Source organism: Stegostoma tigrinum, chromosome 31, assembly GCF_030684315.1.
Source record: "Stegostoma tigrinum isolate sSteTig4 chromosome 31, sSteTig4.hap1, whole genome shotgun sequence".
Lineage (NCBI taxonomy): Eukaryota > Metazoa > Chordata > Chondrichthyes > Orectolobiformes > Stegostomatidae > Stegostoma > Stegostoma tigrinum.
In genome coordinates this window covers 31235197-31523554 of record NC_081384.1, presented here as the reverse complement: position 1 = coordinate 31523554, position 288358 = coordinate 31235197, and the positions used below count along the sequence as shown (strand labels likewise).

The following is a 288358-nucleotide window of genomic DNA, read 5'->3' as shown; positions in this document are numbered from 1 at the left end:
ATGAAGACATAAGGGACACTTGCTGTTATTTGTCAAGGGATTGAGTACAAAGCCAAGGAGGTTATTAATAGCTGTACATGACATTAGTTCGGCTACAGTTGAAGCAGTGTCTGCAGTTCTGCTCACCACACTATAGGAAGAATATGATTTCATTTGAGGCAGTACATGAGATGCACCAGGACATAGCTGAATCTCTCCGGCCAAGATATTAAAGAGACACTAGATAGTTTGAAGTTGTTTTCTTTGTGGGAGAGAAGCCTACAAGGGAATTTGATTTAGGTGTACTAAGTTCTGAGCAGCATAGACAGGGTAGTTAGGGAAGATTTATTTTCTCTTTAGTAGAGGAGTCAATAATCAAGGGCATGGTTTGAAGGTAAATAGCATATGTTTTAGACGGTATTTGAGGGGGAAAAAAAATCACCTATAGCTTATAGATGTTTGGGACCCTGCTCAAAAGTGCAATAGAGGGTGGCACAGTGGCTAGCACTACTACCTCACAATGCCAGGCACCTGGGTTCAATTCCACCCTCAGGCAAATGTCTGTGTGGAGTTTCACATTCTCCCTGTGTTCGCGTGGGTTTCCTCCGGGTGCTTTGATTTCCTCCCACAGCCCAGAAATGAACAGGATAGATAGATTGGCCATGCTAAATTTCCCATAGTGTTCAGGGATGTTTAGGTTAGATAAGAGGTCAAGGAACGCATTGTGGTGGGATGCTCTTCCGATGGGTGGTGTGGACTTGTTGGGCTGAATGGCCTGTTTCCACACTGTAGGGATTCAATGAATCTAAGGTTGGAAACCTTAAGAACAGTTTAGAACTGTTTAGATGAGCATTTGAAATGCCATAGCATAGAAAGCTACTGGCTAGTGCTGAACAATGGGATTAGAGTAGATGGACGTCTGATGACCACTGCAGACACAGTGCTTTTTCCATGCTTTAACAATTCTATGACTTGATGACTCTAAATAGCCTTTTCCTCCATTGTGAATGCCAACAGTTCTCTGACATTTTTTGTTGTCACTTTTGCTTATCACTCTCTAGTGTAAGAATAATATGTTAGTTTGCTGAACATGTTACATGAGGAAGGATCTCCCGATTCAAAACATCAGATCTATTTTGTCTTCACAAATGCTGCTAGATCTGCTGAACTTTTCCAGCAACATCTGTTTTGGTTTCTGATTTACAGCATTTGCAGTTCTTTTAGTTTTTATTCAGCCTCAAATATTAGGTATCTTCTCCCAAAGCAAATTAGTGACCTTTTCAATGCAACAGTGGCAGAAGCAACACTAGAATTTATCAGACATACACTATCAGGCACATTGTTTTCACTTAATTTCCACAGATAACATGCTCTTCCAAAGATCCACAGAATGCCCATCTCCTCACCTAGCTCAGCCAACTCTACTTTTCTGAAGAAGGGTCTAGACCCGAAACATCAGCTTTCCTGTTCCTCTGACACTGCTTGGCCTGCTGTATTCATCCAGCTCTACACCTTGTTATATCAGATTCTCCAGCATCAGCAGTTCCTACTATCTCTGTAACAATAAATTAATTTGCTGTTTTATTAACCTATTCATTCGTTCTACAAGGCGCACTGCTTTAGGGTAATAGCGAATGTGAAACATCAAATGTATCCCCTTATCTGCAGCCCATTGTTGCACTTGTTGGCCTGCAAAATGTGAGCAATTATCTGATCGCATTTCAGATGCTTCACCATAGTAGGATATCAACTGTTCTAGTTCCTTAGCTGTGTAACTCTGATTCGGTTTGGTTGTTGGAAAAGCTAGCATTAGCCCAGAGTAGGTGTCCACCATGATTAACAGATATTGATACCATTGTTGTAACAGTAATGGGCCAACATGGTCAATCTGCCAGGTTTGAGCTGTCCAATCTCCTCACTTGATTTGTGCCATTAGCTTTTTTGGCAGTGAAACATGTTTTACCTTTTGAAATATCTCACACTTGCCAATGACTTCTTTCGCCAGATTGTTGGGTAAATGCAAACCTTGACCTCTTCCCTATGCACATTGCCATTATATCCCAAGTGTCCTGATTTCCCATAAGCCCATTTTTCAGTGTGGTTCTCTTCAGATGCAAGTTCTACAGATGCTGGTTCTGCTTTGACTATTCCTTCCATTGTATTGTTATGATCAGCAGATTCCGAACCACCCTTCACACAGGCATCAACATGGTACACAGCGACTTATATGTGTTGTACCTTTGTCCATATTTGTTTCCCACAGGGGTTTTCGAGGCATCTTCCAGTCATGTAACTGTCAGGTTGGCCGTCCATACAACTATTCTGTTGACCACTGCCCATGGGTTCATACAAACACAGCACTAGGACCACAGCTGCTAACTCAGCATATTTCTCAACTTCCCCCATCTCCTTCACTATGGATAATTATCGGTTTGGAGGGATTAAATGCAGCTGCTTGCCACTGACTTTGGCCATTCTTCCAGGTAGCTGATCTATCGCTGAACCAAGCGCACTGATGAATATCTTCAGGTGGTTGTTCAAGGAACATCCCATTGAATGGGAGATGCAGGTATGGCCCAGTTGGGACCTGGAACTTGTCCATCTGGTGGATATTCAGTCAGTCCAACATGGAGTTTGGCAACTCTTTCTTTTCCCTTCTTGGCTTGATCAGCTATGTCTAATTTCCATTTTACAATGTAGTTTTGTTGGGATCTCATGGTCTTATGGGTTGTAACATCAGCTAACAATCACATTAGAACTGGTAATTCACATCAAAGGAGAACTTTGTCATCGGCTGTCTTCCCCCCAGTTTCTACTAGAGCCCGGAAGCAGGTCACAAGTTGCTTTTCAAATAGTGCGTAATGTTTAGCTGCTTCGGCCATTTTTCTGGACCAGAAGCCCAAGGGTACTGCTTTCCCCTTTTGCCTCTGCCATAAGCTCGACATGGCTCCATCTTGTACTAGAGATACTTGTAATTCAAAGGATTAGCCAGGTATCCAAGGGGCCAGGAGAAGTGCTAGTGCCATAGCCCCTTCATCGGCTAAAAATGCTTTCTGCTGTTCATTGCCCCATTTAAACTGAGCTTTCTTTTGATCTTAGTCATGTGGTCAATTGACATACATGGCTGTGCCAATATCCAAGAAGACCTATAAATTTCGGTGCTTCTGTCTTGCTAGTTGAAGCAGCCATTTCTTGTATTTTATGCATTACTTTTTCGGGGATGCATCTATCCCTTTTTATCCATTGAATTCCTAAAAACTGCACTGATTATGCTGGTCCCTGTATCGTATTCAGACTCACTTTCCAGCCTCCGTCTTATATATGTTGTAACAGTGTGGCTAGAGCTTCCAACACAGTGATTTCCATTAGCCCACAGATCAAGATGACATCAATATAATGCGCTACGTGAATGTCGATTGGCAGTGGATACATATCTAATTCCCTTGATACTGGTGGATGGCATAAAGTTGGGCTGTGTAGGTATCCTTGTGGTAGCCAAAAGAAGGTATATTGGTGACCTGCCCATGCAAAAGCAAACTCAATTTGTGATTCTGGGGCTAGTGGTATTGAGAAAAAGGCATTTCCTAGATCAATAATAGCACAGCAGGAATCTGGCCCCCATGACAAACTTTTAAAACAGTGACCATGTCAGACACAGCTGCCGACAGTGAAGGAACATATTTGTTGAGTTGGCAGCAGTCAATTGTCATTCGCCAACTTCCATCAGGCTTCTTTAGAGGCCACATAGGGCGATTGTATGCAGATACTGCATGTGTCAGAATCCCTACAGCTATCAGGACTCTGTATAGTATCCACAATTTCATTACGTCCTCCTGGAATATGATACTGTTTCAACAAAGCCACCCATGAAGGTGGAGGAATGAGGGGCTCCCATTGTGCCTTCCCAACAGTTACTGCCCGCCTTGGAACACAGAGTGTACCCAAATGGCTCTTTCCTGATTCAGTAAAATATAGTTAAGAGGAGGCTCGACAACGGCAATTTGCTTAAATGCGAGAAATTATTGAATAATAATAAAAGATAAAAAAAGGAAAGAACATTTATTAAGTTAAAAAAATGAAAAAGCATGGGATAAAATAACAACATGCCTCATGTCCTTCTGCTGTCAGGGACTACTCCATCGATGGCTGGTCTGGAGGCTGAGGTTCTTCCTGGCACCGTCCACGATCCCAGTCCAAAGTGAAGTCCGGAAATTTGGAACAAAATTCCCTCTCTAATGCAATGTAACAAACAGCTGGAACAACTAAAGCAGATGCAGAAGACAAAATACAGCTACAGAGAAACAAGTTGCAGGCGCCGTCTTCAGCCTATAAAGAAATGTTCACAGGATTCATTCAAGGTCATACAGCTTTTCATGTATCATCCTAAACTTTCCCAGCCTATTTTCCCATTCTGTCAAATCTATTCTCCCATGCAGTTGTCAAATATCATCATTATGTTTTAGTCCTCCTGCCCACCCTATACAGTGACTCAAAAGATAGCTGAACACTACCTTCTCAAGGGCAGTTATGGATGGGAAAAAAACACTGGGTTTACTAGCAATACTCACATCCCAAGAATAAATAGAAATAAATAGTGCTGGTGTTACCTCCACTCAAGTGGAACAAGTGAAATTCCTGGCAAACTTGTAAGCATAGACTCACATTGATCTATGCCGCTTATTCAATTACAGGAGGAATGATAGAGTAACTTACAGCACAAAAGGAGGCCAGTTAGCCCCTTGAATCTACTCTGCTTGCTGCAGAGCAATCTAGTCAGTCTCAGCGCTCTGCTAGTAATCATGGCTCTGGAAGTTTGTGTTGTTCAAGTGCTGTTTCTTTTGAAATGATTCAGTGTTTCCACTTCCACTCTTGTTGGCAGCAAATTCTGAGTCATTACTACTTGCTATCTAAAAACATTTTTCCTCACATTCTCCCTGTATCTTTAAATCTGTGACCCACTGTCCCTTGTACAATCAGATAATGGGAATAGCTTTGCTTGTCCACCTTATCTAAACTTGTTATACTGTTTCAATCTAATCTTGTTATTAAAATATCCCATCCATGGAACAACTATGGTGAATCTCTACTGAACCCTGCCAACCCTTCCTGAAGTGGGATGACCAGAACTAGATGCAATGCTCTGGTTGAGTCATAACCAACTTCATAATGGCTCAAGATAGTGACCTTCAGGTTAAACCACTACAGGTTGTCCCTCTGTCTAATGGAAGAGCAACGAAATAGTCCAGTAGGAGTACGACAACTTTACATAATGGAACAGCAAAACTGCCTTGCTTTTTTGCATCCAACACCTCTATTTATGAAACTCATGATCCCATCTGATTTACAAATCATTCCACAATATGTCCTGTCATCCTGAAAGATTGATATGCACATATTTCCTCCTATTCCTGCATACTCTTCTAAATTATACGACTGAATTTATATTTCTTCTCCCTGTCCCCGCTGCCAAATGCATCACACTTCCTTTTATTAAATTTTACCTTTTCTGTCCATTCTGCTTCTTATCTATGTGATGTTGCAGGCAATTTTTATCATTCTCACTGTTTACTATTCTTCCAAGTTTGATATCAATGGAAAATTTTATGCTACATTCAGGATCATTTGTATTTAGTAAATATCTAAATGTCTAAAAACAAACCTCATGGTTTTCTGTCCCCAGGGCAATTTTTAAAAATTCATTTGCAGGATGTGTGCATTGCAGTCCAAGCCTGCATTTATTACCAGAGGTCTGTTAGGAGTCAACCATATTGCTATTGGTCTGCAGTCTTATGTAGATCAGACCAGGTAAGGATGGTAGATTTCCTTGCATAAAGGGCATTAGTGAACCAAATGGGCATTCCACCAATAATCATCAATGGTTTAATGGTCATTATTAGACTCTTATAGATTTTTTTAGGTTTTTTTTGTTGAATTCAATTAAAGCCTGTCATGTCAGAATTTGCAATAACACCACTTGGCCATGAGATCACTCATTGGACAGTAATCCTGCTATTTCATGACATTCAATGTTGTTATCTAGCTTTCTATGTGGCAGCTTATCAACCAGTTTCTTAAGATCTATATAGGCAACATCTACTGCATGCCCTTCATCAACCTGTTACTTTATGAATAAATTCAATACGATCAGTCAAACATGATCCACCTTACAAAAATCCTTGCTGATGTTTTTTAATTAGCTCAAATCTATCTGTTGACTTTTCTCAAATTATTGTTCTAAAATCTTAAACACTACTCATCTTAAATTTACTGGCCTGCAGTCCAAGAACTGTTCTTACTCCCTTTCTTGAATACCTCTTTCATCCTCCCAAGTATAGAATAAACAAATCCCAACAGCATGGAAGCAGAACATTCAGCGCATTGAGTCCACACCAACACACTGAAGAGTATCCCAATCAGCTCACCACCACCACCCCCTCTTTACCCTATCTCCATAACCTCACATTAACTATGACTAGTTCACCTAGTCTGCACATCCCTGGACAGCACAAGGCATTTCAACTTGACCAATCCACCTAACCTGCATGTCTTTGGAGGAGACCAGAGCACCTGGAAGAAACACACATAGAGACAGGGAGGATGTGCAAACATCCTACAGACAATTGCCTGAGGATGGAATTAAACTCCGAACCCTGGCGGTGAAAGGCAGCACTGCTAGGTAATGAGACACCATTCCATCCTATATGGTATCTCCCACAAGTATGTGGAAGCTTGAATCAGAAAGAAATATGTGTTCTTGTTTTGTACTCATAAACCATATTATTCTGCATTTCACAACTTGTTCCAAATGATTTTACTGATTACATTTTTGAAAAGTGTGTAAGGAGTGCTGCCTGGTTCACTGTTTACCAGCTCCCTGGTTCTGACACCATGCTTATATGTGTGGTGGTGGAGAACACTGGAGGCAGATGTTTCAGAGGCCAAGAAAACTCTGATTTTATTCAACAAAAAAGCAAAATTAATATATTTACAAACCAAGAAAGTGACTATCAAATTTAAACCCTCTCTCTTGTCTCTGACTGAGATTGTCTCCCAGTTACCTTAACCCCTGGTTAATTAATACAGCGGGTAAAATAAATACAGTGGGTGACTATTGTTATACTAAGAGGGAAAAGATAGGGGGGGAGAGAGAGAGAGAGTAAGAGAGAGAGAGAGAGAGAGAGAGAGAGCTACCTGTCCTAATCCACTTCCCTTCCTTAGAAGAGCCTTACACCATTAACCCCAAACCCCCCTTACCTGTCTATGACTAGCCAAGCTGGGTTAGAGGTTTGTCCACAGTCGCTTGCCATAGCTGGGACACCGCAAATGGCTGCAGGTACCAATAATAGTCATAGATATCACAGTGTAGACCTGGATGCACACAGTAGGTCAAGTAGCATCTGAGGAGCAGGAAAGCTGACGTTTTAGGTCAAGACCGTTCTTCAGAAAAAAAAACCTTTTTTCTGAAGAAAGGTCTAGGCCCGAAACGTCAGCCTTCCTGCCCCTCTGATGCTGCCTGGCCTGCTGTGTGCATCCAGGTCTACACCTTGTTATCCCCTTTTATACCTCACTTGTTTATCCCTCAGTTTGTTGCTGATGTGCACAGGCTGAACTATCCATTTATATGCTGCATCTGTTGAAATTATGCTCATCTCTCCTCAATTGTTATGCAAGTTACTTGGCACTGGAGACCTCACCTGATCACAAGCAGATGGATAACATTTCCTTTTGTTGTAGCACAGCGGTGCAGTTCACCACATGGATATTTCTCCCTTCGCTCCCAGAGTTTATAAGTAAAAGACCAAAGGGTCACACCATTGAATAGTGAAAGCTTGTGTTTTCAAATTAACCCGTTGGACTGTAACCTATTGCCATGTGATATCTGACCTTGTCCACCCAGTCCAACAACAGCACCTCCACATCATCCCTTCACCCTAGAACTGTTTGCTCTACACCCAGTCATCAAATATCTCCAAACTTGTTGCCTTCTAAAGGATTCATCTCTGCCTCTGCCAGATATCTCATGTTCGAATTCTCCATGGTTTCTCTTGACATATGCACTCTTTAGTCGTCTGATTTGAGACTCCATTTTCCATTATCCAACTGTTGCTGACAAAATACTCAGCTCCCTAATGCTCTCCCTTTTGATACCCAGTCCTACAGTTTCTGTTGATATCCATCTTTCTCCTGCACTGATCAAGTTTTGACCTGACGTCCATTTTTGTACATAGTTTGTTGATTTTTAGATTAGATTAGATTCCCTACAGTGTGGAAACAGGCCCTTCAGCCCAACAAGTCCACACTGCCCTTTGGACCATCCCACCCAAACCCATCCCCCTATAACCCACACACCTCTGAACAGTACAGGCGATTTAGCATGGCCAATCCACCTAACCTGCACATCTTTTGGTCTGTGGGAGCACCCAAAGGAAACCCATGCAGACGTGGGGAGAATGTGCAAAGTCCACACAGACAGTTGCCCGAGGCTGGAATGGAACCCGGGTCCCTGGTGCTGTGAGACTACAGTGCTAACCACTGAGCCACCGTGCCACCCAAATTTGATAGGTATTATAAGGGACATTTTACTCCCTTTTGTTTAAAGTTAGCAGCTTGGTAGAAAACTGAAGGGTTTGCATTATTACATTCTTCAGATCAATGAATATAAATGACATGCAAGGTTTGACCACAACCATTCTGTAACCATTTTTGTGTTCGGTTGGGCTTGTGAGGCACTACAAACATCTGACATGTTCAAACAGTTTATTCTTGCAACTTAAAAAATATAACATTCAAACAGTAGTTACAGTCACTGTGATAGCAAGATGCACTGGACAATCCTTGAAGCACTCTGAAATTGTTAAACTCGCAGATTGGCTGGCCATTGAGCTTAATCTTTTTTTATTCATTAATGGGACGCAGCATCACTGGCTAGGCTAGTGTTAATTGATCATGTATAATTGCTAACAGAACAATTAACTGTGGGTCTGGAGTCAGATGTCAAGCAGCCCAGGTAGGAACAACAGATTTCCCTCCCTGAAGGATGCTTTTGAAACAGACGGGTTTTCACAATAATCAAAAGTTGCATAGTTGCCATTAGACTGGCTCTTTTATTGAATTCAAATTTCACTATCTACTGGAGTAACATTCAAACCCATGAGCCTAGAATATGAGTTTGGGTTCTGGATTACAAGTGAAATGACATTACCACTATACCATCACCTCCTGTTGGTGTGTGAACCATGTTTCCTATTTGCTTTTAACAGTTACAACTCATGGCTTTAAACTAACATTGTTGATGTTGTAATATCACATCTCTGGAGTGTAGTTAGATTCTGCTGATTTTTTTCCCAAACCCTTTTGGATATATTTTCAATGTAACAACAGGTCCAAGAGTTGAAGTTAACCTTTCTTCAAAATATTTTTCTCTGGCAAAAGGAGGCAGAGCCCCTTCCATAGCGTGTGGAAGACTATGTCACTGTTCACTAATTGAAGCTGGTGATAGTGGCTATCGAATGCCTTGGGGAATTTCAGGGGTCAGTTCATCACACAGCCACAAGTCTAGAGGCACATGCATGCCAGATAAGGGAAATGTGGCAGACTTCTTGCTTTAAAGAAAAGGAGAAACGGATCAGATTCCATCATTGGCAATGAGAGCTTCATGTTCAGTACCACTGAGGCTACTTTTCAATTTCAGATTAACTAACTGAATTTACATTTCACCAGATGCGATTATGGGATTTGAATACATGCTCACTAAATATTAGCTTAGACCTTTTGGCTACCAAACCCAGAAACATTGCAAATACACCACCATCCCATCTACATTTCTGGCCCTGTAAGCTTCTCCTCATCTCAGTAACAAATGTCGTCTGCTCAGACTGTAACACTCAGTCCTAGAAGCCTCTGGTATGGAAAATGCAGTTTGTAGTGTTGACTCCTACCAAACAGTTCAACATTTAATGTGTTTCAAAGGTATCACTTCTCATTTTACTAGGTTCCAGGGAATGGAGATCATATCTTCTTAATCTATCCTCAGAATAATTCCTTCATCCCCAGAATGGGGTTTCCCTCTCAGACTAGTGAAACTTTCTCAGGTAAAATGATCAAAATATGTTTAATATCATCTAGGTATGTGACATTCTGTGCTGACAAGGACCTGAAAGGTTTTTGGTACAAAAATGCATTTTAGGATTTAAAATTGTAATATAAGATTATATGAAATAGTTTTGTTAGTTCTTGGACCTGAGAAGTAACCAACGTGAAATCCAGATATGCACTTTTAACAATGAATAAGTCCTGTAAATTTATTTATCATAGACAGTTCGCACTTTTAATTAAGCAGAAAGTGAAAAGTTCCAAATGAAGAAGTCACTTTGAGAATGAAGTTAAAAGATTCCCTGAAAATACACTGTGGTTAGAAGCAAAATTGATCTGTTTTTATAACGTCAAAGGAATATCCTAGTGTATACCTTAAAATAGGCCCAGCTCACACAGTAGGAATATTCCTTACGACCCACCACGGAAGGAGTTCAGCTCGTGTTGGTACCGTCTTCGGAGCTGAAGTCTGATCCAGTCACTCTCTGCAGTCTCAGATCGCTGTTATATCTTGTACTGTTGAACATGGGTTTTCTTGGTGTCTGGGGACTGTGCATTTTGTTTGTCTTGTTGCCCGGGATCCTGAGCCAAGACTGCCAAAGACTGCAGTTACAGCAAGTGCTAAACAGGGATGCTCTGAAGATCCTAACGGACATGGTGAGTTAGTGGAGAGATCCTTGGGATGGGCAGGACATTCCTCAACTTCAACTTAATCAGTTTTCTCGAGACATTCTCCTTTCCAGAAATTGTTGAGGTTGGATGTTTTGTATTCTAAGATTGCATCATGCTATGTGGAATACCTCCTTGAAAGAACGCTTAAGTATAAAAATGCGAAATGAAATGTGTTGAAAAGCGAGACATTTTTACAACGAAAGTGACTGATTTAATTAGACGGATATTTAAATATGTGAGCTAAAGTTGACAAGCAAATTGTTCAGTGATAATGAATAGCTGCAGATGCTTTAGGAGAAACATTTCTAAGAGTAACTACCACTTGTTTAAGCATGTGTTCGGAGCTGGTTCTGACAATCTGTGTCCTGTCATAGGGTGGGACCTTTCCATTGCAGTGTGTAATAACCAGAGAATCACTGCAAATCGAACCCTTGGATTTGCACCAGCTTGTCAAACGGTCACAGGTGAGTATGTTTCTTGTAAACCCTCAAATTTCGCCCAGGTTGTCCAGCGGAATAAGTAAATGGGAAATATCTCCACTCCGGCAACAACAAGAAGCTGGTCAATTATCTTAAATGTTGATCTGAAAGTTTAGTGTTTAGCATGCAATGAATAAATCGATTGGGAATATTTTGAAGTTAATCGCTTTCCCTCCTAAAGTTTGTTGTTAAACTGTCAGCCAGGCCTAGGGTGATGTAGTAGGAAGCACCTCTGTATTAATCAATATTGTTAGGAGTAACTATAATGCATTTGTAAATTCAAACAACTATACATTTTCGGTTTAAAATGTCGATTGCAATCGTAAGTTACACGAGAAATGTCCTTCCGTGTTATTTTCTCAGGCTCAGGAAAGGATCCAGATTGTCCACCAAACCTTGCGTCACATCAGCAAGATCTACAGCAGGAACCTGGGGTCAGTCACCTGGGCCCGGGAGCAGGTCGAAAACTTCCGCCTTCTCCTGGATCGACAGCTCCAGGAGTTGGAAACGTGTGTGAGGAAACCAGGAGCAGGCTCCAGGCAGAAGAGAAACTCCATCATTCTCAAATACTTCAGGAAACTGAACAAGTTTCTCAAGCTGAAGGTGCGAAATAGACAACTGGCGTTCAGTTCATGTCAGCCCGTTTAAATCTATTCATTTATTGATGGCTTTTTCTCAATGTTCCCATTTTTCAGAGATTCAGTGACTGCTCCTGGGAAATAATCCGCGCTGAGACCACAGCCCGTTTACAACAGCTGCAGTTCATAACGGGACAACTAAGCAGAAGCAACTAAAGACTTTCCACAGATAATTATTGAAAACCGATTATTATTTAATATTTAAGTATTAAAGTTTTATAGAAATGTTATTTTGAACGATCAAGCGAATCAAGCCAATATAACTGTTAGAATGACATTTGGTCAGAATAGTCTAATTCACAATATAACCTTAATATTTAATGCGACGTTCATATCTATCTGGTATGTGAACATATTTGAAATGTAGTAGAACTTTTGTATGTTCGAGTTGCTGCACTACGTATGTTTTTATAAACTATTTATGGCACGAGATCTTTTTTTCTCAAATTACACCAATTAGTAATAAATATTTTGAAATTTAGCTTTTCAAGTCGTGGTCTTTGCTACTTGATCGAGTTTCATGTCTGTTCGATATTTTAGTTGGCCTGGGTGGCTGATTTGCAGTAACACGAACACTTTAGGCTGAATTCGCTGGTTGAGGTTACCATCAAGGACGCTCCACCTCAACCCCTCCCCTCACCAGAGCTGTGGTGACCCTCAGTCACCCCTCACTAATGATAGGACCACAGGGCTAAACTATGGTAGTTTCTAAATCGTGCTATTGGGGAGGGCTACCATGTGGCCCGGTATTGCCTTGCAGTGCCCTCGAGCTAAGAATTTCCGTTTTTGAGTCCCACCTGGAAGGAATCCTTATGACGAAGTTCTAACATGCCATCGTCATAATTTTTCCCAAACTTCCTTACGAGGTGCCCATGGAATATGAAGACACCAACTTAATGCTGTGAAATCCTGCAATATAGATATCAGGAGACTTGCTGGAAGAGATCATGTACTTTGAGTCGATAATAAGGCATGCTGCCCTTGGAAGACTGAATTCAGATGCACACTGGTTGGCCATGTCCAACAATAGATCTATTGAGGTCATATTCCAATACTAACAGTCTATAAAACAATGTCGAGGCCTTACTACACTTTAGCACATTTAACCGTTATTAACCGGAACACTGCGCTGCTAAATGTGTTAGGTTTACATAGTGAGGCTGTAACCCCTTTGCTTCATTGAAATGTGTGAAGGCAAACTATCCTATCTGAAAATGCTCCTGGCTGTTCGTGCAGCCTTCCGAATCCTAACTGCCATTGACTAATTTGGCTAAATGTGGCATAGCATAAAAAATTCGAACTACTTGCAAAACTGAAGGTAGCTGGATGTGAATTACACAAATTGCAGAGCAATGCAATGAAATCTGAGCAAATGAAACTGCCTTGCTATTTTGGAAAAATACAAGGATAATCAGAATAGGCAATATTTCCTGCCTGCCAAGCGTGCAATAGCATTTTCTATACTGAAAAATTGAACGTATCAGGTGAAGGGGCTGCGGCTGGGGATCTGCTTTCTCTGTCGCCCAGTGCAGTCTCCACTCTGGAACAGGTGAAATTCTGATCAAAATAGTTTAGCACATACGCACATCCTGGCGATGGAGTAAGTCAGGATCAGATCAAATGTATTATTTCGTTCTGAGAGCTTAGAGTCTTTGTGTTTGTCAACTTGCTGTAATTATAGTCTCTCACAGCCCAGCCTTCAGATGAGAGCTCACATGCTTTATTTTTGGTCATTATCCGATCATAGGTTTACAGTCGGTGCTTGTGTATCCCTGGGGCTAATTCCAGCAAGCTGATCAACTTCTTGTCAGAGCCATCCTGAAGAAAGGCAGGCAGGATCATCATTATCAATCAGGATCCAATAAAAATTCTCAAGTGTTCATTCGTGGATGAACAAATTCTGCACTTCTTTAAAAATTGCTCTCGCTGCATTTGCTTTTAAAAGGGGTTGGTTAGCTCATTTGGCTACATAACTCGAGTACAGTATAGAATAAAACCATCGGCATTGTTTCAATCAGACCCAAAGTATCCAACCTGGGTAACAGGGAGGACAACGTGGGTTGGTGACAGTGCAGGGAACCCCGAGGTCGGGAAGTCTGACTAAATGTTTGTGTTTGAAACTACTGTTTAGTTTCTAATAGTAATTAGCCTGTGTTAAGTTAATAACTGATAATGTCAGTTTCAATGTTTTGAATTTGTCACTTTTTAACATTTATATTTTTATTCACCTTTGTTTTATTTCCCTGTTTATTGCCTCTGACTTTTTTTTATTTCTTGTGATATTTTCATCTTTACATTTAATAAACACAGAGATCCTTTGCCCTGAAACGCCTGTCTGCTGCCATCTCACTTCACGTTCCTAAATTAAGTCCAATGTCAGAACTAGGGATCTGAAGGTGATTATAACCACCGAAAAATCAGCAGATTACTGATCGCAAACCAGAATCCCTACACTTCTCAAGCAATCAAATTTCCCTTCGAAGAGAGAGGGCACTCATGATTTCATACCACTGATCTCTAAATTCAACTGTTTTTGCAATGACCTTACACTTTTTAAAAAAATATAAAGTAACTTTCCACACTGTAGGGAATCTAATCTAACCGAAGATTGTATTTTCGAAAAAGGTATAATCAGTTGCAGTTGTATAGATAACAAAGTGTGAAGCTGGATGAACACAGCAGGCCAAGCAGCATCTTAGGAGTTGTATGAGCTCTTCGCTTATTTCTGTTCAGCTAAACTAAAGGGAAGTTTTTTCACCTCAGTACTTTATATATTTCGTTGCGATATCCTGCTCAAACATGACACACTTTTTGCACGTCACCTTTCAAACGCAAGCACTCACTGAAAGCTGTAGTTGTTTTTAAGCAACTTGTTCAGAATTGCAAAGGGTCACTTTTCAAGTGAGTTGGATCAATACCAAGCCCTCAGGTTCAGAGGTAAGGCTACTACCACAAGATCCTACAACTGTAATTATGCTGTGGCCAGGAAGTATTTCCCAAGATTCGCTGCCCCCTCAAATTCCCAACCTGACATATTAATTGGCCGTTCCAAGAAACCTGACATGTGGAAAATGGTCTCCTGTTTCTTACATAAAAGTCATTATTGGCAAATTATAAAACATGAACCGTAGGGCTATTGTAGTGTCCCTATCTCTGATCCAGAAGGTCAAGTCCTATCTGCTGATGAATGGTAACATCACACGTTTGGAAGCGTTGATCTGAAAAAAAAAGACGAGCCTAAGGTCGCCTCCCTTCAACCGTAGGTACAACATTTCACATTTCCAGAGAAATTAAATTTCATCACGTTTTCTAACAGAATGCTTACAAGCCAGCTTGAGTTTAATCTCTCAGCATCTGAGCAGCTGCTAGTGTGGAGGTGACATTTATTTTCGACATTTGGCTGTGGGAACAGAAAGATGGAATGTTGGAGGTATTGTAAAAGACAACATCTATCGAATTGGAATGGTGGCAGAAGACAACAGGGAGCTTTAAGAGATAAAGGCCAAGAATACCGTGTCAAAGTGACATGAGAACAATTACATTGATTCACAAAGGCAGATGCATTTATCAGATACTTATGTAATTATCGTAGATTTAGAAAATAACACCTTGTATCAAAGCTCTCCCAAGAAACTTGCCTTTCAGGAAAACAATCTCATCTAATTCCTCCACTGGTCAAGATGCTCAGGAGCAAATCCGCTCATGCCAGAGAGGGTTCTGTGATTGATTTATCTCAATCAGAGTTAAAATCATTTCTCTTAACTCCAGTTGTAGCATAGATGATTGGTTGCAACACCCTTGAGGTAGCGGAAAAATTAATCAATCCTATCTACTGTTCTTTTTGGGTCATTATGCGTTGATAATGTTTACAGTCGATGTTTGTGTGTCGTTGGGGTTAATTCAAGACCAATGGTCTCCTGCTTATTGAGCAGACAGACACGTAAACAGATGACAAAAGCAGAAATTGCTGGAAAAGCTCAGCAGGTCTGGCAACGTCTGTGGAGCGAGATCAAAGTTAACGAGTCACCCTTAAAACTTTTTTACAACATCAGCAGTTCTTTCAGTTTTTACATACACAGGTGGTTGTGATATCAAGAGGCTGTAGGAATGTGTTCGGCTGTTGAAGATTAAGAAAGGGGGCAGAAAAATGGTTAGAAAGAAAAACAACCCAATCTGACAATTCCTAGTTCGCAAGCACAGTTTGTAGTTAACAATGAAATCAAATTCTACCAGGCTATCGAGTTGTTCAGTGAATTGAAATCCCACAGTTTGCCTGTAAAGGTACCACAGAGTGGAAACTGACGGTTTTGTTTTCTAAATTTCATAATCTCCTCGGATTTTTCTTGCAGCTTCTACAACAACTGATTCCATTTCCTTCTCAGGTTCTCCACAAAAAAACCGTAAGCTTCCCTGTGAGAAGCGAACATAACATTTTAAAACTCTTATCCAAACCCCAGCAATTTACGTTGACAGTGACCGGAGGAGCTTCTAATATAAAATAGTTCCTCTTTTTCAGAACTTTAGAATATTAACAACATTTTTAGGAGTTGCATTTTTAATGTCGCTCAAGCAAACGGTCAGAATGTAAAATTTAGAGAAACGTCACCCCGGCTCGTAAATCGATTTTTTTTTGTTTTGTATCTTAATTTATCAAAAATTTTAATTAAGCAGAAAGCGAAAAGCTTCAAATGAAGAAGTCGCGTTGTGAGATTGGATTGGGAGGGGCGGTAGTTGGAAGATTCCCTGATACACTGCGGTAAGGAGCAAAATTGATTCGTTTTTATAACGTCAAAGGAACATCCTGGTATACACCTTTAAAATGGGCACATTTCAACCAGAAGGAAAATTCCTTACCACTCACCAGGGAAGGAGTTCAGCTCCAGTTGGTACCCTTTTCGGAGCTGAAGTCCAATCCAGTACCCCTCTGCAGTCTCAGATCACTGTTTTGTATTGTTTGAATATGGGTTTTTCTGGTGTCTCGGGACTGTGCGTCTTGTTTGTTTTGCTGCCCCGGATCCTGAGCTTGGACTGCCAGGGGCTGCAGTTACAGAAAAGGTTGAACAAGGATGCTCTAACGATCTTGAACGCAATGGTGAGTTTACACTGGTGTTACCTTGGGCGTGGTGCGATGCAATTCACTCACGGGGTGTGAATTGTTTTGGGTCCGGTTCGTTTGCATGCATAACGCACAGTATGATTTTCAAGGAAGGGTTGGATCTAGCACGTGGTGCGAAAGGGATCAAAGGATATTGAGGGGAAAACAGGAACAAGCTAATGAGTTGAATGATGAGCCATGCTGGAATAGGCTCGATGGGCCGAATGGTCTATCCTGTTCCTGTTTTCCATTTGTATGAATACAGCCCGAAATATTAAAGTAACTCGAATTGGTTAGAGATAACAAGGTGTAGAGCTGGATGAACACAGCAGGCCAAGCAGCATCAGAGGAGCAGGAAAGCTGACGTTTCGAGTCTAGCCCCGTCTTTATAGACATTTGTACAAACGTGACCGATATAATTGGACGGTCGTCAGATAGGAGGCTGGAAGAACGCAGCAAACCAGGCAGCTCTTGGAGGAAAGGAGCAGTCAAGGTTTCTGGTAGTACCCTTCTACAGGACTGGGAGTGGGGATAGGGTGACTGCAGATCAAGGGGGTCGAGGGAGTACCGGAGTTGTGAAAGGTGGATGGTAGTGATAGATGGATCCTGGGAGTAGGTACCACATGGTTGATAGATGGGAGCGATGAATCCGGTTGGTGGCTGAAAACTACGCTATGGGTGGGAAGATAATACAATGTGAGGCTGGATGAACACAGCAGGCCAAGCAGCATCTCAGGGGCACAAAAGCTGACGTTTCGGGCCTAGACCCTTCATCAGAGAGGGGGATGGGGAGAGGGAACTGGAATAAATAGGGAGAGAGGGGGACGCGGACCGAAGATGGAGAGTAAAGAAGATAGGTGGAGAGAGTGTAGGTGGGGAGGTAGGGAGGGGATAGGTCAGTCCAGGGAAGACGGGCAGGTCAAGGAGGTGGGATGAGGTTAGTAGGTAGCTGGGGGTGCGGCTTGGGGTGGGAGGAAGGGATGGGTGAGAGGAAGAACCGGTTAGGGAGGCAGAGACAGGTTGGACTGGTTTTGGGATGCAGTGGGTGGGGGGGGGGAAGAGCTGGGCTGGTTGTGTGGTGCAGTGGGGGGAGGGGACGAACTGGGCTGGTTTAGGGATGCAGTAGGGGAAGGGGAGATTTTGAAACTGGTGAAGTCCACATTGATACCATATGGCTGCAGGGTTCCCAGGCGGAATATGAGTTGCTGTTCCTGCAACCTTCGGGTGGCATCATTGTGGCAGTGCAGGAGGCCCATGATGGACATGTCATCTAGAGAATGGGAGGGGGAGTGGAAATGGTTTGCGACTGGGAGGTGCAGTTATTTGTTGTGAACTGAGCGGAGGTGTTCTGCAAAGCGGTCCCCAAGCCTCCGCTTGGTTTCCCCAATGTAGAGGAAGCCGCACCGGGTACAGTGGATGCAGTATACCACATTGGCAGATGTGCAGGTGAACCTCTGCTTAATGTGGAATGTCATCTTGGGGCCTGGGATAGGGGTGAGCGAGGAGGTGTGGGGGCAAGTGTAGCATTTCCTGCGGTTGCAGGGGAAGGTGCCGGGTGTGGTGGGGTTGGAGGGCAGTGTGGAGCGAACAAGGGAGTCACGGAGAGAGTGGTCTCTCCGGAAAGCTGACAGGGGAGGGGATGGAAAAATGTCTTGGGTGGTGGGGTCGGATTGTAAATGGCGGAAGTGTCGGAGGATAATGCGTTGGGCGGAAGTGTCGGAGGATAATGCGTTGGGCGGAAGTGTCGGAGGACACTTGCAGCTATGGGTGGGAAGGTTATTTGAAATTGGAGGACTCAGTGTTGAGTCCTCCAGCTATGGGGTGCCCAGGCGGAAGACGAGGTGTTCCTCAAATTTGCCTTCCACTGGCTGACACTGGGCGAGGTCTAAGGTGGACATGTACGAGGTGGTGGAGTTGAAATGGGCTGTCCCAGAGGTTAGGTTCGCGTTACTGGCCAGGCCAATATCCTCGCAAACCGGTCACGTAGTCTAAGTTTGGTCTCACCGATTTAGGGAAATTGGACGGCCACTTAATTAGGTGAGAAGAACAATCAAGCAGTGACAAAGAACGTCTACAGTGGTTTTAAGAAGAGCAATTTAGAACTACCGGTACTGAGTTTGAGGCAGATTCTGACTGCGGTGTACTCTTATAGGGAGGATCCTTGGCATTGGAGTGCGCAAGAGGAAGATCACTGCTTGTCAAATTCCCGAACGTGACCGAGCTGGTCAAGGGGTTACGGGTGAGTGTGCGCCTTGTCAACCCGCAAATCGTTCCGCTCGGCTTGTCCGAGAAACATATCCCAAAATAAAACAAAAGTAAATTATTTTAAGAGAACGTGTTATTTTGTTAATGCCATGAATGAGAATTTGCTGCTGGATTTTCAATGTTGTAATGGACAGATATTCTGTAGAATGAATGAACATCTTTTTCCTCTATTTTCACGATATCGTTTACCCAGTTAAAGCTTTCAACTAAAAACAACCAAGATAAAAGCTGGTAATCACAGAGCATCCGCAGAGAGAGCTAACGTTTCGTGTCTAGATGGCCCTTCATCAGATTTCCAGCATTTTGTTTTTGTTTGCAGGGCAGATTCCAGCATCTGCAATAATTTGCTTCTGCAAAAATTTCAACTAGCCTACAACAGTATGTTAGAAACCGGACTGGCCTGAACCAATGCTGTGTCCGAAAATTTTGTTAATATTCTAAAATTCTAAAAAAAAGCTGAACTATTTTACATCAAAACCTGCTCAGGGCATTGTCAACGGAATCTGTTGTGGCTTTTGTTAGGGGTTTAAAGTATTAACTTTAGTTCTCATAGGAGAACTTATTTTTTATGGAGAACCTGAGAAGGAAATGGAATCAATTATTATAGAAGCTGAAACAAAAATAAGGACGCATTTCAAATTCTGATTATGTATTCTGATACGCGAGTTCAGATGTTAAGATAGTGATGAACTGAATTGTTATAGTGGTCTCTCAGGCATGCCCCATCTCCACCAAGTCAAACAGGAATAGATCTTTCCTAATACTCTTCCGTGTTATTTTCTCAGGCTCAGGAAAGGATCCAGATTGTCCACCAAGCCTTGCGTCACATCAGCAAGATCTACAGCAAGAACCTGGGATCAGTCACCTGGGCCCGGGAGCAGGTTGAAAACTTCCGCCTTCTCCTGGATCGACAGCTCCAGGAGTTGGAAACGTGTGTGAGGAAACCAGGAGCAGGCTCCAGGCAGAAGAGAAACTCCATCATTCTCAAATACTTCAGGAAACTGAACAAGTTTCTCAAACAGAGGGTGAGACAATAGATGACTGACATTCAGTTCATGTCAACCCGTTTAAACCTATTCATTTACTGATGGCTTTTTCTCAATGTTTTCACTTTTCAGAGATTCAGTGACTGCTCCTGGGAAATAATCCGCGCTGAGACCAGAGCCCGTTTACAACAGCTGCAGTTCATAACGGGACAACTAAGCTGAAGCAACGAAAGATGGATAAAGCTAATGAAGACTAGGATCAATTCTTTTTCAAGATATTGTTGAAGTGTGGTGGAAAATTGTTTCATTGTTCAGTCAAGAGGACAAGCTTGCTTAACAGTATAATAACTTGCTTTCTTTTTACCAGAGATTATAATTTAAATTTAACTTATACACTCATATTTATATCTGGATATACTGAACATATTTCAAGTTGAAAAATATTTGCATACCAGAGTCTCTGCAATGTTTATATTTAACCAGTTTTATTGTAATATAATATTTATCGGCGTCAGACCTCAAATGCAGCTTCACAATAAATATATTGTACAATATTTATGAAGTTGTTTCAATTCCAAGCTTTATGTTTATGTCGTTTGCATATGTATGTGTTAGTATTTACATGATCTTGAAGTTATAATTGCCTTGTCTGTTTATTTAACAATTTCCAAGTGATCTATTCGCTTTCTCTGGCCTTGTGACGCAATCACTGAGCCCTGTCACTTTGTAGAGTGTTTGTCTCAGAGCATGCTGGTCTCTGTATTCCACTATGTGAAGTTTATCAAATTGCAGATACTCATGTGGTAGTTACACACCTTTATTGGGGGGAAGAAACTTCTTTCTTGTTTAAATCATTCTCTTATCACCCATTATATTTATTTATCAGCTTTCTTGATTGAATCGCCCTTGTACAAATTTTAAAATAAAATAATTGTGAACAAAATTGAACATCAGTTGGCCACTCCCTGCTATCTTATATTGTTCCAAGCTGAGAATTATATTGTCAGTTTTATAGAGCACATTGATTTAGTGGCTGTTGTGGTACAGAGGTAGTGTTCCTACCCCTGGACTGAGAGGCCTGGGTTCAAGTGCTGCCTCCAACCAATTGTGAGTAAACATATCCCTGAACAAGTTGATTAGAAAAATAGGTTGGGATGGGGAGAGCAATAAGTTCAACTCCCATCACAATAGTTGAAAATATTAAGGGATGGCATGGTGGCTCAGTGGTTAGCACTGCTGCCTCACAGTGCCAGGGACCTGGCTTTGGGCAACTGTCTGTGTGGACTTGGTGCATTCTCTCCATGTCTGTGTGAGTTTCCTCCCACAGTCCAAAGATGTGCAGGCTAGGTGGATTGGCCATGCTAAATTGCCCAAGGTGCTCAGGGAAATGTGGGTTAGAGGGTGGGGTACTCCGAGGGTTAATGTAGACTTGTTGCCCCAAAGGCCCGGCTTTGGCTCTGTAGAGATTCTGAATTTTGCATTAGGCAAAATGATTTAATCATTTGCAAAATTAAATGGACACAAGTATTAAGAGTATTCTAAACAAAACTCAGAAGCTCAAGCAATTAAAATAACAATTTCACCCAAGGACTGTAAACTATAAAGAAAATCAGAAAAGATAACTGTTACTGAGTCTTGTACTTAGGCTCCAAGTCAGTGTAAAGTGTCTAACAAAAAATGTTCTTGATCAGGAGGGACCAATGGCAAGCAGTAAATGCTAAAATTAATTAAATTAAATAATTACAAAGTCATTCTGTTGCAATGTTTTTATCCATCTTGCTACAGATTGACACAAATGTCAAATGGCAGAGATTTAGAGTCCTAATGCTCTAATATTCCATTACCTTAGTACGTTTATCTCAGCAACACATTCTCTCAAACTTTCTATGATGCATGTGAAAATTTACAAAGCATATATAGCCTTTAGCAGACTTTGAACATCAGTGTTGGAGTATAAGTGAGCAAGGCTGTCTACCAAGTGAATGCTCATGGAACAAAGGCCTTGCCCATTATTCAAACAGAGCCATTGGAAACATTCAGCAGGCCAGGAACCAAATGTGGAGAGAGAAACAGAATTAATATTTTCAGTCAAATAGGATTCTGCAAAAGTGAAGCAAGGAGAAATGTAATGGGTTTTATATCATTGAAAAGTGGAAGGAAAATGGGAAGCAGTCTAAAATGGAAGATCTGAAAGGAAAAAACATGGGTGGGAGATAGGAAATCAGAACAGCAATGATAAAATAAAATCAGGAATGATACTCTTTACTTGAAGCTATCAAATTTACTGAGCCAGAAGACTGTAAACATTTGCTAAAAAATGAGATGCTATTCAGTGAACTTACATTGTGAGACCAAAGTGATTAATTAAAATGCCTTCTGTATTATGATAAAAAGATAGGAGCAATGGTAAGATTATGATAAAGAAGTAGGCAAATCAGTCCATTGAGTCTGCTCTACTATTCCATTATATCATGTTGATCTAATAATCCTCAACTCCACCTTTCTGCCTTTTTCCCTTGACTTATGTTTCCCTTAATAATTACAAACCTATCTTGATGTTGAACAAAGAGATCATCCAATCTACGTTTGTTCTCTGCTTTATGGATCAGACTGAATTGATTGCATTAACTGCAGTATATTAAATAAAAAGAATTACTAGCGAAATCAATGCTTCATCTCGAAGGAGCATTTGGGGTCTTAGGTTGTAAAGATTCAAAGTCCTTCTAACTCTGGTTTATAAAAGCAGGCTTGCATACTGTATTACCATCATGCCAAGAAGCTTTATTGCTTTCACATGAGCTGCATTAAGAAGCTTCTGAATATCAGAAGGCAGAAATAAATGTCAGACACTGAAATGCATATCTGAGATCCATCCTATTTACAGCAGCACCTCCCAGGAGCACTTATCTATGTCTAGAGACTTAGCAAATCTCCTAAATGATGAAATAAAAAATAGTGAGAGAAACTCAGAACATTTGGTAGCATTGGTGGAGAGATAAACAGTAAGGAATGGTGTGTCAGATATCTGCATTTCATTAAGGAGATTCTTACACTCACATGCCACCTACTACAACTGCAACCTTAGTGTAGGGCAATGACATCAATGCCATGACTGTGGTGGTAGGATCAATTGCCACAATTCCTACCAGGCTGTATTCAATATCATGTGCAATATCTCCTAATTTTCCATCATTTTTGCATAAGAAGAGTTACTAAGCTGTGTATTCTGAGATGGTTGAACAGCTGTCATTTTCTCTTGCCAAAAACGAGTCAGCAGAACAAATACATAGCATCATGGGAAATACAGGTCTTCCACTTCTGCAGCATACCATTGATCATGTCACTTACCAGGTGCCTCATATTAGCTCTTAAATGCACTGGAACATAAAAGAAATGTCAGTTCCTTAAAGTCCAGCTCATGTGATATGCTGTGTATTATGTAGGTCACTGTGTGGTATCCTGCAGCAGTCAAGATGCCTTCATTCTACAGGGTCAAATGTGCCATCTGCATTTGTGCACCAGGGTAATGGATGATGTGGGATATACTTTGACAATAGCTCAAGCCTCGGATCTGCAATCCACACATGAATGGACAGCATGGATGCAGGGAATGTCATGTGAAATGTGTTAGAGTTGGCCACTGGGTTGCTGAAATGATGTTTTGGTGCAGCATCAGAAGAAATTGAGTCATGTTTTCTACTCTAATGTGTAGTAATTTTGCCTTTTTGCTCAAAATCTTGTTCATAGGTATTTCCAGTATCTACCCCAGCCATCATAAAATTGCAGGCTAGCTTTAAGAGAGGAGAGCTGTGTTCAAACTGAAAGCTCCTGCTGAAGAATGCAGCCACTCAACAGTGTGATCAGCACTGGGTACGTACTGCAAACAGTGACACATTCACCGAGTTCAAAATGCTACCTGCATCACTAAATATTGACATCTACTTTGGAAACAACCTGATTTCACCCCTATTACTTCCTGAAGAGTTTGCTGATAATGGAAGACCTGAAGAACATGACCATAGTCTCACACACCAAAACCAGTTAGGCAAGACCCATGCCATGAAAGAGAGATCCTGAGCAATGTTGCCAAACATGTGTATATGTACATACAACCATGCCTTGTAAAGATTTTATATTTGAGGCGGCAGGGACTTAATGCCAGTTATTATAGTAATTACATAGAAAACAATAATAGTAATGGTGGATGAATGAGCTTTTATGCATTCTACATTTTATGCATTTTTGCATTCTACAAACTAGTCATTATTGGTCAATATTGTAATGAAAACATAAACAGCTATGAAAGCAAAGCAGGCATGGCTGAGACTGTGAGGAAAGAGACAAAGTTAATGTTATGAATAAAATATGACTTTCTGTCTCCACAATGTGATGCTGCTAGGCCTGTGGAATAATTTGCAGCATTTTCAGTTTCTATTCCATTTTCCAGCACACATAGGATGTTTCTTCTGTTAATCAACATTGGTGTTATGATAATGAAGTTAACGAAAATAGAAGACAATTTAAGAGAATTTCATGCAATATATGTTTCTGTAACCAGAAGTTGAAAAGACAAAGGGCAAAGAACAACAAACTATATTAAAATTAATGCAACAATGGCATTGTCTCAGAGCAAAACAGGAAATAGTGGCTTACTTGTGAGAAACAGTAACCCACTGAGATCGAAATAATGACAGTTAGATGGAGACAAATTCACAGCTGTATCCCCTTCTGTGAGACAAGAACAAGGCAGTAAAGTTTCAATGAGGAAGATTCACATGGAGTGTAACCATTGTCAATCATTGAAATGAATTTAGTTACAATGCAGATTCAACAGTCAGTTTAAATCAGCAAAGACTAAATAAGCTTTCCTGCAAAAAAGGTCTGAAAGGTGGGGAAGGAAATCTGCCATCTTCACCTTGTATGGCCTGCATGTATCTCCAGAACACAGAAAATAGTTGCCTGTTCGGAATCACAGTGATGTGCATGCCACGTGAAAAAATATAGACAGTTCAGAGTTTCTGCATCTGCTGACAAATTAAGAGGCAGAATTTTGTTACTATTTTAAAACTAGTCAAGATTGAAAAGAAAGCTAGATAAACACATGACATTGAGCGTTCTGCACAAATTCACTTTTGCTCAGTTTTGGGTGCAGCAGTAGCCGTTCTCTTTTTCTTTATTTGTTCATAAGATTTACGTATCACTGGCTTTGCCAGAATTAATTAGCAATCCCTAATTGCCTAAAGAACATTTAAGAGTCAGCTGTATTGCCATGGATTAGGAGTAGCATGTAGGCCAGACTGGAAAACGATGGCAGATACTTCTGCCTAAAAAAAATTTAGTGAATTGAGTTTTTTTTTAAAGAAAGTAGCAATCAACAGTCACTACGTGTCAGCATCAGGCTAACTTTTCCATCCAGATTTCTTTGAATTAAAACATCACCACACGCCCAAAACATTACCGCTGCCTTCCCCTCTTGACTAAAGCAGGACTGGGAGATGAGCAGCATAGAGTATACTACTGGAAAAGAGAGAAAGGAAACCAAGAAAAGGGCCTTGGACATCACCGAGAAAACAATGTGTTTTCTAATAGGATTAGATGAAAAGTAGGTGGAGAAGATCTTGTAGAACATAAACAGTCGTATGGACTTGTTGGGCAAATGACCTGATTTAATTATGAAAACCCTATGTAATGTTCCTCAGTTTCAGAGATGTGGTTCTGGGTAATCGAGAATACATGGGCACAATCTTCATTCTTCTTCCAAAAATACCTCACATCAACAACTTTCAGTAAAATATCACTTTTTAAGAATTTATGAAAACAATGAAAGTGCACTTCACAGGTGAGTTATAAATGACAATTTGACATAGAAGATTTTAGGTTGGGGAGCCAAGGGTGGGTAAAGATAAAGATTTGGAGGAATATCTTTACCGAGAGAGTGGAGAGAGGGGGAGAGAGGTTTAGAAAGGGGATTCCAAAGCTTGTAATTTCTCTGTATTTAATTTCATCTGCAATTGACTTCCCATTCCATGGCATACAATTTGACTAATGATACAGACAACATTCTAGAGCTATTACATACTCCATTTAGATGCTATAGAGGGGAGACTTTGAACCTGGGCCTCTGGCTTAGATGAACTTATACACTGGTGGTAAGAATGAGTAAAGAATATGAAAGACCAAAAATTCGTAAAATATATTGGTCAATTTAAGTAATTAAGATGGTTCTAATGAACATAGAATAATATGATGACTATTTTAATTTTAAGGAATGAAAATAGCAGTAACTGAACAATGTTATGGAAACAGATTGGAGGCAAGATAAGCATAGTCGCACTAGGAATGGGTTCTTGTGATGCAGTGGTAGTGCCCAACCCTCAGGACCTGAATATCTGGATACAAGACCCAGCTGCACCAGAGATAGGTCTTAACATGTCTGAACTAGTTGATTGAAGGTAACTATTCGACTAGTGGAATGGAGAAGTCCTTAAATGACAAAGTAAGTAAAAGTAAGAATAATACAGATAGGTGAGTGTTGTGAAAATGTCCTTTGCAATTGAAAGTAAAGCAGAATACACAGAGAATGAAGTGCAGAAAAAATTGACAAAGGACATAAAGGGAGGTATGAGAAAAGTTTAACATGTTGACATAAAAGATCACAGCAGTTATTTTTTAAGGATGGTGAAAGGAATGGTGGGATAGACAAGCAAAGGAATCTTGCTGTGTGGTCAGGGAAGATGACTGACGTCCTGATTGAATATTTTTGGGGAACTGTGAACATGTATGCCTAGATGTCTCTGTACAGTAATGTTTTTAATCGTTCCATTATTTCATGTATACTTCCATCCTGCATGAGATTTTCCAAACTGCATCACCTTGCATTGGCCCAGATTAAATTCTATCTGCCATTTCTCCACTGAAGTTTCTAGCCTATCTATATCCTATTGTATCCCCTGGGAATCTTCCTCACTATCCGCAGCTGGCCTAATCTTTGTGTCACCCACAAACGTATGAGTTAGACCACCTACTTTCTCTTCCAAATCTGTTAGAACAACTAAGCATCCTTGTGGAACACCAGCAGTTAATCAGAAAAAGCAGCCTCCTACTGCTACTCTGTATCTTCAATTACCATTCCGTTTTCATGTTATTGGCTCACCGTGGATCCCAAGTGACATTGTCTCTATTTAAAGTTGCACCGAGTCCCCTTGTGAATGCCTCCATTGAGCCTGCCTCAGTCACACTTCCATCCAATACCTTGCTAAACCAAACTACTTAGAATCATAAATCATTCAATCTCTACATTGTGGAAGCGGGCCATTCAGCTCATTGAGTCCACACCAGTCCTCCAAAGAGCATTTCATCAAGACCCACCCAATCCATGCCTGCGCAACATTTCCCATGGCTAATCCACCAAGCCTGCACAACCCTGAATATTATGGACAATTTAGCATGGTAATCCACATAACCTGCACGTTTGTTTTGTGAAAAGTTTTCTTGCTTTGCAAAGGATTTAAAATCTGCACCTTCTCATTTTTGTTCCATTTACAAGCAAAAACAATTTCTCCCTGTTTGTTCTGACCTGACTTTCTTTATCAAATTCAATCTTCTCTTAGCCTTCTCCTCTCCAAGGAAAATGTCTCAACTTTTCCACTTAACCTTTACAACTAAAATTTCTTATTCCAGGGACCCATTTTCTGTGCCCTCCAATGTGTTCCCATCCTTCCAAAAATGTGATTCCTAGAACTGTACATAGCTTGCCAGTTTCTTATACATGTTCAAAATAATCTCCTTGCAAAGTCACTGTGGCACTACCAATAATTTCTTGGGTTTGTTATATCTTATTAACTGATCTTTCCATCTATCCAACTACCTTTAATGGCATATAGCAGTATTCTCCCAAGTTTGTTTGTTTTGCACACTCTAGAGAGCAGTGTCTTTATTGTATATTGTTTCTTCATCATTCTTCGACCAAAATGTATCACTTGGTAATTCTCTGCCTTGAACATCACTTATCACCTGTCTGCCCATTCAGTCATATTGTCTATGACCTTTTGAAATTATAGAGTCATAGTGTAATAGACATTTGCAGCATGGAAACAGGCCCTTTGGCCCAACTCTTTCATGCCGCCCAATTTTTACATTTAAACTAGTCCCATTTACCTTCATTTGGTCACCATCTCTTCAAACCTACCCCATCCATTTACCTGTCCAAATGGTTCTTAAATGACAAAATTGTACTCGCCTCCACCACTACTTCTGGGAATCCATTCCAGACACTCATCACCCTGTATGTGAAAAATAGCCCCTTTGGAACCTTTTGTACCACTCCCCTCTCACAATAAAATTCTCCTCAAAGTTTGAAGTGCTTTTAAATTTTGTATCATCCGCAAACAATGAAATTTTCCCCTGCACTCCAAACTCGAGATCGTTAATATAAATTAGGAAATGGAAGGGTCTCATCCCCTGGGGAATGCCAGTACAAATCATCCTAGAAATATTAGCATTTCACAAATTTCCCAGCTAAAACTCACAGGGTCTTGTGAGTTTTGTGGTTAAATATATATTTTATTATTGTCAATAATTATCAATTAATCAATGAACTGTGAAATTATGACATCAATTGCAGTGGATCTGACTATTTTGAAGAATATTTTGATCTAGTTAGGAGATGTTAAGAGCTAAAGAGAAATCTGAATCATTTTAGCTAATGGGACTACACTACAAGACATCACGTTTTTTAAACAATAGACTTCATTGTATATTCAGCAAACTAATCAAACCCCAAACACACTTAATCTAACAACATGGTTTACAATGGTCTAATATACACTCAGGTTTACTTCTTAACTCCCCCAAATAAACTCTTATAGAACATATCAATCTTCAAGCTGTTTAGTTCTGTAGAGACCACCTCAAAGGACAAGAGTAGATAATGCATGGCAACACATGCAGGACAGACTGAGGCCCAATCTCTGACCTTGCACAATGCCTTAGAACAACATATCCACCCCCTTGAGTTCAGTAAGAACCAAAAGAACTGCGGATGCTATAAATCAGGAACAGAAACAAAGTTGTTGGAAAAGCTCAGCACGTCTGGCGGTATCTGTGGAGGAGAAAACAGAGTTAACGTTTCGGATCCAGTGACCCTTCCTCAGTACAGTTCGGACCTGAAACATTAACTCTGTTTTCTCCTCCACAGATGCTGCCAGACCTGCTCTGCTTTTCCAACAACTTTGTTTATGCCTCTTAAGTTCAGTGTTCCCAAACATGACAAGTGGCTGCCTCTTCCTTTACACTAAATAGCAATGCAAGCAACAGGGGCTGGCAGCCTCCAAAGAAGCACAAAATGAGTGAGTGTCAAGAAACAAAGCCAAGTTCACCTCCAAATCACAGACCATCCTGTCTGGGGTGTAAATTCCTGTTCCTTTACTGTTACTGGATCAAGACCCAGGAACTCACCTCTTCACTGAAGTCTAGGTGCCCAGAAATCACATTGTCAGCAATTGTTCAAGAAAGCAGGTGGCCACTACTTTCCCCAGACTAACTGGGGATGGGCAATAAATTGTGGCCTAGCCAGAAATATCCACATCACATGGACACTTTTTTAAAAAGTGTGTGCTGTAATCCTATGGAGACTATACTGGGGAAAGTCCAGCAATGCTCCAATGTTAAATTTGCATTTACCCTTCTGATATAATAGTCCTTTGTTCTGATTACTTTTTCAATATTTTCCAGCCAATTTAGATGACTATTGTTCACTGTTTTCTGTTTTGGAACAGTATGGATTCTTCCACTAGTTTGAAACTAAACTCATCTTTCCACTTCTCTCACAAATTTCAAACTAAGATTAATTCTCACCCACTTTTCACACAGTTAATCATGATGTTAGTGTTTTACTTTATTTACAGCACATGTCTATCTAGCTATCATTTGCTTTAGCTATCGTTCTTAGTGAGCTGCAAATCTGCAAAGTCTAAACTGCAAATAACTGTCTCAACAAAAATACCGAAAAATATTGAAGCCTAAAACCTTACCTAAGCTCCACTCCCTTTTCTGATATCATAGCTTTGTCAAAGATGTCTTAAAGTGATCTTTAAGTTAATGGTTCCTCATTACAATTTTGTCTTTGACCTGACGAAGCAAATAAGTTTTCACAACCTTTCAGTTTTCACTGAATCCTTTTAAATTCGCTTACCATCCTGATTTGGAAATATATCGCCGACTGTTCAGTGTCACTGGGTCAAAATGCTGAAACCCCCGCGTCCCTAATGGCACTGTGTGTCTACCTACACAAAATGGACTGTAGCAGTTCATGAAGGAAGCTCACCACTACCTTCTCAAGGCCAACTAAGAGTGAACAATAAATGCAAGTGCTGCCCATGATGCCCACATCCCATGTATGCATGAAAAAAGCTAATTCATCTCTACTTCTACTATCTAACATTCAAAACAAAAACATTTCTCCAGACTACACTTGTTTCAAGTATTGCATATATCACCCTTCAGATTTCTAACTAAGTAAACCTAGCTATAATTTTATGTTCCTCGCTGCCAAACTCTTGATTCAACAGGGTCTTAGCTTTTTAAGGCTAATAAGCTCCTTATTTTAAATGAATGTTCCTACAATTAAAACTCTAATTCCTAAAATGAAGATTTATGTCCTGAAACGCATGATCCATTATCTAGATATTGAAAGCAGGAGTGATACCCCAACTGAACCATTCTTCATGAGTACAGTCCTGGAAAATCCAGGATGATGTGATGAGCTGTTGGTAGGCTTCAATGACAGATTTCCCTGCCTCCCCTCAACTTTCAAGTGGGACATCTTGGATGGATTTACAATGGGGAATCCAGCAAGTGCACCTCAATCCGAACTCTGGTGGTAGAGTAATGTCATTGGACTAGTAATCTGGAGTACCATTTTAGCATTCCGGGGTCACGGGTTTAAATTCCAACATAGCAGCCGGTGGACTTTAAATTAAATTAATCGATCTGCAATATAAAGCTAGTGCCAGTGATAGCAACAACAAAACTGGCCTCAATTGTAAATGCCTATACCATTGACTAACGCACTTTAGGGAAAGAAATCTGCCAAGTTCAAATAGTCTGGCCTACATGAAACTACTGATCCATAGCAGTGTGGTTGACTCTTAACTTTCCCCCAAAGTGGTCCAGCAAGCCACTTATTTCAAGAGTCCCGGCATTGCCAGTGTCAATCAAATCCATGAACAAATTAAATAATGAGGAATCCATACTGCACTGCTGGAGCAATTATCTATTTTCCCACACTGGCAATTCTCAGTCAGGTTTGCAATTTCATGTTGAACAGGGGGATCTCTTTGTTGGGAAACCCGTAAAATTTCAAGTGTTTCTCTATGTCAAATCACATCAACTGTGTGCACTACCGACCTGACCAGGTGAGCTATCTGCACAGGAGGTTTGTCATTGACTGACTACACACAATGAAAAATCCCACTCTGCTCATGCAGTTAAACTGAAATTGAAAGCAAAAGTAAGACTGAAAGTAACCATGAAACTAACAGGTGGCGGGGGAATGAATAGGGCAGAGATCAGTGGCTTCTCTTACCGCAGCAGAGAGTTTCATGAATTGAAGAACCCAAATTAATATTTCACAGGAAATATGCTGGGCCTGCAGTAGCATAGAACCATCTTTGCCAAGCTCAATCCAATTTTTTGATCCCATTGTTTTGTCAGTTATCTCAATCTGAAAAATCTAATCAGTTTTTTTGCCAACCTACCTCACTGTGTTTCTGTTCACTGTAAGACTATAAGATTTGGAGCAGAATTAAGCCATTTGGCCCATTGAATCTGCTCTCCCATTTGATAATAAATGATATGTTAATATAATAGCATAATAACAACAATAATAAAAATGTTGATATAATAACACGCATAATGACAATATAATTGTTATAACTTCCCAAGACAGTTAAGTGATTCAAGTCCTTTTGATTTCAATGAGGCTATGAGAGTGTTGGATTGAATCCATTGGATTTAGCTAGCCAGGATATCATTCTGGTTATCCTTTGTCTTCACCACTTTAAAATTGACTAAGTATCCCATATACTGGCCAACATCCCACCCAGTCTACACGTGAGTAATTTTGCCTATATTGGATCAGGACGGTACTGGGTGATGGCTCAAGCAGTGAAATAGCTCAAAATCTAGGCCACATGGACAATGGTTATTTTAAAGATGTATTGGAGGACATTCACACTGATAAAGGTGTACTGAGCGTGAATGCACACGGTTCACCAGATATATTACAGCAACTACCAATGGCCAACTTTGTGTTGGCTTGTTAATCATTTTGTTTCCTGCAGTAAGGCACTGATTCATGTTGATGATTTGACAATTTCCCACCAAATTTCCAAACTCAGGAAACATGAACCTTCCTGAGATGCACACAGATTTGAGAAAAAGCAGGAGTATTATTACACAAGCTAAACTAAGTTGCAGGCAGTTAACTGAGTCTTTCAAAAGTATGGAGGCTAAGACTTCCAATTCTATGGCATTCCAAGGACAGGCCAAGAAAAATTACCCTTATGCATTTTCCAGTACTGATTTATATAAAGACATTCACAAAAGTTCACTGTTTCATTCTAAGTGTTTAATCAGGTGAGTAGGAAGACCTTAAAAGGGCTCAGAAAATAATATTAAAATTGCAAGATAGAAAGGGAACCGCATGTATATGAAACAGTAAATTCATAAAATCATAAAGTTTTGCTGTACAGAAGAAGGCCTATTTGTACCATATGCTCTATTCAAGAGTTATTTACTCAATTCCATTTTATTTCTGTTTGCCTTAGCCCTTGATTTGTTTGGTTTTCAAGAATGCATTGAATTGCCTTTGGCAAGTTGCTATTGAATTTGCTTCTTTCAGGCAGTGAATTCCAGGCAGTACTAGCTTGATGCATTAGTAAAAATTAACCTTCCCATGGCAGTTTCCCATCCTTTTCCCATAACTTCTCATTTCCAAAAACTGGTCCAAAGTACAATTATATGAATGAGCATATCCAAAGTCATGTCTCAGCAACCAAAGAGTGTGAATAATTTTGTATGATGGGGGGGGGCCTCAATATTTTGTAGTGGTGCAGCAGGAATGTGCAAAATCTTAGTTCTCTGTTCACAACTATTTTTCTGGCAAAAACAGCCATGGAAGTTGTTGGGTGGAAGGCAACATTCCATTCGCACTATTTTTTTGCTTTTTGTACCTGAGCATTAATAATTAATAATTTTTGTACTTGAGCTTCCAAATCCTTTTGTTCCTCTAAGTGACAAGCAAACAACCTTAGAGTCTTAGAGTCATAGAAATGTACAGCACAGAAACAGAATCTTCGGTCCAACTCGTCCATGCTGAACAGATATCCTAAATTAATCTAGTCCCATTTGTCAGCATTTGGCTAATATGCCTCCAAATATTTCCTATTCATATACCCATCCAGATGCCTTTTAAATTCCAGTTTCAAGGAACTATTAACCCGCACCCCAAGGTCACTTTGTTCATCAACACTCCCCAAGATCTTACCATTAAGTGTATAAGTCCTGTTCTGATTTGCCCGATCAAAATGTGGCTCCTTACAGTCATTTAGATTAAACTCCCTCTGTCACTCCTTGTCCCATTGGCCCATCTGATCGAGGTCCCATTGTACTCTGAGTTAACCTTCTTCACTGTCCACTACACCACCAATTGGTGTATTCTTCAAACTTACTGACCATAATTTTGCATATTCACATCAAAATCATTTGTATAAATGACAATAAGTAGTGGACCCAACACCAATCCTTGCGACACACCGCTGACCCTGAACATATGTCTTTGCTGAATTAAAGAGAAATCAGTCTGTTAGTTGTTTAATAATTAGATTCACTGATTAGTATAGAAATGGTCTCTGCTCAGTAAACTGCTTTCTTGACATTGCTTGGGAAAATGCAATTTTATATAGTGCAGCTAAACTAAACGATGGGTCAATTGTTTTATTGTGTTTTATTCAAAATATTAACTCTTAAAATGGCATACATTTACATCTTAATTACAGGCATTTCGACAAAGTAATGATATCCAATTTCAGCTTTTTCAGTTGTTAATAGTTATTCTATTACTTGTGAAGTTGAAAAATTCTGAATCATCATTTGTGCCTGCATTATAAATATATTTAGCAAAATTTTCAGCAAACTGCTGGCCTTGCTCAATCTGGCCTATTTATGACTGTGAGCCTTTGTTATCCACTGAAATGACCTATTAATCCATTTTATTGCATTAAGCCACAGTGAAAAAGTCAATTAAGCATAAAACCAAGTAGATTATCTAGCAACAATCTCAGCTTTGGACATGATTTGTCTTCATATTTTTCCCCGGGGACAATAGTTTAGAACAAAGGAAAGTCTCCTAGGCTGGCTAAGAGTATGTCAGAACCATTGGGTTCATCTCCTCCAAAGCATCAAAGAGACCTCAGAATCTGAAAAGGCCACGGCAGATGTCACTGCCTCGACGTCTTTACTACCTGAAGAAGAGGATGAATTCCTTCCCAGTCAGTCTGGATGCAGGAAGTGGGCTACTGTACAGTAGACATTGCCAGTGTCTGAGGCAGAGTCGGAGGAACCGGATCTAGTGCAAAAACGCCACAGGACAAACTACAGTAAAAAGAATGGGCCAAAATCCAGGACTTAGAGGGGGAAGAATGTAATGATTGAAGTGAGGTCAGCCAGATGGATATCAGAGAATATGAGTTCTCTGATTGGGGCTGTTAAGCTTATCCAATCAGGGAGGCCTGGCTGACAGATACAAACTGGAGTGTCAGGGATTCTCCTCATTTTAGGGACAGGCTCTGAGCTAGCTGGTCTGAGTCCATGTGCTGTGCTTGTGTAAATAAAGGGTGACTTGGTGATAGGATACCGACCTTCGTGGAGTTATTTCAACGTGTACCAGCATTACAAACATACTTAGAAAAAAATTCTGCAAAGAAATAATAACTGTTTGATGTTGTCCAGCAAACTGCTGGCTTTACTCAATCTGGCCTCCATGTGACTGTGAAAGCATCGCAATGTAGTTGCATTTTAGCTGTCCTCCCTAGCCAAGTTGAAAGGATGATTTTAAATGGCCTTGTACAACAAAAGGATTTTGTGGAGTATGAATGTAAAAATGCAAAAAATGTAATGGAGGAGTCAAAACCTGAATAATTAGGCACAAGCATATGTCTAAATGACAACTGAGAATTTTGCACCAGAAATTCAGTCTCCACTCCAATGTGGAGCAAATTAGAACCCTCCAACATATGAACCCAACGCAGCAGTACTAACTTAATTCAAAAGTTTCAGTTACTGTGCTGATGAGACCCTAAAATGGACATTTCTAAAGGCTTCCTTTCTTGGAGACTAAAAATGCATATTTATCAATTGGCTGTGGGCAAAGCAAGGAAATATTTGCTAAAAATATGAAAAAAATTAGTCAGTGAAATACCAGGATTATATAAAACTGAATGAATATAGGAATTACTTGAATCTGATAAAATGTCAATGATCCACATTGTAACTCAGTATTACACAGTGAGATGAAAAGTGAACATATGGAGGATATAAAATAGAACAATAAAAAGGAAGGCTAAAGAAGATCAGAATTAGAATGAGAATTGGGTTTTATTGTCACATGTAATCAAGTACAGAGATCCAGGAGGACAGCAAAAAAGTTTAAAATGTCGCCATTCACAGCCATTCAAGATATCGAGGTAGAAAATCATAGATACAAATTAGAAAAATAAAGAAATAAGTTAAAAGTTCAACATTACAATTCTTCTCAGTATAAAGTTGTAAATGAAGCGATAAAGTTATATTTTCAGAATAACAATGGAGCAGAGAGAATGAATAGATTATTGTTGCGAATGAGGACACAAGTAGAAAATTCAGTTTGAAACAATGATATCAAACATCATGAATGGACTAAGGGAAGAGAGGGAAGAAGTAAACCACAATTTAAGTAGCCTTTTGAAGTTGGCTCATTGCTAACAGGTTTCAGACTTCTACTCTTACTTCCAATGTGCTTAAACTTATAGGATGAACAGTTAGCAAGTTATTGTCTATAATGAGCTAATCAGCCTGAAGCTGTAAAGAATATGCGCTTATAGATAAAGGCCCCATTCCATTTATATCACCCCATCTCTTTTTGTTGTCTCCCTGAGTATGAGCTTCTCATCCAGAGGAGGAATACAGATGTGTTACTGAGAGGCTAAAACAGTCATACTATCCAGTAGATAGAAACTGAGGCTTATTAAATTCAATGGGATTCATATATTTTGCCTGGTAAGGGAACATCATATGTTGGAGAAAGGAAGGTAGACTAGAGAAGGATTATCAGTAACAAGCAGCAAGTAAAGCAATCTAGAATAGCTATAGTGAGTATGGTAAACTGATGGACACAGACAAGAAATAAATATTACTCCAATAAATGCATCATTTTCAAAAAATGTATTTGCTCAAACATACCTTCATTCAGTATCAAAAGTTTCTAGTTTACAAAATATTTTATATGAGCTTACTCTCAATAAATATTAATAAATTATTTCTTTTGGAACTTAATGTTCATACAATACAAAACAGAAGCAGTTCATAACATGATCAAAATGATAAACAGGAATAAATTAATACAAATTTAAATAAAGTAGTGTTGACTATTTAGAGAACCAGAGGGAAACATCAGTGTGAGCCAATGATGAGATCGGGTGTCATTGGCTGGACACTTTAGACAGAGAATACTTTGAAAATGAGAGCTCTGTTCTTGCTGGAGCATTATCACTGCAGGATTGTTACTGAAAGCTCAGCAACAGGGATGAAGAATTTCAAAAAGCTCAAAGGAAAATAACAAGTGACCTTTCAGGTGGGGTTTAAACACATAACATTCTGACTTCGAGAGTCATCACTGATCCAAACTAATAGTTTTGTATAATTAATAATGCTTTACATTTGCATAAAACATAATACTTCTTCAAGAAAAAAATGAAATCTCTAAAATGACTTCTCATTGACAATATGTATTAAAAATGTCAGTGAAAAATCTTCAGGCCCTTTTGTCCTCATTGATTTTATACCAAGTATGAAAATTGTAATTCTTATTGTGTGACAGTATCCTTGTGATCAAATTAACACCATTCAGATAGGATGGGGAGCAAGAATGGAGTCAGCTGGTTAGGCCAGTTCCAGACATGGCCTCTAGAAAATCAACCAATACAGTTGGACAAAGGGAATCTGGCAGATGTAGTGCACATGGATTTCCAAAAGGCATTTGATAAGGCTGTCACATGAAAAATGCTGCACCACATGAGAACTGATGGGGTAAATGGCCTTATATTAGCATGGAACAAAGCGCAGTTGAGACTTTGAACTGTAGAGGCTGTCAGCCAATAAAGAAAGAGCCAGAAATAGTATTCTTCTCAGATTTCCCTGGTGAAATAGTTAATACAGGAAAATATCTCAGCGATAATTTTGATTAAACGATCAAGTACAAACTATCAGCGATATACTATTTGCCCTCCATCAGTTACCATGCAGGTGAAGTGTCATCACAAAACAGTCAAGATACCATGAACTGTAGATATGACAGGCTATTTAAAAAACAAATTGTTCCATCTCTACTAGACATGGCTTTCGCCTTTCTTTTAATTTCTTCTGCCGACTTCTGCCATAATGACAAACAACTGTTGTAAACAGGCTCTGGTCTCAGCGCGGATTATTTCCCAGGAACAGTCGTTGAAGTTCTGAAATATGGAATCATTGAGGGGATAAGAGATATTAGAGAATGAACACATTTTAAATGGAATGAAATGAACTGAATGCCAGTAATTGTACAGTCAATGATCAATTGTCCCACCTTCTGTTTGAGAAACTTTCGCAGTTTCCTGAAGTATTTGTGAATGGTGGTGTTTCTGCTCAGTCTGACCTCTGCTCCAGATCTCTTAACACATTCATCTACTTCCCTGAACTGTCGATCAAGGAGAAGCCAGACATTTTCCATTTTGTCCTGGGCCCAAGTGACCGACCCCACGTTCATGCTGCAGATCTTCTTGATATGATACAAGGTTTGATGAAGTATCTGGATCCTGTCCTGGGCCTCAGAAAAACACACACAGGAATCTTAGAGAAAGAACTGTTTCCCATTTCATCTAATTCCAACTGCTAGAAGGAACTAGGGAGGATATGAGGAAGAATGGTGTCACATGGAGTGTGATGAGTGCCTGGAATTCTCTGCACTTCTTGGTGCTTGAGAAAGCCTCAACTCATTTAAAATGAACCTGGATCTGCACTTAGCTCTGTACTCTGTAAAACTGGAGTTGGAAATTGGATTCGACTGTGTGGTGAGTATATTAACCTGACATAGTTACAATTCACTGAATGGTCTCTTTATTTCAGTAAACCTGACTGAAAACAGCACATGACACTTTTCTGAATCGGTGGGTGGCCTGATATTTAAATTCTAAAGTTGTTGATCTTAAATGCTTTCCAGAAAACTCCTGTCAGAAGATTTAAAAATAAACTCCAGTCCAGTGTCCACTCACCTGTAAACCTTTTGAAAGCTTCACCAAGTTCAGGGGCTTGGCTTTAAGTGCAGATCTTTCACTTACACATTGCCAGGGAAAGCGACCCCCCTGTGAGAAGACGTTCATTGATTCAACCAACATCAGCAACAGAAATACTGGAGAACAACTTACTATCAACAGTACAATGGAGCAAAACTGCAAACTATCTAACAATGAGCAAACCCGCTGAGTTTCTGATCGAGTTTTGGAGGCAGCTAAAACTGAACAGGTGTGTGTGTGTGTGTGTGTGTGTGTCTTTGTGGGGGGGGGGGGCGCGCGTGTGTATCTGGCCTCTTCTGGGAGCTGGCACTGCCCAAGCTGCCACATTTTTATAGGACGAGCAATGGGTGAGGTGTGGAAATGTCAATCGAAAAACGAAATGTGGTTACAGGAGTTTTGGACGAGTGTGGGAGAATGAGAAATAGTCTGTCTGCTCCCTGTCTGAGGGAAGAAATCTGAAATCTGGTGATTGCGAAAGCAGTGAGAAGAAAATGCCTGATAGAAAATCAAAGCCAGATAATGGGGGTTAGCTCAAACATCTGGTAACCTGGACAAGTTAAAAGGATTTTTTGAGCATGGGATTCTCCGCAACAGGATACAATAATGGCTGCTGTATTGACGAGAATGTATTTTTCTCTGTAACTGATTAAATCAATGTTACTGTCACAATGGCAATCTTTCCCCACTATCTGTCCGACACTGTCTGCAGCCTTTAACACGTTTGATCACATCATATCGTCGGCCAGCCTTCACCAGCAGCTGGCTGCGATTGTAATTGCCTCGTTCTACTCTGATCCATGTAATTGTAGCAAGCAAATCACCCGCAGCGACTTCTTTTCCTGATCTCACCGTGTTCCTCCTGGTATCTCCTCAGGATCTACACTCTTCATAATCAACCTATCCATGGATGTTGTTACACACATTTGGAGCAGGCATGAATTGAAACTAGTTCTCCATGCTCAAAGGCAGAGGCACTACCACCCTGGTGCATTTCGCAGCTACACACTGCCGAGTGGTGGCATCATCTGACTTCAGTTAGTACTTATCTGCATTCAGAACAAAATTCTACCTCACCATCAGCTTTCTCCACTCCTCCAGCCTCTGAACTATCAGACTGCTGATCCAAACTTCTCTTTTCATGGAGAAGAAGTTTCTTTCAATTAAAAATCTGAAGGCTTGTCTTATGAAGGAAGGTTGAAGGCCTCAGGTAAGTATCCATTAGCATATAGAATAATGAGAGGTCACCTTATTGTAAAATATGGATTCTTGGGGGGGGATTTGACTGAGTAGATGCTGAGATGTACCCCTTTATGGGGGAATCTGTAACATATTTGACAGTTTCAGAATCAGGTACCCCCTACTTAAGCTGAAGACGAGGGGGCTTTTCTAATGAGGGTGCCGGGAAAGGCAAGAATGTAAAGTTACAATCATAGTCAGGGCAGTCATAATCTTATTAAACAGTGGAGCAGGTTTAATGAGACTAATAGCCTACTCATTTTCCTATTTCCAATGTTGAGACCACTGAAACTACTGTTATGGTCCCCAGCAGAATATCTCTTCCCGAGTCATGGATGCCATCCCTCTCCCTGGAAACTGTCTGAGTCTGACCCAGACCTTTTGCCAACCTGCTTTCATGTTTGACCCAGAGGTGAGTATGAATAAGACTGCCTACTTCCACTTCCATAATGTTCCCTGACTCTAACCTACATCAGTAACTACTGTTGAAATACTCCTCTCCATTTATACTCCCATTTGCCCTCAGTTTACCATTTTTGCTTCCAACCTCCCTCAAGATCAATTCCCTTCCAAAAGACCATAAGATGTAGGAGCAGGAGTAGGATATTCAGTCATTGATACAGAGATAGTAGGAACTGTTGATGCTGAAGAAGGGTCTCGACCCGAAACATCAGATTTCCTGCTCCTCTGATGCTGCTTGGCCTGTTGTGTTCATCCAGCTTCACACCGTGTTATCTTATATACAGTCCATCAGCCCTGCTTCACCGTTACTGAGCTGTTAACCATCAACTCTACCATCCTGCCCTTTCCACACAACCCTTGATTGCTTTACTGGTTAAAAAGCTGAATATCTCAATGTTGAATATACTTAACAACCCAGACTTGATAGGCCTCTGTGATGAAAAAAATCACAGATTCACTATCTCTGACAACAGAAATTTCTCATCTCTGGCTGACTGCACACTCTGAAACTGTGCCTGTGATACGAGTCTTTCCCTCGAAAGAAAACAACATCTCTGCATCAATCCTGTGAAGTTTCCTAAGAATGTAGCATTGTTCAATAAGGTGGCCTTTCATTCTTCTAAGCTCCAAAGAGTCCAGGCCCAATCTATTCAACCATTCTTCATACAACAAATCCTACCTATTCTGGCTCAACCTAGTGACGGTTCTCTGCACAGCCTTCAATGACAATAAATCTTTCCTGAGATAAGGGGACCAAAACTGGTCACAATATTCCAGGTGTGGTCTAACTAGTATCTTGTTTGTTTTTAATAAGACTCGGCTATTTTTATACTCTGAAGCCTTTGAATTAAGGCCGTCATTCCATTTGTTTTCCCTAATACTTGCTAAACTTGAATTTTGTGATTCATGCAGAAGGATTCCTAAATCTCTTTTATTTTTCACTTTCTTCCATGCTTGTCCATTCTTCCTGCTCTATTCTTCCTATCAATGTGCATAACATCAGATGTTCCAATATTGCATCCTGCATGCTAAGTCTTTGCCTATTCACTTATCTTGTCTAAATCTTTCTGCATACTCATGGCATATTTCTCAACATTTGCCACCGACCTATTTTTGTGGCATCTGTAAACTTGGCTCTGTATAAATTTGACTTTCCTGATTCAAATCATTAATAATGGTCTGATAATCAATTGTGCCCTTCAAATTTGATTTCCCCTTAATTTCTAGTTCTGATCCTTTTGTTTAGTTTCCCCTTCAGACATTGATAGTTGATTCTGTTCACCAATACAACCTCCATTTTTAACATGTACCACCTGGAAGACATGCTGACCTATAATCTCCTCTGTATGTGATTTGCTCAGTTCCTCAGAGGCTGATTTCCTAGTTCCATTCAGGGTCAAACAACGCAGTTTCACAACATGGTGACTGCACAAAAGGAAGCCAATCAGCCTTTCGCCTTTATGTTGGTTGTCCGAAGTTGGATTGGTTTGCTGAATTTAACACACTTGGTCTTCTACCTTCATCTTTTCAAGAAAATATTCCACCTTCTCCTTTGATTGCTCTCCACCACAATCTCAGGCAGCATGTGGCGGCTCCCAACCACTCATTACATGAAGAGGCCATTCCTCATGTCACCATTGGATCTTCTGCCATTACTGCCACCTCATCACTTTAAATACCTCAGTAAATTATCCACTCAACATGCTTTTCTGCAAGGAAGCCACTCCCCAATTCTCCAATGTAAATGCAGTATTGAAGTTGCTCATCCCTGCACCTATCCTTCTGAATCCATCAGAACTGCTTTAGTTTGTTGCTAAAGTGTAGTGCCCAACAACCACATGATATTCCACTGAGGCCAAACCTATACTGTTATTCAAGTTTAATATAATTTCTTTACAGATAATATTCTCTAGCCGTATGGATAAAGTCTCGGGAGGTAGATAAGTTTTGAAGTTCTATCACGTTGTCCTCTCTGTCAATTTGTCATGGATTTAAGCGGATATATGCAAAAGGCCCTCTGCCACTGCGCCCCTTGACAATTTAATCATTTTGTTCGGCGGTGCTTGCTATCAAAAATAAATCGCTTCTCATTTCAACTAAGTAATTTCAGTCCGCCACATGCTGAGCCGTTCTACACAAAAGTTTTCTCATTTGAAGTTCTACATTTTGTCCAAAATTCCTTGTCGCAATCAAACGTACCAACAAAGTACGATGATCACCCTGCCTGTCATCCCTCACAAATAATTCCAGCAATTTTGTTAACAGTGACTTTAATCCATCATATCCACCTCCCACATAGCACTTCCTAAAGTATAACGGACAGAGTGAGATCCCAATCCTGTTCTGGGGGCAGCTGACACTCACCATTTCGTGCAGTTTGCTCAGAGTCTCTGTGTTGAGAACTTGCTGCAGCCTCTCACAGCCCAGACTCAGGCTCCCGGACACCAACCCCAGCACCGTCCAAAATCTCCAAACCGTCGCCAGACACATGCTGCACCGAGACAGAAGGTAGCACCGAGGTGGAAGATGAGAAAGCGGTCAGTGTGCAGTCGGAGCGGATTGTGACCCGGGAGCGACCGCCTGTGCTGCCGAGTGCTGTGAGTGTGAGCCTGGGCTCTGCTGGTTGCTCCTGGCGGCTCGAAAGGGGCACATTACATTCCAAAAGTGAAAACTGCTCCCAGGATTTTTGGAGCGCCTGGAGCAGGAATGTGTGCTCTTTCTTTCTGAGGTAAAGAATCGAAAAGCTGGAGATTCCCGAAGCAGCGGCTGGAAAATCCCGGGTCGAAAATCGCAACCAGCGCTCGATTTGCAGCTGAATGTTGAGTGTGTTCAGATGATCGGGCACTGAGCTGGTGCAGGGGGAGGCTCTGTACTTGGCTGGTGGGATTTGGTGGGTATGGGGATATGTACTTGGGGCTGGATGTCCTAATCCGGATTATAGAGACCCCGTATGCGGAAATCCCCGGTGTCCCGGTGCGTTCACACGGCGCTAGTCGCGTTCCCATTTTCCAGGTTGGAGATGACAGGGAGCCCGGGTCACAGGCCTGGCTCACCGGCTGCTGGCGACTGTCTCCGCTCACATTCACCTGGCCCAGAATCCGCTCCCTCACTGGAGCAAGGTTCCCACTTCCAGCTCGGATTCGGGAGGCATTTTCAGGATCCGTGTGAAATCACCAGGATCTGGTGATTCGGATTCCGAAAGTGATCCCTCTCCCTTTCCTTTCATCGCTTCTTTCTGCTCTCTCTCTCCCGGGAAAGTGTCTTTGTCGGTTTCTCTCTGCAAATGTACCTCGTGTCTATTTTCTCAAAAGCGAAAGTGCCGCAGGGAAAGTGACGCGTTTTGTCATTTCCGAAAGAGAGAGGAGTTTGTAAACACAGCGGGTCAGACTGATAGGGGGCAGGACAAGGAACATGTGGGAAAGTGTTTGTGATATTCCGGAACATGTTGGTTCAGGGGCAAATGTCTCCAAATCACTTTTACTTGAAACCACCATACACACTTACAGAATGGACATTTTATTTTAAATGCATTCAAACGCTCATTTTCTCATTAAAACGATTTTGTTTCTAGTTGGTACAGAAACTGTCTTGTCCTCAAAAAAGACGAATTAATTGTTGGTTTTAAGTCGTTGACTACGGCACTTCAGTCAATATGGGTCCATTTGAAGTTATATTTGGTGCTTAGCGGGAATAATTTTACTGTTACAAAATACACTGCAAATGCATTCATGCATGGATACTGCTGTTACACACCTAAACTCTCCAGTTAAATTTGGCGCATTTTCGATGACCAGCAAACATTTGCAAAGGCGGTGCATGCATGCTGAATTCAATCAGCTTGCATGTGAGGCCAGATCACGCAGTACGGGAGGAGCTACATTTATATAACCCGTCATGAACAAATAACTTTCCAAGGCACTGTTCAAAAACTTTAAAAAATACTTGACAAGTTTTCAGTTCAAACGCAGGACATATGTTCAACAAATTGAGTTTAGCAAGCTCCCACGAGGCGGAATACAGTAAAGACCAGATAACCTGGTTTTATTATTTTGAATGGGCGTCAGACAAAAATTATGACAGAAATGCTAATGTCATCAAATAAAGTGACAAAACAATTTGTGAGGAGGACCTGCAGAGCATCCAAAGAGTAATCAAGAGGTTAAAGCAGTTGGCAGCTTTATGCAGGTGGAGCTTGTTGTGGGAAAATGTGAGGCTGTTTATATCGCTGAGAACTGCCACCGCATCCACAATAACTAATTCCCTCCACCGCTGCCAGCTGCCAGCAATGTACAGGACCTACAAGATGCGCCGCATAAATGCAACAAATGCTGAAACAAAACAGCTCTTAAACCCAAAAGCTCGACCATCAAAACACACGAGAGCCGACACATGGGAACACTACCAGCAGCATGTTCCACACCAAGCCCACTCGCCGTCCTGTCTTGGGATTGCATCAGCATTGGTTCAGTGCCATTGGTTCAAAACATTGTTGGTTCCTCCCCAACAGCATTGTCAGTCAAACCCGACATGGATTGCAGCAGTACAAAACTGCAAAATTCTACCACCTTCTCAAAGGTAACTAGAGAAAACGAATAAATGATAGTCCAGACAGCATAATCTTGACCGACGTTTCAATAAGAAAATCAAAAGTCATCTGGCATATTCGACGTTTTGCGGGGATGAAGGTGTGGTAAGGTAGGGAAGGATTTTTACCACTGCATTAGATACTTGTGCAACTTGACCACGTGGGCGAATTATATAATGTTTAGGCTCATTAATTAAATAGGATATACCCATCATCAGGTACAGCTCACAATGGATTCACTCGGTTGATTCTGGAATGACAATGCTGGCTCACGTGAAAATGCTTAGCAGCCTAGGCGTGCATTTATTGCAGTTGTGCTGAATGAGGTGGTGACTTTTCTGAAACAGTTAAGGGTCTGATAAAATCTGCGTGAATAAATGTAATTAAGATATTTGTGCCTTTGTGGAACCTACAACTGTGGGCACTGGTTGAATATGAGCAGTCTCCCTTTCAGATGGAGGTGATACCATTTATACTGGTAACAGAATTTCTAATCACGAAATTTCCCCACTCAAAATCCGTGGCATTTAATCTATTCAAGTCTAAACTGGAGCGATCTTTAATAAACAAATAAATTGGAAGTTTTCAGCATCTGAAAGCAAACAAAGAACTCAGGCACTGGAAGTTTGAAGATAAAAACAGGAGTATTTGGAGAAACTGGATGAACACAGCCGGCCAAGCAGCATCCTAGGAGCACAAAAGCTGACGTTTCGGGCCTAGACTCTTCATCAGAGACCTCTGACGAAGGGTCTAGGCCCGAAACATCAGCTTTTGTGCTCCTAGGATGCTGCTTGGCCTGCTGTGTTCTTCCAGCTCCACACTTTGTTATCTTGGATTCTCCAGCATCTGCAGTTCCCATTATCTCTGATCAGTATTTGGAGAAAATCGACTGTCTCGCAGCAAGTGTGGTGAGAAAGCAGAATTAACATTTTTAGTCTTATGACCGTACTTCAGAGCTGATCTAAAATTGTTCACTCTGATTTCTCTCCACCGGTGCTGCCATACCATATGGGTTTCTCCAGAAATTTCTGTTTCCCTCAAGGCCATTAGGTGTGAGCTGCAAATTTGAGTCAAGGCCACAATCTGATAAAACTGTAACAGAATAGCGGTGACAATTGAGGTCTTAAGCGGCCTGCCTCTGTACATCTATTTGCATGTGTATGTGATGACATATTTTGCACCAAAACAGACTATCGCCATGCAAGCCAAGATGCTGTGAGTTATAATAGCACTCATCATATTTTGACTTCCTTTACGCTGAGCGATGTCATTTTCAGACATTGTCTGCTTCCCCTGTCGGTATTCAATGGCTGATACTGTCAGCATTCAGCATTCTCAGGTCACTTCAAGCCACTTATTCCATTTGTTGCTCCCTTCAACCAGTGTTACCCTTTCCGTCTCAGCATCCAAAAGTCAGTCCACTTTTGCTGCTGAACCAAAATACAAAGTTCAGAAGAAAAAACAATTGTGCAAAATGGAGATTGTTGATGAGGAGGAGCCAGAGTAACAGGAATTGAGACAGAAATATCCTCAGCATTTATACTCATTATCAAAAGATCAAATTACAAGAAGCACAGCGTCCGTTCAGTAAATGTATTATCGAGGCCAATTTATTTAAATCAATGAGCTCTTATTCAGTGTACAAAATTCCCAGTTGTATAAATAGTGTACTCCAAAATGTATAATAAATAGCAATAATTTAACAAAAAATTAAGTTACTTAACATTCCATATAAAACTGTCGCTGTTCAATAAATTAAGACAACATGTCAATAAATAGGAATAATTTGGAATAACTGAGATGGGTTGCATGATTGGCAAATACGTGGCAACATCAATGTGTCTCAGATATCACTGAAGTGCAAACCCATGTCTTTGCAAGTCTGACATCTCAAAACAGATTCCACACACAGTGAAACTTCAACATTGCAACATGAGAAAATATCACAACAATAAATAGCAATGAATTGAATTGCATAATCCGAGTAACACTTTCACTGTTACCAATGTACAAAACATTTCTTGCAAACATAAATATATATTTTCAAAAGAAAGTTTTGGAATTAAATATTCATTTCCCTGATCTGTAGTAAAAAATGTTCTTTTCAGTTTCTTGTGCTGACTTGTGCCATAATGGAATGCAGCTGTTGTAAACGGGCTCTGCTCTCAGCATGGATTATTTCCCAGGAACAGTCACTGAATTTCTGAAAAGGTAGAATATTCAAGCAAATGCATTTGAGAATGAAACGAGTTAAATGTTGGCAAAACAATTGTTTGTTAGGAAGCACACAGTTCGTTATCAATTGTTATACCTCGTGTTTTAGGAACTTCTCCAATTTCCTGAAATACAGTTGAATGGCAGCATTTCTCTTCATCTTGTGGTCACACCCTGATTTCCTCAGGCAGTCTTCCAATTCTCTGAGCTGTAGATCCAGGAGAAGAAGATAGTTTTCCACCTTGTCCCAAGCCCATGTCACTGAACCCAGGTTAATTCTGTAGATCTTGTTGATGAGGTGCAGGGTTTGATGGATTATTTGAATTCTCTCCTGAGCCTGAACAAGGCACACAAGATTTGGAAAGAGAAATTTATTCCCATTCATTATAGGCTTTCATGAGAATGAATAGAATTTGAGTAATTCAATTCTTTAAATCAATATTTTGAAAATATGTACAGAGGGGCTTTGATGCATAGAAAATGACGTGACCAGTTGGAGTTCTTTGTAACTCCGAATTGTCTATGTTATAGTGAAACAGAAAAGCTTCTGCATTACTAATATTCAGTACTTCCTATCGTAAGGACACAGGCTCAATCAAGAGGGAGAACGAACTAAAAAATAAAAGATTGATTAGTGTGTAACACGAAAAGGAAGATTAACATATTTTTAAAAAGTTTTAATTCAACGAAAACATGTTGATAAGGTTGTAAATTATGTAATTTCCACTTTGAGGTTGAGGTCAAGACTGAAGAATGAATGTGAGTTGAATTTATTTTATTTAGAAAACAAAGGTATTAAATGTTACAGGAAAGTAGAGGTTGATGAGAAATTGAAGAGAGAATAAACAGATAACAAATACAAAATATTTGTTCAAAGTCTCTGTCATTTCTTTGCTTCCAATTAAATATTCGCCAATTTCAGGCTATAATGTATCAACATATATTTCAGTTGTCTTCTTTCCTATATTACGAATGGAGAAGCTTTATTTTTGCTAGTTTATTCTCATAGCCTATTTTTTGCTCTATTATTTTTAGGCATAATTATCTATTTTTTAAAACTTCTCTCATCTTCTGTTCAGTCACTAATCTTTTCAACATTACATTCCCTTCCCTTCAGTTCGGTACTTCCTTAACTTACTTACTTAGTCACAGATTGTTACCCTTTCTAATAGAAAGTGGGCCATCTGTTCAGCGAGAGCGTTGCACTTTCAACAAGCAAATTGACTCTCAGTGACAGTCCGAGTGAATGTTCCTTGCGGCAAGCCAAAAGTAATTCAGTGAATACTGAAAATGCACTTCAGGGAAATGGGGCACAACATTGAAATAGCAGGGACAGATACTAACAATGCTAAAACCAGACAAAGATTCTCGAGTGGAGTAAACACATAGCATGGAATGATTACTGTGGAAGGGCTGCAGTCGTCTCATCTTTCATAGTTCAGAGATTTGCTGAGCCAGACAGCAATGATCTCCCGCTTATAAAGGATAAATAAGAGAATCCCATGAAGTAGGCAAGGAGAATAAAATGCGTCTCAGTAAATAGCCACAAAGTGCATAAATGCGATCTATGCAAAATAGCATCACATTAGCACCTAGCTGAAGGGTTGTTGTAGGAATATTAATCAGCCAACTGTGTGTATTTGAATGTACTGGCCGCGTGGTGAAAAGAAGCTCCGAGAATAATTTTTAAAAGTGATGTTGATATAGAGTTAAAGCGGAAGGTGTGTTATGTTATGGGGCAGGTGCGTGGGATTAATTGGTGAATTGATTCAGTTTGTGCATTCAGGAGAGAGATTGACTCTTTGGATGCAGCGCGGTGCTGTGTTTGCAGAAATTAACTGGCCTCTGTGGTTCACATCTCACTGCCAATGGAAGCCAGACAGGAATGAGCCCATCAGGATTGGAGGGATTGGCGAAACGGAGTAAGTGAGATTTTAAGGGAGAGTTAGATTGTGATAATTTGAGAAGGTTTCAGGAAGCCTGAGCAATGCGAACGTGAGAAACTATGAGAAAAGAGATGAGGTCAGTGAGCGGCATTGAGATTGAGTGAAACAAGATAGTTCGAGCGGCGTGATAGACAGGAAAGGCTTTTGGATGAGGTGGGTAGGTGGGTCTGAGGGATGGGGTCGGGAGAGGTTTTGACATCGTCTCAGGGGGAGGGTTTGTCATAAGGAGATTTAAAGAACAGGAAGGGAATTAGTGAACGAGGAAAAGAGAGAAACAAAACGACGCCGATACGCTTTGGCGATTTATACAATGGGTGGTAATCACTGATGTTCAATGTCGAACGCTCTGATCATGCCATTAATCTCACACGTACATTCTCTATCGTCTCCATCTGAATAAAACCAATCGAGTTTTCACTCACCTCCAGTCCGCTGGAAAGTTTCGCAAGGTTCAACGACTTCGTTTTCAACGAGAACCTCTGGCTTAGGCAGTGTAGGGGAAAGGGTCCGCCCTGAGATGAGAAAACAGTCCCAGTTACTTTCAGTCCCACAAAATGAGTTACTGGAGTATCACAGAGAGCGAATTGCACACAAAGGAATTCTATTTCTCCCTGATCTGACAATTAGCAAAGTAAAATCCCGGTGAGATTCAGATTCTGTTGTGGGGTCAGCTGAAACTCACCATTTCATTCAGTTTGCTCAGAGTCTCTGTGTTGAGAACTTGCTGTAACTTGCAGCCTCTCACAGCCCAGGCTCAGGCTCCCGGACACTAAGACCAGCATCACCCAGAGTCTCCAAATTCTTGCCAGAGCCATGCTGCACCGAGATAGCGGGGAAACTCTGACCGGAAGAATCTGATCACGACTGGGTCTGGTTCCAACTCCCAAACGGCTCCTTTGTTATTGATTTAAACTGGGGGCGTCGCAATGCAGCTGCTTGTCAAGTCAAAGCGATTTCCTTAAGTGTCGAGTCCTGAGCGAGTGTCTGTGTGTGTGATCGAGCGAGGTTGGCCTGAGCTCGGATCTGCTACTGCCTGAGCACCGGTTTCTATCGGTGGGGGGACTGGCGAAGTGTCGGCATGACATTCGAAAAGTGAAACCTGTTTGTGGAAGTTTTGAACGTGGTATAAGAGAGCAAGAAAACCTCTGGGTTCTCGCTGTCTGAGGAAAGGAATCTGAATTCTGGAGATTTCTGAAGCAGGGAGTGGAAGATCCCTGATAAAAAACACACAGCCAGAGTGCGAGGCAAACTCATAGGTCCGAGAATTTCTCCCAAATATTATTGATAACATTTTTGGGAGCTTGGCTATTTTTCCAAGTGGAACTCATCCACTGATATGGTTGGAACAATTGATTTGGTATTTGAATTATATTTGTTTCATTAAAACCATAAACAACACGAAATGTACCTGAGAACAGGATAAAGGATTTCTTGGCATTCTCGCCTCTCCGTGACCTTTAACACAATGGACCACAGCTTTTTCGTTCAAGTTCCGTCTTCTCCACGGCTGGGACTGCTTTCCCTCGCTCCTGCTCTGTTCTGCCTCAGAAAACCCGCAATCACATCTCTTCACTCCGCAAACTGCTCAGCCCCTGCCGCTGAGAGGGGCCCCAATGACGTGTCGTTGACCCCACTTCACTTACCTACATGCTGTCCACTGAGGGTCAATTTAGAAAATGCAGCCTCAGATTCCATGCTAATAGCTGTACATTATCACTGTAGATTCGCTACCCATAGTCAACATTTCGGGTAGTTACAGATCAAGACGTTTGCAGCAGATCTTTTTTATTTTCACAAACAGAAAATCATTCCTTCTGATTCAATTTAATCAGCCCCCCACCCGACCTTTCAGCTCTCAAGCACTTCCTTCTGTCACAGACCCAGACTATTGGAAATCTGATTTTTATCTTAGATCCCGAGGTGAAATTTTGACGCACAGCTCAACCGTAGTCACCCTCCTCCTTGGATTATAAAAAAACTCAGATTTAAGCAATGCCTCCAGTATCAGATTAATCAAAAACATAAACATTCATCGCTTCCCACCTGTCATGGGGAAGGAAAGCTCTCACGCTGCTCCTCGTCCGTCCTTACAGCCTTACTCCCAAATCCCTTTTCCCTTCCCCTGGCACTCACCGGAACACAGCTAACAACGACACCCAATTCCCATTTTGGGCCACAATAGACACCGCTGTCCCCGGGAAGATTCAAACCACTGTTTCATTTTGGTCAAGATCCTTTCCTTCTCTTCGAAACTCCAGCGGACACATGCCGAGCCTTGAACAACAATTCGTCGTGAATCAATTTCAGCCATTACTCTGGTGAAACCTCTCTGTCCTGTTTCCATTTCATTTTAATTCCTTCCTTAAAAAAGGGTCCACCCGACTCGAGAAACGGCCTAAGCGGCTCCCTGCACAGTTGAAGCAACCACCCTACTTAAGTATTCTTAAATGTTTTGGGTTTGTAAGTGGACAACTGATGAATCACGGACCAGAACAGTCAATATAGATCAGCTGACACTCACTATTTCGTGCAGTTTGCTCAGAGTCTCTGTGTTGAGAACTTGCTGTAACTGCAGCCTCTCACAGCCCAGACTCAGGCTCCCGGACACCAACCCCAGCACCATCCAAAATCTCCAAACCGTCGCCAGAGCCATGTTGCACCGAGCCAGAAGGGAGCACCGAGGCGGAAGATGAGAAAGCGGTCAGTGTGAAGTCGGAGCGGATTGTGAGCCGGAGCGACCGCCTGTGCTGCCGAGTGCTGTGAGTGTGAGCCTGGGCTCTGCTGGTCGCTCTCATCGGCACTGCCATGCTGGCGGCTATGGATGATAAATATGGAGGGTGAAAATGCAGTGCGGTTGGAAAGTTGCGGAGATGTACAGAGGGAGAGCATTGAGTCCTGACAAGGCTTGGAATCTAAGGCTGCTGTTTGTATTTTGTCCAATAGAGGCCATCACGGAGCGATGCAGAAAGGGAACAAGAGGAGGTCGTTAGGGTCAGCTGACAGTGAGAGTGTGTGAGCAGGTTGGAGTGTGAAGAGATGTGATCATTCTCTGGCTACAATGAGTTTGATCAGAATGGGAGCAACGGAATGCAGTCCCAGCCAGATCGGTCCGTCGAGCAGAGAGACCTTGAACGACAAAGCTGTGGTTCAGTCTTTGAAAGGTTGCAGAGGAGGCGAGAGATGAGTTATTTTTAAGATGTACACATAGTCCGAGTCTCGTTTGTCGTTTTGATTGAAGAAATATAATTCAGCAATCTAACCCATTGCTCCAATAATGCCCGTATATCCGTTTTAATTGAGAGAAAGTATTCGGTTTTCCAATAATGCTTTAAATGATTTTGGAAGGAATTGTCGGATCTTTGAGCTTGTCTCGAACACTCGTTTTGTTATTTTCTGTCAGGGATCTTCCACTCGCTCCTTCAGGAATCTCCAGCTTTCAGATTCCTTCCGTCAGACAGAGAGCACACACACTTGCTCTCCTCTGATCATTGAAAACTCCCGGAAACTGGTTTCACTTTTCGAATGTCATGGCCACACCTCGCCAGTGCCTCCGATATACACCGGCCACTCAGGCAGTCACAGCACCCAGCTCAGGCCGACCTCGCTCTGTCACACATGCAGATATACTCAGACAGTCGCACAGGACTCGACACTGACGGAAACCGCTTCTCATTATCAGTGAAAAAGGGACTGTTTTGGGAGTTGGAAGCAGATCCAGTCGTGATCGGATTCTTCTGGTCAGAGTTTCGCCGCTATCTCGGTGCAGCATGGCTCTGGCGAGAATTTGGAGACTCTGGGTGGTGCTGCTCTTGGGGTCAGGGAGCCTGAGCCTGGGCTGTGAGAGGCTGCAGTTACAGCAAGTTCTCAACACAGAGACCTTGAGCAAACTGTATGAAATGGTGAGTGTCAACTGATCGGGGTCCCAGTGGGTCTGTTCGCTGTTCAATGTCGGTTGAGGGAGAAATAGATATTAATTTTGTGCAACTACCGTTCGGTGTTTCTCCAGCATCTCAGTTTGTGGGACTGAATGTAACCGGGACTGTTTTCTCCTCTCAGGGAGGTCATTTCCCCCGACATTGCATAAGGCAGAGGTTGTCACTGAAAACTAAGCCCTTGGATCTGGTGAAACTTTCCGACGGATTTGAGGTGAGTCATTTTATTCAGACTGAGACTTTAGAGAATGTATGTGTGAGATTAGCGACACGATCAGATCGTTAGAGGTTGAACCGCCATGATTTTCATCCATTGTGTAAATCGCCGCAACCCGTCTCAGTAAAAGCATGAGACTGGCACACTGTGAACAAGTTCATGCTTTGTCAGTACTGCTCTCAAGGTACCTTCGTTTGGTTTTAGCGTTGTCAACATCTGTCCATTTTAGTCCCATTTCAGCTGAAGTGAATTGACAAAAATCACTGCAGCACTCTCCACTGTTTTGTGAATTCGTCGTTTACCATTCGGCTGCCGCAACTGACGATGAACAGGGCTGTCACTGAGAATCACTTTGCCTGCTTAAAACTCAACCCTCTCACTGAACAAATCCCCATCCTGCTCTCTAAAGTTCGGGCTGAAAGCGAAAGGGCCCCTGTTCTCAGGCTTCACAGGATCTTTCTCGCTATCGCTGAACTTTCCACGTTATATCCAAGTTCCGAACCATCAACATTCTTCACCACACAGGATATGTTTATTATTTTCTCGCTCCTTTGAGCATGATTTTACACGAATTTCTACTTTGCAAAAGCAAACTCAGAATATATTCAAAAAAGGGCAAGTAGCATTCACATTCTATTCGCTGTTAACTCTTGATGACTTTCTCCTTGTCGAGTTACTTCCTGCTGAGTTTATCATCAACTTGCCACTTCACTCTCACGTTTCACACTTTTGTTCTTTAAATCAAGTAAATTCAAATTAATGTTTCAGTCTTCAGTGATACCCTTGCTAACAGAGAAGGGATCATATATTTTGCTCCCTTACCAGCCAGCTTTTCTTTTATTAATACTTCTCAAAAACATGTTTAGCTTCCTTCTTGTGTTACACACTAATTAATCGGCACACATTCCGATTACCCCTATTTAGCTTGTTAGTTCTCCGACTTGATTGAGCCTGTTTCTTGTTGTCTGAGGAACTGGATGTTCATCGTTTGGAACCTTTTCCATTCCACTTTTATCAGCACAATTCGAGGCTGCTGAAAACTCTAACTTGTCATGTCCTTTTCCTCTGCTGAATAAATCCTTTATACCTGCATCTTAATCATTGATTTAAAGACTCGCATTGCTCATTTTCCATTGATGTGATAATATTTGATTTGAACAATTAACTGTTATTTGCTGTTTGTTTATTGAATTGAATATAAACCCAAAACGAACGGAAATAATGTCGTCTCTTCTAACCTTGTGTGTTTTGTTCAGACTCAGGAAAGGACTGCGATTATCCATCAAACCCTGCACCACATCAACAAGATCTACAGCATGAACCTGGGTTCAGTCACTTGGGCCTGGGACAAGGTTGAACATTTTCGTCTTCTCCTCGATCAACAGCTCAGAGAGTTGCAAGACTGCCTGAGGAAATCAGGATCTGACCACAAACTGAAGAGAAATGCTGCCATTCAGCATTACTTCAGGAACCTGGAAAAGTTTCTCAAACACAAAGTATGAGAATTGATAACTAACTGTGTAAATCATGGCAACATTTAATTTTTTCATTTTCAAATGCACTTACTTGAATATCTTACTTTTCAGAAATTCAGTGAATGTTCCTGGGAAATAATCCGTGCTGAGACCAGAGCCCGTTTACAACAGTTGCATTTCATAATGGCACAAGTCAACAGAAGAAACTGAAAAAAACATACTCACTGCAGACCAGAACAATGAATACTTATTTCAAAGACTTTCCATTGAAACTGTTTATATATGTTTGTTAGAATTTTTTTTCTCACTTGCATCAAGAGCAACAACGGGAGTGTTGCCAGAACTATTTATTTTGATTCACTGACATGTATTGTTGCGATGTTTTCTCCCGATGCAATGTTGAAGTTTCACTGAGTGTGAAGTCTGTTTTGGAACATCAGACTTCCAGTTCAGTGATTTCTGAACCACATTGACCTTGTCACTTGTGAACTCCGACTTGCCAATCTTGAAACCCATCTCAGTTACTCTAATTTATTCATATTTATTGACGAGACGTCTTAATTTATTGAAATTTATGTAATATGTCAATTAACTTAAAGATGCTAATTTATTGTTATTTATTTGTACGTTGGGAAGTAAATTTTTTTTAAGCTGGAAATTTTTATACTGAAAACGAACTCATTGATATAAATAAATTCGGTTTAACATTACACATTTACTAGTTTGATGTCCATTTTTGACTTCTCTCATTTAACCTTTTGACACTGAGTATAAATGCTACTGATATTTCTGTCTTCAGTCTGTTACTCTTCGTGCTCGTCATCTCCAATGTTTGTTCAAGATTTGCACTTACACCTGAGACGTATCAACCCTTTTTCAATTCCACTGCTCTGATTTTTTCTGTGATACGATTGTTTCTTTGAATTTTGTATTCCGGTTCAGCAGCAAAAATGGACAAAGTTTGTGATAACAAAGTGTGGAGCTGGATGAACACAGTAGGACAAGCAGCATCTTAGGAGCACAAAAGCTGACGTTTCGGGCCTAGACCCTTCATCAGAAAAGGGGGATGGGAGAGGAATCTGAAGTTAATAGGGAGAGAGGGGAGGAGGAGAGAAGATGGAAAGAGAAGATATGTGGAGAGGAGAGTTATCGGTGGGGAAGCGGAGACGGCGGAAAAACTGCGCGATGTCCAGATGAGACTGGTTGCCGAGCAGTGAAGGGGAAAGCCGTTTGCACGGAGAGATAAATGGAATGGGAGAGTTGATGTGAATTTTGAATAATGGTTGTAAGAATACCAGCCACCGTGTACAAATAGGAAAAGCAGAAACTGGTTGAAGAATGATACCTTTAATTTTTAAAACAATAATCAGAGTGAGGAGTGCGACTACGAATCATAACAGCTTCCAGCTGCGAAAAATACATTTTTTAAAGAAATATTTGATCGCATAACCATGTAAAAGGGTGAACACTTAACACGTCAAGTGTTTCGAATGTTGTGTTGCAGCTGATCAGATTGTGGCCTTCGCTCATATTTTCAGCTCATACCCTAAAGACCTTTGACAGAAGCAAACATTTCTGCAGAAACCCTATAGAGAGAAAGCAGAGTGATTTCTCTCTGATGAAGGGTCTAGGCCCGAAACGTCAGCTTTTGTGCTCCTGAGATGCTGCTTGGCCTGCTGTGTTCATCCAGCCTCACATTTTATTATCTTATTATCTTGGAATCTCCAGCATCTGCAGTTCCCATTATCTCTGATTTCTTTTCCCGTTCGCTCCTGAAGGTCACTGGAATAATAACGTTAGTTCTCCTTTCTTGCTACAGTTGCTGTCAGACGACTGATTTTCTGCAACAATTCCTGTTTTATGTTTCAGATTATCAGCACCTCCTGTTCTTTTCAGGTTTGTAGTCCCTACAAAAAGTTATGGTTTGATTGTCGATCAAAAATCTCACTATAGACCTGAATATTTTAAAGAATATCACGGTGGGTGTCAGGGGTGGACGTACGGAGTGACAATCGACTCCTCGACCAGGAAATTGTCCTTACCTCTATCTGAAGTGGAGTTTGCTCATATTCAACCAATGAGCATTTAGTCGCATTCACAAAGGCCGAAATACCTACATAACATTTATTCACTTAAGTCTCCCCAGATCCTTAGTTGTTTCAATAACTTCACCATTTCATTCTGCACAACTGCAATTTACGTGGGCCCAGACGCGAAATCTGTTCTTATTAGCCAACATTAATATTCCAAGAATTAACCGAGTGGATTTACTCTGAAGTTTGTCTGATAATTGTGTATCTTGTTTAAGTAGTGAGCCCAAACATTATATAACTAGTACACGGAATTTGTTTGCACGAATATCCTGCGTATTGACAACAAAACATCCCCACCTTTCATCAGCTTCCTCTTTCCATTGACGTTCCACATTCTGGATGGTTTTCTGATTTTTGTCATTCAGTCCTGGGAAGGCGTTGTCGCTGACTGCGCTAGCATTTCTTGCTTGTCGTGCGCCCCTTCAAACAAGTTACTAACAGAAATACTGAGTACTTTATGCCCCACCAATGATCCGTCTGGCATTCCTCTAACTGAACCACAATCAATATCACAAAACCAGGTAATCTGCGTTTTACTGTATTCCACATGCTCTGAGGTTGTGCAACACAATACGCAGAACATATTTGTTGCATTTAAAGTGAATACATTTTAAAAAGAGTCTATTTTTGCAGGGTGATTTGATGAGTGTTTTGGTCATGAACGGCGTTATATAAATGTAGCCTTTTGAAGCAGACTTTGTCTCGCATGTCACACTGGTCCTGCTCAGGATGCAGACATTCGCTTTGTTGAAGCTTGCAGGACTTGGCGAATGTGCCAACGACGACCCTGGAGTGTTTGGCTATGAGGACAGTTCCATGCGTGTAGGAACGCGGTTGCAAAGAAATTTTGTGATTGGCAAATGTTGAGCGCTAAGTATCATTGTAATTTAAAGAGGACCAATCTTGTGCGAATTCTCGTTGGCAACAGTTTAAAATCAACGGCCAAATTCTATTTCGGGTAAAAACAGTTTCTGTTCCAGCTACAAACAGCAAGACTTAATTATAAAAGTGAACATTTCAAGCATTTAAATAGTTCACCTGCTCTGTCAGAGTGGGTGGTAGTTCCAAGTAAAAGTGATTTGGAGACATTTGCCCCTGAACCAACATGTTCCGGAATATCACAAATACTTTCCCACATGTTCCTTGTCCTGCCCCCTCTCAGTCTGACCCGCTGTGTTGACAAACTCCACTCCCTTTCGGAAATGACAAAACGCGTCACTTTCCCTGCGGCACTTTCGCTTTTGAGAAAACAGACACGAGGTACATTTGCAGAGAGAAACCGACACGGACACTTTCCCGGAAGAGAGAGAGCAGAAAGAAGCGATGAAAGGAAAGGGAGAGGGATCACTTTCAGAGTCGGATCAGATCCTGGTGATTCGATAGAGATCCTGAAAATATTTCCGGAATCCGAGCTGGAAGTGGGAACCTTGCTCCAGTGAGGGAGCGGATTCTGGGCCAGGTGAATGTGAGCGGAGACAGTCGCCAGCAGCCGGTGAGCCAGGCCTGTGACCCGGGCTCCCTGTCATCTCCAACCTGGAAAATGGGAACGCGACTAGCGCCGTGACACCGGGGATTTCCGCGTACGGGGTCTCTGTAATCCGGATTAGGACATCCAGCCCCAAGTACATATCCCGACCCAGTCCCCAATCCCACCAGCCAAGTACAGATCCTCCTCCTGCACCAGCTCAGTGCCCGATCATCTGAACACACTCAACATTTAGCTGCAAATCGAGCGCTGGTTGCGATTTTCGACCCGGGATTTTCCAGCCGCAGCTTCGGGAATCTCCAGTTTTTCGATTCCTTACCTCAGATAGAAAGAGCACACGCTCCTGCTCCAGGTCCTCCAAAAATCCTGGGAGCAGTTTTCACTTTTGGAATGTAATGTGCCCCTTTAAAGCCGCCAGCATGGCAGTGCCGGTGAGAGCAACCAGCAGAGCCCAGGCTCACACTCACAGCACTCGGCAGCACAGGCGGCCGCTCCCGGGTCACAATCCGCTCCGACTGCACACTGACCGCTTTCTCATCTTCCACCTCGGTGCTACCTTCTGTCTCGGTACAACATGTGTCTGGCGACGGTTTGGAGATTTTGGATGGTGCTGGGTTTGGTGTCCGGGAGCCTGAGTCTGGGCTGTGAGAGGCTGCAGTTACAGCAAGTTCTCAACACAGAGACTCTGAGCAAACTGCACGAAATGGTGAGTGTCAGCTGCCCCAAATACAGATCCGAACGTTTGTATGTTAGAGTACGAGAGTCGGAAACTGTTGACACGCAAAGACAAAACATATAACAATACTGAAGTTGTGCGGTTTTTTCGATTGTACTGGAATCGATCAGAGCACATCTCGTGTGGTGTGTACAGCTGGTCATCTTGTTGAAGGAGAGGCGCAGTGCATTTCCCGTGTGCTGCATTGGGAGCATGGCCAGGAGGTGTCACCAGAATAATGCCTGAAATTGATTGACGTGGAATTGTTGGTCCCGGCTCGGCACATATCAGCGGGAGTTGAACAGAGGAGGAAGGGAACTTGACGGAAACGAGTGAGGTGTTCCACTATGTCTGGGGACAGAGGTGTACATTCAAAACGGGAATGAGGTGTGGAGGTAGCTGTGTTCTAGTCCATGTCAGGGCAGGGCAAAGGTGTTTGGGAGTATGGCCGAATGGCGTCGCAGCCACAGAGCCGTGACCTTGGCCTATACAGGGCAGAAGGGAAGGTAGAGTTGCATGTTTTCGCGGAATCTGAAACAGGGGGCAATGCTTAAGTCTGAGATATAGCTTACTCCAAACAGGAGGACGATGATGATTCAGGTAAGCATCATAAGTTCACCTCGGGGTCAAATATAAAACACGGGGCGCATTGCCTGGGTCAGGTTCAGAAGTTTGTCATTGAGAGGGGTGAAATTTGGTTTGGCTGGAGTGAGTGACAAGGAAGACAGTTTTTGCTTCGTAAAACAAAAACATTTACTCCAGTCTCTCGATGCGCAGTTAACGGAAATGATTGTGGCTGATGAATATACCGAGTGAAAATGCAGTACAATTGGAGTCTTCAGGGAGATGTCCCGAGGGACAGAGCTTTCGGTCCTCGCAACGCTTGGAATCTAAGGCTACAATTTGTATTTTGTCCAGTAGGGATGAGCACGGAGATTAGTACAGGGGGACTTGGGGCAGAGACAAAAGAAACTGCAGATGCTTGAGAATCCGAGATTGAACAGTGTAGAGCTGGATGAACCTTCTGTATTGGCCTGCTGAGTTCATCCAGCTCCACACTTTGTTATCAGGGACTAAGGGCAGCTTCCGTTGGAGTCAGCTGACAGTGAGAGTGTGTGAGCAGTTTGGAGTGTGAAGAGATGTGATCATTCTCAGGCTACAATGAGTTTGATCAGAATGGGAGCAACGGAATGCAGTCCCAGCCAGATCGGTCCGTCGAGCAGAGAGACCTTGAACGACGAAGCTGTGGTTCAGTCTTTGAAAGGTTGCAGAGGAGGCGAGAGATGAGTTCTTTTTTCAAATTTACGCATCGTCTGAATGTTGTTTGTCGTGTTGATTGAAGAAATATAATTCAGCAATCTAACCCATTGCTCCAATAATGCCCGTATATCCGTTTTAATTGAGAGAAAGTATTCGGTTTTCCAATAATGCTTTAAATGATTTTGGAAGGAATTGTCGGATCTTTGAGCTTGTCTCGAACACTCGTTGTTATTTTCTGTCAGGGATCTTCCACTCGCTCCTTCAGGAATCTTCAGCTTTCAGATTCCTTCCGTCAGACAGGGAGCACACACACTTGCTCTCCTCTGATCATTGAAAACTCCCGGAAGCTGGTTTCACTTTTCGAATGTCATGGCCACACCTCGCCAGTGCCTCCTATATACACCGGCCGCTCAGGCGGTCACAGCACCCAGCTCAGGCCGACTTCGCTCTGTCAGACATGCAGATATACTCAGACAGTCGCACAGGACTCGACACTGAAGGAAACCGCTTCTGCTCTGATGAAGGGTCTAGGTCCGAAACGTCAGCTTTTGTGCTCCTGAGATGCTGCTGGGCCTGCTGTGTTCATCCAGCCTCACATTTTAATGTCTTGGATTCTCCAGCATCTGCAGTTCCCATTATCAGTGAAAAAGGGACTGTTTTGGGAGTTGGAAGCAGATCCAGTCGTGATCGGATTCTTCTGGTCAGAGTTTCGCCGCTATCTCGGTGCAGCATGGCTCTGGCGAGAATTTGGAGACTCTGGGTGGTGCTGCTCTTGGGGTCAGGGAGCCTGAGCCTGGGCTGTGAGAGGCTGCAGTTACAGCAAGTTCTCAACACAGAGACCTTGAGCAAACTGTACGAAATGGTGAGTGTCAACTGATCGGAGTCCCAGTTGGTCTGTTCGCTGTTGAATGTCGGTTGAGGGAGAAATAGATATTCATTTTGTGCAATTACCGTTCGGTGTTTCTCCAGCATTTCAGTTTGTGGGACTGAATGTAACCGGGACTGTTTCCTCTTCTCAGGGAGGTCATTTCCCCCGACATTGCATAAGGCAGAGGCTGTCACTGAAAACTAAGCCCTTGGATCTGGTGAAACTTTCCGACGGATTTGAGGTGAGTCATTTTATTCAGACTGAGACTTTAGAGAATGTATGTGTGAGATTAGCGACACGATCAGATCGTTGGAGGTTGAACCGCAATGATTTCCATCCGTTGTGTAAATCGCCGCAACCCGTCTCAGTAAAAGCATGAGACTGGCACACTGTGAACAAGTTCATGCTTTGTCAGTACTGCTCTCAAGGTACCTTCGTTTGGTATTTGAGTTGTCAACATCTGTCCATTTTAGTCCCATTTCAGCTGAAGTGAATTGACAAAAATCACTGCAGCACTCTCCACTGTTTTGTGAATTCGTCGTTTACCATTCGGCTGCCGCAACTGACGTTGAACAGGGCTGTCACTGAGAATCACTTTGCCTGCTTAAAACTCAACCCTCTCACTGAACAAATCCCCATCCTGCTCTCGAAAGTTCGGGCTGAAAGCGAAAGGGCCCCTGTTCTCAGGCTTCACAGGATCTTTCTCGCTATCGCTGCACTTTCCACGTTACATCCAAGTTCCGAACCATCAACATTCTTCACCACACAGGATATGTTTATTATTTTCTCGCTCCTTTGAGCATGATTTTACACGAATTTCTACTTTGCAAAAGCAAACTCAGAATATATTCAAAAAAGGGCAAGTAGCATTCACATTCTATTCGCTGTTAACTCTTGATGACTTTCTCCTTGTCGAGTTACTTCCTGCTGAGTTTATCATCAACTTGCCACTTTACTCACGTTTCACACTGTTGTTCTCTAAAGCAAGTAAATTCAAATTAATGTTTCAGTCTTCAGTGATACCCTTGCTAACAGAGGAGGGATCATATATTTTGCTCCCTTACCAGCCAGCTTTTCTTTTATTAACACTTCTCAAAAACATGTTTAGCTTCCTTCTTGTGTTACACACTAATTAATCGGCACACATTCCAATTACCCCTATTTAGCTTGTTAGTTCTCCGACTTGATTGAGCCTGTTTCTTGTTGTCTGAGGAACTGGATATTCATCGTTTGGAACCTTTTCCATTCCACTTTTATCAGCACAATTCGAGGCTGCTGAAAACTCTAACTTGTCATGCCCTTTTCCTCTGCTGAATAAACCCTTTATACCTGCATCTTAATCATTGATTTAAAGACTCGCATTGCTCATTTTCCATTGATGTGATAATATTGGATTTGAACAATTAACTGTTATTTGCTGTTTGTTTATTGAATTGAATATTAACCCAAAACGAACGGAAATAATTGTATTAGTGATAATGGGAACTGCGGATGCTGCAGAATCCAAGATAATAAAATGTGAGGCTGGATGAACACAGCAGGCCCTGCTGCATCTCAAATTTATTCCAGAACCCACACCCCAACCCCTCTCTGATGAAGGGTCTAGGCCCGAAACGTCGGCTTTTGTGCTCCTGAGATGCTGCTCGGCCTGCTGTGTTCATCCAGCCGCACGTTTTATTACCACGAACGGAAATAATGTCGTCTCTTCTAACCTTGTGTGTTTTGTTCAGACTCAGGAAAGGACTGCGATTATCCATCAAACCCTGCACCACATCAACAAGATCTACAGCATGAACCTGGGTTCAGTCACTTGGGCCTGGGACAAGGTTGAACATTTTCGTCTTCTCCTCGATCAACAGCTCAGAGAGTTGCAAGACTGCCTGAGGAAATCAGGATCTGACCACAAACTGAAGAGAAATGCTGCCATTCAGCATTACTTCAGGAACCTGGAAAAGTTTCTCAAACACAAGGTATGAGAATTGATAACTAACTGTGTAAATCATGGCAACATTTAATTTTTTCATTTTCAAATGCACTTACTTGAATATCTTACTTTTCAGAAATTCAGTGAATGTTCCTGGGAAATAATCCGTGCTGAGACCAGAGCCCGTTTACAACAGTTGCATTTCATAATGGCACAAGTCAACAGAAGAAACTGAAAAAAACATTCTCACTGCAGACCAGAACAATGAATATTTATTTCAAAGACTTTCCATTGAAACTGTTTATATATGTTTGTAAGAATTTTTTTTCTCACTTGCATCAAGAGCAACAACGGGAGTGTTGCCAGAACTATTTATTTTGATTCACTGACATGTATTGTTGCGATGTTTTCTCCCGATGCAATGTTGAAGTTTCACTGAGTGTGAAGTCTGTTTTGGAACATCAGACTTCCAGTTCAGTGATTTCTGAACCACATTGACCTTGTCACTTGTGAACTCCGACTTGCCAATCTTGAAACCCATCTCAGTTACTCTAATTTATTCATATTTATTGACGAGACGTCTTAATTTATTGAAATTTATGTAATATGTCAATTAACTTAAAGATGCTAATTTATTGTTATTTATTTGTACGTTGGGAAGTAAATTTTTTTTAAGCTGGAAATTTTTATACTGAAAACGAACTCATTGATATAAATAAATTCGGTTTAACATTACACATTTACTAGTTTGATGTCCATTTTTGACTTCTCTCATTTAACCTTTTGACACTGAGTATAATTGCTACTGATATTTCTGTCTTCAGTCTGTTACTCTTCGTGCTCGTCATCTCCAATGTTCGTTCAAGATTTGCACTTACACCTGAGACGTATCAACCCTTTTTCAATTCCACTGCTCTGATTTTTTCTGTGATACGATTGTTTCTTTGAATTTTGTATTCCGGTTCAGCAGCAAAAATGGACAAAGTTTGTGATAACAAAGTGTGGAGCTGGATGAACACAGTAGGACAAGCAGCATCTTAGGAGCACAAAAGCTGACGTTTCGGGCCTAGACCCTTCATCAGAAAAGGGGGATGGGAGAGGAATCTGAAGTTAATAGGGAGAGAGGGGAGGCGGAGAGAAGATGGAAAGAGGAGAAGATAGGTGGAGAGGAGAGTTATCGGTGGGGAAGCGGAGACGGCGGAAAAACTGCGCGATGTCCAGATGAGACTGGTTGCCGAGCAGTGAAGGGGAAAGCCGTTTGCACGGAGAGATAAATGGAATGGGAGAGTTGATGTGAATTTTGAATAATGGTTGTAAGAATACCAGCCACCGTGTACAAATAGGAAAAGCAGAAACTGGTTGAAGAATGATACCTTTAATTTTTAAAACAATAATCAGAGTGAGGAGTGCGACTACGAATCATAACAGCTTCCAGCTGCGATAGATACATTTTTTAAAGAAATATTTGATCGCATAACCATGTAAAACGGTGAACACTTAACACGTCAAGTGTTTCGAATGTTGTGTTGCAGCTGATCAGATTGTGGCCTTCGCTCATATTTTCAGCTCATACCCTAAAGACCTTTGACAGAAACAAACATTTCTGCAGAAACCCTATAGAGAGAAAGCAGAGATAATAAAATGTGAGGCTGGATGAACACAGCAGGCTAAGCAGCATCTCAGGAGCACAAAAGCTGACGTTTCGGGCCTAGACCCTTCATCAGAGAGGGGGATGGGGGGAGGGAACTGGAATAAATAGGGAGAGAGGGGGAGGCGGACCGAAGATGGAGAGTAAAGAAGATAGGTGGAGAGAGTGTAGGTGGGGAGGTAGGGAGGGGATAGGTCAGTCCAGGGAAGACGGGCAGGTCAAGGAGGTGGGATGAGGTTAGTAGGTAGCGGGGGGTGCGGCTTGGGGTGGGAGGAAGGGATGGGTGAGAGGAAGAACCGGTTAGGGAGGCAGAGACAGGTTGGACTGGTTTTGGGATGCAGTGGGTGGGGGGGAAGATCTGGGCTGGTTGTGTGGTGCAGTGGGGGGAGGGGACGAACTGGGCTGGTTGAGGGATGCAGTAGGGAAAGGGGAGATTTTGAAACTGGTGAAGTCCACATTGATACCATATGGCTGCAGGGTTCCCAGGCGGAATATGCAGGAACAGCAACTCATATTCCGCCTGGGAATCCTGCAGCCATATGGTATCAATGTGGAGTTGCAGGAACAGCAACTCATATTCCGCCTGGGAACCCTGCAGCCATATGGTATCAATGTGGACTTCACCAGTTTCAAAATCTCCCCTTCCCCTACTGCATCCCTCAACTAGCCCAGTTCGTCCCCTCCCCCCACTGCACCACACAACCAGCCCAGCTCTTCCCCCCCACCCACTGCATCCCAAAACCAGGCCAACCTGTCTCTGCCTCCCTAACCGGTTCTTCCTCTCACCCATCCCTTCCTCCCACCCCAAGCCGCACCCCCCGCTACCTTCTAACCTCATCCCACCTCCTTGACCTGTCCGTCTTCCCTGGACTGACCTATCCCCTCCCTACCTCCCCACCTACACTCTCTCCACCTATCTTCTTTACTCTCCATCTTCGGTCCACCTCCCCCTCTCTCCCTATTTATTCCAGTTCCCTCCCCCGATCCCCCTCTCTGATGAAGGGTCTAGGCCCGAAACGTCAGCTTTTGTGCTCCTGAGATGCTGCTTGGCCTGCTGTGTTCATCCAGCCTCACATTTTATTATCTTGGAATCTCCAGCATCTGCAGTCCCCATTATCTCATCCCTAAACCAGCCCAGTTTGTCCCCTCCCCCCACTGCACTACACAACCAGCCCAGCTCTTCCCCCCCACCCACTGCATCCCAAAACCAGTCCAACCTGTCTCTGCCTCCCTAACCGGTTCTTCCTCTTACCCATCCCTTCCTCCCACCCCAAGCCGCACCCCCATCTACCTACTAACCTCATCCCACCTCCTTGACCTGTCCGTCTTCCCTGGACTGACCTATCCCCTCCCTACCTCCCCACCTATACTCTCTCCACCTATCTTCTTTACTCTCCATCTTCGGTCCGCCTCCCCCTCTCTCCTTATTTATTCCAGTTCCCTCTCCCCATCCCCCTCTCTGATGAAGGGTCCAGGCCCGAAACGTCAGCTTTTGTGCTCCTGAGATGCTGCTTGGCCTGCTGTGTTCATCCAGCCTCACATTTTATTATCTTGGAATCTCCAGCATCTGCAGTCCCCATTATCTCAGAGAGAAAGCAGAGTCATTTCTTTTCCCGTTCGCTCCTGAAGGTCACTGGAATAATAACGTTAGTTCTCCTTTCTTGCTACAGTTGCTGTCAGACGACTGATTTTCTGCAACAATTCCTGTTTTATGTTTCAGATTATCAGCACCTCCTGTTCTTTTCAGGTTTGTAGTCCCTACAAAAAGTTATGGTTTGATTGTCGATCAAAAATCTCACTATAGACCTGAATATTTTAAAGAATATCACGGTGGGTGTCAGGGGTGGACGTACGGAGTGACAATCGACTCCTCGACCAGGAAATTGTCCTTACCTCTATCTGAAGTGGAGTTTGCTCATATTCAACCAATGAGCATTTAGTCGCATTCACAAAGGCCGAAATACCTTCATAACATTTATTCACTTAAGTCTCCCCAGATCCTTAGTTGTTTCAATAACTTCACCATTTCATTCTGCACAACTGCAATTTACGTGGGCCCAGACGCGAAATCTGTTCTTATTAGCCAACATTAATATTCCAAGAATTAACCGAGTGGATTTACTCTGAAGTTTGTCTGATAATTGTGTATCTTGTTTAAGTAGTGAGCCCAAACATTATATAACTAGTACTCGGAATTTGTTTGCACGAATATCCTGCGTATTGACAACAAAACATCCCCACCTTTCATCAGCTTCCTCTTTCCATTGACGTTCCACATTCTGGATGGTTTTCTGATTTTTGTCATTCAGTCCTGGGAAGGCGTTGTCGCTGACTGCGCTAGCATTTCTTGCTTGTCGTGCGCCCCTTCAAACAAGTTACTAACAGAAATATTGAGTACTTTATGCCCCACCAATGATCCGTCTGGCATTCCTCTAACTGAACCACAATCAATATCACAAAACCAGGTTATCTGCGTTTTACTGAATTCCACATGCTCTGAGGTTGTGCAACACAATACGCAGAACATATTTGTTGCATTTAAAGTGAATACATTTTAAAAAGAGTCTATTTTTGCAGGGTGATTTGATGAGTGTTTTGGTCATGAACGGCGTTATATAAATGTAGCCTTTTGAAGCAGACTTTGTCTCGCATGTCACACTGGTCCTGCTCAGGATGCAGACATTCGCTTTGTTGAAGCTTGCAGGACTTGGCGAATGTGCCAACGACGACCCTGGAGTGTTTGGCTATGAGGACAGTTCCATGCGTGTAGGAAAGCGGTTGCAAAGAAATTTTGTGATTGGCAAATGTTGAGCGCTAAGTATCATTGTAATTTAAAGAGGACCAATCTTGTGCGAATTCTCGTTGGCAACAGTTTAAAATCAACGGCCAAATTCTATTTCGGGTAAAAACAGTTTCTGTTCCAGCTACAAACAGCAAGACTTAATTATAAAAGTGAACATTTCAAGCATTTAAATAGTTCACCTGCTCTGTCAGAGTGGGTGGTAGTTCCAAGTAAAAGTGATTTGGAGACATTTGCCCCTGAACCAACATGTTCCGGAATATCACAAATACTTTCCCACATGTTCCTTGTCCTGCCCCCTCTCAGTCTGACCCGCTGTGTTGACAAACTCCACTCCCTTTCGGAAATGACAAAACGCGTCACTTTCCCTGCGGCACTTTCGCTTTTGAGAAAACAGACACGAGGTACATTTGCAGAGAGAAACCGACACGGACACTTTCCCGGAAGAGAGAGAGCAGAAAGAAGCGATGAAAGGAAAGGGAGAGGGATCACTTTCAGAGTCGGATCAGATCCTGGTGATTCGATAGAGATCCTGAAAATATTTCCGGAATCCGAGCTGGAAGTGGGAACCTTGCTCCAGTGAGGGAGCGGATTCTGGGCCAGGTGAATGTGAGCGGAGACAGTCGCCAGCAGCCGGTGAGCCAGGCCTGTGACCCGGGCTCCCTGTCATCTCCAACCTGGAAAATGGGAACGCGACTAGCGCCGTGACACCGGGGATTTCCGCATACGGGGTCTCTGTAATCCGGATTAGGACATCCAGCCCCAAGTACATATCCCGACCCAGTCCCCAATCCCACCAGCCAAGTACAGATCCTCCTCCTGCACCAGCTCAGTGCCCGATCATCTGAACACACTCAACATTTAGCTGCAAATCGAGCGCTGGTTGCGATTTTCGACCCGGGATTTTCCAGCCGCAGCTTCGGGAATCTCCAGTTTTTCGATTCCTTACCTCAGATAGAAAGAGCACACGCTCCTGCTCCAGGTCCTCCAAAAATCCTGGGAGCAGTTTTCACTTTTGGAATGTAATGTGCCCCTTTAAAGCCGCCAGCATGGCAGTGCCGGTGAGAGCAACCAGCAGAGCCCAGGCTCACACTCACAGCACTCGGCAGCACAGGCGGCCGCTCCCGGGTCACAATCCGCTCCGACTGCACACTGACCGCTTTCTCATCTTCCACCTCGGTGCTACCTTCTGTCTCGGTACAACATGTGTCTGGCGACGGTTTGGAGATTTTGGATGGTGCTGGGTTTGGTGTCCGGGAGCCTGAGTCTGGGCTGTGAGAGGCTGCAGTTACAGCAAGTTCTCAACACAGAGACCTTGAGCAAACTGTACGAAATGGTGAGTGTCAACTGATCGGAGTCCCAGTTGGTCTGCTCGCTGTTCAATGTCGGTTGAGGGAGAAATAGATATTCATTTTGTGCAATTACCGTTCGGTGTTTCTCCAGCATTTCAGTTTGTGGGACTGAATGTAACCGGGACTGTTTCCTCTTCTCAGGGAGGTCATTTCCCCCGACATTGCATAAGGCAGAGGCTGTCACTGAAAACTAAGCCCTTGGATCTGGTGAAACTTTCCGACGGATTTGAGGTGAGTCATTTTATTCAGACTGAGACTTTAGAGAATGTATGTGTGAGATTAGCGACACGATCAGATCGTTGGAGGTTGAACCGCAATGATTTCCATCCGTTGTGTAAATCGCCGCAACCCGTCTCAGTAAAAGCATGAGACTGGCACACTGTGAACAAGTTCATGCTTTGTCAGTACTGCTCTCAAGGTACCTTCGTTTGGTTTTAGCGTTGTCAACATCTGTCCATTTTTTAGTCCCATTTCAGCTGAAGTGAATTGACAAAAATCACTGCAGCACTCTCCACTGTTTTGTGAATTCGTCGTTTACCATTCGGCTGCCCCAACTGACGTTGAACAGGGCTGTCACTGAGAATCACTTTGCCTGCTTAAAACTCAACCCTCTCACTGAACAAATCCCCATCCTGCTCTCGAAAGTTCGGGCTGGAAGCGAAAGGGCCCCTGTTCTCAGGCTTCACAGGATCTTTCTCGCTATCGCTGCACTTTCCACGTTATATCCAAGTTCCGAACCATCAACATTCTTCACCACACAGGATATGTTTATTATTTTCTCGCTCCTTTGAGCATGATTTTACACGAATTTCTACTTTGCAAAAGCAAACTCAGAATATATTCATAAAAGGGCAAGTAGCATTCACATTCTATTCGCTGTTAACTCTTGATGACTTTCTCCTTGTCGAGTTACTTCCTGCTGAGTTTATCATCAACTTGCCACTTCACTCTCACGTTTCACACTGTTGTTCTCTAAAGCAAGTAAATTCAAATTAATGTTTCAGTCTTCAGTGATACCCTTGCTAACAGAGACGGGATCATATATTTTGCTCCCTTACCAGCCAGCTTTTCTTTTATTAATACTTCTCAAAAACATGTTTAGCTTCCTTCTTGTGTTACACACTAATTAATCGGCACACATTCCAATTACCCCTATTTAGCTGTTTAGTTCTCCGACTTGATTGAGCCTGTTTCTTGTTGTCTGAGGAACTGGATATTCATCGTTTGGAACCTTTTCCATTCCACTTTTATCAGCACAATTCGAGGCTGCAGAAAACTCTAACTTGTCATGCCCTTTTCCTCTGCTGAATAAACCCTTTATACCTGCATCTTAATCATTGATTTAAAGACTCGCATTGCTCATTTTCCATTGATGTGATAATATTGGATTTGAACAATTAACTGTTATTTGCTGTTTGTTTATTGAATTGAATATTAACCCAAAACGAACGGAAATAATTGTATCAGTGATAATGGGAACTGCGGATGCTGCAGAATCCAAGATAATAAAATGTGAGGCTGGATGAACACAGCAGGCCCAGCTGCATCTCAAATTTATTCCAGAACCCACACCCCAACCCCTCTCTGATGAAGGGTCTAGGCCCGGAATGTCGGCTTTTGTGCTCCTGAGATGCTGCTCGGCCTGCTGTGTTCATCCAGCCTCACGTTTTATTACCACGAACGGAAATAATGTCGTCTCTTCTAACCTTGTGTGTTTTGTTCAGACTCAGGAAAGGACTGCGATTATCCATCAAACCCTGCACCACATCAACAAGATCTACAGCATGAACCTGGGTTCAGTCACTTGGGCCTGGGACAAGGTTGAACATTTTCGTCTTCTCCTCGATCAACAGCTCAGAGAGTTGCAAGACTGCGTGAGGAAATCAGGAACTGACCACAAACTGAAGAGAAATGCTGCCATTCAACATTACTTCAGGAACCTGGAAAAGTTTCTCAAACACGAGGTATGAGAATTGATAACTAACTGTGTGAATCATGGCAACATTTAATTTGTTCATTTTCAAATGCACTTACTTGAATATCTTACTTTTCAGAAATTCAGTGAATGTTCCTGGGAAATAATTCGTGATGAGACCAGAGCCCGTTTACAACAGCTGCATTTCATAATGGCACAAGTCAACAGAAGAAACTGAAAAAAAACATATTCACTGCGGACCAGAACAATGAATATTTATTTCAAAGACTTTTTCATTGAAACTGTTTATATATGTTTGCAAGAATTTTTTTTCTCACTTGCATCAAGAGCAACAACGGGAGTGTTGCCAGAACTATTTATTTTAATTCACTGACATGTATTGTTGCGATGTTTTCCCCCGATGCAATGTTGAAGTTTCACTGAGTGTGAAGTCTGTTTTGGAACATCAGACTTCCAGTTCAGTGATTTCTGAACCACATTGACCTTGTCACTTGTGAACTCCTATTTGCCAATCTTGAAACCCATTTCAGTTACTCTAATTTATTCATATTTATTGACGAGACGTCTTAATTTATTGAAATTTATGTAATATGTCAATTAACTTAAAGATGTTAATTTATTGTTATTTATTTGTACGTTGGGAAGTAAATTTTTTTTAAGCTGGAAATTTTTATACTGAAAACGAACTCATTGATATAAATAAATTTGGTTTAACATTACACATTTACCAGTTTGATGTCTATTTTTGACTTCTCTCATTTAACCTTTTGACACTGAGTATAAATGCTACTGATACTTCTGTCTTCAGTCTGTTACTCTTCGTGCTCGTCATCTCCAATGTTCGTTCAAGATTTGCACTTACACCTGAGACGTATCAACCCTTTTTCAATTCCACTGCTCTGATTTTTTTCTGTGATACGATTGTTTCTTTGAATTTTGTATTCCGGTTCAGCAGCAAAAATGGACAAAGTTTGTGATAACAAAGTGTGGAACTGGATGAACACAGTAGGACAAGCAGCATCGTAGGAGCACAAAAGCTGACGTTTCGGGCCTAGACCCTTCATCAGAAAAGGGGGATGGGAGAGGAATCTGAAGTAAATAGGGAGAGAGGGGAGGAGGAGAGAAGATGGAAAGAGGAGAAGATATGTGGAGAGGAGAGTTATCGGTGGGGAAGCGGAGACGGCGGAAAAACTGCGCGATGTCTAGATGAGACTGGTTGCCGAGCAGTGAAGGGGAAAGCCGTTTGCACGGAGAGATAAATGGAATGGGAGAGTTGATGTGAATTTTGAATAATGGTTGTAAGGATACCAGCCACCGTGTACAAATAGGAAAAGCAGAAACTGGTTGAAGAATGATACCTTTAATTTTTAAAACAATAATCAGAGTGAGGAGTGCGACTACGAATCATAACAGCTTCCAGCTGCGAAAAATACATTTTTTAAAGAAATATTTGATCGCATAACCATGTAAAACGGTGAACACTTAACACGTCAAGTGTTTCGAATGTTGTGTTGCAGCTGATCAGATTGTGGCCTTCGCTCATATTTTCAGCTCATACCCTAAAGACCTCTGACAGAAGCAAACATTTCTGCAGAAACCCTACAGAGAGAAAGCAGAGTGATTTCTTTTCCCGTTCGCTCCTGAAGGTCACTGGAATAATAACGTTAGTTCTCCTTTCTTGCTACAGTTGCTGTCAGACGACTGATTTTCTGCAACAATTCCTGTTTTATGTTTCAGATTATCAGCACCTCCTGTTCTTTTCAGGTTTGTAGTCCCTACAAAAAGTTATGGTTTGATTGTCGATCAAAAATCTCACTATAGACCTGAATATTTTAAAGAATATCACGGTGGGTGTCAGGGGTGGACGTACGGAGTGACAATCGACTCCTCGACCAGGAAATTGTCCTTACCTCTATCTGAAGTGGAGATTGCTCATATTCAACCAATGAGCTTATTGTCGCATTCACAAAGGCCGAAATACCTTCATAAAATTTATTCACTTAAGTCTCCCCAGATCCTTAGTTGTTTCAATAACTTCACCATTTCATTCTGCACAACTGCAATTTACGTGGGCCCAGACGCGAAATCTGTTCTTATTAGCCAACATTAATATTCCAAGAATTAACCGAGTGGATTTACTCTGAAGTTTGTCTGATAATTGTGTATCTTGTTTAAGTAGTGAGCCCAAACATTATATAACTAGTACTCGGAATTTGTTTGCACGAATATCCTGCGTATTGACAACAAAACATCCCCACCTTTCATCAGCTTCCTCTTTCCATTGACGTTCCACATTCTGGATGGTTTTCTGATTTTTGTCATTCAGTCCTGGGAAGGCGTTGTCGCTGACTGCGCTAGCATTTCTTGCTTGTCGTGCGCCCCTTCAAACAAGTTACTAACAGAAATACTGAGTACTTTATGCCCCACCAATGATCCGTCTGGCATTCCTCTAACTGAACCACAATCAATATCACAAAACCAGGTTATCTGCGTTTTACTGAATTCCACATGCTCTGAGGTTGTGCAACACAATACGCAGAACATATTTGTTGCATTTAAAGTGAATACATTTTAAAAAGAGTCTATTTTTGCAGGGTGATTTGATGAGTGTTTTGGTCATGAACGGCGTTATATAAATGTAGCCTTTTGAAGCAGACTTTGTCTCGCATGTCACACTGGTCCTTCTCAGGATGCAGACATTAGCTTTGCTGAAGTTTGCAGGCCTTGGCGAATGTGTCAACGACGACCCTGGAGTGTTTGGCTATGAGGACAGTTCCATGCGTGTAGGAAAGCGGTTGCAAAGAAATTTTGTGATTGGCAAATGTTGAGCGCTAAGTATCATTGTAATTTAAAGAGGAACAGTCTTCTGCGAATTCTCGTTGGCAACAGTTTAAAATCAACGGCCAAATTCTATTTCGGGTAAAAGCAGTTTCTGTTCCAGCTACAAACAGCAAGACTTAATTATAAAAATGAACATTTCAAGCATTTAAATAGTTCACCTGCTCTGTCAGAGTGGGTGGTAGTTCCAAGTAAAAGTGATTTGGAGACATTTGCCCCTGAACCAACATGTTCCGGAATATCACAAATACTTTCCCACATGTTCCTTGTCCTGCCCCCTCTCAGTCTGACCCGCTGTGTTGACAAACTCCACTCCCTTTCGGAAATGACAAAACGCGTCACTTTCCCTGCGGCACTTTCGCTTTTGAGAAAACAGACACGAGGTACATTTGCAGAGAGAAACCGACACGGACACTTTCCCGGAAGAGAGAGAGCAGAAAGAAGCGATGAAAGGAAAGGGAGAGGGATCACTTTCAGAGTCGGATCAGATCCTGGTGATTCGATAGAGATCCTGAAAATATTTCCGGAATCCGAGCTGGAAGTGGGAACCTTGCTCCAGTGAGGGAGCGGATTCTGGGCCAGGTGAATGTGAGCGGAGACAGTCGCCAGCAGCCGGTGAGCCAGGCCTGTGACCCGGGCTCCCTGTCATCTCCAACCTGGAAAATGGGAACGCGACTAGCGCCGTGACACCGGGGATTTCCGCATACGGGGTCTCTGTAATCCGGATTAGGACATCCAGCCCCAAGTACATATCCCGACCCAGTCCCCAATCCCACCAGCCAAGTACAGATCCTCCTCCTGCACCAGCTCAGTGCCCGATCATCTGAACACACTCAACATTTAGCTGCAAATCGAGCGCTGGTTGCGATTTTCGACCCGGGATTTTCCAGCCGCAGCTTCGGGAATCTCCAGTTTTTCGATTCCTTACCTCAGATAGAAAGAGCACACGCTCCTGCTCCAGGTCCTCCAAAAATCCTGGGAGCAGTTTTCACTTTTGGAATGTAATGTGCCCCTTTAAAGCCGCCAGCATGGCAGTGCCGGTGAGAGCAACCAGCAGAGCCCAGGCTCACACTCACAGCACTCGGCAGCACAGGCGGCCGCTCCCGGGTCACAATCCGCTCCGACTGCACACTGACCGCTTTCTCATCTTCCACCTCGGTGCTACCTTCTGTCTCGGTACAACATGTGTCTGGCGACGGTTTGGAGATTTTGGATGGTGCTGGGTTTGGTGTCCGGGAGCCTGAGTCTGGGCTGTGAGAGGCTGCAGTTACAGCAAGTTCTCAACACAGAGACTCTGAGCAAACTGCACGAAATGGTGAGTGTCAGCTGCCCCAAATACAGATCCGAACGTTTGTATGTTAGAGTACGAGAGTCGGAAACTGTTGACACGCAAAGACAAAACATATAACAATACTGAAGTTGTGCGGTTTTTTCGATTGTACTGGAATCGATCAGAGCACATCTCGTGTGGTGTGTACAGCTGGTCATCTTGTTGAAGGAGAGGCGCAGTGCATTTCCCGTGTGCTGCATTGGGAGCATGGCCAGGAGGTGTCACCAGAATAATGCCTGAAATTGATTGACGTGGAATTGTTGGTCCCGGCTCGGCACATATCAGCGGGAGTTGAACAGAGGAGGAAGGGAACTTGACGGAAACGAGTGAGGTGTTCCACTATGTCTGGGGACAGAGGTGTACATTCAAAACGGGAATGAGGTGTGGAGGTAGCTGTGTTCTAGTGCATGTCAGGGCAGGGCAAAGGTGTTTGGGAGTATGGCCGAATGGCGTCGCAGCCACAGAGCCGTGACCTTGGCCTATACAGGGCAGAAGGGAAGGTAGAGTTGCATGTTTTCGCGGAATCTGAAACAGGGGGCAATGCTTAAGTCTGAGATATAGCTTACTCCAAACAGGAGGACGATGATGATTCAGGTAAGCATCATAAGTTCACCTCGGGGTCAAATATAAAACACGGGGCGCATTGCCTGGGTCTGGTTCAGAAGGTTGTCATTGAGAGGGGTGAAATTTGGTTTGGCTGGAGTGAGTGACAAGGAAGACAGTTTTTGCTTCGTAAAACAAAAACATTTACTCCAGTCTCTCGATGCGCAGTTAACGGAAATGATTGTGGCTGATGAATATACCGAGTGAAAATGCAGTACAATTGGAGTCTTCAGGGAGATGTCCCGAGGGACAGAGCTTTCGGTCCTCGCAACGCTTGGAATCTAAGGCTACAATTTGTATTTTGTCCAGTAGGGATGAGCACGGAGATTAGTACAGGGGGACTTGGGGCAGAGACAAAAGAAACTGCAGATGCTTGAGAATCCGAGATTGAACAGTGTAGAGCTGGATGAACCTTCTGTATTGGCCTGCTGAGTTCATCCAGCTCCACACTTTGTTATCAGGGACTAAGGGCAGCTTCCGTTGGAGTCAGCTGACAGTGAGAGTGTGTGAGCAGTTTGGAGTGTGAAGAGATGTGATCATTCTCAGGCTACAATGAGTTTGATCAGAATGGGAGCAACGGAATGCAGTCCCAGCCAGATCGGTCCGTCGAGCAGAGAGACCTTGAACGACGAAGCTGTGGTTCAGTCTTTGAAAGGTTGCAGAGGAGGCGAGAGATGAGTTCTTTTTTCAAATTTACGCATCGTCTGAATGTTGTTTGTCGTGTTGATTGAAGAAATATAATTCAGCAATCTAACCCATTGCTCCAATAATGCCCGTATATCCGTTTTAATTGAGAGAAAGTATTCGGTTTTCCAATAATGCTTTAAATGATTTTGGAAGGAATTGTCGGATCTTTGAGCTTGTCTCGAACACTCGTTGTTATTTTCTGTCAGGGATCTTCCACTCGCTCCTTCAGGAATCTTCAGCTTTCAGATTCCTTCCGTCAGACAGGGAGCACACACACTTGCTCTCCTCTGATCATTGAAAACTCCCGGAAGCTGGTTTCACTTTTCGAATGTCATGGCCACACCTCGCCAGTGCCTCCTATATACACCGGCCGCTCAGGCGGTCACAGCACCCAGCTCAGGCCGACTTCGCTCTGTCAGACATGCAGATATACTCAGACAGTCGCACAGGACTCGACACTGAAGGAAACCGCTTCTGCTCTGATGAAGGGTCTAGGTCCGAAACGTCAGCTTTTGTGCTCCTGAGATGCTGCTGGGCCTGCTGTGTTCATCCAGCCTCACATTTTAATGTCTTGGATTCTCCAGCATCTGCAGTTCCCATTATCAGTGAAAAAGGGACTGTTTTGGGAGTTGGAAGCAGATCCAGTCGTGATCGGATTCTTCTGGTCAGAGTTTCGCCGCTATCTCGGTGCAGCATGGCTCTGGCGAGAATTTGGAGACTCTGGGTGGTGCTGCTCTTGGGGTCAGGGAGCCTGAGCCTGGGCTGTGAGAGGCTGCAGTTACAGCAAGTTCTCAACACAGAGACCTTGAGCAAACTGTACGAAATGGTGAGTGTCAACTGATCGGAGTCCCAGTTGGTCTGTTCGCTGTTGAATGTCGGTTGAGGGAGAAATAGATATTCATTTTGTGCAATTACCGTTCGGTGTTTCTCCAGCATTTCAGTTTGTGGGACTGAATGTAACCGGGACTGTTTCCTCTTCTCAGGGAGGTCATTTCCCCCGACATTGCATAAGGCAGAGGCTGTCACTGAAAACTAAGCCCTTGGATCTGGTGAAACTTTCCGACGGATTTGAGGTGAGTCATTTTATTCAGACTGAGACTTTAGAGAATGTATGTGTGAGATTAGCGACACGATCAGATCGTTGGAGGTTGAACCGCAATGATTTCCATCCGTTGTGTAAATCGCCGCAACCCGTCTCAGTAAAAGCATGAGACTGGCACACTGTGAACAAGTTCATGCTTTGTCAGTACTGCTCTCAAGGTACCTTCGTTTGGTTTTAGCGTTGTCAACATCTGTCCATTTTAGTCCCATTTCAGCTGAAGTGAATTGACAAAAATCACTGCAGCACTCTCCACTGTTTTGTGAATTAGTCGTTTACCATTCGGCTGCCGCAACTGACGTTGAACAGGGCTGTCACTGAGAATCACTTTGCCTGCTTAAAACTCAACCCTCTCACTGAACAAATCCCCATCCTGCTCTCGAAAGTTCGGGCTGAAAGCGAAAGGGCCCCTGTTCTCAGGCTTCACAGGATCTTTCTCGCTATCGCTGCACTTTCCACGTTACATCCAAGTTCCGAACCATCAACATTCTTCACCACACAGGATATGTTTATTATTTTCTCGCTCCTTTGAGCATGATTTTACACGAATTTCTACTTTGCAAAAGCAAACTCAGAATATATTCAAAAAAGGGCAAGTAGCATTCACATTCTATTCGCTGTTAACTCTTGATGACTTTCTCCTTGTCGAGTTACTTCCTGCTGAGTTTATCATCAACTTGCCACTTTACTCACGTTTCACACTGTTGTTCTCTAAAGCAAGTAAATTCAAATTAATGTTTCAGTCTTCAGTGATACCCTTGCTAACAGAGGAGGGATCATATATTTTGCTCCCTTACCAGCCAGCTTTTCTTTTATTAATACTTCTCAAAAACATGTTTAGCTTCCTTCTTGTGTTACACACTAATTAATCGGCACACATTCCAATTACCCCTATTTAGCTTGTTAGTTCTCCGACTTGATTGAGCCTGTTTCTTGTTGTCTGAGGAACTGGATATTCATCGTTTGGAACCTTTTCCATTCCACTTTTATCAGCACAATTCGAGGCTGCAGAAAACTCTAACTTGTCATGCCCTTTTCCTCTGCTGAATAAACCCTTTATACCTGCATCTTAATCATTGATTTAAAGACTCGCATTGCTCATTTTCCATTGATGTGATAATATTGGATTTGAACAATTAACTGTTATTTGCTGTTTGTTTATTGAATTGAATATTAACCCAAAACGAACGGAAATAATTGTATTAGTGATAATGGGAACTGCGGATGCTGCAGAATCCAAGATAATAAAATGTGAGGCTGGATGAACACAGCAGGCCCAGCTGCATCTCAAATTTATTCCAGAACCCACACCCCAACCCCTCTCTGATGAAGGGTCTAGGCCCGAAACGTCGGCTTTTGTGCTCCTGAGATGCTGCTCGGCCTGCTGTGTTCATCCAGCCGCACGTTTTATTACCACGAACGGAAATAATGTCGTCTCTTCTAACCTTGTGTGTTTTGTTCAGATTCAGGAAAGGACTGCGATTATCCATCAAACCCTGCACCACATCAACAAGATCTACAGCATGAACCTGGGTTCAGTCACTTGGGCCTGGGACAAGGTTGAACATTTTCGTCTTCTCCTCGATCAACAGCTCAGAGAGTTGCAAGACTGCCTGAGGAAATCAGGATCTGACCACAAACTGAAGAGAAATGCTGCCATTCAGCATTACTTCAGGAACCTGGAAAAGTTTCTCAAACACAAGGTATGAGAATTGATAACTAACTGTGTAAATCATGGCAACATTTAATTTTTTCATTTTCAAATGCACTTACTTGAATATCTTACTTTTCAGAAATTCAGTGAATGTTCCTGGGAAATAATCCGTGCTGAGACCAGAGCCCGTTTACAACAGTTGCATTTCATAATGGCACAAGTCAACAGAAGAAACTGAAAAAAACATACTCACTGCAGACCAGAACAATGAATATTTATTTCAAAGACTTTCCATTGAAACTGTTTATATATGTTTGTAAGAATTTTTTTTCTCACTTGCATCAAGAGCAACAACGGGAGTGTTGCCAGAACTATTTATTTTGATTCACTGACATGTATTGTTGCGATGTTTTCTCCCGATGCAATGTTGAAGTTTCACTGAGTGTGAAGTCTGTTTTGGAACATCAGACTTCCAGTTCAGTGATTTCTGAACCACATTGACCTTGTCACTTGTGAACTCCGACTTGCCAATCTTGAAACCCATCTCAGTTACTCTAATTTATTCATATTTATTGACGAGACGTCTTAATTTATTGAAATTTATGTAATATGTCAATTAACTTAAAGATGCTAATTTATTGTTATTTATTTGTACGTTGGGAAGTAAATTTTTTTTAAGCTGGAAATTTTTATACTGAAAACGAACTCATTGATATAAATAAATTCGGTTTAACATTACACATTTACTAGTTTGATGTCCATTTTTGACTTCTCTCATTTAACCTTTTGACACTGAGTATAAATGCTACTGATATTTCTGTCTTCAGTCTGTTACTCTTCGTGCTCGTCATCTCCAATGTTCGTTCAAGATTTGCACTTACACCTGAGACGTATCAACCCTTTTTCAATTCCACTGCTCTGATTTTTTCTGTGATACGATTGTTTCTTTGAATTTTGTATTCCGGTTCAGCAGCAAAAATGGACAAAGTTTGTGATAACAAAGTGTGGAGCTGGATGAACACAGTAGGACAAGCAGCATCTTAGGAGCACAAAAGCTGACGTTTCGGGCCTAGACCCTTCATCAGAAAAGGGGGATGGGAGAGGAATCTGAAGTTAATAGGGAGAGAGGGGAGGCGGAGAGAAGATGGAAAGAGGAGAAGATAGGTGGAGAGGAGAGTTATCGGTGGGGAAGCGGAGACGGCGGAAAAACTGCGCGATGTCCAGATGAGACTGGTTGCCGAGCAGTGAAGGGGAAAGCCGTTTGCACGGAGAGATAAATGGAATGGGAGAGTTGATGTGAATTTTGAATAATGGTTGTAAGAATACCAGCCACCGTGTACAAATAGGAAAAGCAGAAACTGGTTGAAGAATGATACCTTTAATTTTTAAAACAATAATCAGAGTGAGGAGTGCGACTACGAATCATAACAGCTTCCAGCTGCGATAGATACATTTTTTAAAGAAATATTTGATCGCATAACCATGTAAAACGGTGAACACTTAACACGTCAAGTGTTTCGAATGTTGTGTTGCAGCTGATCAGATTGTGGCCTTCGCTCATATTTTCAGCTCATACCCTAAAGACCTTTGACAGAAACAAACATTTCTGCAGAAACCCTATAGAGAGAAAGCAGAGATAATAAAATGTGAGGCTGGATGAACACAGCAGGCTAAGCAGCATCTCAGGAGCACAAAAGCTGACGTTTCGGGCCTAGACCCTTCATCAGAGAGGGGGATGGGGGGAGGGAACTGGAATAAATAGGGAGAGAGGGGGAGGCGGACCGAAGATGGAGAGTAAAGAAGATAGGTGGAGAGAGTGTAGGTGGGGAGGTAGGGAGGGGATAGGTCAGTCCAGGGAAGACGGGCAGGTCAAGGAGGTGGGATGAGGTTAGTAGGTAGCGGGGGGTGCGGCTTGGGGTGGGAGGAAGGGATGGGTGAGAGGAAGAACCGGTTAGGGAGGCAGAGACAGGTTGGACTGGTTTTGGGATGCAGTGGGTGGGGGGGAAGATCTGGGCTGGTTGTGTGGTGCAGTGGGGGGAGGGGACGAACTGGGCTGGTTGAGGGATGCAGTAGGGAAAGGGGAGATTTTGAAACTGGTGAAGTCCACATTGATACCATATGGCTGCAGGGTTCCCAGGCGGAATATGCAGGAACAGCAACTCATATTCCGCCTGGGAATCCTGCAGCCATATGGTATCAATGTGGAGTTGCAGGAACAGCAACTCATATTCCGCCTGGGAACCCTGCAGCCATATGGTATCAATGTGGACTTCACCAGTTTCAAAATCTCCCCTTCCCCTACTGCATCCCTCAACTAGCCCAGTTCGTCCCCTCCCCCCACTGCACCACACAACCAGCCCAGCTCTTCCCCCCCACCCACTGCATCCCAAAACCAGGCCAACCTGTCTCTGCCTCCCTAACCGGTTCTTCCTCTCACCCATCCCTTCCTCCCACCCCAAGCCGCACCCCCCGCTACCTTCTAACCTCATCCCACCTCCTTGACCTGTCCGTCTTCCCTGGACTGACCTATCCCCTCCCTACCTCCCCACCTACACTCTCTCCACCTATCTTCTTTACTCTCCATCTTCGGTCCACCTCCCCCTCTCTCCCTATTTATTCCAGTTCCCTCCCCCCATCCCCCTCTCTGATGAAGGGTCTAGGCCCGAAACGTCAGCTTTTGTGCTCCTGAGATGCTGCTTGGCCTGCTGTGTTCATCCAGCCTCACATTTTATTATCTTGGAATCTCCAGCATCTGCAGTCCCCATTATCTCATCCCTAAACCAGCCCAGTTTGTCCCCTCCCCCCACTGCACTACACAACCAGCCCAGCTCTTCCCCCCCACCCACTGCATCCCAAAACCAGTCCAACCTGTCTCTGCCTCCCTAACCGGTTCTTCCTCTTACCCATCCCTTCCTCCCACCCCAAGCCGCACCCCCATCTACCTACTAACCTCATCCCACCTCCTTGACCTGTCCGTCTTCCCTGGACTGACCTATCCCCTCCCTACCTCCCCACCTATACTCTCTCCACCTATCTTCTTTACTCTCCATCTTCGGTCCGCCTCCCCCTCTCTCCTTATTTATTCCAGTTCCCTCTCCCCATCCCCCTCTCTGATGAAGGGTCCAGGCCCGAAACGTCAGCTTTTGTGCTCCTGAGATGCTGCTTGGCCTGCTGTGTTCATCCAGCCTCACATTTTATTATCTTGGAATCTCCAGCATCTGCAGTCCCCATTATCTCAGAGAGAAAGCAGAGTCATTTCTTTTCCCGTTCGCTCCTGAAGGTCACTGGAATAATAACGTTAGTTCTCCTTTCTTGCTACAGTTGCTGTCAGACGACTGATTTTCTGCAACAATTCCTGTTTTATGTTTCAGATTATCAGCACCTCCTGTTCTTTTCAGGTTTGTAGTCCCTACAAAAAGTTATGGTTTGATTGTCGATCAAAAATCTCACTATAGACCTGAATATTTTAAAGAATATCACGGTGGGTGTCAGGGGTGGACGTACGGAGTGACAATCGACTCCTCGACCAGGAAATTGTCCTTACCTCTATCTGAAGTGGAGTTTGCTCATATTCAACCAATGAGCATTTAGTCGCATTCACAAAGGCCGAAATACCTTCATAACATTTATTCACTTAAGTCTCCCCAGATCCTTAGTTGTTTCAATAACTTCACCATTTCATTCTGCACAACTGCAATTTACGTGGGCCCAGACGCGAAATCTGTTCTTATTAGCCAACATTAATATTCCAAGAATTAACCGAGTGGATTTACTCTGAAGTTTGTCTGATAATTGTGTATCTTGTTTAAGTAGTGAGCCCAAACATTATATAACTAGTACTCGGAATTTGTTTGCACGAATATCCTGCGTATTGACAACAAAACATCCCCACCTTTCATCAGCTTCCTCTTTCCATTGACGTTCCACATTCTGGATGGTTTTCTGATTTTTGTCATTCAGTCCTGGGAAGGCGTTGTCGCTGACTGCGCTAGCATTTCTTGCTTGTCGTGCGCCCCTTCAAACAAGTTACCAACAGAAATACTGAGTACTTTATGCCCCACCAATGATCCGTCTGGCATTCCTCTAACTGAACCACAATCAATATCACAAAACCAGGTTATCTGCGTTTTACTGAATTCCACATGCTCTGAGGTTGTGCAACACAATACGCAGAACATATTTGTTGCATTTAAAGTGAATACATTTTAAAAAGAGTCTATTTTTGCAGGGTGATTTGATGAGTGTTTTGGTCATGAACGGCGTTATATAAATGTAGCCTTTTGAAGCAGACTTTGTCTCGCATGTCACACTGGTCCTGCTCAGGATGCAGACATTCGCTTTGTTGAAGCTTGCAGGCCTTGGCGAATGTGTCAACGACGACCCTGGAGTGTTTGGCTATGAGGACAGTTCCATGCGTGTAGGAAAGCGGTTGCAAAGAAATTTTGTGATTGGCAAATGTTGAGCGCTAAGTATCATTGTAATTTAAAGAGGACCAATCTTGTGCGAATTCTCGTTGGCAACAGTTTAAAATCAACGGCCAAATTCTATTTCGGGTAAAAACAGTTTCTGTTCCAGCTACAAACAGCAAGACTTAATTATAAAAGTGAACATTTCAAGCATTTAAATAGTTCACCTGCTCTGTCAGAGTGGGTGGTAGTTCCAAGTAAAAGTGATTTGGAGACATTTGCCCCTGAACCAACATGTTCCGGAATATCACAAATACTTTCCCACATGTTCCTTGTCCTGCCCCCTCTCAGTCAGACCCGCTGTGTTGACAAACTCCACTCCCTTTCGGAAATGACAAAACGCGTCACTTTCCCTGCGGCACTTTCGCTTTTGAGAAAACAGACACGAGGTACATTTGCAGAGAGAAACCGACACGGACACTTTCCCGGAAGAGAGAGAGCAGAAAGAAGCGATGAAAGGAAAGGGAGAGGGATCACTTTCAGAGTCGGATCAGATCCTGGTGATTCGATAGAGATCCTGAAAATATTTCCGGAATCCGAGCTGGAAGTGGGAACCTTGCTCCAGTGAGGGAGCGGATTCTGGGCCAGGTGAATGTGAGCGGAGACAGTCGCCAGCAGCCGGTGAGCCAGGCCTGTGACCCGGGCTCCCTGTCATCTCCAACCTGGAAAATGGGAACGCGACTAGCGCCGTGACACCGGGGATTTCCGCGTACGGGGTCTCTATAATCCGGATTAGGACATCCAGCCCCAAGTACATATCCCGACCCAGACCCAATCCCACCAGCCAAGTACAGATCCTCCCCCTGCACCAGCTCAGTGCCCGATCATCTGAACACACTCAACATTCAGCTGCAAATCGAGCGCTGGTTGCGATTTTCGACCCGGGATTTTCCAGCCGCAGCTTCGGGAATCTCCAGCTTTTCGATTCCTTACCTCAGAAAGAAAGAGCACACGCTCCTGCTCCAGGTCCTCCAAAAATCCTGGGAGCAGTTTTCACTTTTGGAATGTAATGTGCCCCTTTAAAGCCGCCAGCATGGCAGTGCCGGTGAGAGCAACCAGCAGAGCCCAGGCTCACACTCACAGCACTCGGCAGCACAGGCGGTCGCTCCCGGGTCACAATCCGCTCCGACTGCACACTGACCGCTTTCTCATCTTCCACCTCGGTGCTACCTTCTGTCTCGGTACAACATGTGTCTGGCGACGGTTTGGAGATTTTGGATGGTGCTGGGTTTGGTGTCCGGGAGCCTGAGTCTGGGCTGTGAGAGGCTGCAGTTACAGCAAGTTCTCAACACAGAGACCTTGAGCAAACTGTACGAAATGGTGAGTGTCAACTGATCGGAGTCCCAGTTGGTCTGCTCGCTGTTCAATGTCGGTTGAGGGAGAAATAGATATTCATTTTGTGCAATTACCGTTCGGTGTTTCTCCAGCATTTCAGTTTGTGGGACTGAATGTAACCGGGACTGTTTCCTCTTCTCAGGGAGGTCATTTCCCCCGACATTGCATAAGGCAGAGGCTGTCACTGAAAACTAAGCCCTTGGATCTGGTGAAACTTTCCGACGGATTTGAGGTGAGTCATTTTATTCAGACTGAGACTTTAGAGAATGTATGTGTGAGATTAGCGACACGATCAGATCGTTGGAGGTTGAACCGCAATGATTTCCATCCGTTGTGTAAATCGCCGCAACCCGTCTCAGTAAAAGCATGAGACTGGCACACTGTGAACAAGTTCATGCTTTGTCAGTACTGCTCTCAAGGTACCTTCGTTTGGTTTTAGCGTTGTCAACATCTGTCCATTTTTTAGTCCCATTTCAGCCGAAGTGAATTGACAAAAATCACTGCAGCACTCTCCACTGTTTTGTGAATTCGTCGTTTACCATTCGGCTGCCCCAACTGACGTTGAACAGGGCTGTCACTGAGAATCACTTTGCCTGCTTAAAACTCAACCCTCTCACTGAACAAATCCCCATCCTGCTCTCGAAAGTTCGGGCTGGAAGCGAAAGGGCCCCTGTTCTCAGGCTTCACAGGATCTTTCTCGCTATCGCTGCACTTTCCACGTTATATCCAAGTTCCGAACCATCAACATTCTTCACCACACAGGATATGTTTATTATTTTCTCGCTCCTTTGAGCATGATTTTACACGAATTTCTACTTTGCAAAAGCAAACTCAGAATATATTCATAAAAGGGCAAGTAGCATTCACATTCTATTCGCTGTTAACTCTTGATGACTTTCTCCTTGTCGAGTTACTTCCTGCTGAGTTTATCATCAACTTGCCACTTCACTCTCACGTTTCACACTTTTGTTCTCGAAAGCAAGTAAATTCAAATTAATGTTTCAGTCTTCAGTGATACCCTTGCTAACAGAGAAGGGATCATATATTTTGCTCCCTTACCAGCCAGCTTTTCTTTTATTAATACTTCTCAAAAACATGTTTAGCTTCCTTCTTGTGTTACACACTAATTAATCGGCACACATTCCAATTACCCCTATTTAGCTGTTTAGTTCTCCGACTTGATTGAGCCTGTTTCTTGTTGTCTGAGGAACTGGATATTCATCGTTTGGAACCTTTTCCATTCCACTTTTATCAGCACAATTCGAGGCTGCAGAAAACTCTAACTTGTCATGCCCTTTTCCTCTGCTGAATAAACCCTTTATACCTGCATCTTAATCATTGATTTAAAGACTCGCATTGCTCATTTTCCATTGATGTGATAATATTGGATTTGAACAATTAACTGTTATTTGCTGTTTGTTTATTGAATTGAATATTAACCCAAAACGAACGGAAATAATTGTATCAGTGATAATGGGAACTGCGGATGCTGCAGAATCCAAGATAATAAAATGTGAGGCTGGATGAACACAGCAGGCCCAGCTGCATCTCAAATTTATTCCAGAACCCACACCCCAACCCCTCTCTGATGAAGGGTCTAGGCCCGAAACGTCGGCTTTTGTGCTCCTGAGATGCTGCTCGGCCTGCTGTGTTCATCCAGCCTCACGTTTTATTACCACGAACGGAAATAATGTCGTCTCTTCTAACCTTGTGTGTTTTGTTCAGACTCAGGAAAGGACTGCGATTATCCATCAAACCCTGCACCACATCAACAAGATCTACAGCATGAACCTGGGTTCAGTCACTTGGGCCTGGGACAAGGTTGAACATTTTCGTCTTCTCCTCGATCAACAGCTCAGAGAGTTGCAAGACTGCGTGAGGAAATCAGGATCTGACCACAAACTGAAGAGAAATGCTGCCATTCAACATTACTTCAGGAACCTGGAAAAGTTTCTCAAACACGAGGTATGAGAATTGATAACTAACTGTGTGAATCATGGCAACATTTAATTTGTTCATTTTCAAATGCACTTACTTGAATATCTTACTTTTCAGAAATTCAGTGAATGTTCCTGGGAAATAATTCGTGATGAGACCAGAGCCCGTTTACAACAGCTGCATTTCATAATGGCACAAGTCAACAGAAGAAACTGAAAAAAAACATATTCACTGCGGACCAGAACAATGAATATTTATTTCAAAGACTTTTTCATTGAAACTGTTTATATATGTTTGCAAGAATTTTTTTTCTCACTTGCATCAAGAGCAACAACGGGAGTGTTGCCAGAACTATTTATTTTAATTCACTGACATGTATTGTTGCGATGTTTTCCCCCGATGCAATGTTGAAGTTTCACTGAGTGTGAAGTCTGTTTTGGAACATCAGACTTCCAGTTCAGTGATTTCTGAACCACATTGACCTTGTCACTTGTGAACTCCTATTTGCCAATCTTGAAACCCATTTCAGTTACTCTAATTTATTCATATTTATTGACGAGACGTCTTAATTTATTGAAATTTATGTAATATGTCAATTAACTTAAAGATGTTAATTTATTGTTATTTATTTGTACGTTGGGAAGTAAATTTTTTTTAAGCTGGAAATTTTTATACTGAAAACGAACTCATTGATATAAATAAATTTGGTTTAACATTACACATTTACCAGTTTGATGTCTATTTTTGACTTCTCTCATTTAACCTTTTGACACTGAGTATAAATGCTACTGATACTTCTGTCTTCAGTCTGTTACTCTTCGTGCTCGTCATCTCCAATGTTCGTTCAAGATTTGCACTTACACCTGAGACGTATCAACCCTTTTTCAATTCCACTGCTCTGATTTTTTTCTGTGATACGATTGTTTCTTTGAATTTTGTATTCCGGTTCAGCAGCAAAAATGGACAAAGTTTGTGATAACAAAGTGTGGAACTGGATGAACACAGTAGGACAAGCAGCATCGTAGGAGCACAAAAGCTGACGTTTCGGGCCTAGACCCTTCATCAGAAAAGGGGGATGGGAGAGGAATCTGAAGTAAATAGGGAGAGAGGGGAGGAGGAGAGAAGATGGAAAGAGGAGAAGATATGTGGAGAGGAGAGTTATCGGTGGGGAAGCGGAGACGGCGGAAAAACTGCGCGATGTCTAGATGAGACTGGTTGCCGAGCAGTGAAGGGGAAAGCCGTTTGCACGGAGAGATAAATGGAATGGGAGAGTTGATGTGAATTTTGAATAATGGTTGTAAGGATACCAGCCACCGTGTACAAATAGGAAAAGCAGAAACTGGTTGAAGAATGATACCTTTAATTTTTAAAACAATAATCAGAGTGAGGAGTGCGACTACGAATCATAACAGCTTCCAGCTGCGAAAAATACATTTTTTAAAGAAATATTTGATCGCATAACCATGTAAAACGGTGAACACTTAACACGTCAAGTGTTTCGAATGTTGTGTTGCAGCTGATCAGATTGTGGCCTTCGCTCATATTTTCAGCTCATACCCTAAAGACCTCTGACAGAAGCAAACATTTCTGCAGAAACCCTACAGAGAGAAAGCAGAGTGATTTCTTTTCCCGTTCGCTCCTGAAGGTCACTGGAATAATAACGTTAGTTCTCCTTTCTTGCTACAGTTGCTGTCAGACGACTGATTTTCTGCAACAATTCCTGTTTTATGTTTCAGATTATCAGCACCTCCTGTTCTTTTCAGGTTTGTAGTCCCTACAAAAAGTTATGGTTTGATTGTCGATCAAAAATCTCACTATAGACCTGAATATTTTAAAGAATATCACGGTGGGTGTCAGGGGTGGACGTACGGAGTGACAATCGACTCCTCGACCAGGAAATTGTCCTTACCTCTATCTGAAGTGGAGATTGCTCATATTCAACCAATGAGCTTATTGTCGCATTCACAAAGGCCGAAATACCTTCATAACATTTATTCACTTAAGTCTCCCCAGATCCTTAGTTGTTTCAATAACTTCACCATTTCATTCTGCACAACTGCAATTTACGTGGGCCCAGACGCGAAATCTGTTCTTATTAGCCAACATTAATATTCCAAGAATTAACCGAGTGGATTTACTCTGAAGTTTGTCTGATAATTGTGTATCTTGTTTAAGTAGTGAGCCCAAACATTATATAACTAGTACTCGGAATTTGTTTGCACGAATATCCTGCGTATTGACAACAAAACATCCCCACCTTTCATCAGCTTCCTCTTTCCATTGACGTTCCACATTCTGGATGGTTTTCTGATTTTTGTCATTCAGTCCTGGGAAGGCGTTGTCGCTGACTGCGCTAGCATTTCTTGCTTGTCGTGCGCCCCTTCAAACAAGTTACCAACAGAAATACTGAGTACTTTATGCCCCACCAATGATCCGTCTGGCATTCCTCTAACTGAACCACAATCAATATCACAAAACCAGGTTATCTGCGTTTTACTGAATTCCACATGCTCTGAGGTTGTGCAACACAATACGCAGAACATATTTGTTGCATTTAAAGTGAATACATTTTAAAAAGAGTCTATTTTTGCAGGGTGATTTGATGAGTGTTTTGGTCATGAACGGCGTTATATAAATGTAGCCTTTTGAAGCAGACTTTGTCTCGCATGTCACACTGGTCCTTCTCAGGATGCAGACATTAGCTTTGCTGAAGTTTGCAGGCCTTGGCGAATGTGTCAACGACGACCCTGGAGTGTTTGGCTATGAGGACAGTTCCATGCGTGTAGGAAAGCGGTTGCAAAGAAATTTTGTGATTGGCAAATGTTGAGCGCTAAGTATCATTGTAATTTAAAGAGGAACAGTCTTCTGCGAATTCTCGTTGGCAACAGTTTAAAATCAACGGCCAAATTCTATTTCGGGTAAAAGCAGTTTCTGTTCCAGCTACAAACAGCAAGACTTAATTATAAAAATGAACATTTCAAGCATTTAAATAGTTCACCTGCTCTGTCAGAGTGGGTGGTAGTTCCAAGTAAAAGTGATTTGGAGACATTTGCCCCTGAACCAACATGTTCCGGAATATCACAAATACTTTCCCACATGTTCCTTGTCTGCCCCCTCTCAGTCTGACCCGCTGTGTTTCCAAACTCCTCTCCCTTTCGGAAATGACAAAACGCGTCACTTTCCCTGCGGCACTTTCGCTTTTGAGAAAACAGACGAAAGGTACATTTGCAGAGAGAAACCGACAAAGACACTTTCCCGGGAGAGAGAGAGCAGAAAGAAGCGATGAAAGGAAAGGGAGAGGGTTCACTTTCAGAGTCGGATCAGATCCTGGTGATTCGATAGAGATCCTGAAAATATTTCCGGAATCCGAGCTGGAAGTGGGAACCTTGCTCCAGTGAGGGAGCGGATTCTGGGCCAGGTGAATGTGAGCGGAGACAGTCGCCAGCAGCCGGTGAGCCAGGCCTGTGACCCGGGCTCCCTGTCATCTCCAACCTGGAAAATGGGAACGCGTCTAGCGCCGTGACACCGGGGATTTCCGCGGACGGGGTCTCTATAATCCGGATTAGGACATCCAGCCCCAAGTACATATCCCGACCCAGTCCCCAATCCCACCAGCCAAGTACAGAGCCTCCCCCTGCACCAGCTCAGTGCCCGATCATCTGAACACACTCAACATTCAGCTGCAAATCGAGCGCTGGTTGCGATTTTCGACCCGGGATTTTCCAGCCGCAGCTTCGGGAATCTCCAGTTTTTCGATTCCTTACCACAGAAAGCAACAGCACACACTCCTGCTCCAGGCGCTCCAAAAATCCTGGGAGCAGTTTTCACTTTTGGAATGTAATGTGCCCCTTTAAAGCCGCCAGCATGGCAGTGCCGGTGAGAGCAACCAGCAGAGCCCAGGCTCACACTCACAGCACTCGGCAGCACAGGCGGTCGCTCCCGGGTCACAATCCGCTCGGACTTCACACTGACCGCTTTCTCATCTTCCACCTCGGTGCTACCTTCTGTCTCGGTACAACATGTGTCTGGCGACGGTTTGGAGATTTTGGATGGTGCTGGGGTTGGTGTCCGGGAGCCTGAGTCTGGGCTGTGAGAGGCTGCAGTTACAGCAAGTTCTCGACACAGTGACTCTGAGCAAACTGCACAAAATGGTGAGTGTCAGCTGCCCCAAATCGAGATCCGAACGTTTGTATGTTAGAGTACGAGAGTCGGTAATTGTTGACACGTAAAGACAAAACATATAACAATACTGAAGTTGTGCGGTTTTTTCGATTGTACTGGAATCGATCAGAGCACATCTCGTGTGGTGTGTACAGCTGGTCATCTTGTTGAAGGAGAGGCGCAGTGCATTTCCCGTGTGCTGCATTGGGAGCATGGCCAGGAGGTGTCACCAGAATAATGCCTGAAATTGATTGACGTGGAATTGTTGGTCCCGGCTCGGCGTATATCAGCGGGAGTTGAACAGAGGAGGAAGGGAGCTTGACGGAAACGAGTGAGGTGTTCCACTATGTCTGGGGACAGAGGTGTACATTCAAAACGGGAATGGGGTGTGGAGGTAGCTGTGTTCTAGTGCATGTCAGGGCAGGGCAAAGGTGTTTGGGAGTATGGCCGAATGGCGTCGCAGCCACAGAGCCGTGACCTTGGCCTATTCAGGGCAGAAGGGAAGGTAGAGTTGCATGTTTTCGCGGAATCTGAAACAAGGGGCAATGCTGAAGTCTGAGATATAGCTTACTCCAAACAGGAGGACGATGATGATTCAGGTAAGCATCATAAGTTCACCTCGGGGTCAAATATAAAACCCGGGGCGCATTGCCTGGGTCTGGTTCAGAAGGTTGTCATTAAGAGGGGATAAATTTGGTCCGGCTGGTGTGAGCGACAAGGAAGACAGTTTTTGTTTCGGAATACAAAAACATTTACTCCAGTCTCTCGATGCGCAGTTAACGGAAATGATTGTGGCTGATGAATATACCGAGTGAAAATGCAGTACAATTGGAGTCTTCAGGGAGATGTCCGGAGGGACAGAGCATTCGGTCCTCGCCACGCTGGGAATCTAAGGCTGCAATTTGTATTTTGTCCAGTCGGGATGAGCACGGAGATAAGTAGAGGGGGACTTGGGGCAGACTCAAAAGAAACTGCAGATGCTTGAGAATCCGAGATTGAACAGTGTGGAGCTGGATGAACCTTCTGTGTTGGCCTGCTCTACACTTTGCTATCAGGGACTAAGTGCAGGTCATTGGGGTCAGCTGACAGTGAGAGTGGGTGAGCAGGTTGGAGTGTGAAGAGATGTGATCATTCTCAGGCTACAGTGAGTTTGATTAGAATGGGAGCAACGGAATGCAGTCCCAGCCAGATCGGTCCGTCGAGCAGAGAGACCTTGAACGACAAAGCTGTGGTTCAGTCTTTGAAAGGTTGCAGAGGAGGCGAGAGATGAGTTCTTTTTTTCAAATTTACGCATCGTCTGAATGTTGTTTGTCGTTTTGATTGAAGAAATATAATTCAGCAATCTAACCCATTGCTCCAATAATGCCCGTATATCCGTTTTAATTGAAAGTATTCGGTTTTCCAATAATGCTTTAAATGATTTTGGAAGGAATTGTCGGATCTTTGAGCTTGTCTCGAACACTCGTTATTTTCTGTCAGAGATTTTCCACTCGCTCCTTCAGGAATCTCCAGCTTTCAGATTCCTTCCGTCAGACAGGGAGCACACACACTTGCTCTCCTCTGATCATTGAAAACTCCCGGAAGCTGGTTTCACTTTTCGAATGTCATGGCCACACCTCGCCAGTGCCACCTATATACACCGGCCGCTCAGGCGGTCACAGCACCCAGCTCAGGCCGACCTCGATCTGTCAGACATGCAGATATACTCAGACTGTTGCAAAGGACTCGACACTGAAGGAAACAGCTTCTCATTCAGTGAAAAAGGGACTGTTTTGGGAGTTGGAAGCAGATCCAGTCGTGATCAGTTTCTTCCGGTCAGAGTTTCGCCGCTATCTCGGTGCAGCATGGCTCTGGCGAGAATTTGGAGACTCTGGGTGATGCTGGTCTTGGGGTCCAGGGAGCCTGAGCCTGGGCTGTGAGAGGCTGCAAGTTCTCAACACAGAGACCTTGCGCAAACTGCATGAAATGGTGAGTGTCAACTGATCGGGGTCTCAGTGGGTGTGTTCGCTGTTGAATGTCGGTTGAGGGAGAAATAGATATTCATTTTGTGCAATTACCGTTCGGTGTTTCTCCAGCATCTCAGTTTTGTGGGACTGATTGTAATCGGGACTGTTTTCTCCTCTCAGGGAGGTCATTTCCCCCGACATTGCATAAGGCAGAGGCTGTCACTGAAAACTAAGCCCTTGGATCTGGTGAAACTTTCCGACGGTTTTGAGGTGAGTCATTTTATTCAGACTGAGACTTTAGAGAATGTATGTGTGAGATTAGCGACACGATCAGATCGTTGGAGGTTGAACCGCAATGATTTCCGTCCGTTGTGTAAATCGCCGCAACCCGTCTCAGTAAAAGCATGAGACTGGCACACTGTGAACAAGTTCATGCTTTGTCAGTACTGCTCTCAAGGTACCTTCGTTTGGTTTTAGCGTTGTCAACATCTGTCCATTTTTTTGTCACATTTCAGCTGAAGTGAATTGACAAAAATCACTGCAGCACTCTCCACTGTTTTGTGAATTAGTCGTTTACCATTCGGCTGCCCCAACTGACGTTGAACAGGGCTGTCACTGAGAATCACTTTGCCTGCTTAAAACTCAACCCTCTCACTGAACAAATCCCCATCCTGCTCTCGAAAGTTCGGGCTGAAAGCGAAAGGGCCCCTGTTTTCAGGCTTCACAGGATCTTTCTCGCTATCGCTGCACTTTCCACGTTACATCCAAGTTCCGAACCATCAACATTCTTCACCACACAGGATATGTTTATTATTTTCTCGCTCCTTTGAGCATGATTTTACACGAATTTCTACTTTGCAAAAGTAAACACAGAATATATTCATAAAAGAGCAAGTAGCATTCTCATTCTATTCGCTGTTAATTCTTGATGACTTTCTCCTTGTCTATTTACTTCCTACTGAGTTTATCATCAACTTGCCACTTTACTCTCACGTTTAACACTTTTGTTCTCGAAAGCAAGTAAATTCAAATTAATGTTTCAGTCTTCAGTGATACCCTTGCTAACAGAGGAGGGATCATATATTTTGCTCCCTTACCAGCCAGCTTTTCTTTTATTAATACTTCTCAAAAACATGTTTAGCTTCCTTCTTGTGTTACACACTAATTAATCGGCACACATTCCAATTACCCCTATTTAGCTTGTTAGTTCTCCGACTTGATTGAGCCTGTTTCTTGTTGTCTGAGGAACTGGATATTCATCGTTTGGAACCTTTTCCATTCCACTTTTATCAGCACAATTCGAGGCTGCTGAAAACTCTAACTTGTCATGCCCAATTCCTCTGCTGAATAAACCCTTTATACCTGCATCTTAATCATTGATTTAAAGACTCGCATTGTTCATTTTCCATTGATGTGATAATATTTGATTTGAACAATTAACTGTTATTTGCTGTTTGTTTATTGAATTAAATATGAGCCCAAAACGAACGGAAATAATTGTATCAGTGATAATGGGAACTGCGGATGCTGGAGAATCCAAGATAACAAAATGTGAGGCTGGATGAACACAGCAGGCCCAGCAACATCTCAAATTTATTCCAGCACCTACACCCCAACCCCTCTCTGATGAAGGGTCTAGGCCCGAAACGTCAGCTTTTGTGCTCCTGAGATGCTGCTGGGCCTGCTGTGCTCATCCATCCGCACATTTTACTACCTCGAACGGAAATAATGTCGTCTCTTCTAACCTTGTGTGTTTTGTTCAGACTCAGGAAAGGACTGCGATTATCCATCAAACCCTGCACCACATCAACAAGATCTACAGCATGAACCTGGGTTCAGTCACTTGGGCCTGGGACAAGGTTGAAAATTTTCGTCTTATCCTCGATCAACAGCTCAGAGAGTTGCAAGACTGCCTGAGGAAATCAGGATCTGACCACAAACTGAAGAGAAATGCTGCCATTCAGCATTACTTCAGGAACCTGGAAAAGTTTCTCAAACACAAGGTATGAGAATTGATAACTAACTGTGTAAATCATGGCAACATTTAATTTGTTCATTTTCAAATGCACTTACTTGAATATCTTACTTTTTAGAAATTTAGTGAATGTTCCTGGGAAATAATTCGTGATGAGACCAGAGCCCGTTTACAACAGTTGCATTTCATAATGGCACAAGTCAACAGAAGAAATTGAAAAAAAAAACATATTCCCTGCGGACCAGAACAATGAATATTTATTTCAAAGACTTTCCATTGAAACTGTTTATATATGTTTGCAAGAATTTTGTTTTTCTCACTTGCATCAAGTGCAACAACGGGAGTGTTGCCAGGACTATTTATTTTAATTCACTGCCATGTATTGTTGCGATGTTTTCTCCCGATGCAATGTTGAAGTTTCACTGAGTCTGTTTTGGAACATCAGACTTCCAGTTCAGTGATTTCTGAACCACATTGATCTTGTCACTTGTGAACTCCTATTTGCCAATCTTGAAACCCATCTCAGTTACTCTAATTTATTCATATTTATTGACGAGACGTCTTAATTTATTGAAATTTATGTAATATGTCAATTAACTGAAAGATGCTAATTTATTGTTATTTATTTGCACGTTGGGAAGTAAATTGTTTTTTGTTAAGCTGGAAATTTTTATACTGAAAAAGAACTCATTGATATAAATAAATTCGGTTTAACATTACACATTTACTAGTTTGATGTCTATTTTTGACTTCTCTCATTTAACCTTTTGACACTGAGTATCAATGCTACTGATACTTCTGTCTTCAGTCTGTTACTCTTCGTGCTCGTCATCTCCAATGTTCGTTCAAGATTTGCACTTACACCTGAGACGTATCAACCCTTTTTCAATTCCACTGCTCTGATTTTTTCTGTGATACGATTGTTTCTTTGAATTTTGTATTCCGGTTCAGCAGCAAAAATGGACAAAGTTTGAGATAACAAAGTGTGGAGCTGGATGAACACAGTAGGACAAGCAGCATCTTAGGAGCACAAAAGCTGACGTTTCGGGCCTAGACCCTTCATCAGAAAAGGGGGATGGGGAGAGGATTCTTAAATAAATAGGGAGAGAGGGGAGGCGGAGAGAAGATGGAAAGAGGAGAAGATAGGTGGAGAGGAGAGTTATCGGTGGGGAAGCGGAGACGGCGGAAAAACTGCGCGATGTCCAGATGTGACTGGTTGCCGAGCAGTGAAGGGGAAAGCCGTTTGCACGGAGAGATAAATGGAATGGGAGAGTTGATGTGAATTTTGAATAATGGTTGTAAGAATACCAGCCACCGTGTACAAATAGGAAAAGCAGAAACTGGTTGAAGAATGATACCTTTAATTTTTAAAACAATAATCAGAGTGAGGAGTGCGACTACGAATCATAACAGCTTCCAGCTGCGAAAAATACATTTTTTAAAGAAATATTTGATCGCATAACCATGTAAAAGGGTGAACACTTAACACGTCAAGTGTTTCGAATGTTGTGTTGCAGCTGATCAGATTGTGGCCTTCGCCCATATTTTCAGCTCATACCCTAAAGACCTTTGACAGAAACAAACATTTCTGCAGAAACCCTATAGAGAGAAAGCAGAGTGATTTCTTTTCCCGTTCGCTCCTGAAGGTCACTGGAATAATAACGTTAGTTCTCCTTTCTTGCTACAGTTGCTGTCAGACGACTGATTTTCTGCAACAATTCCTGTTTTATGTTTCAGATTATCAGCACCTCCTGTTCTTTTCAGGTTTGTAGTCCCTACAAAAAGTTATGGTTTGATTAGAGATCAAAAATCTCACTGTAGACCTGAATATTTTAAAGAATATCACGGTGGGTGTCAGGGGTGGACGTACGGAGTGACAATCGACTCCTTGACCAGGAAATTGTCCTTACCTCTATCTGAAGTGGAGATTGCTCATATTCAACCAATGAGCTTATTGTCGCATTCACAAAGGCCGAAATACCTTCATAACATTTATTCACTTAAGTCTCCCCAGATCTTTAGTTGTTTCAATAACTTCACCATTTCATTTTGCACAACTGCAATTAACGTGGGCCCAGACGCGAAATCTGTTCTTATTAGCCAACATTAATATTCCAAGAATTAACCGAGTGGATTTACTCTGAAGTTTGTCTGATAATTGTGTATCTTGTTTAAGTAGTGAGCCCAAACATTATATAACTAGTACTCGGAATTTGTTTGCACGAATATCCTGCGTATTGACAACAAAACATCCCCACCTTTCATCAGCTTCCTCTTTCCATTGACGTTCCACATTCTGGATGGTTTTCTGATTTTTGTCATTCAGTCCTGGGAAGGCGTTGTCGCTGACTGCGCTAGCATTTCTTGCTTGTCGTGCGCCCCTTCAAACAAGTTACTAACAGAAATACTGAGTACTTTATGCCCCACCAATGATCCGTCTGGCATTCCTCTAACTGAACCACAATCAATATCACAAAACCAGGTTATCTGCGTTTTACTGAATTCCACATGCTCTGAGGTTGTGCAACACAATACGCAGAACATATTTGTTGCATTTAAAGTGAATACATTTTAAAAAGAGTCTATTTTTGCAGGGTGATTTGATGAGTGTTTTGGTCATGAACGGCGTTATATAAATGTAGCCTTTTGAAGCAGACTTTGTCTCGCATGTCACACTGGTCCTTCTCAGGATGCAGACATTCGCTTTGCTGAAGTTTGCAGGACTTGGCGAATGTGCCAACGACGACCCTGGAGTGTTTGGCTATGAGGACAGTTCCATGCGTGTAGGAAAGCGGTTGCAAAGAAATTTTGTGATTGGCAAATGTTGAGCGCTAAGTATCATTGTAATTTAAAGAGGAACAGTCTTCTGCGAATTCTCGTTGGCAACAGTTTAAAATCAACGGCCAAATTCTATTTCGGGTAAAAGCAGTTTCTGTTCCAGCTACAAACAGCAAGACTTAATTATAAAAATGAACATTTCAAGCATTTAAATAGTTCACCTGCTCTGTCAGAGTGGGTGGTAGTTCCAAGTAAAAGTGATTTGGAGACATTTGCCCCTGAACCAACATGTTCCGGAATATCACAAATACTTTCCCACATGTTCCTTGTCCTGCCCCCTCTCAGTCTGACCCGCTGTGTTGACAAACTCCACTCCCTTTCGGAAATGACAAAACGCGTCACTTTCCCTGCGGCACTTTCGCTTTTGAGAAAACAGACAAAAGGTACATTTGCAGAGAGAAACCGACAAAGACACTTTCCCGGGAGAGAGAGAGCAGAAAGAAGCGATGAAAGGAAAGGGAGAGGGTTCACTTTCAGAGTCGGATCAGATCCTGGTGATTCCATAGGGATCCTGAAAATATTTCCGGAATCCGAGCTGGAAGTGGGAACCTTGCTCCAGTGAGGGAGCGGATTCTGGGCCAGGTGAATGTGAGCGGAGACAGTCGCCAGCAGCCGGTGAGCCAGGCCTGTGACCCGGGCTCCCTGTCATCTCCAACCTGGAAAATGGGAACGCGACTAGCGCCGTGACACCGGGGATTTCCGCGTACGGGGTCTCTATAATCCGGATTAGGACATCCAGCCCCAAGTACATATCGCGACCCAGTCCCCAATCCCACCAGCCAAGTACAGAGCCTCCCCCTGCACCAGCTCAGTGCCCGATCATCTGAACACACTCAACATTCAGCTGCAAATCGAGCGCTGGTTGCGATTTTCGACCCGGGATTTTCCAGCCGCAGCTTCGGGAATCTCCAGTTTTTCGACTCCTTACCTCAGAAAGAAAGAGCACACGCTCCTGCTCCAGGTCCTCCAAAAATCCTGGGAGCAGTTTTCACTTTTGGAATGTAATGTGCCCCTTTAAAGCCGCCAGCATGGCAGTGCCGGTGAGAGCAACCAGCAGAACCCAGGCTCACACTCACAGCACTCGGCAGCACAGGCGGTCGCTCCCGGGTCACAATCCGCTCCGACTGCACACTGACCGCTTTCTCATCTTCCACCTCGGTGCTACCTTCTGTCTCGGTACAACATGTGTCTGGCGACGGTTTGGAGATTTTGGATGGTGCTGGGGTTGGTGTCCGGGAGCCTGAGTCGGGGCTGTGAGAGGCTGCAGTTACAGCAAGTTCTCAACACAGAGACTCTGAGCAAACTGCACAAAATGGTGAGTGTCAGCTGCCCCAAATAGAGATCCGAACGTTTGTATGTCAGAGTGCGAGAGTCAGAAATTGTTGACACGTAAAGACAAAACATATAACAATACTGAAGTTGTGCGGTTTTTTCGATTGTACTGGAATCGATCAGAGCACATCTCGTGTGGTGTGTACAGCTGGTCATCTTGTTGAAGGAGAGGCGCAGTGCATTTCCCGTGTGCTGCATTGGGAGCATGGCCAGGAGGTGTCACCAGAATAATGCCTGAAATTGATTGACGTGGAATTGTTGGTCCCGGCTCGGCATATATCAGCGGGAGTTGAACAGAGGAGGAAGGGAACTTGACGGAAACGAGTGAGGTGTTCCACGATGTCTGGAGACAGAGGTGTACATTCAAAACGGGAATGGGGTGTGGAGGTAACTGTGTTCTAGTCCATGTCAGGGCAGGGCAACGGTGTTTGGGAGTATGGCCGAATGGCGTCGCAGCCACAGAGCCGTGACCTTGGCCTATTCAGGGCAGAAGGGAAGGTAGAGTTGCATGTTTTCGCGGAATCTGAAACAAGGGGCAATGCTTAAGTCTGAGATATAGCTTACTCCAAACAGGAGGACGATGATGATTCAGGTAAGCATCATAAGTTCACCTCGGGGTCAAATATAAAACCCGGGGCGCATTGCCTGGGTCTGGTTCAGAAGGTTGTCATTGAGAGGGGTGAAATTTGGTTTGGCTGGAGTGAGTGACAAGGAAGGCAGTTTTTGCTTCGGAAAATAATAACATTTACTCCAGTCTCTCGATGCGCAGTTAACGGAAATGATTGTGGCTGATGAATATACCGAGTGAAAATGCAGTACAATTGGAGTCTTCAGGGAGATGTCCGGAGGGACAGAGCTTTCGGTCCTCGCAACGCTTGGAATCTAAGGCTACAATTTGTATTTTGTCCAGTAGGGATGAGCACGGAGATAAGTAGAGGGGGACTTGGGGCAGAGACAAAAGAAACTGCAGATGCTTGAGAATCCGAGATTGAACAGTGTAGAGCTGGATGAACCTTCTGTATTGGCCTGCTGTGTTCATCCAGCTCTACACTTTGTTATCAGCGATTAAGGGCAGGTCATTGGGGTCAGCTGACAGTGAGAGTGTGTGAGCAGGTTGGAGTGTGAAGAGATGTGATCATTCTCAGGCTACAATGAGTTTGATCAGAATGGGAGCAACGGAATGCAGTCCCAGCCAGATCGGTCCGTCGAGCAGAGAGACCTTGAACGACGAAGCTGTGGTTCAGTCTTTGAAAGGTTGCAGAGGAGGCGAGAGATGAGTTCTTTTTTCAAATTTACGCATCGTCTGAATGTTGTTTGTCGTTTTGATTGAAGAAATATAATTCAGCAATCTAACCCATTGCTCCAATAATGCCCGTATATCCGTTTTAATTGAAAGTATTCGGTTTTCCAATAATGCTTTAAATGATTTTGGAAGGAATTGTCGGATCTTTGAGCTTGTCTCGAACACTCGTTGTTATTTTCTGTCAGGGATCTTCCACTCGCTCCTTCAGGAATCTTCAGCTTTCAGATTCCTTCCGTCAGACAGGGAGCACACACACTTGCTCTCCTCTGATCATTGAAAACTCCCGGAAGCTGGTTTCACTTTTCGAATGTCATGGCCACACCTCGCCAGTGCCTCCTATATACACCGGCCGCTCAGGCGGTCACAGCACCCAGCTCAGGCCGACTTCGCTCTGTCAGACATGCAGATATACTCAGACAGTCGCACAGGACTCGACACTGAAGGAAACCGCTTCTGCTCTGATGAAGGGTCTAGGTCCGAAACGTCAGCTTTTGTGCTCCTGAGACGCTGCTGGGCCTGCTGTGTTCATCCAGCCTCACATTTTATTGTCTTGGATTCTCCAGCATCTGCAGTTCCCATTATCAGTGAAAAAGGGACTGTTTTGGGAGTTGGAAGCAGATCCAGTCGTGATCAGTTACTTCCGGTCAGAGTTTCGCCGCTATCTCGGTGCAGCATGGCTCTGGCGAGAATTTGGCGACTCTGGGTGGTGCTGCTTTTGGGGTCAGGGAGCCTGAGCCTGGGCTGTGAGAGTCTGCAGTTACAGCAAGTTCTCAACACAGAGACCTTGAGCAAACTGTATGAAATGGTGAGTGTCAACTGATCGGAGTCCCAGTGGGTCTGCTCGCTGTTGAATGTCGGTTGAGGGAGAAATAGATATTCATTTTGTGCAATTACCGTTCGGTGTTTCTCCAGCATCTCAGTTTGTGGGACTGAATGTAACCGGGACTGTTTTCTCCTCTCAGGGAGGTCATTTCCCCCGACATTGCATAAGGCAGAGGCTGTCACTGAAAACTAAGCCCTTGGATCTGGTGAAACTTTCCGACGGATTTGAGGTGAGTCATTTTATTCAGACTGAGACTTTAGAGAATGTATGTGTGAGATTAGCGACACGATCAGATCGTTGGAGGTTGAACCGCAATGATTTCCATCCGTTGTGTAAATCGCCGCAACTGGTCTCAGTAAAAGCATGAGACTGGCACACTGTGAACAAGTTCATGCTTTGTCAGTACTGCTCTCAAGGTACCTTCGTTTGGTTTTAGCGTTGTCAACATCTGTCCATTTTAGTCCCATTTCAGCTGAAGTGAATTGACAAAAATCACTGCAGCACTCTCCACTGTTTTGTGAATTAGTCGTTTACCATTCGGCTGCCGCAACTGACGTTGAACAGGGCTGTCACTGAGAATCACTTTGCCTGCTTAAAACTCAACCCTCTCACTGAACAAATCCCCATCCTGCTCTCGAAAGTTCGGGCTGAAAGCGAAAGGGCCCCTGTTCTCAGGCTTCACAGGATCTTTCTCGCTATCGCTGCACTTTCCACGTTACATCCAAGTTCCGAACCATCAACATTCTTCACCACACAGGATATGTTTATTATTTTCTCGCTCCTTTGAGCATGATTTTACACGAATTTCTACTTTGCAAAAGCAAACACAGAATATATTCAAAAAAGGGCAAGTAGCATTCACATTCTATTCGCTGTTAATTCTTGATGACTGTCTCCTTGTCGATTTATTTCCTACTGGGTTTATCATCAACTTGCCACTTTACTCACATTTCACACTTTTGTTCTCTGAAGCAAGTAAATTCAAATTAATGTTTCAGTCTTCAGTGATACCCTTGCTAACAGAGAAGGGATCATATATTTTGCTCCCTTACCAGCCAGCTTTTCTTTTATTAATACTTCTCAAAAACATGTTTAGCTTCCTTTTTGTGTTACACACTAATTAATCGGCACATATTCCGATTACCCCTATTTAGCTTGTTAGTTCTCCGACTTGATTGAGCCTGTTTCTTGTTGTCTGAGGAACTGGATATTCATCGTTTGGAACCTTTTCCATTCCACTTTTATCAGCACAATTCGAGGCTGCTGAAACCTCTAACTTGTCATGTCCTTTTCCTCTGCTGAATAAACCCTTTATACCTGCATCTTAATCATTGATTTAAAGACTCGCATTGCTCATTTTCCATTGATGTGATAATATTTGATTTGAACAATTAACTATTATTTGCTGTTTGTTTATTGAATTGAATATAAACCCAAAATGAACGGGAATGAAGTCGTCTCTTCTAACCTTGTGTGTTTTGTTCAGACTCAGGAAAGGACTGCGATTATCCATCAAACGCTGCACCACATCAACAAGATCTACAGCATGAACCTGGGTTCAGTCACTTGGGCCTGGGACCAGGTTGAAAATTTTCGTCTTCTCCTCGATCAACAGCTCAGAGAGTTGCAAGTCTGCCTGAGGAAATCAGGATCTGACCACAAACTAAAGAGAAATGCTGCCATTCAACATTACTTCAGGAACCTGAAAAAGTTTCTCAAAAACAAGGTGTGAGAATTGATAACTAACTGTGTAAATCATGGCAACATTTAATTTATTCATTTTCAAATGCACTTACTTGAATATCTTACTTTTCAGAAATTCAGTGACTGTTCCTGGGAAGTAATCCGTGCTGAGACCAGAATCCGTTTACAACAGCTGCATTTCATAATGGCACAAGTCAACAGAAGAAACTGAAAAGAACATATTCACTGCGGACCAGAACAATGAATACTTATTTCAAAGACTTTCCATTGAAACTATTTATATATGTTTGTAAGAATTTTTTTTCTCACTTGCATCAATAGCAACAACGGGAGTGTTGCCAGAACTATTTATTTTAATTCACTGCCATGTATTGTTGCGATGTTTTCTCCCGATGCAATGTTGAAGTTTCACTGAGTGTGAAGTCTGTTTTGGAACATCAGACTTCCAGTTCAGTGATTTCTGAACCACATTGACCTTGTTACTTGTGAACTCCTATTTGCCAATCTTGAAACCCATCTCAGTTACGCTAATTTATTCATATTTATTGACGAGACGTCTTAATTTATTGAAATTTATGTAATGTGTCAATTAGCTTAATATTGTTATTTATTTGTACGTTGGGAAGTAAATTTTTTGTTAAGCTGGAAATTTTTATACTGAAAACGAACTCATTGATATAAATAAATTCGTTTTTACTTTACACGTTTACTAATTTGATGTCTATTATTGATTTCTCTCATTTACCCTTTGTCACTGCGCATAAATGCTGTTGATAGTTCTGATTTCAATCTGTTACTCTTCGTGCTCGTCATCTCCAATGTTCATTTTGAACTCACGATTTGCCCTCACTCCTGAGACCTTTAAATCCATTTTCAATTCCACTGGTCTGATTTATTTCTGTGTTAAGATTCTTTCGTTGAATTTTGTATTCCGGTTCAGCAGCAAAAAAAGGACAAATTTTGCGAGGCTGAGCAGGAAAGGGGAAAGCCGGTTGCACGGAGAGATAAATGGAATTGGAGAGTTGATGTGAAGTTTGAATAATGGTGTAAGAATACCAAGTCACCGTGTATAAATAGGGAAAGCAGAAACTGGTTGAAGAATGATACCTTTCGTTTTTAAAACAAAAATCAGAGTGAGGAGTGCAGCTACAAATTGTAATAGCTTCCAGCTGCGATAAATACATTTTTTAAAGAAATATTTGATCGCATAACCATGTAAAACGGTGAACACTTAACACGTCAAGTGTTTCGAATGTTCTGTTGCAGCTGATCAGATTGTGGCCTTCACTCAAAATTTCAGCTTATACCCTAACAACCTTTGACAGAAACAGAAATTTCTGCAGAAACCCATCAGGTAAGGCAGCACCTGTGGAGAGAAAGCACAGTGATTTATTTTTCTCGTTAGCTCCTGAAGGTCACTGGAATAATAACGTTAGTTCTGTTTTCTTGCTACAGTTGCTGTCAGACGACTGATTTTCTCCAATTCCTGTTTTATGTTTCAGATTACCTGCATCTGCTGTTCTTTCCATGTTTGCAGTCCCTAAATATAAAGTTATGGTTTGCTTGTAGATCAAAAATCTCTCAATATAAACTTGAATATATTCAATGTCATGGCTGTTGTCAGGGGTGGAGGTACCTCGTGATAAGTAACTCCTTGACCAGGAAATTGTCCTTACCTCTATTTGAAGTGGAGATTGCTCATATTCAACCAATGAGCTTATTTGTCGCATCCACAAAGGCCGAAACACCTTCATAACATTTATTCACTGAAGTCTCCCCAGATCCTTAATTGTTTCAATAACTTCACCAACTTCAATCTGCGCAACTGCGATTAACGTAGGCCCAGACGGGAAATCTTTTCTTAACAGCCAAAATGATCACTCCAAGCATTAACCGGGTGAATTTACTCTCAAGTGTTGATTGTTTAAGCAGTGAGCCAAGCATTATATAATTAGTACCCATAGCCTGCACGAATATCCTGCGTAGTGGCAGCAATAATTCCGTACCTTTCCTCACCTCCCTCCTTCCAATGACGTTCCACATGCTCGATGGTTTTCTGCTTTTTGTTATTCAGTCCTGGGAAGGCGGTGTCGCTGACTGCGCCAGCATTTCTTGCTTGTCCCGGGTTGCGTTTGTCTTGGTCGAGTGTTGTAATCTTGCACGGGGACAGTCCATCTGCTGTAGGGTGACCCAAAGCGCTGTCAGGGAGGAATCTCCAGGATTTGACCCAGTGATAGTGAGTGGACGGTGGTTTCTTTCCACTACAGGATAGAGACTGGCTTGGTCGGAACTTCTTACTGGCAAGGTTCCCACGTATCTGCACTCCTTGTCTTTTTTGAAGATCTTGCTTGTGTTGAAGTCTGCCGAGCATCTCATAAGGTAGTATTTTTTTACACCGATTGACAGGTGGGGGGGATAAGTCATTTTTGTCGATGTGGTGATACATTTCAGCGATCTGGACACCGTCACATTTTCGCTCATTACACTCCAACTGCATAATTCTTCCTCCTGCCTTCAGCGATTGATTACTCTTTAGATGATCATTATGTCCGCCTCACAAATTGTTATTTTCGTCTTCCTGTGTGATATGAGCAACATGATGTGCCCCTTCTACAAAGTTATTGACGGAAGGTGACGATTCACTGCCATACCAATGATCCGTCTGGCATTCCAATAACTGACCCACATTCAACATCATAAAACCAGGTGCTTACTACATTCCACATGTTCTGAGATTGCTAAACACAATATGCCGAACACATTTCTTGCCTTTAAAGTGAATACATTTTTAAAAAAAAATCCTATTTTTTGCAGAGTGCTTAGATGAGTGCTTTGGTCATAAATGGCATTATTTAAATGCAGAGATAGTGGGAACTGCAGATGCTGGAGAATCTGAGATAACAAGGTGTGGAGCTGCATGAACACCGCAGCATCAGAGGGGCAGGAAAGCCGACGTTCCGGATCTGGACACTTCTTCAGGAGTATCGGTTCATCCAGCTTTACACCTTGTGATCTCAGATTTTCCAACATCGGCAGTTCCCGCTGTCTACCCCAGTCTTGCTTGAATACTTGTCACAACAATTTAAAATAAGCTGTCAAATGCTATTTCGGGTAATGTCAGTTTCTGTTCCAGCTGGAAATAGGAACGTTTAGTTATAAAAATGAATTTTGAGAAGATTTGAGGCTCAGGTTGAGGTTCTGGATGTGAGTTTGCTCGCTGAGCTGGAAGGTTCGTTTTCAGACGTTTCGTCACCATTCTAGGTAACATCATCAGTGAGCCTCCAACGAAGCGCTGGTGTTATGTCCCGCTTTCTATTTATCTGGTTAGGTTTCCTTGGGTTTCATAAAAATGAATATTTCAATGGATTTAAAATAAAAGACCCGGCCTGTCAGAGTGGGTGGTCTTTCCAAGTAAAAGTGATTTGGAGACAATTCACTCTTAATGGACCTTTCCCGGGATCTCACAGTTTCCCACATGTTCCTTGTCCTGCCCCCTCTCAGTCTGACCCGCTGTGTTGACAAACTCCACTCCCTTTCGGAAATGACAAAACGCGTCACTTTCCCTGCGGCACTTTCGCTTTTGAGAAAATAGACACGCGGTCCATTTGCAGAGAGAAACCGACAAAGACACTTTCCCGGGAGAGAGAGAGAGCAGAAAGAAGCGATGAAAGGAAAGGGAGAGGGATCACTTTCAGAGTCGGATCAGATCCTGGTGATTTCATACGGATCCTGAAAATGCCTCCCGAATCCGAGCTGGAAGTGGGAACCTTGCTCCAGTGAGGGAGCGGATTCTGGGCCAGGTGAATGTGAGCGGAGACAGTCGCCAGCAGCCGGTGAGCCAGGCCTGTGACCCGGGCTCCCTGTCATCTCCAACCTGGAAAATGGGAACGCGACTAGCGCCGTGACACCGGGGATTTCCGCATACGGGGTCTCTATAATCCGGATTAGGACATCCAGCCCCAAGTACATATCCCGACCCAGTCCCCAATCCCACCACCAAGTACAGAGCCTCCCCCTGCACCAGCTCAGTGCCCGATCATCTGAACACACTCAACATTCAGCTGCAAATCGAGCGCTGGTTGCGATTATCGACGCGGGATTTTCCAGCCGCAGTTTCGGGAATCTCCAGCTTTTCGATTCCTTACCTCAGAAAGAAAGAGCACACACTCCTGCTCCAGGCGCTCCAAAAATCCTGGGAGCAGTTTTCACTTTTGGAATGTAATGTGCCCCTTTCGAGCTGCCAGGAGCAACCAGCAGAGCCCAGGCTCACACTCACAGCACTCGGCAGCACAGGCGGTCGCTCCCGGGTCACAATCCGCTCCGACTGCACACTGACCGCTTTCTCATCTTCCGCCTCGGTGCTACCTTCTGTCTCGGTACAACATGTGTCTGGCGACGGTTTGGAGATTTTGGATGGTGCTGGCGTTGGTGTCCGGGAGCCTGAGTCTGGGCTGTGAGAGGCTGCAGTTACAGCAAGTTCTCAACACAGAGACTCTGAGCAAACTGCACGAAATGGTGAGTGTCAGCTGATCTATATTGACTGCTCTGGTACTTGATTCTTCAATTGTTGAATTACAAATGAAAACATAACAGAATACCCAAATAGTGTGTTTGCTTCAACTGTGCAGGGATCCGTTGAGATCGCTTCTCGAACAGTGTGGATCTTCTGTAAGGAAGGGTAGAAAATGAAATGGAACCATGACAGAGAGGTTTTACCAGCATAATTCCTGAAATTGATTCGCGCCCAACTGTTGGTCAAGGCTCGGTTTGTGTGCCCCGGAGTTTAGAAGGGGACGAGAGGGTCTTGGCTGAAATGAGTGAGGGGTTTCACGACACTCAGGACAGTGGTGTCCACTGGGGCTCCGAAACTAGAATCGGGTGACGAGGTAGCCGTGTTCTGGTCCATGTCAGGTTTAGGCTAAAGGTGTTCGGGAGTACGCCCAAATGGAGGAGCAGCATCAGAGCCGTGACCTCACTCCCTGACCTTGCCCATGACAGGGGAGAAGGGAGGGTGAATGGTAGTTTGGAAGTATCTGGAACTGGACGCAATTCTTAAATATGAGATAACTTTCCTTCCAAGTGGGAGGGTGTCAATGGTTGAGCTATGCATCAAAATCTCACCTCGGGATCTCAGAGAAATCTCAGGTGTCAAATAGTGTGGGTCCGAATCCGAAGGAAGCGCTTGAGAGCGGAAAATGGGCCCTGATCATATTGAGTGGCAAAGGAACGATTTTCTGTTTGAGAAAATAAAAAGATTTGCTGCAAACGTCTCGATGTGTAATTACCAGAAATGTTGCTTATGGGAGATGAATATACAAAGTGAAAAGTAGAGCTGTTAGCATGGAATCTGAGGCTGCATTTTGTAAATTGACCCTGAGTGGGCATTATGTAGGGAAGTGAAATGGGGTCAAGGACAGGTCATTGGGGACCCCTCACAGTGACAGTGTTTGAGCAGGTTGGGCAGTTTTCTGAGGCTAAATTGAGGTCGATCAGAATAAGAACAAGGGGATGCAGTCCCAGGCCGCTCGGTCCATGCAGCAATGATAAGTTGAACGAAGAAGCTGTGGTTCATTTTGTTAAAAGTTACAGAGAGGCGAGAAGGTCAAGCAACGTTTTATTCCGTTCACAGGTACATTTCGTGTTGTTTATGGTTTTAATGAAATAAATATAATGCAACTATCAAACCAATTTTTCCAACAGTATCAGTGCATCCGTTCAACTTGGAAAAATATCCTAGATCCCAAAAAATGATATCAGTGATATTGGGAGAAATTCTCGGACCTATGAGTTTGCCTCGAACTCTGGCTGTGTTTTATTTATCAGGGATCTTCCACTCCCTGCTTCAGAAATCTCCAGAATTCAGATTCCTTCCCTCACACAGCGAGAACCCAGAGGTTTTCTTGCTCTCTTATACCACGTTCAAAACTTCCACAAACAGGTTTCACTTTTCGAATGTCATGCCGACACTTCGCCAGTCCCCCCACTGATATAAACCGGTGCTCAGGCAGTGGCAGCTCCGAGCTCAGGCCAACCTCGCTCGATCACACACACAGACACTCGCTCAGGACTCGACACTTAAGGAAATCGCTTTGACTTGACAAGCAGCCAGTTTAGATCAATAATAAAGGAGTTGGAACCAGACCCAGTCGTGATCAGATTCTTCCGGTCAGAGTTTCCCCGCTATCTCGGTGCAGCATGGCTCTGGCGAGAATTTGGAGACTCTGGGTGATGCTGGTCTTAGTGTCCGGGAGCCTGAGCCTGGGCTGTGAGAGGCTGCAAGTTACAACAAGTTCTCAACGCAGAGACTCTGAGCAAACTGAATGAAATGGTGAGTTTCAGCTGACCCCACAACAGAATCTGAATCTCACCGGGATTTTACTTTGCTAATTGCCAGATCAGGGAGAAATAGAATTTCTTTTTGTGCAATTCGCTCTCTGTGATACTCCAGTAACTCATTTTGTGGGACTGAAAGTAACTGGGACTGTTTTCTCGTCTCAGGGCGGACCCTTTCCCCTACACTGCCTAAGCCAGAGGTTCTCGTTGAAAACGAAGTCGTTGAACCTTGCGAAACTTTCCAGCGGACTGGAGGTGAGTGAAAACTCGATTGGTTTTATTCAGCTGGAGACTATAGAGAATGTACGTGTGAGATTAACGGCACGATCACAGCATTCGACATTGAACATCAATGATTACCACCCATTTTAAATATCGTAAAAACATATCGGCATAGTTTTGTTTCACTCTTTTCCTCGTTCACTAATTCCCTTCCTGTTCTTTAAATCTCCTTATGACAAACCCTCCCCCTGAGATGATGTCAAACCCTCTCCCGATCCCATCCCTCAGACCACCTCCACACCTCATCCAAAAACCTTCCCTATCTATCACGCCGCTCGAACTATCTTGTTTCGCTCAAGCTCAATCCCGCTCACTGACCTCATCTCTTTTCTTATAGTTTCTCAAGCTCACATTGCTCAGGCTTCCCGAAATCTTCTCAAATTATCTCATTCTAATTTTCCCTTACAATCTCACTTCTTCTGTTTCGCTAATCCCTCCAATCCTGTTGGGTTCATTCCTGGAAGCTTCCCTCCGTATGAAAATGTCCCTCCCTATCTTCAGTGATTTGAGTGAGGTGTGAACCACGGGGGACAGTTAATTGCTACAAATGTAGCATCTCGTTGCACACACGTTACCAAACTGTCTCCTGAATACGCTGAAAACTGAATCAGTTCACAAATTAGTCACGAGGACATTCCCCACGGCCACATCACAGCTTCCCTTTTAACTCTACATACATATCTCTTTTGAAAATTTTTCTTGGAGCTGCTTTTCCCACGAGATCAGTACATGCAAATACACACAACTGGCTGATTAATATTCACACACCAACCCTTCAGGTGCATCAACACTTTCTGCTAGCCTAGCAAGAAATATGATGCTTATTTGTAGAGGTGGCATTTATGCACTTTTGTGGCAATTCACTGAGACACATTTTATTCTACTTGACCACTTCATGGGATTTTATTCATTCGTCACTGATGGCATGAGATCATTGCTGTCTGGAACATGAACAGATTGACGTGCTTTTCTGAAAAAGGGTCTCGCCCCGAAACGTCAGCCGTCCTGCTCCTCTGATGCTGCTTGGCCTGCTGTGTTCATCCAGCTCTACACCTTGTTATCTCAGATTGATGTGCTTTCCCGTTTCAGAACTCAGCAAATCACTTAGCTATGATACATGAGTCAGGTACAGCCCATTCATTGCAACCATTCCATACTATGTCTTTATTCCATTCGAGTATTCTTTGTCTGGTTTAAGCGCAGTCGCATACTGTCCGTTCTACTTCATCGTATTTTGCCCTATTTCTCTGAAGTGCATTTACAATACTTACTTACCACGAGGTACTGAATTACTGAGTTGCCGCAAAGATCACTCAGAAGGCCTGTCACCGAGAGTCAATTTGCCTGTTGACAATGCAATGTTCTCACTCCACATACAGTCCAGTTCCTCCTGTCTGAATCAAAGCATCTGGGCTTCTGTACCCTACTCTCACTGTATCTTTTTCATTGCCTCTGATCGTTCCTTGTTAAAAGCCAATTAAGCAACATTCTTCATTGATTAGAAAGTGTGAAGGTGGATGAACACAGCAGGTCAAGCAGCATTCTTCGGAGCACAAAAGCTGACGTTTCCCCACCCCCCTCTCTGATGAAGGGTCTAGGCCCGAAACGTCAGCTTTTATGCTCCTGAGATGCTGCTTGGCCTGCTGTGTTCATCCAGCTCCACACTTTGTTAGCTTGGATTCTCCAGCATCTGCAGTTCCAATTATCTCTGATCACAACATTGTTCATTGCACAGGGACTGAGGTTTACAACAATACCATGATCTTCTTGCCTCATTTGAGCATTATTTTGCACTACTTCATTTTCTTCTTTGCAACTGCAACCTAAGATCAATTCAACACAGAGCAGATGACTGTCACATTCCATTTGCTGTCAATGTCTGATTAAGAACTCCTTATCTGTTTTTTCTCTCCTCAATTTCTCATCAACCTCTACTTTCCTGGCACATTTGATACCTTTATTTTCTAAATAATGCAAAATTCACTCACAGCTTCATAGTTCAGTCATGCCCTCAATATCTCAGAGGAAATTATATAATATGCTTCCTTGTCAACCTGTTTTCCTTATACTATTACCTAAAAAAAACATGTTCAGCTTCCTTTGTGTGTTATGCCGCTTTGAATCCTTATTTACTTATTTCGCTCTCTGATTTGATTGAGCCTGGATCCTTGCTAACGGAAAAACTGAATATTAATCGCACAGAATCTTTTCTCTTTCAATTAAACCTTCGACAATTCTGAGGTGCAAAAAACTTCAACTGTTCATGTCCTCTGCATGTTTTCAAAACATTGATTTAAATAATTGAATGATTCAAATTTTACTTAATCTAATGAAAGCCAGAAATGAATGGGAATAAAAGTTCTCTTTACAAATCTTGTGTGTTTTGCTCAGGTTCAGGATAGAATTGAGCTGATCCATCAAACTTTGCATCACATCAGCAAGGTCTACAGCGTGAACCTGGATTCAGTGACAAGGGCCTGGGACAAGGTGGAAAACTTTCTTCTTCTCCTGGATCAACAGCTCAGAGAGTTTGCAAGACTGTCTGAGAAAATCAGGGGCTGACTATAAAACGAAGAGAAATTCTGCCGTTCAACTTTATTTCAGGAAACTGGAAAAGTTCCTCAAAGACAAGGTGTGACAATTGATAACAAACTGTGTGCTTTCTAACAAGCAATTCGTTTGCCAACATTTAACTCGTTTCATTCTCAAATGCATTTCCTTCAATATTTTACCTTTTCAGAAATTCAGTGACTGTTCCTGGGAAATAATCCATGCTGAGACCAGAGCCCGTTTACAACAGCTGCATTCCATTATGGCACAAGTAAGCAGAAAAAACTGAAAAGAAAATATTTGCTACAGATCAGAACAATGAACATTTAATTCCAAAAATTTCCATTGAAAGTATATCGTTATGTTTGCAAGAAATGTAATGTACCTTTGTAACAATGAGAGTGTTGTAAGGATTATGCAATTCACTGAGCTGGAAGGTTAGTTTTCAGACGTTTCATCACCATTCTAGGTAACATCATCAGTGAGCCTCCAATGAAGCGCTGGTCTTATGTCCCGCTTTCTATTTATCTGGTTAGGTTTCTTTGGGTTGGTGGTGTCATTTCCTGCGTTGATGATGTCATTTCCTGTTCTTTTTCTCAGGGGATGGTAGATTGGCTCCAAATCAATGTGTTTGTTGATGGAGTTCCGGTTGGAATGCCATGCTTCTAGGAATTCTCGTGCATGTCTCTGTTTGGCTTGTCCTAGGATGGATGTGTTGTCCCAATCAAAGTGGTGTCCTTCCTTATCTGTATGTAAGGATACGAGTGATAGTGGGTCATGTCGTTTTCTGGCTAGTTGATGTTCATTTGAACATCAACTAGCCACAAAACGACATGACCCACTATCACTCGTATCCTTACATACAGATAAGGAAGGACACCACTTTGATTGGGACAACACATCAATCGTAGGACAAGCCAAACAGAGACATGCACGAGAATTCCTAGAAGCATGGCATTCCAACCGGAACTCCATCAACAAACACATTGATTTGGAGCCAATCTACCATCCCCTGAGAAAAAGAACAGGAAATGACATCACCAACGCAGGAAATGACACCACCAACCCAAGGAAACCTAACCAGATAAATGGAAAGTGGGACATAACACCAGCGCTTCATTGGAGGCTCACTGATGATGTTACCTAGAATGGTGATGAAACGTCTGAAAACTAACCTTCCAGCTCAGTGAGCAAACTCACATCCAGAACCTCAACCTGAGCTACAAATCTTCTTAAAACTCATTATGCACTTCAATTTACTGTTATTTATTGTGGGGATATTTTCTCCTGTTGCGATTTTGAGGTTTCACTGTGTGTGGAGTCTGTTTTGAAATGTCAGAGTTGCACTTGGACTTCGGTGATGTCAGAGACACACTGACGTTGTCACCTCTTTTACACCCTTGCAACCCATCTCAGTTATTCCAAATTATTCCTATTTATTGACATGAAGTCTAAACTTATTGAAATGCTACAATTTTATACAGTATGTTAAGTAACATAAAGATGTTAATTTATTGCTATTTATTATATGTGTGGAGTACACTATTTTTCCATCTGGGAATTTTAAAATTCTGAATAGGAGCTCATTTATATAAATAAATTGGTTTTAATAATATTACACTTTTATTGAATTAACATTGTATCTCTTGTTATTAAACTTTTTCACATTGATTATAAATGCTGTGGATATTTCCGTCTCCATTCCTGTTACTCTTGCTCCTCCTCATCAACAATCTCCACCTTGCACAATTGTTTTTTTCCTCAATACTCAGACACACAAATCCAATTTTCATTGTTTCAATTGTCTAATTTTTCAACTTTTACACATCTTCCACTGAAATTTGTACTCTGGTTCAGCAGCAAAAGTGGATTACACTTACGGATGCTCAGCTGGAAAGGAGAAAAACTGGTTGGAGGGAGGGGCAAATGTGATAAGTGAATTGAAGTGACCTGAGAATGCTGAATGCTGAGAGTATCTGCCATTGAGTACCGATAGAGAAAGTAGACCATGCCTGAGATTGACATCGCCCAGCATTAAGGAAGTCAAAGTGTGACGAGTGCTATTATAACTCACAGCATCTTGGCTTGCATGGCGATAATCAGTTTTTGTACAAAATACTTCATCACATACACATGCACAGAGATAGGCCACTTGAAACCTCAAGTATCACCATTATTCTGTTACAGATTTATCGGGTTGTGGCCTTGACTCGAATTTGCAGGTCACACTCTTGAGAGAAACAGAAATTTCTGGAGAAACCCATCAGGTATGGCAGCACAGGTGGAGCGATCTCCAAGTGAACGTTTTGACATTAGTTCTGAAGTACGGTCCGAGTCACGCTGATTCTGCTTTCTCACCACATTTGCTGTAGGACTGCTAATTTTCTCCAAATACTCCTGTTTTATCTTCAAATTTCGAGTGTCTGCAGTTCATTATTTGATTTCAGGCACTATAAAAAACTTATGATTTGCTTCTTGATCAAAAATCACTCCAGCCTGGAATTGTTTTAAATGGAAAATACAGTTTGAGTTCCAATTTCCGTAAACAACATTTCATTACAAAAATCAATGACTCAATTCATTCCAAATGTTACTGTGGATTGTAGTTCCAACTGAAAAGTGCTTTGGAGACATTTGCCCCTGAACCAACATATTCTGGAATATCACAAGCTCTTTCCCACATGTTCCTTAGAGATAATGGGAACTGCAGATGCTGGAGAATCCGAGACCGACCCTCCCTCGACCGCTTCGTCTCCAACTGCCGTCAAGATATCAACCGCCTCAACCTCTCCACCGTTCCCACCCACTCCAACCTCTCCCCCACAGAACAGGCAGCCCTCCGCTCCAATCCCAACATCACCATAAAACCCGCAGACAAGGGAGGCACAGTTGTAGTATGGCACACTGACGTCTACATCACTGAGGCCAGATGCCAACTCTCTGACACCTCCTCCTACCACCCTCGGGATCATGACCCCACCCCCGAGCACCAGACCATCATCTCCCAAACCGTTCACAACCTCTTCACCTCAGATGACCCCCCCACCCACAGCCTCCAACCTCACTGATCCCCAACCTCACACTGCCCGCTTCCATCTCCTTCCCAAAATCCACAAACCTGCCTGCCCTGGTCGAACCATTGTTTCCACCTGCTCCTGCCCCACCAAACTAATCTCCACCTATCTGGACTCTGTTTTCTCCTCCTTGGTCCAGGAAATCCCTACCAACGTCTGTGACACCTCCCATGTCCTCCACCTCCTCCAGAACTTCCAATACCCTAGTCCCCAACACCTCATTTTCACCATGGATGTCCAGTCCCTATACACCTGTATTCCGCATGCAGATGGCCTAAAGGCCCTCCACTTCTTCCTGCCCCATAGACCTGACCAGTCCCTCTCATCCGCCTAGCTGAACTCGTCATCACCCTCAATAACTTTTCTTTCGATTCCTCCCACTTCCTACAGACATAGGGGGTGGCCATGGGTACCTGCATGGGCCCAAGCTATGCCTGCCTCTTTGTAGGAATACTCCCTCTTCCGCACCTACTTTGGCCCTAAATCCCACCTCTTCCTCCGTTACATTGATGACAGTATTGGCACGACCTCATGCTCCCAAGAAGAGCTCAAACAATTCATCCACTTCACCAACACCTTCCACCCCAACCTCAAGTTCACCTGGACCATCCCCAACACATCCCTCACCTTCCTGGATCCCCTCTGTCTCCATCTCAGGCAACCACCTAGAAACTGATGTCCATTTCAAGCCCACTGACTCCCACAGCTACCTAGAATACACCTCCTCCCACCCACCTTCCTGCAAAAATTCCATCCCGTATTCCCAATTCCTCCGCCTCCGCTGCATCTGCTCCCACGATGAGGCATTCCACTCCCGCACATCCCAGATGTCCAAGTTCTTCAGAGACCGCAACTTTCCCCTCACAGTGGTCGAGAACACCCTTGACCGCGTCTCCCGCATTTCCCGCAACTCATCCCTCACACCCCGCCCCGCAATAACCGCCAAAAGATAATCCCCCGAGTCCTCACATACCACCCCACCAACCTCCTGATACAACACATCATCCTCCAATACTTGCACTATCTACAATCCGACCCCACCGCCAAAGACATTTTTCCATCCCCACCCTTGTCTGCTTTCCGGAGAGACCGCTCTCTCTGGGACTCACTTGTCCGCTCCACACTGCCCTCCAGCCCCACCAGATCCAGCACTTTCCCGTGCAACCGCAGGAAATGCTACACTTGCCCCCACACCTCCTCCCTCACCCCCATCCCAAGCCCCAAGATGACTTTCCACATCAAGCAGATGTTCACCTGCACATCTGCCAATGTGGTATACTGTATCCACTATACCCGGTGCGGCTTCCTCTACATTGGGGAAATCAAGGGAGGCTTGGGGACTGCTTTGCAGAACACCTCCGCTCGGTTCGCAATAAACAACTGTACCTCCCAGTTGTGAACCATTTAAACTCCCTCTCCCATTCCTCAGATGACATGTGTATCCTGGGCCTCCTGCAGTGCCACAATGATGCCACCCGTATGTTGCAGGAACAGCAACTCACATTCCGCTTGGGAACCCTGCAGCCATATGGTATCAATGTGGACTTCACAAGCTTCAAAATCTCCCCCTCCCCCACTGCATCCCTAAACCAGCCCAGCTCGACCCCGCCTCCCTAACCTGTCCTTCCTCTCACCTATCCCCTCCTCCCACCTCAAGCCGCACCTCCATTTCGTACCTACTAACCTCATCCCGCCTCCTTGACCTCTCTATCCACCCAGGACTGACCTATCCCCTCCCTACCTCCCCACAAATAGTTACCCCCACTGGCTCCATCCCCGCCTCTTTAACTTGTCTGTCTCCTCTCCACCTATCTTCTCCTCTATCCATCTTCGGTCCGCTTCCCCCTCTCTCCCTATTTATTCCAGAACCCTCTCCCCATCCCCCTCTCTGATGCAGGGTCTAGGCCCGAAACATCAGTTTTTGTCCTCCGAGGATGCTGCTTGGCCTGTGTTCATCCAGCTCCACACTTTCCCACATGTTCCTTGTCCTGCCCCCTCTCAGTCTGACCCGCTGTGTTTACAAACTCCTCTCCCTTTCGGAAATGACAAAACGCGTCACTTTCCCTGAGGCACTTTCGCTTTTGAGAAAATAGACACGAGGTACATTTGCAGAGAGAAACCGACAAAGACACTTTCCCGGGAAAGAGAGAGAGCAGAAAGAAGCGATGAAAGGAAAGGGAGAGGGATCACTTTCGGACTAGGATCCTGGTGATTCCATAGGGATCCTGAAAATATTTCCGGAATCCGAGCTGGAAGTGGGAACCTTGCTCCAGTGAGGGAGCGGATTCTGGGCCAGGTGAATGTGAGCGGAGACAGTCGCCAGCAGCCGGTGAGCCAGGCCTGTGACCCGGGCTCCCTGTCATCTCCAACCTGGAAAATGGGAACGCGACTAGCGCCGTGACACCGGGGATTTCCGCGTACGGGGTCTCTATAATCCGGATTAGGACATCCAGCCCCAAGTACATATCCCGACCCAGTCCCCAATCCCACCAGCCAAGTACAGAGCCTCCCCCTGCACCAGCTCAGTGCCCGATCATCTGAACACACTCAACATTCAGCTGCAAATCGAGCGCAGGTTGCGATTAGCGACCCGGGATTTTCCAGCCGCAGCTTCGGGAATCTCCAGCATTTCGATTCCTTACCTCAGAAAGCAACAGCACACACTCCTGCTCCAGGCGCTCTAAAAATCCTGGGAGCAGTTTTCACTTTTGGAATGTAATGTGCCCCTTTCGAGCCGCCAGCATGGCAGTGCCGGTGAGAGCAACCAGCAGAGCCCAGGCTCACACTCACAGCACTCGGCAGCACAGGCGGTCGCTCCCGGGTCACAATCCGCTCCGACTGCACACTGACCGCTTTCTCATCTTCCACCTCGGTGCTACCTTCTGTCTCGGTACAACATGTGTCTGGCGACGGTTTGGAGATTTTGGATGGTGCTGGGTTTGGTGTCCGGGAGCCTGAGTCTGGGCTGTGAGAGGCTGCAGCAAGTTCTCAACACAGAGACTCTGAGCAAACTGAACGAAATGGTGAGTGTCAGCTGCCCCCAGAACAGGATTGGGATCTTACTCTGTCCCTTATACTTTAGGAACTGCTATGTGGGAGGTGGATATGTTGGATTAAGGTCACTGTTAACAAAGTTGCTGGAATTATTTGTGAGGGATGACAGTCAGGGTGATCATGGTACTTTGTTGGTACGTTTGATAGCGACAAGGAATTTTGGACAAAATGTAGAACTTCAAATGAGAAAACTTTTGTGTAGAACGGCTCAGCATGTGGCGGACTGAAATTACTTAGTTGAAATGAGAAGCGATTTATTTTTGATAGCAAGCACCGCCGAACAAAATGATTAAATTGTCAAGGGGCGCAGTGGCAGAGGGCCTTTTGCATATATCCGCTTAAATCCATGACAAATTGACAGAGAGGACAACGTGATAGAACTTCAAAATTTATCTACCTCCCGAGACTTTATCCATACGGCTAGAGAATATTATCTGTAAAGAAATTACATTAAACTTAAATAACAGTATAGGTTTGGCCTCAGTGGAATATCATGTGGTTGTTGGGCACTACACTTTAGCAACAAACTAAAGCAGTTCTGATGGATTCAGAAGGATAGGTGCAGGGATGAGCAACTTCATTACTGCATTTACATTGGAGAATTGGGGAGTGGCTTCCTTGCAGAAAAGCATGTTGAGTGGATAATTTACTGAGGTATTTAAAGTGATGAGGTGCCTGGACAGAGTAGACAGGGATAAATGTTCCCCATTGATGCAATGGATGGGCAGAAGCAGACAGAGATTTCAAGTAATGGCAGAAATATCCAATGGTGACATGAGGAATGGCCTCTTCATGAAATGAGTGGTTGGGAGCTGGCACAGGCTGCCTGAGATTGTGGTGGAGAGCAATCAAAGGAGAAGGTGGAATATTTTCTTGAAAAGATGAATGTACAAGACCAAGTGTGTTAAATTAGACAAACCAACTCATCTTCACAGACCCAACATACAGGAGAGAGGCTGAATGGCATCTTTTGTACAGTCACCATGCTGTGAAACTGTGATGTTTGGTGCTGAATGGAACTAGGAAATCAGCTGCTGAGGAACTGAGCAAATCACATACAGAGGAGCATATAGGTCAGCGTGTCTTCCAGGTGGTACATGTTAAAAATGGAGAATCTATTGGTGAACAGAATAAGCTGTCAATGTCTGAGGGTTGAGGATTAAACTGAATGAAAAGGATCAAAATTAAAGTAAAGGGGAAATCAAATTTGAAGGGTACAATTGATTCTCAGACCATTATTAATGATTTGAATCAGGAAAGTCAAATTTATACAGAGTCAAGTTTACAGATGCCACAAAAATAGGTCGATGGTAAATGTTGAGAAATATGTCATGAGTATGCAGAAGGATTTAGACAAGATAAGTGAATAGGCAAAGACTTAACATGCAGGATGTAATGTTGGAACATCTGATGTTATGCACATTGACAGGAAGAATAGAGCAGGAAGAATGGAGAAGCATGGTAGAAAGTGAAAAGAACAGAGATTTAGGAGTCCTTGTGCGTGAATCACAAAATTCAAGTTTAGCAAGTATCAGGTAAAGCAAATGGAATGATGGCCTTAATTCAAAGGCTTCAGAGTATAAAAATAGCTGAGTCTTATTAAAAACAAACAAGACATTAGTTAGACCACACCTGGAATATTGTGACCAGTTTTGGTCCCCTTATCTCAGGAAAGATATATTGTCATTGAAGGCCATGCAGAGAACCTTCACTAAGTTGAGCCTGTATAGGGACGGTTTGTCTTATGAGGAATGGTTGAGTAGATTAGAACATAGAACAGAGAACAATACAGCGCAGAACAGGCCCTTCAGCCTTCAATGTTTCGCTGACCTGTGAACTAATCTAAGCCCCTCCCCCTACTCTATCCCATCATTATCCATATGTTTGTCCAAGGACTGTTTAAATGCCCCTAACGTGGCTGAGTTAATTACATTGGCAAGCAGGGCGTTCCGCGCCCTTACCACTCTGAGTAAAGAACCTGCCTCTGACATCTGTCTTAAATCTATCACCCCTTAATTGGGCCTGGACTCTTTGGAGCTTAGAAGAATGAGAGGCCACCTTATTGAACAATGCTAGATTCTTAGGAACTTCACAGGGTTGATGCAGAGATGTTGTTTTCTTTCGAGGGAAACACTCGTGTCACAGGCACAGTTTCAGAGTGTGCAGTCAGCCAGAGATGAGAAATTTCTATTGTCAGAGATAGTGAATTTGTGATTTTTTTAATTGCAGAGGTCTAACAAGTCTGGGTTGTTAAGTATACTTAACATTGAGATAGACAGCTTCTTAACCAGTAATCAAGGGTTGTGAGGAAAGGGCAGGAAAGTAGAGTTGATGGTTAACAGCTCAGTCATGGTGAAGCAGGCTGGATGGACTGAATGGCCAACTTCAGCTCCTCCAATTTATGGCCTTATGGAAGGGAATTGATCTTGAGGGAGGCTGGAAGCAAACATTGCAAACTGAGGCAAATGGGAGTATAAATGGAGATGAGTATTTCAGCAGTAGCTACTGATGTAGGTTAGAGTCAGGGGACATTATCGAAGTGGAAGTAGGCAGTCTTATTCATACTCACCTCTGGGTCAAACATGAAAGCAGGTTTGCAAAAAGTCTGGTTCAGACTCAGACAGTTTCCAGGGAGAGGGATGGCATCCATGACTGGGGAAGAGATATTCTGCTGGGGACTCTAACAGTAGTTTCAGTGGTCTCAACATTGGAAATAGGAAAATGAATAGGCTATTAGTCTCATTAAACCTGCTCCACTGTTTAATAAGATTATGACTGCCCTGACTATGATTGTAACTTTACATTCTTGCCTTTCCCGGCACCCTCATTAGAAAAGCCCCCTCGTCTTCAGCTTAAGTAGGGGGTACCTGATTCTGAAACTGTCAAATATGTTACAGATTCCCCCATAAAGGGGTACATCTCAGCATCTACTTAGTCAAATCCCCCCCCAAGAATCCATATTTTACAATAAGGTGATCTCTCATTATTGTATATGCTAATGGATACTTACCTGAGGCCTTCAACCTTCCTTCATAAGACAAGCCTTCAGATTTTTAATTGAAAGAAACTTCTTCTCCATGAAAAGAGAAGTTTGGATCAGCAGTCTGATAGTTCAGAGGCTGGAGGAGTGGAGAAAGCTGATGGTGAGGTAGAATTTTGTTCTGAATGCAGATAAGTACTAACTGAAGTCAGATGATGCCACCACTCGGCAGTGTGTAGCTGCGAAATGCACCAGGGTGGTAGTGCCTCTGCCTTTGAGCATGGAGAACTAGTTTCAATTCATGCCTGCTCCAAATGTGTGTAACAACATCCATGGATAGGTTGATTATGAAGAGTGTAGATCCTGAGGAGATACCAGGAGGAACACGGTGAGATCAGGAAAAGAAGTCGCTGCGGGTGATTTGCTCGCTACAATTACATGGGTCAGAGTAGAACGAGGCAATTACAATCGCAGCCAGCTGCTGGTGAAGGCTGGCCGACGATATGATGTGATCAAACGTGTTAAAGGCTGCAGACAGTGTCGGACAGATAGAGGCTGGAACAATTTGTTTTAAATAACCTGTTATATACAGAATTTATGGTATATTGACTGTTTTGTAATGATACTTTACTGCATGGTTACTGATGGAGAGCAAATACTATATCACTGATAGTTTGTCCTGGACTATTTAAATAAATTCACCACTGAGACATTCTACTGTATTTCATTTTTTGAATGGTATGCCCACACCTCACTCATTATTCCTCCAATAGACAGTGGCAGCTTGGGCAGTGCCAGCTCCCAGCAGAGGCCAGACACACACACACACACACACACACACACACACACACACACACACACACACACACACACACACACACACACACACACACACACACACACACACACATGCCTCCAAAACAGGATCAGAATCTCACTGGGTCTGGTCATTGCTGAATAGTTTTTAGTTTTGCTCCATTATACCATTAATAGTAAGCGATTCTCCAGTATTTCTGTTCCTGATCTTGCTAAATCAATGAATGTCTTCTCGCAGGGCTCTCATTTTCTCTGATAATGTTTGAAAGACAGGTCCATGCTCAAATTCAAGCTCTTGAACTTGGTGAAGCTTCCAGAAGGTTTACAGGTGAGTGGACACTGGACTGGAGTTTATTTTTAAATCTTCTGACAGAAGTTTTCTGGAAAGCATTTAAGATCAACAACTTAGAGTTTCAATATCAGATATCCACTGGATTCAGAAAAGTGTCATGTGCTGTTTGAAGTCAGGTTTGACTGAAATAGAAAATGCACAGAAAGAGACCATTCAGTGCACCGTGTCTATGTTAGGTGAATATACTCAGCACACAGTCAAATTCAATTTCCAACTCCAGTTTTACAGAGTACAGAGCTAAGTGCAGATCCAGGTTCATTTTAAATGAGTTGAGGCTTTCTCAAGCACCAAGAAGTGCAGAGAATTCCAGGCACTCATCACACTCCATGTGACACCATTCTTCCTCATGTCCTCCCTAGTTGCTTCTAGCAGTTGGAATTAGATGAAATGGGAAACAGTTCCTTCTCTAAGATCCCTGTGTGTGTTTTTTTTTCAGGCCCAGGACAGGATCCAGATACTTCATCAAACCTTGCGTCACATCAAGAAGATCTACAGTCACTTGGGCCCCGGACAAGGTGTAGAATGTCTGGCTTCTCCTTGATCGACAGTTCAGGGAAGTAGATGAATGTGTTAAGAGATCTGGAACAGAGGCCAGACTCAGCGGAAACACCACCATTCACAAATACTTCAGGAAACTGCGAAAGTTTCTCAAACAGAAGGTGGGACAATTGATCATTGACAGTGTAATTACTGGCATTCAGTTCATTTCATTCCATTTAAAATCTGTTCATTCTCTAATATCTCTTATCCCCTCAATGATTCCATATTTCAGAATTTTAATGACTATTCCTGAGAAACAATCCACGTTGAGACCAGAGCCCATTAGCAACAGTTGTTTGTCATAATGACACAATTTGACTGAAGAAGTTAACCTCCAAAGGCATGTCTAGTAGAGGCTGGAACAATTTGTTTTAAGAAACCTGGTATATATAGAATTAATGGTATCTTTACTGTTTTGTAATGACGCTTTACTGCACGGTTACTGATGGACAGCAAATACTATATCGCTGATGGTTTATACTTGACTGTTTAAATAAATTCACGAGGGAAATCTGAAAAGAATACTATTTCTGGCCCTTTCTTTATTGGCTGACAACCTCTAAAGTTCAAAGTCTCAACTGAGTGTTACTCCGTTGCCTAGCTAATCTTCCATTCATGCTAATATGATACCACCTACCTCATCAGTTCTCGTATAGTGCAGCATTTTTGATGTGGCAGCCTTATCAAATGCCTTTTGGAAATGCAAGTGCACTACATCTGCCAGTTTCCATTTATCCAACTCCATTGGTTGGCTTTCCAGAAGCCACTTTTCAAAGGAGTCAGAAAAATCTTGGCATTGTAGTCAATCTCACTTAATTTGTGTTGATCGGTTTGGATTGTTCTGGATTTGGATGTAACAAAGCAAGATCTGAGACTGTGAAAAAAAAGACAGTGAGACCTGGGAATAGAAGCCCAGGTGCTTTGTCTCTGACAGCAGTAAGGGGGATTGTTCTGTGAGCGAGCAGTGACAACCCTCCTGAGGGGTCCCTTGGGGCAGGTCAATGGTAACATACTAATTAACAATCATAGGTCAGTGCTGCAGTAAATGCACATGACTGGAATTAGATTTACATGTATTGGGAACACTATTCACAAGTCTTCCTGGCTTGCATGAAACTGGGGCAGAGACAAGAAGGCAGCTGTAACATAAATCCACAATCTCTATTCCTAATTAATGCCACCCACTTCAAAACTTCTCACAGAGGAGGGCATTGAATACTGCACATTATATCATAGAGTCATTAATATCACAGAAAGAGGTTATTTGGAGTATTTAGTACAAGCTGTCCATGTTCAAATACAACAATTTGTGGACAATAGCCAAGTTTGGGCTGACAGGAGTAAGAAATTAATTTAATTTAGTTAAATGAACTAAATTAAATTAAATTAATTAAATCTGCTCTCTCAGTCTTCTCCAAGGCATTTTAAACTGTATCATCCTGAAGTTTTATTTGTTCCCCAATCTTGTAATGGTCCTACCATTGAACCACTCATTTGTTCCCACGAATGGAAATGAGAAGCAAAACTCCTTTACGCTGATGAACCACCTCCACAAGCACTTTGGAGCAGGTCCATTCGTTTTCCAGGTGAAGGCAGGAGTGGCTGTGTCCAGCCTCTGGCTCATTTCCAGGACATATTATGATGTTTGATTCCTTTCATTTGTCCCCAGCAATACTCTCTCCCAGTCGTAAAGGATACAAACCGATGGATGCCTGTGGAATTGATTGGATTGCAATATTAAATTTGACAAGAAGGGGTCTTAATTCTTGCCATCCCTGTCCTCACACATTCCTCAGCATACTTTTCAAATATTTGTTGAAACTCTACATTGATCTGGGATGTTGCACCCAAGCTCACATGCAGTAATCTAAAACAATGCACCCAAGTTTCCTATTAGTCTGAAGATAAAGAGCTCTCAGATCTTTCATCTTGAATTGGCATCCTGGAATAGAAACTTTCTAATTGAGAAGCAAAACTCATACCTTGGAAAGTTGTCATTAGTTGCCCTTCTCTTCACCATATTTCACTGAAACAATCCTTGCTCATTGATTATGCCACAGTTTTTTGAACAAGGATTTGTCTCAGATTGTTATCTATTAGTGTTTCCTCAACATGACTATTAGGCAGATGACACAATACAAAACACAGTATCTTGTGTTTCACAACACCTACACATTCCCGAAGTCTGGGTTCAATGTTTTCAGAAGCACTCTGATAAACCAGTTGGCTCGGTGAGGATTTGAGTCAGTTATTAAATACATGCTGTCCTTTTTCATCCAGTAATTCAAAATAGCGGGTAGTTCCAGTCACGTTCAAGAAATACGCTTGAGTGTTGCGGTTGGTTGGCTCACCAAGCTAGTTCGTTGTTCCGCAGATGTTTCATTATCCAGCAGGTAACAACAAACCAGCTCGGCAAGCCATCATCAGTGCAGCCTCCTCCTGTTACCCGGCACAGTAATGAAACATCTGCGGAACAGCGACCCAGCTCGGTGAGCCAACCAACTGCATGATCCACAACCTGAGCTACAAATCTAAAACTTTAGAAATTCACTTGAGTGATTTGATTTTGCGAGAACTCTGCATCAGAGTTCCAACAGTACTCCATTCTAACGTGGACTGATGTACACTTGCAGTAAAGTTGGAAGGCTCTGAAAAAGGCAAAAGCATTTCCACAACATTATTATTCAAGTTTGGTATTCCAGACACTTCAAGTCTAACCACCGCATTCTCTCACTGAACCTGACCATTTAAAGACACTTCAATGAATCATGAAAACAGCTCAGTGATACATTGCTTCATCATTTGATGCACTATGCCTTTTATTTTTGTTTGATAATGTGAGGCTCATAAAAAAAATAATGAACTAGAATTGACTTTGTTAAATTTGCAACACTCAAGCCTCTGAGTTAGAAGCTTATATATTACAAATCCACTGCAGTTTATGAATATCTACTCAAAATAGAACCATGTAGCAGGAGGGAATGTAATGCCTCTGTTTGTGTATATTACGTTTTCTTGTCTACCTCAATCTGTCCACAAGATTTAAAATGATTAACCGTGCTGTCCATCACCAGTAGGCTCTCCCCCGATATCCAAGTCTGTATGGCTGCCCTTTCAAAGCTTCATTTTCACTTGACTGAAAATCTCTAGAATATGCTTTGCTAAATAGCACAATGATACCTGAATCTTCACAGAATGATTTTTTGCTTGTATACAGATGACAGGCAGTTTGATCTGTAATCCACTACTTCAACACCTTCACCAATCAGCACACTGACCCTTCCCACCCCTCAACCTAAAACCAACCAGCTACCCAACCAACACTCCCACACCTCCATGCTGCTGGGAAGAGCTTGGCTACCATTAGCTTGTAGTTGAGTCACAAACTTCTCCAGCTAAACAACACAAAAAACAAGTTTGCTTCCCTACAAAGTCTATTCCTATTCTTATTGCATTTATTACCCTACTTCACAGTCCGAATTTGACTATAACCTTAGGGCTTTTCTTTCAAATTTTGAACTGAATTTTAAAATATACATCCCATAATTACCAAAAGTAATGTCTCACTTTTGAATATTTTCTGTTTCTAATCCCCTCTTACACAACTTGCAACTGAAACCATTATTCTTTTTTAAAGTCAACAGTTCTATTGGGCTCCTTGCTGATTCTCCTTTCTCTCCCTTTTGTGAACTTCAGATTTTCTTAAAACTCCGGTCATCATTGGCAGTCTCTTGATGAATGATGAACCAATTCTTGAATCCATAAGTCTTTCAACAGTGGGAGAGTTGTTGCATGAGAAAATGGATTTTGAAGTTTCAGATCGTCTTCTTTCTCTTTCCTTAGCCATCACATTCCGCATTGTAGACACATTGCTGAGCATTGAACTGCTTTGTGCCTTGATGGTTCAGGAATTGCCAAGCTGAGCACTTGGGCAGCTTAGTCAGTTGTGTGAATGCCTCTGTGCTGTAGGACGACCTGGAGAATATCCAATTATATTTTTTCTTTTGGCCATCCTTTGACCTTTGAGCGACTGAGAGCTAGAAGAAAAGAATCTGCCTAAGAAGCTGGATTTTGGGCATCTAGAATTGATAGCCCATCCATCAGAGATGACTCTTCAGAAGCAGATCTTTGATGCTGGCAGACATTACTTCATGGAAGAGACTTAAGATGTTCTGTCAATGCTCCCAAATATTTGACCTGCATACAGCTGGTCAATGCTCTACTGGATCTTAATGTGACACTGGTAGGCAATTTAGGTTTCACTGCAGTGGAAGAGCATTCTCAATACAGCCACTTCATAAAGCAGAACATGTGTTGCCTCACTGAGACTCGTCTTGTCAAAGGCAAATTACCACTTGACGAAGGCAGCCTCTAGTACTGCTGATTTAATGCAAGACTTATATAAGAGCATAGGGCAAAAGATGAAAAATGGTCGTTTCAGCTCTTTGAACCTAATCTGCCATTTAATACAATCATGCCTGATCATCCTATTCAGTACCTTGTTCTTACTTTCTCCCCACATCCTTTGATCACGTCTACCCCAAGAACTATATCAATTGCCTTGTTGAAACAATCAGTGTTCTGGCCTCAAGTGTTTCTGCAGCAGAGAATTTCATAAGCGCATCACTTTGTGGGTGAAGCAATTTCTCCTCAACTAAGTCCAAAAGGACGACTGGTTCTGAACTCTCTGGTCATCAGGAATGTCCTTCCTCTGTTTACCCTGTCTAGTCCTGTCTACTTCAGCTTGCCATCATTTATGTAAACTTACCAGCGCTGCTGTATAGAAGAGTTTTGGGACTGAAATGGCCATGATGGCAGCTACAAGTTCTGAGTGGGTGGGTTTTAAACATTTCAGATTAACAAGGCAGATAAAGAAAGTAGAATGCTTTCTCTTTGTGGCCCTTCAAATATTGTCAAGGTGACAATGGGTTGTGTTCAGTGGATCAGTCATTTACTTGCAGCTTGTCCTATGCTGCTGACCAAACTATTTTCCTCAGCAAGAGTCCTGGAAATTTGTAGTAAAACAAAAATGCTGAAACTATTTTATAGGTCTCTCAGCATCTGTTGAGAATGGGAAAAGAAATTCCAGTGTGCTATCTTGTCACCTCAGTACAGCTGAATTATTTCACTGTTTTACCCCCAATTACTATCACAGCATCCTGGTGGTGAGTTACATTCCTGGTAGATTGCGTGTAAATTTTGTGGTTCTCCGGGCTGTTTCTGTAATCATTCTTCTCCAGAAGTATGCTAAGAAATTTCTAAATTGAGCAGTCAAATTATTTGAGAATGAGCATAAAGGGCTAAGCAAAAGCTCCTTTCGAATCTAGTTGGTGTTCAGCCTTTTCTGGCTAAACAGCGTTATTTTAAAGACTACACATGGGGATTTACAGTAGTACAACGGCGCACACCCATAACATAAGGCACCACTCATGCCTATTTCTGAGTCGATGAACGCAGAAACGAACAGCTCCTGTAAGCAGATGAATAGCTCCCTCTAATGGTGGATGCGAAAATCTTAACCTGGAGTCAGTTGGACTACGATGATTAGAATTCCAGTGCAGTGAATGACTTCAGTCGGCTCTCTCCCACTCCTGTTTCCACCATTATCAATACTTTGTCAAATATTTTTCTTCTCCACTAAAATATCCACATTAACTGTGGTTTATTAAATTGACAATTAATTATATATTTATAGGGAAGGTGAGTTTTTAACCCTGTAAGTCTCTAAAGTTAACCTTTTAAGGCACTTTAAGAATCTCAATCTCTCAATAGCTCACACATAAGGTAGCCATGTTCCCAAGCACCTCCACAGCTTTTTAAAGAAAAGAAACATTCTTGGAACCTATACCTGGCATCACCAGCATTCAGGTGGCCCTTGACTGGTTGGTGGAGGACCTTCCGGAATCATCTAAATCCATGTGGTGGAAGTGGTTGCAAAATTCTATTAAGTAATTAATTCTAGGAATTTAATCCATTGATGATTACAAATGGTGATGTGTGTGCTGGCTTTGTGAATGAATTACAGGAGAGCTTTGTGTTAATGACTTCCTCCTGTAGCTGTTGCTGTTGTCATTCAAAATGTTGGAGGTTCCATCTTTAAGGGATGCTGTGCTAGCAATATTGGTGAGCTTTTAAAGTGCTCCCTTATAGATCATAGTCATACAGCATGAATACAGCCCCTTCAAACATACACATCTTCGCTGACCAGACATCCCAACTGACCTAATCCCATTTGCCTACACTTGGCCCATATCCCTCTAAACACTTCCTTTTGATAGCTGATTTTTAAATGTTTTAATTGTACCCACCTCCACCACTTCCTCTGGCGACTCGTTCCATACACATCACTACTCTCTGCATGAAAAAGTTACCTCTCAGGTCCTTTTTAAATCTTTCTCCTCTCACCTTAAACCCATGTCCTCCAGTTTTAGACTCACTCACCCTAGAAAAATGACCTTGGCTATTCACCCTATCCATGTCCCTCATGATGTTATAAACCTTTATAAGGTCACCAGTCAGTCTCTGACGTTCCAAGGAAAAAAGCCCCAGCCTATTCAGCATATTCCTAATAGCTCAAACCCTCCAGTCATGGCAACATCCTTGTTCCTCTTTTCTGCACCCTCTCAAGTTTAACAGCATCTTTCCTATAGAAGGGCAACTAGAATTTTACACAGTATTCCTAAAGTGGCCTCACCAATGTCCTGTACAGCTGCACCATGACATACCAACTTAAATACACTGACTAATGAAGGTAATCTATCGAGAACATCCCTCCTTAGATAATGGAACCAAAGCTACACACAACACTCCAAATATGATCTCAACAACACCCTGCTCATGTACTCAAATCCTCCTATTATGATATCCAAAATACCATTTTGCCAAATGCCTTCTTCACCACCCTGGGTGATTCCACTTTCAAGGAACTATGCACAGCCCTTTGTTCAGCAACTGTCTCCAGGGCTCTACCATTAGCTGTTTAAGTCCTATCCTGCTTTGCCTTACTAAATGTAGTTCCTCAACTTTATCTAAATTAAACTGCATCTGCCAGATGGAGGCAATATATTCACGCAGAGGGTGGTGCGATTATGGGATGTGCTGCCAGTGGAAATGGTGGAGGCTGGTAAAATAATGACATTTAAACAGCATCTAGATGACTATATGAACAGGAAGGACTTGGAGGGATATGGGCCAATTTCTGGCTATTGGGACTAGATTAATTTAGGAAATCTGGTTGACATGGATAAGTGGGACTGAAGGTTCAGTTTCCATGCTGTGCAGCTCTATGACTCTATGGTACACATTACAGTTATATTACCTTGGAGTTAGAAAGGTTGAAAATCTGAACTAGTGGAAGAGGTGCTGATCAAATGGATTGTTTAGCTAAGGATGGTGTTGGGCTTCTCCAGTACTGTTGTAACAAGACAGAAAATTGGAGCAGGAACAGGTCATTCAGCCCTTTCAGCTGGCTCTGCCATTCAAAGTGATCATGGCTGATTACCCAACTCAGTACCGATTCCACTTGCCCCTGTGCCCTTTGATCACATCAGCCCTTCTTGAAAACATTTAATGTTCTGGCCTTGACCTCTTTCTGTGGCAAAGAATTCCATAGGCTCAGCACACAGTGTGAAGAAATTTCTCATGTCAGTCATAAATGATCTACCTTGCATCCTTAAACTGTGAAACCTGGTTCTGGACTCCCTGGTCATCAGGAACATCCTTCCTGCATTTACTCTATTTAGTCCTGTTGGAATTTTATCTGTTCCTAAGAGATCCCTCCATATTGTTCTAAACTCCAATGAACATAATCCTAGCTGATCCAGTGTCTCCTCAAACAGCAGTTCTGACATCCCAGGAATCAGTCTGGTAAACCTTCAGTATGTTCCCTATATATTAACCGACCATCCTTCCTCAGATAACAGAGCCAAAACCGCACACAACACTCCATGTGTGGTATCATCAAGACCCTGTTCTTGTACCCAAATTCACTATGAAAGCCAAAATACCATTTGCCACCTTCACAACCTGCTGCACCTGGACTCTACCTTCAGTGACTAGTGTGCAAGCTCACATAAGTCTCATTGCACATTATTACCATCTCAATTTATAGATTAACCTACCTTTCTGTTTTGGTTCTAAAAGTAGATAACCTCACATTTATCCACATTACACTTCATCTCCCACTTACTCAGCTTGTCCAAATCACAATGAAGCATCTCTGCAATCTCCTCAGAGTTCACCTCCCACCCAACTTTATGTTGCCTGAAAATCTGGAAATATTACATTTTTGTTCCTTCATTTAAATAATTTATATTGTGAATAGTTGGTGTCCCAGCACTATTCCCTGCAGTGCCCCACGAATTACTGCCTGCCACTCAGAAAATTACCTGTTTGTCCTACTCTTTCCTGTCTGCCAAACAGTTTACTATTCATGTCAAGATAACAAAGTGTGTAGCTGGATGAACACAGCAGGCCAAGCAGCATCTCAGGAGCACAAAAGCTGACGTTTCGGGCCCAGACCCTTATACTATTCATGTCAGTACACTACCCACAATTCCAGGCACTAGTTGCATCCTCAAAACAATTCCAGTAGATTTGACAAGCATGATTTTCCTATCATAAGTCCGTGTTCACTGTCACTGTTTTCCAAATGCTTTGCTTTTTTAAATAATGTACTTTCGCACATTCTGCATCACTGATGTCAAGCAAATTGGTCTATAATTCCTTGTTTTGTCTTTTCCTCCTTTTTTAAATACTAAGGTTACATTAGCTATTTTTCAACTGATAGGAGCTGTTCCAGGGTCCACGGAATCTTGAAAGATGACAAACAATGCATCCACTATTTTTAGACTGTAGATTATAAGGCACTGGGGATTTATTGGCCTTTATTCCCATCCATTTTCCCAAATCATTACCCAACTAAATATTGATTTCATTCAAATTTTCCTCTCACTAGACCTTGCATTTCCGAACAGTTTTGAGGTACTATTTCTGTCCTTTGTGAAGACAAAACAAAGCTGTGTATATAATTGGTCTGCCATCTCTTTGTTTTCCATTATAACTTCCCATGTTTCTGACCGTAAGGGACCTATATTTGTATTCAGAAATCTGTTTCTTTTTGCGTAGCCATTGAAGCTTTTATTATCAGTTTGTATGTTCCCATGAGCTTGCTCTCATACTCAATTTCCCTCATTTTAATCCATTCCTTTTTCCTCCTTTATTAAAATCTAAACTGCCTCCAATCTTCTGGTTTGCTTTTCTTCACCATATCATATGTCCCTTCCTTGAATCTATTAGTATTCTTAATTTTCCTTGTTAGAAATGGTTGGCTCACCTTTTCTGCTTTACTTTGGTGCTAGACAGTAATGAAAAATTGTTGTAGTTCCTTTATGTGCTCTTTTAATGTTTGCAATTTCCTATCCACCATCATCCCTTTAAGTAACATACCACAATTTATTATAGTCAGCGTGCATTTTGTACCATTGTTGCTTCCTTTATTCAGACTCAGAATCAACTAAGTCATTCCCCATCTTAATGAAGAATTCCATCATATTATGGCCACTCCTCCCTAAGGGACATTGCACAACGAGATTACCAATTATTTGTTTCTGATTACATAATACCCAGTCCAGGACGGCCTGTTCTCTAGTTGATTTCTCAACATATTGGTTCAGAAAACTGTCCCACACAAATTCAGGAATTCCTTCTTTAAGGTATTGTTACTGATTTTATTTGTGAAAATCTGTGTGAAGATTAAAGTCACCTATTAATGACAGCTGGACCTTTATTGCTTGCATCTCTAATTTCCTGTTAATCCTTCCCCAACATTTCCACCATAGATTGGGGGTCTATGTACAAGTCTCATTATCGTTTTCTGTACATTAGTGTTTCTAAACTCTACCCATGCAGATTCCATTTCACTGGTGTTATCCTTTCTCACTATTATGTTAATATCCTCTTCAACCAGTGAGGCTATCCCTGCTCTTTTTCCTTTTTGTTTGTCCTTCCTAAAAGCTGAATACCCTGGATATTCAGTTATCCTGCCTAATCATCCAGCAGTCACATCTCTGTAATACAAATTCTACCACACATGTTTATATCAATTTACCCAATTAATTCATCCATTTAAATTACTGTGAATGCAAATTGCATTAAAACACAAGGACTTAAAGCTTACCATTTTAACTTTCTTCGGTCTCTTCATGTTACTTTGCTATGTGGCCCTTTTTGATTTTTGCTCTTGAATTCACTGCCTATCACATTTCTTATTTCTCGTTATCCTTTGTTTTTAACCGTATTCCTCTCCCTTCTGTCCCCCTGTAAAGATCCTTAACCCTTTACCACTTTAAACTTTGTACTAAAATATATAGGAAATGTAAGAATAACATTCGTGCATACAGTATTGATACAACATAGGCCATGAAAATCTGCAGGGTCTAATAGTACATCCCAGGTCTAAATTGCCTGGGAATATAGTGAAATGGGACAGCCTCATGAGGAAGCCTTTCCTTTGATGTGAGTTTCCTTAGCTTCCATAAAATATCTTATGCCACATTTGGGTCCAAGTCTTGGTTTTGGCCACAACACCTCAGGAATAATTGCAAGAATGCCAGTAGAACCAGTCCACTTGAAAATGGAATGTAAATTAGCCATTAAAAATAATGTGTTTCTAGCATCATCTTCCTTGGCTGTTCAGCATCATTTTCCCTGCACCCTCTTCCTAGTGAATGGCCATCGTAGCACAGGAACCTGTCAGTGACAGTCCAATTAGCTAAGCTTCATAGTCAATGATCTCCCTCTCACACTGTGATAATTTTGCTATCAACATAGTGACGTAGATTTCCAGTGCCATTTAGCAACCATCTAAGAAAATAGCCAACTTTTACACTGTAATGTGGACCACCCTATGCACATGTTTATTATACTCTTTTAATTGAAATAATAGACATTTCTGCTCATAGAGTCATCTTGTAAGAAGAAAATATTTTACCTTTAGGCATGCCTAATTGATGACATTGAGTAATAGTCTCCAGTAATTGATATTTGTGCACAATAGACAAGAATATATGACTGGTGGGATAGACAGGCTAATGCCTTCACAAAGTGAATGAGAATGTTCAATTTGTGAAACAAATTTAGCTCAAGGATATATCAAAACATACACTGACCACAGAATGAGCTATACATAGCAAACTGATACATTTGTTAGGGGAGACCTCCGTAGTAGCTTCAAATTTTGGACCTTGGCACACTGCAACACATTCTTTCTAGGTCAGCAGTTTATCACTGCAACATTTACCGGCAGTCAATATTTACACATATTTTTACACAAATTATTAAATAATGGTGAAGTAGTATTTGAGAGCTTTTCAAGAAATATACTGCCTTGGTTATAATAGACACAGTTTAGCTGTGACTGTATAAAGTGAATGCTGCTGGGGCATGGCTTGTTATTTCTACTGTCTATTGCCAAACAGTAGTATTTTTATATTTCATACTTATTTTATGCTTTTTATTTTCTGAAGCTGAAACTGAAAGAACTGTTATTCACCAGTGATATACAGTAGACATTTATGCAGACGGTTACATCACAATGACAGTTTCAATTCTTGCATATAAAGTACAAATTATATTTGTATTATAAAACTATTAATTGACAAGTGTTAGCACATTATTTTATTAAAAAAGGAATTCTTCTCAAACAAAGTATTTGGCTCTTTGCAGGATGCTCCTTGTGAAGCGAACGTGTTGATTTTTCTTAGGGGTCCTTATGGATTCCTGGCATCAGAGCGTCCACTACAAGAAAGAAAACCCCCGGTTACAGAAATGTCTTCTCTCCCAACTAAAGTCCTTAAATACTATGTCCTAGTAAATATGGGGTTAATAGGAAATATGTACTTTTCAGTCCTCATTTATCTATTAAGCTTCCTTTTTTTGCTAGTCCAGTTGGTTCTTAGTTATGAGTTGTTCCTAGGCATTGTAGGTTCAAATTTAACTTATGTACTAGAGGATGTAACCCACCAAGTTTACTTGGATCTTGCACCCGAAGCTTAAGGGCTGTGAAGTGAATCTCACACACAATCTTGTTGCCTATGGTGTGAATCTTCTGTGCAGTTTCAAGAATTCTGCATTTCTGGAAGTATTGAATTCAGACAAGTCATTAAACCTAGGTCAACTGGCCTTTTTAAGAGTGTGTAAAATTTTACAACATTTAATGGGAAAAAAGTAGTGTTCTTCTTCTGCACTGCTACCTTTTGGTCCCTTGGCCAAGGCCACTAAATCCAGATTGTCTTGTCATTTGATTTATATGGAAATTTACTTTCATGTAAATTGGCTGGCTGACACATTTGTCTATTTTCTTCCTCTTTATTCATTCACGGGATGAGGGTGTCACTGGCTAGGCAGCATTTATTGTCCATTCCTAATTGCCCAGAGGGCAGTTAAGAGTCAACCACATTGCTATGGGCCTAGAGTCACATGTAGGCCAGACCAGGTAAGGATGACAGTTTCTTTCCCTAAAGGACATTAGTGAACCAGATGGGTTTTTCCTGACAATGGGCAATGGATTCACGGTCATCATTAGACTTAATTTCAGATATTTACTGAATTCAAATTCCACCATCTGCCATGGCAGAATTTGAACCTGGGTTCCCAGAATATTATCTGGGTCTCTGGATTAACAGTCCAGCGATTATACCACTAGACCATTGGCTTCACCCATGCTTTGTGTGACAGCAATACCTATACAGAATTAAAACTTTGCCTTTAAAGTGTTTTAAGATGTTACAAAGCCATTATAATGTCAATTGGTCCAAAGGGGCAGGTTTATGAGCAAAAGGAGCACAATTCCAAGTTCTAAATATGGAATCTTGGAATTAATCTCTTACCAAGAGATCCAATACTGTCAACATAAAATGTCAATATGTGCCTAGATCCTTAAGTCGATTGCTGGCATGGAAGCAAAAAGGTCCCTTTTGTCAAATGCCACAATGGAAACAATTTTAGGATGGAAGCTGAACTTTATATTATCTGCATGTGAACAATGGTTGATTTGTTAATGTATCATGTAGAGAATCAATCAATAAATATATGCTGCTAAAACAGAACACTTCAAGTTTCAGGCTGCTGTGGAAAAATAGAGGTTTGAAGCAAACCAATGTAAGAATGTAAATTTAGATTATTCTTTTCATGAGCTTGGGATGTCACAAAATATTTTATAGTCAATGAAATAATTTTGATGCAGAGATTCTGATGCAATATGAGTTTGAAGAACAGGATATATAGAAACTGCTGGACAAGCTCGGCAGGTCTGACAGCATCTGTAGTGAGAAAGCACAATCAATGTTTTGGGTCCGGTGACCCTTCTGTTCTTGTTTCAGAACTCCAGTGTTCACTTTTTCTGAAGAAGGGCCCAGACCTGAAACCTCAGCCTTCCTGCTCCTCTGATGCTACGTGCTCTGCTGTGTTCATCCAACTCTACACCTTGTTATTCCAGCATTCACAGTTCTTTGTATTTTAGAATAGACAAGAACATAGAATGACAAAGCACAGGAGGAGGTCACTTGGCCAATTGTATATTTGCTATTTCTGTGAAAGAATAAACCCTCTTCTCCAGTATTTCTCAAAGCTTTGAACACCTTTCATTTTCCAAACAGTTCTCAAATTTGTTTTGATCACTTATTCAGGGGATGCAGTCCACATTATAACTATTTGCTAATTACCTTAGGGCTGTGTCATCTGGTTACTGTCTCTTATGCCATGAAAAACACCTGCCCTGTAATTCCTCTTATCAAAACTACTCATGATTTTGAAGAACTCCATTATCATTGGCCAATGGCAAGTCCAGCTGCTCCAGTTTCTCAACATAACAGATGCTCATTTGCTATCATGTTACCCAGCCCCTTCCCCGACACCCACACATATAAACACTCTCTCACAAATACACACTGTCTCACACATACACATATACACACACTCTCTCTCATTCTCAAAAACACACATTTTCTCATCTCACACACTCTGTCACATACATGCACGATTTCTCACACTCTCTCAGTCTCACATAACTCTCTCTTACATACACTGTCTCTCTCTCTATCTCTCTCTTATACACACACATCCCACAATTTAAAAAAAATTAAATGTGGTTCAGTGAGTGACCTATGAAGGTTTAGAAACACAGAAACATAGGAAATAGGAGGTGGAGCATGCCATTTAGCCCTTTGACCTTATTCTGCCTTTCATGGCTGATTGTCCAGTTTATTAGCCTATTCCCTCTTTTCCCCCCTAATTTTTTTGATTGCTTTAGCTCCAAGGTCCATCTCCAAACCCTCCTGAAATCATACGATGTTTTGGTCTCAACTGTTTTCAGTGGTAGCAAATTCCATAGGCTCATTTCTCTCGATGAAGAAATTTCTCCTCATCTCAGCCCTAGATGGTTTACCCATATTGTTAGAGTAGTTCTGAGGTCCCCAGTCATCTAGAACATCGTTCCTATCTTGACCCTGTCTAATTGTTAAAATTTTATCAGTTTCTGAAATCCACCCTCATTCTTTGAAATTCCTGCAAATATAACCCTAACTGATTCAAACTTCCCACCCATATTAGTCATGCCATCCCATGAATCAGGTAAACATTTGTTGCACTATATCCCTAGCAAGAATATCTTTCCTCAGATAAGGAGACCAAAACTACAAACAATATTTCATATGTGGTCTCACTTCGGCCCTGTATAATTTCAGGAAAATATCCCTGCTCCTACACTCAAATCATTTCACTATGAAAGTCAACTTATCGCTTGCCTTCTTCACTACCTGCTGCAAATGCATTCTTACATTCAGCAGCTGGTGTATGAGGTCACGTTGCATATTCACAGAGTCCCTACAGTGCTGATAGAGGTCATTTGGCCAATTACGCATGCACAGAACCTCCGAAAAGTATCATCCCAAACTCAGTCCCCCCATTATCTATTTCTGTAACTTGGCATTAATCATAGCTAATCCCTCTAGTCTACACATCCCTGGACATTAAAGGGCAATTCAACGTGTCTGGTCCATCTAAACTGCACCTTTGCACAAAATGCCCTCTTTCAATTTACAGTTTTGTAGACAACAACCCATCTTCCTGTTTTTGCTCCAAAATGGATAATCTCACATTTATAATACCTCACCTCCCATGCATTTGCCTGCTCACTTATCTTGTCCAAATCACACTGAAGAATCTCTGCATCCTCCACACAGCTCACTCTACAACCCAGCTTTGTGTCATCTGCAAATTTGGAGATGTTATGTTTTGTACCCTTATCCAAATCACTAATATATTTTGTGAATAGCTGGGGTCCTAGCACTGATTACTGTGATACCCCAAGAGTCACCACTTACCATTCTGAAAAACACCAGATTATTCCCATTCTGTTTTCTGACTTGGAAACGGTTCTCTATCGATCTCGATAACTACACCCAATCCCATATGCAGTAATTTTACACATTCATTTCTTATGTGGGCCTTTGTTGAATGCCTTCTGCAAGTCCAAATAAACTACATCCACTGGCTGCCCTGCATTAACTCTGCAAGTTACATCCTCCAAGAAATCCAGTAGACTTATCCAGCATAGTTACCCTTCCGTAAATACATGTTTTCATTTTGTAAATCCATGCTGACTCAGTCCATCACTACTGTCTTCCAAATGCTCAGCTATTAAATCTTTTGCGATGGACTCAAGCACTATCTTTACTACTGTCAGGCTGACTGGTCTATAACTCCCGGTTGTCTCTGTGCTGCATTTTTTAAACACAGGGGCTACACTACCCTCTGATGTGTAGGAGCAATTCCAGGGTCTATAGAATGTTGGAAGATAAGTACCAATGCATCCTTTATTTGTACGGCCACTTCATTTCAGTGATCAGGCACTGGGGATTTATCGGTCTTCAATCCCACCAATTAGATAACCTAAGATAACTAAGTGTGATAATGGGAACTGCAGATGCTGGAGAATCCAAGATAATGAAATGTGAGGCTGGATGAACACAGCCGGCCCAGCAGCATCTCAGGAGCACAAAAGCTGACGTTTCAGGCCTAGACCCTTCATCAGAGAGGGGGATGGGGTGAGGGTTCTGGAATAAATAGGGAGAGAGGGGGAGGCGGACCGAAGATGGAGAGAAAAGAAGATAGGTGGAGAGGAGGGTATAGATGGGGAGGTAGGGAGGGGATAGGTCAGTCCAGGGAAGACGGACAGGTCAAGGAGGCGGGATGAGGTTAGTAGGTAGGAAATGGAGGTGCGGCTTGGGGTGGGAGGAAGGGATGGGTGAGACGAAGAACAGGTTAGGGAGGCAGAGACAGGTTGGACTGGTTTTGGGATGCAGTGGGTGGAGGGGAAGAGCTGGGCCGGTTGTATGGTGCAGTGGGGGGAGGGAACGAACTGAGCTGGTTTTGGGATGCGGCCCCCAGGCCTCCTACCTTCCCTCGACCTTTTCATCTCCAACTGCCGTCGGGATATTAACCGCCTCAACCTCTCCACCACTCTCACCCACTCCAACCTCTCCCCCGCAGAACGGGCAGCCCTCCGCTCCAACCCCAACCTCACCATCAAACCCGCAGACAAGGGTGGCGCAGTGGTAGTATGGCGCACTGACCTCTACATCATCGAGGCCAAACGCCAACTCTCCGACACCACCTGCTACCGCCCCCTCGATCATGACCTCACCTCCGAGCACCAAACCATCATCTCCAACACCATTCATGACCTCATCACCTCAGGGGACCTCCCACCCACAGCCTCCAACCTCATTGTTCCCCAACCCCGCACGGCCCGTTTCTATCTCCTTCCCAAAATCCACAAACCTGCCTGCCCTGGTCGACCCATCGTCTCAGCCTGCTTCTGCCCCACCGAACTCATCTCCACCTATCTGGACTCCATTTTCTCCCCTTTGGTCCAGGAACTCCCTACCTACGTCCGTGACACCACCCACCTCCTCCAGCACTTCCAATTCCCTGGCCCCCAACACCTCATTTTCACCATGGACGTCCAGTCCCTATACACCTGTATTCCGCATGCAGATGGCCTCAAGGCTCTCCGCTTCTTCCTGTCCCGCAGGCCCAACCAATCCCACTCCACCGACACCCTCATCCACCTAGCCGAACTTGTCCTCACCTTCAACAACTTTTCTTTCGATTCCTCCCACTTCCTACAGACTAAGGGGGTGGCCATGGGCACCCGCATGGGCCCCAGCTATGCCTGCCTCTTTGTAGGTTACGTAGAACAGTCCCTCTTCCGCACCTACACAGGCCCCAAACCCCACCTCTTCCTCCGTTACATTGATGACTGTATCGGCGCCGCCTCTTGCTCCCCAGAGGAGCTCGAACAGTTCATCCACTTCAACAACACCTTCCACCCCAACCTTCAGTTCACCTGGGCCATCTCCAGCACATCCCTCACCTTCCTGGACCTCTCAGTCTCCATCTCAGGCAACCAGCTTGTAACTGATGTCCATTTCAAGCCCACCGACTCCCACAGCTACCTAGAATACACCTCCTCCCACCCACCCTCGTGCAAAAATTCCATCCCCTATTCCCAATTCCTCTGCCTCCGCTGCATCTGCTCCCACGATGAGGCATTCCACTCCCGCACATCCCAGATGTCCAAGTTCTTCAAGGACCGCAACTTTCCCCCCACAGTGGTCAAGAACGTCCTTGACCGCGTCTCCCGCATTTTCCGCAACACATCCCTCACACCCCGCCCCCGCCACAAGAGGATCCCCCTCGTTCTCACACACCACCCCACCAACCTCCGGATACAACGCATCATCCTCCGACACTTCCGCCATCTACAATCCGACCCCACCACCCAGGACATTTTTCCACCCCCACCCGTGTCTGCTTTCCGGAGAGACCACTCTCTCCGTGACTCCCTTATTCGCTCCACACTGCCCTCCAACCCCACCACACCCTGCACCTTCCCCTGCAACCGCAGGAAATGCTACACTTGCCCCCACACCTCCTCCCTCACCGCTATCCCAGGCCCCAAGATGACTTTCCACATTAAGCAGAGGTTCACCTGCACATCTGCCAATGTGGTATACTGCATCCACTGTAACCGGTGTGGCCTCCTCTACATTGGAAACCAAGCGGAGGCTTGGGGACCGCTTTGCAGAACACCTCCGCTCGGTTCGCAATAAACAACTGCACCTCCCAGTCGCAAACCATTTCCACTCCCCCTCCCATTCTTTAGATGACATGTCCATCATGGGCCTCCTGCAGTGCCAAAATGATGCCAGCCGAAGGTTGCAGGAACAGCAACTCATATTCCGCTTGGGAACCCTGCAGCCCAATGGTATCAATGTGGACTTCACCAGTTTCAAAATCTCCCCTTCCCCCACCGCATCCCAAAACCAGCCCAGTTCGTCCCCTCCCCCCACTGCACCACACAACCAGCCCAGCTCTTCCCCTCCACCCACTGCATCCCAAAACCAGTCCAACCTGTCTCTGCCTCCCTAACCTGTTCTTCTTCTCACCCATCCCTTCCTCCCACCCCAAGCCGCACCTCCATCTCCTACCTACTAACCTCATCCCCCCTCCTTGACCTGTCCATCTTCCCTGGACTGACCTATCCCCTCCCTACCTCCCCACCTATACTCTCCTCTCCACCTATCTTCTTTTCTCTCCATCTTCGGTCCGCCTCCCCCTCTCTCCCTATTTATTCCAGAACCCTCAACCCATCCCCCTCTCTGATGAAGGGTCTAGGCCTGAAACGTCAGCTTTTGTGCTCCTGAGATGCTGCTGGGCCTGCTGTGTTCATCCAGCCTCACATTTCAATAACTAAGTGTGAAGCTGGATGAACACAGCAGGCCAAGCAGCATCTCAGGAGCACAAAAGCTGACATTTCGGGCCTAGACATTTCATCAGAGCTCTGCTCAACACCAGCTTTTGTGCTCCTGAGATGCTGCTTGCCTGCTGTGTTCATCCAGCCCCACACTTTGTTATCTTGGATTCTCCACCATCTGCAGTTCCCATTATCTTTGAATTAATTCCCCTTTGTTTCGGCCACACATCAAAACTTTTCTTCGATTGTGACATTATCTTTGTTTCACAATAACCCTTGTAGGACATTTCATGTCATAATTCACATTTTTCCGTGTAAATAAAGTGGTGTCAGCCCTAAATCTCTTATATTTAATGTTACATCAATTCTACGTCCTTCAGTCGCTGGAAGCAGGGTGTTTGTATCTAATCTGACTGTCTGAATGGAAAGCATTCCAGCCCAGTGTTTAGCATTGCAGCCTCACAGCACCAGGGACCCAGGTTTGATTCCAGTCTCGGGTAACTATCTGTGCAGAGTTTGCACATTCTCCCCGTGCCTGCGTGGGTTTCCTCTAGGTGCTCTGATTCCCTCCCACAGTCCAAAGATGTGCAGGCTCGGTGGATTGGCCATGCTAAATTGCATGTAGTGTTCAGGGACGTGTGGGTTATAGGGGGATGGGTTTGGGTTGGATGCTCCAAGGAGAGGTGTGGACTTGTTGGGCCGAAGGGCCTGTTTCCACACTGTAGGGAATCTAATCTAATCATTCTTTGCATTTACGTGCCCGCACGACAGACAGCATCTGAGTAAATCTGTATTGTGCCACATATATTGTCTTAACATCCTGCTATACTTTGGAGCCAAAATTGCACCCAAGCAGTAGATTAGCCACAGTTTTATATGGGTTTATAATTTTATTTTGACTTTTATACCCTCTAGCCTTTTATGGCCTTATCCAATTGAAGTGCTACTTTCAATGTCTTGTGATCTTGAGCCTCCAAATCCATCTGAGCTTTCATCTTTCTAAATATAATTACCTTTTATTAAGCAAAACGTACCACCTCACATTTTCTGATATTGAATTTTACCTTTCTTTGTTAACCTTTCTGCCATTGTTATACTATTCTCCTGTAACTTCTTTGGTCTTCAGATTTACTTACAGTCCCTCCTATTTCAGTGTTATCTGCAAATGTGGCCATTACTACATCTAACTTATATTGGAAAGCATTAATTCTCAGACACAATGAACACAGGCAGTCACAAAACAGAACCTAATGGGATAGTGCAAGTGACTAACTGATTAACGGTATTAATTAGTTAGCACTGTCAAAAGGTCATCAAATAGGCACGATCGGTCATGTGGACTTGTTTTTGATTTATGATTCTTCTTCTGAACAATATATGGAATTGACATTACCAACTTTTTGCTTTCTTTCTCTTTACCAGTGTTTAGCTTTTCTGATTGAAGGATCTAGGCCCGAAACGTCAGCTTTTGTGCTCCTGAGATGCTGCTTGGCCTGCTGTGTTCATCCAGCCCCACACTTTGGTATCTTGGATTCTCCAGCATCTGCAATTCCCATTATCTCTGATCACAATTTTAACCTCATTGCGAAGCCTCTTCCAGGATGCCTAACCTGAAGAAGTTACCCTCCTCCTCTGGACCAACCTCAGGGGATCTCTCTCCCATTGCAACTCTCTTGTGGTCTCTTCGGCCTTGAAACTGCTCGACCATGTCCTGAAGCAAATCAGGTACCACAGTCACATCAACTTCCTCAGCACCTGCCTACGGAACCAGATCATCCCCAATGGACTACAGTCTACATTCAAGCCTTACCAATTTGGACCCAACCATGACCATATCTACATCCAGAACATTGAGACCCTTCAGAAGCGTTTCTCCCTGCGAGTCCTGAAACACACACTCGCAGCAATGCGTCGGCATCTCCAGGCACTGCAATCCAGCCTGCCCCAGCTCTGAGCCTACCTCTCCCAAACCTGCAAAGGACTTCTCCTGTTTTTTATCCTCCGCAGGATCCACAGACCAAACACACAGTTCCACTCAGCTTTACCGGACACCAAAAAACCGTAAGTACCGCAAACTCACTGGCTCCTGCCACCTTAAACGGGATTCCTCCACCTCCCACATCCCCAGCTTGACCCTGCACCTCCTCCACAATGTACCCGCCACCATTGACCATGAGGACACAGCCGGTGAACCCAGCGATGACGTCACATCCGCCATCGCCGGGCACACCACTTCCGGGATTGCGAACACGACCGCTGCTGGGGCCACCGGCTCCATCTCTACCACTTACCCCGCAAAACACCACCGTCACCACTGTTGCTGGCACCTACCCCGCTCCGCCCACCGCCACCGATGCCTCATTGCCCACTGCAGACACCGACGCATCTCCGCCCACCACCAACACCGACAACGACGCTACTCCGCCCACCGCCGACTCAACTCTGCCCACCGCCGACGGAACCCCGCCTACAGCTGACGCCGACATTGCTCTGCACACAGCCTCCACAGCCAACTACCCCAGAGAAGACAGCCACACTGAGCCCTGCCGAATCTTCACCATCCTCCCACACCTCCCACTGATGGAAGACGTACGGTCAGTCCTAAGCAAGGGGCTCACCTTTGTCTCCCTCCACCCACACATCAACGAATACCAGTCTTCATCCAGCCTCTCATTTTATTATCTTGGAATTCTCCAGCATCTGCAGTTCCCATTATCTCTGATGTTTGGACATCGAGCAGTTTTTCCGCCGCCTCCGCCTCCACGCTTACTTCTTTAACCGGGAGCCTAACCCTCCCTCCGCTGACCCCTTCTCCCGCCTCCAACACAAGTCCTCCTCCTGGACACCATCCCCAGGCCTCCTACCCTCCCTCGACCTCTTCATCTCCAACCGCCATCGAGACATTAACTGGCTCAACCTCTCCACCACTCTCACCCACTCCAACCCCTCCCCTGCAGAACGGGCAGCCCTCCGCTCCAATCCCAACCTCACCATCAAACCCGCAGACAAGGGAGGCGCAGTGGTAGTGTGGCACACTGACCCTTACATTGCTGAGGCCAGATGCCAACTTTCAGACACCTCCTCCCTACCGCCCCCTTGATCATGACCCCACCCCTGAGCACCAAACCATCATCTCTCAAACCATCCATGACCTCATCAACTCAGGTGACCTCCCACCCACAGCCTCCAACCTCATTGTTCCCCAACCCCGCATGGCCTGCTTCTATAAAGCTTTTCTGATGAAGGGTCTAGGCCCAAAACGTCAGCTTTTGTGCTCCTACGATGCTGCTTGGCCTGCTGTGTTCAGCCAGCCCCACACTTTGTTATCTTTAACCTTACTCTAACTTTTTAACCTCTTACTCATACTCTACTTAAGTACCTTCCTTTGTGTTACCTTACAAGACTTTCTGAAAATCCATTTACATTACATTCACTGCATTTTTCCCATCCACCAAGTTTGAGGCCTTGTGCTGTCTGCAGGATCCAGGAGTTAGGATAACTTATGTAAGATAATAAAATGTGAGGCTGGATGAACAGAGCAGGCCAAGCAGCATTTCAGGAGCACAAAAGCTGATGTTTCGGGCCTAGACCCTTCATCGGATGAAGGGTCTAGGCCCGAAACGTCAGCTTTTGTGCTCCTGAGATGCTGCTTGGCCTGCTGTGTTCATCCAGCCTCACATTTTATTATCTTGGATTCTCCAGCATCTGCAGTTCCCATTATCCCAGGATAACTTATGTATTGTTTTATCTGAGGGCCCAAACACACACTCCACATGAAACACTTCATTCGTCTAGTCTACTGCAGTCACTGCTCACAATATGGTCTCCTCTACATTGGACAAACAGAGCATAAACTAGGACAGCTTCTCCGAATATCTATGTTCTGTCCTTAAAAAACGACCCTAAGCTCCTGCCACCTCAACACACTAACGTGACCAACATTTCTGTCTGAAGCTTGCTGCAGTGCTCCTGTGAAGGTCAGCACAAGCTGAAATAACAACACTTCATTTTCTGCTTGGGAACTCAATGACTTTCTGGACTAAATATAGAGTTCAACAATTTTAGGGCTTGAGCCCCTTCTCCACACACCAGGCCTTGTTATCACATGATCTACTGTTGCAAATACCCATTGTTAGCCACTGAAAGTCCCCATTAGCACTGTTCATCCTGCTAAGCTGACAACTCCTTTGTCTGTCCAACTGCTTTTCTCTCTTTTTGGGCTCTATCTCCATCTGTCGTTTACTCCTTACCTGCTCACCCCACCCTATCTTCTGCATAAAAAGCAACTTTTTCTGAGCTATCATCAATTCTGAGGAAGGGTCACTGGACTCAAAACGTTAACTCTATAGGAGCGGTCAGACTTGCTGAGCTTTTCCAAAAAAATGAATCAATGTAGGCTAACCCGGCTCTACCCAAGGTTTTTGTAACATTTCCTATCTTGACTGGTTATTAAGTAGATTACTTACAGTTTCCTTCTAATGCTCAACCTGAGAGTATTTTTATACAACAACTACACTGTCAGGACTAACTTTGCAAAAGTGTACTGTACTTCCAGTATTATTTAACTCTATCAACTTTAATGGGCAGCCTATCTTCACTTTCCTTACTAATACTTTCTTTCAAACACAAACTGGCTCAATATTGGTAGGTTTTTTGTCTGAAGAAGAGTCCAGACCCGAAACGTCAGCTTTTCTGCTCCTCTGATGCTGCTTGGCCTGATGTGTTCATCCAGCTTTATGCCTTATTAGCTCAACATTTGTAAAATTAGCCAGTTCATCTAGCCTTGTTTGTTGACAACCTTCAATGGTTTTGATTTGCCCAATCTGTTTATTTGCTGTCTGGATAGAAAGGGATTTCACAAACCTGGAAATAAATATTGATATGGGCTGTTCTCAACAACTGGCACACCAAATATCAATTTTGCAGTTGTAGGCCCTGAATTCAATATATGCAGGAGCTAATCTCACTGCCAAATTTGCGGATCCATTTTTTAGGTGTCCCTGATAGATTCTTAAAATTAATGGCAGCCCTTAAATGTGTAAATTAGGAGCATTTCAATAAAGGACCCCTTCAGAAAATAATCAATGATCTACAGGAAAGGCGCAGGGTTTGTATTGCTCAGCAATCTTCAACAGGCTCAGAAGTCACAATCTAAAGGTAAGAAATATAAACCAAGATCATGAAAATAAACAATCCTGTGGTGATACTGCTCCAACACCTCATACTGGGACATAGTTTGCTGTGAGACTGATTATGTAAATCTGAACTTTGTGCTAGATTTAGCTGTTTTTGAAGGATAACAGCTCATGCCGGTTATGTCTGTGCATCCCAAGAATCAGTTTCCATTCTTCAGCCTGTTGGTTCAGATGCCAGTTGAGTTTAATTCTGGTCTAGGGACTGATCCTTATAAAAACTCACTCCCGTAAATCCCATCTCTGCAAAGATAAGACATTCCCTGCAGCAAGGAGGCCGCGATCCTTGCTCGATAAACAGTAGATATTTTCTAATCAATCTGTTCAGAATGTTATTACACACCTCTGGAGGAGGTAGAACTTGAATGTAATAATAATGAACCTATCTTCTGAACTATTAGCTCTACATTCAACAGCAAACTGTCCTGCTTATTAGGGTTGGGATGATGAATCTGAGGGTATCAACAGGTGTCAGCTCCAGAGTAAAATAATTTCTGCAGTGCTTCAACAAAATATTCTTAGCCCTAACTTGAGAACTTTGCTCCCTCTTCATTGCATTGAATTTATATTTATACTTTCCACTCCTACAACATCTCTACATGACACTGTTTATACAATATTCTTAAGACATGCAGTTCTGGTGCCCTTCTCATTCAAAGATCCATGTCCTCTTTGCATGACTCTTCCACTAGTTCATTAGTCTCATTACTTCTGAAACAATCAACTTGTGCTGTCATTACCTCTTGTCTCAACCTCCTCAGTGTTTACCTTGCCAGTATTACCTAGTCTATCATATAACCTATACAAAGGCCACTCATGTTCATATCAGCCCACTCTCACAACCTATGTGTCTTGTTATTTACTGGAAGTCCTTGACTTTTTTACAAAAATGCTTTTGTGGTAAACTACTCTGCCACCAGCTAAACAACCCATGCCACTTCACACGGTGGCTCCACTGCATATTTTCTCCATCCTGTTATTCTGTAATAAGTCGCACATGTCCTAACTCATCAAAGTCCTTCCATTATTCACATGGCATAAATCAGAAGTGTGATGGAATAATTGTCTGGATGCATTCAACTGCAGCAACAGTCAAGAAACTTGATGCCTTTCGGACAAAGTAGCCTGCTTGAGGACGATTCTATTCATCACCTTAACATTCACACCCTCCATCAGTATTGCACTGTGCTGGAGTCTACATCATGTACAACCTGTACGACTTTGAACAACGAGAGAAAGCAACAGGTGAATGGGAAGAACACCCCCCTGTAAGTTCCTCTCCATGTCATGCTGTATGGAAATGTATAATTTCCTTTGCTGATGCTGAATTAAAATCTTGGGACTCCTTGCTTAAGATCACAGTATAGGAGTGCCTACACCACATGGACGCCAATGAAACAAGGTGGTAGCTGTCAAAGGCAATTTGGGAGCAAATGATGCCAGCCTTGCCAGTGATGATAACATCACAGCTATGAATTATAAAGAGTTCAATTCTGATGGGGTAGATTGAATTTACCATCTAGCTTAGTACTGCATTATGGATCAGTTGCCTACTGTGGAGCTTGTCTGATTTTCATTTCCGCTGAGAAGTATGGAAATGAGGATAAGGTGTGTTCTGTAAGAGGTCAGAGATTTGTAAGCACTATTTGTGCGCCATGGTGGCTGGGAGAAAACTTATCTCAAAATCTCTTTTCAAATTTTCCTCCTTAAACCAATAAGCTTTTTAACTCAATCAGCTTCATTTACCTGCCAATTCCTACTTGTCATTTGGATTTTCCCCTTGCATGGTACGAATGCTGTTTTTTTGATTTGATTTACTTGAAGGCCTTGATTATATTTCAGTTTTATAACTAATCTTTAGCAGACAGTGCTCTAAACATAATATTACAGAAAGAGATGCCAGATTAAATTAACACTTGCTAATAGTTTTTACTAAACTGACACCACTTGTAAATACTCAGTTTACCTCACATTTGCTCTGCTAAATACTTCTTCTTCTTCCGAGGAATCTTTATAATGTGATCCATGACCCATTGATTTCTTACGAACTGAATCCAGAGGCTGGTACAAATCTTGAAGCCAAAGTGGCTTTGGAAGATCTATATCCTCATCCAACAGAGGTGCCTGATAAATAGTGCAATATTTTCAGTTTGTTTAGATAAAAGTGAGTACTAGATAAGTAAAAATCTTTCTAGAGCAATATATTGCTCAAAATGCTAATTTTATTGAAAATATTGATGCAATGGAGTTAACGCTTTATGCATCATCTTCCCACTGAAATTAACGCATATGAACAAAAATAATCAGTGCTTCTCTTTCAGTTGCGATGTTACCTTCTGTGCATCTTTAGCTGAACTCTTCCCAGTTATTCGCTCTGTCACTTTCTTCAGAGGGCTGTGTGCACAAAACACATAAAACTGTTGACATTTGTGAGCTTGTTTTACATAAAAAGACATGGGTTGCAAAGGCTGGAAGGGAACATTACATTTGACAACAATATTTGTAAACAGAATATTTACCTTTTGTATGGCCTTTTACAACCAGCATCTCCTGAAGCATAAGGTGTCTTTGATTCTGACCTTTGAGAGCAAATCTATTATCAAGAATAAAAAAGATTTTAAAATATGGACAATTTTACCATAAATCAATAAAGCAAAGAACAAATAGCTTTAGAACAGAATTTTGTCTAAAAAAAAAAGCTCCAACTGCAAAACTGAAAATGAATAATAACTTTTGAATGCCACCATGTTAGAATCAAGACTTTTTAAAACAGGCTAACTCAATAGGCACATCATCACAGAAATTCAAGTTCAAGTAAAGAGCATTTATAGATTTGATATGAAATTTGAATCCTAAAATTCTGTAATGGAATAAGAGTGTTAATTAGAAAGCTATTTTTTTCAAGAATGCTGAAATTATGAGTAAAATTTGATAGTTTTTTTATTCCTTAACATTTGTGTTCTGTTACTATAAATATGTAACAAAGCCTGACTTTTAACAAAACTTGTATTTCTAGATCTGTTTTACACATCAACAGTTCCATGCAGCTTTTTCCAAAGTGAGAGATCTGTATTACATTAATGTGTTGGGAGAAGAAAAACATGGAAATCCTGGATTTATAGAAATGCTTTTGCAATATACAAACTGCTGAAGTTTTGTGGATCCGTGTTAATCTAGGGATATTGAGCATGGATGATTAACAACTCAATTTTGTGTGTCTACGTGCAGCCACAACATCCTCTGTGCTTAGTATATCATATCTGCTCCTGGTCTTATCATTTCCTCCCTCAATACTGCAAAAATGCAAAGTATCTGTGTATTTATTTCACAATCCCAATTGTTAATTTTGTATGATATATCTGCTTAGTTTTCAACCTGATTTACATCATACCATTTTTTCCCAAATAAACAAACCCCAGTACTTTTTATGTTGGTGCTTTTCAATCATGTGATAAATGTTGATTCAGCTTCTAGTTGTATCTTGATTCTTCGGAAACTGGGGGTCAAATCCTACTCTATCTGGTTCAATAAATTTGCTAATTCCATCCTATCCTTCACTCCCCTCTTCCTGGCCAGTCCTCAGTTGTGGATCTGTCCCCCATTGTTGTATATTTCTTTTGCTTGTACAAAACGCTAGTGCGGCCTCATATGGAATATTGTGTGCAGTTCTGGTCGCCCCATTACAGGAAGGATGTGAAAACATTGGAAAAGGTGCAGAGGAGATTTACCAGGATGTTGCCTGGTCTGGAGTGCAGGCCCTATGAAGAAAGGCTGAGGGACCTGGGTCTGTTCTCATTGGAGAGAAGGAGGCTAAGAGGGGATTTAATAGAGACATGCAAGATGATCAGAGGATTAGATAGGGTGGACAGTGAGAGTCTTTTTCCGAGGATGATGACTTCAGCTTGTACAAGGGGGCATAGCTACAAACTGAGGGGTGATAGATTTAAGACAGATGTCAGAGGCAGGTTCTTTACTCAGAGAGTGGTAAAGGCGTGGAACGCCCTGCCTGCCAATGTAGTTAACTCAGCCACATTAGGGGCATTTAAACAGTCCTTGGATAAGCATATGGCTGTGGGATGGTGTAGGGGAGAGGGGCTTAGATTAATTCACAGGTCGGCGCAACATCGAGGGCCGAAGGGCCTGCTCTGCGCTGTATTGTTCTATTGTTCTATGTTCCTCATCTGCCGCTGGGGTTGACAACTCTAGTTGCTTGTATTCCTGGATAATTTATTGCATGTCTCCCATCTTCAACTGCTCAGACACCACTCTCTTGTGAATGGTCACCCATCCCATTCATCTTCATGGAACACAATCTTCATACACCAACTGGAAAGCAAACAGGCCCTTCATGACTCAATTAGATGATTCTTTTATGCCAAACCACTTTCTTTTCCCAAAAGGCCAATATCTGTATACTTAGTAACTGTAAGTGTTCTTGGAAAGTTGGATGCAACAGATGTTTTTAATGGTCCTTTTAAAATCTCTTGGTTTGTTTTAGTATCCCCGAGATTAACCTTCAATTCCTACAGACTACAGGAAAATCTTGAAGGACTGGCCATCCATCTTGCAACTAATCTTCTCCAGGCCTTACCTTGAATAAATTATCCTGGTTTTGTATTTGTGCCATCTTTTCTGATTTTTTTTCTTCTTGCTCCCCTCGCACTGTGTTTCTCCTCCTAGCCACTTCTAAGCAATTATACTCTGCTTAACTGGGACTGGGATCAGCTCAGGAATATTCCAGTGTTACCCACATTTACAAAGTTAGGGCATGATATTTGATCTTTGGCCTAGTTCAGCACTGTTTCTGTTGAAAGTCTAAAATTAAGTTTCCTGCTTTCCCTGCAAGAGACCAGATCTTAGCCACCCCAAATGGCTTCTTAACAGAGTATTATCCGCACAATACATTATCACTTTACTTGGCTTGTGCTCTTCTTCTAGACCATTCCTGATTCTTTGGCTTAGCTTTAATCAAATTTTACAGCATTGGAACCCTCTCTCTCAGGCTTGTGTGCAATTATTATTGCTTCACTTCAGTACCTTTTTCAAACACCATTCCCCAAAGGCTACTGAGTGAATATATTGGTCTGAAACTTAAATCTTTTTTTGGCAAAGTGTAAATTTCACCAAAATCTTTGTGGGAATTCACACCAACGAGATTACTCATAGTATCTTACCAAGCATGCTTCGTTACTGATCTTTCCATATGGAGCCCTCATGTGCAATTCTGTTGCCGTCTTACCACGCACTATTCCTGAAACAATTTGCACTCACTGGATATTTGCTGAAAGACCGACTCTCCGGCAACCATGTTATATTTAGAAGTTAATTGTGCACCCAGATAAACATTGGCATTTGCAAAGCTGCCCTTCTCTGACAAGAACTGAGTAGGGGAAGATGGTACCGCGATGTTCTGAAAGTAGACGTCCTGGTTAAGGGGGTGATGCAAAGAAGAGAAGTCCGCTTCCTGGAGGAGCATCAACTCTGGCAACCTGGTCCAAAGTTGCTACGCAAATCAGTGCTGTCTCAGTGGTGCTCAGGAATAGCCTGCAGGTGTAAAAAGGTCAATGATCTTCTTCGCATCACCACAGCAAATGTCACACCTTTCTCTCTGCTTTGTATATTCACTCTGCTCCTGCATCCACCTCCCATCAAGGCTTACGCCCTGCCACACCCATTGATGCTTGCAACATCTTCCCTCAACCACTCTAAATGACCTGTCTCCCACCCGTTCCAACTTCCCACATCACTAACCCTGCATGGCCTCGACACTGCCTATTCATCCCTCTCTTCCACTCATTCCAGGAGAAGACAGCCCATGATAGGGTAGACACATCCAAATGGATGGAGGGGTGCCTGACATTCGGCTCCACAGCCCCTCTGAGGAGAGAATCCTGGCCGTTGCAGGATAACACTGGGAATATATTCGGAAATGTTGAGACGTTCATTTCCTATCAGTCGAGTAAGTAACCTTCTTCATTCTTCATTCCACTGCAACTCTCACAGTAACCCAATTCAGTGTCACTCTTTGCCCACCACATCTAATCACTGGCCGAGATGCTTTCTCTTTCTTTTGTCTTGTAGGTACTACTAGCATGTCCTGTCCCTGACGATATTGAAAAAACAACTCACTCCCTATTGCAAGCTATCTCGCCAACCTCTGAGGAGAGAAGCATACAGGCCTCAGAGGAAGCATGTGCAAGCAAGGCCACTTGTATCCCTCAACCAGCTCAGATATTGCCACCTCAGTTGGAATGTTGGCTTTAGGAAGTTCAGGAGCACAATCTGGCGTGCCAGCACTGTGACAGCTCTGCAGCTCACTGAGGAAGAAACACCACAGGCTGCTAGCACTCAGAGGACTGCTAGAGACCAAGCACCTGCTCAGCCCCAGGCTGGAGATGATCCTGTGGTGTCACCAATCAGGAACTTCATCCATATGCACAAGGAGGAATAGCAGTAGCAGGCGGGTGTTGGGAAGCAATGGCTGAGTAGTACAGTGACTCATGAGCTGGTATGGTTGCCTCCAAGGACAGGTTGGCTGCTGCCAGGCAAAGCCAGGTTCAACACTCTCAGGATCTGCTGGAGAGGCACATCCACCCTCACTCCACTGCCCTAGTCACTGGTTAACGGAACTGAAGATATGGTGTCAGACAACATTCCTCACAAGGGGAGTGGGCAGTGCCAGGAGGCAAGCAGCTGAGGAAGGATACACATAGACCCCTCAGAAGTCTCCTCTCAGGACTCGGACTCTTTAGATGTGGCCAGCTCGCCACCTCCACCCTGGTGACCTCCTCTGAACCTTGGAAGTTGTAGCTGTGGAGGGTTCACTTGCGTATGGCAAGAAAATGCTGTGCACATCTGGGCTGTCCAGGCATAAGCACACTCCCTCTATCAAAGTTGCAAAACTATGTATTACCCTGAGGTAATGGGAGGGAGAGAAAGGGATGAATTAAGGGCACTTTGGTGGCACAGTTAGCATCGTACTGTATGAAAATGTTTTCAATTATGGAAGTATAACTGTTTTGCCTTTATGTCTGCGTCATTGAGTCTTTTTATAGCTTTGAGTGCAACTTTGCCAGCATAATGCTTAATTGCATATCCATGAAGGGTGTACCACAGACTGATGTCTGTGTTGCAGAATGTATAAGGTGAACAATGCATATACACAGGGCAATGGATCCTGCTGACAACATTGCACCTCATCCTATCATATCTCTACTTTTTCCCCTTGGCCATGTGTTCAAAGATGTTGATATGAATGCAGTGGTCACTGATGTCTAAGCCAAGAGATGCACATCGAACAAGGAACCAATGCATTAGGATGGCCAGAGACTAGGAACCCCACAGGTCTGTGCCCTGTAGAGTGCATGGTTCTGAGTCTCATGTTTATTCTCTTTAAACGACCTCACATTAGTGAGTCCTTCAGTCTCCTCTCTCAAGATTGAGACAATCACTCATTTTCTTCCCAGTGCTTGCTTCTGATCTCCATCACAACACTGAAATGTGACAGTGAGTGCTTTACTGCCAGTAGATTCCAGACTCTAAGCGTCGACCCTGGACATCCAGATGTCCTTTCTGGTAAACCTTTCTATAAACACCCTAGGTTTCACACCTCCCCAGTTCCCCTAGACCCCACATGGGCCTGCAAACACCCATCTTACCCTCCAGTCCGTGACATGTTAGGTGAATATGTCAGCAATTGTTACACGCTGTTTTCCACCCTTCCACATGACCCCATTCCCAATCATACTTTACTATGTGCCCCCTCTTTGAGATACTGGTGCCTCTCGTCACAATTGAAATCCCACAGCCTGCAGTTCCCAATCCTGAAGAAAAGGTTCCCAAGTATACTTCCCATGGCTGCAGGTCCTCAGTCACCCCATCTCCCTTTTCCCTTCATTTCTTTGGATGGCCTACTATCCTGCATGACCTGCCGAACATCCCCTGATAAGACGTATCTGGACCTCTGACTAATGCCTCTACATCTCTCTGGCTGCGTTATCCCTTTTTGCTAGATTGGCAATTGTAGACCTTCCTGACTGCAGAGGCATGGACTGCCGAACTGAGAACACCCCGATCAGGAACTTGACTGTGGCCAAATACCTGGACTAGTATCGGAGGCTGCCTTTGATCTACTGTACTGGAACCCCTAATTGATGGTTGCCTCCACCAACTTTATCGAGGACATCTCTGCAAAGACTCTGAGACATGCTGGTTGTTTGCTTCACATGCAGCTTGGCTGTAGCATAAGCTGTGAGTAAATGGAGCAGATGTGAGATTGATGTAGCGCACTGCCAAACAGGGTGTTTGCCCCCTAAACTGAGGACTGCTATCCAGCAAGACAAGCTGTCTAGTTGTATGACCATGCTAATTGGCACAGTTTGGTAAGGCCTGGATGCTGCAAGTATGCAGGTAGGTGCTAAATGAATGAGCTCTAAGAGAGCAAGTGAGCAGCCCTGAAATGCAGTCTGGTGCAATTCCTGAGCTGGGTGCCTGACCATGTGCACAAACTGTCCTTGCAGAAGCCTTTCAATGTTAGTTGCTGGTGTGCCCTGCAATGCAAGTCTGTATTTCCTGAGAATCCTGCAAGTGAATTGGAGATATGCCATGATGGTTGCGAGGGGTTGGCAAATGTAGGTACCAATGCCTGTGGATGAGGGGTTCTTGTAGCTGGTGCCTGTGGATTGTGCTCCGAGATGCTGTATAGTGCTGAGCAACACAGAAGCTTCTCACAGCCATTCAAGAGTTAAAGTTGCCAAACATTCACTCTGTCCAAATTTCTTGATGTCTAGCATTTCTTGTTCAAAGCATTTGGTAAGGTAGAAAGCTGAATGTTAATGAGGCAAGTTCTACCATTAATATGGCACTTAATAAGTGATAATTACACCTTAATTGGCAACCTACACTGTCTAGCATTGCCTGGTAAAACCATAAAAAGTGCAGCAAGGTACAGTGCTATTGTTATAGGCCTTGCTGACTTCTTGCCTGATTCTGCAACAAATCTTGCCATGACCCTACATTGCTTAGAATTTTACCAGGTTCCACCCGTTATTTTACTGCCAAATGTGTTGGTGAACATGGAGGATTACAGTGATTCTGCTAACTAAAATATAGTAGAAATTTCAGCGTGCTTATTTTTGACCCTTATGTTGAAATCTGAGGCTTGCTTTTCACAAAGTGTTAAGCTATGGAGAGTATAAGGTCCCTGATTTAGTAACACATCATTGAAAATAATGCAGCTGTTATGTTAGCAATGACCCTTAGACACGTGATGACACAGAAGCAATCAATGATACTCAGGGTTTTCATTCACTGTGATCAGAGGAACAAAATGAATTGGAGTCACATGGAGCCTGAACTTCTAGTCCAATATATTGTGAAAATGATAATTTCAGTAACAGAAATTTGTATCATCTATCCTTGACAAAAGCAGCAGGAATTCACTTCAGAAAACATAAACTCACCATATGAGAAATTGCGCATCATATGGATCAAGCCAAGCTATCAACTTAAAAAGTCGGTATATAGAGTTACGCACTCTCGTTAGACATTTTCTGAATCACTTTATTACATGACTCCCTGTCATTGATTTATCTGGCCCTCAAGTCTTGTAGTTTCTAAGACAACCTTGGAGGGTTAGAAACCATTTATCATTATGTGATATGAAGAACCTGGTTCCTTCCACTGATCTAAATTGATTTCAAAGCAGTTTGTTTAATATCTACACTGAAATCAAACACATGCCAAAGAACACAGTCATCAAAACATTCTGAGTTTCAGGACGGAGCACAGATAAGTCACAGAATATACGTATAGCAAACAGCTTTGCTAAGTAGTAAAACGTGGGTGGACAGATCAGCATTATGAAGCACTGACAGTCAATAATCCACGTGAGAATACCATTATACAAGTGAAAACAGAACATTTCAGGTGTACATTGAAATCTGGCCTTTTATCTTTCTCTTTTTAATTTCTCTGAAATGCATGCACCAGTCTTAGTCATGCAAACAAAGCATGTGCAAATAAAAGACTAGACATAGCCAATAGTAGAACCATTAAATCATCAGTCTCACAACCTACAATAACTGTTCCTACTGGTGGATCTTGGTCCTCCTCTTCTTCAAAAATGTTGAATGCTGTAAACTACAGACTACTGCAATAGTCAGAACTCCTACTCTAGAAATTTCTGAATGTAAAAGTTCCGTCCATTGAGCATTCTGCAGTCTGAAACATTCCACAAACTCTCCTTGAGATCAATGGTAAACATTCCACTTAACAATTTAAAGAGTGGCTTCAGTAAGCCAATTGTTTGGGCTATGAAGCTTCAGTCTTACATATCTGTCTTACTTTATTACATTATTGGACATACAGAGCAGAATCTTCCTAGGCACTGAATATCACGTGCATTGGCAAGAAAGTTGAGGAAATCATATGAGACAGTCACTGAATAAGTTATCAATGTGGAGACCAAACAGTCCTACTTTCAAACCAAGAGATGAATGGCAAGACAAGATTCTCACTAGTGGGCATCAGGAGGCCTACTGGCAAGCATAAGCTTGCACAAACATCTTATTATTAGTTCATCTTGATACTTTTCTATGTCATTTCCCATTTTCCCACCCACTGAATAGTTTAAACAGTGAAAAATCCAACATGGAAGTCAGAGCTGTTACTTAGTGATTCCAGCTCACTGCTTGCTTCACCAGACCTCCATCTTGGATACACATCATCACGAGGCATGGGCACTGATTATGGGCAGTGATTGCACGGATCTCCATTAAAAGCTCAAAGTGCTTCTGCCTTGCCTGGCTTTTTAGCCCTGACTTAGCATTAGGCATTTCATCATGGTTGTCAACAGATATCAGTTAGGGCATATGGACATATTAATGTACGGCACATGCTACATCGATTTCACATCTATACTATCTGTCAGCAGCTTATGTAGCAAACAAATTATAGTTGCTTCAAGGAAATGACCAATGTCTCAAAGTTTACAGGGAATATCCTCAGTCAGGTTAAGAGAAACCTCCAGACAGAGGGTACCAGCACATTAAGGCAAAGGGCAGCCTCCTATATCAGTCTAGGGATCGGACACAGTTAATCGGCTGCTTGGATGATAAGGGTCAGGATCCTATTCTTATAGCGGGTGAGGAGTCAAATGTTGGAACTCCACTATCTATCTTGGTTCATTGTGCCCTACTGGTCTCACCTGGAATGAGACAAAGGGAGGAACTGAATGAGATGAATGTTGCTTGCACAGATGCTAATGCTGCTGCAGGTGGGGACAAGATGATGTAGTGTTTCAAGTGTGTGAAAAGGTAATGCAGGGGCAATGCAGGGTTGGTAGCTTGGGGGGACTAGATGGGCAAGAGTGAGTGAGAAAAAATGTTGCATATTATAGTCAGAGTAGTAAACGATGGGTCTTTGTGGAAGGTGGATGGAGTTGAAGACAGAGTTGGCACGATGTAGCAGAAAGATGATGACGGGAGTCAGCCTTGAACTGTGGAGAAGTCATTAATATTTTTCCTGTATTGCTGGGCATTTCTCCAGATGGTGGAAACAACATTGACCTGGGAATTTTCCAGTGTTCCCTCTGATTTTCTTTCCGGCCACATGAGCCTGAAGAGACCCCTGTGTTTCAGCGACTTCTAGAACCTGAAATCAATGCTGTGATCGGTGTGCTGACGTCAATCACAGAACTTTGGAGAGGCTGTGCACACTCGCTGCTGTGCAGCTTAAAGGTGGGGACCTCATACCAGGCTGCAACATCTTGTTTTGTGCTTTCCTACATTGGTCCTGAGGGAAGAGGACAGCATTCCTTTGAAAAACCTTGCTCACTGTGACTTCTGGGATTCGGTCCGCAAAGTGGGGCATCAATTTTCTTCTGTCTGACGTGTCTTGAGACAAATGACACAACTGTGCAGAGCAGCTCCAGATGCCAGTATCTGACCTGGAGTATGCTTTAAACATGGATTTGGTGCTGGGAATCACAGGAGATCCTGGTACTGACAAGTACTTCCATCTGAAGCAAGTGGGAGAATATGACAAGCTGGGTGCCATGTAGACACGGTGCATGGCTAATAAGGCAGATTTGGAAGACAGTGTGAAATCTCATGAAGCTTCTAGAGAAATCCTCCTTAAAACTTAGCAATTAATTTCTCTTAAAATTCAGCATGAGCCATCTAACAAAGCAGCCTGGCAATTTTTTCCACTTAACATCAGTTTGACTGCCAGAAGATGATAAAGCCATGTGTAATCCCAGGGAATTTAGACACTGGACTACTTGATTTTGTGTCATGTTGCAGACACTTGTGATTTCATAGAACTGGAGATCTTCCTGATAACATAGGGCAGCATACTGTGTGCAAGTGCTCAAAGAGTTGTACAAATACAACTGATAATGCCCTGTATCAAAGTGAAATCACAAATGTGGAAAATGAGTCAGCCCGTACATTGGTTGCCCACAGAAATTTACATACGATAAAACTGAAGGTGTAATCTATTCTATGTGGCATTGTACAACATATTGGCTTATCCTAGATTCCTGCTGCAGCAGAGTCTAGAACTAGAGGGGATAATCTCAGTGACAGGGGTTGCCCATTTAAGACAGAGATGAGGAAGATGTTTTACTCGCTGATCATCAAGAAGCTGTGAAATTCTTTGCTGCAAAAGGCTGTAGACGCTGTATATTGAAGGCTGATGTAGAAAAGTACTTCATCAGTGAGGGAATCAAAGGTAATGGAGAATAGGCAGGAAAGTGGAGTTCACATTAATCAGATCAGCCATTATTTCACTGAAGGGCAGAGCAACGTAATGGGCTGAATGCCCTACTTAAGCTTCTATGTCTATGGTCTATGGTATTATGGCTCCTGCAACACCAGCAGAACTTGAGGATCAGGGTGACTTGCACTGCTACAGACAGTGCAGTGTAGATATGGTTAAATTAGATAATATAACTCCTTTCTAAAATAAATTTGTGGGATGTGAGCATTTATCTCCCATTTCTAATTGCGCAGTGGCCAGTTAAGAGTCAACCATAGTTTTGTGGGCCTAGAGTCACATGGCAGGCAGAAAAGGCAAACTTCCTTACGGAAGGACAGAGTGACCCAGCATTTTTTTTAACAACAATCTAAGTTGGTTATAGATATTATCCAACCTATCTGTTCAGACATGTTACGACACACATCTGGAGCAGATGGATCTTAAACCCAGGCCTCCTGGCCCAGATGTGGGGATATTACAACTGTGCCACTAAAGCCCAACCACTAATGGTTATCTAACTGCCATGAGGCTAACTTCTTTGTGCCCCTCTTCCTCCAAATCTCTATCAAATTCAAATTTCACCATTTGCTGTGGTGGGATTTGAACCTACCTCACTAAAATAATAGCCTGAGTTTTTGGATTCTCATTCAGCAACATTACCGATATGCCCCGCCTCCCCAAAGTCTCCTAGGTGACTATCTTCCTGTTCAATGACTGTCGCATGGGCCAGAGATCCTTTGCGATATGCAGCTAGATCATTCCACTAAACAGAATGCCTGGCATACCAGCTGAAACTGGGAGCTTGCCTCTGACAATGCGTTGCTGCCTTAATGTGCACTTGTTTTATAGAAGCTGTCTTTAGATATTTCTTTGGCTTAAAAAATCTTGAAACAGCCTATATATGGAATTGTACGAATGTTTATAATAACTGGTACCAAGAACGGTTTTGAGAAGAAACACAAACATGAGTTTAAAGATCAAAAATTAATCAGGAATCATGCTCAATTTGCGCAGACAATAATTCTAATGCATAGAAAATGTCTTTCCCTTAGTCAACGGCATTCTTCATGCTGAGATTCAGCTCTATAAATTTACATGCCATCTCACATTTCATGGCATTATCTCAACTCTTGCGAATTCATAGTCGTGAGTGAGGAGGCCTGAGAAAATAGCTTGCCACTCACTTGCTGCTCCTGTACTTGCTTGTAAACTAGTTTTTAATTTACTGAGATTCTCTCCAGTTTTGCTTGTGGTAAACTGAAAATCAACATAATGAATACAGCAAATTTAAAATAATATTTTGTTGATTGACTGATTGATTGTTGATGTCACATGTATTGAGATAGAGAGAAAAGTGTTGCTTTTGTGCGACATGAACCTAAGGTAACGGTTGAGGCCGTCTTCATGGGTATGGAACGCGGTTAACCAGTCTCTGCTTGGTGATTCTGCATTATTATGAATCCTGAAGTCTGTCTTGAAGGACGCTTACCCAAAGTCCTTGAATGTCCTAAAACCCTGAAGTGTTCCCCAAGAGGAAGGGAACATCCCTATCTGGCACTGTTACGTGGTATCCATTCATCTGCTGTTGTAGTGTCTACATGATCATGAACCCACTCAAATCGACCTAGAATACTGACTATGCCGAGAGACTCTGCTGCCGAACCTCTTGCACAGTCCTCAGTCATCTTATACACCAACTCTACAGCAAATGCCGTGATCCTGAATTCGAGACAGAGTCCACATTCTGGGTGTGTGCTCAAGATACGGCAGAACAGTTATGACACACTGCCAAGCAGACGAAGCAACAGAACTACACTACCTACATGTACACCAAGAACAAGAAACTGGAGAAACTTGGCATCACCACCAGCAGTAACCAAGTCTCCCCGATACCACAGTTGAAAGTGGTACCACCACAAGGAAATCCATTGTTAACTTATCTGAACACGCCATTCAATTGGACAAAATCAAAGCTCTCAGCTGAGGGCTCAATTCCTGTCCCACTACCAAAATGGACCCCATTGGTCATGCAGCAGACACAGAGGAATTCCATAGGCAAATGAGGTTCTGGGAATTCTTCTACAAATGCCAAGATGTCAGCAGTGAGCCCAATGGGACAACCAAGGAACTGGAACAGTCGAAAAAGAGATCCGTGGTGCAGCAACCAAAGAAGAAGAAGTCGAACTGGGCCCCTCCAGAAGTTTGCTGTCCTACACCGACATGTATGCTCAAGCTGTCGGAGATGCATTAACATCAGATTCACCAGCCATGCTCACAAGGTAGCACAGAATGTCATCTAAGCAGAACACAATGCCATTCATGCTCTCAAGACCAACTGCAACCTTGTCATCAAACCAGCAGACAAAGGAGGAGCCATTGTCATACAGATTAGAATAGACTACTGCACAGAAGTATACAGACAATGGAATAACCAGGAACACTACAGACAACTACCTGCCGATCCAACCAAAGACCACGCCCATCAACTCAACAGACTGATGAAGACTTTTGATCCAGACCTTCAGAGCATCTTTTCACTCCCATGTACTTTTCAAGTAGGAGACTTCTACTGCCTTCTGAAGATACACAAAGCGAACATATCCGGATGTCCCATTGTATCAGGCAATGGGATCCTGTGTGAGAACCTCTCTGGCTAAGTCAAGGGCATCTTGAAACCCATTGTACAAGGAATACCTAAGTTCTGTCACATACAGAAACTCAGCACCCACACAGCAGTGACATTCATAGTCACAATGGTTTGGCACTCTACAGCAGCACCCTCCACAATGATATCGTTGCAACAGGCTCAGTACTTAATATCAACAATTGCTCATTTCCAGACACCATCCTACAACTCATCTGCTTTATCCACGAGCACAACATCTTCACCTTCCACAACCAGTTCTTCATCTAGATGCACAGAATAGCCATGGGGACCAAACATGCACTTCAATATGCCAACAATTTCATGCACAAGTTTGACCAAAACTTCTTTGTTGTGCAGGACATCTGACCAATACTTCACACCAGATATATTGATGGCACTTTCTACCTTTCAACTCATGGCAAGGAATTACTGAAACAACTATATAGCGATATCAACAAGTTTCATGCCACCATCAGATTTACCATGGGCTACTCTTCAGAATGAGCCTCATTCTTTGACACACGCATCTCCATTAAGGACAGATACCTCAGTACCTCACTCTACCACAAGCCTATGGATAATCTCACAGTGCTGTACTTCTCTAGTTTCCACCCTAAATATATTAAACAAGTCATCCCCTACGGACAAACCCTGCGCATACACCGGATCTGTTCAGATGAGGAGAAACATGACAGACACTTGAAGGTTTTGAAGGATGCCCTCATAAGAACGGGGTACAATGCTCAATTTATTGATAGCCAGTTCTGATGTGCCACAGTGAAAAACTGCAGCGAACTTCTAAGAAGAGTACCATTCATCGTCCAGTACTTTGCCACAGCGGAGAAACTACAACATGTTCTTCACAACATTCAACATGTCATCGATGACAATGGCATCTCTCCAAGGTCTACACTCTGCCTCCACTTCTCGCCTTTGAACAACTGCCAGACCTTTAACAGACCATTGTTTGAGGCATTTCACCCAGCCTTCAGGACAACATCGACCAAAATACCACACAACCCTGCCATGGCAAACTCTGCAAGGCATGTCAGATCATCGACATGGATACTACCATCACATGTGGAAACATCATCAACCACGTACATGACGGATACTCACGTGACTCTGCCAATGTTGTCTATCGCGTACGCTGCAGGCAAGCATTCCCTGAGCCATGGTGTATTTGGTGAAACCATACAGAAGCAATGACAATCGCCAGACAGGAATGTTCCCTCCAGTTGGGGAACACTTCAGCGGTAAAGGGCATCCAGCCTCTGGTCTTTGGGTTTGGGTCCTCCAAGGCGGATTCCGAGATGCACAACAATATAGAATCGCCGAGCAGGGGCTGTTAGCCAAGTTCTGTACCCATGAAGATGGCCTCAACCATGATCTTGGGTTCATGTCATGCTGCAGGTGACCCCACCACAATGTCTTGTATCTGTAAAATCTCACCTCCTTGATAAATTGTAATGATCTCTCTACCTTAATTAGCTTGTACAGTTTTGAATCTGGCATGTGATTCCAGTCATTTAGTTTGTCTCCAGCATCATCTTATTTTTAATTTTTTTGTAATAATCTCTCTGCTTCAGATAATTGGATTATAGGTAATCTTTTCACTGGTTATTCAGCCGATGACACTTTACGCACTTGATCACTTGCAGAGACATATCATCTGTGCCTCCATTCGCATCAGTTGTATGATCTTTTGATCTCTCTGTCCTTGATCTGTCTGCCTGTAAACTCTATGTCTGTGTGCCTTGCTCTCTCACTGCACTTAATGGAGGGGCTGCGCTCCGAAAGCTTGCGTGATTTCAAATAAACCCGTTGGACTAGAACCTGGTGTCATGTGACTCCTGACTTTGAAGGAAGAAGGTGGAAGCAAGTATAACTGGAGTGGGAGGGGTCTTTGATTATGTTGGTGGCTTTCTCAAGACAGCACAAACAAATTGAACATGCTCACAATCATTGTAGTCCTGCTGCAAGTTTAATAAGGAACAACATCTGCCTTTGATGATGAAGATTATGGACAGGTAATTTTTTTGTTATGATGGAAATTCAACAAGACAGTTAGGACTTCCTATGCCTCCTGCTGGTTCACTGATAAGCTGCCATATGCTCATAGTCAGACGCAGGACAAGTCATTTTCTGTACAGCACAGATCTAAAAGAGGAAGCACTGCTCAGTGAGGAGTAGGATCGGTTTGAGAGAGTAGAACTGATACAGGATATATATGTTCTGTATAGTGGTAGTGGGAGTGGGGGTGGGCATGTGCCTAGTATCCAATATGCTAACAACTTTTTAATCATTATTCAGATTTTACAGCACAGGCTGGTGGATTTTCAAAGGGAGAAAACAAATCTTATCCAAGAAACTTCAATAGCAGGAAGTAAGCTGTTGATTAAAAACTGGTGACTGTGTTGTATGAGTTGAAGGTTATTTTAAATATGAGAAGGAGTTGTTGCTGATAATGGTCAGATTTGAAAGTCATTGAGATATTAAGAGCTGCTTATTGGATATTTTTTGAGGCATCAAGTGAAATCTATTGCATGTATTTTAATGAAAAATTGCTTTTACTCTTGACCTGTTACCCTCCTGCTTTAAATTCTCTTTGAAAAGAAACTAGGATACCTTTTCCTAGGGCTTGTGCCTATTTATTTTAAGTTTCAATATGGGCTGAAGTCTTTCCTCCAAAGAGTTAAAACACAGGATTCAATGAATTGCAATGAGTTCAATATGGGACATTAGATATTTACTATCAAGAAAACTTCAGAGTGGACATTCATTTTACAAATTAGGGTGGTATATTACCACTTTTAGACGAAATCCAGAAGAGAAATCCATGGCCTACTAAGGTGGGAAAGGCAGCTGATTTGCCACTTTCAGGATTTTAGTTGGAATTAGGGCCCTGGACCAGGACGCCCCACAAACTTGAAGGTACCAGAGGCCATGGCAGTACTGGGACAATACACCCTGAACTGCCAGAATGGAGAAGTGCTAGTGGGAAAGATAAATATTACATGCAGAGATTTCTGCATTTGCGGGTCACAGGAAGCGGGGACCAGGGGGCTGCTTAAGGGCCTGAATTGGTACCATTGCGGGAAGGTCAATACGGGACCTTACACTCAGAACTTAATTTGAGTAACTTCAGGAAAGTGGCAGAGTTCTTTTCAGCCCAACCCACCTAAGGAAGTTTGCTTCCTACCTCCAGGTCAGCCCTCAGTGTTTTTCCATCCTATCACTTTTCACTCAGTCTCCACAATCAAAGGGTAATTTTCCTCAATATTGGCCATCTTCAGGAGAATACCACCACCAAATGCATCTTCCCCTCCCCTCCACTGTCAGGATTCCACAGGGAGTGTTCCCTCCATGATACCCTGGTCCATTCTTCCAGCACTCCAAATATTTTCTCACTCCGCCATTATATTTTCCCATGCAATCACAGAAGGTGTAATATCTGCCCATTCTCCTGCCTCTTTACTGTCCAAGGCTTCAAACACACCTTCCAGGTGAAGCAGCATTTTACTTGTAGTTTTTTCTACTTAATCGAATAAGGGTTTTGGCAATGACCTAGTGGTACTATCACTGGGCCAGAGACCCAGGTAATATTCTGGGGACCTGGGTTTGAATCCTGCCATAGCAGATGGTGAAAATTGAATTCAATAAATATCTGGAATGAAGAGTCTAATGACCATGATACCATTGTTGATTGTTGTTCTAGTTCACTGGTTCGCCAATGCCCTTCAGGAAAAGGAAACTACCATTCTACTCTGGATGTGACTCCAGACCTGCAGCAATGTAACTGACTCTTAATGCCCTCTGGCCAACTAGGGATGGACAATAAATGCTAGCCCAGCCAGTGACATCCTCAACTCATAAATATGAATATAAATAAATAATTGCTGTTCACAACGCTTTATATTGATGAGACCAAATACAGATTGGGTGACTGCTTTAGAGAACAACTCCACTTTGTCCATAAGAATAACCCTGATCTTCCATTTGTATCCCATGCAATAACCCACCTTGCTCTCATGTTAACATTTCTGTCCTTGGCCTGCTGCAGTGCTCCAATGAAACTCAATGCAAGTTGTAGGAGCAACATCTCATTTTCCACTTAGGCCCTTTACAGCCTCTAGGAATCCATACTGATTTCCACAACTTCAGACCTCTGTACTCATTTTTGTTAGAAACCACAATCTCCCCCAGCCATGTCTTGTTGGCTTTGCTCTCAGTAGAGTTGACTCATTTTCTCCTTTCTTACAGCTAACATTTACATCTATTTTAAACATCTATCTCTCTCTGACTATTATTATCACTGTCCTTATCTGTTGATCTGGACACCCTCACAATCTATCCCATTTACACTTCTTCTCCCTCAGTCTACAGCACATAAACCACCATCTTCCAGCCTCTTTCAGTTCCAAATAAGAGTCATCCCGGATTTGAGATGTTGAGTCTGTTACGGTCTCTAAAGATGTTGCCAGATCTGTTGAGTTTCTTCACAACATTCTTTTTTAACTTCAGTAGCTTAGTCAGATACTTTAGAAAGTGTTAGAATTTAACCATATAGTATGCGATTGAAATTACAGACAAGCATACATTGAATAGCATAAGTAAACAGGTTGCATTTTACAAATACAATTTTTTTTTCCCTTGCATCAGCTCACAAATGCCCATATTAATTAATTTAATCACACTAAAACATGTCAGGATCTGAACTTGCCTCTGGCGTTTTGGCCCAGTTCGAAATCTGTTCTCCAAACCTTTTGATTTCTGTGATTCCACTCCTCTTGAATTTTAAGTTTGTGTTTTACTATCCTCCAACATGTCAAATCAAATTATTAATTTATTATGACTTGGTATAATACTTTAATTTCAATATCTAGTGCTCTGGTAGAATGGGGGATACTGTTCACAAGAATTATGTCACAGGAAATGGTGGTGATGTCAGTCCAGGCAAAATTGATTATCATCAGTTTACAGAGAGCATGTTAAAACTTTGGTGTGCTGGGCATATTGTACCTGAGCGCATATTTTGTAATTTCACATTCCTATCCAAGAAGTCACGCAGTAGCCTGATGTCCTGGCTCATGCTGATTGTGCATGTACTTCCAGGTGAAATGCAGGTTCATCACACTATCCTTCGAAGAATTAAGTTCCATTTCATTTATTCCTCTGTAAAATGGAGATGTTTGCTGTGGTGTTTATAAATATGTGCTACCAGAATGATCCCACTAAAATTTGAGGAAAAATCACAGAACTCAAGGTCTGAATGTAAAAAAAGGTTTTGGGGATGTCTATCAGATACTATGAAGATAAGGAAACCCTGATTATTTAAGTAACTTTCCTGGATAATTTTTCTTTAACAGATGTATATACTTTTCAAATCATCTGTCAGGCAAGGAATAAAAGTAAGGATATTAAATGTGTTTAAAAAAAAAGAAAATTACGAGGTTAAGTGAATTTGAGTACTAGAGCGAGGTGCTTGAAGGGCTATAAGGGCATTTGTGATGCTTAATTTATGTTTGTGACCTTGTTGAGATTGTCTTTAGCTTTTTAAAAGATAGATGCCTTTTAGTTTAGGAATGTCAAAATTTTGCTGTCAGTTCCTCTTAATAATATGGGTTCAGTCTTGTTATTTCGCTCCTCAAATTTTCACAAAGTTCTAACTGAGGTGATTGATTTCTAGTATTCAATTTATTATTTATAACATAAGCACAAAATGAATGAACAAGCCAGCTGTTGCTATGTTTAAATTAGCCAATGCTTACTTGATTTTTACTAACTTTTAACAGATAGCTATTTACCAATGCCAGATACTCAGTTATCCCTCCAAATAATGATACTGGCAAAGCTAACCAACTCAGTGTAGACAGAGAGAAGCATCTAATTAATGAAGGGTAAATATATCGAGATTTCACTTCCAATGCAGCATCTTTGCTTGAATCAGGCAAGTCAATGCAGTGAAATTGCAGTGCTACTGATTGGGTCATTAATTTTAGAATTGGGAATGTCATCAATTGGGTGTCCGACTTCCAGCCTGACTCTTTGATCTGCATCCATCTGAGTGAGGTTTTCCTTCTAACCCCAGTGAAGATGTCAAAATAGTAATGAGCAAAACCTACCTCTATTAGACAAACCACTGCAATAATAATCATCACTACAACGGTAACAGCGATAGCCAGAAGAAGCTTGTGTCCATACTCCACTGTTGATAAACTCATCTGCTTCTACAACAGAAATAGAAATAAGTTATGGTATGAAAGACAAAATTTACTTTGCAGAAGAGAAACTAGGACATTAAACAAAAGTACAAAAACATTTGACAGAAACAGCATTTTTACAAGGGTACAAAATAAAGTAGCATTTGGAACATTACAAGAATTATTATTTCATTCAATGAGCCTTTGTTGGTTCCCCTCACACATGGAAGTCTCCAGTAACATGCAGTTCTGCTTTTTGCCCCTTTAAGGTTCTTCTTGTTACCACTTTAATGCAATTGACAGTCATTGAAACCTTTCTTCTTTGCCTGATGACAACAGCCTTCAAAAATGCTAGAAGTGTAATAATCTTACCAGCAAATTCGTACCTTCTTCAAATATTCATTGATACAAAAGAAAAATACTTGCAACTTTAAAATGTTAATTATATACTTATCCATTCATTTTTACTGTACCGTATGACATTTTTGCAATGTTAAGTTATGTAGTATCCAGCAGCAAAGACAGAATAGAATTAAACAAAATTATTCCTCACTTTCAAAACATGTTTTTTAAGCAGACATAGCCACCACTCATCTCTCAGTGCAAAAGTATTATTTTGGAATGGAGGATTAATTTTGTGAGGCTGTGGATCTTCACCAAACTTAAAGGTGCATCACTATTCTTTCACTGTCACTGGGACAAACTCTTTCCCTGACAGTACTGTAGACATACCTACACTACACTGATTGCAGCAGGCTCAAGAAGGCAGCTAATCCTACGTTCTCAACAGTAGTTAAGTATGGGGAGCAGATACTGGCCTAGCCAGTGGGGCCTCTCTGCATTCTGTGAATAAATACAAATAAAATTCTGGATTTGGAAAATTGGCTTCTGGCCTTATAAACCTAGTTTGTGATGTCCCGAATTTTGCAAGAATTGAATGTCTCACAGGACAATAGTGACAATACTTCAAAAGTAATCCATTGGTAGTGAAGATCTTTAGGCTGTTTATGAACATGATAAGTTACTATATAAATGCAAGTTCTTGCTTCTTTTCACAGTTTGTGTAGAATTTACCATCATGGATCCTTTCCCACTTCCTTCAATCCTGAGTGACAGAATGTATGGGACATGCTAGTTTGGTTAAGTTTGAAATACTCTCAACTCTGAGGATTTAAGTTTGAGATCACTGTTTATAAACATGGTTGTCATTGTATTGAAAGATAGAGCATCGTTAGTCATTTATGAAGATGACTTTAAACAAAAATCCAAGTCAAGTGGTTACAATCTCATAACAATTCTGTGTCCTGGCTTATCACAGTCTTTCAACCAATATCATTGGTACAGTCTGATTAGCCATGTTTAATAATTTATAGATGTATTGGGGAATATTGAGGAGATCATTGTGTAAAGTGCTTTGAAATATTTTATAGGATTGGAATGGTTTCTATAGTAATGTAAGTATTGTTTATTTGCTATCTGCAAACTTCTAAAGTAGTTGAGTGAAATCTAACATAACAAACTACACTAAGTGTGCAGGTGTCAATTTCATTGTCATCACAAACTTACAAAAGAGTGGAATATTTGTTAACTTGTGTTTATACTTGTCTTTAAACATTAATCTTATTCATACACATATGTCAAAACAGGTCTTTTTTACAGGAGTCAACTTCTAATGTTAGTTAATTTTATACCATGTTTGCATTGCCCTTTTTAGCTAGGATTTTTGACAGTTGAGTTCGTTTTTAATTTCTCAGAACCTGAATTTTAAAAAAACGTCATCAAGTGAAATCAACAAAAAACACCAGATGGTCAAAGATATTCACAGAAGGCATGTTAGTTTGGAACAATAAACAAGTGCTTAATAACTACAAAAAATTATATAAATAGAGCATTCATGCCATCCATAGTACTACATTTAACTAATGATTGGATTTAATATCGAACAACAAGATTCTCATACCATGTCAATGCAACCACAACTATGAGAATGTCCAATCATTCCCTAGTATATATATAATGGAATAAAAAACAGTGCAAATTTCAAGCAGATAATATTCGACAGTGACTAGTTGAACATACAAACTATGTGACTTCAGCAATCAGTGTTATGTGGTACACTGCTTTACAGCAGAGCTCACTGAATATGCTAGCACACAAGCTATTCAATTTAAAAAAACCCTTGCATCAATCTGTCTAAAATAGAACCATAGCACATATGAACACAAGAATTAGGAATAGGAGAAGTCCATTTGGCTCATTGAACTAGTGTTGGTACGCCAGAATCTCCTGGCTGATCTGTGTGAAGCCTTAAGTGCATATTTGGCTAGCCCCACACTCTTGAATCTTCTATAAATCAAAAGGCTGACCAACTTAGCTTTGAATATATTTGGTGACCTACATACTACTGCTATCGAATATTAATGACCCCCAGAAAGAAGAAATTCCTTCTCATTTCTGCTTTAGATGGGAGACAACCTATTTTGAAACTGTACCCCATTGTCCTGAAGTCTCCTACATTGACAGGCTAGAATGCATGAAAAACACCTTGGCTATATATACCAGAAAAAGTTTGCCATGAAATGTCCATTCTAAGTGTAGTGATACACCTTAGATTACAATTGAACTGTATTGCACTTTATGTAATGTCCACTTTGCAACATCAAGTGATATACTTTAAAAAAACATTACAAATAAAATATATTCTGCGGGAACAAAGAACTATAAATTTCAGAAAATGGTAGATCACGAAATCACCAGATCTTCCAATAACTAAGTGGGTTGAGACTAATACATACTATTGGATGCTTTAAGTGCAAACCAGCATCAATTATTAAGGACAAACCATAAACTTTGAATTGCATTATCAAACAATTTGCATTGAAATAGCTCAACCTTCATAGTTATGAATTACTTTTCTACAAAAACTTTGAACATTTTGAAAACCTGGTGATGGAGTTAGAACTCCATTTTCTGCATCCTAATCTTTTCATGTACAAACTACATGGGACCAGCAACACAAACTTTATCTTCAGAATTCTTAAGTGAGATAACCATGCTTAGCAGTTAGAAAATAAATTAAAGTAATAAGCAGCATTTTTTTAATACTGCAGAGTGTGATATTTTGTAAACTAAACAAAAAAGATCTCTGTTGGTTTCCATTCAAGAAATAATCCTGCAGACAAGTTCTACAGGATCTGTTTGGATGAGAAGGAATGCGGCGGACACCTGAAGGTGTTGAAAGATGCCCTCATAGGAACAGGGTATGATGCTCAACTCATCAATCGCCAGTTCCAACAAGCCACAGTGAAAAACCGTAATGACCTCCTCAAAAGACAGACAAGGGATTCGACTGAGAGGGTACCCTCCGTTGTCCAGTACTTCCCGGGAGCTGAGAAATCACGCCGTGATCTCCGTAGCCTTCAACACAATGTCAATGACAGTGATCACCTTGCCAAGACCTGCCCCATGCCTCCACTTCTCACGTTCAAAATAACCTCCAAACCTTAAGCAGACCATCGTTCACAGCAAACTACCCAGCCTTCAGGGCAATCCCAGTTACAACATTATACAACCCTTTCATGGCAACCTCTGCAAGGCATGTCAGATTTTCGACATGGGCATTACCATCACACATGGGAACACCACCTACCACATACAGTGACTTGGCCAACGTTGGCTATCTCATAGGCTATAGGCAAGGATGCCCCAAAGCACGGTATATTGGCAAAACTATGCAGATGCTATTAAAACAGATGAATGGACATCATACAACAATAACCAAACAAGGACAGAGACAAAAAAACTGCAGATGCTGGAATCTAAGGTAAACAAACAGGAGGCCTGAAGAACACATCAAGCCAGGCTGCATCTGGAGAAAAAGAGGAGACAATGTTTCAGGTATTACCTTTCTTCAGGACTGGATATGTGAGTAGGGGGACCAGTAGTAAAGAGTTGGGGGGTGGTGCTGGGAGGTGATAGCAGAATGGTGGTGATAGGTGGATACCAGTAGTAGGTAGGACCTGGTTGGGCAATGGGAGGATTGAGTCTGAGTGGTAGCTGGAAGGGAGGGTTAGTGGGTGGAATGGAAGGGAGGAGGTGGGGCTTGAAAGAGAGCTGGAGGATGGTTGGGAAGGTTATTTGAAATTAGAGAATTCAATGTTGAGTCCTCCAGACTGTAGGATGACCAGGTGGAAGGTAAGGAGTTGTTCCTCAAATTTGACTTGTGAGTCACTGTGACCCTGAAGGAGGGCGAGGACGGACATGTCGGAGGGGGTTGAGATGGCGGTGAGGAGTTGAAATGGGCGGTGACTGGGAGGTTAGGCTGGCCATTACGGGCCAGGTGAAGACACTCGGTGAAACGGTTACCTAGATGAAGTTTTGTCTCACCAATATAGAGAAGACCTCACCAGGAGCGCCGGATGCAGCACACTAGGTTGGAGGAGACACAGGTGAAGCTCTGTCTCATCTGGGAGGGCTGTTTAGGGACCTGGATGGTGATTAGGGAGGTGGTGTGTGGGCAGGTGTTGCATCTTTTACAGTTACAGAGGAAGGTACCGAAGGGGTTTGAGTGGTTGGTGGCGTGAACTAAGGAGTGGTGAAGGGAATGGTCTCTGTGGATAGCAGAGAGGGGTGGGGAATGGAAGATGTTCCAGATGGTGGGGTCTAATTAGAATTGGCGGAAGTGTTTGAGGATGATAAGTTGGCTGCAGAGGCTGGTGGGGTGAAAAGTGACGACAAGGGTGACCCTATCTTTATTATGTTTGGGGGTGGTGATTTAGAGCTGTGGAGCAGAGAATGGAGGAGGTGCAGTACAGGACTGTCTGGATTACAGAGGGGGAAAAATAGCATTGTTTGAAAAAGGAGGACATTCGGGATGCTTGGGAGTAGAAAGTCTTCTCGTCAGAGTCGATGTGACAAGACGAAGAAATTGAGAAAGTGGGTTGGAGTTTTTGCAGAAGTAAGGATGGGAGGAGGAAGTCTAGGTAGTTCTCAGAGTCTGTGGGTTTAAAGTAAATGTCGGCAGAAATGGAAATGGAGAGGTCAAGAAAGGGGAGGGAGGAGACTGAGATAGATTTAGTGAATATCAGGTAAGTTATTAGCGAAGTCAATGAACTGCTCCAGTTTAGCCTGGGTGCAGGATGCAGCACTGATGCAGTCATCAATGTAATGGCGGAGGAGTTGGGGAACAGTACCAGAGTGACTGTTCAACATAACAGACGAAGAGGCAGGCATTGCTGGGGCCGATGTGAGTGCCCATGGCAACCCCTGAATTTGGAGAAAGTGGGAAGAATTGAAGTAAAAGTTATTGAAGGTGAGGACTAGTTCGGCGAGGTGGAGGAGGGTATTGGACGGCAGCAGGGGTGGGGGTGTTCTGGATGGATCTTTTGGAGAGGAAAGCACTGAGGGCCTGTAGGCCGTCCCTGTGGAGTAGGGATGTGTATCAGGATTGATGCACGTCCATAGTGAAGATGAAGTGCTGAGGGACAAGGAACTGGAAGTTTCCAAAGACGTGGAGGGCATGGTTTGTGTCCTGGATGTAGGTGGGGAGTGCCTGGACCAAGGGGGAGAGAATGGAGTTCAGGCAGTAAGAGATGAGTTTGGTGGGACAGCAGCATGTGGAGACGATGGAACAGCCAGGGTAGTTGGGTTTGTGGATCTTGGGGTGTTGGTAGAACTGGGCAGTGCAGGTCTGGGGGACTATAACACTGGAGGCAGTGGAACGGAGGTCATCGGAAGTGATGAGGTCATGGGCAGTGGGGGAGATGGTGGCTTGATGGGCCATGGTGGGGTTATGGTCAAGGGGGAGGTAGGAAGTGATATCAGAGAGTTAGCATTTGGCCTCTGCGACGTAGAGGTCTATCCTCCAGGCTACCACTGCCTTTGTCAGCAGGTGTGATAGTAAAACAGGGATTGGTGTGGAAGGAGTGTAATGCTGCATGCTCATTGGGAGTAGAAAGTCTTCTCGTCAGAGTCGATGTGACAAGACGAAGAAATTGAGAAAGTGGGTTGGAGTTTTTGCAGAAGTAAGGATGGGAGGAGGAAGTCTAGGTAGTTCTCAGAGTCTGTGGGTTTAAAGTAAATGTCGGCAGAAATGGAAATGGAGAGGTCAAGAAAGGGGAGGGAGGAGACTGAGCTAGACTTAGTGAATATCAGGTAAGTTATTAGCGAAGTCAATGAACTGCTCCAGTTTAGCCTGGATCTGACTTTTGAGTGCATGAGGAGGGTGGAGAAATTGAGGCAGTCGATATCACGTTGGCAGTTAGCAATGAAGAGGTCCAGAGCAGGTAAGAGGCTGGCAGGGAGTGTCCAAGAGGAGGAGGAAGACTGGAGGTCAGAGGAGGCGCCCCCAGAGGGTGGTTGGGAGTAGGAGAAGAGGTCCTCAGAGTGTGGTTGGGAGTAGGAGGAGGTCCCTGGAGAGTGTTTTGGGAGTCTTTATCAAAGAAGAAGGTATGGAGGTGGAGGCAGTGGAAGAAAAGCTCAATGTCATGGTGGACATGGAACTCATTGAGGTGGGGACAGAGGGGCATGAACTTGGGCCAAACAAATATGTTCCCTCTCAGCTGGGGAATACTCCATCAGTCCAGGACATTCAGCCTTGGATCTTCAGGCAGACTCTCACACACATCCTCTCTCATATATACAGTCTCTCAGGTGCGCATGAGCACAAATACACGTACACGTGCACACACTCTCTTCCACACACACACCCCCACATACACTCTCTTTCTTTCCCGAACACACACACACACACACACACATACACACACACGTAAATTTGTGGGGTGAATTTGTATTTGCAGATACAATCTATTTGTTTAAACAGCACACAGTTTATAGGCAATCAGTCAATGTTGCATTTTATAAATTCCAACTTTAGAAATAAAACCAGCCTGACTTCAACCAAGACACAAACGGATTCTAAACAAGGCTTCATACCCGACATGCATTGTCTGACCGAAAATGTCACCTCTTCTTTATATTGATAAAACCTCTAGTTCTCTCAGGTCAGTGGCTTGAAAGAAACTCTGGGATTTGCATATACATATTAATCAATTAAAACCTTCTAACTGATTAAAGATCTAACAACCACTTAGGTTTGTTTAATACGTCTTCATCAGTTGTGTGACCCTTTGATATTTTACTTATAAATTCTGTCTTCTATTTGCTTCTTACTTCACTTGACAAAGGAGCCGTGCTCTGAAAGCTTATGTTTTCAAATAAACCTGTTGGACAGTAACTTGGTGTTGTGTGATTTCTGCCATTGTCCACCCCAGTCCAGCAACGGCACCTCCACAATCCAATCATGGAAGAACAGTTGACATGCAGGCACAACATAGGGAAATAAATGGTGTTTGCACACCATTTCCACCCCTCTCCACCTCGAGATAAAATCATCAGCAGTTCTCAATGAAAGGAAATGGCTGATTCATTAGAGGGCTGGAATTTCCTATTGTGGCTTAAAAACTAAGGTGATCTTCACTGCCTCTAATAATATTTGGAAAATAGCTGAATATCCTTGTAGCTGTTTATGAAATATATGACACATGTCAGCCACAGATTCCCTTATGGGCCTCAGGGTTCTTGTGGATTGCAACTTCAACATATTTCAGCAGCAGTCAATGTTCTAATAGATTTCCACCTGAAAAAAATACTTAGTATGGTTGGTTCTGCTATGATGTGTGCTCTGGCAAGACAAATTGCCTTTAACGTGACTGACGAATAGGGGAGCGCTATTTCTAAAACATGAACTTGTGTTGGCTATAATGTGATTTAAGAGGTTGATTGCAGCCACTGAAGGGAATAAGGGCAGAGGTCTTCAACTCTGGAAGAGCTTTAACGTCAAGAATGCAATTAACACTACCATGGAGGCCTGGGGTGATGTCAGTAAGGACTCCTTTGAATGCAATTTGGCGGAAGCTTCTCCCAGATTTTTTTTCAAGATTTAAAAGGCTTTGATCCATCAGAGGAGTTCCCAAGAATCAAAGAACCTTGTGCTGATCTTGCAAAGCAAGGTGGATTTGAAGAAGTGGAGGGTGAGGATATTGAAGAGCTGCTTGAGTCTCACTGTGAAGACGTCTCTACAGCTGATCTACAACAACTTGTTGCTGAGGGGGAAGTGGAAGCTGGAGATGAAGATGATGAAATCCAGGATGCAGCACTGCAAGAGCTTTCCACTTCTGTTTTGACTTCTATCATGAAGGAAATTGAGAAGCAGTCGCAGCTCTTAGAGGTAATGGGAACTGCAGATGCTGGAGAATCCAAGACAACAAAATGTGAGGCTGGATGAACACAGCAGGCCAAGCAGCATCTCAGGAGCACAAAAGCTGACGTGCAGCTCTTAGAGGACAATGATTATAATTGAGAGCGCAGCAGGATAGCAGTTTGTGGAATAAGATCTTATCTGGCACCCTATGAACAGCTTCTTCATGAAAGAAGAAAAAGGTCAAGGCATCAAAAACTAGATGTCTTCTTTAAGCCAACCCACAATAAACAGTCAGCAGATAATGAACCACAGCCACCCATGTCTGGATTAACTATTTTTCACCCTAACCCTGCAACCACAACCACACCTGAAGGTGATGATGATGATGATGATGATGATGATGACGACGATGATGACAATCCTTAGCCCCCGTATTAACAATAGAGCAACCTCAAAAGCTCTTCCCCCATCAAGTCACCTCGACATTTTTTCAAGGTAAGGTGTTAAATTTACTTTCATTATTAGAAATGAATTTAACAGTTATTCAAACAGTGCTATCCTTCGTGTTAGGCTTTTGTCTGATTTTTGACCAATTTTGAATGTTTTTTTGGTGGTCTATCCCCAGCCCCACTTTTTCCAAGGGCTCTGTTATTTCTACAGCACAAATCTTTGTAACACTGTGTTGCACAGCTATTGTGTTATAGAAGAACTAACTGTCATCAACATCCTCTGTGCCTCACCCCTTTCTGGTTAATTGTCATACACCTCTCAATGGCCAACATATCTATATTCTCTGGGAGAAAATCTCTGCCCTAATCTTTCACTTGTTAAACTCCACAAAAAAACTCACGTGAATAAGATACTCAATATTCAATCTGACTACAGGGTGTTTCTCAAGTTTTGATACAAAGAAGTTCAGATTTTCCCCTCAGATGTGGTTACATTACTTTCTGTTGAGTTAAAAATTACAAAAGGAACACAAAACGTGGTCATTTCTTTCTAATGTCTGTATGCTTTGCCAAAATTAATGAAGACATTGCTGTAGGCACCTTTTTCTCCAAAGCACACAGATGTTGAAATACGAAGCAAAAGACTTTCAGAGATTTATTTGGATTTTCTAAAAGAATCTGTAATCTAGCACAACACAAATTTCTAGCTTTCCTTTTTGGATCCATTCCATGTCCAGAAGCCAACTTCCCAATGGGGAAGAAAGTAACCCTGAAAATTATTTTAATCAACATGTAATAATGCTCTCTTGCAGAAACTTGCAGCTTCTGGCCCAGGGGCAGAAACTACTGTTATACCTTTTTCTAGGCAAAGTTTGATAATATCCTATTAGAGCAAAAGAGTTAGTAAAGTCCTGGCTTTGTAGATACTTTTTATCAATTAGTTCAGATACATTACGATATATGTCATACTTTGATCCAGCCCTTCCAGTCCAGAGCACAAGAGCTCTTTGCCCAAATCTCGAATTTCTTTTCAATCAACTTATTCAGACACATAATGATATATGCCTCAACTGCAACCACTGCACCTCAAGAATCCCTAATAAGTAAATTCAATTGATATAGATATTTATAATCAATTGTTCAGATGTGTTACATAACCTGCAGCAGATGGGACTTGAATGCTGTCCTTTTAGCTCAAAGGTAGGAACACTACCACTGTTCCAGAAGACCCCTTATAACTAGCTTATAAAGATATTTTTAAGCAACTGTTTATATATGTAACAGTATATGTTTGGAGCATATGGGGCTTGAACTTAAACTTTCTGGCAGAGGTAGGGATATAAGCACTGTGCCACAAATCTGTAAAGGCTGCTCTGGGTAAGGCTTAAATTCACAACTTCATCATTTCACTCACTTCTACATTGTTACGTAAGTACCATACACTTACAAATTGCACTGCTAGAGTCTGGCAAACCCAGCTGTTAAATGAATTTTGAATCAACTTGTTCGTACATATTATTATCCATCTCCCAGGCAGGTGGGATTTGAACCCAACCCATCTGGCCCAAAGGCAGGGACAGTACCACTGTGTCACAAGAGTCCTTCAACCAGCTCTTAAAATATTTTCTAATCAACCTGCTTGAAAATGTTATTACATTCCACTGAAGCAGGTGGGACTTGAACTAACGCCTCCTGGCCTACTCTATTACAACCTCAACATATCTACAAATGTCAATATTAGTTGTTGAGTAAACTTTGGCAGTTCTGTTAGGCTGTGGTAGGTAGCCGATAATGATCAATTTAGTGATGAAGCGTAAGAGAAGGATATTACGCATCTTCCCGGCATTGGAATTGACTTTCGATGAAGTCAAAGCATTCTAGCTCTGTGAGGGTAGAATCCCAATGTCAGGCTGATGACTCACCAGTGCTGAAAACTCTTTGCCCCAGGGATTGGGTCACAAGGATGAAAAGCTTCCAGTTCCATTGTAGGTATGTCGCGTATTGAAACATTGTTTCTGAAGTCGTTGAGAATACTTCAGCAGAAAAATCAACTTTGAGGAAGTATGAAATTTCAATTTAGAAATGTAATATCTAGATTAGCTCATCCTATGACTTTTCACAATCAATGGAACTGGGCTCAGCCTTGCATAATGGTCTGGCATAACACATTACATTTTTGTACTGCTTGTTGTATTACTTTAAGTTATTTGTGAAGTGGCGGAACAAATGCTTGAACTATATTTGGTCATCTGTCATAGGGTAGTTTTCTCTTGTACTGCAAAACATATAATGTCTTTGAACTGTCAAACAAGAATACATAAATAGGATGGAAGTAACCTTGAAGAAAATTGCAATTAACACTGACAACATGGAGAAAGCAAAACAAGAAAAGATAAGAACATTCCTGAACGTTTGGCTTAAACTGAGCCGCATTGTTGAAACTATGAAACCAAGATAGTAAATATCTTTACTGAGGAGAAACAGACAGCATCTGGTCAAGCTTGACAGAATTTTATTACAAAGAATCAGGACATGGGTGCCCAAGTGCTTATTTTAATTGAGTTAAAGATAAAGTGACTTTTTGGAATTCAGTAGGGCTTACATTCCGTCCTTAACGGAGAATCCTCAAATGCTTTTAGAAGTGGATTGTCAAAGGAAATCTACATCTTAATTCACAAGGGAGATCGAACATAGTTAATAGAAGCTTATAGATAGAAAATATTGCCCCAGAATGAAATTAATGACTGTGAGTGCTAATTAAGTATAATTATAGTATTTGTGCCAACAAGAAAATGTCTGTTTACAAGTCTGTTATGATTGCTTCTGGGTCCAAAGAAGTATTAGAATTAAAAGCTGAATTCTCAAGATTTGGCATTATAGATTTAATCAGTTCATTTCTATTACGTGGATAAATTGGGATCATCAAGACAATCAGCTAATAGGTGATAAAGAGATGTTTCATATTGCTTCATAATGAATAACATATTCATATTCCAAATCAGATTCCACAGCAGACATCTAAAAGATACATTCTGTAAACAAAAATTGAGAATAAATATAGAAACTGAATAACTATGTGTTTTGGCACAGAATAGCCATTGAACATGTCAGGTCCAGTTCTCCTGACCCTGACACTATTTGAGCTATTGAGAAAACCAGGATAAACATTGAACATTAGATTTATAGGAATGTACATATATATATATAGAATTTTGCTTGGTTCTTGGTCAGGATCAGTATATTTATACTAGGATTTTCTTTAGCAGATTATATAGATGGGAAGAAATAGAAGTCAGACCGATTTATTCAATTTGTCGAAAGAATTGCTTTCATGTGTCAAAAACTAACACACAAAATAGGACAAGAGTAGATCATTCAGTACTCAAGCCTGCTCTGCAATTCAACAGGATCATGGCTTATCTTGTGTTTTGAATTCCATAGTCTCATCTACACCTGATAACATTTGACTCCCTTGCTTGATAAATCTATCTATCGCTATTTTAAAAATATTTAATGATCACGCTTTCAATGCCTTCTGAAGCAAAAAGTTCCAAGTTCTGCTCTGCTAGGGTGATCCCTAATTTTAAAACAGCGCAACTTAGTTCTGGATTCACCCAAAGACGAACATCCTTCCCATGTCCACCTTATCAAGACTATTCAGGACTTTATACACTTCAATCAAGTCACCCCTCACTCTTCTTTTTCTGATGAAGGGTCTAGGCCCGAAACATCAGCATTTGTGCTCCCAAGATGCTGCTTGGCCTGCTGTGTTCATCCATCTCCACACTTTGTTATTCAGTAGAAACATGCCCAGCCAGTCAAATCTGTTCATGTAAGAGAACTAACTATTTCCAGGTAACAATCCAGTAAACCATATTTGAACTGTCTCCAACATATTTATATTCATTTATAAATTAAGGACACCAAAATTACACTGTACATCAAGCATTCTCAATATTGTTAGAAATCACATGACACCAGGTTATAGTGCAACTGATTTATTTGAAAACACAAGCTTTCTGAGCCTTGCTCCTTCTTCAGGTATTAGTGGGAGAGGTAGAATCTGACACAGAATTTATAAGTTAAAGATCAAAGGGACACTGATGAGGATGTGTGATTTCTGATACTGTCCACCCCAGTCCAACACTGGCACCTCCACATCCTGAATATTGCTGGTCTCACCAATGCCTGGATAACTGATCCGTGACATCCTTGCATTAATGTTCAATTCTTCTTATAACAAAGAATAGCATTCATCCTATTAGCATTCATGTTTATGTGTTGCATCTGCCTTGTGACTGAGGCACTGGAACACCTAGATAGCTCTGTACCCCAGAATTTTGCAGTCTTCATTGAAGTAATACTCTACTTTTTCATTCTTCCTTGCAATGTGAACAACTCCACATTTACCCACAATATAGATTTCATCTACAAGGCTTTTTCCTGCTCAGTCAACCTATCCAAATCTGTCTGCAAACTCCTGAAATTTTCTTCAGAGCATATTTTCCTCGCTATCGTTGTGTCATTTGTGAATTTAGCTACCATACCGTCATTCACTTTATCTAATTCATTGATATAAACTGTAAAATGTTGAGACCCCAGCACAGGCGCCCATAGGACACTGTTGATTGTATCCCTTCAACGAGGCAAAGATCCATTTATGTATACTCTCAGCTTTCTGCTAGCCAGCCAGTCAATTTTCTTTCCATACTAATATGTTACTCATTAGCACGAGCTTTTATTTTCTGTAATAACCTTTGAGGTAGCACTTAATCAAATGCCTTCCTGAAACTGATGTGCAGTAGATTTCGTTCGAATTCTGTGCTATATGCCCATGTAAGAATTAAAAATGTCTGTTGATCATGTTTCTTTGCTCTCTACCCAGTTTCTCAAAAGCATCTGCACCAATATGCTAAGGACATAAAAGGACATATGATCCTCACAGCTGAGCACTTCCAAATAAAAGGATGTGGTATGTTACCCAGTCAACTTACTTTTTAATGTAGAAAGGTTCTATGAAGTTTCTCCCCAACCCCACCTCAAGATACATCAGTGATTTACTGAGAGAAAAACCTCTCAAGGGCAAATATCGACCAAAAGATTTTTCTTTTATCTAAACAAAAGCTTTCTTGGAATCAAAGCAACTTTTGTTTATTCTTTCATGGGATGTATGTGTTGCTCGAAATGCCAGCATTCGTTGTCCATTCCTAATTACCCTAGAGAAGGTGATAGTGAACCACCTTCTTGGATCACTGTAATTTATCTGTACCTCTATAGTAGTTAGGAAGAGAAGTCCAGGATTTTGATGCAGTGACAGTGAAGGAATGTCGATATATTTTGAGTCTAGACCGTGTGTGGCATAAAGGAGAACTTATAAATGATAAAGTTCCCATTTGTCTGCTTTCCTGGTTCGTCTGGGTGATAGAATGTATGGCATTGTAAGTGCTGTCACAGGAGCCTTAGTAGGTTGCTACCAGGCATCTTGTGCATAATATACATTGCTGCTACTAAGAACGAGTGGTAGAGGGTGTGAATGCTTAAACTGGTGAATAGTACGAAAATATTGGTTTGCTGTGTCCTGGATGGTGTCAATCTTTCTCTCTGTTGTTAGAAATGCAATGGCACAACTGCACAGTATTCCATCATGTCCCTGATTTGTGTTTTGTAAATAATGGGAAGTCAGTAGATGAGTTACCTGCTTCAGAACTGCCAATCTCTAAACTGCTGTTTTGTCACTGTATTTATGTGGCTGGTTCAGTTCAATTTCTGGTCAACGGTAACACATAGTATGCTGATAGGCGGGATTCAGCAATGATATTACCTTTGAATGTCAAGGGAAAATGATTAGATTTCTGTTTTGTGTGGATGGTCATTGCCTGGCACTTGTGTGGAAAGTCACTGATAAAGCAGCTGAAAATGGTTTGGCCTAGGAGATTATTCCGATGAATAATGTCCCTGGACTTAGAAATTCGAATTGCAGCAACCACAACTATCGTCCTCCTTTGTGCTCTATATGATTCCAACCAGTGGAAAGTGGGAAAGTGTTCTCCTTGATCTCCATTAACTCCAGTTTTGCTAAGGTTTGCCTGATGTCATACTCAGTTACGTGTTGCCTTGATGTCAAGAGCAATCTCTCCCGCCTCAACTGACTGGCCCCAATAATGACCCTACCAAGTATGCTGAGGTCAACATTTTTGTATGTTGCTAATTGAGCAGTGAGTGTGAATCTCACTTGACAAGCCTTTGTCATATAAGGAAATGGTGGAGCTGGTTGGAAGGTGATCAAGAAGTGTGACTCCTGTTTTTAAGGAACTGTACATCAGGAGCTGAAAATTCATTGTCAGGTATGGAAATCAAATAATAAATGGAAGTAAATTCTGCTTTTACCTAAATGGATAACTGCAATCAAACTGATTCCTGAGATGAGTGAATTTTATTGTGAGAAGAATGAGATGTGATCACTCTGAAACATATAAAACCCTGAGGGAAGATGGCTGCTGAGAGGATTTTCCTTCTTATGGGACAGACTTGAATTAGTTTAAACTTAAAGTGTCTCCCAGTTAAGTCAGAAATGAGAAGAATTTCTTTCTTTCAGTAGATTGTTAGTATGCAAAATTCTGTTCCTTAGGCAGCTGCAGAGGCAGGGTCATCAAACATTTTCAAGGCTGAGTTAGAGAGATTCTTAATTGACAAGGGAATTGAAGGTTACATGGGTGGATAGGAAAATAGAGTCGAAGCCATATCAGTTCTTATCATGTGAAAGGGCAAGCATGGGGCAGGGATAGTGAATGGCCTTTTCCTGCTTCTAAACATTCCAGCTGGAATGAAAGCATGGAAACCAGGGTTGCAATTTTTTTTGGAACTCTAACTGGAAGTACTTTCAAACAACATAGAGTAGAGAAGAAATGGCCGATTTGCACTTGATGGCAAGAGGCCTCTGTAATCAGCTTGACGTAACAATGACCAAATCAAACCATGGCACTGCATGAAAATGTTCAATGACCAAAGGTCAGCCAACTTCGGATCATCGCTTCTCTTTATGCCCCTTGATGCAATTCCCAATCAGACTTTCCCTCACAGTGTCACGTTCATGTAGACACTTCCATTTCTCATCTCACTTGTCTCTTTTTGCAGCTTCTATTGTCTCCGTTTAGCACTGAGATTTACAAAAGCATCCTTTGCCGAGCCTTAACTGCAATACATGTGATTTGGTCTGTTGTCCTTCTTTTTACAGGAGAAAGTGACCCATAATTTATGAGAATCTCAAGACACTGATAAGACCCCTGAACTTTGACATCTCACTTGCCATGAACAAGATATGCATAACAGATACAGTTGGCGACTGAAAACAGGAGACTTTAGGTCAGAGATAATGGGAACTGCAGATGCTGGAGAATCCAAGATAACAAAGTGTGAAGCTGGATGAACATAGCAGGCCAAACAGCATCTCAGGAGCACAAAAGCTGACGTTTCGGGCCTCGATCCTTGGTTCCATTTCATGGTGTCAGTGCGCAGTATCTTTGAAAACAAACTTTCAAGCATAGCTTAATTTGACTGATTAGGACTTACTTTTCTACAGGATGAAAGACAAAAGAATGAAAGACAGCAGTAATTTTAAAAGGAAGAAAATTAGGCAGTTCTGGTTCTTCATACCACTACATACAATCATGAATTATTCTTCTTGTATTCACCAAACCCAATCGGATCTACTCAGGAGACTCAAGAAATGCAGATGAATTTTTATCAGCACTTGCAGTACTGGGTATGTGGGAGCTGGAACAGTCAGAGAAATATGAAACTGGAATGGGTGCAACCCAGACGCAGGATGAATCAGACTGAATTCTGTTCATCCAAATCTTTAGAAGCCTACTTTGAAATCTGATGAAGGGGATTAAGATGGTCTTCGAAGATTAATGACATATTTTTCACCACCTTCTAATAAGGCTTCACGTCTATCTAGTACTATTTGAAGCAAAAGGTTGTTGCAGGAATATCCGCTTCTATTTCCTCTAAGACGGGCTTCTCAACCAGTTAGTATCTTCATTTGGAGGTAATACCTACGTATCTTCATGGATAGTGTCAAGCAGCTTCCAATATCTTTTGAATGCACCTTTCTGGAAAAATCAATCATCCATTTTATTCTTCATTGCCAAGTGGGCAATCTGGCTGAGGGGCTGGTACCTGGAACGTGGCAGTTTGCATTCAGAATCCTTGCAATTGGAAAATGTGAGGCCTCTGATCTGCCACGTTATACGTCTGCTTTCGTGGCTGAGAAGAAATGGAACTTTGGTGCTTACATAGCAACAGTTGAATTGCAATTTGCAGCATGGTCATCCAGAATTTAACTATCCCAAGAAGAGGGCCACAGTACTAGGAGGTTCATGGTTATTGTTTTCAGCCAGATAGCTTTGTCCCTTGGGTAGCAGCCAAAAGGAGGAGCAATACAGACTTGTAGATACAGCATAAAGAGTAAGGGTGATGTACATATGAATGAGTTGCTAGTGCAATGATGCAAATTTACAGTGGTGTACTGGTGGAATATGATCTGTGTGAGATATTTTGTGTGGAAATGCATAATCTCTGATTGCATTCACATTCATGATTATATGTAGCTGAGATATGCTGTGCTTGCCTTCATTTAATAGTCACAGGAGATGTTTTTTCATTAGTTGTTATCATTTTTTTCTTGTAGTTGGTAAGTATTGTTCTCCTCCCTTTTCCTTTTGCTCTTTTGTAAAGCACTTCCCCATTTCTGCCTTGACTTCCTCCTTGTAGATTGTCCATCACAGCATTCTGTGTACAACATTAAATACAAAAGATCCACCTTCGAAATGATCCAGGTATCAGATTCCATCATTTAGACCTCTGATAAAAACGGAGAGGCAATGGCCAAGTGGTATTATTGCTGGATATGGCTAATCCAGACAACCAAATAATGTTCTGGGAGCCTAGGTTCAAATCCTGCCACAGCAGATGGTGGAATTTGAATTCAATAAAAATATCTGGAATTAAGAATGTAATGATGACTGTGAATCCATTGTCGACTGTCAGGAAAAACCTGTCTGGTTCACTAATGCCCTTTAGGGAAGGAAACTGCCATCCTTACCTGGTCTGGTGTTCATGTGACTCCTGACCCACCGCAATGTGGTTGACTCTAAACTGTCCTCTGGGCAATTCAGGATGGGTAATAAATGCTGCCTGGTCAGCGAAGCCCTCATCCCGTGAATGAATAAAGGAAAATAAAATAGCATGCCAAAATGAACACGGGGCTGAATCTTACACTTTATTGGCTAAGTATGGGTTGCATTGAGTTTTTTCAAGTTTTGTAGTGGTGAGACTTAGCCAGTTCGGTTGCTGTAACTTACCAAACTTGCCTCATTAATGACCTACCATGCCACTATTGCATCTTATGTCTGATTTCCACCCATCTTACCATGCCCTGAGCAACTCACCATTCAACGTATATCACAAAATTCATCAGCATCCTGAACTTCAACTGACCTCACATTGTGTATCTGTTGCTCCTGTGGTCTCCTCTATATTGGAGAGACCAAACACAGACTCAGGGACCACTGCGCGAAACATTTGTACTCTGCACATACTAATCAACCTGACCTGCCGGCTGCCATCTACTTTAACACCCCCCTCCACTCCCCTGGTTACAAGTCCATCCTTGGCCTCCTCCATGGTCACAGTGAGGTCAAACACAAACTGGAGGAACAACACCTGATATTTCGCTTTGGGTGATTGCAGCCCAATGGCCTGAATATTGACTTCAGCAACTTCAAAATCTCTCCACCACCAACCTGTCCATCTTCCAACTTTCCTATCTGCTCCACCTTTCCCACTGACCAACCACAATAACCCCCTACCTGCATCCACCTATCTCCATTACACCTACCCTAACCCCAGCCCCATCCCTTCCCTCTATTTATTTCTGGGCTGCCCTCTCCCTCCCTAGTCCTTTTAAAGGGTTTCAGGCCAAAATATTGATTTCCCTGCTCCTTGGATGCTGTCTGACCTGCTGTGCCTTTCCAGCACCACACTGATTGTCATTGTGATCATTTTTTTCTCTTCTAGGAGTTGGCCGACACACGGCTCATTAATACGGGTACTCCTGGAGAATATTAATGACACTAAACAGGAAATATTGACTATCTTTAGCTAAAATTTTCTTTTCTGGGCAAAAATTAAGACTCAATGAAAATGTTTCCTATTTTAACAGGAGAGATGGTATGGGCCTGTCAGAAAATGTAATCAGAACTCTTAGACTGTGAATGAGTAGTTAGGTATGTCGACCTGAAGGATTAACTAGTAAATTTACAAAAGACACTATGACAAAAATTAGCCCCATGCTAATATTAGAAGGAATCAATTTCTTTCTGACTGAAAACAGTGGTAATACAGAGCTTTGAAACTGAAACCTGTACATAAATGAGAAGCTGGCACTTTAACTTTTCTGTAAAGACAACTAATAATCATCTACAAATCTTTGTTTCTATTTATGTAGCATTGTTTTAGATTTGGAAAGCTATCAGAATGAGCCCCATTCATTTTTTTTTCTTATTGGAACAGTACTGCAGTGTCCTTAGAAGAAGACAGATTAAAGTGTCAGGATGCACTTCATGTTGCACAGCAATCAACACCTAGAATGCGAACAGATCTTTGTCCTATGGTAGAATGAGGGAAGTGGCTGAATGGCTCTCTTACCTCCACTTACCCTTGCAAACAGATCATCTTATAACTGGAGAGAGTACATGTACTGACAATGCTTTGACTGTTCCTTAAAAAGTTGTGTGCATTCAACTGGTAGCTATCCACACTTACTTTGCATTTTTCTACTTGCATTATCAGGGTGAGTTCCTCATCCACTAGAGTCAGAAAAATGGTGGTAAAAAATTGGTTATCTGCTTTTCACCTTTCCTGATTGTATTCTTCATGAAGTCATCAGAAAAGAGAAACAGTGGTTGATACAGTAGTTCTGGAAATGTAGGCACAGGAAAAGAACCGGGTGTATGAAAATTGGTTTCTCTGTGCATTTTGCTGTAGTTTGAATAAATGTTTAAAGTAACTGGCCATATTTTATGAATCAACATGCTCCACAAGGCCAAAAGACATGATAAAGTCAATAAAACTTCTGAATGCCACAAGTTGTTTTTGACAGTAGGAATGTCTCCCATATTTTAATGTCTGGCCTTGAGGCTTGTAGATAATTTAGTCAACAATTGATAAGAAGACATGAAAAAATGAAAATTAATGGAAGCTAAATAACATAAAGGCAACTTTCACTTCAAAAAACTCAAAATACTGCTGGCATTTTATAATAAGAGCAACCTTTTCTAAGTCATTAATACAAATCCAGGTTGCAACTGAAAAAGGATACTAAAGATGTTGTAAAAAGACACTCAAGTGGAGTGTAGGGACCTTGTTTGCTACCAGTTAATGAGGTATGTTGAGACACTGTGGAGGTGATCACTTGTTAAGGTTTGTTTTTAATAGTTATTTGAGCTTAAAGTGAAGGGATTCATCTGTGTATACATAGGTGTAAATCTGGGATTCTTGATGCGTTAGTCTGTACATTTGGGTGCATTCTTATAATTGCTTGCTTAATAGTTAACTAAAACAAACTCATTTCGGAAAGCTCTGTGTCCAAATATTTTTGTGGATCTGTTTCAACTCAAAAAGCGAGGGAATATTATCCAAGGATAAGGAATATAGGAATCTGGCTGGTGGGTGGCACCACACCTCCAAACATGGCATCTTTTTCAGAGTTTCTGTTAAGAATCAAGGGCCTGCAAGCAAGAATCATGGAGGTCATTCTAAATGGAACCCCGTACCACAACATCTCTATTGTGTGACCATGTAACTGCCAAAGGGCTAGCCTAGTCTTTGTGATGACAATACTGAATTGAACGGAATCCAGTAGCACAAAATGTAAGTCATTAAGCAGGTGCACTGTGAATGAGTCCTACCCTTAGTGTTGTGAGTAGGTAAAAATTTGTTTTCGTCCTGAGGGATTAGTAATCTCAAATCAAGCTTTGTACAAGTTTTAGGCATAAAAAATGACAGAGCTTGTACAAAAGAGGCAGATATTGCTGGTGAAACTCGGCAAGTTTAGCAGCATCTGTGAGGAGAGCGTTGAGTTAATATTTTGAGTCGAATAATTCTTCAGATGAGTTACTGGACTCGAAATGTTAACTATGCTCTCTCCCCACAGATGCTGTCAGGCCTGATGATTTTGTCAGCAATTTCTGTTTTTGTTTCTGATCTTCAGCATATACAATTCTTTGTCTTATTTTAATGTACAAAAATGAGTCCACTTACCTTGGTATGCATTACTAATATCTTCTTATTTGCTTCCTGTTCTACCAGTTTATTTGCTGTGCCACCTTCTTCCACAATGCAAAAAGTCATAACTTTATTTGCTTCATATCTCACAGTGGAACCTCCAGGGCTTCATTACTGAGTGGGGTAGTCCTTTCGATATTACTTCTTCTGGCTATGACTCAGACTTTAAGACATTTAAAAAATGAACTCCTTTAAAGACTACCCTTCCTTTAAATGTAAAGGGTTGGCACACTTTCTAGAATGATGGACAGATAGTTTGTCAACTTGCTGATAAGATCATAGGGAACAGGAACAGCAGGACATTCAGCCCATGCAGCCTGCTCTGCCATTTGATGAGACCATGGCTAATCTTTTATTTAACCACTATTTTCCTGCAGTATTCCTTTATCACTTGAGGCCTTTAACAGATAGAAATCTACTGAATTCAGAACTGAATATATGCAATTATTGGGCCTCCTTTGAAGCAGAGAATGCCAAAGGTTCACGCCCCTCTCAGAGAAGAAATTCTACTTCATCTCAATCTTGAATGGCTGCTCCTCATTCTGAGACTGTCATCTGGTCTATACTTCATCACCAGCTGGGAAAACATCTTTCCTGTACCTACTCAGTTGATTACTGTGTATGTTTTGCATGTTTCAATGAGACCACCTCTCATTCTCCTGAAATCCATTGGATGTAGGGCCAGTCTTTTTAAAGTTTCCTCATAAGACAATCCCTCCATCTAGGAAGGAATATGGTGAACACAGCAATTCCTTTATGGCAAATATGTTTTCTGTCAATCACATGATGTGCACCACAAACATACGCATGGGAATAAGAATGAAAATATTTAAAACAAAATTAAGATAGAAGGCAGTCAGCATTGTATATAGGTAATTGGTGTAACCTCCCAAATTTGCATTACCCCACTAGAAAATCTCATTTGTCAAATAGTATAAAAAGCAATTTAAGGATACACTGCTTTTTGGTTTTCTGTCTGTAATATATGTAAAGTTGAGGGTGATCTGATTGAGATTTCCAACACATGCAGTTAGACAGAGAAGTATCAAAATGGCAAAGTTGGAAATCATCTTCAACAGATTCTTGCAGACAGCACTCAATTTTGCAATTTCTTGCGTGCACTTATTGGACAAGTATTAAATAATTTCCCGAAGTGCCCAAATTTTAAAGGACAATGAGCTCAAACAAGGGTTTTCCCAGATCTTTTGCCCTAGTAGTCTGTTTGGATTTCTAAAAGACATTCATAATGTGCACCATAAAGGCTACTGCAAAAGATAAGAGGTTATAATGTTGGGAGTGATATGTTAGCACAGATAGAGGATTGGTTAACTAATAGAAAATGGAGGTTGGTAAACTGGAAATGGAGAGGAAGGTTAGTAAACTGTGACCACTGGATGCTGCAGGTACTCAATTACGTATAATCTATATGAATGATTTGGATAAAGGAACCAACTATGTTGCAGACAAATTTGCAGATGATATGAAGATAGACAAAGAATGTAAGTTGTGAGGAACATACAAAGGCAACAGATAGGTTAAGTGAGTGGGTAAAAATTGGGAGAGGAGTATAATGTGGGAAATCTGAGATTGTTCACTTTGGCAGGAAAAATAGAAAAACAGAGCAGTATTTAAATAGAGTCTACAGAACACTGCAGTAGAGAACCACCTGTGTGTCCTTGTACATAAATTGCAAAGTAATTATTAAGGAAAACAGAATGTTGGTCTTTACTGCAAAGAGGATTGAGCATAAAATATCTACAACCGTACAGGCATTTTTCAGATTGCATCTGCAGTACTAAGTACAGTTTTGGTCTACTTTCTGTGATCTAGTGCATTTTTGTAATTTAATGCATTAACAATTCTTATTCATGTAACTGTTTTTTGTTTTTATCTTATATCAGTACCAATTGTGCTGGAGTCCTGTGTGTGGAGTTTGTCTTATAGTGATAATGTATTGGAGGAGAACAGTATACTGACTGAAGACATGCAGAAAACCGTACAGTGGGATTTGCAAACAAAGGCAGGATAAGGCAGTTTTATCAAGTCACACTCTTGCTAGAATTAGCAAATTGTGCAAAATGAACCAAACTGATCAGGGATTGGGAGTCAAACTGAGAACTCATTAAAGTGTTAAACATGTCCCCTCCTCAATAGTTCTACAGGTTGAACCCAGTAAGGCAATGTACAAACAAACTGATCTCATTAAGTGTATTTTTGCTTAAACATGATGGAAGATGCAGGGCAGGGCAGTGATTATGAAAACACAATTAAAGCAAATATTGCCTTATATGGTAAACACTGATAACGGCAGTCCCTCAGAATCAAGGATGGTGTCTGTCAAGCTGAATGACTCCTCCGGCGACTGAGGGACCCAACTTTGGACCTACAAGCTTTTCCACATTATTGTTGCATGTGGTTGTGTGAGGAAATGGAATTCATAATGCCAGGCTGGCATCTTTCTCCATTTCCTTCTGCTACCGTTCCACCTCTTATCTGAGTTCCTGAACCTTGAAGTAGCTTGCACCTTGATGGATTAGGTGGTACCATGGCAAATGGTCGGCAGCTTTCTCTTCCCACTCAGTGATGGCAATGCCTCTGTGATTTCCAGTGAGCTTGAGTGTATCTTTATAGTTTTTCCTTTGGACTACTTTTGACCATTAGTCAATGGAGAGCAGGGAGGAAAGAAACTACTGAAGAACATGGTTTTTAGATATCTAGGTTCAGTGGCCCATCTACAGGAGTTGGTCTTCTAAGGGCAGGGTTTCGATGCTGGTAAATTCAGCTTCATGAACAATGCTTGCATTGGTCTAGTGATCCTCTCATTTAATCCCCAAGATTTGATTGAGGCACCTGTGGTGTAACCTCTTAAGGATATTAATGTGGTGTTGGTGGACAGTCTAGATTATGCCACAGTGCAGATGTGTGGTTAACACAATAGCCTTATAAACCACAACTTTTGTTGACTTATTAAGGCCCCTGTTGTCAAAGACATGATGCTGCAGCTTGAAGAAAGTAACACAAGCATAGGTGACTCAGTGTTGGATTTCTTCTTTGATGGTAGTGCCTTCCTTCAGGAGACGGCTGCCAAGATATTCAAAGTGCTGTACACACTCCAGACCTATCCCATTTATACAGACTGCGCAGGGGCTACTCAACTGGTTAGGGAAGGCTGGTGAAGGACTTTCATCTTTGCAAAATTTAACGACCTACAAAGCATCATGTACAAAATGTTATTAAGGTCCAGCAACCTTTGCTTGTCTTGTGCGGAGTGACCATTGTGCAGCAATCATTTGTAAAGTGAAGGCTGTGAATGTTGAGTTGTGGTGATTTTTCTTTTTGCCCGAAGCAATGAAAGTTAAACAACTTCCTGTCCAAATGAATTTGAATGCTGATACCAGATGGTCAGTCGCCTTGGATGCATGTAAATAGATCATTTCGGTGGCACGGTGGTTAGCACTGCTGCCTCACAACAGCAGGGACCTGGGTTTGATTCCAGCCTCAGGCGACTGTCTGTGTGCAGTTTACACATTCTCCCCGTGCCTGTGTGGGGTTTCCTCCCACAGTCCAAAGGTGCGCAGGTTAGGTTGATTGGCCATGCTAAATTGATGCTTATTTATGTTTAAATGGTATTTTTGTGAACTGTCCTGATGAGTGCTAGATGAAAAATATGCATTTGTTCATGAACATTCAAATTTATAGATAAGGAAAGACTAACTTCTGTTGGAATCCCATTAATGTTTTGAATACTTTTCAAGTAATCAGTCGAATTTTAGTCACTGAATATTTTTCAGGCTGAATTGGATAGATTTTTGATTGACAAGGAAATCAATAGTTACAAGATTCAAGCCAGATTGTAACAGTGAGACTGTGATCAGATCAGCCATTATTTATTTAAATGGCAGAGCAGACCCGATGGGCTGTGTGGCCTACTCCTGTACTATTTGTTATGCATTTATGTTCTTTATTTTAAAAGGTTAGATCCTGTTGGATTTATTGATCAGAATGACATAGTGAAAAGAAGTCATGTAGGAACCATTATGAATTATGAACATCACTACACTCTTTGTGTCTGAAACAGTGGTCGTTGCATTGTCAGCACAGGTGCACTGCAGATGAAACTGAAAATCTGTATTTTGATTGCTAACTTTGCTCAAGGTGAAAGAGGAATAGGAAATCTCATGGCTTCAGATTAAACATGGGCAAGGAAACCTCCTGCTGATTACCACATACCATCCTCCCTCAGCTGACGAATGAGTATTCCTCAATGTTGAACAACATTTAGAGGAAGTACTGAGGATGGCAAGGGCACAAAAGGTACTCTGGGTGGGGAATTTCAATGTCCACCAACAATAGTGGCTCCGCTGCAGTATTACTGATCGAGCTGGGCGGGTCCTAGAGGACAGCTGCTAGACTGGGTCTGCTGCAGGTGGTGAGGGAACCAACAAGAGAGAAAAACATACTTGACCTCACCCTTACCAATCTGCCAGCTGCAGCTGGATCTGTCCATGACAGTATCAGTAACAGTGACCATTGCACAGTCCCTGTGGAGATGAAGCCTCGCCTTCATATTGAGAACAACCTTGATTGTGTTGTGTAGCACTATCACCCTGCTAAATGGTACAGGCTTCACACGGATCCAGCAAGTCAAGACTGGGCATCCATGAGGCGCCATGGGCCATCAACAGCAGTAGAACTGTACTCCAGCACAATCTGGAACCTCATGGCCCAGCACACCCCTCACTCAACCATTACCATCAAGCCAGCAGATCAACCCTGGTTCAATGGAGAGTGCAGGTGGGCATGTCAGGAGCAGCACCAGGCATACCTGAAGATGAAGTATCAACCTGATGAAGCACCAAACAAGACTACTTGTGTGCCAACAGCAAAAGCAGCAAGTGACAGACAGAGCTAAGTGATCCCACAACGGATCAGATCTAAACTCTGCAGTCCTGCCACATCCAATGGTGGTGGACAATTAAACAGCTCACTGGAGTAGGAGGCTCCACAAATATCCCCATCCTCGATGATGGAAGAGCCCAGCACAATAGTGCAAAGGTAAGGCTGAAGCATTTGCAGCAACCTTCAGCCAGAAGTGCCAAGTAGATGATTCATCTCGGCCTCCTCCAGTGGCAACCAGCATGACAGATATCAGTCTTCAGCCCATTCAATTCATTTCACGTGGTTAGAGGCACTGGATACTGCAAAGACTACGGGCCCTGACAACATTCCGGCAATAGTACTGAAGACTTGTGCTCCGGTACTTGCCGCTCCCCTAGCCAAGCTGTTCCAGTACAGTTCCAACACGAGTATCTACCTGACAATGTGGAAAATTGCCCAAGTATGTCCTGTGCACAAAAAGCAGAGCTAATCCAACTCAGCTAATTACTGCCCCATCAGTCTACTCTCGATCATCTCAAAGTGATGGAAGGTGTCATCAACTTTGCTATCAAGCAGCACCTGCTCAGAAATAATTCGGTGCTCAGTGACACTCAGTTTGTGTTCCACCAGGGTCACTCAGCTCCAGATCTCATTATAGCCTTGGTTCAAACATGGACAAAAGAGCTGAATTCCAGAGGTGAGGTGAGAGTGACAGAGTGAGGCTGTATTCGACCAAGTATGGCATCAAGGAATAAGAGCAAAACTGAAATCAATGGGTATCAGTGGGCAAACTCTGGAGTCATATCTGACACTTAGGAAGATGGTCGTGGTTGTTGGCAGTCAATCATCTCAGTTCCGGGACATTTCTGCAGGAGCTCCTCAGGGAAGTGTCCTAGGCATAACCATCTTCAGCTGCTTCATCAATGACCTTCCCTCCATCATAAGGTCAGACGTAAGAATGTTCACTGATGATTGCACAATGTTCAGCACAAGTCGTGACTCCTCAGATACTGAAGCAGCTCATGTTCACATGTAACAAGATCTAGACAATATCTAAGCTTGGGCTGACAAGTGGCAAGTGACATTCGCGCCACACAAATGCCAGGCTATGACCGTCAACAATAAGAGACTATCTAACCACCACCCCTTGATATTCAAAGGTGTTACCACCACTAAGTCCCCCATTTTCAACATTCTGGGAGTTATTATTGACCAGAGACTCAATTGGACTCACCACATCAACACAGTGGCTACAAGAGCAGGCCAGAAGCCAGGAATACTATGGCGAGCAACTCAGCTCCTGACTCCTCAAAGCCTGTCCACCATCTACAAGGCACAAGTCAGGAGTGTGATGGAATAATCCCCACTTGCCTGGATCAGTGCTGCCCAAACAACATTCAGGAAGTATGACAACATGCAGGACAAAGCTGCTAACTTGATTTGCACTACATCCAGAAGCATTCACTCCACCCACAACTGACGCTCAGTAGCAGCAGTATATACCATCTACAAGATGCACTGCAGAAATTCACCAACGATCCTCAGACGGCACATTCCAAGACCTCGATCACTTCCATCTAGAAGGACAAAGGTATCAGATGTATGGGAACACCACCACCTTCAAGCTCCCCTCCAAGCCACTCACCATCCTGACTTGGAAATATATTGCCATTCCTTCACTGTTGATGGGTCAAAAATCCTGAAATTTCCTCTCTAATAGCATTGTGGGTCAACCTACAGCAGGAGGACTGCAACAGTTCAAGAAGGCACCTCACCACCACCTTCTCAAGGGCAACTGGGGACGGGCAAGAAATGCTGGCCAGCCAAAAATGTCTACATCCCACAAATGAATCGGAAAAAAATGGGCCAGTAGCAGAAGTGGTCACAGATGGACCAGAACAAGTAAACTTGACAGCATCCCTTAGCAGCAAGTCAAAGATTTAATTGGGTGACCTGAATGTGCATATCCAACAATCTTTGAAGATGGCGGGAGGTTTTGAGAGAGTGGTTAGAAAGGGATTCTTGGTTCCATAAGTAGAGGCACTGAGTACAAAAGCAGTTGGGTACGTTGAACCTTAATGATGTTCAGTTTATGCTCCCACTAGAATACTGCATCCAGTTTTGGTCACCACACTTTTGGAAACATGCGAAGGTACTTGAGAAGCTGTAAAGGAGACTTACCAGAATGGATGCAATGGATGGAGGGTTTTAAATACAAGGTCAGGCTAGATATGCCGGGTTGTTCTCCTTGAAGCAAAGAAGATTGAGAGGAAATTTAATAGAGCTAAATAAAATTATGACAGGCGTATAGAGGGTAGACAAGCAAGGAAAGAAAATCTTATCATTAACTGATAGTACAAAGACTAGGAAACAGGTTTAAGATTCTGACTAAAAGCTGTACGAGAATGTCAGGAAGAGGGTTTTTTTATGCAACAAGTGGCAATGACCTGGAACTTATTATGAACGACAGTGGTCGAAACAGAAATTTAAAAAAACTGAAAAGGCAATTCAATTGGCACTTAAAGGAAATAAACTTGAAGGATCACGGAGATCGAACAGGGACTACCTAGACTGCCCTACAGAGAGCCAGCATGGTTCTAATGGGCCCAAATGGCCTTCATCGGTGCTTTCAAAGAATTCTCTTCCTCTAAGCCAGTTATTGAATTGTTTCAAAGTCATAGCACCCTGCAAAAATACATTAAGGCTCATATTCTCCCTTGGTAAGGGCATTGTTAAATATTCAACAAAGTCAAAAGGTTCCAAGTAAAGGTGTGAAAAGATAAGACAGATTTCAAGGTGAGACAAAAGGTATAAAATTGTAATAAGTTACAGACCATGCAGAACAAGCCAATGCAAGGACATTGGTTGAATACTGATATGTCATGTCAAACCAGAGGGTTTTTTCTTCACATTTGGAAGGTTTTCCTTTTAACTTCAAAGATTCCACTCACCTGCTCAAATCTACAAACAGGACTGTCTGGGCAGACCCATTGTTTCAGCCTGCTCCTGTTCTACACAACTCATCTCTTCCTAGCTTGACTCAATCTTCTCTCCCCTAAGTCCAATCCCTGGCCATGTACATCCATGATTGCTCTGACACTTTACACCAGTTTTAAAACTTTCAATTTGCAGGTTCCAGCCGCTTCTTCTTTACTATGGATGTGCAATCCCTTTATATGTCGTTGTGCAATCCCCCAACATGTCCATTCGTCATCAGGAAGGTCTTAGGTTTCTCTGCTTCTTCATGGATCAAAGACCCAAACCGTCACCACCCACCACGACTGTCCTCCACTTGGCCAAGCTCATCCTCACCCTCAGCGTCTCTTTAACTCCTCTCATTTTCTTCAGATAAAAGAAGTGGCCATGAGTATCTGCATGGGGCCCAGTTATGCCTGTCTCTTCATGGGGTACATGGAACAATCCTTGTTCCAGTCCTATTCTGGCCCCCATCCACAACTTTATTCTGATATATCAATGATATCATTGGCGCTGCTTCCCTTTCTCATCTGGAATTGGGCAAGTTCATCGATTTCACTTCTAATTTCCACCCTGACCTCACTTTCACCTGGCCTATCTCTGACTCCTCCCTTCCCTTCCTTAACATCTCTTTTTAATTTCTGCGCGTAGACTGGCCCCTAATATCCACAATATCTACCACTGACTCCCACAGCTACCTGGACTATACATCCTCACACCTGTTCCATCCCATTTTCTCAGTTCTTCCGTCTCGTTCTATGCGTCAGATCAGGCCAAATTTGACAAGGTGAGCCTCCGAAATGTCCACCATCTTCCTCAATTGAGAATTCCACAACCCCGTTGTCGACAGGGCATTCAACCAGATCTGACACACCTCCTGCGCTTCTGCTTTCACCCCTTCTCTTCCCTTCTGCAACAGTGATAGGGTCCCCCTTGTCCTTACCTACCATCCCACCAGCATCCACATCCAGCAGATTATCAGAAACCACTTCCGCCTCCTCCAATGAGATGCCACCACCAGACACATTTTCCCCTCCCCTCCCTTGTCCACTTTCCACAGGAACCATTCCCTCTGGGATACCCTGGTCCACTCTTCCTTCACCCTAAATACCATGCCCACCCCCCAACACCCCATGGCACCTTCCCCTGCGACCGGCAAAGGTGCAACACCTGCCCCCTTACCTCCTCCCTCCCACTACCCAAGGGCCCAAACATACCTTCCAGGTGAAGCAGCACTTTATCTGCACTTCCCACAATGTAGTCTATGGTATTTGCTGCACACAATGGGGAATGCTCCACTACACTGGGGAAACAAAGTGTAGACTGGATGACCACTTCATAGAACATCTACGTTCTGCTCTCAAAGAAGACCACAACTTACCTGTTGCCTGCCACTTTAAAACACCACCCTGTTTCTGGCCACCATCTCTGTCTCTGGCTTGCTGCAATGTTCCACTGAAGCTCAACACAAACTGAAAGAACAATGCCTCACTTTCCACTTGGGGACCCTGCAACACTCCAGAATCAATATGGAGTTCAATAATTTTAGAGCCTAAACTCTCCCATGTTCTAGCCCCCTATCCCACACACCAGGCCTTGTTATTACATAGCCTGCCATTACACACTGCCTATTGCTAGTCACTACAGTCCTCATTAACAACTTGTCACCCTCCCAGCCAGATCATTATCAACCCCTTTGTCTATCCATCTGCTCTTCTCTCTCTTTGAGCTCTATCCTGTCATTTACTATCCACTCCATGTCCCTCCCTATTTTCTGAATATGAACCAACGTTTTCCCAGCTACCATCAGTTCTGAGGAAAGGTCACCGGACCTGAAACATTAACTCTGATTTTTTCTTCACAGATCCTGCCAGACCTGCTGTGCTTTTCCAGCTGTTTTTGTTCTGTTTTTGTTCCTGATTACAACATCTGCAGTTCTTTCGGTTTTTATCTTCAGTTGTTGAGGACAATGCCTCAGACCCGAGGATGGCAGACATGAATGCATGTTGCTTATAAATTGGTAAATGCGAATTCTAAAAGTTAGGAATTAGACTTAATTGCAGGCACAACACTTTTCATGGCTACAACACATTTCAGAATCCATTGCAGCCAATGAGGATGTATCTTTTGAAATGTAGCCACTGATATAATGTAAAACACATGGTAAGTCATGATGCCCACAGCAATATCTACAAAAAAAAACAATGTGACAATGACCAGATCTGTTGTGGTGATGTTGATTGATGGATAAATATTAGCAAGAGCACTGAGGATAAACCCCTGCTCTTCTTCAAAATCGTGCTGAGGCTATTTTACATTCTTGTAAAAAGACAAATAGGGTCTTGGTTTATTATCTCAAATGAAATAGCACCTCCTGGGATATCATTCCTGATTTCTGTAGTCTAGCCCTGAAGTGGGATTGAAGCCCAGTAGTTCATAACTTAGAGACAACAGTTGTACAGCTGAGCCAAGACTGGCATGGCCAGGAGGGGGCTTCAACCAGCAAGACGGGAAGATTGTGCTGACAAAATACATAAAAAAAAGAAAATAACAACAGACAGATAGACAATAAATAAAATGTGTTCAGCGCCATCTTAAACTACAAGAGGTCTTGCAATGAATATTAGAAAATTAAAATATGACAAGAATGCAAGGCTGCTATACAAATTTTGATTTCTGCCATAATGAGTAACTGAGAAAACGGATAACTCCGATGGTGGTAATGAGCACATACTGGGGCTTGACGCATTCAGGAGGAACAGGAAAACAGAAATCGCTTCACATTTATGACCGTGGCTGCACTTCAAAAGTATTTCATTGGCTGTGAAGCACTTTGGGATAAAGTGGAGGTTCTGCAAGGTTCTACACAAATGCAAGATATCTTTTCTTCCTGGGGTATTTATATATGTCAGAAATATCTGAAGAGATACAAAATGTTAACCTATTAGTTCAGGATATGTTTCCAATGATTTGGTTTAATCAGAGATATGTTTAACACAAACTGAGTCAAGATTTTTGTGAGACTTTAATCTGGAACACTGAGCATACAAAGACACAACACTACAGAATCATAGAATCCCCACCTTTAGAGTAGGCCATCCAGCCCATTGAGTCCACCTGTCTGAAGAGCATCCAATCAAGACCCACCCTCTACCCTATCTATCCCTTGCATTTCCCATGGCTAACCAAACTAACCTAGACACCTTTGGACCGTGGGATGAAATCCATGCACACACAGGAAGAATGTGCAAACTCCACACAGATAGTCGCCCAAGGCTGGAATTGAATCCTGGTCCTTCTAACCACTGAGCCACTGCGCTACCCCAATATTAAAAAATAAAGCCTGTGAGAAATGACCATATTAACGATGAAACTTAACCAACTCAGTATACTTTGAGAATGTCAAAACAAGCTATAATATGAGTTTATGACCATTAAATATGATTTCATTCTGGTCCACTGCACTGGAGCTGGCATTAAATCAATGAAAAGAGAATTGTTGGGTGTGAGTGTCTCGGGAAGGTATACAGGGGTAAGGGTGTTGACAATAAATATGTTGCTGATTTATATATATCTCTTACGCCCTATTGATGAACACAAACTTCACCCCCATTTCACCCCCATGATAGCCAATGGATGTAGGGAGAGGAATAGGAGGCTCTGCATCTAACCCACTGTCCTGCCTCTGGTATCATCTATATATGGTACAAGAACCCAATAGCAAAAGGTCAACACCTAGTAGAAAAGAAGAAGGCCAATCTACAAATCAGTTTTCTTGACAGGAAATCAGCAGTAAAGAAAGCACTGCGCCATTTTTCTTCCAATAAAACAGTGTTGTCTAAAATCCACCTCTGTCTATCAATATTTTATTCTGAAATTTATATAACATCAAACAATCTACAACTGGAGTGCAGTCAGTTTCGCACACACATAAAATAGAATCCCAAATCTGCACACAAAAATCAAGTCCTAGCCCAATTTGTTTCAGAAATAAATTAAGCATTTGAGGTGGACAAAAATATTGTTCTGCTAAAGTGGAATTATATTCCTCTAGCACTAGAAAACCTAACTCTTGTTCAGGAACTCTAAGCAGCTGAACAACCAGTTGATCAGATCAAAGCATTACAGTCCGAGCAACATCCAGCTGTTAATGACAATGGACAGTTAAATAACTAACTGGAAAGGGTAATTCCATTCTAAATTCGGTGAAAGCCAAAACACGAGTGCAAAAGTCATGGTAAGAATGTTTGCAATTAGCCAGAAGAGCTGTGCAGATGATTCATTTTGGTCTAATCTTGGGATCTCAAGTAACACTGACGCCAGACATCAGCCAATTTGATTTGTCCAAATAATGCTCAGTAAACTAAAGACTCCTAAAAGCTAAAAAAAACCTAAAACACCGCAACAACGTTTAAGCTATAACATTGAAGACTTGTGCTGCAAATCTAACTGTGTTTATTGTCAAGTTGTAGCTGTTGAAGGTCAATTACCTCAATCCAAAAACTGTACTGCAAGAATACATCAGGTCATTGTCCTATCATCAAATATCTTGAGATGTTTTATCAATGAGTTTCTAGTTTCATAGTGCAATAAAACCAACAGTAAAAGTTGGCAATGGGGTGGAAGGGGGTTGAGCAGTGGAGATCAAGTGTTGTCTCTAACTCCACCAGCCGGCAGCAATACTGAAGAAGGGCAGCTGGATCAGTTGAATGGACTTTCTTTGAAAAAAATGGTATCTGGGGCAAGAAGGGCTCATGGGAAGATGAGAAGACAGTAATGGATTTCTCAAGTCAATGTAAACTATGGGCTTGATTCCATTTAAATACTTGCTTGTTTAACTGCAATTTCCATTCATGTTTGAAATTATCCAATGCCGGTGGAAAAAATCCCTACTTCATGATCTTTCAGCCTTCTGTGTTTTCAAGTCTCATGTTACATAAAGGCAAGCTTGTTTGCTAATGACTGCACAGTTTTCAGTTCCATTTTAACTCCTCAGATAGTGAAGGAATTCATACCTCCACCTGCAAGAGCCTGAATGATAGTCAGTCTTGGGTTCATAAGTGGTAAGCAACATATATACCACGGCAGTACTAGACCACAGCCATCTCCACCAAAAAAAAACGAACCTAACCATCTCATCTTGACACCTGGAGGCTAGAACTGAGGTAACTTGTTTTAGTGTAGTTTTGATTGATATTTAACAAAAGCATTCGGCACAGTGAAGCAAGTATTGCTGTTCTGGACTTTTACAACACAAGAAGGGATCCCAGAGAGGGCTTAAGAGACAGAAGACCTAAGACTTGTGTTCTGGTGCCATTGATTACACTGAGCAGATCAATAATTAATTGGTGGATTTTATATTTTTCCTTCTAAACTAGAACAGTAGTTTCAACTAGTCTGGAGAGTTTTATATGTATTGCATTACATTTATAGATCAGCTAGTTAAATTACTTCTGTAACTAGCAAAACTGGAACTGGGGACAAACTCTCCACTGATTGGAGCCATACTTGGCACAAAGGAAGATGGTCGTGGTTGTTCGAGGTTAGTCATCTCAGTTCTAGGACATCTCTGTGGTAGTTCCTCAGGGTAGCGATCCAGGACCACCCATCCTCAGCTTCTTCATCAATGATCCTCCCTTCATCATAAGGTCACAAATGTGGATGTTAGCCAATGACTACACAATGTTGAGCACTATTACCAACTCCTCAGATATTGAAGCAGTCCAAGTTCAAATGCAATAAGACCTGGACAATAACCAGGCTGAGGCTGACATGTGATACATTACATTTACACCAGACAAATGATAGGATATGACCTTGTTTGATAAGAGACAATCTAACCACTGCCTGTTTACATTCAATGGCGTTGCCAACTCTGAAATCCCCACCACTAACATCCTTGGGGTTACCATTGACCAGAAACTTAACTGGGCTCGCCATATTTGCTTTGAATTGTGTGATTCTTATTAAGACTGATCGATGCACTGCTTTTCATCCAGGATCGGCAAGAATTTAGCAGAGAGCTATTTGATGTCATGCTCCAACAGTTGGCAGAAAGCCATGTTGTTTTCTTCACTGTTGAGGAAGCACTTAGCATGCTTGCCTTCATTGCTTAGACCTTTGAGTTTAAGCGTTGGAGATTATGTTAAAGTTGGACAGGACTTGGTGAGGATTCTTCTGGAGTACTGTGTGCAGTTCTGGTCGCCCTGCCACAGGATTATTAAATTGCAGCAGGTACAGAAAAGAATTACCAGGGTGTTGTCAGGAATGGCGGGGTGAGTTATAAGGGAAGGCTGGATTGGCTGGGACTTTTATCACTGGAGCATAGGAGGTTGACAGGTGACCTTATAGAGGTTTATAAAGTTAAGAGGGGCACAGATAAGGATACGATAGCAAAGGTCTTTTCCCTAGAGTGAGGGAGTTCAAAGCTAGGAGCATATTCTTAAGGTGAGAGGAGACAGCTTTTAAAAAGACATGGGGGCAATTTTTTTACACAGAGAAAGTTTTGTGCGTGGGATGAACTGCTAAAGAAAGTAGTGGATGCAGGTACAGTTACAACATTTGAAAGACATTTGGGTAAATACATGAAGAAGAAATATTTGGAGAGATATGGGCCAAGCACTGGCAGGTTGGGATTACGGTAAGCATGAACTTGTTGGACCAAAGGGTCTGTTTTTATGCTGTATGGCTTTACAACTCTACATAAATACATGGCTACAAGAGCAGTTCAGAGGTTCAGAATACTGCAGTGAGTAACTCACTTCTTGACTTCTCAAAGCCTATCTACCCTCCACAAGGCACAAGTCAAGACTGTAAACAAAATACTCCCCACATGCCTGGATGAGCCCAGCTCCAACAACACTCAAGAAACTTGACACCAACCAGGGCAAAGCAGCCCACTTGATTGGTACCACATCCAGAAGCATCTACTCCCTCCACCACTGATACTCAATAGCATCAGTGTGTTTTATCAATAAGTTGCACTGCAGAAATTTCCCAAAGACCCTTAGACAACACTTTCCAAATGTACAACGACTTCCATCTTGAAGGATAAGGGCAGCAGATATACAGAACACTCCCACCTGCAAGTTCTCTTCCAAACCATTCTCTAATCCTGACATGGAAATATATTGTCATTCCTTCACTGCTGCTGAGACAAAATCCTGGAATCTCCTCCCTAATGGGCAATGTGTGTCTAATTGCAGTACACAGATTGCAGCAGTTTAAGAAGGCAGTTCACCACCACCTTCACAAGGGCAAATACAGACTGACAATAAATGCTGGCATAGACAGCAATGTCTATGTCCCATAAGCAAATAAAACAATAAGCACGATATTTCAAAATTCAAAACCCTGATAAATAAATAAAATCCAAATGGGACAATTTACGTGTTGTAGATGTTGCTGGGCGTCAGTGTGATCTACAGCAATCATATCTGCAATAAATATCTGAAGCTAAAGGAAATTCAGTTCAGTTAATAATTTGAAGTTCTTTGGATATTGAGATACATCGGGGAGGGAGAAAGGTACCTTGAAACAGTGTTCCATGAGGTAGTTACATTCCTTAGTTTAAGTACTTCAAACACATTCCATGGTCAGGGACAAAAGGGTATAACCATGAATTAGGCAAAAATGGGAGATACAGAAGTTAGCACTGCAGGTGCCTCAACCTTTGCATCGTCCAACAGTTACACAATTCTTGCAAACTTTGTGTTCTAGAGCAAGAACTGGAAGAAGGACAAGCAAACTGAACACAATACCATGGTATGGGCGGCTGATCAAGTTGACATGTGAAAGAAATGTAGTCATATAGGGGGGAATATAGATACAGAATAGCTATTTATCTCTGCTATCAAGATTGCTTGTGGTAAATATTGTACTGCCTGCTCAGGGCAAACAGATATCTCCTTGAGGCTGGTGAGGAACTTGAAGTGGGAAGGAAAGGTTCACAACTGACATATGCAAAACTAAGAAATGGATTCTGTTAAGGGAATATGAACAGCTAGAGCCTAAATTTACAACAGAACAATAATACCTAGATTACTAGCTGAGTCACAGGCAAATTGGTATTGGGTTAACAGGGTGTACTCAGGGACAGAACGTGTAGCTCAAAGATTGATATGGAAGAAATGGATTTCATTTCATGGGGTACTAGCACCTACACTTATGTGTGGAAAGCAGTTTTTCTGCTGGGATAGGCTTAACTTGCAAGTTGCTGGAATCAGTGTCTTAGTGAATCAAAGAACTAGGCCTGTTGCGTGGGCTTTAAACTTAATAGTTGGAATAGGGTTCTGGTGAGAGGAAGCTTATAAGGTTGAACAAAAAGGGAATGAATAATGCAGGGTAATGGTATGGGGGACGATAACTAGATTATGACAGGGAGTGACTGTGTACAAACATTACAGTCTACCCACAAACTGCATCAAAGAGAATTAAATAGTGAGAAGCCAGCACTAAAAATTGGTAAAAAAAAGGCAATAAATGAGTTGACAGTACAAACATCAATACATGGTTCAAATTATTTTCGCTATTGCAAAAGGTTGGAAGAAGAACAAGACTAGAAACTGAATAGTCAAGCATATTTGACATTTGAAAGGTATATAAAAGGGGAAAAGAGGGCAGGGTAGCTTTGTTATTAAAGGATTACATCAGCACAGGAACGAGAAATTATTTTGGCTTGGAAGGTCAAGATATGGCATCCATTCTGGGTGGAGATAACAAATAGCAAGGAGAAATTACTTATCGTAGGACAAATAATAAATCAGAAATAATGGAGGCTTGTAAGCAAGGGAATGCAATAAATGTGAGCAATCTTAATCTTCATGCAGATTGTACAAATGAATTCAGGATATTCAAGACAGTTTCTTAGAATAATATGTTATGGAGCCAACCAAGGGACTGGCTGTGTCACACTTGGCAACGTGTAATGAAATTGGATTAATTCATGATAGAAACAAAGAAACTAGGAGCAGAAGTAGGCCATTTAGCCCGTCAAGCCCACTCTGCCATTCACTATGGTTATGGCCAATCGTCCAGCTCAGTAAAAAACAAAAGGACAGCGGATGCTGTAAATCAGGACCAAAAATTAAGTTGCTGGAAAAGCTCAGCAGGTCTGGTAGCACCTGTGAAGATAAAAACAGAATTAACCTTTTGGGTCCAGTGGCCCTTCCTCAGAACATCTGGCTCAGTACCCTTTTCCAGTTTTGGCAACACACCCTTTGAGTCCTTTAGTTCCATGAACTATATCTAACTCCTTCTTGAAAATATCAATTACAAAATAAAGAACCTATTGAGGACCAGTTGTCATAACATAATGGAATTCAGTTTAAGATTAAGAAACTTAAATATGAAACTCATATCTTAAACATATATGAAGTTAATTTTGGTGGTATGGTGAAATTATTGGTTGAAGCTGACTAGGAAAATAAGTTTAAAATTAAGATGGAATACAAGCAGTATCAGGCACTTAAGGGGATATTTAAAACACCCAAAATATATTTTCTACTAAGGAATAAACATTTGAGAAAGGGTAACAATCTATGACTAACTAAGGAAGTTAAGGAAGTATCGAACTGAAGGGAAGGGAATGCAATACTGCCAAGATTAGTGAATGAACAGAAGATTGGGAGAAGTTTGAAAAAACAGATAATTATGCCTGAAAAATAATAGAGGAAAAAATAGACTATGAAATTAAACCAGCAAAATTGGGGCTTCTCCATGTCTAATGTAAGAAAGAAAACAGCTAAAGTATATGTTGATACATTATAGCATGAAATTGGCAAATTTATAATGGTAAACAAAGAAATGACAGTGACTTTGAACAAGAATTTTGTATCTGTTTTCATAATAGAAAACATAAAATTTCCCATGGAACAGAAGAAAATCAAGGGGAAAAAGTGAGGGAGTATCCTAAAAGAACTCTAGCGGCTTACTAATCACCCAAGCCTGATGGCCTGTATTCTCCGGTCTTAAAAATGGCTGTAGAGACTGTGGATACAATCAAGTCACTTTGTCCTGGATTATTGTCAAGCTTCTTGAGTAATTTTGGAATTGCACCCATCCAGGCAAGTGAAAAGAATTCCATCACCCTCTTGACTTGTGCTTTGTAGATGGTGGATCAGCATTTGAGAAATGCCTGTCATTCCACCATAATTGAGGAACTTTGGTTGGAATATGCATCATTTTTAAGATGACTAAAGAAAGTCACTGAGGTTTTTTGACAAATTATCTAACCTGTACCTGCCAATTTTTCTCACCTAAAAGAGCAGCACACCAGGGATAGGGGAACTCAATACTTCCAATTTTCATTAAAGTTTAACCATCCTGACTTAGAAATTTAAAATAGTTTTGCATCTGCAACAAGTTGTGATGTTTGAAATGTGACTTCTAAAAATTCCATATTCACTAGCATTTTTGTTATTACTTTCTGATGGGCTTGCTCATTTAGATGATATACCAAGAATGCAACACTGTACAAAGCATATGGATTGTTTTGCTGTTAGCTGAAATGTTCAAGCTCACCAAATATGATCAGTCAGGAATAGTAAATGAGTGCAATCCGAGATTAATTACCTTCTCGGAAAAAAGGCCTGATTTGCTATTTTTAATTGTAAAAGTCAGAGGTTACAGATATTTTGCATGAAATTTCTGTCATAGCTTTGGCAAGCAATCTGGCCACAGTTACTTCTCTGGAGGTTCTTTCACCCTCTACAGAAGTTAGGATAGGCATTGGGAAAGCCTTTTTTTAAATATTCATTCATGGGGTGAGAGTGTTGCTAGTTAGGCTAGCATTGATTGCCCATCCCTAATTATCTAGAAGGTATTTAAGCATCAACTACATTGCTGTGGGTCTGGAATCATAGGCCAGACCAAGTAAGGATGGTAGTTTCCTTTCCTAAAGGACACTAGTGAACCAGATGGGTTTTTCCATGGTTTCATAGTCACCATTAAACTTTTAATTCCAGATTTATATTGAATTCAAATTCCATCATGTGCCATAGTGGGATTTGAACTCGAGGTTCCAATAACATTACCTGGGTATCTGGATTACCATTCCAGCAATAATACACAAGGTTACTGCCTCCCCAACAATAATAATAATGTAGAAATATTACACTGCTGCCTTTGTATTAATAAATCACTTTGAATTGCTGGATGAATTTTTTTGTATCTTCTAAGGGTCAATCACATTGCCGTAGCTCTGGAGTCACATGTAGGCAAGGTCAGGTAAGGATGGCAGATCTTGTTCCCTAAAAGGCATCAATGAACTAGATGGGTTTTTGCAACAATCAACGGTCGTTGCATGGTTGCCATTAAGCTAGACATTTATTCCAAAATTTTTAATCAAATTAAAATTTCATCATCGGCCATGGTGGGATTCAAAGCTGAGTTCCCAAAACACTGGCCTGGGGTTCTGGATTGCTTGTCTAATGACATTATGACTAACTATGCCACCATCACCTCCTAAATATACCTAGAAGAATTTGTCCAATTTTGCAAGTAAAGTTTGAGTGGCAAGACAGGAATCTCGATATTGGTCAGTGAGAAACTAATTTCATACACTTATAGGTGAAGAGTACCTAATCTTGTCTCACTGATATGCATCTTCCTATTCTTCACGCACTGGGGAGAAACTAGATTAAATGGTGACAATTCCCAAAATGAATGCCAGAGCAGTTAAATGGCGACTCCAGCTCGCTGCTAAATCTCAGTCCATGCTCCATGGTAAGCAACTGCCTACATCACCATCCAGAGACCAGAAGACAATAAGATACGGGAGCAGAATTAGGCCATTCAGCCCATCATGTGTGTTCTGCCACTCAATCATGGCTGATATGTTTCTCAACCCCATTCTCTTGCATTCTGCTCATAACCTTGATCTGTTTACAAATTAAGAACTTTTACTTCTCTGTCTTAAATACACTCAATGGCTTGGCCTCCACAGGTTTCTGCAGCCATGAGTTCCAGTTTCACCACCCTCTGGCTGAAGAAATCCCTCTTCATCTCAGTTATAAACGGTTGTCCCTTCACTTTGAGGCAGTGCCCTCAGGTCCAAATCTTTCCAACTAGTGGAAACATCTTCCCCGGGTCCGTTCTATCCAGGTTTCTCTATATTCTGTAAATTTCAATCAGATCGCCCCTTGTCCTTTTAAACTCTATTGAGTACAGACTCAAGGGTCCTTAACTGCTCCTCAAATGACAAGCCCTTCATTCCCAGGATCTTTCTAGTAAATCTCCTCTGCTTGCTCTCCAACATCAATAGATCCTTCCTTAAATATTGGGCCCAAAACTGTTCACAATATTCCAAATACGGTCTGACCAGAGCCTTATACAGCCTCAGCAGTTCGTCTCTGCTCTTATGCTCTAGTCCACTTGAAATGAATGCTAACATTGCATTTTCCTTCTTAACTACTAACTAAACCTGCACATTAACCTTAAGAGAATCCTGAACTCAGAGTCCCAAGTCTCTTTGTGCTTCAGATTTCTGAAGCCTCTCCCTGTTTAGAAAATAGTCTATGGCTCTATTCTTCCAACCAACGTGCATAAGTTCACACTTTCTCACATTGTATTTCATCTGCCAGTTTTTTACCCACTCTCCTAGCCTGGGAAAATTCTTCTGCAGCTTCCCCACTTCCTCAACAGTACCTAACCCTCCAGATATCTTTGTGTCATCTGCAAACTTAGCGGCAATGCCGTCAGTTCCTTCGTCCATATCTTTAATATATAATATGAATAGTTGAGATTCCAATACTGATCCTTGTAGAGCTCCACTAGTCACTGTCTGCCATCCTGAAAAATCCTCTTCATCTGTACTCTCTGCTTTCTGCCAGCACTTTGCCCCTGACCACAGGCTCTTATCTAATTTAGCCTCCTGTGTGGCATCTTGTTAAAGGCTTTCTAGAAATTGAAATAGACCATGTCCACTTATTCTCCTTTGTCTTCTTTGCTCATTTCCACCTCCAAGAATTCTAACAGATTTGTCAGGCATGACTTCCCCTTGACAAACTCGTGCTGACTTATTCCTACTTTACCATCCACTTCCAAATACTCAGCAATCTCATTGTTAATTATGGATTCTTAAAATTTTACCCATGATCGAGGTCAGGCTAACCAGCTGATAGTTTCCTGTCTTTTGCCTCCTTTTCTCTTCTTAAACAGGAGTCTTGCACTTGACATTTTCAAATCCGCTGGGACCCTCCCTGACTCCAATGATTTCTGAAAGATCACCACCAACACCTCTACAATCTTCTCAGCTATCTCTTTCTGAGCCCTGTGGAGTGGCCATCTGGTCTGGGTGATTTAAGCACCTTAGATCTTTCAGCTTCCCCAGTACCTTCTCCTTACTGATGGCTATAACACTTACATCTGCTCTGGTATGCTGCTGTTGTTTTCCACTATTCAGTTCCTCTACCATTTCTTAATTTGCTGTTACTACTTCCCCAGACTCAATTTTTGGTGTTTCAATGTCCACTCTTGCCTCTCTCTTACCTTTCAGACATCTAAAAAAGTTTTACCATATTCTTTTGTATTACTAGATAGCTTATACTCATATTTCAGCTTCTCCCTCCTTAACATATTTTCAGCTATCCTCTACTGGTATTTCAATGTTTCCAATCTGCTGGTCTCCCTCTCAGCTTCACCAAATTGTAAGCTTTGTCTTTTGCTTTTATGCTGTCCCGGACATGCCTTGTTGGACTGGTTGCCTCATCCTCCTTTTCAGACAAGTATCAACCTCCCTCCATCCTCATTGCACATCTTTAACCCACTCATGATACAGTTCTGCATTCAATGCTGCCGTTACGAGCACACTGACTCCTTTTACAGTTATGCCACTGCCAGGACAATCTGCATCTCATGCATCACTGGGCTCTCTGCTTGCTCTCTTGGTACTTACTAACTTTATGCCTTCTTGGATACTCATAGCATCTCCACCTTGTCTTTTTGTGTTTTGGCCCCTCAGCCAGAGTTTAAAAGTTGACAGTATTTCTTTCTGGACCTGCCTTTTAGTGCAGACATGAGGACAGACAGCTTGTCATAGTAGTAAGCAGTGATTAATCAAGGAGGAGGACATGTTTCTATACAGCACCTGCTACATCATATGCCGGTGGCATACAAGGCAAACACATTGAATGTGCTTCTGTGAAATAGCCATGTCTCAAAGTCCATGGGGACTAATCCTCAGTTAAGTCAAAAGACACAGCCTTCAGTAGGGCATTCTGCTATTCTAAGTAAAGGACAGTATCCAACATCAGTCGACTACTTAAGGTGGCCAGGGTGCATGCCTCGACAGTTTAGAAAGTAGGCCATGGTTAATCCTGCAGGTCCAGTGCAACCAGCCCAGGATTTGGTCAAAAGGGCAAAAGCACAGACATCAGACAAGGCTGTTTGTCCAAGTTCACCACAGGGTGGGTCACAGTCAATCCTGGGGGTCAGCACAATGAATGCCAAGAGGATAATCAGGAGCTACTGCTATGTTAGGAAAGTTGGAAAGTCAATTTTGGGAATTGGAAGTAGCAGGTGAGGATGCAGCTGGATCAACAATTGCGAAAAAGAGAACACAACATTTTGGGGGACTCAATGCACTGAGGAACATGGATTACTGCAGTGGACAGTGAGGAATCATTCACTGTCACAAATATTCTGGCTTTAGCAGGGGGAAGCACTGCTGATGGTTAGCATGACTATGCTGTAGAGCCAGATGGTAAAGTTGCAAAATGAAATCTCAAAGAGATGTCTGGAAACATGTGGAAGTTTAATATTGACTGGGTCAACAGAAAGTACAGGGAAGAAATGAACATTGAGGTCCAGGGGTTCTTCAGACACTTGTACATGTTTAAGTAATCTATAAACATAGTACCCTTCATGTGGAACACGCAGTGTCCAACTGTGTGGGATAGAAATCCTGGTTAAATGCAGTTGACAAGGTGTAGAGCTGGATGAACACAGCAGGCCAAGTGGCATCACAGGAGCAGGAAAGCTGACGTTTCGGGCCTAGACCCTTCTTCAGAAATGGGGTCCAGGCCCAAAACATCAGCTTTTCTGCTCCTCTGATGCTGCTTGGCCTGCCGTGTTCATCCAGCTCTACAGCTTCTTATTTCAGATTCTGCAGCTCCGCAGTTCCGACTATCTCTGGTTACATGCAGTCTTGACCATATCATTGGTCATTACAGACGGTCACAGTCATCTCTCTGAAGCATAAGAAATCACAGATGATCTTAAAAGTGGCATCTGAGGGCCATAATTCATGAAAAATATCTCCAAACTCACAGGCTGCACAAGGACATTATTTCCTCTTGCTTTGAACTATATTGAACAACATGCTTTAATATGTAATGTTTCTTTTATTGAGTGTTGTGGGGGGAAGGTGGTATCGGTAAACATGAAGCAGTCATAATCTCCTTCTTTATTTGCATGATACGGTTTGTGCTGCACTCTTCAGAATAAGGTTCCTATGTCAAAGGTCTACGCATAGGTATTTCATGACCCTGTTTCTTAGTGTCCTCCATGTCCCAATGTATGGAGGAATAAACAGAACAGTAATTTTTAAGTGCCAACTTAAAAGTCAGGACCTGTCGTGTTTGTTATATCTCACAAAGTTTCACTGGAAGCATAAAAAATGCAGTCAGTCACAATGGCGATCATTGTCACTGGAGTGGTGATGCAATAAAAGTGCAAAATAATTGAGGTAAAAAAGATATACCAGCAAACTCAGAACAACAGCAACGTCTGGCAGCTGCTGAAAAATCCACCAAATGAAGTGTCACAGCTAAATGTGCCTCAGGATGTAAAGGAGAGTCAGAATCAATTGTCCTCGATGCTATTACAGTCCAAAGATGTGCAGGCCAGGTCGATTGGCCGTGCTAAATTGCCTATAGTGTTCAGGGATGTATAGAGGGATGGGTCTGGAGGGATGCCCTGAGGGTCGGTGTGAACATATTGGGCCTAAGGGCTGTTTCCACACTGTAGGGATTCTATGATCTATGATCCACTGGAGGACTTGTGTGGGATTTCATAACTCTCAAAACAGCATCAAGGCTGTTACTGATGTAATTTGAGCCAGATAACACCACTTCATCTAATTTCCTAATTAAAAGATCAGTGTTGCAGCCTGGCACTTAGCTTTGCCAACATATCTTGCTTCCCGGAGGTGCAAAGCACTAGAAACTTATACACATGTTGTTTTGAGGGCATCTTATCATAATGTAGCTGACTTCAACAAGAGAATAGGATTTCATTCTTTCAGTATACAAGTCAGTTAATATCATCATCTTTAATACTACATCTTGTACGTTTGCACCCAGGAACACTGGGAGCTGCTGTGATACCCACTTCTTTGAAGAAGAACTCTCATGGTCTTCCTTTGATTCAAGGACTAGGTGCTTTATAAGGATTGTTATTGAGAGGCAAGGAGCAACCTCTGCCACCATGGTCCATGGTTCTGTTACAAAAACCCCTATCTGAGGCTGAGCATAGATAGAATCCTGCCCATTCTCTAACCAGGGCCATTGAGGAGCAGATGATAGGCCTGATGATGAACAGACTGCACACACAGTGTGTTGCACAGTCCTCATCTGCTGCCCTCTGCACAGCTGGAATAGGCAATCTGAAGACTCTGAACAGCTGGGAGATCGACAGCAGTCTTCCAAAGAGGAAGACGAGAACATTGGGCAGGAGGAATGATAGCATGAACATGATAGAACAGTGCTTCATCAAGTGCAACAAGCTAGACAGTTGGTTATTTAAAACTTTGGTTCCAATAGATGTGAGCTGGTTGCAGTGATGATTCATTGTCACTGTTCAAAAGGCAAGCTGCCTCTGTCTGTTCCCGGAAGCAAATACAGCCTATAGCGTCATAGAATCAGAGAGATGTACAGCATGGAAACAGATCCTATGGTCCAACTCGTCCATGACAACCAGATACCCTAAATAAATCTAAGATTACAAGGTGTAGAGCTGGATGCACACAGCAGGCCAAGCAGCATCAGATGAAGGGTCTAGGCCTGAAACATCAGCCTTCCTGCTCCTACGATGCTGCTTGGCCTGCTGTGTTCATCCAGCTCTACATCTTGTTATCTCGGATTCTCCAGCATCTGCAGTTCCTATTACCTCTGATACAATTTTAATCCTAAATAAATCTAGTTTGATTTGCCAGCATTTGGCCCATATCCCTCTAAACCTTTCCTGTTCATGTACACATCCAGATGCCTTTTAAATGTTGTAATTATACCAGCCTCCACTACATCCTCTGGTAGCTCAGGCCATACAGGCACCATCCTCTGCGTGAAAACATTGCCCCTTAGGTTCCTCTTAAATCTTTCCCCTCTCGCCTTAAAACGAAACCCTCTAGTTTGGGACTCCCCCACCAGGGAAAATACTTTGTCTATTTACCAAATCCATTCCCCTCATGATTTTATAAACTTCTATAAGGTCACCCCTCAGCCTCTAATGCTCCAGAGAAAATAGCCCCAGCCTATTCAGCCTCTACCTCTCCCTCAAACCTTCCAACCCGGGCAACATCTTTGCAAATCCTGAACCCTTACGAGTTTCACAACATCCTTCCTATAGCAGGGAGACCAGAATTGAAAGCAGTATTCCAATAGTGGCCTGACAAATGTCCTGTACAGCCACAACATGTCCGTCCAATTCCTATACTCAATGCACTGACCAATTAAGGCAAGCATGCCAAATGCCTTCTTCACTATCCTGCCTACCTGTGACTCTACTTTCAAGGAACAATGAATCTGCACTCCATGGTCTCTTTGTTCAGCAACACTCCCCAGGACCTGACCATTAAGTGTATAAGTCCTGCCCTGATTTGCCTTTCCAAAATACAGTACCTCACATTTATCAAATTAAATTCCATCATTCTCAGTTCATTGGCTCATCTGACTGAGATCCCATTGTACACTGAGATAGCCTTCTTCGCTGTGCACATCACCTCCTGCTTTGATGTCATCTGCAAACTTATTATCTTTGATTGTCTTTTCATCATTTTTACTGTTGCTGTGTAAAAGTGAATGTTTTCAATGATTTGAAGGTTTTCTGACATGTGATACTCCCATATTGATTAATAAGATGATGTTTGGCTACATTAGACATTACAGAAACAGTAGCACACTGACTGACAGGATTCTGAGATGAGATTACACAAAGGACAGGTAGTCAGTGCAGGTAGATTTTTAAATGGCGTAAAGCTGTGTTGCCCATGTTTCCTCAGACATAGTTCTTTTTCATTTACCATCCACAAGATCTACTGTGAAGATCAACGCCTGGGTGGCAGTGCTTGACTGATGCACAAATGGACTTTAAGAATGGCATCAAGCGCTGGGAATCCCTCAAAGTCCCAGCAGTGGTAAGCAGCTCACCATTACAGCGCAGAATACTGTGTCAGCAGAGTGCCATAGAGGCACAGTGCTCTATGGTCACCTGCTGAGAATCACACAAAAATGCTTGCAAGGGCTAGAGGAGAGAAGCCGTCTATGAAACTCACCAAATTGACACATAGCTGACTTCTCGTAAAATTCAACCACCGAGCTCGATCTAGTCATTTCAAGGCCCAGTGTTGCGGTCAAAATTTGGGAGAACAAAACACAAGTTAAATATCCTCTATCAAAAACCCTGTATTACAAATAAGACTTTTCTCTTTCGAGCCTCATTTGAAGTTCTGAAGAAAAATCATATTGGACTTGCAGCTTTACATCTGTCACAACAGCTGCTTCTCAACCTGATGAGTTTCTCCAGCATTTTCTGTTTTAGTTTCATACCTTCAGCATCCGTTCGCTTTTATTAATTTTATTCTGCTGCTCATGGTAAAACTGAGGTGAAAAATTATGATATTGTTTCCTAAGATTTCGTTTTCATTGGAGCATTTTCCAAGAAGAAGAGTACCTCTTCCAAGTATAAATATGATGGATACCCGAAAAAAATGGGTCAGAAAATGCTTATCACATGCATGACAACAGGAAGATACTACACGCCCCTACACACTCACCATACTACCTTACATCAGGAGCACATCTGAACTGACCACAAGACTCCTATAATCACTGGGCATCAAAGTAGCATACAGACCCAAATCAACCCTACGCCAACTACTCCCCAGAACCAAAGGGCCACTATCCACTATGGACAGGGCCAATGTCATATATAAGATTCCCTGTAAAGACTGCAACAAACACCACTTTGGACAAACAGGAAGGAAATTAACCACAGGGGTACACAAACATTAACTGGCAATGAAAAGACACGACCAATATTCACTCATCTTCATCCACATGGATAAGGAGAACCAACAATTCGATTGGGACAACACCAGGATCCTGGGACATGCAAAATAGAGACGAGCACGAGAATTCCTAGAAGCCTGGTACTCCACTAAGAAAGCCATCAATAAACACATAGAACTAGGCCCAATATACACTCCATTGCGAAGTAAAACCGGAAGTGAGGTAATCCAGCTCAACGGACACCCAAGTCTAAATAACAGGCATGAAAACACAACAGTTCTTCATCGGAGGCTACACTGATGATGCCACCCAGCAGGGTAATGAAATGTCTGCGGAACAATGAACCAGCTTGGCATGCCAACCAACCACAACATCCACAAGCCAAGCTACAAATCTACTCAAATCTTAGATATGTATTTCGTTGTATTGCTCGTCTACTGTCACTGAAGCAAATTTTGGTGGGATTACTGTTCATAGCTGCAGCAGCAGCAGCCTTGTAATTTACATGCTATCTATTGATTTGTTTTTTTTGATTTCACCAAGTTGGAGAAGTCATTTGTTTCTGCAGCATTACCTACAGAAGTTCGTAAAGCAATTTAGAACCATCTACTGTGCCCTATTTCTTGGGAGACACAGCAATGCTATCAGCTGAAGGGCCCTAGCTCATGCTGTTTTTGTAATCGAAAATGTTACCATTGACCAGTTCCCCAAACAAGTGTATCAGCAGTAATCTGATAAACTCCTGCAGTAAATGGCCTTATCAATATTCCCTGTGGCAACCTAAATTCCGCAGATCAAAAGAACAGCCAAACTAATTTTGGAAACTTGGGTGAAGAAAGATCTTGAGGGGAGGTAGAAAATAATTTCTGGTACTGAAAAAGGCAGAAACAACTTTTTTATCCAATCTGTTGCTCAAGAAAAAAATTTATATGAATCTGTATGTAAAGCTATGACATTTCAAGGTTTACATCTTTAAGCTAATAAAGCAAGATGCTCATTGCCCTGAATTGTCAAATATGGGTAATACTTGCACCAATTTGTTATTTTACTTCTAACTATTCCCGATTGCAGACCTACTCTGACACCCAATAATCCAATGGTGGGTTGCTTATTAAGAGTTCTTGAATCATGTTTCCAAAATAATTAATTAATAATCTGAAATCATAAACTATTCCAGCCACAAAACATATTACTGCCCTTTTTATTCTGGGGAAAATCAGAGATAATGAATACAATTTTGATAATAGAATTTCCTAAGTCAGTGAAAATAAATTGAGCTTAATACTTGGCTTATCCACATTCCAAACAAGTATTCCAAACAAGAATTATCTCAATGACCAAACAAGGATTTGAGGGAATGCACATAAACATAAATGTCATGGGTTAATCTATGAGAAGAAAATTGTTACCTTGTTGAGGTATAGATAGTTCAAAAGAGAAAATGGCACAGACAAAATAATTTTCATAAATTTAGAATAGCATGGTTTTCTCCTGCAGTCATTCTGAACACAATACCAGGATGATCTATAGGCACAAATAGAGATAGGTGATTATGATATCAATGACACTACAGAAACATGACTGCATTGTGACGAGGGCAGGGAATTGAATATTGAAGGATTTTTGACATTGCGGAAGGATGGACAAGAAAGAAAAGGAAGTAGAGTTGCACTGATAACATGAGATAGGTTAGTACGTTGATATGGGAGGATCTCAGATTGGAAGGACAATGTTGGAATCTGTTTGGTGGAACTAAGAAACAGCAAGGGCCTGCAGACAGTGGTTGGAGTTATCAACAGGTCATCAAATAGTAATAGTAGTGAAGGGTATGGTATAGATGAGAGAAGCTTGTGGCATATGCAACATTGTAATCATACATGGTTTCAATCTCTACATTGCCTGGATAAACCAAATGAGCACTAAAGCCACAGTGGACAAGTTTTTGGTGTATCTTAAGAATGGTTTTCTCGAGCAGCATGTTGAAGAGTTGACTGGAGGGCAGGTTATTTTGGGTATATTTTTATATAATGAAAAAGAGTTAATTAATAATTTTGTAAAAGAACCTTTCAGTGTGAGTGACCACAGCATGATAGAATTTTACATTGTATTTGAGAGTACAGTAGATCAATCTGATGCAAGGGCATTAAAGTTAAATAAGGGAAATTATGAAAACATGAGGCACAAGTTAATTGAGCTGAATTTGTAAAGGATATTAAAGGGCACTCCTGTACCATAGACCATGGACAATCTATAAAGAAGTATTATGTGGCTTACAGCAATTATACATTCCTAAAAATGTATAAAAAGTGTAATAATTCAAAAAGGGTCAATCAATCATGGCTGACAAAGGAATTTGGGGATTGCGTATGATTAAAAGAAGAGGCTTATAAAGTGGCCAGAAATATTAATAAATTCAAGGGTTGGTATGGAAAGAAAAACTCGAATATAAATGCAATCTACCAAAAACCATTAAAGTGGACTGCAAACTTCTACAGGTATGTAAAAAGTAAATGTTTTGCTAAGAAGACTGAATACATTTAAAGGAGAGTTAGCAGAACTTGTAATGGGAATTAGAGAAATGGCAGAAAAGCTAATTGATAACTTAGTGACTGTTTTCACTGAGGAAGAAGCAGGAAATCTTTAAAAATATAGAGATCTAAGTTACTGCGAAGAATGAGCAGTTGAAAAAAAAAGCTAGGAGAATTAATGGGCTGAAAGTTGATAGGTCTCAGGACTTGTTACAGAGATTATAGGAACTGCCGATGTTGGAGAATCTGAGATAACAAGGTGTAGAGTTGGATGAACACAGCAGGCCAAGCAGCCTCAGAGGAGCAGGAAAGCTGACGTTTCACCTGAAATGTCAACTCTCCTGCTCCTCTGATGATGCTTGGCCTGCTGTGTTCCTCCAACTCTACACCTTGTTATCTCAGGTCCCAGGACTTGATAATGTAGACTCCAGAGTGTTGAAGGAGTTGGCTGCAGATATAGTTGATACATTCATGATACTCTTGTACAATTTGTGGAATGATTCCTGCAGATTGGAAATTTGAAAATGCCACCCACTATTTAAGATAGGAACAAGGGAAACAAAATATGGAACTGCAGACCCATCAGCATTATATCAGTAGCAGAGAAAATGGAATCTCTATTATAAAGGATGCGGTAAATGGACATTCAGAAAAATACTGATCTGATTAGGCAATGTCAACACAGATTTGTGACTGGAAAATTGTGTTTGGCAAACTTGTTGGAACTTTCTGTGAACGTTATTAACAAAATTGATTAAAGGGAGTCAATGGATGTCTTCTATTTGGTTTTTCAGAAGACTTTTGCCAAGATCCCCACAGGAGATTGGTTAGCAAAATTATAGCTAGGATGTAGAGGTGCTGGTGTTGGACTGGGGTGGGCAAAGTCAGAAGTCACAGACACCAGGTTATAGAACAATAGGTATATTTCAAATCACAAATTTTCAAATGATGATAGGTATCAGTCTCATAACGAGTGTCTAACTAAAGTAACAAATAATCCAAAACTGTACAAATTAATTAAGGTAGAGAGATAATAACAAGTTATCAAGGTGATGGTGACTCTGACACTTATCCTGTTATTCCAGCCATTTTGTTTGTCTCTAGCACCATGTTATTTTTGATTTTTGTAATTATCTCCTTCGCCTTAGTTAATCAGTTCATAGGTAATCCCTTCTTCAACTGTTGACTTTTTACTCACACTATTTGATACTATTGATCACCTGCAAAGACTTGTTATTCAGCTGTCGACACTCCACTCAACACTACTTGTACTTATCTCTTGACATTCTTAATTAACTGGAATTATTTTGCCATTGTTCTCCACCTATATATTCTGTGCCTGTGTGGTTCCCTCCACTTGAGATCAAGGAGAAGTGCTCTGAAAGCTTGTGATTTCAATAAACCTGCTGGATTATAATCTGATGTCATGTGATTTCTGTGCAAAATTAAAGTGCATGGTATAAAAGATAATATGATGGTACAGATTAAGGATTGGCTAAAAGACAGAAAGCAGAGAGTATCAATAAATGAGACCCTCTTACATTGACAGACTATGATTATTGGGTCACTGTGAGGGTTAGTACTTGGGCCCCAGCTGTTTACAATATATATCAATGTTTTGGACATGGGGGCCAAGTATACTATTTTCAAATTTGTACAAAAAAGTGTGTTGTATGGAAAGCGTAAAGTGTTTTCAGGAGGATTTGAACAGGGTTATTGATCATGCAAAAAATGGCACATGGAATATCATTTTAAAAGAGCTGAGATAATCCAATTTGGCAGGAAGAACAAATCTGCAGGGTACGTTTTCAAATGGTGAGAGGTTGGAAAATACAGTTATGCAAAGCAACTTGGGTATCCTTATCAATAAGTCACTGAAAACTAACATGAAGGTTCAGCAAGCTATTAGGAAGACTAAACAAATTTAAATCTTTATCGCATGAAAATTTGAGCACAGGAGTACTGAAGTCTTGTTTCAAGTGTATAGGAGCTTAGTTAGAGCGCACCTGCAATTTTTAGTCTCCTTATCTCAGGAAGGTCATTATTGCCACAGAAGGAGTACCATGAAGGCTCATGTTTCTGGGAGATAGTAAGAACTGTCGATGCTGGAGTCAGACAGTACACAATATGGGGATGGAGGAACATAGTAGGCCACGCAGCAACAAGAGAAACATCATATCCCCTCCCCGCAACAGAAGCAAAGACGGAATCCCCTTTGTTCTCATATATCACCCCACTAACCTCCATATCCAATGTATCATTCTCTGTCACTTCCTTCAACTACAATCCGACCCCACAACCAAAGATATATTCGCCCCCACCCCAATCTGCTTTTCACTGGGACTGCTCTCTCCGCGACTCCAGTGTCCACTCCATGCTCCCCACTACCCCCACCATGCCTAGCAACTTTCCCTATAATCGCAGAAAATGCTAGACCTGCCTCGACACCTCCCTTCAAGGCACAAAACAAACCTTTCACATCATTCAGAGGTTCACTGCACATATGTCAATGAGGTCTATTGCATCCGCTGCTCCCGATGTGGCCTCCTCTACATCGGTGAGACCAACCGGATGCTTGTAGACCTCTTTGTAGTGCTCTGTTAGTGAAAAACAACACCTTCCGATCATGAACCATTTCAACTCCCCCTCCTACTCCCTGGGTGACCTGTCCATCCTGGGCCTCCTCCAGTGTCACAATGATGCCACCTGGAAACTGGAGGAGCAACACCTCATATTCCGCCTTGGGAGACTACAGCCCAATGGTCTCAATGTGGACTTTACCAGTTTCAAAATCTCCCCAACCCTGCCCTCATCCCATGACCAACCCTCCCTCTCATTCCTGCTTCCTTGGCCTGACATAACCTGTCCGTCTTCTCTGCCTATCCGCACCTCCCACCTCACCAACCAATCCCCGCCACTGTCTACCTGCACTTGCCTATCACCATCCCACCTACCTTCCTCAGCCACACCCCTCCTCTCTATTTATTTCTAAGCTCCCTTCCCACTCCATCATTTCTGAAGAAAGATCCTGACCCGAAATGTCAACTTTCCCACTCCTCTGATGCTACCTGCCTGCTGTGTTCCTCCAGCTCCACACTGCGTTATCTCATGTTTCTGGGATCTGTATGAGAAGAGATTGAATAAACCAAGCCTTTACTCTCTAGAATTTTGAAGAATGAAAAGTGATCTAATTGAAATCTACAAAATATTTAAAGGGATAGGCAGATACATGCAAGTAAGATGTTTTACTTGTTCGGGGAGTTAATAACCAGGAGGTACAATTTAAAAATAAGAGGGATACCATTTAGGACTGAGATGATGAGAATTTTTTTTTATTTAGAACGTGGTGAGTCTTTGGAATTCTTTATGCCAGGGTTATGGGGTAAAAGTCATTGTGTAAAAGTCATTGAAAGGTTTGATCAGCCACGATTACACTAAAGGATGGAGCAAACTCAATGGGCTCAATAGTTTACTTCGGTTCCTATGTTCCTACCATCTGTTGTGTAAGGAAAAACCTTTTCCACAGCAAGCATTTAGAATGTGGAATGCTTACTCGATTGAAATGACTTATGCACTTCAACTCCCAGATCTCTTTCTTCATTTACAATTCCTACATTCTCACCACTTACAAACACTCCAATTTATCTCACTTAGATCAAAAAGTCTGTGATTCATTCTATAAAAGCAGTTGGCCTCAGATTGACATTAAAGAGGCTTCATTATTAACTTCACAAGGGTGGTTGGGATTGGGCAATAAATGCTGGTCTTACTAATGTCATCATATTCTGTGAATGAATTTTTGAAAATGTTGTTTTCCTGGAGCTCATCTTTAATTTTGCCTGCGCATGATCCTGATAGGACATCAAGGCTACACAACATGATCCAGAAATCTTCAACCATCAACACTGCCAAAGGTTATCACTGACCAGAAATGTACTTGGCAGCTTAGATTTTAGACTGCATTGGGGTCCCATTCTACCCAATTGCTGACGGCGATCTTAGCCAGATCACCTCAAGCAATTTAGCTGCTGGATGGACAATACACAGCTCAAGGTGGGTCTTCTGCCTCCTCTGTTGAGATGGTCTACTTCCAAGAGCTGTAAGCCAATCAAATGGCTAGCAGTTTCCTGGTGCCAGCAGCACTACACGGAGCAACAGCAATTCCTATGACGGTATTCAAAAATGATCATCAATACAGCTAGAAACTGAGGTAATTAGGGAATGGCAGCTGGCATGCCAGGGGTGTGGAGATGGAAAATACAGCGAGGACAGATCATGCTTTCATAATTCTCTGTTTGGCACAAAGGGTCTGCAAAGGAGATACTCCCTCTTTTCTGTCACCAGGCCAAGATTTGTCAGGCCTCATGCATAGCACTGGCTTTTTCCTGCCAGGGGAAAAAATTGTGCCAGAGCTGCAGGAGCCCCTTTATTTGATATTTACCGATCAGTCAGGGGCCTCAATTAGCCCAAAGACTGATGTGCCACCTGAATTGCCCCAGGAAACTTTCTGGTGCATATCTGTGGGTTCTTGAAGTGATTAGGGGAGTATAATATAAAACTTAAGAGCAGGAACAACACAGTGTATAGCAGAGGGATCATAAAAAGGCTAATGGGTAGCATTAGGGAAGTAACAGACATTCAACAAGGATCTGGAGAATGGGCAGAAAGAGGTCAGAACTCAGAAGTTTGGAGGCTGGTACAGAGCCAGCCCAGAAACACCAAAATGTCCACTTTCATTGTTGTGAATACCTTTGGTCTCATGCCATCTACGTAACTAAAAAGATCAGGTCGGTTCAACTGATTAGTTAGCTCACTAAAAAATACATTCACATGCCAAAGGCACCAGCAGATATACAAAGAACAGATTTGCAGTTTAAGGACTTCAACCAACAAAATAATTCCACTGATTCCATATCAGGCAAACACATGCTATACTGTTAATTAATTATTTTTCTTTATTCACAGTTCACCCAGCCTTAACTGGGGAAATGTGGAGGCTTTTGTTGCTGATCCATGAAACTGGTAACAATTGACTGCAATTTTACAACATACACAGGTAGCAATAGTCAGGTTGAAAATCAAATGTTAACTGCTGTATAATATTTATATTTTAGTCACACTGTCCATTCAGGATACTCAGTGGGCCAGAAATTGCTGCAATGTAATGTTGACAGCAAACAACAATAGAATTTGTGCACACCACTGACATCATGCAATGACTGTATTATAAACTGTTCTAAGTAAATCCAATAACAGCATAGCAATGGCAATGTTGCATTTGCAACCTTGGCAACACAAGTCTAATAACGATTTCCTCTGCCAATGAAAAAAAGAAACAAAGCAAATAATGAAGAAAGGATTAGAATCAAACACAACCTCTGGAGTCCAAAAGATGAATCAGAGAAGGAAATAGGAGCGCAGAAAGAGAAAAAGAATTAGACTTATTGTCACATATACCTAAGTATAAAGTACGGGTGTGCAATGAAATGTGTACAATGTCACCACTTAAGGTGCTTAGGTACAAAGCACCTAGGTATAATCTTTGGTATTAAAATACATTAGGTACAAAAATAAAGAAATTAGAAGAAAAGTTAAAAGTTCCACATTACAGTTTCTCATAGTATAAATTAGAAAGTGGCAGAAATGAAAAATCAGAAAAACTTAAAACAGGCAAAAAATAGTGTATTGTGTGTTACAGTTACGTCTGAAAAATATTAATTGGTTTTACAGGAACTACTTAGCTAACAGGAGTAAAAACGTTCTTTATCTAGGAAGTAGAGATACTTCATCCAGCAACACCCTTCACCATGACCAAGAATATTAAACAACCAATGACTATGTCACATCACTACTTCTCTAGGAAATACAACAGAAAAAGACGGAGGTCCTTCTAATTCATTATCTGCCACTTTTAAGTCAAATGATACAACATTAATGGAGCTATTTAACTTATCATGGCAATTGATCTCCATCAATCAGTAAAAATAGACTGAGAATAGCAATAAAGAAAAACTCAGTGGCAGACAATAGGTCCAAACTAATCCTTTTTTCCTCCCCTAAGGACGCTATACTTACAACTTCATGATTCAGATTTATTTATTCACTGTATCTCAAATGGTATTTTCTAAAAGAAATCTATCTTGTTTTTATAAGTGTCAAAATATATTTTCATCCTAAAAGCCTTATTTTCCAATACCAATAGAACTGTGATTGCAATGTCACACAAAGAGACTGCCAAGTCAGATAAAATTAATAAGCCACTGAAGAAACAATTTGCTACCTGTTCTGGAGAGACCCTCAGCTTCACTGAAGGTTAACCAACCATTGTGTCAGGAGTTTCCTTACATTGACAGCTACTTTGATCCTCGCATTACCTCTATAACATTTTCAGGTTGCCTCAAGATTGAAAAATTATTTTTTTACAATTGTACTTTCTTTTATTTGCACACTGTGATGTACACACCTCAGAATTTTACTGAATATAAATGGATTGAAAGGGTCTGGAGTAGCTCTTTCTGAAATAAATTGTTTCCTGAGAGGGCAGCAGGGTGGCATGGTGGCACTGTGGCTAGCACTGCTGCCTCACAGCGCCAGGGACCCAGGTTCAATTCCGGCCTCGGGTGACTGTCTGTGTGGAGTCTGCACATTCTCCCCATGTCTGCGTGGGTTTCCTCCGGTTTCCTTCCACAGTCCAAAGATGTACAGGGTAGGTGGATTGGCCATGTTCAATTGCCCATAGTGTTCAGGGTGATGTGGATTAGCTGGATTATAGGGGGATGGGTCTGGGTGGGATGCTCTGATATTTGGTGTGGACTTTTGTTTCCTGAGAGACAGGAGGTAATACTGCTTGATAACCTGCTGCCTTGTGACGTATGAGCAATTACGACTGTCTGCAGAAGGAATGTCCTGAGGTAAATGGTTTTCAAAAGACAGCTAACACCAAATAAGACAAGGAACAGCAAAGTTACTTCTGATAAGAAGGCAATCTACAGACTTGAGGACTCCAAAAGTGTAATCAATGATTGGAATGAAAGAATCTAAAGCATCATCAATAATATCACACCACAAACTTGAGCGTCAGAAAATAATATTAGAATTTAACTCCAAGATTCTTCATGAGCAGAACTTTGAAGAACAACACTGCACAACAACTGAAGCCTTGACATCCAGATACAGACACTCTTCACTGGAATCATAGCTAAATTCCACTATTAATTAGGCAATAGCCAAGTTGGGTTGTGAGGCTTAATCTGCTTACTTGAGGGGTCGTACTTTGGTTGCTACATGCAATAAAGTTTCAGCAATTGTTTTAGAATTTGATTAACTGTGAGACTTCTTAATAAGTGGCTGTATTAAAGGTGGCTTGGGATGATTCACACAGAACACACCTTTATCCATTTTGTTGTGCTGACATTTCATGTGAATGTGATATCCATTGTACTGTAAGGCAAATATTTAATAATTTTAAGTTATTTTACATTAGTGAATCAATTATGACATTGTACATAGAAAGAGGATAGGCTATCCTTCTTGTTTATTTTGCAAGTTCTTTTGTGGGCTGCTATTGTGTTTCTTTTTCTCCTCATAGCTTTGGTTTTCATTTCTGCAGTCCTCTGATTGATCTATCCTCTTTACTTTTGTATAGAAAAGAATAGGCAGTGTGTCAAGGAAGTAAATAAACAAGGTGAGCAAGTGTTGCAAGGAATATATACCAATTCAATATTGTGGGCAGAACATAATGCTTTCCCCTGTGGAAGGATTGAAGGTAGCCTCTGATGAGCTAGCAGTTCTTTCCGGGCAAGACTCTTGGCCCTTGAGTCACTGATTGTAAGGAAATGCCCATTGTAGTCTACTTCAGTGCTTGGTTGACACTTAATTCAACAGGCCTTCTCAGAAAGAGATGTCACAAGGCTTTCATCAGCTCTCCAGCCACTGGCATATTCCATCTCTATATTAAATTATAATCCTATATGTCAATTGCTTTATGAAAACCACTTGCTTTCACTGGATTCCCTACTGCTTTAATTGCAAGGACCAGCTATCTTGCTTATTGTCTATCGCTCCATACTGATTCAGTTTCTATTACGTCTTTCAAATATATATCCAGTGTAGCATAGTTTTTAAGTTATCATATGCCATTATGTCACAGGACCCTGTGCTTTGCAGTAGTGTATGTTGCTCTTTTACGCTATCCTTCACTATGCAGCTTTAGCATTTGTAGTTCTTCTCATGTGCAATTAGGCACCATCCTTTTGTACTTCATACATGTCCTTTGCAAATGCTTTCACATTCCCGTTTGTATCGCTCGAGTCTTGAGCTCTATCACGTGCCCTTGTGGCTCTCAATTCTGTTGCATGCCACTTACCTCTTATCTGCAACAGGCTGTATCACAAACCAAGGAAGGATATAGAGAGGGCATATTCTTGTACTACCATGGCCAACAATTCATATTTTTCACTGACTACCCCTGGCCTGTGGCCCAATCAGTGACTGATAAATGCTCGCTAAATGTACGTGACAAAGATAGAGAGGGTCTGGGCCATTATGGAGGCTCAGAGTTGCAGGGTGGCAGAAAAACATGATGTCGGTAAAGTGGGCATAGAGCTGTAACATTGCTGGAACTAGATTAGGGAAATAACTTAAGGGAAGCAAACAAAATGCTCCAACCTGATGTCAAAATATTAGGGAAGAAGACCAAGAGAAATGGAATCAGGGTCCAAGAAGACTTAGGATTAAGTTGGCAATTTGTGGAGGATGACAAAAGCAGCAAAGATGAGAAACTGTTAGGGATGCCAGATTGATTGACCAATCTGATGGAAAAAGCCAAAATGGGTGAGAAAAATCAAGTTAAGGTGCGTCAGGGGCTAAGCAACAACCAATGAGACTCATGGAAGGTTTTGTTTTCTTTATTCATTCACAGGATAAGGGTGTCGCTGGCTAGGAAGCATTTATGGCCCATCCCTAATTGAGGTCAAAGAGAGACGAAACAGAGGGATCTGCTACCAGTCTTAAATAGCTTAACTACACTGTCACCGGTAAACATTCATAATGAAATTCCTCTGATAAACAAGCATATCATGTTGGAAATATGGACATAAAAGATTTATTCAACAATTATGATTTCGGAAGGTAATGTTTATGGGCAGGAAATGAGTACTAAATGCAAATTTCTTCATAATAGAAAGATATGAGACTTTTTCACACACATATTTGTGAGAATATTGAATGCACTGATAAAGATGACCATAAATGTAAAGGCAAATGAGATGTCTAAAATGGGGATTCATTCTTACAGGGAAAATAATATTGAAGAATATGAAAACACGATATGAAATTACACTAAAATAAATTGCTATCAGCAAGATTAAAAAAAGACAAATTTATATATATATACATAAATAAAGAGTTTTGGAAGAATATGATATAAAGAATTTGATATAATTACCTTTGACGGTTCTGTATTAAGCATTTCAGCATAATTCGGTACATACGTTCCTGCTTCATGTCCTTTGTGTGCATGCGGATGTGGACGCGGCTGTGGTCGTGGTCGCGATATTGGTGGAGGGAATACATCTGTTTCTTTTCCCCCTGCTTCTTCTTTATCGTCTGGACGCAAAAGAGAAGGATTCCAAGACCCTAGTTCAGGTAAATACTCTTTTCCTTCATACTGCTTCATTAGGTGTCCTATTTTGGTAAGAAGGTCTGTACAAGCAGCCTTTAATTTAGGTTTCAGACAATCTATCTTAATTATTCTTATTACGTGAGCAAACAGAGTTTGTATATCCTTGTTGGGTTCTACTGCTCGCACTTCTTCATTAACTTTAGTCTCAAACATATCATCAACATTTGTTTTGATTCTAGAATTATTTGATGAAGAAGTTTTAACTGATTCCTTTATTATTTTCTTGGGATGTACTGGGGGAATTAAATCTTTATTACCTTCCACTTTCTCCACAGCCTGAGTGGTTGTCCGGTGTTCTGAAACTCTGGTCGTACTGGTCTCTTCAGTGTGATTGGTCTCTGCGGTAGATTGCTTGTATGCATCTTCGAGTAGTTTAATAATTTCAAGTTGAGTTAGCTTAGTGTTGGATTGTGTTACAGAATTTGGCTCAACTTCATTCTGCACAGCTTTATCCAGGAACTGACCTAGTGGTTTGTGCCAAGACCCATCTGAAATATTAACTGTATATGCTTCATTATTACCCACATCAATAATCTCAGTATCTTGCATAGACCTACTGAAATGTCCAGGGTCAAGTGCTTTCCTTAGCAGTGGCTTTTGCTCAGCTATTACATACTCAATGTTATGTTTTTCTGAATAACTATCATCTGATCTATTTTCCATTTCAATAATGGCTTGAGGTATTTCACTGTTTTCTGGAGGAATACTGGGTATTTCAAACATAGAAACTTCCACTTCTGGGGACTCCACTACAGTTTGTGGATTTTCAGATTCTGGAGTAGAAATGTTCAGTTCTATAATATCTGGGTAATGTTCATCAAATTCATACATTACGTTTGGTTTGTCTGTAGTTGTTTCTTTGAATGTAAAAACTGTAGTCGACTTCACTTCCTGCTTGATATTTTCTATTTGATCTTCGAGGTTGCCCCGCCTAACTCTCTTGATAACTTTGTGCTTTTTATGCTTTACATTTTTATCAACACTGGAAGCACTTGTGGTCAGATGAGGCCCATGATTAAGATGTTTGGGTGGTCGATGGTTTTGCAGGGGAATATCGTCAGAATTGAATAAGTTCAAAGGACTATGTTTACCAGTTCTCCCTCCATTAATGTTCCACTGAAGATGGTTTGCTCTGCCAAGGTGTGAACTAAATCCATTATCTCTAGCAAAGGTTGGTCTTTGCCTAAGTCGACTTAAATGAGACATTCTGGATGCTTTTGGATCAGCCAAACGTGGATCTAAATGATTTCCAACATACATGTTTTTTTCACTTTCTTCTATTTGATGAAGTAAACCTAACTTAGAAGATCTTGATAATTTGTTCTCACGGGCTAATTTCTTACTAGATTCAACATTTTGATTAAAGAATGATTCCAATATTCTGTGGTTTCTTAGGGACATTTGAGATCTTAGCACAGTTCCATTGATCATCAGAAACGTTTCACTTACGTCTGTAATACAAATAAAAGTGAAATCAGAAATGTTCTATTTTCAAAAGTAACTTTAATCATCAATTGATACTTTCGCATGATTTAGATGATAAAACATCACTCCATACTATTGAATTAAGAAAGAAATAAGCTAGAATGGTGATCTTCATTTTTTTTCTAAATCAAATTTATTAACTTAGAGTATTCAATTGTTGTTTCTAAAATTCTATGATGTTATAGTTTAAGACCATAGGCTAGGAAAATCTTCTCTGACATAAGCAGAAACAACTCTGTAGTTAACTCAGCTGGTGCAAAAATCTAAACTTTATTAATACTCCTTCAAATGTGTATTGAATTCTCCTTTCTTTCTTCATTGCAGTATTTGCCTCCCACAACAAGGTAAGCCAAAGTAACGTGCTCGCTGTGTACAGAAGCTCAATTAAATAGTGAATGGATCTTCCTTCTCTCAACTTGAGCTGGTGTAATCTGATTTAATGATGATCACAGACATAACAGTAGGATTCAAATTTTATATTCCATGAAGAATTTTGAACACTTGTGATCCTTCCATATATTCTTCCACCTAACCTCACAGTCTAGACGTCTTCAACTAGGTATTGTTTTCCTTCCCCTTCAATGTCTATTTAGTCACACAAATACACAAGATTGGGTATCTGTGTGTCATCCAATGGGCCCATTCATTCAGTGCACCACCAATATCATATTGATGATTTTCGACAATGGCATGACCTTGAATGAGTCCTGCCAACATTTCTGTATATGCCAAAGATGGCATAATCAAAATTGCTTTTTTGTACTGTTTTTTGCACTGACTGTTTGTTACTCCATATAAGAGAGAGAGAGAGAGTTTCATTCCAAGTAACTGGACCTCACCTTGGATCAGGATCGTGAATGGTACCAAGAACAACTTCAACCTTCAGATCAGCAATCAATTGAGGGGTCCCCAATGGGCAGAACGGTGTGCAGCTTATTGTTTCTTTTCCTTTCTTTTTCATTCCTTTTATTTACTTAATAAATGTTCCTTTCTTTTTTCATCTTATTATCTAATAAATATTCATACTTAAGCAAACTGTTATTGTTGAGACTTCTCTTAACTATATTTAACCAAATCTGAAAAGAACTGCTTGGATATGCCCTATAATCTGAGACAATGATATAAATGGAAATAGTTTGTCACCACCTACTCTATCCAGCCTTCTTACAATATTGAAAACATCTATCTGACCTTCTCTTAACCTTCTCCTCTCCAAGGAGAACTATCTCAACTTCTTCAATCTGCTTAGGGACACTGCAACCTTGCTTTTCCTGATATATATTAATTAAAGATATACATTAGGAGGATATGTTAATCTTAGGAGGACAGTGTAAAACTCCAAAAGGACACAGACAATTTGGTGAAGAGGGTAGATATGTGGCAATGAGTTTCACTGCTGAGAAATGTTACTGATGTATGTGGGTAGGGAAAATACTGAAAGATAATACAAAATAGGGATGCAATTTTAAAGGGTCTACAGAAGCAAAAGTGTATATATGCACAGGTCACTGAAGGTGGCAGGGCTGATGCAGAGAGCAATAAGTAAAGCACACAGTATCCTTGGTTTAACAGGGGCACAGAGTGCAAGAGCAAGAGGGTGAAGTTGAAATTTTATAAGACACTTATTACACTTCTTATTTGCTGAAGTATTGTAAGTAGTTTTGTCAGCTTCATTATAGAAAGGATGTGAAGAGATTGGATCCACTGCAGAAGCAGTTTACAAGATGAGAAACAGGGATGTTTAGATTTGGCCCATTATGAAAGTACTTTTCTTGACCATCAATTTCTGGAGCGGACATTTTGTAATTTATTATTTCACTGCATATAGGATTCATTGGCTACAGCAACATTTTTTGCCCATCCCTTATTGCCCCTAAATATGTAGAGGTGGCCCACTGCCTTTAACTGCTGCAGGTCATGCAGTTTAGGTGTACCCAAAGTACTGTCAGGGAAGAAGTCAGCATTTTGATCCAGCAACAGTAAAGGAATGATGAAGTAATTCTATGTCAGGATGGTGTGTGGCTTTGAAGGGAATTTCCATTCATCTGGTTCCTTCCTTTTTCTAGATGGTAGAGGTCATGGGCTTGGAAGACACAGCCAAGGATGCTTTGGTGAGTTACTGCAATCTATCTGGTAGATGGCACACACTGCTGCCCCTGTGTATCCTAGTTGAGGGACTAAACACTTATGCTGGTCGATAGGCTGCTTTGTCTTGGGTGGCATGAAACTTCTTGAATGTTGCTGGAACTGCACTTAGTCAGGCAGGTGGACATTATTCTGTCACACTAAAAGGGGAGCAGGATTTGTTGAGTCAGCAGTTGAGTTACTTGCTGTAGAATTCACAACTTTTGAGCTGCTTTTGGAGCCACAGTATTTATACAGCTGATCCAGTTCAGTTTCTGATCATTGATAGCCCCCAAAATGTTCATAGTGGCAGCTTCAGTGATGGTAATTCCAATGAATGTCAAAGGATGATGGTCAGATTCTCTGTTGTTGCAGATTGTCACTTCCTGGAACTTGGTGTCATGCAAACGTTACTTGAAGCCAGGGCTTCTGGCTGAAAGGCAGGGGACTATCTACTGACATGTGACTAAGCAAAGTGATGAAGTAGAAGGCTGACGAGTCTTCAGGTCCCGATGGGCTTCATACTAGAGTCTTATAAGATGTTGCTGCTAAGGTAGAAGATGTACTGGCGTCAATTTATTCAAAACTTGCTAGATTCAGGAAAATTTCTGTCAGATTGGAAAATAGCAAATATTGCTAAAAATCATGAGACTGGAGGCTGATTATTTTGACGTCTGTTGTCAGGAAAGTGTTAAAATCAACCATTAGAGAGATGGTAGCACATTGAAAAACTCAAGATAATCATGAGGTTTTGTGAAAGGGAGAACAATTTGAAAACTGAGGTGCTGCAGGATATGCGCTCCAAAGCATCAATCACAGAATTTTTGTATGCAGTTGATAGCACATAATCAAGAAGGCTATTGAGGTGCTTTCCTTTATTACAAGAAGAAGTGAACATAAAAGTATGGATGTTACTGTTCAATTGTAAACATCAATGGTGAAACTACATCTTGAATACGTCTTGTTTCAAGAAAAACATAAATGCATTGGAGGTAGTTCAAAGCAAGTTCATGAGACTTATAACTGGAATGAGTGGGTTATCTTGTGAAGATAGCTGGGACAATGCGGGCTTGTTTCTATTCATGTTTGGAAGAGTGAGACAGAATTTGAAAGTGCAAAAGATCCTGAATGGTCTTGGTAAAATGCATGTATAAAGGGTGTTTCCTCTTGTGGGTAAGACCAGAACTAGAACTATTTTAAAATTAATGGGTCACTCTTTCAAAACGGAGATGAAGAGAATTGTATTTATCTAAAGATGTGCAACTTTGGAAATGTGCCTCAGAAACTGGTGCAAGTAGGATCATTAAACATTTTTAAGGTAGATAAATGCTTGTGAGGCAAGACAATCAAACATCAACAGGGGTAGATGGGAATATTAAAATGAAAACATGGAGGGGCTGACTTAGGAGGGAGGTTGGGATTGAACTTTTTGGAATTCTGAAAAATGTGCGATGATCTTATTGTAGTATGCAAAACTCTTAGGGAACTTGATAGAGCAGATACTAAAAGGTTGTTTCCCATTGTGGGACCGTCTAGAACAGGAATGCAAAACCTCAGAATTTAAGGGTTGTACATTTAAGACAAAGGAAGAATTTCTTTTCTCAGAGGATAATGAATCTGTGGAATTCCTTACAGCAGGGAATATGGGAGTAATTTACTGCAACAGGCTGTGGGATTTCCATTCCTGCCTGAGAATACCACACCTGCAAGTCCCCTTCCAAGTTATACCCCATCCTGACTTGGAGGTTTACTGCCTTCCTTCACTCTTGCTGGGTCAAGATCATGGAACTCCCTTCCTAACAGTAATCTGGGTCTACCTATAACCCAAGGACTGCAGTGTCTTCAAGAAGGCAGCTCACCATTACCTTCTCCATGGCAATTAAGGATGGGCAATAAATGCCGGCCTAGCTAGTAAAGTGACATCCCATGAAATAATTTTTTAAAAAATCAGCAGAGCCCATTCAAATCCCAAGGTACCAAACCCCGAAAAACACGAGAAATCTCTACTGAGAGCAGAACAACACAAACTAACAGCCTTTGTCAGCACTGTGGAACAAGGAATAATCACAGGCAGAAGCAGTGCTCAGTTTTGAAAGAGTAATGCTTCGGAGTGTACTTACAGAAAATGCGGTGAAGTAAGACGCAGTCACAGTGCAGGAAGAAGCCAAATGTTTACTCACATGAAGAAGCTCACTACAGTAAAACACACTACAATAGAAGAAAAGTCAAAGGTATTCCTAGATGATCCAGACGATGCTTTCTGGTAAGGAAATGTTTAAGTCAATGAACATCTCACTAATTTTAAGTTTGTTATGGGGCAAACTCATTAAAAAAAAATCAGACAATGTACTGTGGATGAAGAAACGTTATCTATAGCCAAAGCAGTGGAATTACATGGTCCAGGAGGTATAGCACTTAAGATTAAAGGTATGATACAAGCAATTCTCCAACACAGGAGGTTTCAGATGGTAGAAAACTTGTATGTACTTCACAATCAAGAATTCTAACTCTTAAGCATGAGTGAAAATCTTAATCTTCTTCAAATGTTAGAAGGAGTCAAACTCATTCAAGATGAAAAACTATGAGCAGCAGACATGAAACAACAGATTGGATATGTATTGTAACAACCAGTCAAGGCACACCCAACAAATGATTTCATAGGACACTCTAAACTCATAGAATAATCCATACAAAAGGCAAGATCCATTGAGATTAGGTATGTTAGCATAGGAAATTCACTTCATACCGTAAGCAAGTGACTGTACTGGATTCACAGAAAAGTTTTCCACAACTAAACAGAGTTCAGACTTCAAAGGTCTCCAAGGTTTGTGAACAAACACTAGCAACCAGATTGCCAGTGAGCAGCATAGCCCACTTGAGCTCAGGGATGAATCTTTAACTAATGTAATTCAGAATGCAACACAGCTAAGTGAATAAGTAATAACAGATTTAAGTTTGGTGCCAGGTGCCGAGATGATTCACATGATGCAAATTCAATCAAAGTATTCCATTTCCTCGTCTTCCCATGAAGAATCCCAAATACGTGACAGAAATTGTGCCAAATAAGAAACAAATTTCAAGTAGTACAATTGAGGAAGCAAGCACGCTGACTTTATCAATACTGCAATCAACATGAGTGAATAAAAATATCTAAACAAGCAAGAAGTTGAAGTAGAGAGTCTACACACTGCCATATGAATTTACTGGTAGATTGAGGATAAAAATCTGTACATGCAGATTGAAAATGTAGGACATACAACACCATGGAATTCACGAGCAAGAAGGGACAATCATTATGAAGAATTTCTTCTTTGTCGATGCCTAAACTACGTAGTTTAGAAATCCAGGCTGAAACAAAGAAGAAATGATCTGGACTAACAACCTGCAATAGTGCATAAAGTGCCCTTGTCACTAGGGCAGAGGTCCTCTTTGAAGAAAATTCAAGAAATTAAGTTAGTCCAGTTTAACGAAACTTTCAGACATTCTACTGCCAGGAAGAGAATCAGTAAAGTCAATAATCTTCAACCCACAGATGCTCAAAGTCTCGGAGAACAGTCAAATCTGCAGGACTAGGGTGCATATGAGAGGTGAAAGGTTTTAAAAGGGCATGACAGCAACTTTTTTTTACACAGAGTGTGGTTTGTGTATGGAATGAGCTTCCAGAGTAAATGAAGAGTGCAGGTACACTTAAAACATTTAAAGGACATAAATACATGAATAAGAAAGGTTTGGAGAGATATGGGCCAAACACAGACAAGTGGAACTAGTTTAGTTTAGGATTACGGTTGGCATAGACTGGTTGAACCGTAGGGGCTGTTTGTGTGCTGTATGATGCTAGGACCACCTAAATTTGTGAAGTCAGAAACGTGGAAAAAAAATGATATAGTGGTGAAAGTAATTCTATAAAAATGTAAAAATGTTAATATTGGAAGCATTAGCCTGAGGGAGATGTTGTATAAGTGTGTGAGGATCCGAAAATGTGAATGGATGAGGAGTGCCTTAGGCAACATCCATTATGTTGTTATAGCAGCTTGGGAACAGAAACAGCTTAGGATCATGAAGTAATGCATGCCACCATCTAGGACTTCCTGATAGACTCTGTAACCACGAGTGGAATTTCCTTTTTGTGGGACTAAGTGTCAAGATGAGTCTAAAGTGGATGAGACTTATACATCAGACATATCAGGTTTTCTTTTGTGATTACATTCTGCTCAGTCCATTAAATCTGCAGGCATGGGTAAAATGCCAAATTTTATGAGCAAGAGGCTCTGCTCCCCATCAGGACCTCCAAAGTCTGAGCTCCATAGTTAAAAGTACCCAGACAGCATTTCATTCTCTGCAGCTCAGGTGCATCAATCAACCTCTCTTTTCGCAACCCAGGGAATCCAGGGAATGTCAGAGACCAGGAAAAATGTAGCATCACAAGCACTCATACACCACCGTGTCAATGATCTTTCATTACAGTTCAGACATGCTTGCCTGCCACAGTCAGATTTTCAGTCATCGGCCAGTACGGCTGCTTCACTTGTTGGCCAAATGAAGCTTCACCCCTTATTCTACCAGTGTTTAACAACAACAAGCAAGAGTGTACATGACTGAGGCTTCTCAAGAGTTTTTTTGATCCAGACATGTTTCATCACTTATCTATAACTGTTTGCACCAAGTAATGCCTGCCTTGAAAGAGTAAAGTTTCCAAAGAAGCTAGTACTCACCAGAGCTTGGAGGAAAAGTCTACCCTACTAAGTACACCTCATAAATAGTGTGTTTGTAAATACACATTTCCCAACTTTGCTGAATAAGATTGCACACATAAAATGTAATTCCAGTGGACTGAGATAATAATGAGCATCTACGAATGCATAAGAGGTTCCCAAAGAAGACCAATATGAAAGGTTCTGAGAACTCAATGGCAAAACTTTAATCTGCCACTGGGAAAATGAACACTTGCCTGCCCCTCAATTAAGTTTCCCTGCCCAGGATTACAACTCTTGCCTTTCATATTAACACAGTTCATAGCCAGTTTCTATATTACAATAAATGTCATCTTGTTTAAGACTACGAAGTGGCTTTCATTCAGTATACTAGATCAAGCAGACTCTGTTCCTGAAAGACAGTGGCGGCTGCAAATGTATCACATAATGAGCAATTATTGAAGGATATTGTACAACATTATGAGCAGCAGTATGGATTGCTCACACAATGGGCAGCACACACTAGTTGGCAGAATAAGATACATTACTGCAAGGGTACAGACTGTCCTGCAGCTCCAAACAAAAATTTATTCGGCCACGGTATTTTCAAATAGCCATCTGAGCTGCATGAGACAATATGGTGTATAGTACAATATGGTGTTTGGAACATTTTGTGTAAGGGTATTTGTGGAGTAGTGGCAGTTTCCCTATCTGTGAGCCAGGAAGCCCAAGTACAAGTCACATCTACTCCAGAGGCACGGAGTACCATCTATGAATAGGATGATTAAAATACATCTTCAATACACTTCAGGCACAGAGGATCATGATGTAAGAACTGGTAGGATAATGCTGATTAACGGAAAGCTGTGACTTGAATTTCACTCTTCTTGGTACTCGATTACAAAAATTGCATCCACGGCTGAAACAGGAAGTAAGGTTTCTGCCTATATTATTGAGGGGTTTAACCCCTGTTTCAGAGCTGTTGCAAATTTGGTTTGTTCTGAAACAGCCAACACTTGGAAAAACTAAAACTCAGCACCAGCTAAGAGAACAATATTCATAATCAGTGTTCCATCCAATGCCCCAGTTCCCCACCGCTGAACAATTTCACTCCTTTCCACAAAAATCTGACCACCACGCCTAGGCCAAATAGAAAAATCCATTTTATTCCTTTCTTGATCCCTCGGAACAAATTGATGATCTAACTCTAGAATGGAGACTGTACTTTCTATTTAGTCTGTACAAAAGCCAACATTAGGTAATCTAACACAGGCTGCCAGAAAATTAAAGGCAGCAACAACCATTTCCATCATGGACAACTGTAAGCTAAAATTCTTGAAATGTATGAATTAAGGTATGGAAAATTACTGTTTCTAGTGCCTGTGACAAAACTTGACTGTGACTTCCAAGTGTTTCTGCAAAATTGTTGCAAAGGTATGTGCAAGGCTTTGCTTCTTGACCTCCATCTACCTCCAGGATTCTAGTATCATGAAAGAGTTAATGAACCAATCAACTCATTTTTAAATAAGAAAACTGAAATAACAGTTTATAGCAATTTGACACTTCTATCAAGAAGTTTGGTATGAGGCTTTGCAAAGCTAAAATTTGATTCATACCCAACGATATTTTAGGTCAAAGAAAGAAGCCACCTGTTATGACAATGCCCCTTCATTCAACATCACTTTGGGGATGTATACAAAAAGATCCCAGGATTTCTCAGTAATCCCAGTAAATATTCTACATGCACGACGCAGAAGGCCATTTTTGAACAGCAGCAATCCTAGAGAAATAGCTACGTAAATTAAAGGCTGATCAGTGAGGGTACAGTAGAAGGTCACAGTCTTGGAAACTTCAAATGGAGTGGCGTTTGTGTCCCTCCTACTCTTCCTCATCCACCTTAGTAAGTGCTGAATAGTTCTATAAGATGAGCAACACAACAACCTGATACTGACATGGAAAATCTATATTTAATGTAAAAATGATTCTGTCACTAAGAACCAGGCTTGGGACACAGCAACGACAGAAGGATGCACAGAAGTTACATCACTGTCTCATCAAATTTACCATCCCCTTCACTTTACAAATATCAATAAACATTCCCTTCTTAAATTTTACAGTGAATAACATTCAAATGCCTGGAACTTGTTGCATAAATTTTGTTAAGATATCTATTCCAATACTAAAATAATTTTGATATAGACTTGTGTTTAAAATGGCCGTGGTTGTTCTCAGGAAAGCAAACTGTGAACTATTCCAAATTAGTTAAGTGTCATCCCAATGAGTTTTTGATGAGAAAAGTTTAATGTTAGCCTATTTCTTCTTTAGATTTGAATGCCCACTTATTCAAGGGTTGCTGAACTATAGCTTCTGCTGTGACTTAATTACAAAAAAGGGCAAGGAGATAGAGAGGCCCAAATCTACCTCAGCCAGAAGAAAGATTGAGGCCTGCACTGTTAAAGAGATACCATGTATGAATTTTAAAATGTCAAAGGGAAAAGAAGGTTTGAGATAAAAGTTTAACATTTCTGATGTCTTGGAAAATAAATACAGCAGGAAACTGCAGTTATCTAGATTTGAACATAATAGGTAGGATGAAGAATGCTTACCATGATACCCTTTGAGATTCGAGGAACTTAAAAGTAAAAGTCAAATGAACACCGACTATATTACTTCAATCAATCAGAAAAGGCAAGTTTTTGAAAGAGATTGGAACCCAGAGAAAGGTCATTGACTCGTGACAACCTCACTCAATTATGCCATCTGGGAGGTGAGCTGTCTCATGGATGCGTACAGCGTAAACATAGCTGGGCTCTACTGAATTCAGTGGTATTGAGTAGAAAAGATGAACAAATGATACAAAAGATGATACTGTGCTTTTGACGAAAATGCAAGAATTCCATTTTAAGATCAATAGAGATAGAGAGACCTAGAATATTGTTAGAATTTTTTTATTATAAAAGGCTGAAGGAGCTTGAAAAAGAAAACAATATTTTGATTACCTCATTGAAGAGAACGGACGATGCCAGGATGCAGTAATTTATTCCTGTGCTGCAACAGCAAAGGAGATTAATAGCACACACGGTGCAATTTGAAGGACGTGGAAGATTAGACGAGTTTGAATGAAAAGTTGATGTTATTGACCAAGGAACTGAATGGGAGTGTAACAAGATCTTTTGGAAGGATGAGTTATATTCAGATCATATGTTCATTGCATAATTATTTATTTTAAATTAATTGCTTTTAAGCAATGAGTCATTTAAAACAAAACTTCACAATGGGGTTCAATTACTACTGTACTAAAATAACTAGAATTTGGCTGGTTTCTGTTTACAGATCTTGCAGCTGGCAGCTAGAGAGCTTCACTATTGACTTCAGATAGTTGGAGGAATCGAGGTTGTGATGAAATCTTCTTGTATCTCGTTCCGATACTCGGCATGTCAGCAATCTATGACTGGCTATATGCATTGCATGTATGGTTCCAAGTGTTGCTATGTGGCAACATTTAATTCTGCCCAAAAATAAGGGAGGAGCTTATTGCAAGATTTTCCATAGGCCACCAAAGCAGAATTCAAAGAGACAGAGGCCAATAAGTATGTGAAGGAGAAAGAGGATAGACTCCACGTTAGAAGTATGGATTTTTTCTGCACTGTGGGAACAGCAACAAAACTATCTGTGTTTTGTGTAGTTGGAATGCTGTGGGAAATCTGAGAACAGTTGTATTCTAGGCTCAGGGAAGTCCTGGGGGAAGGAGTTAAGAGAAGTGAACCATTGAACTGTATTGCCGAACTACACTAACTCTGTGTAGTTAAGATCCTGTGAGAAGTCAAAAGTAGTTGAATATCTCTATGACATTAAAACTCAAGCCTTGTTCTAGGAGTTATTAGGTTGTTAAGCATTGGAGTCAGGGCTCAGGAAAAGCTCACAAGAGGTCAGATGCCATTAATAAGCCAGTATATCGGAGAGCGGTGGTGGGGGTTGGCGGTGACAATACACAAGCAGTGTTTACTTTGATGCAGCTGAGCAGTATTGGATCAGGGACAACAGGAAAAGATTTAGCTTGGTGAAGTTAGAGGCAGACAAAAAAAACTGTAGTTATACCTGTAAATAATTACTGGAATACAATATTTGGATTCCAGGAGAGTGAGGCTCCAGGGGAGAACTGTGATCAACCAGAACAGTAGCAGTCACTGAGGCTATCCATGATGGCACAGCTTGTGAGAGGGTGTTTCAAACCTGGCTCAACAAATTTGCGGATGTGTAATCCCCAATGAGGTTGAATGTGATTTAGCAACCTACCCTGGCATTAATGGCAGAGGCAGAAGTGGTGGTTCTGAGAAACTTACGGGATTGGTCATGATCACATTTGATATTAGATGCATATTAGTGGGTGTTTATCCACAGTATTCTACCCACTTTTTTTTATTCATTCATGGGATGAGAGCATTGCTGGCCAGGCAGCCTTTATTGCCCATCCCTAATTGCCTAGAGGGCAGTTAAGAGTCAGCCACATTATTGAGGATCTGGAGTCACATGTAGGCCAGACCAGGTAAGGATGGCAGTTTCCTTTCCTAAAGGGCATTAGTGCACCAGATGGGTTTTACCTGACAACTGACAATGCTGCCATGCTTACTTGGTCTGGCGTACAGACCCACAGCAATGTGGTTGACTCTTAACTGCCCTCTGGGAAATTAGGGATGGGCAATAAATGCTGCCTAGCCAGTGATGCCCTCATCCCATGAATGAAGAAAGAAAAAAAACGGGTGCAATACTGTCGCTAAACACCCATTATTGAGCATCAAATATGATCGTGACCAATCCCATGAATTTCTCAGAACCCACCACCTCTACCTCCACCAATAATGCCAGGGTAGGCTGCTAAATCACATGGTCATCATTAGATTTTTAATTCCATGTACTTATTTGATTCAAATTCCATGGTCTGCTATGGCAGGATTCGAACCCATGTGCCAGAACACTATCTGGGTCTCTGGATTAACAGTCCAGCAATAATACCATTAACCCATCGCCTCCTCAAACTTACTGACCTCTGTCTCTTTGAATTCGGCTTTGGTGGCCTATGGAAAACTGCAATAAGCTCCTCTCTTATTACAACATGTTAATTCTGGGTATTCAAAATAAGGTGCACATGTATTGAAGACTGCATTACTGTGCTTACTTGTGTAATAAAGTAGTGTTGCTAGTTCAAAACCATGGAATCTTGAAGCTTATTCTCTGAGAAAATCTCCTGGATCTCACATTTTGTCTACTATACCAGATCGTAACATAAAATTAGTGGTCAAGTATGGATCATGACAATGCATACTGGCTGCAATATAACTAATGGTCACTAGATGGCATGATTGCATTACAATTCAAATTGTGCTTGTTTACATACACATTTTATAGTTGCAGTTCACATACGTATGCAGATGTGACCTACCACATGAGTTGTCATTAGCAGCACACGGATCTGAACACTGTATCTTCACAGTATTGAAGAGAATTTCAACAGTTCGAGCAACATAACAAAGGCAGCACCTCACTGCATCAGGCACATCACTGTAAAAGTAATGAAATAACAGAAGTAGTAATCAAATAATAAGCAAAATAATGTAAATAAAGTACCTTTGTATAGAATGGAAAAACACTCACAGCTGTACAATGTTTGGAACTGCCATAAAAGCTGGGTACATCATTTGAACAGAGAGCTTTGTTCCACGTAAGTCTCTGAAAATGAAGTTGGTTAAGCAGAAATGACTGTTAAGAACATATTAACAGAATAAAAATATTTTTCTTTAGATTCCTGGCAAAAAAATCCATTATGTATCTAAGACGTCTTTAGTGCCCTTCTATAGTTAGCTATACAAAAATGCATAAGTGTTAGTTAGGTAACTGGATAAATGCCTATCCTCTAATCTCTCAAATATTCAGCATGGATTACGAATTCGAACATTTGTTAAGGGCTCCAATCAACTAATTCAATAAAACAGCATGGTACTATGTCAACACTACATTGATAATTGATAATTAAACCATTTAGGGTACAAAGATTTGATGTATGTGTTGCTATGATCCCAGTTAATAGTGAAATTGGACAAGTCAGATCTCAAGAGAAACCTAGTAACGACTCAGTAAGTCATTAATTTTATTTTTATGGTTTGGCTACCATGTTGATCAATCTTTGGACATATTCACACAAAGCTCCCAAAGTTCTCTTAAAAAACACAAGCTTAATACACAAAATATAAACTAACAATATATATTAATATACATACAGAAAAGACAAATTTGAAAGACCATGAAATAAATAGCAAAAAGAAAAAACACCAAGCTTTTCCCATCAACATCCTTTATAGACCCTCATCCCCGCTGAAGTATCACTCCTATCTTAATTCTTTAAATACTTAGCCAACTGATTGAGACACAAGCATCTTTTGGCCAATTTTCAGTTTACTCTCCCGAGATGTCATTCACTTTATTACTGCCTCTCCCAAGATAGCCAGAATTCAGCTACTTCACTGACTTTTTCAAACTGAACTTTGAGAAAAGCCCTGCTAAAACAGTTTTATGGCTTCTTTCCAACTATGAAAGACTGTACTACACAAGCTAAATAGCTCTTCTGTAGGTATGAAACAATTCTCAACCAAATACTGATAGTGTCCCCTTGTTTGTTGATTTGTACATCATAACAGTTCAACTTTCTAAACACTTCATCAATTAACTTTCCAGGTGATTAGCTTAAATCACATGATTTCTTGGAAATGATACTTGAACTCACTGTTCAAAACTGCTTCCTGATCTTTGTTTTAAAAAAAGTCACATTCGCAGTCTAAAAACTAAAATGCGTGTTATCTAATTTAAAATATCATATTACAAATCTTTAACATAGTGTCCTTTCTCTCTATGTTTTTGTTACTGATTGAAGATATTCATGCTAGTTTAGATATGAATACTAATTTTGAAAATATTTTACCTCCAGTTTTTGTATCTTTCAAACTAGAAGTCACTTAATAATAATCCTCACCAAAAGCAGAAATCAAATCAACAAAAGCTTTTCTTTATAATTATAACTCCTCAATGACTCTAACTTCTGATATTTTTTTAAAAATCTAATCATTGATCATATTGCTGGTTACAAAATGTAACTCAACAGAAAAGTATCAGAGAGATTTGTACTGCAAATAATAATTCACTATATTCCTATTTTTGAGTGCAAAGCAATCTACTGAGATCACATCTGCGTGCCTGAAGTGGCTTCCATGTAATAGTTTCGCAAAAGCAAAATCACTGTATTTGTAAAATTTGAAAACAAACATGCAATCATTTTATTACGGTATTATTAAATTATTCAAATCACTGACTATTCAAAAATTTGAAAAATGCAACTTGTTTGCGTATAGCACATTCTACTCTTGGGTGCCTCAATACGATTGTATTATTTAAAATATATATTCCATATCAGACACACAGTTCAAGGTAGCCTAATCCTAACCCAATGGCCAAAAAAGTCCTGAAGAAAGATGGAGAATCTGCTATCAACATTCATTCTGAGCACCTCAGTGATGCAGAATCCAATATACTTGCTGTTGTGTAACATAATTCAGCAGAACAGCAAACCATAACGTTTACTTCATGGTCATTTGAGATTTTTTTCCAATTTTGTCAATATCTATGAGTCTAATACCTATACTTGCCTGTGATGCTGATCCTTATGATTTGGATTTGATAATGCAGCATTATCAAGGGGCAAGCACCACTTTGCTATTTGTAACTCCTTCAATTGAAACAACCACTGATTTCATTCTATTCAAAGTTTTGAACAGCACTCTTCAACATTAAACAGCTATTCAGCTTAAATTCAGTGTGGTTTGCCAAACTTGGATATATTTCTGAAGGTTTAATCATGTAGCATTGACTGCAGTTTGAAAATGCCATTGCACTCATTTCATTAAAGTTGGGCAATTGGGTTTCATTGTTTACACGTAAAATATATTTTCCAAAATAGATTCCAGTCAACATGAGTAAAATATAAAGATTCAGGTAGCCAAGCTAACTCTGTATGAATCTCAGCTAATGAAAGGACAAGATTTGTAGCTCAAACTCACATTTTCAAGTGTTACATCAGTCAAGCCACTTCGCTTTTAGAATTTAGAACAAAAGAGTTGATTAAAGTTTATCTTAGCCAAAGAAAATATAATTTATCCAATTTATTGCCTTTAATTTTAATTCAGTTAAATGTTGATCTTTGTACAATTCTTGAAATATAATGATGTCAGAGCGGCTGAAATTTATTATAAACTTTTATGTTAAACAACAAAACTGGCTGATTTTTTTCTAAATAAAAATTAACACAGTTGTGCACTATATTTGATACTTTATTGTATAAAAATCAGACTGCTAATGGTTATGAAGGAGCACCCAAAAATCAGGGAAATTGCTGGGATTACCACTGAGATTGCTGTCAACAACCAAGAAATTCCATGGCCAAGATTTAGTGCTGTCTGTACCAAATTTTGGGCAACCATCTTCAAGGGCAATTGACTGTCCACCCCATCGATGAGAATGCTCACTGGGTCAAGTTCTAATTAGCCACTTAAGAGCTTCTTGGCAAATCATGAGCCTCAGCAGTGAAGAAAAGACTCCATTCTTTGAAATGTTTAGCTGGTCTACATATTCTTCTGGTGCTATGACTTCTGTTCTCCCCCCAGATCAGCTGGTATCAAGCTGGTTCTTTGGACATACACATCTGAATTTAGCTCATGACTACTGTCAGCAACTTGGGCACAAGCAGATGGAAATGATACATTGGTCACACAGTGTCAAGAATTCCAAGTCAGTGAAATACAAATGTTCTCAAACTCAGCTCGTAGTTTCTAGACTGATAAAATAAAGTCTTACAATACTGACTCAAACCTTATTCCAGATTCATAGTGACTTGAAACATGTTAAACAACTATGCAATTTGGAGGAGGCCAAGCCTTGTAGACACTGCAGGATAAAAATTGTCAGGATTCACATGAAGAAATACGATGAAAACAACCAAGGCTCAGCAACATGCAATGAGATTCTCCAAAGCAAATGTCCACCCAGTATTTATTTGTACTGAAATTGCATCCATTTATAACAATGCTTCTATTTGTTTCATTGGACCTACAGATTCCTTCTCATGTTGACTGAGTCTTGAACATTGGAGATTGATGATCATTCGCATGGGCTAGTAGTGGGCAGCCTTAAACAGTTATGAGCCTTTAGAGGGTCTACCTGGTGTTTGTCCTGCCTGTGTATTGTCTAGACAATCTAGGTGCCAATAAAAACTTTTGAGTCCGACAATGGCAGGGCTGGCAGCAAAGTGGGGAATCATGGCCACGCGGTCATCCTGAGAAAGGATTACATGAGCATCTCTCATGGTGTTCAAGTCATTGTCATGGGACTACATCTTTACATTGCCTCTACTTTTCATGCTAACAGAATGAAGGAATATGGTGATGTTCTGGATTCACAGATCTAAACTCTTTTTCAAGGATTGAAAAGATGAGGTACTACACCCTACACCATAATGCATGCCGAGTTCCCAATGAAACCATCAGAGTTGTCATTAAATGTTTCATCATTGCATTGCCCCTAAAAGTTGATAAAATGGAGTACTCAGTCAGCTTAACTGCATGGTCTCAATGCTTTGGTGCAAAATCCCACACAATCTGAGTAGCACTCCATGATGGTATTGGGTGCGAAAGCACACTTGAATAGCAATAAGCATGTACTGTGATCAGTTTTTGAATGGTCCATGCAGCAGGATTAAAACCCTCCTCACACCAAATTGTCCAATCCACCTTAGGCACTAGCGCTTAGTGAGTTTCCCTGTTTAAACTCTATCTTTTAAAGGACATTCACTGAGAGAGATTTTCAATTTCTATTACCATTTCCACTGTACACTATTTCCCTTTTACTTGCACAGATTCCATTTTGACAGTAGTAACATATTTGCTTTAAAGATACAAGGAATTTCCATAACAAGATGTTCTACGCAATTAAATTCTGATCATGACAATTGCTTTCCTCCACATTTGCATTCTGATACCATCTCTTTCTGCAATATGAGTACTTCTCAAATTGTATGGTTGTAGCATTATACTCTACCAAAACAGTCTCAAATCCTTAAGTAATGAAACCTAGGTAAAAAATAAGTAAATGGTTATGGTCCCTGCAGAGTCATAGGGTAGACTTCAAAATATTCCTGCAAAATATACAGCTAATACAAAACTCAATGTCTCTTTTTCCATAGTTGAGTATTTCTGCTGGCAGGAATTTAAATTTTCATGAAAACTAAATTACTGGTTGCTCGATCATCAAATTATTGTCCTGGAAAAGAACTGCACCATATCAAAGTTGTTCCTATCAACAGTCAATTTAAACGGCATGCTGTAATTCAATGCTGCTAAAACTAAAACCAGTGCCATCGTAAATGTAGCTGTCAAGCTGTCAAAGGCATTCTATCACTCCTCTGTCCATTCACATCTCTTTTCTTTAATAAACTTGTCAAAAGAACTTTACAGCGCTTCTAATAAAATCCACTTGTTCCTATAAACTGGAAAATCTCTCATTTTGACTTGGGCACTGAATAATCCAAGATAAACTTCATTTTTTCTTCTGTAGGAACTACTTGGCTTTTTCTGCAATGTAGTCCAAAAAGTTACATTTCCTTTGGCAAATTCACTTTTGGTCAAGTTTATGACCAAAATAGTTCTTTGTAACTGATCAAACAATTCACTAACATATTGTAAATGTCCTTCCCAGATTAATTAAGCATCAACATGCACATCACAATTGCACAATCCTTCAATGACCTTGTTGGTTAATTGGTAAAAATTGATGGTATAGTTTTCATTCTGAATGACAATGGTTTCCCATTGATAAAGTTCATCTGCAGCTTCAAAAGCTGATAGTTCTCTGTTTGCATTGGTCTGTGGGACTTGCAAATATCCCTTCAATAAATAAAAATTTGTGAAAAACTATGCATGTTCTATCCTCTCAAAATAGCTCTTCTAATTGTCAAATTGGATGAAAATCTGTCCTTGTTATCACACTGACTCTGTGATAATCTGTGTACAATCATGTGGTGCTGACTGATTTTGGTGCCATCATAATATGTGAGCTCCAGCTACTGTGACTTGGTTTGATAATGTAACTTTCCATCTGAATCTTGCATTATATTTGTAAAGGTTTTGCTTTATGGTTGATACATCCCATATATTAACATTATGAGTGACCAAAAACTGTTTCTCTATCCTTTTACATAATTTGGTTTATGAGTCTGTAATAGCTTTCACAAGCCACCTCAATAGTTTGGCAATTTTCTGGGAGATTGCACAATCTTCAATGGATGCAATTTCAATACAAATAAATATTGGGTGGAGATTTGCTTTGGAGAATCTCATTGCTTATTGCTTGACTGCTCTGTGGCTGGTGACCCTACTGAGCCTTGCTGTTTTCACCATATTTCTTCTTGTGAATCCTGACAATTTTTATCCTGCAGTGACTTGGTCATTTTATTTTTGTATTGTCTGGAGTACTTACTACCGAATTCATATCGAGTTTCTTTTTAATTTACACATTCCACCGAACATTGATTTTAATGATTCCTCAGAGACAATTACAATACCAAAGTAGCAGAAGATACAATGAAGAATTCAAATATAAATTAAACATCTGGGCTAAATTTACCCTGCACTTGAATGACATGGGCAATAGTGAGTCAGGTGATAAAATGTAGCAAGATTGGAAAAATGAAATTCTCAACATCGAGACAAAAATGTTCAACTTTGCAAATTTCTGGCAAAATCAGAATCTCACTATTTTGTGGGGAACAGACCTGTTTGTATACATTTGTTTGACATAAATACCTAATCTTGACTCATAGTTATAGACTTTCCTATTCTCTCATGTACCAGATGGAAACTAAATGGTGATCGTTCCCATCATTTAAGTCAGAGCAGGAATCTGGTGGCTCGCACTCACTATTGTTACTCTGGGCTTCCATCTTGGACAGCAGTCCCCAACGTCTCAGGGCATGTTCCCTGAGCAGCAACCATCAGCACACCGTATCCACAAAAGTTGGTATTGGACATGTAACAGCCTTATCACAGTAACATGACATAGGTCCGACCCATTTACTTTAGAGTTTCCCTCTTCAGTGCTGCACGTTGGAGCTCATCAACACCTTTCATTGTAGTTCCGCTGCCTATAAGATGGTCACATGCCTCTCTGCTGGTTCATTCAGAACTTAAAGGTTCACAGTACTCCTGTCTTGACTTTGGTGCAGACTGAAAACCAGGCTGTGTGAGGGGGCATTCTCAATAGTCGCAATCAGCTTGGCTTTCAAGGGTGGGATGTTGGGATGTTGGGAACAGCATGATGTTTGACAAGGCTACACTGTAGGGTTGGGACTCAGACACTAATGTTGGGACTTAACGACTTAAATGGAAGAGTTGGATGGGAATCCATGGAAATCCAGTATCGATGGAGTTCATAGGGAGGAGGACGCCTTCATTACCAGGCTGAGTCTGCAACTTCATCTGCCAAGCATGACTTGTGTTGCCTTCTCTCACGTGAATCCTAAGTGAGCAATGGAAATAGAAAATAATTGAAAACACACCTGGAGTGGGCGGGGTAAGTGTTTTCTGTCTGAGCACGCAGTCTCTACTTATGACCTTACAAAAGCTTTTGACACTGTGAATCGGGAAGCATTATGGAGCATCCTTCTCCACTTTAGTTGTACCATGAAGTTTATCACCATCCTTTGCCTGCTCCATGACAACATGGAAGTTGTGGTAATGACAAATGGGTCCACCACTGACCCATTCCCCATTTCGACCAGTGTTAAGAAGGGCTCCGTCATCACGCCAACACTGTTCTCAATCTACCTTGCTGCAATGCACTCCAGACCATCGTCAGCACCTTTACAGAGGTACTGAGAGCATGAGTCTCACCTGGAACATCCGCAAAATGAAGGACCTCCACCAACCTGACCCGGAATTGTGAAATGAACTGCCAAATGTCAAGGTCCACGGCGAGGCCTTAATGAACATTGACCACTTCCAATACCACAAGAGTGTCCTGTCTGGCAAAGCAGTTATTGATGAAGAAATCCAGCACCATGCCCAGTGTGCAAGCACAGCCTTCAGCTGCCAGAGGAAAAGGGTGCTCGAGGGCAACAACATCAGGTCTGATACAAAGCTCATGGTTTACAGAGCTGTGGGGGCTCCTGCCCTCCTACCTGGCTCTGAAAGATGGACAGTCAGCAGCAGACACCGCAAGGCACTGGAGAGGTACTGTTGACATGCCCGAGCAAGAAACTGCAAATCCGCTTGGAAGAAAGGCGCACCAGCACCAGTGTTCTCGACCAAGCCCACATCCCCAGCATTAAGGCACTGAACACCCTTGATCAGCTACGATGAGCTGGGCAAGTCGTCTATGTGGCTGACACAAGACTTCCCAAGCCAGTGCTCTACTCCCAGCTTTGAAGCAGCAGGCAAGCCCCAGGTGGACAGTGGAAGCATTTTAGTGTTACCGTCAAGGGCAGGTGAAGCATTTCCACCAACACCTGGAATCACTGCCCCAAGACCATCCTAAGTAGAGGACGAGCATCCGGGAAGGCTTCAAACACCTCGAGACTTGATGTCAGGGAAAAAGCAGAAGCTAGGCAAAAACAGCGAAAGGAGTGTGCTGCCACATCAATGCTCCACCCACCCCTTCTCATGATCACCTCCTGCCCTAAATGTAACAGAGCTTGTGGCAGCCTCTTCAGTCTGTACAGCCACTTACAGGGTCACCTTGAGAGTGAAAGAGAGTCATCCTCATCTGCAAGGGACCACCAATAACAATGACAACTTATCAGTAATGTAACCCTTCAAGGGGAAACTACATTGAGTAAGCAATTAAGCAAACACAGTACCTTTTGGAGATGAGATACATGCAGTATCCAATTATGTTGGATACAAATCCTGGTCAAAAATAAGCTTCACCTTGTTAACGGTTATTACAGATTTATCTCATCCCTCTGAAGTAGGTGACCTTAAAAATACCATCTGTGGGCTACAGTTCACAAAGACGATCCAGGACCTCACAGGCTGTACAAGGGCAAGGAGCTGATTTCCTCTCATAGTGAACTGTAAGTACTTGACAACATGAAATTTGCCTTTCTTGGGTGATGTGGAGTGGGCTGTTGATAGGACAAGGTTTCAGCCTTTTTATCACAATTACGACCTTTTTTCTGTAGTTGCACATCCTATACATCATATACAAGGTCCACTATGTCAAGGTTTTGTGTCCAGGTATTCAATGGCCCCGTTGTCAGAATCATCCACATTCTCTGTGTCAAGGATTACGCCTACCGCTCCCATTACTAAGGACCTGTTTTATTTCTGAAATTCCTCAGACAGTTTCATCGCAACAGTGACCGATGGATCCAGTCACATCAAGGGTCATCATTATTGCGGCTGCAGTGCAATGAAGGTGAGAGAAATAGAAGAGGAACAGATGCGCCAGCAAGCCCAGGATCCACACCAACCTCCAGGAGCTACTGAACAGCATTCAAATCATGACATTGCTGCTTCAGATACACAGCAGGCACAAAAGGCCCAGGATTTAACGTCTTCAATGCCAGTTCCTCCAGAAAAGTGAAGCACATTGCTGCTACAAACTACGGAAGTCCGAGGACATGATCACAAAGCTATGGCAACTGCTAGAGTGGGACCTACAATCTGAAGCGGGTGGAGGGGGGGAGCGGGTAGCCATCCCTATTCTGATGGCTGATAAGATAATAGTTGTGTTAAATATTTAGGTAACTCGTTCTTTCTGAGGATGCACTGGCAACCTATGTGGGATCTCAAAGTTTAATCTACAAATGTATCAAGGCTGTTTTTTTTTAGATTAGATTAGATTCCCTACAGTGTGGAAACAGGCCCTTCGGGTCAACAAGTCCACACCGCCCCTTGAAGCATCCCACCCAGACCCATCCCCCATAACCCACTCACTCCTGAACACTACGGGCAATTTAGAGTGGCCAATCCACCTAGCCTGCACATCTTTTTGGACTGTGGGAGGAAACCGGAGCACCCGGAGGAAACCCACGCAGACACAGGGAGAATGTGCAAACTCCACACAGACAGTCGCCTGAGGCTGGAATCGAACCCGGGTCCCTGGCGCTGTGAGGCTGCAGTACTAACCACTGAACCACCGTGCCACATTTTTTGCAGATCACATTGCATCATCTGATTTCCCCATGAAGAAGTCAGATTAGCAGGCTGGGCAGTAGGCTCTGCAACATGGCTGGCTCTTCTCAGGTCCAAGGTGCACAGACTACACACACTGTGGCAAGAGTGTCATACTACTGCGCTGTAGACTTCATGAAGAGAAAACAGTTCCAATCCAATTCTCAATGATCATCACTACCATGCCTTGGAAGTCAGCACCAGGCATCTTGGGAACTGCCATGATGCATGAGATCCATGATGCTTGAGAACGCTGAAGGTCCTACTTCATTTCGAGGGCCAGATCTCTTTCAAGAATGGTTACTGGGAGACAAAGGCACCCTGTGCAATCATGGCTGATAACTCTGTTACACAAAACCCTGATTGAGGCTTAGCATGGATATCGTGCTACCTATTCTTCAACCAGGGCCATGTTGGAGCAAAGTTGCTTCCTGAATCAAATGAAGCCTTTTTTTTGGTTCACATTTGCTGTTGTTGAATAAAGGCTAACATTTCCAACCATTTGAAGGCTTTCTAATATGTCATGCACTCAAATAATGAGACAATGCATGTAATCCTGGGCCTAATGGAAAACTAGAACTCTGTTAGACAGGGTTCAAAGACTGCATGTTACTGAGGATGGTCAACCTGTTGTAGATTCCGTTACAATGACAAGTAGACAGATGGTGATGTAAAATAGCAAAAAGAACATGACCTTGTATTTGCAATGAAACATCAGCCATGTCACCTATCTGCCCTGAAAAGTATTTGTTTTTCATTCCCCTCCATCTCTGTCCACTCTGAAGGGCATATCCTGGCTGCATGGTTGAGCTTTAAATTTGGTACCGATGCCAGGAATCCCAGAAGTTGCAGCAGTTCTGAATATCTACGCAGTTCCTAAGTGCACAAGAGTACATCTAGGGTGCTATAGAAACATGGTGTATATGTAATAAGGTGAGTAGAAGAGAATTGCATGAGTAAACCTGCTACAGCCCACGGAGGGAAAGTCTTATCAAACTCCCCATAATTGACACTAACCTAATTTTTGGTAAAATTCAGCCCTCTGTATCTGGATGTATGTAGCATTACAGCCTAGAGGAGGAATTAATAAAATGGCTTTGTATAGTTCCGTGGAACAGTGTGCTTGCAGCCATCCACGAAACAAGCTATCCACAACATGGTATGCTGCAATGAGATAGGATTAATTAATTATCATACAGAAAGGGGCCCAGCAGTAGCAGTTACCATGGTATCACTGAAATTAACATTCAAGGATGGGTCTGAAATTATTTTTGAAAATTTAAATAAGTGCAATTAAGAGGGCATGGAAGAGCTGGCTGAAGTGAATTGGCAAATTGGATGAAGGGATAGGTTGATAGAAATGCAGTGGTAGACATTTAAGAGGATATTTCAGAATACACTGAATAGATACATATCAAAGTGCCAGGAAATGCCAAGGGCCACACCCACAATTCCTAGTTAATTAGAAAAGTTAAAGATTGCATCAAACCTTCAGAGAAGGTATATTATCATTTCACTAATGTTCTTTGAGATGGTGGATGGAAAGCTGAAAGCATTAATTATTTTATTCTCAAATTATTCATTATTTCTTTGAATATTTATGTTGACAAAATCAAATCATACCTGTAAAAAATTACACTAGCTCTTCCATTACAACTTTTGTCAAAATTTTCCACAAAACACACTGACCAGGAAATTGTGGTGAAATATCCATAACTGATAAAAGATATGTTTCACACTTTTAGTTGAGGGTAGGGTGAGAAGGTTTTAGTATTTCCATTCTGCATTTTCCTAATATTTAAGTGATCTATCAATGGAATCCATGAGGCACTTGTAATATCTTTCTGTAATTCTTCGATGGAACTATCATCTGATGAATGACTGGCCATTTCTCATCAGCTGGTATTTGAAGTAGCTCCCATTTCTCCCTAAACAGTTTAGCTTTTGAACTTTAATACTCAGGTATTGGTTCTATTTCAGTTTCTGAGTAGGCAATTTAATATTGTTGTATCAACTCAGGATTATTTTGTTATATTTATTGAAGAAGATGGGCTAAATATGTCAGCCTCAGTATTGTAACTTTCCACCCTTTTTATTCTCCCGAGCTATTCCCCTTCCTGTCTGAGGTACACATGCTACCTGTGCCACTGCTATGGCTGGTACTAACAACTTCCTTTCCTGATTCACTACTTTCTAAGGATTCCTAAGGGGTTCCTAATACTGAAAAACTGGTCTCCATTCAATTTTAGCACTTAGTTTTAGTATATCCAGTCTTGTAACAAGAGAAGCATTTCATTTTATTTATATTAATTTTGGGTTTGGGCCTACCTCCTTTATTATTTTGGGGCCCATCTGTTTATTCTCTAAAACTAAAAGATTTTGCATTTGTAGATTTCCCATTTCACTAATTTGCTTGTTGATTCCCTCAGATCTTCATAATATAATATTTCTTTGGGTAGGTTTTAACCATTATCGGATTTCTATTTTGGAATACTTCCATAATAATGATTTCCCTCACATTCTCAATTATCTTCTTTTCAGTGATCAAAATCACTGATTCTACAGTATTTCTTTTACTCTGTCAAATTCTGCAAATATTGAATTAGGGTTCTTTTTTACAGTGCTAAATTTTAATCAATATGCTCACAAGCATTGATTATTGATCTTTTAAGAGCTTCATAGTCTTCTGACTGCTCTTCTGACAGACAGTGCTCACACTTATGGTTGTACCTATCAGGCCACTCCATAGTTTTAAGTTACAAACATCTTAAGGTGACTTCAACTTCAGAGCTAACTTTTCAAATGAGGTACCTAATCAAAGATTGCTTGTTAAATCAAATCCCTCATTGGAATCAGAATCATTCTCTGAACTACTATCACTTCTTGCTTTCTTTTCTCCACCAGTCATGTTTACTCAGTTTTCCTCCTCTTTAGTATGAGCTTTTTAAATGCTGTTTGTTTCTTTTTTGTTCTCCTCTTTTGCTCATGCAAGCTTTTGTTGTTTGCATCTCAATTTTTTCTTTCATCTCTTTTTGTTTATCTTTTTCCTGTTCAATTGATTTTTTTTTCATTTGATTGAATTTTAGCTAATTCTGGTGATAATACATGAATTCCAAGTTTCACTCATTTTAACTGTACATAATGGAGGAGGTACTATATGTGTCTTATCCTTAATGAACTTGCATTTACTTCTTCCTCCAAATGACACTGACAATTGTCTAATGACACTGTCAGTTTAACTAACATTGGTCAAAGAGTTTTCTATGCCAGACCTCCATGCACTTAGTGCCATAGAGTCATACAGCCGCACAGCATGGAAACAGACCCTTTGGTCCAACTCGTCCATGCCAACCAGATATCCTAAATTAATTTACTCCAATTTGCTAGCATTAGGCTCTAAACCCTTCCTATTTATGTACCCATCCAGATGCCCTTTAAATGTTCTAATTGTACCAGCCTCCCTCACTTCCTCTAGCAGCTCATTCTATACATGCACCATGCTCTGCATGAAAAAGTTGCTCCTTAGGTCCCTTTTAAATCTTTCCCCTCTCAGCTTAAACATACCCCCTCTAGTTTTGAATTCCCCTACCATGGGAAAAAGACCTTGGTTATTCATTTTAGCTCACTTTCCCAGCGTACCACCACGTCCAAGTGTACACCTGATCAGGTCCCAAGATTTATCCACTTTTATGCGTTTTAAGACGTTCAGCACCCCCTCTTCTGTAATGCAGACATTTTTCAAGATGTTGCTATTTATTTCCAAAGTTCTCTAGCTTCCTTATCCTTCTCTACAGTAAATACAGATACAAAGTACTTGTTTACTATCCCACCCCCCATCTCCAGAGGTTTTACATACAGGTGGCCTTGCTGATCATTAAGGAGTCCTATTCTCTCCTTAGTTACTCTACTAACCTTAATGTATTTGTAGAATCCCTTTGAATTCTCCTTAACCCCATTTGCCAAAGCTACCTCATGTCCCCTTTTTACCCTCCTGATTTCCCTCAAGTATAATTCTACCGTCTTCATACTCTTCTAGGGGTCCACTCAATCCCGGTTGTCTATATCTGAAATATGCTTCCTTCTTTTGTTGACTAAACCCTCAATGTCTCTAGTCATCCAGCATTCCCTACACTAACCATCTTTGTTCCTCACCATAACAGGAACATACTGTCTTGGGATTCTCGTTATCTCATTTTTGAAGGCTTCCCACTTTCCTGACACTTGTTTACCTGCAAATATCCACCCCCAAAGAAGTTTCTTTACATAAAAAAAATCACTGACCCCTCTCAAATTCAAGGAATTTTGATCCTACAAGTAGCCTCTACCTTTATTTTTGATCTCAGCTAATGAAATGCCGGACAAGTTAGATCCCAGAGTGGAAACAAGCTTGATAGATCTTAAATTTCATTTTTCTTTTAGTTTACTATGGCGTGAACTCATTCAGAAGAGGCTCCAAATGTACTTTTAGCAAAAAAATGACTCAAAAGAAAAATTCAAACTATGTTACACTAGCCAAGAAAAACAATGAATTTTTCCCTGCCTTGATTATGCTTTTTACAACTATTGATAATGATCACATGGTTATCATTAAACTAGTGTTTACTCCCAGAATTTTATTTAATCCAAAATTCACTTCTGATGGAGAGGAATTTGAACCATGTCTACAGAATATTAGCCTGTGTTCTGGACAACTACATACAACATAGAACAGAGAACAGTACAGGCCCTTCGGCCCATGATACCTCTGACATCTCCCCTATACCTTCCTCCAATCACGTTAAAATTATGCCCCCTCATAATAGTCATTTCCACCCTGGGAAAAAGTCTCTTACTATCCACTCTATCTATGCCCGTCATCATCTTGTACACCTCTATCAAGTCACCTCTCATCCTTCTTTGGTCCAATGAGAAAAGCCCTAGGTCCCTCAACCTTTCCTCATAAGACCTGCCCTCCAGTACAGGCAACATCCTGGTAAATCCCCTCTGCACCCTCTCTGAAGCTTCCACATCCTTCCTATAGTGAGGCGACCAGACCTGAACACAATATTTCAAGTGTGGTCTAACCAGGGTTCTACAGAGCTGCAGCATAACCTTGCAGCTCTTAAACTCAATTCCCCTGCTAACATTACCATTGGCTACTGCTTCCCAAAACCAGTAATGTTTTCACTGGAGTCTTTCACAGCAGAATCTGTGGGTCTTACTGTCTAGTGAGTTGGTACCCATGTTATTCTTCCTTCTGCCTATTTGCAACCCAGTCATGCCCAGTGTTTCACTATGTATAGATCACATAAATATATGTAAACATAAATACTAGCTGTAAAGTATGTGCAATGTCAAGTGATGGTGAAGATTGTCAAAGCTTCTTCAATCAACATTTTCTTCAGCTTTTCACATTGCTCCTGAATCACAGCCTGGCCAGGTAACATTTCTTTGGTAAGCAAAAACAGAAAGACACAAATGATAGGGTTGTGGTGAGGAGAATAAGGCATGCTTTGGTTATCTGGCTGAGTGGCTTGCTAGCTCATTTAATAGGGCAATTGACAGTCAACCACTGTGGCTCTGAAGTCACATGTGGGCCAGACCAGGAGACGATGGCGGACGGTGGCTGACTTCCATCCAATAATTGTGAACGGTTTCATGGACATCTGTAGATTCTTAATTCCAGACCTTTTATTATTGAATTCAAATTCCACCATCTGGTGGAATTCGAACCTGAGTCCCAAGAATATTAGCTGAGTTTCTGGATTAATAGTCTAGTGATAATACCACTCGGCCATTACCACCCTGTAATTTTAGATTACCTACACTTCCCATCCTACTCCCCATCCCAATTTTCATGGAACAAAGCCAGTTTTTCATGGTTTGTGGATCTCGGAGGAATTATGAATTGAATTTGGGATTCAGGATTTTTTTGAAAATTAACTTCAAAAAATCTTGATCTTATCTATGCCCATCTTCCCCCTCATGCCAACTCATTCCCTCAATCAAACTCCGTGGTCACGTACAGCCCCATGCTAACTAATGTCCCCAGTCCATTGGCAAAGGCCTCTCATACACTCCACACCAACTCATGGCCTTAAAATAACTATTTACTCAATATACATTATTATTAGAACAAAATAAACCATATAGTAACAATATCATGTATTAAACTTTCTAGGGAAAACACATGGGTAATTTTTTGAAAAAAAAACTTGATTGAATTTTGAAAACAACCGAGAACTTTAAACAGACAATTGTAGTTTGAACAACAAAAGCTTTAACGATGAGACACCTCTTAACCAAGTGCAATTAAACACTGAGACACTGACAAAAATGGATCACAGAAGGCAATACCTTGTAACTTCATTGAGATGTCAATCAAGCAAAGTCAACACTTATTGAGATACCTGTAAACAAACACACTCACATATCTTTTTATAAGCCTGTAGGTGAGCTATCCAGAACAGGCAGCAATGCAGAGGCCTCAGAATGGATGCAACTCAATGGTCAAGCAAGCCCCAGAAAAGCAGGGTGATGGTGGACTTAATTATTGAGGAAAGGGGGAAGGTGTTTCCAAGGGTGCAGCCCTTGAAGCCATAGGACACTCTGCGGACAAAGTGTGACTGATCAGGAGTGCCTCCCACTTCCTCTGAATCAGCAAGGAGACCACCTTGGGTGACATTGGGCCCCTAGCTGCAGACAGAATGGGGTGAAACTATTGCTGGCTCTTGATTGGCCCCCAAAGGCCTTAATTCACTTGCAGGTGAGAAATCTGTCCTTGGCCTTCTCTATCAAAATAAATCGGAGTTTGTCAGGAAAGTACAGGCAGTTTACCTTGCCCTTCTCTTTGATTATATGCCTATCCCTTTCATACTCCTTCATATAGCTGCAAAGGGCAGAATGAAATTTTGTCCATCAATATAGGTTATATGCTTAATTCCTGAAATAGAATTTGAACTCACAACAATAGGATTTAGAGTTAGGAGTAATACCGACTGAACCAAGCTAATTTAATAAGCCTTAACTCCTAATAAGCAACAGGCAGCAGAATTCTCTTGTGGTAATGTCCAAATTATTTATGCAGGTGAAAATAAAATACATTCCAGTGCAAAATACTTCAGCAAATAGTAACAAACATTTCACTAAAACTATAAAATGCTATTCTCACCTATTATTTGCTTTCTGTCTGACAGCAATCTCGATATTCAAAAGTCGCATTTCCTTTAACTGCATGTGGTGATATTAAACATAGAAACATAGAACATTGGAGCAGGAGGAGACCATTCAGCCCTTCAATCTGCTCTGCCATTCATCATGATCATGGCTGATCATCCAACTCAATAGCTTAATCCTGCTTTCTCCCTTTAACCTTTGATCCCATTTGCCCCAAGTGCCATATCTAGCCACCTCTTGAATATATTCAATGTTTTGGCATCAACTACTTCCTGTGGTAATGAATTTCCCAGGCTCACTGCTCTTTGGGTGAAGAAATGTCTCCTCAACTCTGTCTTAAATGGTCTCCCACGACTACTCAGATTGTGACCCCTGGTTCTGGACACACCCACCATCAGAAACATCCTTCCTTCATCTGCCCTGTCTAGACGTGTTAAAATTTTATACGCCTCTATGAGATCCCCGCTTAGTCGTCTGAACTCCAGCGAAAACAATCCGAACCTAGTCAATCTCTCCTCATATGTCAGTCCCACCAATCCTGGAAGTGAGCCTTCGCTACACTCCCTCAAAAGCAAGAGCATCCCTCCTCAGAAAAGGGGACTGAAACTGCCTCCACTAATTTCTACAGATGCACCATTGAAAGCATACTGACCAGGTACATAATGGCATGGTATAGCAACTGTCCTGTCCAGGACTGTAAGAACAAAAGGTGGTGTGCACAGCCCAAACCAGTATGGAAGCCACCCTTCCACCCATGGACTTTATTTACACTTATTGCTGCCGCAGAAAGGCAGTCAATATCAAAGACCCATCGCACCCCGATAATGATCTCCTACAACCTCTTTCGTCAGGCAGAATATACAAAAGCCTGAACACACACACAAGCAGGTTCAGAAACAGTTTCTTTCCAACTGTTACCAGACTGTTGAATGGACTCTAGCCTCAAATAACATAACTTGCAATGTAACCTTTCTGATCTGTACATTCTTTACTTGCTGTGATCTGCCTGTGCTGCTCATAAACAAGGCTTTTCACTGTATTTTGGTACACATGACAATAAAAATCTAACACAACATCCCAGATATGGCCTCACCAAGGCCCTGTATAAGTGCAACAACACATTCCTGCTGCTGTGTGTGAAACCTCTTGCACAGCTAGATTGGCAATGATTCCCTTCTCATTACTCAGTACCCAATATAAGATGGCCTACTCTCTAGTTGGTTCCTCCACATATTATCAAGAAAACCATTCTGTATACACTCCATGAATTCCTGCTCTACGGCACTGTGGCTAATTTGATTTGCCCAATCTATGCGCAATTTAAAATCATCCATCGTCACCGATATTCCCTTATCATGTGCATCTCTAATTTCCTGTTTAGTGCCATTCCCAACATCACCACTGCAGTTTTTGGCGTCTATATATGACACCCACTAATGTTTTTTGCAGTTGGTATTTCTCAGTCTACCCATGGAGACTCCACATTGTCAGAGCTAACATCCTTTCTCACAATTGTGTTCATATCCTCTTTAACCAGCAATGCCACTCCATCACCTTTTCCTTCTTGTCTGGGTTTCCCGAATACTGAATACCCTGGGACATCCAGTTCCCATCACAGGTCACCCTGCAGCCATGTTTCCGTAATCCCAATTATATAGTATCCATTTACATCTGTCTGTACGATTAGTTCATCCACTTTATTGTAAATGCTCAGTGTATCAAGGCACAAAGCCTTTAAGTTTCTCTTTTTAACACTGTTTCTTGTTCTTATTTTTCTCAATAGCCCTTTTTGAATTTTGTCCTTGGTTTCTCTATAACTTTTCTTATTCCCTTTTCTATCTTTTGTTTTTGTTCTTGTTCCATCCTCCTGTGACTCCTTACCTATGCCAGGGGAATGGAAACCTATTAGTATAAACCCTCCCCAACTGTTCTATTCCAGCTAGCAGGTGTCAATCCTAAGATCGCTACCTTCAAGGTATGATTTCTTAACTTTCTTCCTAGTTCCCTGTATTCTTCTTTTAGGACCTCATCCTTTTTTTTAAACCTATGTTGTTTGTAGCGATGTGTACCATGATCACTGGCTGTTCACCCTTCCCCTCCAGTACATCCTGTACCTACTGGGAAACATTCTTGACCATAGCACCAGGGAGGCACATATCATCCTGGAGTCTTATTTGCAACCACAGAAATACCTGTCTATTTCCCTTACAATTGAGTCCTCTATAACTTTTGCCCTGCTACACTTTTTGCCCCTCCCCTCTGCAGCTGAACTAACCATGGTGCAATGGATTTGACTGCTGCTGCTTTCTTCTGAGAGGTAATTCCCTTCAGTAGTATGCAAAACTGTATATCTGTTTTGCAGAGAAATGGCTACAGGATATTCTAGCACTACCTAGCTATCTGTCTCGCTCTGCCTGGTAGTCACCCATTCCCTTCCTGTCTGCAGAGTGCTATACACGATACTCTCTGCCTCGCGGGTGCTGAACAGTGTCCCCATATGCCACTTCAGCTCTGAAACTCGAGCTTCCAGAAGCTGTAACTGGAGACACTTTCCGCACACATGCAGACCTGGGGGACTTGAACGGTCCCTTGCCTGTCGCATGGAGCAAGAGGAGTAAACCAAGACTTTGATGCCCTCTTGCCATGGTTGAACTCTTTAAAATAAAACCTTGGAGATACTTAACATTAGATTAAATCAAATCCAGTTATTGGTGGCCCTCCTTTCCTGGTCCGTGTCCTACCCTTACAGATAAGAAGCCAAAAAAATGTACTATTAACTATTTCTTAACACACCTCAGATGTGGCACTCTCTCAAACATTTTCCTAAAAAAATCCATATATACAACATTCATCCCATTTATCTGTTGGACCTTATTCCTTCAACAAAATCAACTCAATTGGTTAAACATTTACTTTACAAATCCTGCTATTAGTTTTATTTAGCCCATGCCTAAGTCATTGCTATCCAATATTTTACTGGCTACTGCAATTTTGATTTGCTAATGATAAATGAATAGTTATAGTCATTGGGCATGTGCCAACAATACTCAGTTGCGCAGTATATCCATGCATACCCTAACCTTATCTGGCGATATGCAAAATGGTGAGAGAGAAACTGTTTAAGTGCTTTTAGATTATTGCGTGTGCCTTACTTCTACATTTATGAATTTTGTGTTGAAATGATGTATACAATAGGGGAAACCTCTGACACTGTATACTAAATCAGCTCAGCCAATCAGAATAACTGCTTTGAGCCAGCAGATGGACACAAACCCACCTAATACTTGGCAACTCCAACACAGCCCTTGCTCATGAAAGGTAAAAAGGTTCTAATCCTATTTTGAAAGGAAAGCATGGCAGATTTGTTGTACACTGTCCTATTTAACATTTTCAGTGAGCATTTTGAATGAGTCAAAATACCCACTGCCTAATGCTGCTGAACAAGATAGCCTAAAGCTGCACTAAGACGTCTGATATATTCATGTCAGAATTCCAAACTTCAGTTTGTAAATATTTGGAAAATCTCCAGAGTTCTTATTAAAAGAAGTGCAAGTAGCTAAAAGCATATCAACCATAGCCACAGCCACCGAGCCAGTTTCGGATTTCTGATGGAAAACAACTTTCCAAATGTTTGCTGATTCCAAACCATATTAGTATTGTAGAAACATCTCCATATGCCTCATTATTTACAGAGAAGTGGGGAAGTTAAAAAAGATGAAGAATGTAAAGAAGTTGCAAGATAGGCCAGAAAAGATGAGGAACCAAGTCAAGGTGTCCTGTAGATCTTGAATCCCAATGTCTAGCTTAGGTTCTTCTTCTTGCTTCCTGGGAGCTTCACATTTCAGCTTACTAGGCAGGAGACAGCAGCCATGGGTACTTAGGGAGCATCTCCAACAAGTGAACGGGGATACGGGCAGGATCAGTTACTACCAACAAGTTGGACTGAGAGGCAAAAGCTCTGGAGATACGTGGGCAAAAATTAAAAGCTACAATGGTTGAGGGGGTTGTTGTTGGGTGTTGAGGGAGGAAGGGAGGGGTGAGTGGAGGGGAGGCTTCTTGACAGGTTGAACAGAGAGTGAATTTCTGCTCTTTCTGGTTTACAAGATGCATTGTAAAGGTCTCTCTCTCTCTCTGATAGCATGCAGTTCCCGCCTCCCTTTCATTGTCAGGTTTCCTGAACCTTGGGAAACCCAAGCAGCAACTAGAGAGTTAAATCAGGCTAACAACAGCACTGTGTGATGTAACTGAAATATGATATTGAATTGTAACATCTTTTTCTGACAGGAAGGTCAGGTGTCATGAAATGGGACCATTGTAGAGATGGCAGTAGGCACCTAAACAGCACGTTGGATACATGTTCCCAGCAAGTGTCATAGTTAATATGGAGGACATTAATATTTATAGCAGAAAAGGAGACAAAGTAGCCCATGCGCTAATTCTTTGATAGAGTAATACAATTCTCCTATTTGCCATTTTCCCTGTCTGTTGACAGTGTAGTTTCTACTATACCCAAATAGTTATCCACTTCTTTTTAAAAAGTTAGTTCCACCTATTTTTTGTGGGGTGTCATTTTAAATTTGAAACAAAAATATCTTCAGCCTCTTCCTTCAATCTTTTTGGTGAGGAAAACTTAGTGCCCTGACACATCAACCAGTGGGAATTTTTATTTGACCTTTCACCTTATCAAAATCTGTCATAACTTTGAATTTTAACTGAGTTATTTACTTCCCCTTTTTGCGCTGCATCTAAATTTGCAAATCTCCACTCATTTTGCACAACATCCACTTCCAAACATTTTCCAAATATTTATAGTTGCTAACTCCATTGTGTTTTCCAAAACCTCTTTCAAGAGGTATTGATTTTTCTACTTTTAATCCCATATTAAAATAAATTAATTTGTGTTCTGAAATCATTGATGCAATAATTGGTGCGTTGGGAAAGCACTCCAGTGGTCCTATAGCTATGCCAAGGTGCGAAAATCATACTGAAAACCTCAAAACATTTTCCAGGATTGAGTTTGTTAAAAATGTATATTAAAGCAAGTATCTGCAAGGTGAATTCTGTTGTGGCTTTGCAAATACGTCCATAGTAGCTGTAGCACAAACACCAAGTTAGGTGAAATGTATAAATTACAAACACTATTAGCAGTCTCACCACTCACAGCAATTTCAAAATTCTCCATACTCACAGGTACTGCATTGAGGGCAATTTATCAAATGCATCATTCTGTATTACTTCTAGTGGGTTGGATTTTAAATTCCTGTTAAATAGAGAGGAAAAAAAGAAAGGAATCATATCAGAAAAACTTCTAGGAACATTCTTAGTTCCATTGCTACTACGCTGATACAGTAAATTTTAAAAATACAAATTCTGAATACTGCATTCAGGACAATAGCTACTTTTTTGAATTTTGTCAACAACGTCATTCCTCATGAACAGTGTGCAACTTCCACAATATTTCTTTTTGCCTTATCCCACGTGATTAATTGTTGCATGCATGTAACAACACATTTGATTCAATGGTTGGGAAAGCTTTTTATTGGTGAAATCTACTAATTGATAATGCTGCAATTATTGCAGACTATTACCGAGTCTTCTAGTCAAACAGTGACATTCTACATTACAGTCACAACTTTTCTGCCCAACTACACTACCATTAACATGATACTTGCTGACAGCATAAAGGTGGCTTGGGAGTTTTTTCAAAATTAAATTTCAGTCACGGTCACATTACATTGAACGCACTTTATTTATGTGTGCACAAACATCATCATTTACCCTTGATAATAGCTTATTTTGGCACACCTACTGGTTGGCAATAGGGACATTTCTTTTATTATGGAGAAACAATGCAGTATTTTTAAATTGTCTCCTTTTTGAGTATTGGTCTGGTAGTATTGTACCTGCCTGTCTATGGGAAATGGTTGAATTGCAGACTCTAGATAAGTTAAAAGGAATGTTATAAACAAATTCAAAGCTCGTAAAGAGTCTTATCAGCCAATACAGTCAGACAGATACAAAAACGGGCAATACTGACACTGCCTTACCCCAACATGCCCAGGCCTCCAGAGTCTTTCCAATTCACAGCTCCATGCTGTCTAACCATTACCAATCTCAAGGTTCCATTCTCCTACTCCCCTCTCTTAATTCAACAGGAGAGCTACCAACTTTATGCACAACTACGCTAAACTGACAATTGCACACCTCCAAACAATTGAGAACCAGGTGCACTAGAATCTCATGCAATACCAACTCTCTCGATGATAAGACTTTATTGAAATTTTTTTCACATTAATGAGTATAGATGGCATGCAATTGTATTACAATTTGATGCCACCACAGGTCAGTGTCATTTTCGATACACCACAAGCACATGCTGACTTTATCACTACTCTGCCTAATTAAATCATACTTATGAAGTTTCCCGTTTTTGTAGGCTACTTAAATTTCCACCCAAAGTTATTATAAATACTCAGCAAATCTGGAAGCATCTGCAGAAAAATAAACCAATTTATTGTTTTAGTTCAATGGTCTCTATCTCCCTGAAAGGTTAATTAAGCTTCTCCGCCTGCTGAAAAGGGAGACCAATGGTGTTGTTGTTGTGTCATTGGACAAATAATCCAGACACCCAGGTTCAAGCACTGTGGATGTGGCTTCAAATCCCACAACAAAGGTGATGAAGTTTGAAGTAAATTAAACAAAACCAGGTAATTAAAGATATTCTCAGCCATGGTAGTCATGAAACTATCATTGTGTAAGTGCATGTCATTGACTAATGTCCTCCAGTGACAGAAAATGCTGATCTGCATCTGAATTGAGCTACACATGACTCCAAATCCAAAGATTCACAGTTAAGTGCCTTCTGAAATGGCATACCAAGGCACTCAATTAAACAGCAATTAGGCATGGGCAATAAATGGCAAATCCCATGAACAAATAAAGAAAATATAGAGACTGCTAAATGTACTGAATATTTTTAATGCTGGGGAAGTAGTTTAAGTTGTTGATATTATACTTACAATTGTCTAAAGAAACGTAATCCATGCCAGGATTTGAATGTTCCATCCAGCAGCGTTGATACCTTATTGTCAGAAAGATCGCTGTGCAAGAAACCACAATAAAATTACAATTTCAATTCCTTGAGTATTACAAAATTTTGCTTCATGTTGATTTCTTATCTTTGAGAATTTTTAGTATTCACTAAGGGGTAAATACAACACTTTTAAATGCATTCCCTCAAAAGTGAAGCACACTGTTCTATTACTTTGTAGTTTGCTTTGTATTATTTGATGAACGTTCCTTCTGTTGTCGGAAGCAGATCCTATTCATTAGACATCTGGGGGTCCCATGACACACCTGGAATTCCAGTTAACTACTCAGGACAAACAGTTTGGACAGTTCCTTTTACACCCAAACAAGATAGACCTAAACAAGGATCTGGAAAGACAAGGTGAAAATTATCAATGAGGGACCAGGATGAACGACAGCAGTCCCTCCTTCCATACCAGGCTAATCTTGCGGTTGGGTAGACTGCCTGCCGAATAATGCCAGCTGCACAGGGATGTCTCTTCAGCTCAACAACTGTATCTGAATGACGTCAAGACCTCAAAATGACTCCAGTCTCTTTGAGGTGACAGTGGGCAGGTTATTGGCACACTTAACTAGTGACCATCTTGGAAGTTAAAACTGAAGCTAGAGAGGCTACAAGGTGTTAAAATGGAAAACTCATCCCTTCAAATTAATAGTTGGCCATTCTGGTAAGGCAGAATAAATAAATTATATTCTGCATCTGCACTGTAGTATGCCTGACCTGGATACGCAATGTGTGACAATGCAGACAGAACTGATGTTCTCATTTCAATGAATGTAAAATAACACCCAAATACATTAATATACATTTTGTAAACATAAAGTTTGTCTGAATAATCGCCTATACATTTATGTCTCGAGTTGGTTGCTTTTGGGTATGCTGGGTCCAAAGCAGGCAGGAACAAAAGTTGGAACAAAGAGAAAGTTGCTGGACTCAGCAGGTCTGGCAGCATCTATGAAGGAGAAAACAGAGTTAACGCTTCGGGTCTGGTGACCCTTCCTCAGAAGACCTTCCTCATTCCTGACTGATAGCATCCACAGTTCTTTTGGTTTTTATTTAGGAGCAAAAGTTGATTACTACTCAATCAACTGCACTGCTGCACCAACAATTTTCCACCAAAAATTGCAATTTTCCCAGAATCACATAGGACTGCCATGTCAGTTCCTATAAACGAAGGGAAGGGGGTTACACAGCAGGAGGTCAGCATGGCACAATAGTTCAAGGCTTTCTGAACTTTCAGGGCAAGAAATGAGAAGGATGATGCCTTTCAGTTTCTCTGCCTTGACATAATATGAAAAGATTCTGGATACTTATGCCTCAGATAAAGCTCAGAAAAATGTAATGGCACTGCTCCCTTCAAGCTTTTCTGACCAATATTATACCATCTCCTCTCCTTTGGTATTCCAATCAGTAGCATACTCATTGCAGACACAGTAAAGGCTGTATGCACCCTTGTAAAGGGCTAGTTGTGAGGGAACAGATTCTCCTTATCTACTCTATCCAGCCAGCTCGTGGTTTTGAAACCTTTATGAAACCTCCTCTCAGACACCTTCTCTCGAAGGAGAACAGTCCCAGCTTCTTCAATCTATTTGTATAACTGAAGTTTTTCATTCCTATAACCATTCTTGAAAACTGCACTTGCATTCACATCTTTCCTTATAATGTGGTGTTCGCAAATCTACACAATATTCCAGTTAAGACCTAAAATATATCTTATCGGGTAATGAACTCTTTTATCCAAATGCTCCCCACAGACAACATGGTGTGAAGCTGGATGAACACAGCAGGCCAAATAGCATTAGAGGAGCAGGAAAGCTTAACGTCTCGGGTCGAGACCCTTCTTCAGCAAAAAAAAGAAGGGTCTCGACCTGAAACATCAAGCATTCCTGCTCCTCTGATGCTGCTTGGCCTGCTGTGTTCATCCAGCTTCACACCGTGTTATCTCAGATTTTTCAGCATCGGCAGTTCCTACTATCTCTCCCCACAGATAGTTGGCCCACCTCGTTTTCCAACAGCAGATCCAGCAACGTCTCCTTCCCAGTTGAATTGACAACATACTGATCAAGAAAATGCTCTTGAACACATTTCAGAAATTGTCTCTCCTTCCCTATTCATCTAGCATAATCCCAATCAATAAAAAGATCCACAGAGATCAGTTCTAGAGGGCAAAGTGGAGAGTAACTGATAGATGAGATGGCCCAAGGCATAGTTAGATAATGAATGAAACAAAGTGGTGTGAGAATGGTCAAAGATGGGTGAAACAGAACTCCTGGCAAGAGTAGCTGCAAGCAGCAGCAGCAAGGACCCTACTATGTTGTACATCTCTACGATTTTCCAGCAAACTTGCTGGTCAATTTATTACTATTTTGAAAATATCCCCAATGGCAAGAAACACTTGTTTTGCTTCCATGTCAATATATTCTTTAATCAGTATTGCTGTCCATCTCCCTTTTGTTCTTCTGTTCCTTTCCTGAATACATTATATCCTTGTACATCATGTATCCAGTTCTCATTACCTTAAAGTGATAGATCCCTTATCGCCACTACATTGTATTCCCATATTGCTATCTAAAATGGAACTACTGTCCCGTAATCTTTAAAGGTTTCACTTTATGCACTTTATTCTTCTTTTCTACTGTTGCATGCTGGTACCAATCACCTGCCAATTTAGTTTAAATTCTAGCAAACCAGTGAACTTTTTCTGGAAAACTAAGTGCCAGTTCTTATGAGGTGCAGTCTATTCTACAAGAATTGGTAGCTCTCGCCCAAAACTGGTATCAATGCTCAAAGAATTTGAAGCCCTCCCTCCTGTAGCATTTTTCAAGCGATACATTGAACCTTCCTACCTTTCTATTTCTACTCTGGCTAGCACATAGCACGGAGTAATCCAAAGATCTTCAAGGTCTTACTTGTTGCATTCCTCCCCAGCTGCTGAAATCTGACAACAGGATCTCAATCTCTGCCACTCTGTGTCTATCCTTGGTACCAAAATATACCACAACTTCTGGTTCACTCTATTCTCCTTGTAAAATATTATACACATTCTCTCTGATGTCTTTTATCCTGACTCCAGGAGACAATACAACATGCAGGGCTCAGCCCCTGTCAGTTTCCTGAGTCTGAATGTCATTTTACAACGACAAGTTCAGTTGGTGATTATTCTAGACCTCTAATTATGCTCTTCTCCACAAGTGAAAACATTCTGTCTGTGCAATTTTGCACAATTTTGAAGTTCACTATTTGGTCACACTGTCAGACTTCTCCCCCGACTCCCCCAAGAGATCCAATCTGTTCATCCTTTCTTGATAACGCACAAGATTCTTGGATATTTTCAAATAAAAACTCACAGAATTTCCAGGAAAGGTAAAGCCTGAAATGTATAGCCTGCAATTTTTGTGATGACATTTCCGGAAAGATTCCTATGTTGGAATAAAAACAAACAGATCAATAACATTCCATCTGAAACGTAAAAATGCCTAAAAAAGTCAATGTATAACAAATACAAAATCCTATGATAAAGCTCCTATTCATTACTCTTACATAAAACTACTAGAATACTAAAAGCATATAGTTATCAAACTTTTATCTAACTCAAGATACTTCCAAAAGTTCTAGATTGAAGAGTTACTTTGTCCTACTTGAACAGATCAATGAACCTAATAATATGACTGGCATCACACAAAGTGGAATTGCAAATATTGTTGTATGTTGTGCCTTGTGGAGCTACCTAAACCTGACAGAACAAATGATGGTTGCGTTTAAAAGTGTGTAGTACATTAGGTACTCAAGAAAAGTTTCCTCCCATGCCTCCTCTGTTTTATTTAAATATGACAGAGAGAATATTCACTGAAATTACCAACCAGCAACTGGAAAAGTAATAGAAAATGTGAAGCTGAACAGTGGGGCACTACCACAAATAGTTACATGAATGAATGGAATAATATTGGGTATTGAATAAAATTGGTAATAAAATAAATTATTCACCACTAACATCTTGGTATACTTCAGGCAAAGAAAAAAAGGTTTTGCATTTATATGATGCTTTTCAAAACCAACAGATGGCTCAAAATACTTCACAACTAATAAAGTTAGAAGAGTAACCACAGTTGTCATGAAGGAAACATGGCAGCCAATTTGTGCTCAACAACTTCCCAATAACAGAAAATGAAGATGACCAGATAATTTGTTTTTGTGTGATGTAGACTGGGGAATAAACAATAACCTAGACACCAGGGAAAACTCCACTCTGCTTCTTCAAAATAATGCCAAATGATCTCTTACGTTCACTCAAGCAGGCAGCGGGGATATCAATTTAACATTTCATGCAAAAGGCAATATGTCTGACAACGCGCTGCTCAATCAGTTGTGCACTAAAAGTATCCACCTTGGTATATGTGCCTGGAATCTTTTGATTCAGGACCAAGAGTGCGACCAATTGAACCACAGCTGAAAAACACTTCACTATTTCAAATTCAGTGGAAGTGACACAATTTTCCCTCAATAATTCAAACAGAAAGCAAGCCTGTAGTATGCAGGATATTTAACAGTGAGAAATAGGATCACATTCTGAGGCTGGACTGAAGTACAGGGCTAGATAGTACATGAATCCACCAGATATGTTTTAAGATTGTGGCCACGTAAAATACGTCAGGTGGTATACCGGCTATCTTCTCAATCACACCTGAGATTAACAATATAACATGCTGTCATTCCATGGCAAGCTACTTTATAAACTTACATGAACAAAGGTGGGAAATAAAAGCAGCAATCATTCAGGGGATACCCTCCATGCATCAGGGACATCCATCCTCAGATGCCGCTTCACCTCTTTGTCCATCCAATGTTCATGCCAAAACAAGCCATTCCAAAACCCTCTCCCTCTTGCATGGATTCTTGATTCCTTTCCAACCCTAAATGGGGTACAATGGCGAAGTGCTAATGTCACTAAACTAGAAATCTAGAATGCAGGATCATGTTCTTCGGACATAGAACATAGAACAGTACAGCATAGTACAGGCTCTTCAGCCCACGATGTTGTGCCGACCTATAATCCTACTAAGATCAATCTACCCTGCATACCCTACATTTTATTATCCTCCATGTGCCTATCCAAGGGTAGCTTAACAGTCTCTAAAGCATCTGATTCCACTACTACTGCCGGCAGTGCATTCCACGCACCCACCACTCTCTGTGTGAAGATAGGTTGGAATCCCACCGTGGCAGATGGTGAAATCTGAATTCAATTTTTTTTAAAAAAGTTTGCAATTAAAAGTTAGCCTAATGACAACTGTCAAATTTTGCAAAGAAAAACAACTTCGTTTTCTAATACTCTTTTCAGAAGAAAATCTAACATCCTTTCCTGGTCTTGCCTACATGTGACTCTGGACCAAAAGCAATTGGTTTGACTCTTAACTGTCCTCTGGAAAATTAGGGATGTTGTCCTGGTCAGCAACATCCACAGCCCATGAACAAATGAAGAAACTCAGAGTTACATTCTTGGGGCAGTCATGATCCTTTTTAGGCCCTGAAGGCTACTGAGCTCTCGTACTGCCGAGAGTGATGGAGTTGCCAGGCAATCAGATAGGATGGCAGCTCTGAGGATAGATTCCCTCCTGTGTGAGGGACAAAAATCCCACAATTTGGTAATGTAGCCAGCCTGCAGCAATGTTACAGTTTCGAGACAGGCTTCTTCCTAGTCAATTAGCCCTACGCTGATTTTCCTTTTGGAAGAAGGGGCAAGCCATTTCACCCTGCTAATTTCCTGCCCTACAGTTGAGGAAAGTATCATCTAATTACTGACGTAAGAACTCTTGAAGCAACCACTGAGTAGTTAACAGAAAATGCTTACCTGTTTTAGACATTTATTGATTAGTTTTATATTTCATCTCTTCAACTTGAATATTATTTACAGTTACGAAAATGGGAAGTTTTAAATAAGTAATTTAAAGTCACTTGTTTAAAAATGATCAGCTATACTTACAATTTCTTTACTAAGATGAGCCCTTCAAATGAATCCTTCTGTAGTGTGTCAAGTTGATTTCCATGTAGATCTCTAAAACAGTTGATTCAATAATTAAAGTATCAATTTATATAATGAAAAAACTCATTGATCAATTCCTGAGTTGGATAATTTAAACAAATAATGCAGGATGATAATTCTTGTGGTTGCTATGCGCAGGATTGCATTTTTAGCAAATTCATCGCTATCATTATTCTAAAAACACCAGAGAAGATCTGCAAGAAATAACTTATGGCATGGTGTCAGATTGTGACAAATTTATCAAATGATATTCAATTACAATGGTGTGTTTTCTCAGATGGCCAGGTTGGCTAGTGGAGTTAGTGTTGGCATCACAACTATTCATGTTATACATTTGATTCGGATGAAGGAATTGATTTGTTGCTAAGTTTGTAGATGACACAAAAATAGGTGAAGGGACAGCTCATGTTGAAGAAGTAGGGAGGCTGCAGAAAGATGTGGACAGACTAGTAGTCTGGGCAAGGAAGTGGCAGATGGAATACAGTATGGTAAAGTGTATGGTTATGTGCTTTGGTGGGAATAGAGGCATAGAATATTTTCTCAATGGGGAAAGGCTCTGAAATCTGAAACACAAAGGGACTTGACAGTCCTAGTTCAAGATTCTCTCAAGGTTCACACTTAGATTCAACTGGCAACTAAAAAGACAAAAGCAATGTCAGAATTCACTTCAAGAAGGCTAGGTTACAATAGTAGGGATGTAAGGCTGAGGTTGTATCAGGCTCTGGTCAGACCATGTTTGGAATATTAATAGCAAAATTGGATGTGCTGGCATTTGTCTGACATGATTTCCCTTCATGAAGCCATGGTGACTTGGCTTGATCATATTATGCAACGTTATATTATGCTATAATATTGTCATATTATAATAGACTCGTGCATTTTCCCAGATACAGACACTAAACTAATTGGCCAATTGTTATCTATTTTTGTTGCTTTCCTTTTTAAATGAAGGATTACACTGGCAGTTCTCTGATCCTCTGGGGCTTTTCCAGAATCTAACAACTCTTCGAAGATTACAATCAGTGGATCCACTGTCTCTGTAGCTACTTGTTTTAATATCCTAAGATCCACCCCATCTGGTCCAGTGGAATTACCGATCTTTACCCCTATTAGGTTCCCAAATGTGTTTTCCTCTAGTGATAGTTATTATATTTATTTCCTCTCTTCCTTCATGCTTTGTTTACTTATTATTTTATTACCTTTTGAATGCTATTAGTATTTCCTGCTGTGAAAACTAATGGAAAGCAGTTGTTCCACTCTTTTGCCATTCTCTGGTTCCTCTTTATTTCCTGAAACACTTTCTCCAAAGAAGGTATATTATTTTAGGCCTCTTTCATTCATTTTATAAATTTAAAGAAGCTGTTGCTGTCCATCTTAGAAACAGCATGCGAGTATACCCTCAAAGTTTACCTTCTCCCTCTTTATTATTCTTTTGGTCATGTTTTATTAGCTTTTAAAGCTTTCTCAATCCTCTGACTTGATCTTTATTAGATGAGATGTTTTTCTTTCACTTTGATGCTTTCCTAAACTCCAGCTAGCTCTGTCTCCATTCCTCTGTAATTATTTAATTGCTCCTTATTTAAATTTAGCACCTAAGGGTCACCCTCTCAAACTGAATGCTAAATTCTACCACTGGTAGAAGATATGGTCACTGTTTTCTAGGGGATCTTTTACTCTAAATCATTTATTAAACCTGCCTCGTAACATATCATCAGACCTAAAGTTACATAATCCCTGGTTTGAGCCACAGTTTATTGTTTTGGGAAAGTGTCCCAAATTCACTCTTCTTCATGGTCCCCTCTGGCAATCTGACTTTTCCAATCTACATGCAGATTAAAGTCACCTATGATTATTGAACTGAATTTTTAAAGATGCTTTCATTAAAAAAAGCCTTTATTGAAAAAAAAAGCCTGCATTATCTCCTGATTTATTCTTTGTCCCACCACATACGGTAGGGGGCCTACAGACTATTTCCACCAATGTCTTCTTTCTATTTTTATTTATCACCTCCAACCATATGGGTTCCACATCTTCCGTTCAAAGACTTCTTACTATTTTACTCCATCCCATACAAAACAATGATGTCCATCATGGTTTCTTTATTGTCCATTCTTTCAAAAAGTTGCATACCCACAGCTTTGATATCTTTGTAGCCATATCTCTGTAATTGTTATAAGATCATACCCATTCACCTGTATTTGTTAATTGATTTATTTTGGCCCAAATTCTACATAAATTCTATTAAACAGCCATTAACTTTTACTATTTTTCCCGTTTTAACCCAGCTACTATCCTATGTTTGTACAGTTTTTCCCTTCCGGTTCAACACTGGGTATTGTCATCCAAATATGTGCCCTGTAATGCTGCCAGATGTTTGCTTTGTTTTTTACCCTTGGACAAAACTACCCCCCTCTATTTAGTTTAAAGCCCCTCTACAGCAATAGCTACTCAATTTGCCAAGGCATTTGTCCCAGTACAGTTCAGGTAAAGCCCGTCCCACCTGAACAGCTCTCTTTTACCCCAATACTGGTGCCAGTGCCTCACAAACTGAAATTCATTCCATTCACACTGATCTCTGACCCAGGCGTTTAACTCCTTGACTTGGTGTTTCCTATGCTGATTTGCCTCATGGTTCAGGTACTACCTTGGAGGTTCTGCTTTTTAACTTAGCAGTTACCTGTTCAAAATCTTTCAGCAGAAACTTCTTTCTAGTGCTAACAATGTTATCTGTACCAAAAGTATGATGACAACTGGATCCTTAACTCTCAATCCATGTTCTTCTTCAGCCCTGAAGAAATGTCTTTAACCCTGACACCAGGCATTCCCAATTACAGTTGCACCGAACCCACCTAATTATACTGCACCCTACCTCTACTACATTCATAACATCGCGCCCCCACCACACCGTTAAGGGATAAGTGAACACAATAAAATAGAATTTTACATCAGGATTGAAAGTGAGGTAGTTCATTCTGCAGCAAGGGCTTTAACTTGGAATAACAGAAATTATGAACAAGAGAGAGGCACAAATTGACCGAGATGCCCTAGATAAATACATTTAAAGGCATAACTGCATTTATGTAAGGAATAGTCTTTAAAGGTCTATTATATGACCGACAGCAACAAGCCATGGCTTCAAAGTGCAAAAACCCAAAAAAGGTTAATCAGCCATGCCTAAAGGAAGTTCAGGATTGCAACAAGTTTTAAAAGAAGACCCTATAAAGTTGTCAGAGCAACTCTGAGGGTAAGAGTTTGTTGTACCAACAAAATACAACAAAGGAGAACTAAAATAAAAACGATAAGGAACAAAATAATAGAATATGAATACAATCTGGCAAGAAACATAAAACAAGCTGTAAAAGCTTCTAGTTACTAAAAATGAAATATTTAGCTGAAATGAATATGGATCTACTAAAGGCAGAGTCAGAAGAAGTTATAATGAGGAACAGAGAAATGACACAAAAGCGAAATAGTTACTTTGTGTCAGTTCATTAATCACAGATGACTTTAATCTGCATGTAAATTGAGAAAGTCAGATTGCCACAGAGGAAGATACAAGAATCACCCAGAAGTAGAGAGCTAAGTGGTTAGAAGGAATGAGCAGTTGAAAGAAATTTGCATTAGTCAGAAGATTGCACCGGAGAAATTAATGGGGTTGAAGGTTGATATATCCACAAGACCTGATAGTTTTCATTCCAGATCGTTGAAGGTGCTAGACATAGAGATAGTTGATGCTTTGGTGATTATCTTCCAAAACTAAACAGCTTCTGCGTTGATTCATGTAGATTGGACAGTGATAAATGTCACCCACAATTTTAAGAAGGGAGTGAGAGAGAACAGGGAGCTACAGACTGTTATCCTTACATCAGTAGGGAGAAAGTCATAGATCATAGAATTCCTACAGTGTGGAAACAGGCCCTTTGGCCCAACAAGTCCACACCAACCCTCCCACCCAGACCCATTCCCCTATAACGCACCTAATTTACACACCCCTGAACACTACCGGCAATTTATTATGACCAATCCGCCTAGCCTGCACTTCTTTGGACTGTGGGAGGAAACCAGAGCACCCAGAAGAAACCCACGCAGAAATGGGGAGAATGTGCAAACTCCACACAGCCAGTCGCCCGAGGGTGGAATCGAACCTGGGTTCCTGGTGCTATGAGGCAGCAGTGCTAACCACTGTGCCTCTCCTAGAATCTATTATAATCTATTTATCTAATAGAATCTATTATAATAGCTTCCATTGGATAAATAGATTCCCAAATTGAGCATAGTTACATGGATTTATGAATGGGAAATTGTTTAAGAAACTCACTGGAGTTTGTGGGGAAGTTACTCAAAAGTTGACAGCCAATGAATGAAATATACTTAGATTTTCCGAAGGCATTTGACGAAGTGCTCTACAGGAGGCCGGTTAGAAAGATTAAAGTACGTGAGGAGGAATTACAGGGAATATATTGGCAGGATTAATGACTTGCTAACAGAGAGAAAACACAGTAGGAATAAATGGGTCATTTTCATGTTGGTGCAGCGGGATTAGTGGGGTACAGTAAGGAGCAGTACTTCAGCCCCAGCTGTTCAGAATGTACAGCACTGCTTTGGAAGTTGTGACAAAATACAATATCTCCTAATTCTGCAGATGACACATAGCTGAGTGGGAAGGTATGTTGTGAAGAAGGTGTAAAGTGGCTTCAGAAGGTTTTGATAGGCATATGCATAAGGACATGGCAGATGGAATATGTACAATGGAAATATGTGAGAAAATATCCATTTTGGTAGGACAAACAAGTGTGCAGAGTACTTCATACATGGTAAGAGTTGGAAAATGTAGATGTACAAAGAACCCTAGGTGTCCTTGTCAATAAGTCACTGACGGCTAACTTGCAGATTCAGCCAGCTAGCAGGAAGGCTAACATTAGCTCTTATTGCAAGCCAAAGTAAGTATACGAGTTGTGAGCTCTTGCTTCAATTGGGTTAAGAGCTTGGTTAGACCATACCTTGAGTACTGTTCTGGTCTCTTTATCTTGGGAAAGATATTATTGCAGTAGAGGGAATACAGCAAATGTTCACCAGACTTGTTCTTGGGATGATGAGATTGACTAATGAAGAGAGATTGAGCAAACTAGGCTTGCATTCTTCAGAGTTTCGAAGAATGAGAGATGATTTCAATGTAATCTACAAAATAATGAAAGAGATAGACAAGGTGGATGCAGCTTAGATGTTTCCCAGCTGAAGTCTAAAACCAAGGGGCACAATTTTAAAACGGAATGCTACGTTAGTAAGATGAGGAGAAACTGTTTTACTCAAAAGGTTGTGAACCTTTGGAATTTTTGACCACAAAGGGCAATGGAGGCTCAGTCTTTGGCTATGTTTAAAGTAGAAATTGACACATTTCTGATTACCAGTGGCATACACACTTTTGGGGATGAGAAGAGTAAAAGGCATTGAAGTGCTCCACAGGTTTGCAGGCTGAATGGCCTACTCTTGTTCCTATGTTCCTAATGGTCCTATACCTCAGTATTATTTTCTTTTAATTCATCGCCGATTTTCTCCCGAAGACAGTGAAAATTTGCTGGTCCAAATGGATATTCCCTGGAACATCACTCAAGCACCCATTAATCATGAAAACTTGATAAGTTGACTGATGCCACATTATTTTACCGGAGGTTCATCATATATATGTGTTCCCATTTTAATCTACTGTCCATACTTGTACTATCAGTACAATTTCTCCAAACTAACAAAGTACCCATATTCACAATGAATCCTTTGTGGTTTGTGTTTACTTAAAAAAAGAGTAGTTGTCGTACTATGTTTTCACCATTTCCAGTTTTGCGTTCACCAGAACTCAGCCAATATACAAACTGCAGAAACTAGAAAGGCGGCCAGTGAAATTTTTCAAAATATTCATAGCTTTTGTAAGCAATAGCATAGCATATTAAAATCAGCATGCTTGTCATCCTCCTGTTATAAATGACTAATTACAAATACATAAAATCTATTCAGCTAGGTAAACCTGTCCAACCAGAAGTTACTTCCCCAGCTCTAGAAGACGTGTTGGAGAGATACTTCTCCAAACATCACTTCACGGCTTTCCAAAATACCCTAGATTTTGCAATTTGACTATATGCACAGTGTTATCAAAACAATTCCATCATTCCAAGAACATTTACAGGAATAAGGACAGAATCTATGACTTTACAATGAAAATAAATTATGAGTACACACCCTGGCTGAATCATAAACCACCTTTAAACCCGTTCACTTCAAAAGCTTATTCATCTTCAATTTTTGTATACCATTCCAGTAGTTTTCTCAAAGTGGAGTACGCAAACCACTACAGAGCTTCTGGGCCCTACCAGGAATCTGGAATACAGGGCAGTCAGACAGCTAGACAATAGGTAGCAAGGTGGCAAGGCAGCTCTTCATGGCACCTGACATGCCTAGGGCCCTGCTCATCTGGGTACTTATCCTCTCTTGCCCATTCTCAGTCTATCCTTGACCACCAGCAGTGATGGAAGAGGTCATCAACAGTGTTAACTATTGGCATTCACAAAGAAGAAACCTGTCCACTGACAGTAAGTTTGGATTCCACGAGGCCCTCTCAGCTCCAGACTTTATTACAGCCTTGATTAAAACATTAACAAAAGAGCCGAACACTAAGGGGAGGTAAGAGTGACTGTCCTTGACATCAAGGGTAGTATTTGACTGAGTCTGGCATCCAGGTCCAAATCTGGAGGCAATGGGAATCAGAGGAAAACTCCCTGCTGCTTGAATTCATACCTAGCACAAGCTGTGATTGCTGAAGGTCAATCATTTCTACCTCAGGAAGACTGCTAGGATATGACTCTGCAGGAGTTCCAAAGGATAGTGTCCTAGGCCCAGCCATCTTCAATATTGTTTATTAAAGGCCTTTCCTTCATCATATTGTCAGAGGCAAGGATGCTCATTGACAAATGCATAATATTCAGCACCATTCACAACTTTTAAGATACCAAAGTATTACATGTCCATATGCACTAAGACTTGGTCAACATCCAGGCCTGGGCTGACCAGTGACAAGTAACAGTCATGTAGGGGTGGCATGGTGGCTCAGTCGTTAGCACTGCTGCCTCACAGCGCCAGAAACCTGGATTCTATTCCACCGTCGGGCAACTGTCTGTGTGGAGTTTGCACATTCTCCCCGTGTCTGCGTGGGTTTCCTCCAGGTGTTCCAGTTTCCTCCCACAGTCCAAAGATGTGCAGGCTAGATGAACTGGCTATGCTAAATTGCCTATAGTGTTCAGGGATGTGTGATCAGGTGGGTTATACAGGGATGCCTGCCTTCACAAACACAAATCCCTAGTTTCTCTCAAAGCTCTATTCTACTGCTCATTCCAGCTCAGTCAGGCTCTGTCCATTTGTCTCTTTCAGTACTCAACCGTGGCTTGCATTATTCTCAGCTCCGCCCTTGTCCATAGGACCAAGTCATACAGTCTCCAGCCTGCCAATTTGAAGGTGGGCCTTGTAGATCTGAGTACTGTCTACCTACTTGCAAACTATTTCCCATTTCCCATTTACCAAGGTGACGGGGAGATGCCAAGCAGCCAGCTTGCCTTTGGATGTACTGAGGCCCTTAAGCATCAACTTAATAGCCACTTAGGGATCTTATCCTGTCCCTCTGCTGTATTACCTGGCAGGGGGAAATTCCATGCCAAATGAATAGGCTGGCAGCTTTTAATGCATGGCTGATGCTAGATAAAGGGTGTGGGAACATCCCACTTTGGGTCCCCTGTTCAGAGGCACACCTCCAGAACAGCATATCGATTCTAACTGCCCCTAACCTTCCTAGTCACTTAAATCCAGCTCCATCACCTTGCTGGTGCCTTCAAGCCAGGCTCCTTTGATAACCCATAGTTAGCCAAGTTCAGCATCTATGATGTCTTCTTCTTTGAGACTACCTGTAGTTCCAGCACTGTCCGCCACTCAAACCTGGCACTTCTAACACTGAAGAGTTACCAGATACTGGGATTAACTGGAGCTCTAGGGCAGAATTTTCTCCTGATATCGGGCTTTAACATTAGGCAATCAATACGCCATGAAGCATTAAAACGCTAAAGGGAGTCCAGGAATCCTGGGGATACGTGCTTCAATGACACTTCAGTGGCAGGGCAGGAAATCCCAAAAATGTCCATAATTACTTACATACATGATACTGGAACTGTCAGATGGTATTTTTATCAAAATATTAATTTGGACCTAATAAATGCTGGCTGGAATTTCGATAATCGAAACACAGCGGCTGTGTTCCTGAGAAAATAATATGTCTAGGTACTGATCAACTGTTTGACATACAGCTCCACCATCCATAAGGGACAAGTCAGGATTGCTCCCCACTGACATATGGATAATGATGGGATAGTGTAGAGGGAGGGGCTTAGATTAGTTCACAGGTCGGTGCAACTTCGAGGGCCGAAGGGCCTGTTCTGTGCTGTATTGTTCTATGTTCTACTTATAGAAATTCCTTCATCAGCTGCATTATCTGAAGTTAAGCATTGAAGCATCAAAGCGTGAAATGCAAGCTTATGAGATGCCATTGAACTAACTGGCAATAAAGGGGAAACATTTTTGATCACACATCTTGACTTCTAAACTCTTTCACCAATTTGCAAATTTAAATGTTTTATACGCTGATATAAACACGACACAATACTGTCCAAAAAAGGAAGATTTTTTAAATAAAAATTACTTACAAGGTTTCTGTCCATCTGTAGGGTAACCAATTAGTTTCTTGTACTGAAGTGATGTCATTTTCACCTAATTCCCTTTGGGAAAAAAAATTAAACAGTTACTGACATGTTCATCAGAATCATAGCTGGACATAGATTTAAATTGCTCCTTATTCCAGAAGTTACACTTGCTCTAAGATTTGCGCAGCAGTCGATACACTTATCGATAATTTGTCTAGCATTATCTCTAATTTAGTTTAGCCTCACAAAAGAAAATCAATGCTTTGCATTGTAAAGATGAATCAACACTAGCACAATTAACATTATGCACAAATGGAATAATGCTTTTATCTTTGAGTGTGGTTTTCAAATACTATTATATGTTGAAATTGTCCAAAACAAAAGAGATATTTGTGACCATCAAATTTTAGAATCAGGGATTTTTTTTAATTGAAATATTTCTGCAGGTAACAAAATACCACTAGTGTTCAAAGCTAAAGGATATTATAGTGGAAATTTTTTTAGCACAACATAAATCCTTAAAATTCTTGCTTTTCAGCAGTTTTTATTAAATGAAGGGGCGTGAAATAAAGACAAACAGTTTTCATTGTACATTTTTGCTAGAGCTTTACATACCAAAAGCTAGTGAATGTAGACACATATCACTACTGTAGTTTTGACATTCTTTAACATTCTATATCTGTATTCTTGAGAATGGCCTGGACTTATACTTTCACTTCAGTTTTTCCTCCGTGAAAGGTGGTTGTTCTTATCCTTCTTTAAAATAAGTAGTAGATAATAAAGTGTGAAGCTGGATGAGCACAGCAGGCCAAGCAGCATCTCAGGAGCACAAAAGCTGACATTTCGGGCCTAGACCCTTCATCAGATGGTCGATCTAGGCCCGAAACGTCAGCTTTTGTGCTCTTGAGATGCTGTGTTCATCCAGCTTCACAGTTTGTTATCTTGGATTCTCCAGCATCTGCAGTTCCCATTATCTCTGATCACAACTTTAAAATAAGTAGTACTTGTTTGCACTCATCCTAGTTCCAAGAAACATATTCAACCCTACATTTCACCTACCAGTATTTTGCCCTTAAAACTGTGCTTCCTGAATTTGTACAATGCCAAAACTCATCATGAGCTCATGTGCAGTGATAGCTGGATCCTTCTGTACCACTGCATTCTGTAGTCACTCTCCATCTAAAAGTTTCTTTACTATTCATCCTACCAAAGTGGATAACCTTCATTTGTCCTGGCATTGATCTCTACTGCAGTTACTTCTCCCACTGCCTTCTCATTGTGTATAACCAGAGAGCCTCTCTATATGTTAGGGATATTGCATGACTTTTCTTCTCTCCACATTTTATATAAAGAAAACCTTTGAGAATACAGCGCCACAAGTTGAGCCACGTTGACAAAAATACTCTAAATGAATTAACAGCCTGTCAACACTTCCAACATCTACAATGTACTTCCTCTATAAGGGGTGCAGGCTGTTTTGATTGCTAGCCATTTACAATATACTTTAATGAAGCATGTTGTCATTCAACTGCAAAGGTAGCACTGGCTGTACAGATTGAACATGGTAATCAGCAGGTAGTGTGAATTTAATACCCTCCCTACAACATAATGAACCAACATCTGTTAACACAGTGCAACATGTATTGATTGTAATGAGGTCAGCTTGGTGGACTTCATAGAAAGAATTCCCTGATTGGGCCAAACTAACAGCTCCAATCAGGGAGTCTGGGCTGACAGACATGAACAGGAGTGTTAGAGGTTCTGTTTACTCTGAGACCTGGCTCTGGGGAAACTGAATGAGTGTCAAGGACTCTCCATGTGTAAATAAAGGGAGACTTGGTGATGGGACACTGGCCTCTGTGGAGTCATTTCACAATTGTTATAACTAACAAAGCTTACTATACATGTGTTATTCCGAGACCATTTAAAGTCATCACGAACAAAGGCGCAGTCACTTATATCTAGGTTACCTCATAAGGAACATGACAATTTGATGACTGCACCACAGAATGACCTTATAGGAGCATTTGAGACACAGAAATATTGTATTGAAAAAGCATATCTAAGGTAGTCTGATCATAATCCAAAAGTTTGATATTACACTACTAAACAGGATTGTGCAACTTGCAATAAAGGCTACCGCTCCACTTGACGTTCTTGTAGAAACTGGCTTTCATATGTATTATCTTGCAATTTATCAATTATTATTTGGAAATAAATTGTCATTCACTCTGTTCCAACCCTTTACGTCCAATGTTATAATCATAGACACCCACTGCTTTCTCATTCATCCTAAAATCTAAATGTTTTTCCTGTTCCATATATTCTCAACTTGCATAAATAATAACATACCACACTGTCTTATTTTTAATATTTATTCACTAAGGCCTCAGCACATTACATCCCTCGGCCTTCGTATGACCTATAGGTTTCAATGCCAAGCCTTCTTGAAACTTCTCATTTTCTCAGGCACTATTCTCAATCTCAATGCTATTCTGTAATATGAGTATGTGTGGATGAAAGAATTTGCTACCTAATTTACTCCTTAAAACAGGTTTGAGTGTGGTAATGCTCCAGGTAGGCTTTGCAGGGTTCACCACCTGCCTGACTTCATCTGCAGCTGTATAGGGACTCCCTTCCCCCTCCATGATGGTGATTTGGCTGTTAAGAGTTATAAACAAATAAAATTGTAAAATATTAGAGTACACTGATACCATAATGGACCTGTCTCATTTACACTTTTATTAGTTTGCGGGAACTGCAGTTTTTCAATCAAAACAAATATCTTAATGGATATTTTTCCCTAAGCATTTCAACCTGTCACTAATATTATGTGGTACACTGGTTCTGTATTAAGTGTAAATTGGGTGAATGGCATGGAAGAACCAGGGTGAAGGGCAGAAGGCATGGAGGTGTGGAAAGGCATGGAGGCATGGAAAGCATAGAGACTAGAGTAGAGGATAGAGTTCACAGACGGGGTATTTGGAGGGAGCATGGAAAGCATGGATAAGATCGTTTGAAACTGTCTTCAAAGGATTGCCAAATCTGACTTCTCTGAGGGATAGTGAATCCTGACTCATGGAGAAGCCAGTCCAACTCCACAAAAATTGTGTGAAATTTGGGGACGCCTATTCCTTGCAGTGGAACTGGCCACAACACAAGCAGGAAGCACAGGCTCACTGCTGCAAATGGAGACAGGAGTCTTATTATTGGGTTCCATCCACCATCTCCAATGACCGGATTTGATGCACCTTTGAGTAAATCCAGCACAACAAATCGTGAAAACCAACATAACCAGGCTTGGGAAGATTTGAATCTTTGAAGAAACTAAAGCAATGGTTGACAAATTTTAGCCAAAATTGGTGCAATTAATATTTGAACACAGAATCGAAAAAAATAGAATGAGGCTTTGAGTGCAGCATTAAGAGGGGGCTTGCCGTTTGCTGTGGAAACATTTTAAAGTAACAAAATATGTGAGGGTGAGTGAAAAAGATAAACTATTACAGATTGAACTAAAGATAGAAAACGTATGTAACAGACCTATTAGCATTTAAATAGGAGCAGGAAATTTGTAAGTAAAAATACTCCACTTTTCTTAATGTGCAGTTCTAACACCAATCAAGGTATCCGAAAGCAGGCAAGCCAAACCAGCCCACTTGATCAGCACGGCAACTTGCTACTTTCGATCATCAGACACTATTTCTGCCACATCCAGCAAGATGCAACCAGATGCAACAAGAAGCAACACTTCACCTGCACTTCACAGAATCTAGTCGACTGCATTCGCTGCTCAGAATGTGGCCTCTTCTACACTGGGAAAACAAAGCGTAGGCTGGTGACCGCTTCGCAGAACATCTATGCTCTGCTCACAAAAAAGATCCTGACTGCATCCCAAAACCAGTCCAACCTGTCGCTGCCTCCCTAACCGGTTCTTCCTCTCACCCATCCCTTCCTCCCACCCCAAGCCGCACCTCCATCTCCTACCTACTAACCTCATCCCATCTCCTTGACCTGTCCGTCTTCCCTGGACTGACCTATCCCCTCCCTACCTCCCCACCTATACTCTCCTCTCCACCTATCTTCTTTTCTCTCCATCTTCGGTCCGCCTCCCCCTCTCTCCCTATTTATTCCAGAACCCTCACCCCATCCCCCTCTCTGATGAAGGGTCTAGGCCCGAAACGTCAGCTTTGGTGCTCCTGAGATGCTGCTGGGCCTGCTGTGTTCATCCAGCCTCACATTTTATTATCTCCTGAACTACATGTTGCCTGCCACTTTAACAAACCACCCTGTTCCCTGGCCAACATCTCTGTCTCTGGCTTGCTGCAGGGTTCCAGTGAAGCTCAACGCAAGCTGGAAGAACAACACCTCATTTTTCGCTTTGAGGACCCTGCAGCCCTCCACACTCAATATTGAGTTCAATACTTTTAAGGCCTAAACTCTTCCATGTCCCAGCCCCCTATTTCACACACAATGCCTTGTTACCACATAGCCTACCAATACACACCACCTGTTCTTCGTCACTAATAGTCCCCATTAACAACAATTCACCCTTCCCGCCTGACCATTCTCAACTCTGTCTATATAACTGTTCTCTCTCTTTAGGCTCTATTCTATTGTTTACTCCCTACCCCATCCCCCTTACTTTTATTCTGCATATAAACTGACGTTTTTCCAGACCATCAGTTCTGAGGAAGGGTCACTGGACCGAAACGCTAACTTTGTTTTTTCCTTCACAGATGCTGCCAGACTGCTGAGCTTTCCCAGCAACTTTGTTTTGCTGGCACAGTAAGTCAAGTGCAGCTTTCAATACCAGATAGGTTAAACCAATGGGTAAACAAATGGAGTTCAATGTTGTAAAGTGTGGGGTCATGTACTTCAGTCGGAGGATTCAAAGGCAGTCAATTATTTAAAGCGACGAACTCCAAAAAAGACAAGTGTAAGAAACACAAAATGTTAGCATGCGGTTGGAGAAAGTAATTAAGAAGGCAAATGGAATTTGGACCTTTATTACAAGGGGGTTGGAGTTTAAAAATAGGGAACTTGATACAACTTGACAGGGTGTTGATGAAGCTGCACCTGGAGTCGTGCGTTCAATCTGTATTCCCATATTTAAAAAAAGGATATAATGATTTTGAATGCAGTTCAAAAGAGATTCATTAGGCCGATTCTTGGGAATGAATGGGTTGACTTGTCAAGAACAGTTAAATGGTTTGGACTTAGAGTTTAGAAGAATAAGGTTTAACAAGGTAGATGTTGAGGACATATTTACATTAATGGAGTAGCCTTGAATTACGGCACACAGTCACAGGATAAGGGTTGCACTCATTTAAAACTTGAGACGCAAAGGAATTTCTTCTCGCAGACGGTAGTGAATATCTGGAATTACTTACGTTGGCGCATTATGGAGGCTTGATCATCAACAATACTTAAAGCTGGGGCAGATGAAATTATTAAAATATCAAGGAGCTGAGGGCTATGAGGAGATGAGGCCGGGAGCAGCTCAGCAACTACCTGGTTGAATGGTGGAGCATGCTTCAGGGCTGAGTGGTCATTCCCGCTCCAATTCCTTGTGTTTTTACCTTCTCCAATTGGGAAGGACCCTGACACAAAGAAATTCAGGGTTCCACCCATTTTCATAGACACTGGCAGTGCTGTTTTTTTTTGTTGCATTTATTCTCTCTCTCTCTCTGTCTCTTGCTTTCTCATGCTGCAGTCTAATAACAGCCATGACTGAGAGCCAGTAGTCTGACCAGAATCTTTGAGATCGCAACCAGCGCATTCTCCATATGCAGGAACACTTACCCTTACCTTCTCCAATTCTTCCTACTCTTCCAAATACAATTTACTTTCACAAACTCAACCAAAACTTATAGAGACTAAACAGCAAACTATTAACTGTTGCTAATCCATTTATATAGCTCTGGTTTGACAGCCTTTCTTGCTGCTGAATACAGGTTCACCAATACATACCTAAAAGAAGCAGAAGCTGCTGTGGTAAAGTCAAAAATGGCAATGTTGGTGTCAAATCAGTGTCACACATGGACCAATATCACAATCTGACTACCTAGCACACTTCTGCTGTGCACATCTAACATCCTTAACAATGCCCACACCAAGAAGGCATTTCGCATGGACCACACCAACAGTGGGTGCATGCAGTCAAATGTTATTTTGATACCTAGACAGTACTCATTTTTTCAAAATTACAGGTAGTAGGGAGTCAAATTTTGAGCTGCAAAGTTTTTAATGTTTAAATATCATTACAAAGCAAATCTCTGATGCAGTCATAAGCAATAACAGTGTCTCTGGGAAGAACAGTTCATTGATTTGAAAGGAGAGCCAAACTTTACAAACAAATGAGTAAATAGCATTCTCACTTTTGCATCAAATGATTCTGCATTCAAGTCTCACTCCTGAGGTTTAAACGTAAACCAGTCTGACATTTCAATGCACTCTGGGAAGGTGCCAGCTCAATTAGATATAACAGATTATTTCTTTTGCAAAAGAAATGGAGTGTTCTCCCTACTATCCCTAATTAATATTTAGTCTTCATGTGACATCATTAAAAACAGATTATCTGGTAATTATCACATTGCTGTCTTTAGGGCATTGCTAGATGCAAATTGGCAACAAATTTGCTACACTGCAATAGTGGATAAATTTTGAAATTTACTTCTATAGCTGTAACTGTTTGAAAGTTCATGAAACATCATGAGGGGCACAGATAAGGTGAACTGCAAAGATCTTTTCCCCAGAGCTGGGGAGTTCAAAACTAGAGGGATTTAAACTTAAGGTGAGAGGGGAAAGATTTGAAAGGAGCCTGAGGGACAACTTTTTCCAAACAGTGGATGTGCATATATGGAATGAACTGCCAGAGGATGTGGTAGATGCAGGTACAATGACAACATTTAA

General features: G+C 41.6%; 12 protein-coding genes, 1 long non-coding RNA gene and 2 pseudogenes across 13 annotated transcripts; 11 read left to right on the top strand and 4 right to left on the bottom strand.

Annotated features, from left to right (window-relative positions):
* Positions 1-10596: 10596 nt before the first annotated feature.
* LOC132206134 (interferon alpha-F-like) lies at positions 10597-12016 on the top strand. Its single transcript, XM_059638798.1, has 4 exons — positions 10597-10728; positions 11118-11207; positions 11586-11825; positions 11918-12016. The coding sequence occupies exons 1-4, from the start codon at positions 10597-10599 to the stop codon at positions 12014-12016; spliced, it is 561 nt and encodes a 186-aa protein (XP_059494781.1).
* A 4804-nt stretch (positions 12017-16820) lies between these two features.
* Positions 16821-20428, top strand: LOC132206133 (interferon a3-like). Its single transcript, XM_059638797.1, has 3 exons — positions 16821-16952; positions 20006-20245; positions 20339-20428. Exons 1-3 carry the CDS (start codon positions 16821-16823, stop codon positions 20426-20428), a joined length of 462 nt encoding a protein of 153 aa, XP_059494780.1.
* Positions 20429-37295: 16867 nt separating this feature from the next.
* Positions 37296-42978, bottom strand: LOC125466168 (interferon alpha-H). The gene is made up of 4 exons (XM_059638804.1): positions 42853-42978; positions 38770-38859; positions 38085-38324; positions 37296-37971 (listed from the first exon to the last, which is right to left on the bottom strand). The coding sequence occupies exons 1-4, from the start codon at positions 42976-42978 to the stop codon at positions 37873-37875; spliced, it is 555 nt and encodes a 184-aa protein (XP_059494787.1). The 3' UTR covers positions 37296-37872.
* Positions 42979-47177: 4199 nt separating this feature from the next.
* LOC132206108 (interferon alpha-13-like) lies at positions 47178-51886 on the bottom strand. The gene is made up of 4 exons (XM_059638634.1): positions 51755-51886; positions 49656-49745; positions 47385-47624; positions 47178-47276 (listed from the first exon to the last, which is right to left on the bottom strand). Exons 1-4 carry the CDS (start codon positions 51884-51886, stop codon positions 47178-47180), a joined length of 561 nt encoding a protein of 186 aa, XP_059494617.1.
* Positions 51887-53000: 1114 nt separating this feature from the next.
* On the top strand, positions 53001-55067 carry LOC125466166 (interferon alpha-F-like). Its single transcript, XM_048560349.2, has 4 exons — positions 53001-53132; positions 53290-53379; positions 54639-54878; positions 54969-55067. Exons 1-4 carry the CDS (start codon positions 53001-53003, stop codon positions 55065-55067), a joined length of 561 nt encoding a protein of 186 aa, XP_048416306.2.
* A 3145-nt stretch (positions 55068-58212) lies between these two features.
* Positions 58213-63445, top strand: LOC132206139 (interferon alpha-F-like). The gene is made up of 4 exons (XM_059638824.1): positions 58213-59142; positions 61431-61520; positions 63010-63249; positions 63340-63445. Exons 1-4 carry the CDS (start codon positions 59011-59013, stop codon positions 63436-63438), a joined length of 561 nt encoding a protein of 186 aa, XP_059494807.1. The 5' UTR covers positions 58213-59010; the 3' UTR covers positions 63439-63445.
* A 4606-nt stretch (positions 63446-68051) lies between these two features.
* LOC132206138 (interferon alpha-21-like) lies at positions 68052-71156 on the top strand. Its single transcript, XM_059638823.1, has 4 exons — positions 68052-68987; positions 69145-69234; positions 70728-70967; positions 71058-71156. Exons 1-4 carry the CDS (start codon positions 68856-68858, stop codon positions 71154-71156), a joined length of 561 nt encoding a protein of 186 aa, XP_059494806.1. The 5' UTR covers positions 68052-68855.
* Positions 71157-77091: 5935 nt separating this feature from the next.
* LOC132206132 (interferon alpha-F-like) lies at positions 77092-79388 on the top strand. Its single transcript, XM_059638796.1, has 4 exons — positions 77092-77223; positions 77381-77470; positions 78960-79199; positions 79290-79388. Exons 1-4 carry the CDS (start codon positions 77092-77094, stop codon positions 79386-79388), a joined length of 561 nt encoding a protein of 186 aa, XP_059494779.1.
* Positions 79389-84626: 5238 nt separating this feature from the next.
* Positions 84627-87105, top strand: LOC132206141 (interferon alpha-21-like). Its single transcript, XM_059638835.1, has 4 exons — positions 84627-84936; positions 85094-85183; positions 86677-86916; positions 87007-87105. Exons 1-4 carry the CDS (start codon positions 84805-84807, stop codon positions 87103-87105), a joined length of 561 nt encoding a protein of 186 aa, XP_059494818.1. The 5' UTR covers positions 84627-84804.
* Positions 87106-90908: 3803 nt separating this feature from the next.
* Positions 90909-95188, top strand: LOC132206148 (interferon alpha-F-like). Its single transcript, XM_059638900.1, has 4 exons — positions 90909-91040; positions 93177-93266; positions 94760-94999; positions 95090-95188. Exons 1-4 carry the CDS (start codon positions 90909-90911, stop codon positions 95186-95188), a joined length of 561 nt encoding a protein of 186 aa, XP_059494883.1.
* Positions 95189-98992: 3804 nt separating this feature from the next.
* LOC132206149 (interferon alpha-F-like) lies at positions 98993-103182 on the top strand. The gene is made up of 4 exons (XM_059638903.1): positions 98993-99124; positions 101407-101496; positions 102754-102993; positions 103084-103182. The coding sequence occupies exons 1-4, from the start codon at positions 98993-98995 to the stop codon at positions 103180-103182; spliced, it is 561 nt and encodes a 186-aa protein (XP_059494886.1).
* A 4172-nt stretch (positions 103183-107354) lies between these two features.
* Positions 107355-112425, top strand: LOC132206147 (interferon alpha-F-like; annotated as a pseudogene).
* Positions 112426-117311: 4886 nt separating this feature from the next.
* On the top strand, positions 117312-123381 carry LOC132206118 (uncharacterized; annotated as a pseudogene).
* A 10363-nt stretch (positions 123382-133744) lies between these two features.
* On the bottom strand, positions 133745-250055 carry LOC132206131 (uncharacterized). The gene is made up of 9 exons (XM_059638795.1): positions 250015-250055; positions 242601-242719; positions 229118-230311; positions 228624-228784; positions 168493-168597; positions 149481-149554; positions 149295-149355; positions 148928-149085; positions 133745-134748 (listed from the first exon to the last, which is right to left on the bottom strand). Exons 1-9 carry the CDS (start codon positions 250053-250055, stop codon positions 134721-134723), a joined length of 1941 nt encoding a protein of 646 aa, XP_059494778.1. The 3' UTR covers positions 133745-134720.
* Positions 250056-264778: 14723 nt separating this feature from the next.
* LOC125466185 (uncharacterized) lies at positions 264779-281522 on the bottom strand. Its single transcript, XR_007250397.2, has 5 exons — positions 281450-281522; positions 272655-272726; positions 270022-270093; positions 266604-266684; positions 264779-264844 (listed from the first exon to the last, which is right to left on the bottom strand). It is a non-coding gene; the product is annotated as an uncharacterized LOC125466185 (long non-coding RNA).
* Between the last annotated feature and the right edge of the window lie 6836 nt (positions 281523-288358).

Excerpts from the sequence above, each read along its gene's own strand:
- LOC132206134 (XM_059638798.1), top strand. The coding sequence starts at position 10,597 with ATGGGTTTTCTTGGTGTCTGGGGACTGTGCATTTTGTTTGTCTTGTTG. Across the intron at positions 10,729-11,117 it reads TGAAGATCCTAACGGACATG|GGTGGGACCTTTCCATTGCA; the intron begins GTGAGTTAGTGG and ends GTCCTGTCATAG. Across the intron at positions 11,826-11,917 it reads ACAAGTTTCTCAAGCTGAAG|AGATTCAGTGACTGCTCCTG; the intron begins GTGCGAAATAGA and ends CCCATTTTTCAG.
- LOC132206133 (XM_059638797.1), top strand. The coding sequence starts at position 16,821 with ATGGGTTTTTCTGGTGTCTCGGGACTGTGCGTCTTGTTTGTTTTGCTG. Across the intron at positions 16,953-20,005 it reads TAACGATCTTGAACGCAATG|GCTCAGGAAAGGATCCAGAT; the intron begins GTGAGTTTACAC and ends TTATTTTCTCAG. Across the intron at positions 20,246-20,338 it reads ACAAGTTTCTCAAACAGAGG|AGATTCAGTGACTGCTCCTG; the intron begins GTGAGACAATAG and ends TTCACTTTTCAG.
- LOC125466168 (XM_059638804.1), bottom strand. The coding sequence starts at position 42,978 with ATGTGTCTGGCGACGGTTTGGAGATTTTGGACGGTGCTGGGGTTGGTG. Across the intron at positions 38,860-42,852 it reads TGAGCAAACTGCACGAAATG|GGGGGTCGCTTTCCCTGGCA; the intron begins GTGAGTGTCAGC and ends GTCTTCTCACAG. Across the intron at positions 38,325-38,769 it reads AGCTTTCAAAAGGTTTACAG|GCCCAGGACAGGATCCAGAT; the intron begins GTGAGTGGACAC and ends TGTTTTTCTGAG.
- LOC132206108 (XM_059638634.1), bottom strand. The coding sequence starts at position 51,886 with ATGGCTCTGGCGACGGTTTGGAGATTTTGGATGGTGCTGGGGTTGGTG. Across the intron at positions 49,746-51,754 it reads TGAGCAAACTGCACGAAATA|GGCGGACCCTTTCCCCTACA; the intron begins GTGAGTGTCAGC and ends TTCTCATCTCAG. Across the intron at positions 47,277-47,384 it reads AGAAGTTCCTAAAACACGAG|AAATTCAGTGACTGTTCCTG; the intron begins GTATAACAATTG and ends CTACCTTTTCAG.
- LOC125466166 (XM_048560349.2), top strand. The coding sequence starts at position 53,001 with ATGGCTCTGGCGAGAATTTGGAGACTCTGGGTGGTGCTGCTCTTGGGG. Across the intron at positions 53,133-53,289 it reads TGAGCAAACTGTATGAAATG|GGAGGTCATTTCCCCCGACA; the intron begins GTGAGTGTCAAC and ends TTCTCCTCTCAG. Across the intron at positions 54,879-54,968 it reads AAAAGTTTCTCAAACACAAA|AAATTCAGTGAATGTTCCTG; the intron begins GTATGAGAATTG and ends CTTACTTTTCAG.
- LOC132206139 (XM_059638824.1), top strand. The coding sequence starts at position 59,011 with ATGTGTCTGGCGACGGTTTGGAGATTTTGGATGGTGCTGGGTTTGGTG. Across the intron at positions 59,143-61,430 it reads TGAGCAAACTGCACGAAATG|GGAGGTCATTTCCCCCGACA; the intron begins GTGAGTGTCAGC and ends TCCTCTTCTCAG. Across the intron at positions 61,521-63,009 it reads AACTTTCCGACGGATTTGAG|ACTCAGGAAAGGACTGCGAT; the intron begins GTGAGTCATTTT and ends TGTTTTGTTCAG.
- LOC132206138 (XM_059638823.1), top strand. The coding sequence starts at position 68,856 with ATGTGTCTGGCGACGGTTTGGAGATTTTGGATGGTGCTGGGTTTGGTG. Across the intron at positions 69,235-70,727 it reads AACTTTCCGACGGATTTGAG|ACTCAGGAAAGGACTGCGAT; the intron begins GTGAGTCATTTT and ends TGTTTTGTTCAG. Across the intron at positions 70,968-71,057 it reads AAAAGTTTCTCAAACACGAG|AAATTCAGTGAATGTTCCTG; the intron begins GTATGAGAATTG and ends CTTACTTTTCAG.
- LOC132206132 (XM_059638796.1), top strand. The coding sequence starts at position 77,092 with ATGGCTCTGGCGAGAATTTGGAGACTCTGGGTGGTGCTGCTCTTGGGG. Across the intron at positions 77,471-78,959 it reads AACTTTCCGACGGATTTGAG|ATTCAGGAAAGGACTGCGAT; the intron begins GTGAGTCATTTT and ends TGTTTTGTTCAG. Across the intron at positions 79,200-79,289 it reads AAAAGTTTCTCAAACACAAG|AAATTCAGTGAATGTTCCTG; the intron begins GTATGAGAATTG and ends CTTACTTTTCAG.
- LOC132206141 (XM_059638835.1), top strand. The coding sequence starts at position 84,805 with ATGTGTCTGGCGACGGTTTGGAGATTTTGGATGGTGCTGGGTTTGGTG. Across the intron at positions 84,937-85,093 it reads TGAGCAAACTGTACGAAATG|GGAGGTCATTTCCCCCGACA; the intron begins GTGAGTGTCAAC and ends TCCTCTTCTCAG. Across the intron at positions 85,184-86,676 it reads AACTTTCCGACGGATTTGAG|ACTCAGGAAAGGACTGCGAT; the intron begins GTGAGTCATTTT and ends TGTTTTGTTCAG.
- LOC132206148 (XM_059638900.1), top strand. The coding sequence starts at position 90,909 with ATGTGTCTGGCGACGGTTTGGAGATTTTGGATGGTGCTGGGGTTGGTG. Across the intron at positions 91,041-93,176 it reads TGAGCAAACTGCACAAAATG|GGAGGTCATTTCCCCCGACA; the intron begins GTGAGTGTCAGC and ends TTCTCCTCTCAG. Across the intron at positions 93,267-94,759 it reads AACTTTCCGACGGTTTTGAG|ACTCAGGAAAGGACTGCGAT; the intron begins GTGAGTCATTTT and ends TGTTTTGTTCAG.
- LOC132206149 (XM_059638903.1), top strand. The coding sequence starts at position 98,993 with ATGTGTCTGGCGACGGTTTGGAGATTTTGGATGGTGCTGGGGTTGGTG. Across the intron at positions 99,125-101,406 it reads TGAGCAAACTGCACAAAATG|GGAGGTCATTTCCCCCGACA; the intron begins GTGAGTGTCAGC and ends TTCTCCTCTCAG. Across the intron at positions 102,994-103,083 it reads AAAAGTTTCTCAAAAACAAG|AAATTCAGTGACTGTTCCTG; the intron begins GTGTGAGAATTG and ends CTTACTTTTCAG.
- LOC132206131 (XM_059638795.1), bottom strand. The coding sequence starts at position 250,055 with ATGACGGAGCCCTTCTTAACACTGGTCGAAATGGGGAATGG. Across the intron at positions 242,720-250,014 it reads CTGGTCGAAATGGGGAATGG|TGATGTGCCTGATGCAGTGA; the intron begins GTCAGTGGTGGA and ends TTACTTTTACAG. Across the intron at positions 230,312-242,600 it reads TGCTAATGACAACTCATGTG|ACGTAAGTGAAACGTTTCTG; the intron begins GTAGGTCACATC and ends TTTGTATTACAG.